Consider the following 239,458-nt stretch of genomic DNA (forward strand, 5'->3'; position numbering starts at 1 on the left):
GACTCCGACAGACGGGCGGACCCCCACATTAAGGGGACCCAGCCGCCTGGGTCGAAGGGACCCAAGGAAGGCACCCCCTCAGCAGACCCGACACAGCCCCCAGTGTGGAGGACCCCCCCGAGGAAACACTGGAGTTAAAGAGCATAAAATAGGACTAAAAGATAAAAACATAAGAAAAGTGTAAAAATATTAGTTAAAAGCCTGATTAAAAAGGTGTGTCTTCAATCTTTTTTTTTTAAATATCAACAGTCTCCGCTGTCCTGAGGCTCTCCGGCAGGCTGTTCCACAGGTGGGGGCCATAGTGGCAGTAATAAAATAATATTATGTAATGTAACATAAAGCAGAATAACTCAAAATAAACATAAGTCTAAATCTAACTAGTAATGAAAAATGCAAATCTAAAAGATAATATAATGATATAACATATTTTTACATATTGATATGATCATTATTTGAGATGTTCTCCTCTGTAGTGCAACATTATTTTTTTAATTGCACAAATTACATTCTTCACTTTCCCTAAACTTTTCATTTGCTTTCTTTCTTTTCTTGAAAGGGGAGGGTCAAATTGCACCAGAAGCCCTCCTCCTCTTCTCCTCCTCCTCCTCCTCCACATTATAGTACCAGCCCATATAAGCAATGCACTGCAGACTACTCATCCTGGCGCACAGGCTGCAAGGCGGCAAATACCCGCCTGGAAAAGCAGCAAACTATTTTTTTCACTTTTTAAAAGTAATCTGTTTACTTTATCTTGTACGTCTTTTGGGTGCAAAATGTGTGGTGGCGCACTAACAAGGTTGCTGGTGGCAGTGTGCGTGTGCAGCACAGTGCACAGCTTGCCCAAGAGTAAAAGGCAGAGTGGACAGTATCAGGTGTATCCTGAGCTTTACCAACAAGACCCTGTCTCTCCAGGTTTGTGCATGCATTTTCAGTTTTTTTTTTCACATCAGCGTGACTTTGTTCATAAAATGGGATAGATGACTGCTAATTGTTAGGCAATTACCAATGAACAGGTTTATCATATCATTATTTCACACATGGGCAGCCTAATGAAGTGTAACTGTAAGTTCTGCCTTTACAAACATCATTCTGTTACTATATGTTTATTAATGTTGTTATAGTTTGAAGTGTTATAAACCAGCATTGCAGCTTACTATAATGTGTTTGTAAGATTTCCATTGCCTTAGGCAGGGCCAAAACATTACAAACATTTAGTACATTAAGCAATGTGAATTCCACAGTGTGATGTTCTTTAAGTATTTTTATGATTTTTAGCTGGCTGTGAGGAAAACGGTCGCTCATTCAGAGTGAACGAACAGTGGGAGAAACCTTATCGTGGTAGTATACTGCTGTGCACCTGCAATGGAGCAGCAGGCATCAAATGTAAAACTAAGCCTGATGGTGAGTGAGAGCTGAGCGACCAATACCCAAATGAGAGAAAAATTTTCCCTGAATTTATTGTTGTGCCTCCTTTGTGTTTTTCTCAGTGGAGGAGTCTTGTTATGATAAGCACAATGACCGGACATACCGGGTTGGTGAAACGTACGAGAGACCAAAGGATGGAATGATGTGGGACTGTACATGCATCGGTTCTGGCCGGGGCAAGATCAGCTGTACCATAGCAAGTGAGTCTAAACGTGACCATTTGTGTGTCTCTATACTGAATGTATGGGTGTCCATTGATCTCAGAGTGCAATAACTTGAACTGGAATCCATCTTGAATGAGTATACATGTGGTCATTCCTAGATCGTTGCCATGAGGGTGGAAGGTCTTACAAAATCGGGGACACTTGGCAGAGGCCTCATGACACAGCAGACTACATGCTGGAGTGCGTATGCCTTGGAAATGGCAAAGGAGAGTGGACCTGCAAGCCTGTGGGTGGGTACCATGTTGGTTTGTCACCCGCATTGACAAACTGACAGACCTGCCTCAGTTTGATATCATTGTAAATATTTAACAAATGTGCTCATCTCACTATTATTGATCTTGGCAACCACAAACTGTACATGGAACATTAGGTGTAGTTTGAAATTAACTGTGCTTCTTCCTACTCCTTTTTCGACTTTGGAATTGTGCAAGTGCATGTAACATTGTTAAGCATAAATATCATTATCATTGATGTCCATTTTGTTTTCTGCCCAGCTGAGCGCTGCTATGACAACAATGCAGCATCATCATATGTGGTTGGCGAGACCTGGGAGAAACCCTACCAAGGCTGGATGATGCTAGACTGTACTTGTCTGGGGGAGGGAAACGGGCGTATCACATGCACCTCCAGGAGTAAGCCATGCATACAGAAACACATATCTGTAGACTGTGTCACCATGGTTTTCAATTGTGGATTCTGACTGCTTTTGTTCTTCAGACCGTTGCAATGACCAGGAAACCAGAAGGTCCTACCGCATCGGTGACACATGGTCCAAGACTGACACAAATGGCAACACCCTGCAGTGCTTATGTTTGGGAAACGGTCGTGGAGAATGGAAGTGTGACCGCCACAGCTCAGGCCAAGGTGAGGAAAATACCCCACTTCCGTCACAACGCCAATATTCCACATTTAAATATCATCTTACATTAAAATATCAGTTCTGACTATTGTACTATTTGGTAAATATTGTCTATTTGGACTAAAATAGGCACAGGTTCCGTCGTGGTGACCCACCTCCAGCCTCAACCGCAGCCCGAGCCTCCTATTGAAGGAACCTGCCGCACTGACTCTGGAGCGACCTACTATGATGGACAGCGTTGGATCAGAACCCAGGGCAGCAAGCAGATGCTCTGTACTTGTCTGGGCAATGGCGTCAGCTGCCAGGAGTGGGGTGAGACACTTTGGAGACATTTGTAAAAGTTTTGTGCAAGAGTAGAAGGGTCTGGATCCATCCTTTGTTGGTGATCTTTTTGTGTTCATGGTGTATGTTCGGTTCGATTTGCAGAGGCCAGGAACCAGGTGTACAGTGGCAACTCAAATGGGCAGCCATGTGTTTTTCCATTTGTCTTCATGGGGAAGACCTACTACTCCTGTACGTCAGACGGACGCACAGATGGGCAGTTATGGTGCTCGACCACCTCGGACTACGAACGAGACCAGCAGTACTCCTTCTGCACTGAGAGGAATGGTGAGACTTGGAAGAGTTTTGAGTTTTGGTCTTGTAGACCAAGTCAATATTAGTGCCTATGGATATAGAATGGAACATCTTAAAGGTCTTGTCGTGTTACGTTGTAACATAAGTGTTTTCTCCGCATTACCAGCAATTGTGGCCACACGAGGAGGCAACTCCTTTGGTGCCCTTTGCCACTTCCCCTACCTCTACAGTGGCCGTAATTACACTGACTGCACATCTGATGGGCGTCGTGACAGCATGAGGTGGTGTGGAACCACATACAACTATGATGCAGATCAGCGCTTTGGATTCTGCCCCATGGCTGGTGAGTGTTTGTCCGTTCCTCCATACATCCATTTTCTACCAGTTGTTAAATGTCAAACACTTATTAATGTCATGTATTTAAGTAGGCTGCACAGCGACCGAGTAGCTAGCGCGCAGTGACACAACTAGAAGAGCCGGGTTTGCGTGTTATCCCCGTGCGTGGATACCTATACTCCGGTTTCCTCCCACATTCCAAAAAACATTCATGTTAGGTTAATTGGCGACTCTAAATTGTCAATAGGTATAAATGAGAGTGTGGTGTGAATGATTGTTTGTCTATATGTGCCCTGTGCTAATGAGCTAATTAGCTAATGCTAATGAGTTCCGTGTGTGTGTGGCTGAAGAAATGTTGCACTTTTTACACTTTAACTCTATTTGTCCAACGTACTAGATGCAGTATTGCATACAACAACTACACATTAAGGAATGGGAGAGGACACAAAGACATTAGCATAACTGTGTGTGCTACCATGTTCACATAGTCACATTTTAACAGCAACATCATGCTAGGTTAGCTTATTAATTGAAGAAAAACAAAAAGTTCAGACTGACAGTGCTCATGCAGGACACTGGATGTTTAACTACTCGGCAATAACTGATGTGGAGTCAGTTTGAGGTCATGTGAGAGCACATGAGTTGGCCAAAGTTGTTTGCCGTCCGTGACACTGCAAGGGGATGAACCCAAACAGAGACAAATCAATATAGATAGGAGCATGTGACCAAGTTCTGTTTGTTCTCATTTGTGTGCTTTTCCTCAACTTTGCAGCTCACGAGGAGGTGTGCACCACCAACGATGGAGTCATGCATCGCGTCGGAGACAAATGGGACAAACGCCATGATGTCATGGGTCACATGATGGAGTGCACATGCCTCGGCAATGGCCGTGGGGAGTGGAGCTGTATCGCTCACTCACAGCTGCGAGGTCTGGGAGCAGATTGCCAAAAGATGTTACGTTATAGTAGAGGCCACAAAATGAATGTTAACGTGTGTTACCCTCTCGCCTTTGTGTGTCCAGATCAGTGTATTGTAGATGGCTTGACCTATGAGGTCAACCAGCAGTTCTCCAAGCGCCACGATGAAGGCTACATGATGAATTGTACCTGCTATGGGCAGGGACGCGGACGCTGGAAGTGTGATGCTATCGGTATGTTATTGGCTCATCACGCTAGAACAGGGGTCTCAAACTCAATTTACCTGGGGGCCACTGGAGCTAGGGTCTGGGCAAGGCTGGGCCGCATCAGGTTTTCAAAAAAAAAAAAAACGCATTTATTAAAAACTGAAAAATATACAAACTTTTTCAGTCCTTTGGTTCCGATTTTCTACAAGAAAAGCTCTGATAAAACATTCCACTGTTCTCAAATATCTTACTTTTTATTTTTCTGCACAAAATAAGATGAAAAATAAATAAACAAATCAAGAATAAAGAAAATCAATCAATCAGTAATAAATAAATATAATAATAATAATAAAACGGCAAATAATAAAAACTTAAGAAACCACATATAGTTGGTGGGTAGACAAATTATTTTTTTCAGATTAAAATGAACAAAGCATTATTAGAGCCCTGTAGACATGACAAAATACGACTATAGTCACATTTATACTTTTTTTATTTACAACATATTGCGCAACTGCAGGGTCTTGAGACACATGCTAACTCGCAAACTGGAGAGCTAGCGACCTAAATGGTAGCCTTCAAGTTATTTCCTTTGAACTTAAATAGCCAAAAACTTACCACTTCCACACGGATAGGGAGGATAACTATTAACAGTTATTTAACCTTTAACATGAACATTAATCAAACGTAATATTTTTTTCTGGGTACATGATACCATACAGCATCCATATCAAACTCGCGCGGGCCGCACTAACATTAAACTTTCATATCAAGGCGGGGGCCTCAAACTAGTGTCCTGCGGGCCACATTTGGCCCACGGGCCGCGTGTTTGAGACCCCTGCGCTAGACTGTGATGTACGACCAGACCCTCATTTGCTCCATCCTATTCTTGCTTCCTTCAACAGATCAGTGTCAGGAGCCACAGACAAGAGCCTTCTACCAGATTGGAGAGACATGGGACAAAATCATTCGTGGCATTCAATACCGCTGTTATTGCTACGGCAACGGGATTGGAGAAATGAGATGTGAACCCCAGCAGACCCACCAAGGTGAGTCTGCTTATGCATGAAGAACATTACTGTACTGCAACACATTATTCTATTTGCTTGTGTGTTTAGCCACCACCAATGAAAGGGTTGCATGGAAATAAAAGTGGGCAGCATGGTAGTTGGGTGTTATGTCACACTGTATGAAGTCAGAAATTGTTTGTGAGCTGGTGGTTTGGTTGCGTCAAAGTCAAAGAAGCCAGTTTCCACCCACACCGACCAGAGCTAACACAATCATGTTAATGTACCATACACCGCCTTCCAGTTTCTTCTTCTTTCCCCTCACTGAGTCTCGTTGCTACCCCTAAGGCGGCCACAGGCCAGTCCAAGTCATCATCACAGAGGCAGGCAAACAGCCAGACTCCCACCCCATCCAGTGGGACCCTCCATCTTCTGTTCACATCACACAGTATATCCTCAAATGGAAAATTGTAAGTTGCTAATATTATTAATTTCATTTGACCTTTATTTCATCAAATCTCATCATCTTGTCCCTACTATTATTGCTAGAAAAATTCCCGTGGCCCCTGGAGGGAGGTTGTCATTCCCGGACACGTTAATTCCTACACTATCAGTGGTCTGCGTCCAGGTGTCACCTATGAAGGTCAGCTGATCAGCATCTTACGCTACGGGCAACGTGAGGTTACGCTTTTCGATTTCACCACCACCCTTGGCTCATGTGAGTAATCTGTTGATGTCCATGTATCTTTAGAAAGCCTTAATATATTGCATTACAGTATATGATGTGTAAGATTACATAAAATGATATCCTTCAAGTGGAAACATCTGAGGGAGAGACAACACAGCCTCCTCCTCTGGTCGACACCTCAGAGTCTGTGACAGAAATCACATCAAACAGCTTCGTTGTGTCCTGGACGTCAGCCTCATCCACCATATCTGGCTTCAGGGTGGAGTATGAGCTCAGTGAGCAGGGTGCTCAACGGAAAGTATTGGGTAATTATCAAGATACACTCAGTGAGTCCCCGACAAATTTATACCCAAGTGTTTATTCTCCAACTCTGTGTTACAGATGTTCCTCGAACAGCCACTTCTGTTACCATCAGCGACCTTCTGCCCGGACGCAGATACAACATTAATGTCTACGAGCTTCCAGATGACGGAGATGCGACCCTCATCCTGTCGACATCCCAGACTACAGGTAGAATCAGTTCCTTCACTGATGTATTTGCTCAGGTTTGGAAACAATTGTTGCATTCATAATAGAAATGGAAATAGAAGTGATTTATTGCCCCTGTAAATAAACTAATTCTTATAATAAAATTGTAGTATTTCCACATTGCGTGTAAAAATATAGTGATGTTAATTTAATCCTTTCCACACCTCAAGGAGAGGGAAGAGCCACTTTCACTCCGTTACAAACTTAACGTGAAAGAGAACTTATACAGAATGTATGTTTTTTCCCTTCTTTTTCACAGCCCCTGATACTCCGGCTCAGCATGCCATTGATGATGTGGGAGAGACCTCAATCCGAATCAGATGGTCCAGACCTGAAGCTCCTATTACTGGTAATCACCTTCTGCTTTTACAGTACGTGTGTATTTAAAGTAGGCAGTCTGGTTGTTTATTCTCTCTGTTTTTGTGTTGTCAGGTTACCGTGTGGTCTACACACCATCATTGGAGGGCAGCAGCACTGAGCTGACCCTGCCAGATTCTGAGACCTCAGTGACCTTGGTTGACCTTCACCCCGGTGTTCTGTACAACATCAGCATTTTCGCTGTGGAGGAGAACCAGGAGAGCGAACCTGTTTTTGTCCAAGTCAACACAGCTGGAACTCCTCAACCAGGTAAAGAGAAGAATGAAGAAGTTCATCTCAGTCATCATTGCAGCCCCTGAATGACCTCCTTTTGATTCACGGTGGTCGTAGAAACAGACACACGAACACGGATTATAGGAGAAAGAATGTGCACACAACCTACGCCCATAAACTTCACTGACTACTTAGTCTGCTGGTCATGTTAAAAGATATTTATTATAAGTACTTTCAAAAGCAAAACCAGCTGTAGAAGGGAACAGTTCAGTATTACAATGTATCTTTTATCATTTGTTGAATCTGGAACACCAAACCTAACATTTAACATCATGTGTTTTTTCAAACTAAACTTTTCCCAATGATTTATTGCAGCAATTACCTCTAAAAAATAATGTGATAAAGATCCCCTGGGCGTTATTCACTTTTAGAATGACATTTAATACAACCAATAAATTTGCCTTGTTGTTACTCCAGACACTAAATTGACTAAATGTCACAAGCTCCTATCTAGTATCTAAACATTCATTATAGCCAATGTATGATTAATTTGTTATTTTGCATACAACTGCTGGGAGATGCTGTCACAAAGTAAATATGCAATGGAAATCAATTGAACCAAAGGCTATAAAGCAGGTTAATACATCACATCATAATCATATCATAACTACAGTGCAGTAAGTCCTCATTTATTGCAGTTAATTGGTTCCAGACCCGACCGTGATAAGTGAATTTCCACAAAGTAGGATCCCTAATTATACATCAAATATTTTTAGTTAGAGCATAGAAAACTAGTATATGACCTTTACAGTAACTTTTTTTAGTAATGTTAGAACACCCCCATAGTCACCTTTACACATACTACCCAATGTATGTATGCATGTATTTTTATTCATTTAATTTAGGCCAAGAATATGGAAAATTTGCAATAGGGTGAGGGCACAATGTTTGAACCACGATATAGCAAGGGATGACAACACTATACTATACTATGCACAGATACTAGTGGCAGTGAGCAGTATAGAAATAATAGTTTAGAAATACTATTATAGAAATAACATCAGAACTTCAAGGCTTAGTAAGTGCTATAACCTTCTGATAATCCTGTGATGTTATTGTTCAACTGTATTGTTTATTCAACTATATTTGCTTGAAGCATTGGTTGTGTTTCCCACTACAGAGGAGGTCCCATCGCCCACAGACCTGCAGTTCTATGAGGTGACAGATGTGAAGATCACCATCACCTGGAATGGCCCACCCAGCGAGGTGACAGGCTACCGGGTGACCTTCTCCCCCTTGGCTCCTGATGGCACAGAGATCAGACCCCTCCAGCTGCCAATCTCTTCCAACGCCTACGCAGACATCACCCACTTGCAGCCTGGCACTCTGTACCGCTTCTATGTTTACGCCATTAATGGCGGTGTGGAGAGCGAGCCGCTCATGGGACAGATGTCCACCAGTAAGTGTTGTCACGAGTAACATGACACAGTTGAGATCTTTAGCCTTAACGGGGTACTTCCTACTTTCCAACCTCTACAGAACCGGATGCTCCCACCAATGTGCATTTCACTGACATCGGCCCAGACAGCGCTCTGGTCATTTGGGAAGCTCCCCATGCTGTGGTGTCTGGATATCGTCTCTTCTTGAGCATTGAAGGCTCCAGCCCCATTGAGAAGAGAATCCCAGGCGGGGTTACCCAGTACCCTCTGAGGAATTTGCGTCCTGAAACTGATTATACTGCTACCCTGCACTCTGAGCTGGACAATGTGCTCAGTGAGGCCGTCACCACATATTTTACCACAGGTCAGCCCCCCCCCTCCAGTCCCAAGACAAAATATTACATCCATAGCTAGCAGATTAAACTCCTGTTTTATTATGCTTTAATTGGAATATTTCCATTCATTTTGTCTTCCAGCGCCCCACGTGGGTAATGCACCTGCTTTCAGCTCAGAGGTCACTGATACCGCAATCATCATTACCTGGATACCTGCCCGCAGGTTTAGCTACAAGGTAGAAGGAGCCCACTACATTTCTTGGGCTTCAAAAATCACAATTTACCCTTTTGTTTTGGATTTCTAGTAGTCCCTGTTCAACTAAACAAAAGGGGGCTTGAGTGGTTTTCCTGATGAAGGAACCAGAACTGTTCTAATGTAGTAAACTTACAATAGATGCCATATGTATGCAAGCATTATGACTTCATGTCTTACGTTTCTCTTATTTTCTGATCTTTTTTCCAGCTGTCTGTCCTCCCCAGCCAGCAAGGAGAGTCTCCCAAACACAAGACCTCAGACTCTGGACGCATTTATATAACAGGACTGATTCCTGGAACACAGTACACCTACAGTGTTCAGCCTATGTTCAATGGACGGCCTCGCGGAAACCCCATCACCCGCAATGCAGTCACTGGTGAGTATCTAAGAAAACCTCATGTGTACTAAGAAACAAACGTTCTGCATGGTCTCAGTGTCCCTATGCTTGTGTCATGGTCTCCTTTCCAGCTTTGTCCCCTCCAACTGACCTGAGAGTTCAGTCCAACTCTGACACAGGAGATCTCACTGTCCACTGGACAGCCTCCAAAACACCAGGTAAATATTGACTGGGCTGCCTGGAGCCCACCAAGTCTAGACTTTGACCTTCCAAAACATCTCTTCCTGGTACTTCCTCTTCACTTCTCACATTGACTCACAGATGACCAGAATCTGACATCTTTTTCCACCTCCTCCCTCTGCAGACATCACAGGCTACAGAGTTTCAAGCACGCCCACCAGCGGGCAGAAAGGAAACAGCTTTGAGGAGCTAGTGCAGCCCGGTCAAACCTCATGCATGCTGGAGAACCTGAATCTGGGGGTGGAGTACAACATCAGCGTATTCGTAGTCAAGGGGAATTTGGAAAGTGTCCCTGTGTCCACTATTATCACCCCAGGTAGGTGCTTCAGGAAAGGCCTTCACACACACACTGTGTGTAGAGGACACAATGGAACAACACAGCAGCAACACACAACAGAACCAATAGTGTTATTAGTTATTGCACTAAAGAGTAAACAGCTCAGTCAGCATTAATACTGTTGATAGGTTTATTGTTAAAAAAACAGTCGGGGAAGTGAACACACATTTCACAGCTTAACCAATATTTTGAAGCAAATTGCAGGGATAATAAAGCTACTTGATGCTGACCACTTGCAGCTACTGCCACCTTGTGGAGTGAATAAAAACCTACATTTGGAAGTTGCCTATAGCCGCAGCTGTGAATGACATCACTGCTGTTACTTGCTTTTGTAGACGGGTGAATTAAATTGAAGCAGTAATTGGATTGCATGAATTCCTTAGAAGTTTTTCTTTTTTAATTCAAGCTGCATTTAAGGTCACGTGGGAAAAATGGTGTGCTGCTAAGATTGCAAATCTGCGAATCAATAATAGATTATCTGCTGCTTCATATGACAATATAACAATGTTGATACAGTGTTTAACGCAGCTTATGTCTTGTTTAATTATAACATGCACCTACTACTGGGGTCTTTGGCTAACATTTGCATGAAGTCAATTAATCATATTAGTGGAGCATGCCCCCCAACTGTTGATTTGAATTTTCCTCTTGATTTTAAAGTCAAGTTTGAATGTTGAATGTATCTATCCTGGCACTAAATGTGTCATTCATTGAATTAATCAGTGTAATCATGTCTTTGTGTCTGTCTAATGTTGCCTGCGCTTTTGCACCTGGCCTAACCTTTCCAGACATACGCCCACCAAGACATATTCACTTTGTCGACATTACTGACACCACCATTGGCCTGCGCTGGATCCCTCTGAACTATTCCACCCTAACGGGTTACCGGGTAACGGTAGCCACGTCAGGCGAGAGCTTGCCAATTTTTCAAGACATGGTGGACACATCTGCTGGTTATTACACCATTCGTGGTTTGGAGCCCGGCGTGGACTATGACATCAGTATCGCCACAGTTACAGAGGAAGGGGAAAGCGAGCCATCCATACACACAAAGCAAACTCAAGCGGGTGATCCTTTCACTTTCACTTTCACTATATATTTGAAAAGGGCGGGAATTGTGATGACAAATTGATGCAAACATACATTTCAGAGTGATAGTTTCCTTATTTTTTTTTATTCTGTGGTCTCAAGTAGCTTTCTTCATGAGATAAACCTGCTATCCCCTCATTTCCTTAGTGATTCCAGCTCCCACCAACTTGCAGTTTGGAGGGGTGGGTCCTGACCATATCAGGGTCACATGGACAGTCCCTCATGTTGCTACCCCAAGTGACATATCTCGCTTTGTCATCCGGTACCACCCTACGGCCAGAGACCATGATGTGAAAGAGGTCAATGTGGGTGGAGCTTCTAACACCTTCTTGCTGGAGAGTAAGTAACTTATACGTATGCCAATAACTACTGAATAACTCATTTGCTTGGTACGCCGTTCTCACTCAACGTGTATCCTAAACCATGATACAGACCTGTATCCTGACACTGAATACCGCATCAGTGTGGTGTACATGTATGGGGAGCGAGAGAGCAACCCAGCCACAGGAACTCAAAGGACAAGTGAGTCCAGACTGATTTTTAATGAAGGGATAGCAAATTGTTCAAATTGTATCAATGTTTCCATATTTATGGGACCGCTAGGTTTACAGTGTTCCTCTCCTTCCAGCTATTGATTCCCCAACTGGTTTGGACTTCTCTGACATTCAGACCAACTCCTTCACTATTCACTGGCGGGCTCCTACCGCTTCTATCACGGGTTACCGTATCCGCCATCAGAGGACAAGCGGTGGACGAGCCAAGGATGAGAGACTTCCTCCCAGCAGGACTCATTACACTTTGACTGGACTGGCTCCAGAGACGGAGTACATTGTCGCTGTGTATGCCGTCAACAGCAACCAGGAGAGTCAACCTATAACTGGCACGCAGGCCACCAGTGAGTGTCTCAACCACAGTGAAGGTCCCTTTTCCTCATCTGCACGTTGATCATAATAGTTCTTCTACACATTATCAGTTTCAGATGCTCCCACTGACCTGGAGGTGGTGTCCTCCACACCCACGAGCATTACCATTCGCTGGGAGGCTCCTTCAGTTGCAGTCAAGCAATACAAGATCACTTATGGAGGGACAGGTCTTTACAACCTCTTGTCATTTCGCTTCCATTTACTGGAATCCAAAGCGGGCTCTTCTGTTGATTTTTCCAGGTGGTGAGGCTCCTCAAGAGTTCACCATACCAGGTACTCAGACCACTGCCACCATCACTGGTCTGAATCCGAGTACCGACTACACCATCACGGTTTATGCTGTTACCGGCCGAGGAGATAGCCCCTCCTCCAACACCCCTGTCTACATCACACACAAGACTGGTAATCAAAATAAATAACTTTAAACAACACTTTTGAAGAGTTCTAATTCAGTTATGTTGTTTTTTACTCTTCCTATAGACATCGAGGCCCCTGCTAACATGGACGTGACTGATGTGAGCGACAATGCCATCACAGTGCGCTGGTCGCCTGCTCGAGGACCCATCACAGGCTACAGGATAACCGGTGTCCCTAAAAATGGCCAAGGACCATCCTACTCCAAGGATGTGTCTCCTGGTAGGAGATGATAATGATCTTTATACTTAACATGAAGAAAAGTCTCAACACATCTCTCAATGAGGGGTTGGGTTGGACCCCTTTAGGTGCCCCCTGAATCTGAATTCGTCATCATATCATTTTTGGATGTTGTAGGAACAGTTTAGAACGGCTCTTTACTGATCCAGTGGTGTTTCTAAAAGCATACTTCAATGGGTTTGGCATTGAACTCAACCCAATAAAACACTTTTGGGATTAAGTAGAACAGAGATTGTGAGCCAGCAGGACCTCTTTCAGGTCCAAAATCAGTGATATTTTTCCCGATGAATTGACAAATGTCCCACAGAGACATTCCAGCATTTTGTAGAAAAACCTCCACAAAGAATGAAATCTGCCCTAGCGGCAAAACAAACACACATATTTTCTATCAAATGCACTTCCTGTCATGGTGTCCTTTACTTTTTATAGTGTATATACTTGGATTTGAAGTACACGTTGCTGCTTCTTTACAGCTCAAACAGAGATGACCCTCACAGGGCTGATGCCCACCGTTGAGTATGTTGTGAGTGTTGCAGCCCTGGGTACTGACGGCCAGCCTTCCACTCCAGTGGTGGAGAATGCTATCACAGGTATGTGTGATTCTACTCTATTATTACAAGTAAAAAGGTTTAAGGGGATAAGCAATAAAACAACTTATGTATATAAACATATGCAAATTACATTCAATATAAAAGGTTGTCTTTATATGCTGAATAAAATAACATTATGTTGTTTATTCTTCACGCACATCCCCCTTTTCATCCTTCCCCTGCAGCAATGGATCGTCCAAAAGACCTGACCTTCTCTGATATTGACTACAACTCCATGCGCATCACTTGGGACAGTCCAGAGGGTTCCGTGACTTCATACCGCGTTCTGTACTCCAGCCCTGAGGACGGCGAGAGAGAGCTGCGTCCGGCGCCCAGAGGTGACCAAGACAGTGTAGCGATAAAAGGACTTCGTCCAGGCACGGAGTACACTGTCAAAGTCATCGCCCTCCATGGTCGCACACCCAGCCCGCCACTGGTGGGAACACAGGCCACAGGTAGAAGCTAATATGATCTCCGAGTTAAACGTGAATAGCGCACAAATTAATCATAATTTTGGTGTCCACCTAGTCATCCCATCTCCGACCAACCTCGTCATCTCAGAAGTGGGGCCATCTACTTTCACCGTGTCATGGCAAGCCCCCAACGCACGACTGACAGGGTACCGTGTGGTTGTCAACCCCGAGAACATCAACGGCCCCACTAAGGAGATGAATGTTGCTCCTGACACCACACGTGTGGTTGTACCTGGGCTCATGGTAAACATTTGGTTGTTTCCTGTGCATAAAGTCTAGATTTTGTCTGTCGGTAACTATAAAGTGTCTGAACGTGTATCGCAGGTGGCAACCGCATACCAGATACGTGTCTTTGCGCTGAAGAACTCAGTCACCAGCAGACCACTGGAGGGTCGTGCAACCACACTAGAGGGTAAAAACTCTATACAAGTTTAGCCTCCTTACAATAAAAATATATTTAAGTTTCAAAATGTGAAGCTGTGCATTACCCTGCCATTGAAGGAGAAATTGTAGTAATTTTCCTTTTCTTAAACAGACATAAGCCCACCTCGTCGAGTGCGTATTGTTGAAGTGAAGGACGATTCCTTCACACTCACTTGGCGCTCCAAGGGAGAAACCATCACTGGTTTCCTCATTGAAGCCACACCAGCCGCCAGCTCACGTCCCACAATCACAAGGACCGTACCACCAGATGTTTACACTTACACAGTCACAGGTATAACTGAAAAAAAATCAATAATTTTATTAAATTATTTTCAGAGGAAAAACTTGTCTCATTGTGTTTTGCTTTGTTTTAAAGGACTACAGCCAGGAACCACATACTCTGTTAACCTGTACACTCTAAATGGCAACACAAGGAGTGCACCTATTCCTCTTACTGTTCAAACAGGTATTATGTGTGTGTGTGTGTCCTCTTTCTCTCTTCTGTGCGTTGTAAAGATATAAAAACAGCTAAAAAAAAGAGGCAGCTCAGACTGCACATAATGGGACGCACCTATTCCTCTTACTGTTCAAACAGGTATTGTTTGTGTGTGTGTGTCCTCTTTCTCTCTTCTGTGTGTTATAAAGATATAAAAACAGCTAAAAAGAAAACCTATTCCTCCTTTATAGCCTTCTGAAATAACCTCCAAAACGCACACAATGCTCCATTTACCTGCATGTTAAGTAAGCTATTGTACAGCGATATTGTTCTTATTATTGTTATGAGCATTTTTACTCCAAATAACTACTTTACTGGCATAGTGACATCTTGCCACGCCACACTGGCTAGCTACTAGCCAGCCATCTGCTAACTTCACCAGACACTCGCCCGCACCGTGTTAGCACAATGTTCCTTTAACCGTCTAACCGTTCAATGCTTACAAAAGGTCAGCTAGTGAATTTATGCTCTGCAGCTAAACCAGTGGTCCAAGCTCCCACCAACCTCCAGGTGACATCTTTGACCCCCAGCGACATCTCGTTCACCTGGCAACCTCCAGCCACGCCCATCACAGGCTACTACATCACCTACGCAGAGCCAAGAGTAGCCCCAAGGGAGCTGAAGCCACGGCCCCACGCCGGCCAGAACTACGCCACCATATCTGGTATGTCAGTATTATCCTCTATAGCTAATAACACACAATACAAAGTACCTGTATGTCTTATTTTACTCACCATAACGCTCTATCATCAGGCCTGAAACCAGCCACAGAATATATCATCAAGATCGTTGCCATCCAGAACACTCAGAGAAGCACTCCACTGGTGGGAAGAATCAGGACTCGTGAGTATTTACATTTTGATAGTATTTACATGTGATCAAAGTTCCATTCCTAACTTCCGAGATTTTCCTTATCCCTGTTGCTAAAGGGCTTGCTCATGGGGGGTTGAGATGTGTATGTAGTTCTAAAAATGTTTTTTGGGTAAAGTGCCTTGAGATACCTTCTGTTGGGAATTGACACTAATAATATTCATTCATTCATTCATTTTCTACCGCTTTTCCTCACGAGGGTTGCGGGGGGTGCTGGAGCCTATCCCAGCTGTCTTTGGGCGAGAGGCGGGGTACACCCTGGATTGGCGCCAGCCAATCACAGGGCACATATAGACAAACAACCATTCACACTCATATTCATACCTATGGATTTATTAATTAACCTAGCACGTTTTTGGAATGTGGGAGGAAACCGGAGTACCCGGAGAAAACCCACGCATGCACGGGGAGAACATGCAAACTCCACACAGAGATGGCTGAGGGTAGAATTGAACCCTGGTCTCCTAGCTATGAGGTCTGCGCGCTAACCACTCGACCACCGTGCCACCACTAATAATATTATTGACTTGAATTTTTTAATTTAGCAATTATTGAATACATGTTTTTAGCTAGGCTCTCATTTGGTTCAACATAATAAATATTGGACTATCATGGACTAATATTGACGATCACAACACCACTAAGAAGGTGTACTCAATATTCTTAAAGGGCTGAGATTGGTCATAGCTCATATGAACCCCTGTACCTCCCTACCCACAGATCCAGACTCTTTGCTCCCGGTACCACTTCCCCACCGCCCTGGAGATGTCACCGACAGGCTGGATGTGCCCGAAACTGACTTGGGCAACAGAGTTCAGCTAGTGGGCACCAATGGCCAGGACGGTCTTGGTGGTCAAAGCCAACATGTGGAATACACAGAGTACAACAACAATGGACCCAACAATGCCAACCCGCAGTCCCCGTACGGTCAGGTTCAAGGGCCCCTGGTCTTCTTGCCTCTGCCTGACGCCGAAGGCCGTCGCCAGCCATATGTGAAGTTCAATGTCCCCATGAGTACCACATTTCCCAACGAGACAGGTCTCCCGCTAGAAGCTCAAACTAGAACCCCCCTGTCCTGGAAGCCATACAGTCAGAGCAATGCCTACCTGGTCTCCTGTAATCCAGTCACGCAGTTAGACGAGAAGATGTTCCAGGTAAGAGCTGGTATGGTTCTGCCATTTTTACCTCTCAAGATAACATTTTAATGCAATCTTACCTTCTGCATGTCTGTCCAGGTGCGCTTACCAGGTACATCCACTACTGCTACGCTGATAGGACTGACGCCAGGGGCTGACTACAACGTCATTGTCGAGGCTTTGAAGGGAGCGCTTAAACACAAGGTCCTGGAGCAGCTCGTCACTGCGGGAAACACAAGTGAGCCACAATCCACATTAAACAGCCAATGAAATATTAGATGCCTTACTACCGTGTGCTTATATTCCAAGTCCCAGAAGGAGTTCCTTCAACAATCCCAGGTGGACTTCCTCCCACAGACGATGCCTGCTACGATACGTTTACTGCAACCTACCAAGATGTTGGTGCTGAGTGGGAGCGCATGTCTGAGACAGGCTTCAAGCTGTGGTGCAGATGTCTGGGTCTGGGCAGAGGCCACTTTAGATGCGACTCATCCAGTATGTAACCTTCATGTACCCGTAGTATATTGGAAATCTGGGGTGTAGGTCTGTGTGAGGCACTGGTTTACTCGTTTACTCGATCCACACAAAGTCCATATATAGTTGCAAAAAATGAAATGTTTTATTCCACCGAATGTTATGACATAAAGGTTAATTGTTCCAAAAATGATAACTCAAGAGATCAGAAACAGTAAAAGAAAACGGTGTGCTTCCACAGCAGTCCAAACAGCACCTCCCCCAACATGTGTGTGGCCGCACACCTGAATGTTTTTATAATCAGCAGTACCATTATTTGAAACACAAATAGCAACAACAATTGATTAAAATAAATATTACCATTTCAAATTTCAAACAATATTTAAGTTGTGTAACAAAAACTCCACTTTAAAATTGACTGGCTCATACGAGGGGTGTCCAAACCTTTAGCTGACTTTGGGCGAGAGGCGGGGTCCACCCTGGATGGGTCACCAGCCCATTGCAGTATTTTATATATTATATTTATATAGTTGCAGGGGTGCTGGAGCCTATCCCAGCTGTCTTTGGGCGAGAGGCGGGGTACACCCTGGACGGGTCACCAGCTGATTTCAGTATATTTATATAGTCGCGGGGGTGCTGGAGGCTATCCCAGCTGTCTTTAGGCGAGAGGCGGGGTACACCCTGGACGGGTCACCAGCCGATTGCAGTATTTTATATATTATATTTATATAGTCGCAGGGGTGCTGGAGACTATCCCAGCTGTCTTTAGGCGAGAGGTGGGGTACACCCTGGACGGGTCACCAGCTGATTGCAGTATTTTATAGTATATTTATATAGTCGCAGGGGTGCTGGAGCCTATCCCAGCTTTCTTCAGGCAAGAGGCGGGGTACACCCTGGATGGGTCACCAGCTGATTGCAGTATTTTATAGTATATTATATTTATATAGTCGCAGGGGTGCTGGAGCCTATCCTAGCTGTCTTCAGGCGAGAGGCGGGGTACACCCTGGACGGGTCACCAGCCGATTGCAGTATTTTATATATTATATTTATATAGTCGCAGGGGTGCTGGAGCCTAGCCCAGCTGTCTTAGGGCGAGAGGCAGGGTACACCCTGGATGGGTCACCAGCTGATTGCAGTATTTTATAGTATATTATATTTATATAGTGGCAGGGGTACTGGAGCCTATCCCAGCTGTCTTCGGGCGAGAGGCGGGGTACACCCTGGACGGGTCACCAGCCGATTGCAGTATTTTATATATTATATTTATATAGTCGCGGGGATGCTGGAGCCTATCCCAGCTGTCTTTGGGCGAGAGGCGGGGTACACCCTGGACGGGTCACCATCCGATTGCAGTATTTTATATATTATATTTATATAGTTTATTTTTAAAATGTAAAAAGGCAAAATAAACATTATATATAAGCCTATACATCTTTAAAGACAGCGCTATATGTTATTTTGAGTTATTAGCGTCAACATTTCCTGTAGAATGGTGCCACGACAATGGGCAGAACTATCGCATCGGCGAGAAGTGGGACCGCCAGGCGGAGAATGGTCACTTGATGAGCTGTACCTGCTTGGGCAACGGCAAAGGAGAGTTCAAGTGTGAACCACGTAAGTAAGGCTCCTACATGAACTTTGTCGCCCACTATTGGTAACCCCGTGAATACAACTTCTGAACGCAAATATTTCTCCACAGATGAATCTGTGTGCTACGATGAAGGGAAAACATTCCAGGTGGGAAACCAGTGGCAGAAAGAGTACCTGGGTGCTATCTGCACTTGTACATGCTACGGAGGACAGCAGGTAAGAAGTATAAGTATGTTTACCGGTAATACATATATACAGTACAATTGTACAATGGTGGTTATTTGGTTTTGTCAGGGCTGGCGATGTGAGAACTGCCGCAGACCTGCTGCTGCTGCTGATGCCAGTGTGCTGCAGCCTGTACGCTATGGAGACAATACACTACGCAAGGTAATCCTCATATATAGAAATAAATGTGTGAGTGTCATTTACAGCAGATACACTATGGAACTAATGGAGATTCACAATTCCTCCTCCAGAACATTCACTGCCCCATTGAGTGTCTCAGACCCGACCTGCTGGCTAACACACACGTGGTCCCAGATCCTCGAGAGTGAGGAAACAACAATCTGGCACTCGCTTTGCTTTCCTCACTGTCCAATTACTGCACTGCCTGACCCGAGAGACACTGTTTGTTTTTTTTTTGTCTGTGACGGCACACACCTAACTGCCTTATCATTTCCTGACACATCCAAAGATGTTAAACTGCACTTCATGCGTGAACAAAATGTCCTTTCCTTCATGACAGTCTCTGGTTTGGGGCTTTTAAAGAAGAAAGGAAGCCATTACAGTATTTTTTTGAAACTCTTGAGAAGAGTTCAAACCCTGTCCACACACATACACACACACAGTTGTGTTAAATTGTATGTTTTGTTTGTAGTCATTCTGTTACTGCTGGTGGAAGGGAAGAGGGTCACACTGTCTCTATACTAATTTATCCCTTAATTTCTGTGTGAATGCGAGTTGAATTGTATCTGTTCTATTTTTATACTTTGTCTGTGCCGACGTTGTTTCTACCTGACAAAAATCCATTATTGTAATAAAGTTGAAATGATCCAAATTCACAGCTGTAATCTTTTTTTTTTATTGTGTTTAAAGGTGGAGTGAATGCCATATTTCATACTTGAATGTTACTTTATTTCACACAGAATCATCACTACCAAAATGATAGTAACTTTGACCTGTTAGTTTCATAAGCCAGTTAAAGGTGGATGATAGACAAAAAGGCGTACAAGCGTGGCATTGTGAGTTATGAAGCATTAGCTGCCATTACATGTGCTCAGTGATGAAAGAGTCGCGTGTTGGTGTGCGCAAGAGTGATGCCGTGCTCGTTGCAAGCGTCGATGACAACCTGGTCTGCGGCTGAACCTGACGGAGCTGCAATGTACTCGACGCCACTCTGCAAAAACAAAGCAATGACGATGATGCAAACTAATGCAAAACATTGCTGTGCAACACTATGTTAGGCAGCACATTAATGCTCTGCTGCGTGGTATTTACCCGTTTGGCACGATCAATGTTATCTCTGAAGGGGAAAAAGGCATCAGAGCTGACCGCCACCGCCTGCAGGGAGCTGATCCAGTTCTTCTTTTCAGTCTCTGACAGCATCGCAGGAACCTCCTCGAACATGGATTTCCACACGGCAAAATCTGGGCCCTGAGCAAACAAAATGGGACCACATTTAGGGCTGCATCTGATGAAACCTGTTGGTTTGAATGTTGGCCACACAGTCCTGAGATCTGGTTTTAATCTCTTTTGGGCATCTGTGTGGATTTTGTCTGGGTAGTTCGGCTTCCTCCCACTGACTCATTCAACAGTTCAGGTTTACCTATTGGTGTTTCCAATGAGCAGAGTTGTTTAAATGGGGGCAGTACACATGTACAGCAATAGCAATGTATTTCTAGAGCAAAGGTCTCAAACTCAATTTACTTGGGGGCCACTGGAGCTCGGGTCTGGGTGAGAATGGGTCGCATCAGGTTTTCCAAAAAGAAAAGCTCTGATAAAACATTCCACTGTTCTCAAATATCTTACTTTTTATTTTTCTACACAAAATAAGATGAAAAATAAATAAACAAATCAAGAATAAAGAAAATCAATCAATCAGTAATAAATAAATAAATATAATAATTATAATAAAACGGCAAATAATAAAAACTTAAGAAACCACATATAGTTGGTGGGTAGACAAATTATTTTTTTCAGATTAAAATGAACAAAGCATTATTAGAGCCCTGTAGACATGACAAAACACGACTATAGTCACATTTATACTTTTTATTTACAACATATTGCGCAACTGCAGGGTCTTGAGACATGCTAACTCGCAAACTAGAGCGCTAGCGACCTAAACGGTAGCCTTCAAGTTATTTCCTTTAAACTTAAATAGCCAAAAACTTACCACTTCCACACGGATAGGGAGGATCACTATTAACAGTTATTTAACCTTTAACATGAACATTAATCAAACGTAATAATTTTTTTCTGGGTACATGATACCATACAGCATCCATATCAAACTTGCGCGGGCCGCACTAACATTAAACTTTCATATCAAGGCGGGGGCCTCAAACTAGTGTCCTGCGGGTCACGTGTTTGAGACCCCTGTTCTAGAGTGTTAAGTGTGTGGAAACCATACCTCTCCAATAGTATCACTGACATACTGATCGATGGCGTTTGCTATCTCGGCTCGCTTCACACCGCTACGGAACTTCATGCTCAGCACACGAGGATGGTGTCTGAGCCACCAGTTATCGGCTTTGTCGCCTGCCAGTCGGGTGCAGTGTATGCGAGACTGCTGGCCCGCACCGATCCCGATCACCTGATGGAATAAGAAACTCAGATTCTGCTGCATCGGGGTCTTTTCCCTCTATCGGCGTTACCTGTCCGTCTTTGGCGTAGCAGACCGAGTTGGACTGAGTGTATTTGACAGCAATGGTGGCCACAGTAAGGTCACGCACGGCTGCTTCAGCCAGCTGGTGAAGACGTTTGCATAGAATGACGTTAACTCGAAAGGATAAAAGGAGACGCACATTGAAACATTTGTACTCACCGAACCCTTGGAGACAACATTGCTGAAGAAGTCCTTGTTGATAAGCCCGCTGTTCCTCTTTTGTTTGAGATAGAGTCCAAACAACACTCGCACTTCAGTGTCGTCAGGCTCATAGTCGGGGTCCATCTTCAGAAAGCACACACAAGATCCAAATCGTAAATTTAACCACAATCTAATCCAGACACCCAAATTTGGATGTCAACAACATCATTATAGCTACATGCAAATATCATATTGTACCGACACGGACGTTGTGTAGTGTTAAGACTTTATGATTTGACACTAGGAATACATATTATGCACCATTTTTTCAGTGCATGGCAATGTGAATACCAATCTTTTTTTTTTTTTTTTTTTTAAAGAACCATCAGTCACCTGAAGCACGCAGTAGTTTCCATTTTTCTTTTTGGACAGGATTCTGAGGGCCTCCTCATCATAACCAGGTGCAATGATCCCATCAGAGACCTAAAATTGAAAAATACAACTTTAGAACACAAACTATTAATTCCATGCTGGGGTGTCCTGCGACGCTACACAGGATTAGTTCTAAAAAAATGAGACAAGACCAGGTTTTAACTTTACTATTAAGAAAGGTACAATAAAAAAAATCAATCAATTAATATGTACTAAGTTACAAATCGGGCGGCACGGCGATCGAGTGGTTAGCGCCCAGACCTCACAGCTAGGAGACCAGGGTTCGATTCCACCCTTGGCCATCTCTGTGTGGAGTTTGCATGTTCTCCCCCGTGCATGCGTGGGTTTTCTCCCATATTCCAAAAACATGCTAGGTTAATTGGCGACTCCAAATTGTCCATAGGTATGAATGTGAGTGTGAATGGTTGTTTGTCTATATGTGCCCTGTGATTGGCTGTACCCCGCTTCTTGCCCGAAGACAGCTGGGATAGGCTCCAGCACCCCCCTGTGACCCTCGTGAGGAAAAAGCGGTAGAAAATGAATGAATAAGTTACAATCTTCTGCACACTTAGTGTATGCTACCGGCCCCGCCTCCACCCACTCTGACAAAAAGGGCTCACTCTGTATAAACCAATGCAGAGAGTCAAAAACTGCTGATGCCTGTTTGAAAGCAGGAAACGAGGAAGACAGACTCGCATGCACAAGGAAATATATTGATGCCAGCAAAATTATCACATTAATTTTCATTTATTGTGATTAGTTAATGTATTTATTATTGTCTAAGGCTTAGTGTCCACAAGACATTTTTTCTGAGCTAAAAATCCTGTCAGTTTTACCTCTCTTGATATAATCTTGGCCGTGGGGACATCGCACACGTCTGATACAGCAATGAAGTCGCCAAAAGATGACATCCTGTCAGAACCTGTGAAAAACAAAAAAACAAAAAAAGGTGACATGTGACCAACAGGAAAGGTTATTTGAAGTAAATGACATATTCAGACCTCTCGCCCTGGCATAAGCGGTGGCCAACGGGGTGAGGTCTTTCAGCATGTCATGCACCATGCACACCCTGGCCTCCTCCTCAGTCAGGGGAACTCCTACAGCAGCTCCTTCGTAGGAAGAAAAAAAAATGACTCCATTTCCCACATGGATTTATCAAAGTCAATCTCTTACCAGCAGGGCTGACGTGCTTAAAGGACGTGGCGGCGGCCATGCCGAGAGCGCTCTTCAGCTCCCGGACCAACTGCCACGCATTCAGGGCGTCACATAAGTTGATGAAGCCAGGGGAACCGTTGACCACTGAGGGAACAAAAGGATGTCACCATCTTACTACCAAATAACATTATTCAGCTAAAACACACACAGTAAGCTAAATGTGAGCATATTGAGATTATTTATGCAAAGTGGGCACCTTTTAGAGGGAGGCTTGGGTGTAACGTGTAGAGCTGGGCGGGTGCTTGGTGGGGGTTCATGCCATAACGGAGGGGCAGCTGGGAAACGCCGCGGCTGTACTGTCCACGGAAGTAATCCGATATGGCTTCATCATACTGGGCTGTGTGTGTGAAAGCCTAAGGATTAAAAAAAAAAAGAGAAAATATATAGAAATTTGTATGCAGGCTGCTAATACAACATTAATGCTAATTTTGTGAAGGGTCACAGACAGAGTCCGAAATACTTGAAACAAGTGGACTTTGTCCGAGGCCAGTCATCACCACTATGCAAACAGCAAGAAGGAAGCAGTGTGTGGAGTTTGCATGTACTCCCTCTTGTTTGGGTTTCCTCCAACATCCCATAAACATACATGCTAGATTAAGTGGAGATTCAAAATTGCCCCTATGTGTGAATGTACTACAAAAGTGTAAATATTTGTTTGCCTATATTTGCTATGATTGACTGGTCCAGGGTTACAGCTCACCCACGACCCTAATGAGGACAAACTGTTGGGTAAATGGGTTCATTCATTCATTCATTTTCTACCGCTTTTTCCTCACGAGGGTCGCGGGGGTGCTGGAGCCTATCCCAGCTGTCTTTGGGCGAGAGACGGGGTACACCCTGGACTGGTCGCCAGCCAATCACAGGGCACATATAGACAAACAACCATTCACACTCACATTCATACCTATGGACAATTTGGAGTCCCCAATTAACCTAGCATGTTTTTGGAATGTGGGAGGAAACCGGAGTACCCGGAGAAAACCCACGCATGCACGGGGAGAACATGCAAACTCCACACAGAGATGGCCGAGGGTGGAATTGAACCCTGGTCTCCGAGCACTAACCACTAGACCGCCGTGCCGCCCTGGGTAAATGGGTTATAAAAATAAAAAAATCACACAATATTTTTACTTTGAGAGCTAGAGTCCTGCGTGTTTCCAGTGTTGTATCTTTGTCTCCTGAGTTCTCCATCTCCGTAGCAACCAGTGAATAATCAGCAGGGTCACATACAATTGTGACCCGTGCATGATTCTTAGCTGCGGCTCTCAGCAAAGTTACACCACCTTATGGAAAGGGGAAAAAAAACATGTTGGTATTTTAAGTGAAACTTAATGGGGTTGGTTTAACTTTACCGGAATGGACAACTCACCAATATCGATCTGCTCCACTGCGTCTTCCACTTTAACATCCGGGTTGGATACTGTCTTGACAAACGGGTAGAGGTTGCACACAACCACCCTAAGAAAAAGCAAGCAGAAGACACTCATGTTTTTAAAGGGAACTATTATGCTCATTTTTTCACCCTTTGTATTGAGTTGTGGACTTCTATAGAGCAGCTACACGCAATAACATGCACAGAAAACTTTTTCGATATTGCAGAATCTGCACATATTCCAGCTGTATTTCCTAGGATTTGTGCTTCCTACCAAAATGATCCGTTTTAATTTATTCCATGCCGATGGGCGGCATGGCGGTCGAGTGGTTAGCGCAGACCTCACAGCTAGGAGACCAGGGTTCAATTCCACCCTCGGCCATCTCTGTGTGGAGTTTGCATGTTCTCCTCCAGGTACTCCGGTTTCCTCCCACATTCCAAAAACATGCTAGGTTAATTGGTGACTCCAAATTGTCCATAGGTATGAATGTGAGTGTGAATGGTTGTTTGTCTATATGTGCCCTGTGATTGGCTGGCGACCAGTCCAGGGTGTTCAACATCGTCCAGCATCGTTTAACACGAGAATACAACATTCAAACTACATTTATAGGTCAGAAAAGCATAATAGGCTCTCTTTAACTCATAAACACATAACTATACTTCCTTAATCCAGGCCATGATTCCATCCTAGTTATCCTAGCATCCTGTTAAGAATGCATGTGCACATTGGTCAGTCAATAACCCTATCAATTATTTTAATGTTGTATAGATTTCTCCAACAGAGGGACCAAAGACAAGTCAGACATTATCACACTACTCTTGACCTAACACAAACCAGAGTCACAAGACCAGCTTGTGGAAGCAGCAGATTTTCCAATTAACATGAGCCGACTCGTGCTTCCTGGTCACACTTAAAAGGTTGTCTAATCTTGTCAAAAGTACACATTAGTGTGTTCAAAACTATGATAATGATGTTCAGTTCTTATAGCTACTTCAGTCCTCACCTGACCAGACTGTAGCCCAGCTTGTCCATGTCTGCAGTGTCACTGGAGGTCCTCCTGGCAAGGATGCCTCCATGGACTGCGGGATGGAGCGTCTTCACACGGCCTCCCAGCATTTCTGGATGTCCAGTCAGCTCAGACACGTCCCTGACACATTCACACATACGTGCGATAACTTGCATAACGTGCAAAAGAACACATATACACTTAAACACAACATTGTTGTGTTTTTTTTATCACAGCAAATACCTGACAGCCAGGCCAGCATCACGCAGAGCTTTGGCAGTCCCACCTGAGGCTACCAGACACAAGCCCACGTCCACCAGCCTTTTGGCAAACTCCAGGAGCCCACTTTTATCTGATACACTCAGGAGTGCTGCGTGGGATATAAAATAGTTCTTTTATTCGGCAAATAACGTGAACTTTGAGCGAGCCATGAACGCATCACGTCGGCTAATGTTAGCAATTAAGTTAGCACAGCAAATATAGCTGGCGAATAAATTTGCGGACAAACGAAGCCGAAATCAAACTTGAGGAACAGAACTCACCCATTTCGGAGGAGGATGACATGTTCACAGTAACAGTGTAAGGTTGTAGTAGGAACAGGTTGATTAACAGGGCTACCGCTGAAACAGCCGTACCATGGACAAACTCAAATCTTCAATATCCACGCTTTTCAATGCTTCTTCATCATGTGCTTCAAAAAGTGCTAAGTCCCGCCCTGCAACATCGGCCCGCCCCCGAACATCACACGAGCGTACCCAAGCGTCATTTTTACATCCCGGAAGTACGTGCGCCACTGCACAAAAACTATATTTAACGATGATAAAATATATGTATATATATATTCCCTACATATACTTGATAATATACATTTTCCATAGTCATTAATATGAAAGTTGGTTACCAATTTGGGGAAATTCCTCAACAATTCTCAACAAATGTCAACACTAGAGAGCAGCAGAGAGCTATCACGTTGAAATTAGTGGCGTTTTCATTCATTATATTAATACTACTAATTGCAACATAACTCTGCCAAAGCTCAGTACATTGTCATGAAGTAGCACTATGTAGATGTAAAAGTAATAGAAGTAGAAGTAGTAACAATGTTGTAGTTTAGTGTTTTTTTAAATGCACATGAGGAAAAAACAATAATATTATTGAAGTACATTCATGCATTTTAAAATGACTGTATTATATTATTGGAATTGATACGAATGAAAAACTGGAATCATACTTGGGTAAAATAACGTATTCAATACATTTTTCGTTTTGATTTATGAAAGGTATTGTGGGGACGAATTTGCTTCCCCCATTTCACCACTAGAGGGCAGCTAGTGGTGACGTTTGTCTTTGCTGACCTTTATATCACAAATTACTTTTAATAATAGGTTACTCGTTTAATTAAATATGTTTGTGTAATTTTCATAAGAACAAATAAGATACAATTAGTATAAATCAGTTTCCATTACCAAGCGTTGGATGTTATTGGAACTGTAGTCACTATTTACATGAAAGCTTTGACTGCGCCAATTAAAAGACCAGGGATGTGTTAATTTTGATGCTCAGTGGATTGACGTATACTTTTCCCATCAGCTTGTCTTGAAGGTTGACAATTAGTAAAACACCTGTGATGTACATTTCGTCCAACAATAAATGACGTGTTTGGATACATCCCTTTCACGGTCACGCCCTTTTCAATAAACTTTATTGGAAAAAACAGACATTTTTCATGCTTTAGAAGAGCGTTTTGAGTCGACCTGATGTGAATTTATTGGGCTGTCCATTAGTTAAGTGACAGGGGCCGTGCAAAAGCACAGCCATACGTGTGATTACCTTAAGAGATCACACAATCTGTTCATATTCACGCAATGAGACCCACATCTAGCTGATTAATTCAACTGCGGTGTGTAAATAGTTTAGAGGCTTTCTGATTTATTCATTTAAGAAATGAAAAGCAAAACAACAAAAGGTTTCCTCTATGCTGGGACCCGAGGTGAGTCAAAATAAATGTATTTATACAGAATTTCCTCAAAATAATGTCAGCATTTTCGTTAAGAATGGACCACAATTTATCCAAAGATTTGTTTTGTTTTTTTGTATCTGACCCGTAACCAATTAATAATCTCCATGCCTTACCAATTAGCTGTGAAGTTTAGTTATGTCATGAAACAGATGACAAGCCTCAGAAGTAAACGAGTTGCTATTGATTTCATCAGTCAAATGAAAAGCTGCAATGTGATGAACCAAGTCTAAAGCGTTTTCATGAAAAATGGCTTCTGATGATCGGTTAGAGTTCCTTCAATGATTGGCCATTGAATCTAAACACATCCTGATGTAATATCAATATATTATTATTATTTCCTTTCTCAAGAGGTCTTTCGTTTTCTTTCTTAAAAAAACCCAACTCAATTCGAAATATGCTTTTTATCATTAGGGATATATTTTTAATATAAAAATGGGAGCGAACATAAAAGCCATGAAAACTACTAAATATATCACCTGATTGCCCTGCAAATGTTTTTAAATATTGCATTAGAGTCTTTTTTACATGCTGCAATTTAATCAACGTCTGAGTTGCTTTACTTCCTTTTCATTAACTTAATAATATGGCTATTAGTAAACCCCATGTGATTAAGTGATATCCAAGAGCATTTAGAAAACAATTATTCGTGAATTATGTGCTATTTTTTTCTACTAGAGAAAATAAGGACAAGGACAACAAGACAAAAATCAGCCACGTTTTGTTAATTTTATATCATGCAATTTAATACATTAAATGAAAGCACTGTGTACACGTTCATGTAATTTCTTGTTTTGCAAAAAAAAAAAAAAAACGTGGCCGTGGAGGTGCTGCTGATACAGAATGAAACAACATTACAATTTAGCACAAAAGCAGTTGTTTTGGTTGAAAAATACATTTTCTGTGTCGGATTTCGTCAGCATCCGCTCCGTCTTCTATAGTTTATTTGTTGCATTTGGAATTTCTGCAGGTAACACACACAATTCATCAGAATATGCATGCTAAATACAAGATAAAGAATTAACCACATTACGCACAACAGGGATTTTCAACCACAGGTGTGCGGTGAGGAATTATCCGATATCACTTTTTAAAAATCAACATTTATTAATAATTTTCCGCAAATATGTTATTGTCGAGTGCCCGTGCTGGAAAGAGCAATGTAATATTCGTCCGTGTGGCAACACGTAGCTGATTCCCTCGTTCCTCCAATAGATTTAGTGATGCACGTGAGACATTTTGTAACATTTTTGATTAGTGGTTTGCAGCAAGATATTTCCAATGGAAAAAAAGTGCCGTGGTTCAAAAAAGGTTGAAAAACACTGCCGTAAAGCATCAAAATTCACTGTTCAATTGATCCTTATAATGTTCACTTATTTTCTTCAAAAAGTATACTTTATACTTTTCAAACAGCCAATTTCATGTTGTAATATTAGAGTAAATGACATTGTTTTTGTTTGTAAATGTATGAACTTTGCTAATAAATACAATTTACAAGGATGTCTACTTGCAGGTAAACTGTTGGGTCCTTCACGATCAACAAACTCCACTCATGAACATCCACAACCTTCTTTTATATATATGTATATATATAGTTGAACCACAAACAAGCTTCAGACAAACACATTATGATCAATCTTTGGAATACATCAAATAAATTAAATGCATTTACATACAAGGAGGAACAACAAGAACAAAAAGTGCAACATCACATTTGAAATTGATGCACAAAATAAAAAGGATGTTATGTGGTATAAGCCGCAGCACCATTGCTCATTTATGCCTTTTGTCCTTATGAGCAAGTACACACAGCAGTAATCTGGCATGGTCACATGACATGATGACAAGGTGGGTGGAGTAGACACAAGGTGACTTGAAGGTGAGGTAATCAGCACCTGTCTCTGCATGGCAAGCTGTTTGATGGCTTTATTCACAAAAAACATATTTGTGTCCTTTCTCATTCGAATATGAAGACAACAGCATTACGTCCTTTTGGGACACAATATTAGACATATTTTGGAGTCAGTGTCCTAACAGTCATATTGTCAAACCTGCAGTCCTTTCACAGTCCTGCCATCATCTTTCTGTCTCCTCCTCCCGCTTGCACTCCCTCCAGCTCTTCTTCAGAAAAAGGGCTATGCGAGTTGAAGCCAGCGTCGCTGCTACGCTGCAAGAAGTCCATGGATCTTGGCACCCCAACACGGTTCCTCATTGTGACCGCAAAGCCATGCTGGGTTTCCTCCTCTTCTTCCTCCTCCTCCACTTCGTCCTCCTCGTCTTCGCCATCCTCCAAATCCACATCCACACCTCCTCCATCTTCTGGATTCCCGTGAGGCCTTCTCTCGTCCGTTTTGCTGCTGGATGTTCTTCCTCCATTGTGGAGTCGCTCAGACTCAGACTGACTTGAAGCACTGGCTTGCTCTTTCGCTTTCCGACTCCGTTTCCACTTCATTCTCCGGTTTTGGAACCAGATCTTGACCTTAAATCAAGTAAATATACAAATTAGCAATTCACTGGAATGTATTCCTTAAATGTACTAATAAGGGTAAATAAATATTTTTAAATATGTAATTTCAGTAAGCTAAATGCAGAAATTTCCAAAACAATTTTATTACAAATCATTTCTTATATATAGAAAGGATGTTTTCAAATGTACCTCCAACAACACAAATCACAATTAAACATGTTAGTTAAATGATCAACAGTATGTTCAATGACTTGGAGAATTCTAAATGGAATGACATTTAAATAATACAATGCACATCACATATAAAAAACAAGCATTTTACACCAGTGGGAATCTTCAAATGACATGATGCAACAAAGTTACAATTTCACAGTCAAGTACCGGATGTAGATATTGAAAACGTCGCCAAAAAGCACTAAAGTAATATATATTTTAAAATATAAATCTGAAGAGTTATTCTGAAGAGTTGTTACTATACATTTGATGCAATGAGTGCTGTAAATAAACATGAATGATGTCTATGTGGTTATTTTAATGCAGGGCTTTAGGTCTACCATTGTTGAAATGGGCTGCAGACAGTTTGGAACCATATGCACGCAGCGTCTGTTGCAGAATATGTTTCGACGTCGCAGATAGAATAAATTGTGATGTGATGCAGTTATCGGTTGTTCACACATTGACTGCAAAAATGATTCTTGTGTCCGTGGAGAGCCCTTTGATTCGCTTACCTGCGTTTCCGTCAGCATGAGGGATGTGGCCACTTCGAAGCGTTTGGGTCTGGACAGGTACTTGTTGACTTTAAACTGGTTTTCCAGTTCCAACAGCTGCTGACTGGTGAAGGCGGTGCGGGGCCTCCGACACTTCCCCAACAAACCGGACTGTGGTCCTGCAGGAGATGACACAAAAGATGAAGCATAAATCGGAGCATTCATTACACTCATAATTTCCGGATTTTTTTTTTATGACATCACATATCATAGCTTTATAGGCCTGTATAAGACTCATGTGCTTTTTTGTCTTGTTTGTCTACAATGCAGGGGACCCAATAACTTGACGTTTAGAGATGACTTAAGTTTCCGAGAGTGTGCGAACTCTTTGGCCAGATGCTGACACCAAGGACACAGGAAGTTCAATATGATTTTGTAGGTGGGGGCAGACACATATGGCAACACTCTGCAGCCGTCATTAAGTATATAGCCTTACTCCAGTTTATTGTTGACGGCGAACACAGCAGAAGCGGGCACAGAGGCCATAAAAACACAGGCATGCCATTAACTTAATGAAAATTCAATGAAGGCTTTGGGGTTTTATTGATGAACTACAAAACGTTTTAGGCGTTTGTTGATAGTTTGTTTATCACACAAAGGCAGTTTGCATGGGTTTGTCGTTTATGGAGAAAGATGCGGGATGAAAATATGAGACAGATAACTTGTAAAGAGCAGAATGTATGGATATATGATGTCTTTGAAATGGACATTAGAAAAGTCAATTGAAACTTTGTCAGTGTTTGTTCAATAACATAATACAAAAGCAGTTCTTGCTGTTATATTTAATATTGTTTAATATTGTTATGGTTTGATAATTAAAGATACAACTGATATTTGATTCATGCCAGCATTATTGTCCACTAAATTAACATAATTTAAACACTCACCGCTGTAATCGGGCAGTCTCGGCATCATGATCCCGGCTCGGATCCAGTGCTCCAGGGGCACGGAGCCAGCCATGGCGGCCGCCTTCAGGTGTTCAGGGTAGGTCTGAGTTAGCTGCGTGAAGCCGGTGTAGGCAAAGGCTGGGTGCTGGCCACCCAGAGCCGACAGCGGGTACATGGGTGCAGGGTACATGCCTGGGATGGCGGCCTGGGGCAGCGAAGCGAATCCGTGGTGTGTGAGATTGAGGACACTTGCTTTGGGGATTATTCCAGCGTGGAGCTGCGCGGCCCGTGGAGACGGTGTGTCCCCGCGGCGGCAGGAAACGGGGCTCCCCGCCGGGCTGTCGCTGCTCAGTCCCGGGGAGACGGCTCGACCTGCCCGGTTGGTCTCGTCTGCGAGTAGAGCGTCGATTCTAAAATTTTTGGATTTTTCCATGGCGACTTGAGATACAAGGACGAGTTTTGTAACAAGTTTAGTGTACTAGGATGTAGCGAATTCAATGTCCATCTACCCATTTAACAACATAACACAAACATTTTCCACACTATTTTCCTTACTTTGTTACGTAAATGTGCCCACTAAGGACCGCGTCCGTCTTCATTCTAAACTTCACAGTCCACACACACACACCCTCTCCATCCACAAGTCCCGCCCCTCCCCAATGCAGGCTCCGGGTTGGCTGTGATTGGCTGAACCCCTCGATTGCTCTGACGGGCCTCTAATCAGCTAATTACTCGCTCGTTTCTCCCCTCGGAAAGCATTGTGAGTGAGGTAATGTCCAACCCTTGTCCCGCCTGCAAACACCCTCAAGTGCATCAAAGCTTGTGGAGGTACATTAGAAGATTAGTCAATTGTTTCAATTTATAACTTGGAACCAACTCCTTATAAGATTGCACACTAGCTGGACACATTATAAGGTACACCTGCAAATCCCATTCATGATTTATTTATTTACTTTTTCTGTCAATATGCCAGAAGGGAAAATACTATATTTCACCATATAGTCCCTCACCTCTAATAATGGGAACACAATGAGCCAACAATCAACATCACCATAACAAGACACAAATACACAACAGTACCAGTCAGTACTGTGCCAGTCTAAGCCATTTCTTGAATCTTTGATTTCTACCAACTACGGGTGTGAGGGTGTACTCAGTGGCAGCTTAGATGGAGAAAGCTGTTTGTCCAAATACACTTTTTCTAAACCAGTGGTCTCAAACACGCGCCCCGCGGGCCAAGTGTGACCCGCAGGACAGTAGTTTAAGGCCCCCGCCTTGATATGGAAGTTTAATGTTAGTGCGGCCCACGCAAGTTTGATATGGATGCTGTATGGTGTATGCTGTATTTCTGTACCCAGAAAATATTATTACGTTTGATTTATGTTCATGTTAAAGGTTAAATAACTGTTAATAGTTATCCTCCCTATCAGTGTGGAAGTGGTAAGTCTTTGGCTATTTAAGTTTAAAGGAAACTAAGTTTTTTAAATTTTTTTGTTTTTAATAAATGCGTTTTTTGTTTCTTTTTTGGAAAACCTGATGCGGCCCAGTCTCACCCAGACCCTAGCTCCAGTGGCCCCCAAGTAAATTGAGTTTGAGACCCCTGCTCTGCAGTATGCTGATGTATTCTTCATCAGCATACATTAGGACAGAGACACCAACGCAAATGGATGAGAGGTCATCCATGACAACAGCAACAGTCCTACATATGACCAGTGGACAGCCGGAGGGCTACTGATTAACGGACTGGACTCTTGACATATTGGGAGCGCTCAGTGAGGTAAGACTCAATCACTTAAGTGCATCTGGTGAAAAATTAAAAACTACACAATTTTGCTAGTAAGATTTTATGATTCACAGTGTCAATGCCTTGTTGAGATCCAGGAACACATTACCGAAAACCCCACCTCGGTCTAACATTGCTGTGATGTTTTCCCGTGAAACCCCAAGTAGTAGTCTGGGTGGAATAATTGGCTCTGAAGCCAAACTGCATGGGGTGTAGGGCAAAGTGTGTGGTGTTTCAATGATTGATTAGTTGTTTTGTTACCCGTTTCTCTGCAATCTTGGACACTGTGGGCAATATGCTGATGGGTCCACAGTTGGCCATAGAATGAGGAGCTCCACTTTTAAAAATTGGAGTGAGGCGAGCATCAAAAAGCAAATTAATAATGTACTGTACAATACCTCCGATGCTGTAATATTCAGTGATTTGGAAACTGGTTGATTTGCATTTATTGAAAAGGTGTGAGTTTCCACAGGTGTAAAACACCTCGCTATTTCAGCCATGGAATCAATAAAGTAGTGGTTGAATGCATTTGCAACAGCTAGAATATTATTTTGTTAGTTGATCATTTATTTTAATTTCTAGGGTTTTGTTCCTATATGGACGGTCACCTAACATTCATTTTCTACCGCTTATCCTCACGAAAGTTGCTGGAGCCTATCCCAGCTGTCTTTGGGTGAGAGGCAGGGTGTACACTCTGGACTGGTCGCCAGCCAATCACAGGGCACATATAGACAAACAACCATTCACACTCACATTCATACCTATGGACAATTGGGAGTCACCAATTAACCTAGCATGTTTTTGGAATGTGGGAGGAAACCAGAGTCCACGGAGAAAACCCACGCATGCACGGGGAGAACATGTAAACTCCACATAGAGATGTCTGAGGGGGGAATTGAATGCGGGTCTCCTAGCTGTGAGGCCTGCACGCTAACCACTTGACTGCCGTGCAGCCCGTGTTTTTCTGTCATTTGTCTTCTGCCACCCATCCATTTTCTATGCCGCTAATCCTTACTAGGGTCGCGTGGGTATGCTGGAGCCTATCCTAGCTGACTTCAAGCTTGTACTTGATTTTTTTATGTAAATTGTGTAATAGTTCTGTCAAGTCTGTTTTGAAATACTTGTCTCTCTTTTTCACAATTGACCAGAAGTAAATTGTTATTCTACTGGATTTGGTTAGCTGCAAGGGATAGTATTACATTTGTTGGCCCAGGAATAAAATATTTTTTGTAAGTTTCCTGGTGACCAAAATGAAAATGCAAATCTGCCTTTACACATACATAAATGTCCAGTTTGCAATAACATTGCCAGAGATATCAATATACAATATTCTTATTATTGTGATTGTCTGAAGTGCAAGATTTCATTCACTCACCCAACTTAACAAAATGTACATAAAAAGGTTTGCAAAATACTATTTTTGAATTGGACCCAGCGTTGATACACGATGGACAGTGAACAAAGACATCACATTCAGCCCATAGCCGTCTTTAATGGCGACTCAAAAATATTGCTGGTTGGAGGACGTTGCAGAGAAAGTACACCGTGCACAGTATTTAAATCATTTATATTAATGGCTCGCTTCATTCTCATGGCCATCCGAGATGCCATTAAAGTTTACGATCTAGAATTGCACACAAACCATATAAAAGCGTAATAACTCGGGCGCAAGAGGCTATAAGTTAATTGGCCCTCTGCTTAATGTGAACTAATGCTGTTTTAAGCAGAAAAAAGTAGCAGGGGCATCTGTTGAAAATGAGTTTTTGGAGCTAGCAAGAACCTGATTGCAAAAATGTTCTAATTAAATTGAAATGCATTGTTATTACATTTTCTGATATATACACTAAGGGGATTTTGACCACAATCCATAGAGGGCGCCACTAATGTCCTTTCCAGTCGTTCAGTGTTCTATCCCTCTATTTGTCTCCTCCATGCAAAACATGCAAGCTGTAAACTGAAGGGGATTGGTATACATTTTCCATGCATGAATAAAAAAAAAACATCACTTTTTTCAGTGAACCCGTAGGTCACAAGTGAAGTTGACCTCCAGAAAATTGAAGCAATGAGCAGGTTGACGCACTACTCCCCTTTTGTCTGTCCCTCTTCTGCCGCCCATCAGGCAGATTACCTCCTTGCTGCTCAAACACGGGTAATTTGGTACGGCTTTCTCCCCGACGCTTCATCGCCTTGCTTTTATGATTTGAAAGTCATTTGAATAGGCAGAGCAGGGGGGGGGGGCACATCCTTTACTGCAGGCCTGTTGAGGAGTCCCCAAATTGAATTGAATCAGAGGCCGTGAAGGCACCTCTGCTTCCAGTGTCAATTGAAGTCAAGGCGCCCCCCCGACAGTGATGAGGGTTGCAAATGTTATAAATTATGCGGCATAAAGGCCATTCATCTGTGGATTCTTTCTTCACATTGTGTTGCTTTACCTCAAACTTGCAAAGGAATGCAAATATTCATCATGACAGCGTTATCGGCTAACATTCCCCTCATTGATTGCCTATCAGCCTATCTACAATGATGTTGAACTTGACTCCAGATAGTGGCTGAGCAGGTCCAGTGGTTATATTGTACTGGTGTCTCCTAGCAGGAAGGTCTTGGGTTTAAACCTGGGCTCAGTCTGCAGTGCAGAATTAAGTGGTTGTTTTAGACTAGACTGTTTTTTTTAATGAAAAACACATTTTTTGCCATGGTCCCTGTTTAGGCGACAACAGCATTTTTATTGTAAATGCAAACACTACATTTTTAAAAACATGCCTCATATCACCTCGTACTTCGGTACGTGACAAAAATAAAATTCATTCATTCATTCGCGGGGGTGCTGGAGCATATCCCAGCTGTCTTTGGGCGAGAGGTGGGGTACACCCTGGACTGGTCGCCAGCCAATCACAGGGCACATATAGACAAACAACCATTCACACTCACATTCATACCTATGGACAATTTGGAGTGTTTTTGGAATGTGGGAGGAAACCGGAATACCCAGACAAAACCCACGCAAATTCCACACAGAGATGGCCGAGGGCGGAATCGAACCCTGGCCCTTTGAGGCGCGCTAACTACTCGACCGCCGTGCCGCCCTAAAAATAAAATAAAAAAATAAAAATTAAAAAAGCTTAAACTATATTAGGAAAGCTGTATGGTATCATGTACCCAGAAAAAATTATTACGTTTGGTTAATGTTCATGTTAAAGGTTAAATAACTGTTAATAGTTATCCTCCCTATCCGTGTGGAAGTGGTAAGTTTTTGGCTATTTAAGTTTAAAGGAAATAACTTGAAGGCTACCGTTTAGGTCGCTAGCTCTCTAGTTTGCGAGTTAGCATGTGTCTCAAGACCCTGCAGTTGCACAATAAGTTGTAAATAAAAAGTCTATAGTCTATAGTCGTGTTTTGTCATGTCTACAGGGCTCTAATAATGCTTTGTTAATTTTAATCTGAAAAAAATAATTTGTCTACCCACCAACTATATGTGGTTTCTTAAGTTTTTATTATTTGCAGTTTTATTATTATTATATTTATTCATTTATTTATTACTGATTGATTTTCTTTATTCTTAATTTGTTTATTTATTTTTCAGCTTATTTTGTGAAGAAAAATAAAAAGTAAGATATTTGAGAACAGTGGAATGTTTTATCAGAGCTTTTCTTGTAGAAAATTGGAACCAAAGCGAAGTTTTTTAAATGTTTTTGTTTTTAATAAATGCGTTTTTTTTTTTGGAAAACCTGGTGCGACCCAGTCTCACCCAAATCCGAGCTCCAGTGGCCCCCAAGTAAATTGAGTTTGAGACCCCTGCTCTACTGTATGACACTAACTCAGTTACTAAATAATGTTTGATTACATACATGCATATAACCAGAAACTTATTTTTCCCAGTAATTCCATGCATTTTTTTTGTTTTGTTTTTTTTTAAAACCTGATGCGGCCCAGTCTCACCCAGACCCCGAGCTCCAGTGGCCCCCAAGTAAATTGAGTTTGAGACCCCTGATTTACAGTGTTGTAATCTATATGTTATCAACTTAATTGTATGGTTGGTAAGGCCTATTATTGGTGATCTGTCTTGATCTTGAACCCAAATTCAGCTGAGAAACTCCAGTTTCTCGTATCAGACCGTAGCTGGACAGGAGGCCTCATGGGCAGTATGTTTGCTGACTGGTAAAATAGTTCTACCAATTGTAATCAAGAGTAAAGAAATTCAGTAGTAATCCCTATAAGAGATCAGCCAGCCACAGTTCAAAACTATTTGACCAACATTCATCACCATCATCATCAAATGTGGTTTTGTATTGTTACAACCTAAATCCCTCATTGCATCCTTTTATTCCACTTTCACACATGCCCTCTTGAACTCTGCGCCCGACTCTCAACTGTATGCGGAACACTCCCTTCACACCGTGAGAACACAATTGGTTCAAAGAGACATGCCGGTCTTACAAAGCCACAGTTTATCGAAGAGTTATGTGTCAGTAAACCTTGCCGCCAACAGAAGTTTACAGGAAGATTAAAGTGCCTATCAGCAATTACATGCATATTTTTCAATCATTACCACAGCTCAGAGATAGTGTGACCTGCCCTAGCGCTGATCCTGGTTTGCTCTCTGGATGTCTGCATTCACGCTGCAGGCCTCCTCGGCAGATTATTGATCTCTTGTACTTAGTTTACTTAACACAACGAGTCAAGCAAATTCTGACATGAAACTAACATTCAGCCCAGTCCTTCAGGCTGCAGTTTTTGCAAGCTTGAGGTGGTCAGTGAGGTGCCTGACAATTCCCACCAGGCCTGCAGCACATCATCCGACCATCGGGACCTTGAATGTGATGAATGATGCCAGAGCACAATGGGCTCCCTGTGCAGTGAGAATGTTCCGTGGTAATGAGTCTAATTCCAACAACGTTAAAGGCAGGCACTGAACCACCTTGCTTTCTCTAAGACCTTGACTGCAAAATTAATGTTGTCTCATTAAGGAGAAAAGGTAATCTAATTATTTTCTTACTCGTTGAACCCTCACATTACTTATTAACCAATATTGAGCTATGCCATATGATATTTGGCTCTCTCAATGTGAATCTGCTTCTGTCTTTGCCATACATGCTACAGTCCCGGCCTTTGAATCAGCTGGGATAAATCAATCAAGCAATGGTTATATACTATCTGAACTAAAGTATTAGGATAGCTGGCCATTATACCTACAGGGGTGGAACAACTTGACGGATTCCATTCAAATTGCATTGAAGTTCTTCAACGCCAAAGACCAACTACAACCATGCCTTTGTGGAGCTTGCCTTATATACGTAAATAGATTCCTTGTGTTGACACGTTAGATATTCACATATTCCCAAATGTTTCTCTACTTTGCATCTTTGGAAAACCTGTATTATGCTCACACCTTCCCAACATAAGTAATACCCCATTTTAAGATGAAGAAGGTGAATATAACCATAAAAACCACACCATGAAATATTATCTCAGCTGCAATGACGGTTGCACATTTGTTCAGTTATCTTACCTACTTACTTATTTCCTCGTATGATGGCCGGTGGCATTTATTAACTGAAATGCAGACAGATGCAAGGGAGGTCTTTACGGTTCATTAGTTCCTCAGTAACTACTCTACTCATTAGTTCCTCAGTAACTACTAATTAATTCCTGAATAACTACTCTACTCAGTTTCTCATTAGTTCCTCAGTAACCACACTATTCATTAGTACCTCAGTAATTACGTACTTAAAATGTATGTGCATACGTAGTTCCTCAGTAACTACTCTAAATTGATGTCCTCAGTAACTAATCTACGCATTAGTTTCTTATTAGTTCCTCATTAACCACACTATTCATTAGTTCCTCAGTAATTACGTACTTAAAATGTATGTGCATAATTCCTCAGTAACTACTCTAAATTTATGTCCTCAGTAACTACTCTACCCATTAGTTTCTTCTTAGTTCCTCATTAACCACACTATTCATTAGTTCCTCAGTAATTACGTACTTAAAATGTATGTGCATAGTTCCTCAGTAACTACTCTAAATTGATGTCTTCAGTAACTACTCTATGCATTAGTTTGTCATTAGTTCCTCAGTAACTACTCTACTCATTAGTTCCTCAGTAACTACTCAATTACTCAGTAACTACTCTACTCATTATTTCCTCAGTAACTACTCATTACTCATTAATTCCTCAGTAATTACTTTAAATGTATGGATAGTTCCTCAGTAACTACTCTACTGATTAGTTCCTACTCTAAATTGATGTCCTCAGTAACTACTCTACTCATTAGTTCCTCAGTAACTACTAATTAATTCCTCAGTAACACCTCTACTCATTAGTTCCTCAGTAACTACTCATGAATTCCTCAGTAACCACTCTACTCATTAATTCCTCAGTAACTACTCTACTCATTAGTTCCTCAGTAACACCCCTACTCAGTTCCTCAGTAACTACTCATTAATTCCTCAGTAACTACTTTACTCAGTTCCTCAGTCACTGCTGTACTGATTAGTTCCTAAATTGATGTCCTCAGTAACTACTCTACTCATTAGTTCCTCAGTAACCACTTTAAATTTATGTGCTTAGTTCCCCAGTAACTACTCTACTCATTAGATCCTCAGTAACTACTCAGTTTATCATTAGTTCCTCAGAGTGTATTTTTGTGTACCTTATTATAAATGTAAAGTGAGACCGGACAATGCAACTAATTGAGACACAATGTCTATTTGAGTAGGGGACACTGTTGAAGAAAATATGGTATGTTACATTGTGAAAATCATGATACATAAGAAAAATAAAGAAAAACACATGGTTCAAACCTGCTTGGCTACCTTAATTTATGCAAAATTGACTGGATTAGTTGTAGTTGGCCAAGACCAGAGGCTACGTTTAATAAACTACAAAAGAGGGAGAGCAAATAAATAAGCACAGGTTCTGTGTGTCCTTAAGATATCTAAATTGGGGAATTCCAACAATGTGGCTCTTTTTTTGCACCACAGCTCACCTGTTTGTCTTTTCCACAAGGGAAACAAAAGCTTCCTTTTAACATAATCCAGTACAGTGTGAGCTTTATGGCCATTTAATGGGTCCTTGCATCTAACTGCCCTGTTTTACAATCGGCTGTACAAGGGCCCCATTGTGCATAGTGTGGGAGATACCTTATCAGTCACAACAAGGCATCATTACTTTCACCCTGCTATCTTTCTGACAGAGCATTACTTGGCGCCATCAGAAACTTTGAAAATCTCAGCCAGTTGCACACTTGCACGTATATATATATATATATAAGTATAAGCTGAAAATGTCCAACTTTTCATCGTTTTTGCCCAGATGAGGACCAATCAGTGGGACGGATGGACTTTTCTTAGAGTTTATCAGACCTTGTTTTAAACATAGGTTTTGTGGCTCCAGGCTATTTGTCTTTAGTAGGCAATGGGGTAAAATGGCGTTTTTTTATAGTAAAGGTAGCTGACCCCTGCCCTAGACCATGATGTTGAACAATCTTTGCTTTCAGGTCATTTGACAGTTGTTTTGAAGATGCAACTTCCAATTGGCCACCTTAAATACCCTTTCTCATGATTGGCTTGGGTGTACAAACTAATTTTGTGTTCCAATAATTAGTGTAAAGGTATTAAAAAAAAATGGGTGCCCAAATTTAGGAACCTTCCTACTTTTGTTTAACTAATTATTGCACACTTTATGTAAATGCTATAAACATCATTTCCCTTCTCGTCTATTACTGTTTGCTTGCTATATGATATATTTAACTGAAATGGCTGACAACCAGGGATTTATAAAAGGAAAATCTTGAAAATGATCAGGGGTGCCCAAACTTTTACATACCACTGTATATACACACACAAGCACACATAGTACCTTTCTAACCACTGCTGTATGCCTATAATTAGAACTTTAGTTTTTATTTGTAGGACTAGTTGTACTAGGTCATGTCCTCTTAAGGAAAAATGAATTTATTTACCAAAACTCATTTGTACTAACTATGTGTTTTGATTACAAGATGGAGCAAAAAAAAGGGGGCAATAATGAAGTGTAAACTTTCAGAAGGTGTAACTTTCAATTGGAAAAAAAAAAAAAAAAGAGTATTGGATCTAATTGCACAAGTTATGCTTAGAATTGGTACTTTTACGCCATGTGCGTGAAGGCCCATGCAGATGAGGAAACAAATTCAATTACGTCAAAGGCAAATCTTTTAAGCAAATTAATCTGTTTTTATGTTCGCACAAGTGCCACCTGCCATCTCGTAATTTCTATTTGGAAGGAGTCAATATTCCAAAAATGTGTAGGAATGGATTTGTCACTTGACATTGTCAATAGATTGATGGAGCCCTGTTTAGATTTGTAAATTTAGGACATTGTGGCAGATGTAAATCACAACACTGTGGTGTATTTTAATGCCTCTCAATTGATCAAAACGTCGCCAGGGGTGTGACAAAGTGCGATCGGCCCGGCTTCCTCTGTGACACGGCTCAGATGTCCTTGAAGTCACACCAAGAATGAGTGAGGAAAGATGCATCGCTTTAGCTAATTTTACTGACAGGATAAACACAATAAACACAATATGAGCTGCACAAATTTGTAAAAAAAAAAACATTTTATGACTAGTAACTAGATACATACTTTAACATGAACTTTGAGGAGAAAAAAAGTTAGTTATGAGTTAACAGTGGTTTCACTTGCAATTGCATTACAGCCTTCCTGGCTTCATTCCTCCATCTTTTTTCCCCACTCTTTGTTCATTATATTTGCTCTATTTACGGCTACAAGGTCAGGGAAGCCATCCCTCTGTGTCAGCATGCTAATTGGTTTGAATACACTGCCCCTCCTCCTGATAAACATCTGACATTTTAAGGTCTTTAAGGCCCTCTTTTGTCTGCTGCCCACGTGTAATCAAAAATTATTTGTAATTATTTGTTATTCTTTAATAGTTTGGTGCAAAATATCTATAAAATTACTAATTATTATTTTCAACATTATAATACAGTACCATATACAATAATCCCTTGTTCATACAGATCTGACCATGAAGTACGATTCCTTTTTTTTTTTTTTTAATGGAATATTTTCATTGTTCGAGCAGAAAATCTGTTTAGCATTACTAGAGCCCTCTAGATATAACATAACACTCATATACAGTAATACCCCTTACATTCGTATTACCCAACAAAATAAATATTCATTCATTTTCTACCGCCCTGGACTGGTCGCCAGCCAATCACAGGGCACATATAGACAAACAACCATTCACACTCACATTCATACCTATGGACAATTTGGAGTCGCCAATTAATCTAGCATGTTTTTGGAATGTGGGAGGAAACCGGAGTACCCGGAGAAAACCCACGCATGCACAGGGGAGAACATGCAAACTCCACACAGAGATGGCCGAGGGTGGAATTGAACCCTGGTCTCCCAGCTGTGAGGTCTCAAAATAAATACTACCAAGACTTATGGGCCCAAGATCCCTGGTCTCTGCCGTGAACTACATATATAGTACATAGTCTTCTTAATTCCTTCTATTTGATTGTACTGTCAGAGTAAAGCCGTAACTGTGAGGTGGCGAGGGATGACTAGTCCAAAACGTGAAAATAAATATATAGAAAAATAACAATGATACAACAGTATATTATACAACAGTAAAATACAACTTAACTTTTGGGCATCCTTCAGAAACAAACTGGATTTAAAGCCAGACTGGCTTTGGCGACGTGAATACTCATGCTTTATACGGTAAGTGTATATATTATGATTGCTTCTACAATATCAATATCAAAATTAAATGAATGTTAATGCCAATATTCTAAAAAACCCATTCAATTTGCAGTTAATGTCCTTTGCTGTCCTCCCATTTTGTATACTAGCCGCCCCCCCCGCCTGTGCCTCAGCAGCCCTGATTGACAAAGCAGCATTATGGAAATAAATTGTTCCATTAGATGCAGTGTGTTCTGTCATCAAGCCAACTACACTGGGTTATTAATGGACGTGGCCTTCGCGTTGATTAAGCTCAGGATTTATGTTAAAATACGCAGCAACATTTTCTCCATTGAGATAAACTTGCATGGTGTGACCTTATAAATGCTACTAAACACCAACACATTTTCATCAAATTGGCTGCATAATGGATATTCTTCATGTGCATACATCCACGACAATTAACGTTCACAACATTCATGTTTCATACCACTTTGCCTGTAAAAATAATCACGGTAATAGGAATATGAAAATATCGGAACTTTTTTTTTTTTTAATCAGACTGTCATGATGTGCTATATATATCACTATACTGACAGTTACTATGGTACCCATTATGTCATTGGATGGTCATATCACCTCGTACTTCGGTACGTGACAAAAAAATAATAAATAAATAAATAATGAAGGGCTGCACGGCGGTCGAGTGGTTAGCGCTCAGACCTCACAGTTTGCATGTTCTCCCCGTGCATGTGTGGGTTTTCTCCGGGTACTCCGGTTTCCTCCCACATTCCAAAAACATGCTAGGTTAATTGGCGACTCCAAATTGTCCATAGGTATGAATGTGAGTGTGAATGGTTGTTTGTCTATATGTGCCCTGTGATTGGCTGGCGACCAGACCAGGGTGTACCCCGCCTCTCGCCCGATGCACCCCCGCGACCCTCGTGAGGATAAGCGGTAGAAAATGAATGAATGAATGAATAAATAATGAAACAAACTATATTAGGAAAGCAGGAAGTGAACAAATGTAACAGTTACTGATTGTAATAGTACCAGATGGAGGGGTAGGATTTAATAAGCTTTGCTTCTTCCTACTTCTTTTGGACATGTGGAACTGTGAACTGATTATGTGATGCATTCAATTGTAATCTGATGCATGTTCAAATGAAATAAAACCATTACCATTACTGTGCCTACGTATACAACAATTCAGAAAAAAAGTGTCAAATCAAATATTGTTGAAAGTCAATGACCATGAACCTGTTGTATAACTAATGCCTTCCTCCCACCAGTTATTTGTGGTAACATGCATGAAACATGACTAGAAATAGTCAGGAACGTTACAGCAGCATAGTTGCGTGATGGCACTCACAAACATGCTATAGCTTACAGCCAAAATAATGAACATACAATATGGTTCAACCAATACCGATACTAATGTCAGTCAAAACAGCTGAATCAAATTAGCATTAGCGTAATTGTACCTAAAATTCCCAGTGAGTGCAACATGCCTCGGTAAGTTTCCCTGTACAGTCGCTTTCAATGACATAGCTATCTCAACTATCCTCAGCTCTTTGCTACTACAATATAGACGTGTGTGTATGCAAAAGTGTCAGTGATCCCATTTATCAGGCCAGTTAACCCCTGGCAGCAAGTAGTAATCCTCTGCAGGTGACCAGAGGGGGATGTAGGCACTTGCTCTAATTAAATCCCCCCTACACCTACCCAGCCTTGCCTACACCCAGACAGAGGCCCGCTTCTCGGGTAAGAAAGACGCCAACCTTCCCTCCCTTGCATCTCTGCTCTCATAAGCATGTTTCTTTCTGTTATGTTTAACATCTGGATGGGTATTATATCTCAGGGGGGTCTCTGGGGTAGGAATGAGTTGATGGATTTGTAAACTTGGTCTGATTGTTCCGCCATCAGTGCTTTAGTGATGCTAAAACTGTAATAATAAATTCCTCTTGCCCCTTATTTAGATCCTTGCTTGTACAAAACTAAAGACACCTCTTTTGGACTTGGACTTAAACCTGGCACGAATAAAACAATCTAAACCAGGGATCTCAAAGTCAATTTACTTGGGGGGCCACTGGAGCTAGGGTCTGGGTGAGGCTGGGCCGCATCAGGTTTTCAACAAAAAAAAATACAATTTTTCAGTGTTTTGATCTCAGTCATGGATGATGAGAGAAAAAGCAAAACAGGCGGGCTCGTTCGCTTGCGTATGGGCAGGGCAAAATCGCGTCAATTGTGAGCGGTGTGCACACAGCTTTAAGCTGTCATTTCTGGGTTCATGAAACCATATGGCATCCATATCAAACTAGGCGGGGGCCTCAAACTAGCATCCTGCGGGCCGCATTTGGGAGTTTGAGACCCCTGATCTAAACATTCCTTAACAGGTAGATGGAAGTTCATTCCTTAATAGCCTACTTACATTGATTATTTGGAGTTCATAACGCTATAAAAGTATTTGCTTTCCCAGGACTGTTTAACTAATCATTATATGATTTTGAGGTGTTGAATTTCTGTAATCCAGCCTGGTTTCACTCATTCCGGACTTGATGCCGACTCAAATCAAAAGTGTCCTTCCTTTACATGAGAGGTAAGTAATGACTTCAAATGAATAAAGTGGCATTAATGTGGATATGTGTTTGCAGTTGTATGAAGGTGTGCAGTTTATTTTTGTGTGCCGCTCCGGGTTCAAAAGAGGGTTAGGAGTGGGGTAATCTATCTTGCTGACATCATCAAAGCAATTTGCGTCATTAATACAGCTTAGACGGAGGTCCACAGTCACAAGTTACATCCACTGAGGATTACACAGCACCTTGCAGGTGGACTTGTCAGAACAAGTAATGATAATAGTTTTTGTACAAAGATATGTCTACTGCAGGGGTCTCAAACACACGGCCTGCGGGCCAAATGTGGCCTGCAGGACACTAGTTTGAGGCCCCCGCCTTGATATGAAAGTTTAATGTTAGTGCGGCCCACGCAAGTTTGATATGGATGCTGCATGGTATCATGTACCCAGAAAAAATTATTATGTTTTGATTAATGTTCATGTTAAAGGTTAAATAACTGTTAATAGTTATCCTCCCTATCCGTGTGGAAGTGGTAAGTTTTTGGCTATTTAAGTTTAAAGGAAATAACTTGAAGGCTACCGTTTAGGTCGCTAGCTCTCTAGTTTGCGAGTTAGCATGTGTCTCAAGACCCTGCAGTTGCGCAATATGTTGTAAATAAAAAGAGTATAAATGTGACTATAGTCGTGTTTTGTCATGTCTACAGGGCTCTAATAATGCTTTGTTAATTTTAATCTGAAAAAAAAATTTGTCTACCCACCAACTATATGTGGTTTCTTAGGTTTTTATTATTTGCTGTTTTATTATTATTATTATATTTATTTATTACTGATTGATTTTCTTTATTCTTGATTTGTTTATTTATTTTGCATCTTATTTTGTGTAGACAAATAAAAAGTAAGATATTTGAGAACAGTGGAATGTTTTATCAGAGCTTTTCTTGTAGAAAATTGGAACCAAAGCGAAGTTTTTAAAAAAAAAAATGTTTTTAATGTGTTTTTTTAATTGTTTTTTTTGTTCATATGTTTTATCTGAGCTTTTCTTGTAGAAAATTGGAACCAAAGCAAAGCTTTTAATAAATGCTTTTTTTTTTTTTTTTTGGAAAACCTGATGCGGCCCAGTCTCACCCAGACCCGAGCTCCAGTGGCCCCAAAGTAAATTGAGTTTGAGATCCCTGGTCTACTGTACGACACTAACTCAGTTACTAAATAATGTTTGATTACCTACATGCATATAACCAGAAACTTATTTTTCCCAGTAATTCCACTCCATGTGGCTCCAACACATGCTTACGATTAAATCCATGCATTTATATTTTGTATTTTATTGGCCCCACAGCACCAGTGTCACCGTGGTATCCAATTGGCATAATTGAGCAGGGTCACATGATAAAGAGACCCATAATAATCAATGCAGATGAAATAAAAAACAGCTCCCAGTTATTACTTTTGTCCTTCTCCACAGTAAACACGTGGCCCTCCCCTTACAAAATACACATCATTTTTACAGACCGGGAGTGCTGTTTATTTGAAGAAAATGTCTGACACCTCAAGACGCAGGGAGGTGAAGACTGGGGAGGAGCTTTAGCTGAATCCGAGCTGAGATAAATGAGATGTGACAGGCCGCCACTCTTCTCATCAGCATGACACAGCTGTCACAGCCCTATTTCAGGAAAATTAAACAGCCTTACGGTAAACCAGCCTGCTGTTTAGAGTGGGGGCGGGGCAGCGAAGCTACAAATGTGTGTGTGAGAATGAAAACGCTTGTCATATGCAGATGGCCTTTTCTCCATTCTCCTCCCCCTTCGTGTTCCCCTCCCTCAAGCGCCATCCTCCCTTTTTGACATGGTAATGGTTCCAAATTGATGAAGACACTTCACTCATTCGGTGACAACTCCACTGGCGAGCACCATAAACACGCCTCCTCATCCATCACTCATGAAGCACCTCATTCCAATGCCTGCCTGGCACCGGCTGGGTGGGGACATGTTTAATCAGCTAATTTACTCTTCTTTGGACACCATTAATGACGGCTCCACCGCGGGATTAGCTTGTCATCTGATGCGCTTAATCAGTGCTGATGAACTGCTCATCAAACTATTAGCCTCCTTTTGCCTTTGCCTTTTCAGCAAAGGTTATAGGCCTGTAGTAAAATAACAATCTGCAACCACACTTCCCTTTTAATTGCTTTTGTTTTCAGAAGCACCTTCGCAAACAGGCAAGACTCACAACCTTGGCAGCTAAATTATAGCACTGTGCAAACTTGAACACCCAGGCAATAACATCTTCAATGCTGTGCAAAGGTCTTATGCTAACAATATATAATACAATGCACATTAGAGTTGGTCAGTTTGGTTGTTAGTCAGCAAATAAAGGATGCGGACACTTTACATTGGGGTGTCACGTGATCTCGCAAGATTAAAACAAAGATATTTCTTATTTAAGAGAAAAGCACAGGGCAGCCAGAAGCTTATCAGACTGTGAGCTATGGCATCGCTACTGTGAATGATAATACATGTAATATGGAAGTGGCAGCGCGGGTGAAGCAGGATTCGAACAGCACAACAAGGGCTTACACTATAAACCTTGCAATCCAACATGATCTCGTGTCCCCCCTCTCCCCAAAGTTAAGATTTGTCAACTCAGAACATTAGACTTCTTCAAAGTAACATCTATTTCCATACTTATCCATAAGGATCATGGGAATTGTAGTTATTTTCCCGCCAATATAAAACTAACCTACTGGAATGTGTCTTTATATAAATACATATCACCACAAGTGGTTAAACTGCCATCACTATTTTTAAACTTGATATTTTTTGGGTTTTTGTTTCAATTTGTGCAAAAGCCCACACACAGCTAGGAGACCCGGGTTCGATTCCCCCCTCGGGCATCTCTGTGGGGAGTTTGCATGTTCTCCCCGTGCATGCGTGGGTTTTCTCCAGGGACTTCGCCTTCCTCCCATATTTCAAAAACATGCTAGGTTAATTGGTGACTCCAAATTGTCCATAGGTATGAATGTGAGTGTGAATGGTTGTTTGTCTATATGTACTCTCAAGTGTATGGTGACAACCCTACTTAAGTCGCATGCACATGCTTTGTACATACAGGACAGGCCAAAAGTTTGGACACAGCTTCTCATTCTATGGGTTTTCTTTATTTTCAGGTCTATTTAAATTATAGATATTAACTATGAATGAACACATATTTTATGTCTTCTATTTTTTTTGATAGCCCTGGTGTTTTCTCATGACGTTCATGAGGTAGTCACCTGAAATGATTTTCACTTAGAGAGAGCTTGTGTCCAAACTTTTGACCTGCACTGCATGTGTTTTTCAATGTTTCAACACAATCTCGCTGTCTATCTAACCTCCACTCTTTCAAAAGGACTGTTTCTTATTTGTTGCTATTATGAAATGTGTCTGTGACCTGTGAGGTGTTTGCTCATTCATTCTGTACCACTTCTGTTCAGGGTTACAGGTAGCCTATCCCTGATGACTTCGGGAGAGGTGGGGTACACCCTGGACTGGTCGCCAGTTAATCACAGGGCACATATAGACAGACAACCAATCACACCTACTGAAAATTTACAGTCTAATTAACCTACATGTTTTTGGAGTATAGTATAGTAAACCCAGGTAAACTAAACTGATACTACAACTTCCAATTCGGTGGCCAAGTGGTTAGCGCGCAGACCTCACAGCTAGGAGACCAGGGTTCAATTCCACCCTCGGCCATCTCTGTGTGGAGTTTGCATGTTCTCCCCGTGCATGCGTGGGTTTTCTCCGGGTACTCCGGTTTCCTCCCACATTCCGAAAACATGCTAGGTTAATTGGTGACTCCAAATTGTCCATAGGTATGAATGTGAGTGTGAATGGTTGTTTGTCTATATGTGCCCTGTGATTGGCTGGCGACCGCCTCTCGCCCGAAGACAGCTGGGATAGGCTCCAGCACCCCCGCGACCCTCGTGAGGAAAAAGCAGTAGAAAATGAATGAATGAATTCAGTTTTCATGTTCAATAATGTCATAATAATGTCAATGTGACTGAAATTGTGAATTCAATTGCATAGATGACACAGAACATGACATTCGTGTTTGTTCTGCGCAACTTTAAAGTAACCCTTGAGAAAGACTCATGGTGCCAACATCAAACCTCTTCTGACCTTATCGGCAAATAAAATCTATTGATCCATCCACCCCAACTACTACTTTAAAAGACTTGCTGTTGAGGTCCATTCCATCTAATCACTAGGCAAGAGATTCCTGGGTCTAAATAAAGAAAGTATAAATAAATAAAAAGTATCTAAGCCAACATGTTGCTCTCACCTTTGCAGATGAAATTACCTGAAAAGCTGTTACAAATCAATATAATCAATGCAATCAGCTAACTGACATAGGCAATCTCCTGCCAGTAAGTAAAATACCCCCGGTGGAGATCTTTCAATCTCTACTGCGATAATTGCCCCCAAGGGTGACGTTAGGGTGCTGCATTTTGTACACTTAATTAAATTAGTGAGCTCAGTGTGGACAGGGTGGGCTGCAGATCTCATGGAAAATGTATCGGTCTGGCTGTGAGCCAGTAATTAAGGCAATACCTTTCCTGATTACGCCAATCCCCCTTAATGAACTCATTATGCATTTTAACCCAAACACACCCATGAATTAATGAGCAGAAAGAAAAGCGTCTGCATGGAAAAAAAAAAAAGAAACACTGTAAATCATCCACTCAGGTGGCGTTGACGTAATGGCTATATTTCTCCCTCTTTCAGCAGCAGCCAAGGGTAATTTGGACTTGAGTGACAGCACAAGTTCTGAGTCTTTGCAAATAAAACATTAAATAAATAGAGTGAAACTCTAAAGACGTCTCACAAAAAATTCTTTGTGGAGTTAAAGTACTTTGAAAACTTTCAGGGTATCAGTGTCATCATGTGATGATTTAAAGAGACTTACACACTGGCGGGCAGGAGCAGTTGGAAACTAACCCATAATGCTTTGCTAATTAAATATCTCACTAATTGATTCATAGCAAATCAATACAGCCTGAGGATAGTTTATGGTTTGAGAGCTGAAGTAAGTTTGAGGGGTTCAGTTACAACTTCACTGACTGAACCATGCAGTTATATTGTATTACATCACTTAAAAATGAGTATAAATGTGTGTGTGTGGTGGTGGTGTAGGGGGACGGGGGGGGGGGGGGGGGGGTGTTGAGAATGGATAAAGCAGGTTGCAGGAGAGTCTAGGGTTCATGGGAGCACTTGAGGAAGATAACCCCTGTGATATGATTATTTCTATTGTAATAAATTCCAGAAATTACAGTCCTGTTTGTAAATTAAAAATGTACACTGTAAATACAGTTTGCATTCTTTATGTCTAGTCATTTCTGTGTGTTTGTGTCTCCGGATGTAATTGGGGTTGGGGCAGCGGTTGAAGTGTGACATCTGACTGATCTGGGTGGATGTGGGAGGTGGGGGGGCCCATAAATCCAGCTGAGGGACCAGTTTCATATTTGTTGTCGGGGGAATGTGCACATGAAAACAAATGTAATAAGAGGAAAGTAAAAGGCAGAGGGCACTATTCATTCAAGGCTGACGCGATATGACACAACTGGATTTATCTTACACTGCCAATTATTCATTTGTAAAACACGTATTAATTTGCAGTGAATTCAATATACATGTTATGTATTTGTTACGCATCTTTCCAAGGATACAAGGGATAAGTTAGCTGTGATCGTTTTTGCTAAAGGCATTTTTTTTAAATCCAGTAGTCTGCTATTATAATGACCAGTGAAGTATAAGAACATGTATTTATGTACGTTGTGATTGAAAACATTTGACTGAACATTGTGAAGTTTATTTTCTGTGCAGTGAGTAAACAGTAAAACCTTTCCACAACTTTAAATTAAGTAACATGAGAAAAAAAAATGATAAAAAAAAACGTTTAGCATTAGTACTTGCCATAAATAACACCCAAACTTCATACAGTTACCAATATATAAAATATACAATATTAGCTTGAAAACATCTTGTGAAACAGAGTAAAATCACCACTAAAATAATTTACTGCAGAATAGGAACTGTTTTCATTCACCTATGGTCCAGTGTGCCATGATATTATGGTGAAAATAAGGCGTTCAAAGTATTAATGGATTTTTAAAAAAGTACCATACAAGTCTATCAAGAATAATTAAGTGATCCATTGAGGGTGAGCGATGAGATAACAGAAGTTTATGACTGCATACAAATACATGTTTTTATTATTTAACAAAATTAAAAGTAACACCTAAAACGTTTCTAATTTTTAATTTTGATCAAATTAAACCAAGTGGTAGGAACAAGTTATGCGGATATGCGGTCAAGAGATAAACAAAAAGATAAAAAATGTACTTACTTACTGCTTATATATTCAACAGTATTAGACAATGACAACAGACCCCCCCCCCTTCCATGCAAACAGTTCTTCCAACTATCAAGTCTACAGACAGGAATCTTGGTCTACTGTGATGATGCAGTGCCGCCGTTTGTTTACACGCGGTATTGCAGTATGAGGACTTGTGCGGGTGTGGACTTAACTGAATAGGATGGATTCCATTATTATTGAAGAACAAGTGTGCAAAAAATAAGTTATACACCAAAATAAAAACGTTCAGATATAATAACTACATAATTGAAAGGTAATAAAACGGCTTTCTTTTGGTGGGGAATGTCATCAACTCGTCACTGTACACTACTATCAGTATCTACTGGAGCATTAAACTATGATATCCATTTTGTAGTTAAACAAGCTAAATTGCTATCAATAATGTTTTCTTAAAATAATAACTGATCCAATTGGGAAATGCTCATTGGCTTTCTAGAGAATCAGGCTCCCAACCTCAGTGTGGCTTTAACAAGCAAATTAGAATGATATTAATATTGACTGGAAAACGTATCTCTACATCAAATTGACGGTGTATAATTACCTAATTTAACAAAAAGGCTCATAGGATATGTGATATGTGTAGGATATTTTCCAAAAAACAGAAATGTTATTTAATGCCTCTAAGCCTAATCTGGATCACGAGTTGAAGCAGCAAATTATTACAAATATAAATGTCATCAACATTCCCAGACTAAGTGTAATGTCTGTACCTTTTACACAAGTCTAGTAAATAAATTATTTGGATTCCTAAGCTTAAAACATGAGATAGTGTGTTCTTCCATGTGTGCAAAATGTCCTGCTTAGACCATGTTGGTTTGGGTGTTTGGGCTGCAACTCTGCAGGTCCTGTACCTGGTCAAGAACCCAGCTGATGTTCGGTCTTTCTTGAGGATTTGACGTCATTATGGAGCTCAGCAGCAACTGCAGTCCCTCTGAGTAACTGGGACACAAATGAAGGCTCGTCATGTTACACGTTACAATAAAATGAAATGGAAATCTATTTTTTTATACCAATAATCCACAGGTTTGCAGGGCCGTGAATGCTAAATTGTGAATGTGTAAACTAGCAACCAACAGCCTGTTGAAAGGTGCTACCAATGCCTGATTACCTCTGTGATGTCAAAGTTCAGACATCAAGGGCAACAGTGAAAGTTCAAAAATTATTATGTTTGATGATTACTCGTATGGAAAATTCACCTGCATGGCTGGGGGATGACTACAGGGTTCTGGACTGCCAAGGCAACACTGTCCCCTCTCTGAAACACGAGGTCATAGGGGCCCTCTAGCACCATCATGCAGTATAGCACACAGCCCAGTGACTGAAAGAAGCAGAAAGAAGAAAAACAAATAAATAACTTGAGAAATCTTTTTTCCCACAGTAGCAATGTTAATGTTACTTAAAAAAAAACAATCAGGGGTAGAAGTGAAATAAGCTTTACCCAGATGTCTGTGCGCTCATCAATAATACAGTAGCTCTCGACATTAAAGAGCTCGGGGGCACGGTAAGAAATGGTGCATCTCTGGGCAGCCCAGTCCTGTAAGGTCATTGCTTCTCTGGAGCCTCGAACCTACAATTCAGAAATGTATTCTATGTAATGTGAAAAGTAATCTACTGTGAACGTCTCTCACAAGTCACGTTTACCACTAAATATGAGCCACCAGTAACGGTTTTAAATTACTTTTAAAGCAAACACTTATTAAGCAAATAAGTAACCTCATCCAACTAGTCTGTCAAGATGGGTCATGCAGCTGTCTGCTGTATCATTGAGACTAAAAAGGACTATTATTTGGGGAAATTAAGGGCACTTTGGTGTCCCGATCGATTCCTACCTCAATCCGGGCTCTATTCATAGAGCCCAAGTCCATCAGGACGGGACTGTCCTCTTCATTCAGAAGCACATTTGTAGGTTTAAGATCTCTGATGAAACATAGCAAGATATTATCCTAATATTATAGTGTTGTATCATTTAATATTGTACAGTCATTCCTCACAACATCACGGTTAGAATGATTGCCATTTCGTGGTTGACTATTAGTCAACAAATATTGAAAGACAAGTCATATGTCGTCTGGCCACGATAATTTAGCTAATAATGACCTTTTTTTTTTAATCGTTCAATAAATGGATTTATCCATTATCGTGACAGGCCTGCTAGGCGCTATTAATGTCATGTTGATGAGACATAACATTAGATTACATTAGCTTAACATTGCATGGAGCCAGTCATGTCATGTCCATCATGATTGAGTGAAAAAAAGGTTATCCGCTCATTCTGTGTGGAAGTGGAAACTTTGTCCTTCCACACTCCCTTTTGAAACAATGGTTTAGAATAAGTACATTATTTAAGTACATTATTTGGGTGCTATTTCATGTCTATAGGGCTCCAATAATAGTAAAAACTGTAGTTAGAAAGTAATAAGCAGGTTTTGCAGAAATTCCATTAATCATGGTGGGGTCAATTAACTGCGATAAACGAGGGATGACTGTACAGTGTATTACAGTATAGTACAATATCGTATTATAATATTATACTATACCATTCACACTCATGAAGTGTTCTTGGGACTAAAGAACTGCAGATGTGAATGAATGTGAATGGAAAGTTCTTACCTGTGTGCATAACCTTGGTCATGAATGGCCTTGAGTCCTAAACAGATCCCACGGAATATTTTTAAAATCTGTTTTTCAGGCATTGAGCTCCCCTTTTCTCGAAGCTTCTCCAGTACTGACCACAGACTGCCCTTCTGTTTTTGCACACACAGACAATACGTTACTACAAATGTTTCAGTCATAGTCCTAAAACTCCAACTTACTGTTATGTAAGGCAGAAGTAACCAGGCTTCACTCTTTCCATTGTGTTCAACAAATGTATGCGCCACCAGGGTCAATATATTGGGGTGGTTAAACATCTGATGCATCTCCACTTCAGTCTGTGCCTCCTGGCGGCCTTCTCGGTCATGGCACAGAATCCTCTTCAGGGCATAGAAGCGTCCATCCTTTACCCCCTCAACTAGGTCCACATAGCTGAAACCACTAGAGAGAGAACATTTACGATTCAACATTCAGCAACCATAAACTGATATTAAAGTCTTTATGCATGAATGAGCCATTTCCCACAGCGGGTTTGAAAGTAGTAATTTCTCAGAATATACAATCTATACACAGACTTAATGTAAAGATTGCAAGTACATTTGCATACATACCCCTCATCGAGTTTCTGCAAGAAGTAGTATCTTTTGCCATCAATGGTGATGGAGCCACGGGAGCAAATACATATGTTCTGCCCCATTTTGACTGTAACATTGTTTCAAAACGAGCCTGTGAAATACATGGACACATAGCAAATTAGACAGACAGTAATTAACTAAATCATCTGCACAAACAAATTAAAACGTTTGAGTTTTTTTATGTTTTTTTTATTGACAATGCCAAAAATGTAGCCATGTTTACTTCTAGATCCAGAATTTCAGAAGTTACTTGAGTGTTGTTCTGTAGAACACTGTAAAGATAGTATTTTTTTACATTTTGACAGCTGTGTCCTGTGGGTTTAGGTTTTTGACTAAAAAATAATTACTAGAGACAGAACCGTCAGTCAGTGAAAGCGCACAAAAACTGAGCAATACTTTCAAAATACAATACAATGATCCAAAATGCTGACTCCACATGCTACCTTTACCTGATGTAAACATTGAAACCAGACCTTCAAAAACACCCGTTTAAAACGTAACTGTAACTTTTCCTTACAAATACAGAATAAATGCGACATTATTGTATCAAATAATACACACATATTTAACAATACAGCGTAGCCTTACCTGTTACCATCACCGGGGTTTCCATTTTCTTAAGTTAGCTTCCTGGTTCGCCTATGAGCGTGTGAGCTACTTCTTCTTTTGTAGTATAAATTAAAGGCTAGGACACGAGCGCCACTACAGACTGGATGGCCAAACTTTGAAATTGCATGTATGGCGGGTTGGCAGTCACTGGTCACAATAATAATTTTTTTATATTTACCTAAAAGTGTATATTTCTGTAATGTATCGAGTAAAGAGTGTATCGAGTGTGAAAGAAACGTTCTCTGCTTCATATACATATTTGACGAAAGGGTCGATAACAAGCAGAAGGTAGCGCGAACAGTGTTTGGCATTTCACAACAAAAATACGGCGAATAGAGTACTTAAATTGTCAGATGCTAAATTAATTAAAATCCCAGTTGGAAGAGGCGAACCAAATGCACGAATCTCAAAAGCAGTGGGTCAAGGGGTGTCCGGGCAGAAATGGTAAGATTCAGGAAGAACACGAAAAAAGAAAAAACACTCCGGTACTGAAGGTGGCGGTATGCGCTTAAACGTTGGTTGCACGGCGGCATGAAGAAGAAGATGAAGAAGAAGAAGTCGTAGTAGAAGAAGAAGAAAAAAGAGCCTCATTTACCGAACTAAAAATGGCGAATCCCCACCGTAAAAGGAGAGATTACACCGACGACGGAGGTGATATCTGTGCTATTTTAATGAAAAACATTTTTTCCATTTCAAATGTGTTTGCATTTTTTAACACATGTCGTTTAAGTTGAAAGACCTGTCAATAAAAACAGTCTTAAAATGTTATCAGGCTAGCATGTTACGTGATATTGTTGAACGAATGCTAATGCGAATATACACTATTGTTGTTTGGCATTGGATTTTTAAAACCAGCTAATTGTGACGGTACTGATACATTTGGCGGACGCTGTTTAAGATAATTCTTAGTTCAAATTATGAAGAATTAGTAGCTTCGCCGCGATTGTGCACCAATGTGGCTAGAAACATAGCCACGCAGGTAAAGGTGTCATTTAGCCACTTGTCTTTTGTAATAAAACAGTGGTTCACCTTGGTGAGTTGTCTTGCCTCAAGCAGGGCCGCAGGAGGAGGGAGGCAGAGTGAAAACTAAGCCTGTCTCTTGTAGCACGGTGGCTGGAGGAGCAACCTCTCTCAAACGCACGTCCCAGCACCTTGCATCCGATGACGAGGATGAAGCCCCAGGAGACCCACCAGCACCACGCAAAGCCACCAAAATAGACTTCGGCTTGAGCAGTCAGAGTGTAAAAAAGTCCAATCCCATATCAATCAAACTTGGAGCAAGTGTGAGTAAATCTTGTATTGAGTTTGGTGTTAGGCATGCATACTGTTGCCAAATGTATATTTTGATAGTATTTTAAAACAATGAGTGATTTCATTTTGTTCTGTTTCTAACTTACATTAGAAACCCAAAGAGCCTGTTCCAACACTTCCTGCTAAAAAGCCTGGGATGCCATCTGTTTTCAATGAGGATGATGATGTAAGTATATACACTAAAGTGCACACTTTTATTCCATTATAATGGTTGCAAAATTATATTAAAATATTTTTTAATTTGCTTCAATATGATTTTTGACAAGGAAAAGGTCATGTTCACCCATGAAATGGCCTGAATTATTATATTTAGGAAATAACATAAAGCTGTGTAATTCCAACTAATTCTAATTTGCTGTACCCTGCCTCATGAAAGATCACATATCTAAATGAGAAAACAAATGGGATGTTCTCGCCTTGCAGAGTGAACCCGAGGAGATGCCACCAGAGGCAAAGATGAGGATGAAGAACATTGGCAGGTATATTGACAAATACACAATTTCACTGCACAGTAAAAGTGTACTTGATCACAACGTTTCATTCAAAGTACTATTTTGGTGGACAGGTAGTGATGAAAATGAAAAAGTCAGACTCCACAGCAAAACGATTTAACATGCGTGTTTTGTCTGACATCTTTTCAGGGAGACGCCAACATCGGCAGGACCGAATTCCTTTAACAAGGGCAAGCAGGGCTTCTCTGATCACCAAAAACTTTGGGAAAAGAAGCTGAAGGCCCAAGCAGACAAACTGTGAAGACCATACCACAGTTAAAGTCAAACTAAGATAGCTATAATGGTTTGAAATGCAACGTGTAACATTTGCTGCACATCATATCCAATGGCCGATAAGAATGAATGACGGCTCCTTTTGGTCCTGCTTCTTCATACCTGAAGCTGGTTAGGTATACTTCCAAGCTAGCTTTTTTCATGTTTGTGTATAAATGTACATAGCAGTGTGATTGTTTTTTGTTTTTTTTTTAAATTCATTTGTTTGAGCATGAGTGCGGATTTTTAGCTTCTCATCACCTCTGTAGTTTTCACCAGCCTTGCCAGCCCGTGTTTCTCTGTTGTGCTTAGGTGTTTAGTCACAATTTCTCAAATTACACGTGCTTTCTCATCTGCTTTCTCCTTAAAAATGAAAGTGTGTTTAAAGAGCCAGATGATACACCTTACCTTGTCAAACCTTTGAAATATGAGTAGCAAAATGGAGGAATATTGTCGTATTAAGCCTATTGAAAAGTCATTACAACATATTTTGAGTAGTTTGGGTGATTTAAATAAAAATATTGCAGTCTTGATGTAGTCATATCACCCAAATTGGAAAGTTTACACTTGGAATGTATGTTAATGCTTGCTGTTTGTGTTGTGCTGGCTTGTGGTGACCTCAAAAATGTAACCAAGAAAACAAATGTTACATTTAATCTGTCACATGTCTCTTATGTCATTTATGTTCCTCCTAAATGAATAATGTCATAAGTTACGTACGTATATTAGTTATATGTTAATCTCAGTTAAAAAATGATGTGACTAAACACTATGGAGCACATGTTTTAACGTACAACCCAATAAACATTTTGGCAGATATTTATGTGTTATGGGTAACTCTGTGTTTGGGTAAGGCCTTCCTTAGTGACCTCCAAAAGTTGCTAGTAGCTCTTCCCGAAGTCCAGTTCAGGCTGGGTAGCACCTTCAAGGCCCTTTGGACCACAGGGGGCAAAGGTGAATATGGCTGAGTGAAGGATGTGGATGTTTTACTTGTCCATATTAGCAGAATTTTAAGGGAAGAGTTTTGCAACAAAACCTTGGAAGACAAAGGAGAAGGTAATTAGGGATTTTTGATCAATAGTACATTTATATTTGACAGTGTTGCCAATGCTTCAGTAAGAAAAGCAGCTATTGGCTCTGTCTAACCAGGGGTCTGCAGCCCATAGACATATAATCCATCAATTTTCTACAGCAATTAGCTTCACTAGGGTCATGCTGGAGCCTATCCCAGGTGGGTTTGGGCACTAGTTGCCAGCTAACCACAGTACATATTATATGTATATATAAATATTGAATGTTTCAGATCGGCTGCATGGTGGAAAGTAGTTCAATTCCACCCTTGGCCATCTCTGTGTGGAGTTTACATGTTCTCCCCGTGCATGCGTGGGTTTTCTCTGGGTACTCCGGTTTCCTCCCACATTCCAAAAACATGCTAGGTTAATTGGCGACTCCAAATTGTCCATAGGTATGAATGTGAGTGTGAATGGTTGTTTGACTATATGTGCCCTGTGATTGGCTGGCAACCAGGCCAGATTGTACCCCGCCTCTCGCCTGAAGACAGCTGGGATAGGCTCCAGCACCACCATGTACTATATTATGTGTACTTTGCTTTCTCTCTGATATAGATTTTGCCATACCTGAATTCCTGATTCCAGAACAAACACAGCATCACTGTCCGACAAATAGTCATTAGACACAACACAGATGAGGATCTGACTTCTTCGCAATGCATGAACCACATCATTCGTGAAGGCTGCAAGGCAAAAATAAACATGAATCAGAAATCTCATACACACACATACACAAAATTGAGAATCTGACCTCCTCCAGGGAGAATGTCCCTCTCCAGCAGACAGAGGCGATACCCCCACAGGTCCTCTAAGACTTTGTAAATCAGTACTTCAGGTGGCCTCTGGTCACCAGTTTTGCCCCCAGAACTGAACAGTTCCAGTGCTGATAGGTAATCTGCAAAATGGATATAAGGTTTCTATATGTTGTTTTTTCTTCTAAGCAGTCTTGTGAGAACATGTCCTCCTACCTTGTAAACGTGGTCCTGATAGAGAAGAAAGGGTCCCATCAGCCTCCACACATCGAGTTGTCCACACATAAGACAAAAACACATCAAAGTCTTTTTCCTCTGATTGGTCATGTTGGACAGAAAAGACAAAATGTCAACATTTTTCACAATTTTCAATTCTCATTCACATAATAATCCCTGATGCTTAGTTACATTTACAGTATCTGATCCCATAATTTGTATTAAAGTACATCTCGTTAAAGGCCAATACTAAGAAAGATGGCTTTCACACTCATTAGACATCTTCTAAATTATTTTTTTACACATTCAGAAACAATTGCAGATATACAGTAAATTGTACTGACTAAATATGCAGTTACCCAACAGCATGTTTTGTCAACGCTTCTTCCTGCTGCAAAGTTTTGACTGAATTGACTTGTGAGACCACACTCTCTGCTGGATTCATCGCTGCAGCAGGACTCTTTTGCCTTTGCGGATAGTGCCACCAAACCACTTTCCATTTATGATTCTATTTTTTTAAATGCAGAGAAAAAAAAATCCACGAATGCCGAACTGTCAATTGTTAGGGAGCTACTGTATTGTCAAAATAGTTGGCAACACAAGTCAAGTACAGGCTTGCCTACAGTCTTGCCGCCCTTAAAATACCCATTCAGTCCGTTCAGTTGCAAATACTTTTTTTTTGATTGACTGGAGAGTCATTCCACCGTTCCTTTTGTAGGGCGGGACTATCTGCGTGCTTGCCTGTCTTATCCTATCGCCGCGTCTCGCTCTGTGGGTGGGTGGGGTTAACTGACTGAAAGGCCGAGACCAAGAGATTGACCGACACTGTAGGTGACTCGTTCATTCCGTTCACAAAAAAGAACTAGTTCTTTTGACCCGTTCCTTCATGACTGACACACCACTAGTCATCATGTGTTGTTGATCTGTTGAGTCGAACGTGAACACGAGTGAACGGACTGATTCGACATGGCTGTCTATGCACAGGGGGAGATCACAGGCTAACGACCAATTGACTGAAATTAACGAGTCCAGGGTGTACCCCGCCTCTCGCCCAAGACAGCTGGGATAGGCTCCAGCACCCCCTGCGACCCTTGTGAGGATAAGCGGTAGAAAATGAATGAATGAATGAACGAACGAAATTAACGGATCTTTTTACTGAATGAACCGGAACGATCCGGTTCCCTGAAATTAACGGTTTTGCCCACCACTACAAGTGTGTCTCCGGAACTGAACTCAATTAAGCACTTCCAGGTGATCTATAAGCGGAAGTGGTCGAGGGACATAACAGACGGCTTCCACGAGCATAGCAAGCAAACTAGTTAGCTTGTGAACTCTGAACTTAAGAAAGTATTTCAAACAGATTTGGGAAGAAGGACAAAGTAAGAAGCCAAAACGCACCACTTCCGCATGGAATGAGAGGATAACTTTTTTTGGCACTCCATCGACAGCCAGGCTCCATGCAGTTTGAAAGCTAATGAATCTAATGTCATGCCTCATCAATGTAACATGAATAAAGCCTAATTGCCAGAACACTACATATAACTTGTCTTTCTATATGTTTGACTAGTCAGACAGTATTTCCACTCTATAAATCGCCTGTGTGCGGGCTGAGACGCTCGCCCCCCACACGCCGTGTCTCCACAGCCTGCACCCGATTCTCCAACGTGACAACGAACAGAGATCAACTTTCCTGTTGTGGTAGAACATTGTGCTACAAAAACCCACATCCTGTTCTGATCTGCATACACTGAAGGCAAACTGTTGGACATCTACTGAAACGTCCAGTATGTTGTGTTGTTGGTGTGTCTGTATGTTTTTGCATCCGCACCGTCATCATCTTTGCCATGTTTGAAGCGTGACATGTAGATTAGTCGCAGTTCCAACCATTTCACATGCAACACAATAACCAGCCCGGCTACCAACAGCAAGGCCGCAACAAGGTAGCCAACCAGTGATGGCCATTTCACTGCAAGTAAAACACACAGGTTGGATTACTGTACAATTTTGTGTTTTTAGCAATTCTAGGCAGTCACAGACTCAAGCTCAATGTGACTTAAAGGGGACCTATTCTACTCGTTTTCTGAGCAACTGACTCCACACACGGTACACCCACTCCCCTGTGATTGGTCACACTCCCAAGTGCTCCTGAGGACTTCCAGATTAAGTAGATCTGTGTTTACAGAGTGCGGGCAATCTGCAGCCCATATAAGGAAGTCCGGATCGCACTGACGTCAGTAGAACTTGGTGTTATAAAAAAACTCAGTACAACCGAGTGTGCAAAGCCATTCTTTCATTACACCAAATGTGTAAACCTCATTATCTGATACTTTGGCATCGTTTAACACAAGAATACAATATTTATAGGTCTGAAAAGTGGAAAAATTATAATAGGTCCCCTTTAATTACAAGTAATGCACACTGAAAATCCATGTATAATATCTCCATCTGACATAAAATACAGCAAATGACTCTATTAAACACTCGGGTACTTCTAAAACTGAGTTGATACCATTTTAGGGGGGAAAAAAATACAAGGTGTGAATGATAACTGTCACAAATGACAAAAAAATGGAAATCTCCGTTCATCTTGGTTAACTGGTTCTAGACCTGATAAGCAAATTTCCGTGAAATAGAATTCCTTAAATTAATTCCTTAATTAGGATTTAGTACAGTAAACCTCGGATATATCGGATTCAATTGTTCCCACTGGTTTTGTCCCATATAAGCAAAATCCGTTATATGCGTATACCGGAAAATGTCAGTTTTAAATCGGATTTTATCCGTTATAAAAAGGCACTTCCTTGACTATGTTTCCAATGTACCTGGACGCGCAGGCAACGCTGCAAATGACGTCGTATAGCGGCCTGTCACGATTCGGCGAATCGGAGCGCCACGATGCGGCCATCCGATATATGCAAGGGAAATTTAATGGAAATGCATTGGAATGGGACTGGAGATTTTGTCCGAAATAGGCGAAATCCGTTATAAAAAATCAGATATATGCAATTAATTTTTATTGGAAATGCATTACAGAAAAATCGGTTCTTTTTTATCTGTCCGTTGTGAGCGAATTTCCGATATATCCGAGTCCGATATATCCGAGGTTTACTGTATTTAATTCCTTAAATACCAAGAGAGTCAACTGTCAATTACAGTAACATTACTGACACCTAGTGAACATTGTAGAATATTACACAACATCCCACCTTTTGAATGTGTATTTTGAATGCCTTGTATTTGTATTTTAGGCTGTATTGAACAACATAATCCTTTTTTTAAGCGATAATGATGATATTATTGATAAGATATGATTTGCCAGACAAATGAAACGCCTGTCATTCCAACACATTTTATTTTAACTAGTGCTAGAAGTCAAGTGGAAATACCTTGAATTGTTCTCTTGAGCTTAACAGTAACACTGCAGTTTCCAACAGAGTTTGTGGCTATGCAGGTGTACATGTGGTCGAAATGTAGCGCAGTCACCTGCTGTATGGTAGCTGTCTCCGTCACCATAAACTCTTTAAATGTCACTTTCCGCTGTCTGTTTCAGAGGGAAAACATCAAAGCTTTTACATCCCGTCCATCATCAAGCATTATGATAAGAGACTACAAGAGTGTGACAGTGACTCACGGTTGGCGCTCACTGTGCAGCAACGTCTTATTGTCCATATTTCCTCTATAATTCATGTACCACTGTATCTGTGCTGAAAAGTTGACCTCAAAAGGAAAATGTACCTGACATGTCAGAGTGTGAGGCTCCCCTGGAACAAGCGACGACATAATCATTAGTATCGCTTTACACATCATGCAGTAGTGAAAACTTTTATTACTTTTGTAATGCTATCATTCATTCAGTACTACAATCTTAAAGGTCCCCTATTATGCATTATAATTGACATTTTGATGATGGGTGACTCCAAATTGTCCATAGGTATGAATGTGAGTGTGAATGGTTGTTTGTCTATATGTGCTCTGTGATTGGCTGGCGACCAGTTCAGAGTATACCCCACCTCCTGCCCGAAGACAGCTGGGATAGGCTCCAGCATGCCCGCAATAATGGGTAGAAAATGAATGTTATAATGTGGATTTGCTTACCCAGCTCCACCTCCTCTGTTGTGTTGCCATTCGGAAATGTAATCCTTGGAGAGTCATTTGTGCTCTCATATGCTTATAGGACAAAATCTATTATTTATTACAATAAAAAATTTGCTGATTTAAGCATAGAGGATGTTTAAGTACAAAGAGAGGGCACTTACGTATAGCTGTTACATGAATAGCCCTCCGGAATGTCCATTGCAGTCCTTGTTCTATGACGTGTTGATCACAGAAATATAGACCCGTGTCATAATGGCTAACGGTGCAGAGGTGCAACAAGCCGTTCTTTTCACAGGAGGTTCGATGCTGCTCCGACACTCTTTTGTCACGCTGAAAGAAACACAGATGTTAGTAAGATGTTACCCAGTGAAAACGGCCATGCCTGTTTATATCTGACCTTGTACCAAGTGAAATTGGTGCTATTTGTACAGGCGAGACCCGGACAGGGGATTTTTCCGCCTGCACCAACACGCAGCATGACACCGCCCTCCTCGGCCTTGTAACATGGCAGGTGTCTTTCTCGTAACACCTGAAGATGCAGGAACATTTGGCTGCCAGTAGACAGCGGAGACGTTACCTCAGAAACACTTTGAGAAAAGCTAATGTGGACGAAACCAGAGATGTACACTTTGATATTCTTGATCTTTTGTTAACAATTCAGTGTACAGTACCTTCTTCTACAAAGAAAAACATAAAAAAAACAAAATAATGAATCAGAAAAATAACAAAATACCTGTCTTTTCTTTAATTCGTTTAAGTACAGCAGTTAAGTGCTTTAAGATAACGTTTGTTGTTTATTGGTGCTACTAAATAAGTAATGCTGACTTGAATTCTGAGTAGGTCAAAGAGAAAAAACACAAGTGAGTGTGAGTGTATGGGGGGTGTGGGGGGGTGACAAATGGCCTCGATTTGGTTACACCGAAAGTAACAGGGATCTTTTGTCAAACATTGCATGTGTTGACGCACAAATAAAAATGAAAAAACAATTACACCATAGCACTCACAAGTACGAGTGTGCCTAAAAGCCTCACACAAAAGGAAACCGCAGCAGGAAGGAGGCAGAGAGAGCGCCACGTTGTTTGTTTGCATCATATTAGCAAATAAGTACATTTAAATGACTACTTTGTGCATTAAATGTTTCATCTTGAAGATATCAAGTGAAAATCTGTCACTGTGAGTGGAAGATTCACTCAAACATGAGGCTTGGTTGTATGTATTTTTGTATTTTGGACACTATTAACCCTTAGATGCACGAGTGACTGGACCCTACACTCTTCCATAAGTGGGTCAAAAATGACCCGTACTAGAATCAATGAGTTTTTATGTCAATTTTGCCATTTTGGTTAGGAATAATCACTTGTATGATATTTAGTATTATATTTAGGACCACATAAGAAATGATTTCATCCAGCATCTGTAGGACCATTTCAGCTGTGTATCTTGCAGCCAAGGCATGGATGAGGAAACAAAAGAGTAATACCGAACCATACATATAGTAATGTTAGCCAGCTAGTGTCAGCTAGTTATAAAGTAGGCTAATTTGTTGATAATACTAACAGTCATGAAAGACACATACACAATATTATATGAAGATAATAGTTGTATTATTGTATTACCACTTTGTGTAAAATAATCTTCCTGAGGGGTGACATAGTCTGGCATAGTCTGTGTGGTCTACAGTTAATTTTTTCCTGACAGACAAAGTTGATAAGAATCAAAGGTTCCGATTGGAATTCATAGAAAATACATGCGGGTCATTTTTGACCCACTTATGGAAGGTTGGGGTAGTAACACAAAAACTAACATTTCTTAAAATCTATAAAAGATAAGTTAAAAATGTGAATGGCATGATATCAAAAACATGTTTTTTGAGGAATACCTGGAATATGAAATGATAACAATTTTTCATTACGAAGATATTTCAAGAAAACAACCTGACCGGGTCATTTTTGACCCACTTATGGAAGTTTGGGGTATTAACACAAAAACTAAAATGTCTTAAAATGTATAAAAGGTAAGTTAAAAATGTGAATGGCATGATATTAAAAACATGTTTTTTTTTAGGAATACCTGGAATATGAAAATGATGAAAAATTTTAAAACAACCTGACCGGGTCATTTTTGACCCACTTATGCATCAAAAGGTTAAGAAGGGGGTAGCGGTTCACTATGAGATGATTCCAGTCAGATAATGGATACTTCATATACAACAAGTAGGGTCAAAACTAGCAAACTGCTATCAGTGCTGTGAGCTAGCTTTTGCTATCACACAAAATGTAATATAACAATCATCCCGCTCTAATCACAAAGACCTGGAAGCATTACCTGGTAAGCAAAGTGTAATTTCCAGAATGTTTGGTTTTAATGAAGAACTCCCTTCCACAATAAAAACCTTCATTTTGTTTTTCTTGGTCTTCTGTCATCTTGGACCATTTTACCGTTTTATTTGTGCACGGCATAATAAACCTTTCACCCTCCACAACTCTATAGTGTTGCTTTGCTGGATACACTCGAGGACCTGGAGATAGTCACAAAGAAAAGCCTTTTAAGCATCCATTCAAGCACTTTTGGCTTCAAAGCAAATACCTTTTTTTGTATGTTGGTAGTTTTTCACACAACATCCCTCCGAAAAAATAGGAATTATAAAAAAGAACAGAAAATATCCAGTTTGCATCCTGAAGATTTGAATGATAACACATGGATTGTTGCAGCTTCGATTCTGATTTAAATTTAAGTAAGTAAGTAGTAGGCAGGACCTCGTAGTTTCCTGTGTTGTTGCATCTGCAATGACTTCATGGAAATTCAGTGTTCTTGCACACAAGAAGAACATCTATCACCGCCCTACTCAAGGAAAATGCACATACATAACATTCAATAATAGCATTTACTTGTTCATATTTACAATGGTGCAATCTTTTTTTACACACTGAACTAACCTAATATAATATCATTCAATACAGACTTCCAATTCAATGCAGCCCAGATGGGCTTAAGATTAGAACATTTACTGTATGGGCTGCAAAGGAATAGCCTTCTATGACTTTCAATCACCCTAGTGAGGATAAGCGGTATAGAAAATGGATGGATGTATTTTACCCTTCTTTTCTGTAAAGCACTATGAACTACCAAGATGTATGAATGGTGCTCTATGAATAAACTTAAAAGAGTGTTGGAATGCTTGTGGTTTGCTATGGTTTATGCAGTTATTTAACAGTAAAAGTTCTACATCCACACAAACTCTACCAGTGTCGGTAAAAAGCTGAATTTTTGCACCAGATCTCATTATAGTGTGCCTAAAGTTTCCACAAGTTAAAATGGTAGAGCGTCTAATGGAAAAGTACGTCTGGTGTATGCTGCAGGCAGGTGATAGCGGAGGTTTTTCCAGAAGGAGGAAGAAGGTGACATGGAGCTGGAGCCCTCCCAGGTGACGCTGTGTCCAGTCTTATCAAGAAGCTGTAAGGCCTCTTCTACTGAACCCGATTGAGCCTCTTCTGTGGTCTCGGGTTTAATGAAAACCAAGCTTGTCTTCCGTTCCACGAGGGCCGCATAGACGACACTCAACAAGCCTGACTCCAAAAATGCATCCACAGGGGAAGGCATCAGAACCACAGACCGACTCTCTTCTATGCAATCTAACACAGCCTCGGCCACAGCTGCAACAACATGAAGGAAAATAATTCAATACCTTCTGTTGTGTGTTAATTTTGCTAAGTGTAAATAGCATTTACCTTGTCCTGGTAGCACATCACGATCATAGAGGCAGAGTTTATAATGAAACTTTTCTTCCAAAACATTCTCTAGCCATTTTCTATCACACATATTCAGTCCTGTCACTGTGTCGCTCTTGTAACACATCAAAAAGACATCATAGGTCTTTCCATCTGAAAAGATCAAGCATTATTGTTACATTATATCGTTACACTGTAGTTGGGATAGCAGTGACAATAGGGAAATAGTAAGACTCAAGTGTGATTAATTAATTTGAGGTATTTTAAAGAATATTTTTCTTTTTTCTCTCATTTATTTTTTAATCTCACTGAAACAATACCATAACATGTTAGCTTGTGATGACTGGTGTGGTGACTGTATAGTTGTAGTGGTTCCTTTCTTTCTTTCTTTTGTACTGGACTATGTACGATACGATGACTAGTAATGAACTGGTTGCTCTTGGCACGTAGTTGGGTGCCTCAAGCTGGGTGAGGGTGGTTGGATGTGGGGTTTTCATTCTGGTAGACCAGGAATAATATATGTTTTGCTGGGATGAGGTGGGAATCTGGGTGGTTGGGACTAGATAAGTCTTGACTTCTTCCCATTCCCTTTCGAACATGTATATGTTTATATGTACATGGGTATTTTCATTTGTGTTGATTTATGCTTGGTTTGTTGTGCTTTGGATGATGTTTGAAATAAAGAAGGAAAAAAAAATTATGTGAAGCCCAGTTGGCTTGAAAAAGTGCAGTTATGAGTTTTTAGTACAGTCTTCCTCCGCTACATTGCGGTTTGAACAACGCTCCCTCGCTCTATCAGGGTTTTAAAAAATGAATTAACTACTGAATGATCGCTGTTTCATGGTTGACTATTATAGAATTCACAATTTTTTTGTTGTAAACTGAAAAACTGTGTTTCAAATTGAGCGGTGAAGAAGGACAAATAAAAAAGGCAAAAACGTACCACTTCCACACACCTGGAGGGTACATGGGGAAACATTATTTTGATGAGTATCAAAAAAAAGAGAAATTATTGGGAGATCTCATAAAACCTTTGCAAGATAACACAATAACTTTTGAGATAATGAAAATTAATCTTTCTTTTACCCATCAAAATGATTACCCTTCGGGGCTCCATAGACCATAGCCTATTATTAGTCCCAAAATATTGAAAGAAAAGTCATATGAGGTCACTAAGTGTCAGGAACGCTACATTACCTGATGTTACATTACCTTAACACAACATGTCTGACCTGACAAAGTTACCCACCCTTTCCGTGTGGAAGTGGTACATTTTTGCCTTTTTAATTCGTCATTCTTCACCACTCTGAGTTCTAATAATGGTAAAAAAACATATTTAGAAAGTGATAAACTGGTTTTCTACGCTCTAACTATGAAAATATTCTGTTTATGAAATTGAATCCTGCTTCATGTTTCTAATAATGACTCTTACCTGAGATTCTCATATGGCAGCCGAGAGTGTCTCGCAGGAAAAGTGTGATATGGATTTTGAACTTGACGTAAACAATAAAAGTTATAGACATCACTGCCACGATGACCACAGGACAGAGGACCAGAGAAAAATGGGAAGGTCGATCTGAAAGGAAGGAATTAAAAAATATGAAGTGATTTTAAAGATCATGTATTATTAAAAGTATACAGTATACAATATCCCAGCTTTATGTAGAAAAATACAAACTATGAAATTATTTATTCATTTATTTGATTCACCCTATCACTGTATGAAAATATTGTTATCGTAAGTTGTGTATCACGTGTCGTATCATGACTTCTAGTGCACTGAAAGACACAAACGCTGAAAACATGGCTGATTGTGTGGCCTTTTGGCAAGAACTCGCAGACGATGCCCTTCATGTGGAAGAATATGATGGACATGAACAGACCTTTTCTGACACACCTTGTAGTATTCTACACTTGTGGCTAGGTGTCAATAATATTACTCTAATGTTTGGTGAGACACACAAGCATCGAATTTATCAGAAAAACAGCCTTTTATTGAACTATCTCACAACAGGCACAATAATAATGACATAATAATCATCATTATAATAGCACGGGCTACTGTTACATTGTAATCCACTCTGAGCTAAAACTCAACTCTAAACCAACAATGTCATTAAACGTAACATGAGTGTAAAGGGGTGTTATTTCATACAGTACCCAGAGAGCCCCGATAATGTCAAAAAACGGACTTAGAAGTATTTAGAACTCTGCTGGAGTTTTTTTTTTTTTTTTTACTTTATTTCAGTCAGATAGAATTGACAAAGCTCTGCAGGTGAAGTGAACGACTCCGCAATGTGGAGAGTGACGCATAAACCACACGACACAATGAATCGATAATGAGATTATTCTCTGCGAACGCTTTTAGTAATTATTGATTTTTATCGAGCCCCAACCCGAAATCACCAAAATCCAAGGGACAAAGTGGGTGTACGTCACCTTTGATGCACTACACATGTCAAAAACTATCCCTTTAACATCTTGGTGTGACCGAGAAATCAATAATAAAATGAATCCTCAAAAATACAACTTAGAAAATAATTGTACACACTGTGTGAAGGTATCCAACAATCCTTACCTTTTTGCGCCAAGGATATGGTGACGTAGCTTGAGTGCTGAGAGAGGGATTCCATTTTACAGGTGTAATGTTTTGATAGAGCATCCTCTGTCACCTTTTTGAACACAAGCAATACAATGTTTTTCTCTCCTTCTGTCGTAGTTTCCCTGGGAGGTTAGATAATAGCAATCTTAGAAGGCTGGCCTCATATATAAAAGACTATTTGTCAATCCTTTGTACTACCTTGTAGAATTGTAGAATACTGGGAAAGAGTCGTTCATTTCCACAAATGTATTACCGCTCAACCAAAACAATTCACTGGGGACTGAATTCATAAGGGCTTCACATTTGATCACCGCCGGTAATCCTAAAGATCCAGTCTGATGTTGTAAAAGCGCACAAATTGGAGTTGATGTAACTGGAGTGATGCTCACCTACATCCACGTAAATCGTTTCATTTGCCCGCGGGGATGTGATCACTGCATGTTTGTCCATATTTGCTGTGCAAAGAGAACACTTAGATTGGTTCAAGGCTGAAGGGTGCGTTCACACTTTGCCATGTATGGTACTCTGAATTGAACTATGTAAACCTTTGTTGATGCTAAACACAGCCTTTGGTTCACAGACATGATGATACCAGTGTGAATGCTAAGAGAACAAGTATCTTTTGAAAGTGTGAACGCAGCCTACATCATTTTGGTCTTACTTTCATGAGGTTGGACATCCAAGATCAACGTAAAGCTCATGTTGTAGATTTGGCCGTCATACAGGTAAGACCTGATGCAGGTATAGACACCATGGTCTTTGGTTTCCACATTTGAGAAGTAGCTGTTAACTTCATGCAATGACTCTCCAATCTATGGGATGTTATGAGGTTTCATCGTTAATGAGAGCAATGAGACAATGAGATTATGAAAAGGAAATATCTCATAAATCTGCCATGTTTACATACCTTGTGCCATGTAATGTCGTAGCTGGTAATGTTGGGAGTATTTGGGTCAGGGACATTGTCATCAGGGCAGGTCAATGAGCAGGACTCTTGGGTGTAACATATCATGAGGTACTGGGTTCTGTCCTCCATCTCGCTGCTCAGTGTGGTGTACACAGTCACTCTGAACCAGAACTGTCTGCTTGTATTCCTATCATGCATAAAGAAGGTGCTATTAAGAACTTAAACAGGCTCGAACAACTACAGTACTCTTACTGTCTGATGTACTTCTATTCCCTCTGATCTAAACAGCAAAAATGAATAATTTCTAATAATGTACTTACATATACATCAGTATACATCTTGATACTCAAGGTCCAAATTACCTTTGTAAGCATGAGTAGTTCCCTTGATGGCTTCCAGAAGCAGTGAGAATAAAAAGACTCCTGTCGTGATGCATGAGGCCAGCCTGTTTCTGCTGAGCAGTTGACATGTTGCTCAAATCCATCACCTGGCTGTTCTCGCTAATCCATATCACTTCAGCACCCGCATCACGATGTCCTGCAAGTTGAGGACACTGTAGCACCACCATGTCACCTGCCTTGACATAGATCTCCTGCAAGGACCTCGCCTCACACTCGCCTGTGGATTATAAATGAATTCAAGTGTATTAAGTTACTTAGTTAAGACAAAAACATTTTTTAAAAAGTGTGATGCAATTCCAATACTAAATATGTATCTCCAACTACAAACAAACATGGTTCTCGACTGGAACAGCACTTCCTCATTGTCATGGAGAGCACACAATGATGGCGATTGGCGTAACTCATCACCAACACCTAGCAAACCATGCACACGGGAGGCGACTGCGATTGTGACCAGCTACACCCGCGAGCTGAACACCCATAAGTTGAACATTTGTCAACTTTCTGGGATCGCATCGCAAGACGTGTCACATGACACCCACAAGTACAAACATGCGGTAATCACCCTATCGTGCAGGTTCCATTGAAAATGAATGGAGTACAGGCATGTCATCTCCCATGTGTGGCGCCCATCGCGTGATGCATTCATGGACACACTGAACATCATGACAATGGCTTTAGATGCATATATGTGTGTTCTAAATAAACTGAAAAACAATAAGTGGATATTCGTATCACTCACTTTACAGCTCTTAAAGCGGAAGTACAATTTGCTGCATTTAAGTATGCTTGGAAAACCCAGAAAATAAACTCAAAACATGTGAATTCAACTTGAGTTACGTGGGGTCTTTGAATGTAACCCCTCTTTGCTCATAATAACACGGTATAATTCAAATGCAAATGGTGATTAATCATGATTAATACATTAGAAAACCGATTAATCTAATTTGACATTTTATTAAAAAATAACAAAAAAAAAAACCTAAAAAAAACTGTATTATGGAAAGCAGGAAGTGAACTAATGTAACAGTTACTGATTGTAAAAGTACCAGGTGGAGGGGTAGGATTTAATAAGCTTTGCTTCTTCCTACTCCTTTTGGACATGTGGAACTGTGAACTGATTATGTGATGCACTCAATTGTAATCTGATGCATGTTCAAATGAAGTAAAACCATTACCATTTTAATTATTTGACAGTCAATCAAAGTGGCTTTTTTGGCATTTAGTGGCCTTGTAGTTGCATAACTATCAGCACAGACAAGGCATTATTTTTAACCACATCCTCATTTGTTGGTACCTATCTTGTGATTGAAGGGAAATAAACTTGGTAAAAGTCAGCACTTTAGCAATATGCATTAGAATGAATAAAAAAAAACATAATAATAATTCTCACCAACTAAAAGCGAGCTGCACTATTACATTATTAACAACACGGTAGACTTAACATCACTTCCAGCTCATAATGAATTATCCACTCCAGCATGTGGATACTGAGTGAAATTGTAATGTAGTTTTAAATCACATTATATACGTGTAGAAGTCTTTCTGTTTCATTCACCGACCTTTTAGAGATGAAAGTAGGAAAAGCAGGAGCAACAGAAGCACCTTCATGACGATAGCAGCAGCAGCACACTCGCTTTTCGGAACATTTGTTTCGATGTGGAACGGAAACTTAACACTGGGGTGTCAACAACAGACACCTTTGGGGTTTCTAATAAATGAAACCTAGTCAGGACACAAAACAAATCACTGATGATGACTATATGAATGCAAAACAATACAATTGCCCGTATGAGATGTGAGCAGTTATGAAAATAAAATAATACAATGAAGGACACATCATCTAGCATACATATTCACGTGGATTGGTCTGGTAACCATGACAACAGTCTACGTGCTTTTAGTGATAAGGTTGTCTTTTTTTATGTTACATTACAACAATTCAGTGTGGTCTGAAATACGAGGGAAGCCACGTTAAACTATTCGGACGCTAGAGGGCAACATAAACATTATAATCAAACAAACACATTGTTTTTACACAACCTGCTGAGTACTGTATGTATAAAAACACATGGTCGAAGAGGTATTCTTCAACAGTATGTTGATTATTGTAGTAGTAATTTGTAGTGGTACACTAGATCATACTGAGAAGCATTTTTTTTATTTAGATACATTCATTCATTCATTTTCTACCGCTTTTCCTCATGAGGGTCGCGGGGGTGCTGGAGCCTATCCCTATCTTGGGGCGAGAGGCGGGGTACACCTTGGACTGGTCACCAGCCAATCACAGGGCACATATAGACAAACAACCATTTACACTCACATTCATACACTTCTACTTCTACATTATTACCCCATAAACTATGGAACAATGCTCAATAGAGCCATTTTCGTGTAACTGTATGACTGGATTGTCAGTCATGCAGTCTGTTTGTCTCAGTATAGGTGGAGGCGGGGCCATGTAGTATACATACAGAGTGCAGAAGAGTGTCACATAGTAGAAATTATATTACTAGATTGCAATATACTATCACATATTTAGCATAATTTTTCATTGTACTTTTCTTAAAAGTAATGTCAAAATCTAATCTCGTTTTTGACGAATAAAGAGAACGTTCTAGAGAATTAGAGATCCATGCACCAACAGAAACTTCGGCCTGTCCAGTCTCTACTTCCCGATTGGATTCAAGATCCAAAACATATGGCTGTAGGTTAAAAGTGGACTTTTCCGGACAACTGGAAGTCTTTCTATGCACTCGGGAGTCAGCGGAATCGCTGTTTACTATCAACTCCGATAAAGTTAGAGGCACAAACTGGAACTCGGCAGTGTGACCAACCACAGCAGAGTGGGCGTGACTGGAGGCTGGCATCAAAACAGACCATTTTTGCAGGAATCACAAAATCCAAAGAAATTGATCTGAATAGGTGCAGATTCTGGAAGAACTAGAAAGCTTTCTGTGTTCGTTATTGTGTGTAGCTTTTTGTCCACAACTTAAAAACTTGATACTTACTTGAGACTTGCAAAACACTGAAATGCCCCCACCTCTGCTGAAGGCCATTATCAAGGGATCAAGACAGAACACAGCAATCTGTAATTTTCTGCTTTGGCAAACATTCTTTTGATATGATGTCACAGCTACTATTTAAACGAGACAGTTTTTTTATTATTATGCATGCTTGGGTTGTTTTACATCACTTTTAAACTTTACTGGTTTCTGTCATGTGCTTTCATTGTGTGCTCCATGGAAGTCATTGGATTGCCTCGATGTGATATACAGTACCGTATAATATGTTATACAAAGAGCATACATATAGACTGTGTTTACCTTCTGCTTTTCATTAATATACTATAGTACTGCATAGGGGACAAAACCGCAGTGTCTTTTATTTGGACTTTAAGGGGTCACTGTCCCATTGCTGACCCTAAAATACAGTAGTGGAATATGATAGTGCCCCCACAGTACATAGAGATGTACATTGGTTTGGGTCGGGTGTAAAACAAGAGGGCCTCAGTGGGGCCTCTCAGCAGCTGTGAGAGGATGGAGACAGGAAAACAGAAATCACTGGAAGACACAAATCACTGGAAGTTGAAACCATTAAAGTCAGTACATGTTAAACATTAAATGGAAGACAGACAATAAAAACAAGAGGAGATATGGTTTCATTTAGTGTGTGGTTTACATTAAATAAATTATTAATGCGGTGTTGTTGCAGCATCATGACAACATTCTCTTGGCTGTGGGCCTTGTGTTACTGTATGTGTGTGTGTGTGTGTGTGTCTGTCTTTGGCCCAACTTTGGTCATTTCCTAAACACACTGATGGCACAGAAACAAACAAATATTTTAGGAATGAGAAATATCCTCCAGTTGAGGATCCACCCAGATGCAAGCCTACTAAAACACACACACACTCAATGCTTCAGTTATTGCCGATGGAAATCTATTGTATAAAAATGATAAAGTCACTCTAAAATCTGCACTCTGGTCTAATGTCTGAATACAAATAAAAGAAAGAACAAGTTTAAACATTAGTAAATTTTTTTATTATTACAAAAAAAATAACAAAAATTACACCTTTGTCCATATATTTTTCACAGCACTCTAGTGCGCGAAAACAAGTTTATATGACCTAGCTAGCAACGGCCGTCATGGAAAATACCTATTTTGATGCAAAAAACCTCGCTGTGTACCATTTACATAACCGACTTGTATATTAACCAAGCTACAACAATATTATTATTGTAACAGCTAGTATGAAAAATTATATTTCTCTGGCAGAACAACATGACGCATCGCTAAGCGCTAGTTTTGGCGTCATTGACAGACGGAAGAGTGGATACCTAGTTCTCAAATTCCCTGCAAAGAATTAAGATGCTAATTTGCGATTTGCATTTTTTGACCTGAGGAGAAGACACAGCCATCCCAAGGAGAGCGGACATCGTAAGTGTTGTAGCCACTGTTGTTATTGAAGGAACTAGCATAAATATGTGTATGAATGTGCTTTGGAAAGAAGCTGCAAAACTGTTAGATTTTTTTAGAGGGCTTCATAGTTGAAATATGTGTATCCCAATGGCAGCATTGTAAGCTAGCTCCAATTAACTCTATTTCTCATGTTATAATGCACAGAATGGCAGCATTGTAAGCTAGCTCCAATTAACTCTATTTCTCATGTTATAATGCACAGAAAAGGGAAAGAAATATGTGTTATGTTTCACATAAAGATTGTTAATGATGGGCAAAATTCCAAAAAAGGGTTTGTAACATTTGTTCACATTTGGCACACAAAGCAAACCTGTAAGAGCTGTTGATAAATGAAGCCCTATGTCTTTTATCCGCTCAATCAAGACCAGTCATTTTCCGTGCATCTGAAGCAAAACTGCTGTTTTGCTGTGATGAAAACACTAAAAAGTGCAAGGCAAAAGTCCAGAAATCGCCACCACGCCTTCTCCCTTGGCCCAACATGTCTGAACGTTAGCGTGTGTGTGCGCAGACTCTTTCACCTCACACATACTTCCTGTGTTGGCCGCTTGCTAGCAAGCTAGTGTTACCTCCCTAAACTAGACTTAGGGAAATACACAGTTAGAAATTTTACTGCTCACTGACAAAATTTTCTTCTTCTATGCAACTACAACCATCGAGCCATTCAAGCATGGTCTGCTAATTGACAGGAAATAGCCATATTAAGATAATATAGTTTATGTAAGAAAAATATACATCCATTTCGTTCCTTCACTCATTCTTTTGTCTATCTACTTCACTTGCACCTAAAATGGGTGCTAAAGGCGGCCAGGCTTCGGTTCTCACTGCTAGGCCTGTTAGCATTAGCAAATATACACATGTATGTACACAGACTTTCTTTTCTCACATAAACAACTAACAAACAGTACAGAGGTTTCAAAAGTCACTCTACATGACTATACTACATATGGTGGTGTACTTAAAAACACTTCTTTTTCCACCAACCTGAAACACATGAAAGAGCGGGAACAATTGGTCGTCTCTCCAACACAGCAGTTTATTTATTTCTTCTTCACCGTTTTATGTGGCCTTCCCAACAACCAAGCCGCAACGCCCCCCTGTGGCGCCACTGTGCTACAGCACCGAGCAGCGAAAGTGCCCTACTTTCAACCACAAGTTATAGGAAGATTAATTGAAAACCTATTTTTTGTGTGTTTTTTTTTCTCACACCTTTACACTAGCCTTGTTGACTTAGACTTAGTGTTTTTCAGGAGCCCTTCTTGTTTCCTAAAAAACTTTGACTGACTAGACATGAGTATGGCTTTGTCCACCAATTGTACCCTTGCACCTGAGAGGCTTTCCCTGCTTGAGCGACATGTCCGCTAACTAGAGTAGGATAGTTTTGTAACTTTCAATGTGGTGGCCACCAGATAATGTAAGTTGTAGCCAACCTGCTAGTCCGATTAGCATTAGCCCTAAGCGGTTTGTTAACCACAGTGAGCCTGTTCAGACACATAACAGATTTATTCCTTTAGTTAGCTCAACTGCAACATGGTCTACTGGCTCAGACACGCTAGCCATAGGTGACTCAATGACATTGTAAAAGAAAGGAGACATGTACATATGGAGGTTAGCATACACACATTCTTCTGGCAAGGTTTGTTGCACCTATGCTAGATAACCTACTGAATGAGAGGTCAGCCATGTTTGAAGGGACTTCCTGGTGCCCCCTTGCCCTCTTTTATCAAAGAGTGACTTCCTTTGACACAGTTTGTAACCCTCAGATTACAGATAGCCTCCCCCTGGGGCCACTGTGCTTGACGGGGTAGCAGGATGGGCTCAGATACAAAAGTTGAAGCTCTACAAAAGGCTATAAATAATTCACATAATAAAATAATAGGCCTGCCTTGTGCCACGCCTACGCCGTGCCAATGTGGTGTGGCCAGCCCACTTTGCAAATTTCATGAGCAGCGCAGTCTGGCACAGCGCGGCGCACCCATGCCTCCATCCCTCCTACCGGCGCAAGTGGCAAAGATGGAGGAGAGAAGGTGTGAGAGGGTTCAACACAGCCGAGTGTAATCTTAACCAATCAAACGAACGACTCTCATTGCTTTTAAATGACATTATTCAGCGTTGTCCCCCCCCCCAATTTACCATTACGCAGGAATAGTGCTACTTTCTGTTTCTGGTCTTCCAAAGTCGAGTTTCAAAAGCCAGTCTTTTGACGGGACCGAAAAGTATTCGGGCACTCAAGCCTTTTCTATTCGGGCAATGCCCTACCAGCTAATATTAATGTTGAAGTCCCAACTTAAGACTTATTTTTACACTTTAGCATTTAGTTAATAGCATTCCTGGCCTGTTTGACTGCCGCTCCGCTCAGATTAAGGGATTGTTGCCAGTTTGTAAAGCCCTTTGAGACTCTTTTGTGATTAAGAGGCTGCAGTATATAAATAAACTTGACTTGACTTGACATACAAAAGTACACACACACACCCAAAAAGCACCTCATGTCACAAACATTTTCCTGGCAAAATGTATTTCTACTCAAGGCTCCACCTATCCTCTTCCTCTTCCTGATCATAAGCTACATCCTAATGTTTCCACATCTGTTATTTTAACACAACATATATAAACATGCAACAGTGGATTTTTTTTGGATGTATCATATAAGTAATTAATGACCTATAGAGCCAATCTGTAAAATCAAGAGGTGAGTCTCTTTGCATAAACATTCTTTTATTCTTTTGTAAGACTTTTTGTTACTGCTACTTGGCAATCATTTTTTGTTTTATGGTCATCATCACATACTCCTTGTCTTCACTCATAGCTGTCTGTGGTGAGATCACAAAACAAGCCAGAGAATAAGCTTAGAGTTAATCTTTTAGATGTTTACTGAGCTGATGTCTCACAAGATATGCTGGAGTCCTGCATCATGCTGTTTTTCAAGTTCTGTGTAACTTTGGATGCACTTTTTTCTGGAATATGTTGGTAGAATTGTATCACTTCAGGGACAACCTGTATATGGTTTCTGTTAAACTCTTGTATCTCTCATGCTGAAGTGATTATCACTATATTGTTCAAAAGTACTGTCGGAATTAGACGACTCGTACTACATTCCGAAAAGAAATTACTTTATAGTCGAAATAAATGTTCTTATACTCAACAAACACCTAAATGTTCTATCTATCTCAGATATTGTTCACAAATCTGTCTACATCTGTGTTAGACATTCATGAGTCATAATCTATCCACCTGACAGGTGTGGCATATCAACATGTTGATGAGACAGCAGGATTATTACACAGGTGTGCTATAGGTTGGCCACAATAAAAGGCCACTCTAAAATCAATTTCCATCCGTTTTCTGTACCGCTCCTCATGAGGGTCGAGGTCGTAATGGAGCCTATCCCAGCTGTCTTTGGGTGAGAGGCGGGGTACACCCTGGACTATTCGCCAGCCAATCACAGGACACATATAGACAAACAACCATTCACACCCACATTCATACTTATGGACAATTTGGAGTCGCCAATTAACCTAGCATGTTTTTGGAATGTGGGAGGAAACCGGAGTACCCGGAGAAAACCCACACATGCACGGGGAGAACATTCAAACTCCACACAGAGATGCCTGAGCGGGGAATCGAACCCGAGGGCCACTCCAAAATGTGCATTTTAACTGTATTTGGGGTGTGGAGGGATCCGAAACAAGTCAGTGTGTGACGGAATTTGCCTCAAATACCCTATACACCAATCAGATTCCAGGAATTCTTTCAAACTGTGGCCGTGCATTATCTTGCTGCAACACGAGGTGATGATTGTGGATGAATGCGTCTGGCTCTCGACCTGTTATCAATACTGCAAAATTCACCTGTATTGTGGATGGAGTATTGTATGGACAGGCATGTACAGCATATGTTATGGACAACAAACAGATTTGATAATATTTTATCATTATATGCCGTATATAAGTATATTTAAGTGTATTTATATCATTTTGAAGACCACCCCAATACATTTAAACTGTAGACTGTGGAGCCTTTTATTGTAGCCAACCTAAGGCATGCCTGTACAATAATCATGCTGTCTCATCAGTTCTTGTTATGCCACACCTGTCAGGTGGATAGATTATGATTCATGAACGTCTAACACAGATGTAGACAGATTTGTGAACAATATCTGTGAGAGATAGGCCGTTTGTTTACATAGAAAACCTTTTTAGATGATGAAAAAAGTGAGCAAAAGTGTTGTGTTTATACTTTTTAGAGTGTACGTGTGATTGTGTTTATGAGCACCTGTGATATTTGTATGGGTCTCAGACCAGAGGACCTGTTGTTACAAATATGTACACTTCCAAAAAGATGTCTTATCCTTTCACTCTCTCCCTCCAGAGAACACACACACACACACACACACACATACACACAAATTGAATGCAGACTTATCCTGTCATCAGTTCTCACTCTAATGCAGTTCATTATCTCCATTCCCTTTGCTCTTGCTTTACTGAGAGTAAAAAGAGTGTTTTCAAACTGCGGCTTCCAACAATATAAATATTTTTTAAATGCAGTATTTCAGAAATTTGATCACACTTTATTTGGGTGGGGGTTCAATGCAATCCAGCTGTAAGATCATGATAAAGGTCTGATGGTTGATGTCAATGTGTGTGTGTGCACGCGCCCTTAAATCTGGACATCATCACAAGTCCGCCTGGTAATAAGCTGAGTCTTGATGGATGGGAACAGCTGCAGAAGGACTATAATGTTGATAGCGTGCGTGTCAATGTGTGCTCGCCGGGATCATCACTTCACATGATGTAATTACTCGCTGACCTTAAGCTAAGAAAAACTGTCTGATGGCCGTTTCCTCCCATAGTGTGCATGTTTGTTCACGTGTGTGTACAGCTTGATGAATGACCTGAATGAAAAGGTTGCAATCAGATCCACTCCAAAAGGTTCCCCACTCCCTGATACATGCAGTCATCCAGTTCCAGTCTGATTTCAGGAAGACTCCATCCTCAACTTAGACAGTTGGCTCCCGATGGAGCCTTTACCAACAGAAAAACAGAGGAACAATAATCCCACTGTGGTAAAAACATGGAAAACCCCTATGTCAGCGTGACGCACAGGTTTGACTGCTACTCAGAGTACACCGCTTCCCACTCGGAAGATCTAATTAACCCAAAAAGCTCCACACTTCCTGTTTGTCAACGATTTAGCCGTGCACGATGCAGCATTACTACAGCAAATGTTATTTTGTGTGTGGGGGAGGGTTTCTTTGTGGAAGAGGTGGAATGATAGCAGACACAAACACAAGGCCTATTCCTGGTGACTTTAGGTGAACGTCACGGTAAACCTTTGTCTGGTCACCAGTCATTATCTTATTACACAACTATGGACAGGTTATACTCTACTGCAATTAAAAATACCATGCATGTTTTGGGGATGTGGGAAGAAGTCGGTGTACCTGGAGAAAACGTGAAAAATTCAAACCCAGAATGTGTTAACCACGCTCATAATGTCTGCTTTTGGATCATCACATTTAAAATGACACAGAATCCAAAGTATCTGAACAAATAGTTTCAGTATTAGTTTTCAGTATTGAACAAAGCAAAACTTGTTCTCAATCAGAAATCACTCCACACTCTTTATTGCTCTCTGGTTCTACCATATCTTATTTATTGTGTGGAAATATGGTGTAATAACTATAAAAGCAATCTTCACTCGCTAAATGTACTGCAAAAAAGGTCAGTAAGGATAATTCATAATGCCGCCTACAGAGAACATACTAACTCCTTATTTCTAAAATCACAAATACTTCAACTTGCTAATATAGTTAATTTTCAAACAGCTAAAATAATGCATAAGGCTAAAAACAACCAATTACCTAAAAATATCATCCAATACTTCTCTACAAGAGAGGAGAAATATGATCTCAGGGAAGAACTCAATTTGAAACACTTATATGCTAGGACTACGTTAAAAAGCCATAGCATTTCAGTATGTGGACTCAAACTATTGAATGGAGTAATGAGTAAGGACCTCAAACAATGCACAACGATGAGCCAATTCAAGAAACAATACAAGCAGTTGATGTTTGCTAAATACAAGGATGAAGAGTCTTGAACCAGTCATGATGTGCTATATATATCACTATATTGACACTTACTATGGTACCCATTATGTCATTGGATGGTCATATCACCTCGCACTTCGGTACAAGGTACATTATTTAAAAAAAAAAACGAAAACAAAAACCCTTAAACTATATTATGAAAGCAGGAAGTGAACAAATGAAAAAGTTATTGATTGTAAAAGTACCAGATGGAGGGGTAGGATTTAATAAGCTTTGCTTCTTCCTACTCCTTTCGGACATGTGGAACTGTGAACTGATTATGTGATGCATGTTCAAATGAAATAAAACCATTACCATTACCAATAAATATCTATATTTGTCCCAATTCATAGTCAACCTTTGACCCACACAAGAGGACAGTGTAGCTGTCACTCAACAGCATCAGTGGTGTGTACACATACACAACAGCAGTCTTGGAGAACATTCAATGATAGGGAATGGTAGCTAAACTTTGCCAAACCACCATTATGAGCTCAAATCAAACATAACTTATGACCGAGTAGGTCGTGGCCTGAAATGTCAGAACAGAATGCAGTCATCCCACGCTACTTTGCGGTTCGAACATCGCTACATCGCTCTATCGCGGTTGTATACGTACAATTCTGGTCACGAGGCGTCAATGTTAAATGAATCCTACTTACCGCGGTTGGGCCTGCAACCAGTTGATAGTGCTAAACTAAACACAGGACGACTGTATAATGTTTGTAAGCACATTTGAAATGTACTGCACCCTATGTAGTACCTAGTGTACTAACCAAGGAAAAAATTTCTTTAAATTCTCAGGCTGAAGAGGAGAGGGGAAGCAAAAGAGAGAAGGAGTCATTTTAAATTATGACCATTGCTACTTTCACCATATATTTTTATATTATTTTAAAATACCCAATGGGACCGCCCCAGCACACTACAACTCTGCACTGGTAAAATTCTGAGTCTATAAATTATTGAAGCTAGGAGGAATTTGACAGGACGTTTGGCAACACAATTCAGGTCATGGCTGATGAAATTGAGAGAAGAATGGAGCTGATTAGCTTGCAGCTCAGTGACCTAAAAATCCAAATTCCTGAGCACCGTCATTACATTTGCGACACTGCACGCTCTCAAACTCAAACACTGCTATGCTGATCACATCAAAAGTGAAAAGATGAATAATTGTTGTGAACGGTGTGTTCTGAGGTCTCCCTGGGCTGCTGACACTTCATGTATAAATGTGTGTCATCGTGCGACCGTTTCATCAAGGAAGGAAGAATTTGACCTTTGAGCACACGGAGGTTGATGAGCACATGGAAGAATAAGTTCCATAACAGGAAAGCTGCAGTCCAATAGCTAATAGCTGTCATTGTTTGAGGTCATGTGAGTGACAAAAAATAAATGCTCATCCTAACACAAAGTGAACTTTACTGTCATCCAAGGTCTTCACCCAGTTTGAGCTAAAGATGAGTAAAAAGTGAGTAAAAAGGGCTTCAAGATAATTACTGCTATTTAAATGTTCCCACTGCAACAAAGAGTACATTTGACTCACCGAGACATTTTTTCACAGAAGGTGTGTGGAAGCAACCACAGCCACTGAGTCACAGCTCCTTGCAGCAGACAAGGTTTTTGAAGCACAAAATTCTACAATATCTTACTTATTGTGGGGAAATTACTATAAAAGCAATCTTCACTCGCGAAATGTAGTACTGCAAAAAAGGTCAGTAAGGATAATTCATAATGCCGCCTACAGAGAACATACTAACTCCTTATTTCTAAAATCACAATTACTTCAACTTGCTGATATAGTTACAGCTAAAATAATGCATAAGGCTAAAAACAACCAATTACCTAAAAATGTCATCCAATACTTCTCTACAAGAGAGGAGAAATATGATCTCAGGGAAGAACTACATTTGAAACACTTATATGCTAGGACTACGTTAAAAAGCCATAGCATTTCAGTATGTGGAATCAAACTATGGAATGGATTGAATAAGGACCTCAAACAATGCACAACGATGAGCCAATTCAAGAAACAATACAAGCAGTTGATGTTTGCTAAATACAAGGATGAAGAGTCTTGAACCAGTCATGATGTGCTATATATATCACTATATTGACACTTACTATGGTACCCATTATGTCATTGGATGGTCATATCACCTTGTACTTCGGTACGAGGTACATTATTAAAAAAACAAAACAAAACCTTAAACTGTATTATGGAAAGCAGGAAGTGAACAAATGTAACAGTTACTGATTGTAAAAGTACCAGATGGAAGGGTAGGATTTAATAAGCTTTGCTTCTTCCTACTCCTTTTGGACATGTGGAACTGTGAACTGATTATGTGATGCATTCAATTGTAATCTGATGCATGTTCAAATGAAATAAAACCATTACCATTACCATGTTTGGAAGCAACCACAGCCACTGAGTCACAGCTCCTTGCAGCAGACAAGGTTTTTGATTACACAAAATTCTGATGATAAACGAGACATGCTTTTACTTGGTTTTACTGTGTGGGCAAAATCATCCATCTGCGGCGCAAGACTCAACAGGCAATAAATAATTATTTCCCATTCAGCCTTACTTTTCATGTAGTTAGACTAGAGTCAAATAAATAAATAATAATGTCAAATAAAACATAACTAACATGACGCAAACTTAATTTTTTATGATGTCTGTCAACGTAAACACAGCTTCAGTATTACACACACCGCCTTCAAAGACACAACATCAGTGCCTAATTACCAACCCAACATGTGAGGTATCCAAGCAGGTCCACCATTGTTATACTATATATATATATATATATATATATATATATATATATATATATATATATATATATATATATATATATATATATATATATATATATATATATATATATATATATATATATATATATATATATATATATATATATATATATATATAATAGCAACAACAGAAAGCGAAGTCACCCCAACAAGTATACTACTACATATTGTTCCATTAAATGTTGTTCTGCATCCTTCATCAGTTGTGACTCATTTTCCAAATAGCCAGGAAGTCACATGTTGAGTCATGCCAAATACTCATACACATGGTCCAAAGTCCAAGTTCCTGTAGGGGGGGAGGTGAAAGTCACTCACATTTCAGTAATCATTCCTTTAAATGGGAATTTGCCTTCTCCTTACGCATTAATATATGGAGCAAAAACATGTTTATAATGGATGGTTCCACATTGTCATGTCAAAGAAATATTTTTCTTCCCCCAAAAATGCTACAGTATGACATGTTTTGTATATGAAACAGACCCCCACTGACTCTGACATCCAATTCAAGATGGCCATCCTTCATTCACCCATTCATTCATTTTCTACCGCTTTTCCTCACGAGGGTCGCGGGGAGTGCTGGAGCCTACCAGCTGTCTTCGGGCGTGGGGCCGGGTACACCATGGACTGGTCGCCAGTCAATCACAGGGCACATATAGACAAACAACCATTCACACTCACATTCATACCTATGGACAATTTGGAGTCGCCAATTAACCTAGCATGTTTTTGGAATGTGGGAGGAAACCGGAGTACCTGGAGAAAACCCACGCACGCACGGGGAGAACATGCAAACTCCACACAGAGATGGCCGAGGGTGGAATTGAACCCTGGTCTCCTAGCTGTGAGGTCTGCGCGCTAACCACTAGCTCGCCGTGCCGCCCGCCATCCTTCATAATCTCAGTAAAAGTTCACATGTGGCCCACTTTACATCCCACTTTACAGTATATATACATATATACATACAGATGTAGCGGCCGCAGACATGGCCGCTGAAATGGAAAGGCTTACCGCAAAGTTGTTTTCTGTAGGTATGGATATCAAAAAGAGGGGTGTGAGCATGCAGCTTATTGATCAGCCACAGCAGGAGCCGCTGATTACCTACACCTGCTGGCCCTTTAGTGCTTCCTTGCAGCACAGACAGCGAATCAGGAGGGGACCTACCGTCAGCTGACCAAGTCATATGACTGCTCCTCTGGTGGTGGCAAGACATGGGTTATAGGAAGCTACAGGAAGAAGGATGTACTAAATATTGATGTCATTTTTTTGTTGGGTTGGCCCAAATGTATGCACCTGCCTACTTTTGTTTAATTAATTCAGGTACAAATCTTCACTAGTAAGCATCATTGGCTTCAGGTCAAATGTCTGAATGGTACGTAACTGTAAAATGTTTGGGAACCACTGTACTACAGCAGGCTGCACGGATACCCGAGTTCGATTCCACCCTGCAAAGAATAAAACATTTGTGATGATATGTGCTGTACGAATGATGTCATGGCATTTAAGGAGAACTAACTAAGAACGCGGGCTGCACGGAGGTCGAGTGGTTAGCGTGCAGACCTCACAGCTAGAAGACCAGTGTTCAATTCCACCCTCGGCTATCTCTTTGTGGAGTTTGCATGTTCTCCCTGTGCATGCATGGGTTTCCTCCCACATTCCAAAAACATGCTAGGTTAATTGCCGACTCCAAATTGTCCATAGGTATGAATGTGAGTGTGAATGGTTGTTTGTCTATATGTGCCCTGTGATTGGCTGGCGACCAGTCCAGGGTGTACCCCGCCTCTCGCCTGAAGACAGCTGGGATAGGCTCCATCACGCCCGCGAGCCTCATGAGAATGGATGGAAATAGATTTTAGAGTGGCCTTTTATTGTGGCCAGCTCCAGCACCCCCACGACCCATTTATTCTCCACATTATTATTATTATTATTATTTATTACACGGGAGCCAGGCAACGACATTTCGTTGACAGTTTCACTGCTGAATTATCTATCTATCTATCTATCTATCTATCTATCTATCTATCTATCTATCTATCTATCTATCTGTCTGTCTGTCTGTCTGTCTGTCTGTCTGTCTGTCTGTCTGTCTGTCTGTCTGTCTGTCTGTCTGTCTGTCTATCTATCTATCTATCTATCTATCTATCTATCTATCTATCTATCTATCTATCTATCTATCTATCTATCTATCTATCTATCTGTAGTGTTATTATCATTGTGATTTAAATAAAGTTGTAAATTTAAATCATAAGTGGTGTCTAACTGCAGCTGACAGTGTTTATATTTCTACATGAGGAATTGAAAGGGAATGATCTTGTAGTTTGTTCCTCTTGGAAATCTATTGAGCTTTAAACTTGGCCCAAGTTTGCAAACATTTCATAGCAAAGAACGTCTTAAGGGTCCTCTGCGGTAATCTGTTTTAGCCAAGCAGCTGTCCTGCGGCCTGGAGGGACGAGCCGGGGGAAAGAAATGAAAAGCTCATCGGCGCAAACGGGAAAACACAAAGAAAGAGCAGAGCGGACACAGCGACATGGGCGGTGGATGGAAATATATGAGGGCATCCACACACGTTTGATTGTGTCAGCGACCAGAAGCATGGGAATGGGTTGAATTTAACAATTAACATGGACAGTAGTCAGGGAATGTGGGTTTCCGTGACTACAGTAGGCACAGTCAAACACACCAGCTCTTTCATAGCCATTTCCAACAGAAACATCATTCTCATGAGCGCCCAGCTACATATGTGGGAAAGCATCTTCCCTTGCTTAACTCTTCAATGTAGCAACGTTTAGCCAGCTAATCAGAGGAGGACGATGAAGAGCTGGCAGAGCCTCCTGCCCCAAATTTACTTCCAGTGAGGTGTGTGTGTGTGTTTGTGTTCATTGTAACTTTGTGTTGTGGGACGGGAGGGGTTGGGGGTTATTGAGAGCACCATTTGAGCCAGCAGGTCCACCCAGTGCTCTAACAAAAGAGATATGATCTAATCACTTATGCACTACTTTGGAGTATCACAGCAGTGAAATTGATGTGTTTACTTTTTAAAATGTGGATGAAGACAAAGTGATGGGTGGGGGCTTCCTCAGTGTTCATCCATGCATGCAATGAGTCTCCTTTCATTACCACCACCGTCTATGATACATGTTCATGTTAAATCAGGGGTCACAAACATGCGGCCCACGGGCCAAATGTGGCCCGCAGGACACTAGTTTGAGGCCCCCGCCTTGATATGAAAGTTTAATGTTAGTTCGGCCCGCGCAAGTTTGATATGGATGCTGTATGGTATCATGTACCCAGAAAAAATTATTACGTTTGATTAATGTTCATGTTAAAGCAGGGGTCTCAAACATGTGGCCCGCGGGCCAAATGTGGCTCGCAGGACACGAGTTTGAGGCCCCCGCCTTGATATGAAAGTTTAATGTTAGTGCGGCCCGCGCAAGTTTGATATCGATGCTGTAATGTATCATGTACCCAGAATTTTTTTTTACGTTTGATTAATGTTCATGTTAAAGGTTAAATAAATGTTAATAGTTATCCTCCCTATCCGTGTGGAAGTGGTAAGTTTTTGGCTTTTTTAAGTTTAAAGGAAATAACTTGGAGGCTACCGTTTAGGTCGCTAGATGTCTAGTTTGCAAGTTAGCATGTGTCTCAAGACCCTGCAGTTGCGCAATATGTTGTAAATAAAAAGAGTATAAATGTAACTATAGTCGTGTTTTGTCATGTCTACAGGGCTCTAATAATGCTTTGTTCATTTTAATCTGATATGTATAGCACATCATGATTGGTGGATATAGACAAATACAGATGTGAATATATTATGGGGGGGTGCTGGAGCCTATCCCAGCTGTCTTCGGGCGAGAGGCGGGGTACACCCTGAACTGGTCACCAGCCAATCACAGGGCACATATAGACAAACAACCATTCACACTCACATTCATACCTATGGACAATTTGGAGTCAACCATTAACCTAACATGCATGTTTTTGGAATGTGGGAGGAAACAGGATTAACCGGAGAAAACCCACGCATGCACAGGGAGAACATGCAAACTCCACACAGAGATGGAATTGAACTCTAGTCTCCTGGCTGTGAAGCCTGCGCTCAGCCCATATAGATTAAGTTATATTGATAATTGTGAACAATAAAAAAAGTGTGAATACTGGCATGTAACCTGCCCACCATTTGTACTATTTTAGAATGACTATTAGATTTAGGTTATTAATTAACTGAATCTTTAGCCGAAACACACAACAAAGGTGTGTGTCACGTGACCGAGCCGCCTAACGTGCAGATGTGACATCTTTCATGCACGAGACCTCCTCCTCCGTCATCTTCCTCCTCCTTCGTGGTCCAGTCGCTCTGTTGTGACTCGGTGCTGCAGCCTGAGGACTGTCATGGATTTACTCAATGCATCAGCTCAGCATCATATCAAATAACACGCCGTCAAACAGTTGATCGACTTCCACGAGATCGCTTCCACACGCAAACTTCCGATTATCTTCTGCATGTTGAGATTTGAAGTGGAAACACAATGTGCTCCAGCAAAGAATCACCACGGTAAGTCACGTCGGACATTTACTGCTTAAAGTTAATGATTATATTCTGACGTCATCAAATACTGCTTAAGAAACTAAATATTACGTGTCAAGCACTACAATAGACTGACTTGTCTTTTTTCTTATATAAATATAGTATCTAAATAAGTTAATATTTGTACTTCAGGTAACTACAAATGTGCAAAGGAGAAAAGTAAGACATTTAGTTGGTATTTTATCACCTTTATCTTTAGTTGATATTTTACTTCGGTATGAGGTGCATTATTAAAAAAAAAAAAAAAAAAAAAAAAACCTTAAACTGTATTATGGAAAGCAGGAAGTGAACAAATGTAACAGTTAGTGATTGTAATTACAGCTCTAGTGATTGCTTTACAGCTCTTAAAGCGGAAGTACAATTTGCTGCATTTAAGTATGCTTGGAAATCCCAGAAAATAAACTAAAAAACTAATAAAGCTCGGTCTGGGTGAGACTGGGCCGCATCAGGTTTTCAAAAAAAAAAAAACGCATTTATTAAAAACCCAAAAATTTAAGAAAAACTTTGCTTTGGTTCCAATTTTCTACAATAAAAGCTCTGATAAAACATTTCACTGTTCTCAAATATCTTACTTTTTATTTTTCTTCACAAAATAAGATGAAAAATAAATAAATCAAGAATAAATAAATCAATCAGTAATACATAAATATAATAATAATAATAATAAAACGGCAAATAATAAAAACTTAAGAAACCACATATAGTTGGTGGGTAGACAAATTATTTTTTTCAGATTAAAATGAACAAAGCATTATTAGAGCCCTGTAGACATGACAAAACACGACTATAGTCACATTTATACTTTACAACATATTAGAGAGCTAGCGACCTAAACGGTAGCCTCCAAGTTATTTCCTTTAAACTTAAAAAGCCAAAAACTTACCACTTCCACACTGATAGGGAGGATAACTATTAACAGTTATTTAACCTTTAACATGAACATTAATCAAACGTAATAATTTTTTCTGGGTACATGATACCATACAGCATCCATTAGTGTCCTGCGGGCCACATTTGGCCCGCGGGCCGCGTGTTTGAGACCCCTGCTATAAACCATATATTGACAGTAAAATATCACCATGAGAATGTTAATTGTTGCCATCACCACTGTTGTGAATGTTATTCCCAAATACAACCACAGCAGGAGATCAAGTGTCTTATTTATAAAAAGCATCAAATTATATTCAGTGTATGAAAATATTATGGAGTGCCTCCCGCAGGCTTAAGGCCAATCTCTTATGGTACTTGGGGGATTTTCCATGAGAGTCTCTTAAGACTTGATCTTTGCCCCCCTCCTGTCTGCCATATTTGCTCATTTAGTACAGTGCATGTTTGCAGCTGCCAAATTCCAATGCAGATGAAGACTCTGAGAAGAAATGTTCTCTCAATTTTAAGACCATGATGCAGCTTTTGGGAATGCGGATGTTTTATTGAAAGGGCGTGAAGATTGTGATATTCATCTGATGAGTTTTTATCCGATCCATCCACAGGTTCCCTCCTTTCCTCCCCCTTCTATTCCTCTTCTTCCTTCCCCATGTTTTCTCCTTCTCACGACCCCAGTGGATCCTTCAGCGTGTCCCAGTAGTTCTCCCACAGCAAACTGAAGGTCGCCCAGCCCCACGCTTCCTGTCTCAAGCCCGTCTAGATGTCGCCTCTCCTTGTGACCCAGAATGCCACAAAAGGGCCCCTCGGCCGGGCTACTGGGACCTGCGGCAAATTCTGGCCTACGAGACTCTCCATTCCGACGGTCAGCTCACTGAGACTGCTGTCGGGCTATACGGTTACAACCTCGGGTCCAACACGAGTCCAGCTTACTCCTTTGGGTCGTCCGGGAAAGGCAAGACGTCACGTGTCAGACGGAAGCGTCAGATCTTTGGTCACGATGGTCGCTTCAGCATAGCTGGGCAGAAGTTTGTGCTAAAATATCCTTTTTCAGTGGCTGTCAAACTGTCCACTGGCTGTTCTGGTACTTTGGTGGGGGACCGTCACGTTCTAACGGCCGCCCATTGTGTCCATGATGGTAAAAACTATGTGAAGGGCGCCCAGAGGCTCAGAGTCGGCTTTCTGAAACCCAAACAAGGAGATATTCAAGCCTCAACCCTTCTCTCCAACTTGACCAATCATGTCGAGGGCGGTCCAAACTATGCCCCACGAGTCTCTGAGAAAATGAAGTTCCAGTGGATCCGAGCCAAGCGCACTCATGTGCCCAAGGGATGGATTAAAGGTAATGCCAACGACATTGGAATGGACTATGACTACGCTCTTCTAGAACTCAAGAAAGCTCACAAACGACGCCACATGAATTTAGGGGTCAGCCCCCCTGCTCAGAGGCTCCCGGGGCGACGGGTTCATTTCTCAGGATTTGACAACGACCGCCCAGGTCAGCTGGTGTACCGTTTCTGTCGTGCCAGCGAAGAGACAGCAGACCTTCTGTACCAGCACTGTGATGCCCAGCCAGGGGCCAGTGGGTCAGGGGTTTACGCCCGAATGTGGGATGCGGGGCGGCGACGCTGGGAGAGGAAAGTCATAGGTGTGTTTTCTGGACACCAGTGGGTGGAGCGTCAAGGGGCGTCTCAGGAATATAATGTAGCCGTGAGAATGACGCCGCTCAAATACGCTCAAATTTGTTATTGGATAAAAGGGAACTTTGTGGACTGTCGAGAAGGATGACAAAGTGACATGGACACACCAGGACCACTGAAGAGCACTGAAGAAAGGTTGCAGATGCATAATTGTTCCTACTGCTAGTATGTAATCAGCGCAAGCCTATTTACTTCCTTATGCGAGTGCATCTGCTTCCTGTGGTCATTATAAGCAATAATATGGAGCAATGAATACATTTAGGAAGGTGCCTGCAGACTGCCATAATTTACTACATCTTTGTGATTGCACTGTAAAACGTTTTCTACTGAGACTTATTTTCAGTGACGGTTCTGGCTTGATTGACACCCTGGGCGGATCAACTCTGTGACAGGGATGCCCAAGCAGAGATTCGAACCAAGGTCTACCCAATCTCCTGTGTGGCCAACATGCGGCACGGTGGTCTAGTGGTTAGCGCGCAGACCTCACAGCTAGGAGACCAGGGTTCAATTCCACCCTCGGCCATCTCTGTGTGGAGTTTGCATGTTCTCCCCGTGCATGCGTGGGTTTTCTCCGGGTACTCCGGTTTCCTCCCACATTCCAAAAACATGCTAGGTTAATTAATTGGTGACTCCAAATTGTCCATAGGTATGAATGTGAGTGTGAATGGTTGTTTGTCTATATGTGTACTGTGATTGGCTGGCGACCAGTCCAGGGTGTACCCCGCCTCTCACCCAAAGACAGCTGGAATAGGCTCTAGCAATGTTATATTAACAATAAAACGTGCTTTATTTTTGAGCAATTACTGTTTTAAGTTCCATTTTGAGCATTAGATTTTTCCTTTCCCCCTCCAAAAATGCCGCCCTGGGCAATTTGCCCATATGGCCCATAGCTTAGAACCGCCACTGCTTATTTTTGTCCAAGAATGTACAAGTGAGCTACCAACAGTGCCTATATTCATTCACAGTGGGGAAAGCATGTATTCTCTGCTAAATCAAATGTTTGGTACGTTCATGGGTCGTCATTCAACTGCAGATTGTCTGTCCAAAGCACATTAAGAGTACCGTTATATATCTTCAAAGTTGTGCGCCCTCTTGTGGTAATAAAACGCTTTCCGTTTAAGCTTATGATTCATCTGTCTGCTGCTGTTTTGTTGCACAAAACACATCATTTCAACGCCATGTTTTTATTTCAGATGCCAAAAAAACAAATCATTTTCATAAATGCGGTGAGAGAAACCAATACTGTAAAAAGCCGAAATATGAGGACCAGCTCTTTTTTTTTTTTTTTTTTAACTTCTGCAGCTCGGATGTGATCCACAACAGATTGAACGAATGCATGCTGCATTTTCTATGAACGCATAGAAAAAAATTAACTCAATGTGACTCTGAGACAGCTTTAGTTTGAGTTTCATTTCATGGATGCTACAAGACTCAAAAGGAATGGTGTCAAAAGGTTACTCAATGAACATCTTCCAAAATGTCAAAATAATACTCAACATTGGGGATTAATTAATTTTGGGGGGGTTACCAACACAACAAAAGCAGGGTTGATATCATATGAGCAAGCACATAACACCACACACGTTGTTTTGCTGCCATGGTCTCCAAGATAAGCGCATGTTTGGATGTGTGACTTAATTCCATTCGGGTCAACAGCGCCCCCAAGTGGGGCATTCTAGTCCATGCAGGCTAAGACTAACACCGCATTACTGTACACACAACGTTGCTGATTGAAAGCTTGTCCGCAAAAAGGCACAAATAGCCACCCACCAGCTCAACTTAGATTCCTCAGCTAAACCCAAGTGCTGTTCAAATAGTGGGGAGGGCATGTCTGGTGGGTGGGTGGCAGGAAGGACATTCAATGTTAGTGCACACCTGCCAACATGTACGAATTTGATGTTTGTATGCTCCACTGCACTCAATTTTGTTGCTTTTTGCTGGTTTCAGTTTTGAGTACAGTACAAATAAGTAGATATCACTTTCTTAAAAAAAAACAGAATAGAGAATCTTGTCCTCCAGTGGGGGCTTGACAGAAGATATTGGGATAACCAGTGGATTGATGTTTGTCTCCTTTTCAATGTATTTTTACGATGCAAAATAAATGCGACATATTCAGACTAGATTCAACAAGAGGCACAAGTCAGAGGGAACTACTTAAGGCAGGAGGGAGCATAAAGAGTCTGACTTAGTCAAAGGCAAGCATCCAAGGTGACCTGGAGACGCATTCTGCAGAGAATCCATTAATTACTAACAACAGGCACACAAGGCTCACCTCAGCCATGCATTTCACACCCATATAATAAAGCATCTTTTGAGAATGACATTCAAAATGTAAGCAATGGGTGGTTCGAACTGTTTATAGACTCTTGGCCACATTTTTAGGCACCACAGACAGATGGGCCGAAACTATACAGAGACCTTAAGCAGCATAAATAAGGAGAAACGCAGTGCGCCAGGGTGAAGACACCCACCCCATGATGACAAACAAGCACATGCTGTTTGCAAATGAAATAAGGAAGAACGTGCAGCATTTATTGTCGAGGCAGTGAAGAAGTACCATATCTAGCGACATTGCTCCTGTGGATGTTCGCTCAATAGCAACAGCTTAGCACCTTGACTGAAAAACACACCACTAATGCTAAGTTCATACAGTTGAATCTTTCTGGGGTTTAGGAGTCTCTGCTGGTACCGTTCTCATACTTCCTGGCCTCAGGTCTCAACTGAACATGTACTGTAAATCGACATGCGAGTGCGCTGTTGACTTGCTCATCTGTCACACCAACAACATCCCCAAATGTTGGGACTTTTCATTGTGAAAAGTTGCATCCTTCAATTGAGTTTAAAAATAAAGCCTCAGGGTTGTTGTAGATTTTTAGGTCAATGGTGGGCAAATTTAGACATTAACCAAAGGTTGTCAGGAGGTCCTGTTGGCTATGTGGTTGCTTGGCCACTTGCACCATTACATATTTGATGAAACATTCCTCCTCTTCTAGCAACAACATAACGCAACATGGTCATGTCATCAGTGTGGTAATAATGCCCGGCGTGACTTGAAATAGTATACAAAATAAAATATTTTTTTTTAAATAGGTTTATATAAACATTGCATTAAAAATAGAACCGTATCAAAACACGATTATGAGTTCAAAGTCCTGTCCCTTAACTTCCAATTGTGAGCGCTGAGCATCCCTCTGGTCTCCCAAACTGAATACATCTTTATTGTGACTTTAAGCCCAAACTACCAGACAGAGGGTAGGAGTAGGCTTTGCCCAGCACTATGCGGTCTCTGAGCAGCTTGAAAAGGACATAGTAATTGCAGAAGAGAATAAGGCCTAGAGAGAGAGTGTGGTTCCAGCGCTCGGACCGCAACAGAGAGTATAACTGGTACAGAACCACGCTGGACTCGATCCCAATCAGCATGTTCAGGATCCGCAACGGCTTGTGGAACAGAAACTGTAACCAAATGACAGGAAGAGAAGATCACCAAACCTAAAACTACATTGTTCAAAAGGGTAAAACATTATTTTACAATCATGAATTTACATTCAAGCAACTCCTGTCATCATAAATTAAACATGAAAATTCAGACAGAGCACATTTGGAGAGGTAGACAAATACAAATTGAGGCAATTATGCAAGACGCATACAATTTGATTACAAATTGATATTAAAAACAGTTAGTACAGTGGGTGTTCATATGATGTGTCTCTTGTTTTTAAGGGCAAATTCATTGCAAAAAGCAAGCTTGTGCTGAAAAAAAAGATCAAAACAATCCAACTTAGGTTCTTTGCATTGGTACCCTATCATCTTAAGACACTTGCTCGTAAGAATTGTAATTAATCCATAATCACGAAAAAGCCGAAAGAAACAAAGATTATCTTAAGGATGGGAATTAGAATGCAAAATTATGGCTTCAGTGTTCTGCCATTTGTTTTCGTTGATCCTACATGAGTATTTATTACGGGTGTCCCAATACACTTGCCATTCAATTCAGATGCAAATGATACATACTTTTTTTTACTTGTTATGTAGACTAGAATATTAGAAAAGGCTTGCTCAAGTAATATTACTCGGAAAACAATAGGCAGCTACCGTCAGTATGAGAAAAAACAACCCATTTAGTTCTTAATGAGTGTGATTTATACTTTTATTGGCAATAAGCGTAATGTAGTGAGGCTTGATGTGCTCAATAAAGTGTTTTAAAACTACCATTACTCGACAGGGTCTGGGTCTATTCTGTTACAGACCATGATTTTTTTTGCTGTCCCGTGGAAGCTTTGCAAATGTGTCAAACAGCAGTGGATGTTTCAGGAAGTCGTCGTGTTGCAAAATGCACAATGAGGTTGGTCGTATTAAACTTCAAACTTGTGCATGCAGGTTTTGCATTCAACTGTAAAGTGTTTTTGGGAGTTTAGTGAAAAACACAGCCACATGGGGCTAAGATCGCTACCTACTCCTTGCTAAACACGCCAGCACATGTGATTGTTGTGATCACGTGGGCGTTGCAAGCTGAACAGAAGGGCTGCTGCTGGACAGAATATTATGGTGCACAGTCTGGAATTGACAGCTTGTAGTGGAGGGCCAATATCTGATATTTTAGTTGCAGGCAAATATAATCCCATACAGTTTTTTGCTGATATTGGACCCATATCTAGTATTCATATTATGTGCAATCGAGCGGTGAAAGCAATGCAAAAAGTGATACAATGGCCAATGTAAAGTTTCACTGCACTGTAAGCTGTAATGAAACTCTTTTCTGTGAAGTGAATCATTTACAGGTTACCGTATTACTATTTATAATGATTTAAGAAGGCAGATACTCACATAAAACCTTGCATGTGAAACATCGGAGGGCATAGCAACATTATATGGTCCAACTGCTTTGTATAGAGAGCGACTATGTCGTACCAACACACCCTGAGGCCAAACTGCACTGTCTGACCACCTGTCAAAAAAAAACAAAACACATTTGCAATGAGAAAACCTGTTTGCCATGGAGACATTTTAGCTATTTGTGTGTAATTAAATGCTGTGGAGAAAGCTTACTCACACATGTTGAGGTGTATTACTGTATGAGCCATGCTCCAGCTTCTGCCATCGCCCCAGGTGAGCCGCCGAACGATGGAGCAGGTCGCAGTAGCTGGGGGGCAGCAGTTGACTCATCAGCATCACAAAGGCATTGATCCACACCATGATCAGATGCTCACATGACCAGCACATGTCATAGTATTGGGTGCTCTGCAGGAGTCAGGTATGAAAATACAATTTGTGAATAAATAGGTTCTTCCAGCACAAACATTGAGAGTGCAAAAAAAAAAAGTCAGCAGCTTTCTTTCCTACCTTTACAAAGCAGAGCGGCAAAAAGGCAACGTAATAAGCACTGAACAGCGAGTTGAACAGCACTTCTTTGATTCGACGATTGAAGTCGCTCTTTAGCTCCTCCACTTCCGACCGAATCCGCTCGGGTGTGTGACTGTGCGTGTGTGGTGGGCATGTGTGTGTGGGCATGTGCGGGGCTGTAGAAAACTGTTCTTTGAGGTTCTCCCGTAACAGGAAAAGGAAGTCCCGGGGCCGAAAAAATGCAGTTTCTGTTAAATCCGTCTGCTGGTGATCGGCTGAGTAATCACAGTCAGCCGGTGAAGTTTGGCTCTTTGGTCCCTCCTGGTGGAAACAGCAAAGTGGGACATATACGCCAAACCTAGGAGAAGAGAGATAAAGAGAATCTGAGTTGTATGTTTTGAACATTTCAACAACCGTGTGCAGTCCTCACATGTCTTGATTAACGTGGAGGAAAAACATTTTTAAAGTTATAAACGAACAACAAAAAAAGGGTGGACTTTTGTGTCAGGTAACAATTTATAAGACACAGAAAAAGGCGATTTGCACTGTAAAAAAAAACATGCTCATTTAAATACGACACTTGGCTACCTGGAGCATATTAACCAAATTCATGACAGTGAATTCACAAAAATACTTTTTTTGGTTTGTATGGAAAAAAAGTAAAAGAGGGCCCAGCTGTGGCAGTATAAACACCAATCACAGTACCAGTATACTTTTTACTACATTCTGCTACAAAAAAGCACTGAGCTTGCAAACCCTAAATTCAACAGCAGGGAACCTGTTAAAAGTGGTAAATAATTAACTATGATAATCAAGAGGGATGTCTTAACTTGACTACAGTGCAAAATGTACTAGTGTGCTGTGCAGGGCAACCACTTTAGACATCATTATCACAAATGTCTCGTTATGACACCATGCAAACAATCACGGCACTGAGTCCGTCGTGACATATGCTCACACCAGAAGTTGTACAAAGTAGTTTGATGTGAAAGACTCACGGGTATCCTAGAAAGAGGAGGTTGAGAACCGAGTGGTTCTTGCAGAGGTTGACCAGTGTCCAACAGAGAACCCAGCCACACATAGTGAGAAGACAGAGTCTCGCTGCAATCAGAACCACATAGCGGACGAGAGACCCGCCGCTGCTCTGAGACACCTGCACAAAGATGCATGATCAGCATATTTCAATGACACTTGATAATTGACAATTGATATCAATCAAGTCCAAGTGTGGAATTACTTCAAGTAGGCAACTATGTTCACCTCTGAAACTATAGTCCAAACAAGCCTCCTGGCCAACATGACTGTTATGAAGATAGCCAGGTGGTAGTCCATTAGATGGAAGTTCTGCAGGAAAACAAGCAGTGCACAGAAATAATTAAAAAAATTAAAGCAAAAACCACTATGCAAAATTATACATAAAAAAGTAATCTGTGCCAAGTAAATAAGTGTGTATGTTTGTGTGTATACTTACAAGTGAGGTAGAGGCAGGTGGGTGGTTGTATGGGTACCACCATACTGTCTTGTAGATGTTGATGTACTGGACAAACAAGGCCACCAGTAAATAAAGAAAGAGGAGAAACTCAAACAACAGGCTACTGTCCAACGGGAGCTCAGGAATTCTTGAGTGACGGACGGGCTCTGGCGTTATGAGTGACGAGATAGGTGGTGCAGACAGACCGGAGGAGTTACTGTTCCTGAAAGACACACACAAAATCTGCAATGAAGAGTGTACAAAATAAAAATGGCAACTGTGCCTTCCTTTTTGAGCTCAAAAGTGTACCGGTGTAACGCTATAGGAAATATCTGGTCGTTGATGCATTGTGTAGAACTGTTCACACCTGCATTTCTTATCTCAACTGTGCAACTTGTTCTTAATTAACTTAGGTAAATACCACACCAACCCCTGTAATTGAACCTGCAGGGCTGTGTGCACACATTGTAGGCTTCACAAACACACACGGAAAGTCTGGTGGCCATAGAAAAATGAGAAAAATACATTTTGTTTAGAGGACATCTTGTTGGAAACTAGAACTCTTCAAAACATGCCACCACACACATACAGTATGTGACAATCTATGCTACACTACAATATGCATTAAACAGCTACCCAAACCTGAATCACATGCATGGCAACGACCTGTTAGAGGAAAACCAATATCTCACTGAAATATAGTGGACTCTTGTGTTCTTAAGGTTGTGTCGAGTGGCAAGACTATTTCAATACGGGGTGGAGATCACACAGATTGAAAAAAAAAAATTAAAAAATGCTGAAACAATACTCGGGCATACCTGCTCCTGAAGCCTGTACCATTGCCCACATTGCCTCCAACCAGAGTCTGCAGGGAGGGCAGGGCAGAACGGCTTAACTGCTGTCTGCTGGGACCCCTGCGACCCCCTGGCATGGTCGCCTGTTACCGTGGCAACCCTGGACGCTGGGACTCCCCCTTGCTCCTTAATGAGTGACCATATACGCTGAAGCCACTGCAAAAAAAAAAAAAAGAGCAAACAGGTACCCTGTAGTCACATGCAGCGTTATCAGAGAACCCATCTACTAGAAGTTGTTTACATTTCACTTGTGAAAAAAGTAAACGGTCAAGTCTAGTGGTTTTGTTGTTTGTTGCTAAAATTAGGTCATATAATCTGTGCTATACCTTAATGTCTTACTCAAGAGTTTACAAAACAGGAATCAACTTTATTATAGTTCAGTATTACAAAAAAATGCTGACCAACCATCCTGCTTTCCCAGGACATATCCTGTTTTTACGTCCTGTCATGTTTTCTTTTTATGCACGGATATGAAAATGTCCTGGTTTTCATTGTTTTTCAAACCAAAGAGATTGTTGAAGTAATGTTCATGCTAACTACATTCATAGTCCAGAAAAATACCCTTTAACATTAATTAAACGTATTTTAAGATCAATAAACATGAGAAAAATCAATCGTCTCCCGCAAACATCTAGTTTTGCTTCTGGGATTTTGTGATGTGCTGAACGAAAACCTTCCTTCCCCATGGATATGCCTCCATCACATCCATCACTAGATGCCCTGCGGACTTGCCATACCACGGAGGACAGTGTTGTCTTAAAAGGTCTGGAGCTCTGCTAACTGTCAGTCAGCTACAGATGTGAGAGGTGGAAGTTTAATCATTTTGTTTTTCTTCAGCAAATGGTACAGCCTAGCATGACAGCCTGTGACTTATATTACTTATGTTAGCTAGAGCTGCAACAGTTCAATCCAACAAATTGCCAAATATTTTGGTATTCGGTTGCTTTTTTAAAAAAAGTAAATATCCTGATTTTAGTGTCTAAAATGTAAATATTTTCCTTAGTCATCTAAAGTAGGGGTGCCCGTTACATCAATCGCAAGCTACCAGTCGATCGCAAAGGTAGTTTGTGTCGTGCAAGTTCATAGTTCTCATGAACTAATTCAAAGTTCAGTTCACAACATTTAAATACAAATAGTTCATGTGCATAGCTCACCATTTCAATTTTGAACTCGTTCATGTAAATTTTTTAGGTGAGAATAAAAGACAGACTTTGTTTTTAAAAGAAAACTGACATCCATCTGCACCTAAAATTGTTCAGTGTTTACAATTAAGCATTTTCCTCGTGGAATTGTAGATCAACATTGAATATAAAGTTGTTTTCTTTATTTATGCTTTTTAGCCTATGCGTGTTTATTTCTTCACACTCTGCAAACAGAAGCCACACTAACTTAGTGTTGTTTCATGCAATGAAACCAATTAAACGCGTAGCTATGTATCTGATAGTCTAATGACTTTAAATTGTTATCCAGAACAAAGAATTTAATGACTTTACCAGAATGATGAAGTTTCTTAATTGTGCCAGTAGAGGTAAATCAAATTCAAAGTGAATGGGGTGTCCTGAAGAGAGCTGTGCACAGGATATGTCTTTACAAGTTCCCACATTTGGAGCATGTTTACAATGAGTGAGGAAATATTGTCAAGACGCGTCATGCTCATAGACTGCTGGTCAAAAGAATTGAATGTTCTAATTCAAATGGTACTTTAACACAGACAAGATACACAAATGCAATCACATTGTTATTTTTCACCAAATACATGTCACAACAGTAGCACAGATGACAATTTTTTTGGACATGGATTTGGATTTTTTTGACATGAAGTTGTATGAAATCCCCATCAGTAGTGTAGTGCATCAATGATGACTTACCACCTTAATTCATCCCATAAGCTGAGTTCTGGTCGGATTTTGGCGATGAGGAACTCAGTTCTGTTTAGTAAAGAGTTTGGCTTCTCAAAAGAAAACGAGCAATACATTTGCAACACAAAAATGCCTCCTTGAAAAGAATCAGACAGACCTCACAATCGCTCGACGTTACTTTCTCTCCCGTCGCCTCACTGCACGTTAAGTGTTCCACAGTGTTTACATGCACGGATTATGTTATTTCAAGGAGGCATTTTTGTGATGTAAATGTATTCCTCTTCTGAATGCATATTGATTTAAGTAGTCAAACTCTTTACTGAAGTGTTCCCACCAACTAACCGGAACTATGTTCCTCATCACAGAAATCTGAGCAGAACTGACCAGGACTAAGTGGGGGTAAGTCACCGTTGATGCACTACACATGCCATACATCTTCATATCATAAAATCAGAACCTTTAACTATTTCAATGACTTCACAAAGCAATGCACTCTTACCATTGGAGGGGAAAGGTAGTCCTATATATGATATTTACTTTTTAGACTTTCTATTGTGTATGCGGTTATTGGAATACTTCAAATGTGATCATTAGAAAAAAATCCACACAATAGTCAAGTGGCAGCAGTTCCGTAGAAAGTCACACAAAGAAATACAGGAACTAAGTGGTACATTGCAGGAAGCTATTTTGTAATTTGGTCAGACTTCAACCCTTTGCATATGTACCATTAACACTAAAGCGTGACGAACGTGTGTTGATTACATGTTGATGACACCGCTATGACGTGCAACCAAACCTGTCCGTCTGAACCATGGAACCAGGCAATGTGCTCTTTTTAGAAGACACAGAAACTTCAGCAAAGAGCGCAAAATGGAAGAAAATTAGTTGTGTGGAGGTATAGCATTCTATCGAATGCTACTTGGCCAAGTCAATGCGCCCTGGGAAATATTTTTTACTCACACAACATACGGGAGGGTGAAGTGAACGAGGATGCATCAGTCAGTTGTGTGGCTTCCAGCCGGACGAGTCCAGACGGAACCGATCATTCCTCCGCCTCCTAGCTACAATAAGACCGACTGCAGCGCCGTGGAGATGAGCTACGACGGTTCCGAAGACGCTGGTGACGTCGCTTCCAGTCCGTGTTCAAAGAAAAAGCGTCTTTAAAAGTTCACCCAAGGCTGCGAGGTGCTACTGTGTAAATGCATTTCAGAGAGACCGACGTGGCAAGCCCGCACCTCCGTGTTGTGACGTCATCGACGCGCGACGCGGAATTAAACGTAGCGTTTGAAGTCTGTTAGCACTGTTAGTCAATGTTGACATATTTTTTTTCTGTCTATGTAGCTTACCTACACTAGAAGTTCCAGGTGACATTATTTAATATAATTGTATTGGCTTTCTAACTTGGATTTTTAGACCGAGGCCTGTCCTGCCTGATAAAGAGTGTCTCTTTTCACAATGGGCAACATGCTGAAAAACTCAAGGATGCTCGGGGCCTCTTTCAGGCAAAAAAAAAAAAAACTAGTTTAGACAAATCTATTTTTCCACGAGAATGTCAGGGTCAAACATTTTTGTTATTTGCTGAACTTAAACATCTATAACTTTCTATGCACACAAAAGGCCTATATAAGTGAGCATTTGAGATCAGCTCATGACAAATGGAAGAAAAACACAAGTATTGCCTTGTGGAGTGGTGATCCCATATGTTGTATCATTTCACCAGATTTATTACACTTAGACAATAACCTACATACAAGTAACAAGGATGTCCCATTCTAAAGTTACTACTGTGAAGTACCACACCATAAAACATTAAGATTTGGTCACATCTGAGCTGAAGTTGGACAAATGCTAATTAACCATCTTTTCACATAGTAACACAAAGCTTACCGTATATTTTTTCATTTGTTTCACATGGCGATCCAGAAAAAGGTCAATACTATTTTGAGAGGCTTTTATTAGACAAACTCAAAAGAAGACATTACATTTACACAAACTTAACGTATTGTTATAAAATAAAGACTTCATAAACTAGCATTAGGCTAATTCTCCCGAGCAAATCCCCCAAAAAACAATGCTATCTACTTATTGTGGTCAATTACATATTTACACTGTAATGGGATCAAAAAGATCCACTGTGGTGACTCAAAAATCAGGAAAACAAAATGGCATTTACATGCAAGTGTACAAAAGCATCACTTCAATTCAGGGCACCAAGGAGACAAAAAAAAAACGTTACAATAAAATAGTGACGGCACAAAACTCACAAAAATACAGTATGTGTAATTTGCGTTAAGGGCACAGACACCACTGTCCCTTTAAGAGCCATTTGTATATACTGCAGCTATTTTGGTAAGCATTATAAAAAGAAAAAAACTGCATAAAAATAAACAGCCTCCCAGCAGACCTCACTCTAGGTCTTCCATCAACATTTTAACATCAATGAACCGCTAGAGGGTGCTCACACTCACATTTGATATTTCAATTTAAAAGCTTTTCCAAACGACAGTATATAGTACTTCAAGAAGTTGTATTTCATCAGTCCTTCATCATTACCTGTGAGTATAATGAATACAATTTTGTTTTCTTTGGGGCAAGACCGTCTTTAAACTCGTCTTATCAAAATTCCCAGGACTTTGACAACAAGGAAGCCATTAACTCCCAGTTCAAGTGAGGTTTGCGTGCTCTCAGAAACATGGAGTTTCACAGCTCCGTTCAGATGACGACACTGGTGCCACTGCGAGAGCTCTTAACCTGAGAGAAACACACACTTCCTTTAGATTCACTTTTCTTACAGCCAGCCAACTCAAACTGAATATTGATGATTGTGTGCAGGTCTGTTTTTGATAAGTGTGATACAGCATTGCAACTACAGCAGTGTTTTCCTTACAGAGTAGTGTTCGTTCCTCCGCGTTCCTGGTTTATGTCCAGGCTCGTACTCAGTGTAGCTTGGAGGTTTCTCGCCCCATCCTCCGCCCCCTCTTCTCGCCCCTCCTCTCCGACTACTGTCCTCATCATCAGAACTCCAGGACCCTCTCGGTCGGCGTGCTCCTGGTGGGGAGTATCTTCCTCTGGACCTGCTGTCAAAGAGATCATCTCTGGATCGGGATCGAGGGCGGTCCAGTCCCCCTCGTGGCCCACCACGCGGCCGTCCATCCAGTGATTCCTCACTGTAGCTCCTGGGAATGCCTCTCGACCGTGGAGGTGAGGGATAACGTCGACCAGCTTGCCCACGCTCTTCGCGAACTCCAAAGCCACCACGACTGCTATCGCTGGAGCTTGGGGGTCGTGTCTTAGGTGCAGGGGGTGGCACTCTGCCTGGCTGCGACTCTCGTAGCGGTGGAAGGGTGATGACACGGCGTTCCAATGGCTCATTAAGGCCGGATATCATGCTGGGAGGCCCGGGTGAAAATGGGACACTTATAGGCAACTGCTGGGGAGGAGGTGCAAGATGCTGCATGTGGGGGGGTGGCGGCGGCTGAGGCTGATGGGAAGAAAGAGAAGAAGTAATATGAATACAAAAAGCAAAATCTGTTGCATAAAAAAAGTAGTCAGAATTAGCATGTTCTCCCCGTGCATGGGTGGGTTTTCTCCGGGTACTCTGGTTTCCGCCCACATTCCAAAAACATGCATGAATGGATTTCACTTCACTTAAAATGTGCATCCACTTTTTGCAATCCAAAAAGTGCGTACTCTAACTATAAAGGGTGCATTCCGATGTGCACATTCTCGCGCTATGTTATGTTTTTATAGGTAACCTACCAGGCGTGGAAAAACCATACTTAGCTTTTCGGCCATATTTTTTGTAGAAACACACAAGAACTGGTTTTTATTTGTCTTAAATATCTTATTCACTCTTATTTTGTTTATATATTGGGTAATACGAATGTAAAGGTGATTGTAGGGGTGTTATTTAATGTCGAGAGGAGACCAATTATGTTAAACTTTATTTAGAAGGTTCTCTGCTATGAAAATATTCAATTTATAAACTCAGTCCTACTTCGTGGAAATTCACATATCAAGGTCAGGTCCGGAACCAATTAAACGTAATAAACAAGGCTTAATGTACAACCAATTGATGTGTACAGTGGAACCTTGGTTGGTGTCATTAATCTGTTCCAGAAGGTCCAACTCTAACTGAAATGAAATGTAATCTAACCGAATTGATTTTTCCCCTCAAGAATTAATGTAAATCCAGATGTAAAACATGCCAACAAAACCAAGTTTTCATCCATCCATCCATTTTCTATGCCACTTATTGTCATTAGGGTCACAGGGGTATGATGGAGCCTATCCCAGCTCTCTTCAGTCGCCAGCCAATCACAGAGCACATATAGACAAACAACCATTCACACTCACATTCATACCTATGGACAATTTGGAGTCACCGATTAACCTAACATGCATGTTTTCAGAATGTGGGAGGAAACCGGAGTACCTGGAGAAAACTGAAGTAATATCATATGTTAGAAATAAACACACAATGGAAGCCAATAAAGACCATTGCATGAAAACATTTGTGGAAAGTGTTATTTGATGTGACACTGATTGATATAATTTGTCATTTATCATTTCCAGTACTACACAATGTAGCACTGGAATACAGCATTTTATTTTATTATAATGATAATATTATGCGTTCTAACTAACTAACTGTTTAAGTTGAAAAGATAGAGCTATTGTGTCCTTGGAAATGTATGCCTTAATATTGGACCACTTTTTTTTTTTTTGCCTCGGTTGGCTCTGCTTCATTCACACAGAGGGCAGCGGACGTGCTGTCAATCAATCATTGTTTTACAATGGTATGAAAATGTTTGGGCATCCCTGGTAATTTTCAATATTTGCCTTTAAAAAAAATCACCGGTTGCTTGTATCAGCAATTTTGGTTAAATATATATGTTATTTGGATATAACATGGGGCAAGTATGCATTGCGGATGAAGACCACAGCATTCCAAGACAAACACTTACCACTTACTACCCACAGTAACATTTGTGGCCAGTGCAGGTAGTGGAAATCTTGTTAAAGTTGAAGGTCACATGAATTCCATGTCAGTATCAGCAGATTGTTGCCAACAATGCTCAAGAATCAGTGACAAAGTTGAAGTTGTGCCGGGGCTGGAGACTTCCAACAAGACAATGACCCTAAACACGGCTCTAAATCTACTGAGGCATTCATGCAGATGAACGAGTACAACGTTCTGGAATTGCCATCTCAGTACCCAGACCGAAATATTATTGAAAATCTGTGGTGTGATTTAAAGCGGGCTGTTCATGCTTGGAAACTGGAGATGTTTTGGAAATAAGAATGCTCAGAAATACCTTCAACCAGAATCCAGAAGAATTCCAGAAACCAGAATAGGAAGCATTTATTTGATCTACTAAATATCGATGTCTTTTTTTGTTGGGGTGCCCAAATTTAGGTACCTGCCTACCTTTGTTTAAATAATTATTGCACACTTTGTACTTCAAAGGATTCAAAGTGGTAATTATCTAGCTAATACTGGGGGTGAGAAAGTCTAGGGGACACCCTGGATTAGATGACAATAAAAGCAAGTCACATACCTGGAGCAGAGGACTGGTCACGTCCATCCCCCTCACCTGACTCTCCATGTAGTCAAGCATCTGATTGGTGGTGGCAGGGGTGTGGCTTCCGTGGATACTTGGCGTCGGCATACTGTAAGCAGAGGACTGAGGCGGTGGGAGAGGCATAGCTTTCAAAGGAATGCTTTTGCCTGACGCAGATCCTATTGAAACAAATCAGAGGTGTAAATTAGTAGATTATAGGATGTGTAAACCAATAGTTTGAGCCACGGGGTGGTATTTTTTTGCAGTGTATTTACCTGCATATAGGACTGGGTTCATTTGAGTGGAGGGAACATGGCTCATTGGTGCATAGACAGGCTGTCCTCCCATCCAGGGAGCCATTGCCCTCTGAGCCTCCTTCATCATACGATGCTGCATTACGGCTGGAAGACATTTATTTTAAACTCTATAAACACGGGAAATACGTACTTCATACATTTGCTGATCATTATGACTAGTATGAAAACATCGTCATCACTAAACATCAAAGTCCACGTTTCCATGAACGTTCTTCTCTGATATGTACCTTTTTCGGGGCAGCAGCACTGCTGTGGGCAGCAGGGGCAGCGCACATAGCAGCAGCATCTCTGAGGACAACACTGGCAGCAGCAGATGCCAAACAGAATGATGAGTAGCAGAGCGCCGATGACGATGAACAGCACAGTTAACCAATCTGAGCGAGAAAAAGAAAGAAGGAGCTGATCACTAAGTCACAGGACATGAACATGTGGTTATTATATACACTTAAAATAGAGTTTTCTTACGATATACAATGAGTTTGACTTCTCTGTCCGAGTCCCCAGTGGTGTCTCCAGCTGCGTCAACTGCACAGAAGTACACACCGTTGTCCCACCACATGACCTCGTTGATGACCAGATCAGCCTCTGCACAAACACACAAACATAATTTAGTTTTACATTGGCTTTGCAACATGCAGAAACCTCCAGAATTAATAACAAGAATTAAAGAATTCTGGCATAATTACAGTATATTTTATATTGGTACAGTATTTCTCCACAGGAACAGAAGGTTACAAAAAGCAGGACTATCACTAATGATTATCATTACCCTCAAATGTACTATATTTGTTGTAAACACCTTTCGCCAATCAAACTGAGTGCAAATTCCTGCATATTAATAATAACATAGTGGCAAAAACTCACTATTCTGGATGGAGATCTTGCGTTCACGATATTCTGCACCAAGAATCGGCTCATTAGTTCCTCTCTTCTGAATCACAGTGCGCACTGTGCGCTGGCGATCGGGACAGTCGTTTGAGGGGTCTTGCCCCAACTGGAGTGCAGCCTGGTATGCTACAAAAAAAAGGTACATAGGTAATCATGTTATGTGCATCCATTATGACTACAGTCAAAGTCAGGCTGCACGGTGGACGTGTGCAGTTCGCATGTTCTCCCTGTGCGTGGGTTTTCTCCGGGTACTCTGGTTTCCTCCCACATTCCAAAAAATGCTAGGTTAATTGGTGACTCCGAATTGTCCATAGGTATGAATGTGAGTGTGAATGGTTGTTTGTCTATATGTGCCCTGTGATTGGCTGGTCTCTCGCCTGAAGACAGCTGGGATAGGCTCCAGTATACCCATGACCCTCGTGAGGATAAGCGGTCTAGAAAATGGATTGATGGTGAAGCTGGAACTTGGTAGAGTTTGCAGCATATGGTGAAATTTGACAATTGGTGATATGATGGTGGTAATATATGACAGACTTACTGCCCAATGTAACCAGAAGTACAGTGCTGCAATTTTACACACAAAAAAAATATACCAAGTATTCAGGAAAACAGGGCATAATAAAAACAGAAAGTAACAAAAATAATAGCGACACTAATAAATACGAGAATGAAAATGTCTAATCAAGTGAAATAAGTGAAGAGCAATGCAAATGTTTCACAGTGAAAAATGTATGTCAAAGTAGTTAGCATTCATCATCCGACATGGACACGATGAGGATATATTACATGTTTGGAGTGACATCTACATGTCTCTTACATGTGGAGTAGTACTCCAGCACAGGGTCCTTGCAGAAAGACTTGAACCTCCAGGTGAGCAGGACATCTTGGGGGTTTGCAGATGTGGTGAAGTCACAGCGTAGGATGACTGAGGCAAACAGAGCAGTGCTGCGCTCTTGCTGGGAGACTATCACCTGAATACACGTTGACACTGGAGGGAGGGCAAACACACAATTTCACATACAGTAGTCCATTATGTATTTGTGCCTAACATGTTTGACAAGTGGGGGTTGTCCATGTAAAAGATACCAGTGCTTCCAATGTAAAGATCAAAATAAAGACTAAGGTCAGAATGCATCAGTGTTGTTGCTCAAACAGGGAGCTCATCTCAAAGTGACCCAACCAGAAAAACTGGTGATTCAGACAAAGTAACAGGAAGTGAAACTAGCCAACAAACATGAAGATGGGTGGGATGAAACCAAGTCATCTTCAGCCCCTAAATGAGCTATTACGTTTCGTCTGGAACACTTTGAAAACACTGAGAGATGCTATGACAACACCACTGGCCCACCATTATTTTTTACACTAGAGCCAGCACTTCTAGTTAAAATAATAACCAAGTTAAAAAAAAGCTAATTAGTTTCAACAAAGGGATGCCTCAAAAAACATTCATCACGTGACCTAATTAACACTTAAAATGGGCCCGACGTACGAAATAAATCCATAACAAAACGACCCAATTAACCAACAATCCAACCAACCAGAAAAAGAAAGTACCTTTTAGCAGAGACAAGATGACGGCAGCAAAAAATCGCCGCATCATGTAGGAAGTCCGCACCTGGACTAAAACATAAAAAGACACGAAAAAATAATATAAACTCAAATGTTAAAAAATCGAAATAGTAATAAAAAAGCCACCGTTTTGAAGATGTGTCTAAGAGCTGGTGTTCATGGCAGCCTCTTTATGCTTGAGTATCTGCCCGACTAAAGTCACATTATCAGGCCACACCCCGAAACAGGTGAAAGCGTCCTGTGTAGTGACGTCACTTTGGGGTAACAGGAAACCCCGAGCTGAAATCCACGACAATTTGTCATTCGACTAATTTACAGTGTGTGTGTTCTTTGTTTGGAATATATTTTTAAACGTTTGACATTGTCTTTATATATGTTGTCATTTGTTATGTTTTATTATCCGTCCATAGAATGAGCATCATAAACACAAGGCTTGTTTCAATAAAGTAATTTGTCACTTAGATGTATGTATGGGAACTAGTAACTTTTGACCAGCGTTTATTATATTATATATTATGTATATATTGGGCTCCACAGTGGACGAGTGGTTAGCACACAGGCCACACAGCTAAGTGTGACCTAGATTTGCCTCAAATACCTTATGCGCCCATCCAGAGCATCCCAAATATGTTTGCTATCTTCAAAGTGGCATCAATAAGATGCACCTGTTTGTTGTCCGCAACATACATGCCTGCAGATACCATAAACCCACTGCCACCATGGGCCCCTCCGTCCACAACACAGGTGCATTTTACTGTATTAATAGTATTTTCTATGCAGATATACTATGAGAGCCCATTGTTACATAATTTATCCACAAGCACCATCTTATGTTGCAGCATGGTACACAATTTCTGGAAGCTGAAACCATCCCAGTACTTACTTGGCCAGCATACTCACCCGACATGTCACCCATTGAGCATTCTTTGGGAAGGTCTGGATCAAAGTAGAGTATACAGTGTTTGAGGTAAATGGTGGTCATAGCAGATACTGATTGATGGGCCACCTCCAACACAGTTTAAGTGCACATTTTGAGTGGCCTTTTATTGTGGCCAACCAATAATCATGCTGTCTATGCTCACTAACACAGATTTAGACAGCGACCTTTTGTGTGCATAGAAAAAGTTTTAGATCTTTTTGACTCCAGCTCATGAAAATTGGGAGCAAAACCATCCATCCATCCATTTTCTACCGCTTATCCTCACAAGGGTCACGGGTATGCTGGAGCCTATCCCAGCTGTCTTTGGCTGAGTGGCGGGGTACACACTGGACTGGTCGCAAACCGATCACAGGGCACATAAACAAATATTCACTCACACCAATGGGCAATTTGGAGTTGCTAGCATGATTCAAACTCAAACAGATTGCTGTAATACAACAATTTTTGATGGTATCAATTGTTTCATCATATTTCCACAGCACATTATAATGAGGATAAAGTGTATATTTGAAGATTTAGACCAAAGATCAAATAGATTGTATAACAAATAAATTTACAATTTACTGACATATGGGAAAAGATGACTGCGTTCCAGTTAAAGCCTAAGTGAAAGAAAAGGAGTCGCTCAACTGCATTCCTAACAAAATCTGTAAGCATGAGTGGCCACTGTCTTTACCTCCCATCAAATATGCACACTCAAGGTGAAGATATTCAAGGAATTACAACCTATAAGGGATATTTTCACATTCAATTCTTTGTCATATCAACAACATATCTAATAATCTTTCTATATTTATAGTAATAGGTAGATGTTTGTGACTCGGGTCATTAAAAATGTATGAAACTTAGACTCTCCAATTAACATAACATTCCAAAAACATGTTTGGTTAATTGGTGACTCCAAATTGTCCATAGGTATGAATGTGTGAATGGTTGCTTGTCGATATGTGCCCTGTGATTGGCTGGGATAGGCTCCAGCACTCCCATGACCCTTGTGAGGATAAGCGGTAGAAAATGAATGAATGAAAAAAAAGCATTGTAAGAATTACATTGAGACATAATTTCTACATAGTTTATTTGCTGATAATCTGGTGGATGATCCTGTTCATATTGTTTCACAGCACACCGCATCTGGGTAGATTAAAATGGTCATAGGAAACAACTGTAAACGTCAGATTATATATGGGAGTCAAAACATGGCAATGTGAGTTTTACACCAGTTGTGTATTGAATAAAGGCAGCCTGTCACGGCAACAATGAACAAAAGACATGACTCATACTTGACATTGTCTCCTTTGGCAAAAAGTAAAGTCATCCCGCTCTGATACACACACGAAGAAATAATCCAACATTGTACAATGTTTCGTGTAAATGCTACAGTCTTAAAAAATACAAAGCTAAAGCTGATAACACTGTAGTGAGTCAAAACAATGAATATTTCCATCTCAAGTCAACCATATGTTAAATTTGCACTACTAGCTCTTACAAGCAGTCAATTTACAGTAGTCATTTTTTGCTCTTATAAAAAAAACACATATAAAAAACCTCACATCATCACATAAAAAGGCTGCCATCCGTTTAGTTTGTACTGCTAGAGTAAAAAGCCAAGTTAAACTTTTGTAACACAAAACAAACACTCCCTTGGAAGAGAGTAGCTGCTGCAATTTGTGTAAACTCACACATATTAAATGATTAATACGGACTGAAAAGCAAATAAATTACCACGCTAGATGTTGAATTAAGCATCAACAGCATTAGCCCGAGCCTTTATGAGACTGGCACTTTTATATAGAACTGAAAATCCATGACATAACAGGACAATGCAGAAATTCCATATGTTGCCATGGCGACAATAACTGAGGCATTTGCATACCTTGGATGCAGAATACTGTATACAATGACTGTGGCATCTTGGGATTAAGGTCATACATACTTTAGCACTGCTACTCACATCCACATATGTTACATTAGGTGATTGAAAGGACAAGTTGTAAGTTAAACTTAACACATATAAGTGATGCTTAATTATGATTATTGCTTTCTGTTCTACTATTGTTTATTACCTAAAAGACAGTGTTTCACACCTACTAGGTCCTTTATCATCCATGATGGTGACATTATATATGCTCAACTCCTCAACCAAAATGAATGCACTCACTGTGCTGGGGTCATAAAGCTACTTTCATTGGCTTCCATCCCCCCTCTCAAGGCAGATGGGCGGGTCCTGCAGGAGCGACATTCCAGGTCATCCACTAAACCCACATTAGTTCAGCTCTGTATTCTGGGTAAGCAGTGACACAAACCAAGCAGTGATGACATCAGCGGTAAAGATGGCATACTGTATATACGTGTGCCATCCATGTCTTTCGTCCAACAGTACCAGCTGCAGTACTGTAGCTCCCATTGAATCACATGGTCGCACATTCCGACCCCCCTCCAACCTCTGAGCCTTTTAGCCAATCAAACGATGAGGGAATCCCGGCTGAGAAGAGTGCCCTGCTGAGAAAAAAAAACAATAGGTTTACATGAACACATCGTTATAAATAGATTAAGAGGTTAGGCCACACAGGTTATATTGGATACAGAACCTGGGACAAACGGGACTTCACATTTTAACTCCGGTAAACATGCTCATTTTGAGCAGAACTTTTTATGTTGAAGAATGTTTTTCCCAAGGTTTGTTAGGAAGGAAATAACCAGTAATGAATGTAAGTAAAGTAAGTAAAGGGTTGGATGGAGAGCAGAAAATTCTACCTAGTCTTCATTCTGGTAGCATGAGAACCTGACCTGTCAAAGGTACAGCAGGTTCATTAGAATGACAACTTTTTCAACAATAATACACGCTTGCTGGGTCCCTTTGAGTTACAACATCAGATACGCCTACATGATCCAATTGAAAAAGATGGATCAAAAATGTGTTCATACGGAGATTTGAGTGATTCTGACAGAGATGCATGAGTATTAGTATGTGTGTCTGTGTGTGTATTAGGTTGGGCAATACGGACCTCAGCATGAATGACAATGTTTTTGGGATGCATCAAGATATAAAACGATATAAAATTTTAATTAAGCTGAATCTTGTATAAAAAGCTACAAACTTTAAGCCATACCATGGAATACACTTGTATCTGAACACATTGCTACTAAATCTTCAACAAACTGTAATGAAGATATTTTTATGACACTCTTGTTTTGTTTACGTAGACATGGGGCAGACGGTGCTCTTAATTTGAAGGACGGTCACACAAGTGTGTTCCGTATGTGGAGAATGTCTATTTGACGAGTTGCGTTCAAAATAAACCTGATTTATTTTCCCATTTTGTTTCACTCAGTAACAAAATACCGCTCTCTCTAACCCAGGGGTCTCAAACACGCGGCCCACGGGCCAAATGTGGCCCGCAGGACACTAGTTTGAGGCCCCCGCCTTGATATGAAAGTTTAATGTTAGTGCGGCCTGCGCAAGTTTGATATGGATGCTGTATGGTATCATGTACCCAGAAAAAATTTTTACGTTTGATTAATATTCATGTTAAAGGTTAAATAACTGTTAATAGTTATCCTCCCTTTCCGTGTGGAAGTGGTAAGTTTTTGGCTATTTAAGTTTAAAGGAAATAATTTGAAGGCTACCGTTTAGGTCACTAGCTCTCTAGTTTGCGAGTTAGCATGTGTCTCAAGACCCTGCAGTTGCGCAATATGTTGTAAATAAAAAGAGTATAAATGTGACTATAGTCGTGTTTTGTCATGTCTACAGGGCTCTAATAATGCTTTGTTAATTTTAATCTGAAAAAAATAATTAGTCTACCCACCAACTATATGTGTTTTTTTAAGTTTTTATTATTTACCGTATTGTTGTTATCATTATATTTATTTATTTATTACTGATTGATTGATTTTCTTTATTCTTGATTTGTTTATTTATTTTTCATCTTATTTTGTGTAGAAAAATAAAAAGATATTTGAGAACAGTGGAATGTTTTATCAGAGCTTTTCTTGTAGAAAATCGAAACCAAAGCAAAGTTTATTCATTTTTTTTTCATTTTCAGTTTTTAATAATTTTTATTTTATTTTTTTGAAAACCTGATGCGTTCCAGTCTCGCTCTAGCTCCAGTGGCCCCCAAGTAAATTGAGTGGTACACCCTGGACTGGTTGCCAGCCAATCACAGGGCACATACAGTATAGACAAACAACCATTCATACTCACATTCATACCTATGGATATAACATGCATGTTTTTGGAATGTAGGAGAAAAACAGAGTCCCCGGAGAGAGAGCAAATACTTGGAAGTTATTTAAAATCCCTTGTAAAGTCAATAGTTAAAATTTAGGGGGAACCTATGTCAATACTTCTATCCACATCTGCAGCTGAGCATTACCAGAGGGAACTCACCACTTTCCGAGACTTGTCTCTGGCCTCTTCTCTGCGATGAAGTGGGGAAGGGGTGTGAGGTTGTGGAGAGCGGATGCATGCTGGGAGCGGCCGTGGAGCAGGCCTGTCAGTTCTGCTTCGCTCTGTATCCGAGTAAAAGGCCAGGGAATCAGCTTCTGGCCTGTTGCTAGGTGACCTGCTACAGTTTCGGCTTGACTCTCCGTTACTCTTTTTCAAGCTGCTCTTTGAGGGTGTGTCTGAGTCCTCCTCTGCCCGGGGGCCACTTTTCCCGTGGTTGACTCCTCGTAACTTAGCCTTACGATCCAACAGGCTATTCAGGAATGTGCCGTCATAGTCTTTTTCTTGAGAAGAAGTTGATGGCGGATTCAAACTGGGAGGGACTGGGACGGAACGCTCATTGCCGCAGTTGCCCCGACTCTTTGTGGGGGAGGGCAGTGGACTTATGTTATGTCCATTTTTCCTGTGCCTCCTGGGTCGGTCGTCGTGGTCACTGCTGTCTCCAAGCTCATTGTGATTGTCGTAATAGTGCTGTGGTGGACCGTGACGGTACAAAGGATATCGGCTGAACTCACGAAGCTCTGTCTCGTCGTCTTCGTCTTCCCTTTTATCCGCTCGTCTGCCTCCTCGTTGCTTGTAGGTGGTAGCAAACTCTTCCAACTCATCCAACGAGCCAGTGCGTCCCACGGTGCTATAGGTCTTTCTTTGCAGATGTTCTGATCGAGGGTTCCACCTGTAAATTACAACAGGATGCTGAGACAAGGAAGTACAGTGTAGGTGTGTGTGTGTGTCTATAAGAGATGTATGTGCCTAACCATACCTGTTGTGAGAGTTCTCTTCAGTGTGGTTTTGCTGCCGATGATTACGGACATGCTTGCGAGACTGAAACGAGGGAGGGGGGTCATCACTGTAGCGGCGTGGTGGGACGGGATCCTCTCCATAGTGACAGCGCTCTAACTCGGGGTCCTCGCGGTAATGCTGAGGTGAAGAAGCGGGGTTGTCATGGTACCGCTGTGGCTCGGGGCTGCGGTTTTCCCTATATCGTCTCGGTTCAGGTTGAGGGTCGTGATCTGAGATAGGTGGAAGCGCTTTCTTCTGGACATTCCGGAATGTTTGGCGGAAACCGTTTTCACCTTCATGGAGGGAACTCAGCTCGGAGAGACCACAGGCTGGATTGATTACAAATGAATGGATGGGTGAATCCTCAACCAAGGATTGGAATCAGGATTGAATAAGGATGCAAAAAGAGAAACTGCAAGATCTTGAAAAGGATTTGACTTCAGGTAAGAAAAGCACACAAGTTTGGAGATCAAAAGTAAAGAAAATTCAAAAGGCAGAGTGCATAAATACAGACAAACATGCAAATGCGATAACAAGATATATATATTCCAGCATGCAGTGCCCAAGGATTATATCAGCATGCTATATAAAAGAAGCTCATGCACAGTAAAAGCCACAGGACAGTTTTGTGAAGCTTACACTGGTGGCTGGTGGACCTGGTAGGGTTGAAGTGAGCCAGTTGGTTCTCTACATACTGTAGAACCCTGAGAGAGTCTTGGTCTTGTGGTGAAGGCAAGCGGTAGGGAGCTCCTACACCATGTATTGGAACTGGACATAAACACTTGATCCATCAGCACTGAGGAGCTGTGTATGTTTAACACTATGTATGTGCTTTTCTTACTGTGTCCCTCACTACTACGCTTTTCAAATTAGAATCAAGTTAATTATGATTACAGTTTGGTTGAATAATTCATTCATTTACCTGCTGTGAGTAGACTACCATCTGAAGGCGGGGCAGATGACATCTTTTCCACCAGGGAAGGGGGAGCGATGGGTACCATGGCGGGCACCCCAGAAACAAAGTATGGCATGTAGGCAGGTGTCTGTGGGGTGGAGGTACCCGTCTTTATACCCTTTCCTGCCTCGTACACTAGAATAAAAAGCGAGAATGAGAACATCTGGCGATGTTAGAGCTCTATTTGTGTGTATGTGTGTTTCTACTCACAATGTCTCGGGCAGCAGCACGTATCAGGGCAGCAGCAGCAGCTCACATAGCAGCAGCATGAGTGAGGGCAACACTGGCACCAACACACCCCAACCAGCAGAAGGAATAACACAATGCCCAGTGCCACGGCAGCTACAAACACCCATTCTGAAAGAGCACAGAATACGCAGGGAAATGAGCACAGACACACATTCAAGAACCCATTTTTACATGCTTGCTTTTCCCTTAATTGTTCCTTGCAGCCTCGGTGACAAAATAAAACCTTTGGCTGGACTATTAAAGGCCTATAATACAGACCCGTAATACATAGCCGCAGCACTGACAAAGACCATTAACTCTTTATCCAACAATTATGAGCACCATTGCTAAATACTAATCTCACCCAGTTGTATACTTGAAAAAAGTCAACAATCCCCCACAGCATTACCATAAGCTCATATACAGCAAGTGTAATGTGATTGTAATGTGCTCAGCTGTTTGACCTGCTGCCCTCTGGTAGACGTTACAGGTGCATCAAGGCAAAAACAAGTAGACTGAGAAACAGCTTCTTCACCACCCTGAACTATATATTACTATATAACTATAACAATATTTCCATCACTGCCTCTGTTACTACCTCAATCATATTTATTTATTTAACAACCCAATACAATACACTCATATGTGACTTTACTCACCTGTATACACCAGTCATTATTTGCACTATGACCAATTTATCTTTGCACTAAAATTAATATATCTGCAATATGTCTGCTCCTGCATATGCTCCTGTGCAATACTATGTGTATATTTGGATATCTTGTATATATATTGTATATATCTTGCTAAATTGTCTTTTTTACTCTACTTTTATATACTTTTTTTTTAAACTTGACTACTGCACTGAAAGGAGAAGCTCTCCAAACTCGTTGTACATCATAATGACAATAAAGGCCATTCCATTCCATTGATAAGATTATAGTCAAACTGAACAATCATTTACAAAAAGTTGACAACACATCAATCTCATCATCCTCATCAATTACATCAATTCTGCTTTCCTTAACCAGATTTATGAACAATTCTGAACCATGAAACAAAGCACACAAAAAAAATGACAGCCCTGTAAGTCAGACTCATCTCCATCATCATCAAAACAGTTGACAATCCAAATGAGAATAACTCTTGATAGAACAGTACTAGTCAGGAGGACTGGGCATAGATAATTATACCTCTGGCACAGCAGATAAACTATATGTTGTCACAGTGTCTCTGGAGACAGAAAGGAAAGTAGGCATTCTCTGCAAAAGCAAAGTCTACCGTGTTTACACACAAACACACACAAACACACACAAAGGAAATCAGAGTTTGCAACAGGACAAAAAGAACAGTTAATGCTGCTGCTATCACCTAAGATACTGCAGCTTTGGCTGTTCCATTTCAGCATATGACGACATCTCATTTACATCATTTACACAGACACACAAACACAGAAGACAAGCTTTCAGTATTAATTTCCAGTGACTGAATAGTTCCATTCCATGTTGTGCTTCTTCCTTAAAGTTATTCCACAAACAACAAGGCATGATGTGATGATTACATGTGTTTTGGGAACTTAATGTCCCATAAAAAAAAGTTCCTCACAGTAGATTACCATGTTTGTACTGTCAAGCAATGGGATAGCATGCTAACCACAACTACCTTAAATTACCATAATGGCTGTTTTCCAGCACCGTGTCTGGCTCTGAAAATGTTCTCTTATATGGTTAAATTCCAAACACCTTGCTAAAGGAGGTAGAACAGCATTACTTTTACCAGGTTTACATTTGGAATTCCTCACTATTTCTCTATGACGTTATCAGTCATACAGCACTGATATGGCTGGACTGGATTTACACTGCACGAGTCGAATAAGCAAGTTTGTTTTTCTCCAAGTGGCAAAATTTGTATATGCAGCAATGTATAAAAGCAGAAACAAATGCAAATAAACTACAAAAGGCCATTAAGTTTACACATGCCTTATTAACCTATGGGGGTAGAGTCATGCATTGTGATGTGTGCACTTGTTGATGCTGTCCCTTATGTTTATTAATTTGTGTTCATCTCTTTACCTGTCTTCTGAGCATGTGCTGTTGGGCTGTTGTTTAAGGTGTTCAATAAATGTAAACAATGTGATAGAGAATATGTATCACGTTAAATTCATAAAACATAAAATAAAACACTAAGCTACTGTAGTAATCGAACCAGAATATTTGTAGTTAATACACTTCACACATGAGTTACTACTTCAGTTAGAGCGGTCAGTAGTGTTAGAAATGAATGAAAGAAGTAAATGAAATATTAGAATGAAAGAAAGCAGGTGAGGGGGTCAGGTACATTATGCCCATACCTGGCATAATCTTCAAATCAAAGTCTGGTAGAAGATCTTCAGAGACACCTGAGAATCCTGGAGAGAGCACAGGCGAAAAGGAGAGGAAAAAGCACTGAGGTTGACGTAAACAAAGAAAGTTATTGGTGTAGCAGCAAGCATGGAGACGAGAAATAAGCAATAATTAAACACAATCACCAGACACATTAATAGGTACACTTGCACAAGCTCTTGAAATCCAACTGAAACACTTCCCCATGCAATTGTTTGAATCTTTTAAGACCCTGTCTGGTAATGGTGGCCGAAGGAAAAGGATGTTGTCAGGAAGATAAAGTGCATGCTGCAGTGGGACATGCAGGGCAGTGAGGAAACATTCCGAAACTTGCCAGACTTCACAATTTTATCCTATTCGTCAGACCTAGATGAGTCTCTAAAGAGAAGACCATGGGGGCATGTGTGTCTTAACCTGTGAAACAATTTAGGATTCAATGATTGTTGTGGGCAATTCCATTACTATGCAGTAGTAAAGGGTATGGGTGAAGTCTGAAAAAGATTGGTTGTCTTAATATTCGTGGTTTAAGTGATTTCTACATGCAAACCAACATATGGCATGATACAACACAAATATCTCCCCAAGCAAATCACTCACACACACACACACCAATGAAAGTGAAGCCATGGCATGAGACCCACTCCAAAAAAAGTGTCTTGCAGCTTGGGCAGGTAAGCTGGCAGCAAAGGCAGCATTATGATGCTAATTTTAAGATAATGATAGTCTTTAAACAATGAATACATGAGAACAAAAAATATATTATTCATTCATTCATTTTCTACTGCTTATCCTCAAGAGGGTTGCAGAGGTGCTAGAGCCTATCCCAGCTGTCTTCAGGCGAGAGGCAGGGTACACCCTGTACTGGTCGCCAGCCAATCACAGGGCACATATACAACCATATAACAACCATTCACACTCACATTCATACCTATGGACAATTTGGAGTCGCCAGTTAACTTAGCATGCAGTACCCGAAGAAAACCCACACATGCACAAGGAGAAAATGAAAACTACACACAGAGATGGCCTAGGGTGGAATCAAACTCGGGTCTCCTAGCTCTGTGGCCTGCGCACTAACCACTATCCCGCCGTGCAGCCCATATTTTGCCATCATACATACATATCAATATCCTCAGTTTGGTGTACCCTGGTCTCTGCAATAAATCAACTACACAAAACCCATGCTAGAGTATGCTGTCTCTGTTCATAAAAATGCAAGGACCATGCCTTCACCTCTCAGCAGCAAAGGGTAACACATTTCTCCCATTCTCCCTCCAGCATCCTTGTGATGGTGTGGAGCTGGTGTTCTGCGGCTGGGACGAAAACCACATTAAACATCTTGTAGCCGAGGTTTGACCATCAGTCGTACCATTCTCTCTAGTACCCTGGGATAGAATTTCCCAGGGAGGCTGAGGAGTGCAATCCCTCTATTGTTGGAACACACCCTCCGGTTACCATTCTTGAAAAAAAAAGGGGGAGCGACAACATGTTCTGCCAATCCAAAGGTACTGTTCCAGACTTCCACCTAATGTTGAAGAGATATGTCAGCCAAGACAGTCCTTGAGGAAGCCAAGGACTATCCAGAGCCTTGAGGAATTTAGTCTTAACACACTATACACTAAAGTAAACTATGTGTAGCTTTATTTTGTTTCTGTTCTGTTGCTTGAAGGCCAATAACAGGTAGTACTTTTACACTAGTACATGACAGCTCGTGCCCCTTTAGGTACAGGAACACTGATGGATTTCCTGTTTTGAACAGAACAGAAATTCTTAGCCTCTAAATGATTCACAGTAGTTATTCGAATACATTTTATACACATTACATTATTTTTTACAGTCTTCAACATTAGCTGGGTGTTGAACATGGTGTCACCTCCATCTATTGTATTGTATATACTGTCCCCTTGCCCCTGAGTGCCATTAAATAATGTCTATTTTCTTGCGAGTGAAGCCATTTGCTCATAAAACAAAGGAACCCCCCCAAACCATTCTCATTGAGGCCCTACAGTTGTTATGGAAACACAAGTGCCTCACATGCTGTATCGAATACATTGCGAGAGGGAGAAAACGTAAAACCTGTATTAACCTGTGGTGTAATTCTGCCATGTTACAATCAGACATTGCAGGCTCAAGTCAACTCACAATGTGATATTATTTAAATAAAGATTTGCAGAGGGCATGTGTGCTTTTAAAAATACACATAGAGCGTAGTCCAAGACCAGGTCTCTCAACGGTTGCTACGGTAACAGTTGGATCTGCACATAAATAGAGCAGTCACTGTGACACACAATGGCCCACCAACACAAACTGCAGATAGAAACTACATGTATGTATTTAAGTCAAATAATGTACCTGCTAAATACAGCTCATCTGCAGGAACTGTTTCAAAAACTAGGACTATACAGCAATATAACAGACTGAGCAGGAACAGTTGCTATGACAACAGATCAAGCAACATTTACCAAGAAATGCCACTGCTTGTTATAAATCAGCTTAATAATGAGGTTCTGTTGTTCTCTTGGTGGTGAAAGGGTCGACATATGAATGGCATATTATGCAACTGCAGCAATTTAGAGTCTGCAAATATTTTGCTACAAAGGCTTGAGCACCAGGCCTGCTTAAACAAGAGGAGAAACACTTGTATGGTCAAATTTCCACTCAAGTGGAGCAGTGCGGCAGTAGCACTCTCGGGTGAGCTACCTATTCTGAATTTTCAAAAATATTCCCACATTTAGTGTATTCCACCCACAGGCTGCCTCATATTAAAATGCATTTCTTTTGCTGGTGGGGAATCAGGAACTCAAACCACTTGTGCCTGATGGCACCCCCGCTTATCCTCACAAGGGTCGCGGGGTTGCAGGGGCCTGATAGGGCAAACAACCATTCACACTCACATGCATACCTATGGACAATTTCGAGTCACCAATTAACCCAGCATGCATGTTTTTGTGGGAGAAAACCAACGCATGCACAGGGGGAACATGCAAACTCCACACAAAGATGGCTGTGTGTGGAATTTAACTCGGGTCTCCTAGCTGTGAGGCCTCCGCGCTAACCACTCCCCCGCCGTGCAAATGGTCTTCAGGAATTAAAGCAAATAAACAGAGGAACAGGGCTTGGGGGAGGGCAGAGATCTTATCTGCTTACAGATACACCCATATAAGGAAATCCGCCCCTCTATGACATCACAAAGGCGCATTTTTACGACGCCTTTTGAAACCAAGCATTTTGAGCCATCCCAAACTTTTTTCAGGGGTCACTTCCAAATGTCCAAACCACATTATCTGAAACTTTGGCCTTGTTTAACATGAGAATACAACATTCTAACTACATTTATAGGTCAGAAAAGTGGAAAAAGGATGAGGTCCCATTTTTTTGACAACACTACAAAGTCTCATTATTGCCCCTATCAACTAATTAGAGATGATGGTTGAACTGGGTATACAATAGTCAGATTTTTGTCATAACATTTCAGATTGTAATTCTAACTTAATGTATTATATTAGTCTGTACTTCATAGCTTTAATGTAATTTTAACTTCTTTTACAATGACAAAATGACACAAAAAGCACACACTCTATGACGTTAAATAAGTGCAAAAAGGTAACAAAACTGAATTTCAAAAAACAATTAAATGTAAAAACAATAGAAAAACAGGGGAAAACTAAATTTGGGTAAAAAAATTAAAACATAGGGCCCTAGGACTCAGTATAACATGGTATTTCCATGTCCATATGGTCAGGGGAGGTATTATGACCTTACCAAGAACCAATAGCTCCACAGACGCTTCATTCTGTCCTTCCAGGTCATCAGATATAACCACTTTGCATGTGTACACTCCGCTGTCCCCCCACTGGACCTCTGCAATGCGAAGGTCAGCCTCTGAATGTGACAGACAAATAAAGAATAGATTAAAAAAAATAACAGTTTGTGCTTCTTGAAGTTGTACATTGTCCAAAAGAATAGAGGTCAGAAGAATGTGATATGAAAATACAAATTGTCCGTATTCAGCCATGTGACTGACAATCTTATATATATTATATAATATTAGATACACTTGCAAAGACTAATCCCCTTTTCAATTACTTGGACGTGTTGAAACTAGATCAGAATGGCACACACTTCTCTTTTGTGTTCATCCATACACTCACCAGCCACTATATGAGGCCCACAATGCATTGCTCAATCATGTGCCCTTTTGTTTGCATGTTCCCCAAATGCATGCGTGGGTTTTCTCCGGGTACTGCGGTTTCCTCCCACATTCCAAAACCATGTTTGGTTAATTGGCGACTCCAAATTGTCCATTGGTATGAATGTGAGTGCGAATGATTTTTGTCTATATGTGCCCTGTGATTGGCTGGCCACCAGTCCAGGGTGTAGCCTGCCTCTCACCCGAAATCAGTTGGGATAGGCTCCAGCATAACCCCATCTCTTTACACAGCCCTACTATTGCTTTGATGCAACAGGAGGTTCAGCTAAGGGAGTGTATGTGTATTATACATGCACTGCGTGTGTGCGCGTGTGTGTGTGTGAAGACAGAGAGGTATTCTTGTTTTCAGCTCTCAGATTTATGGAGTACTAACTCTGGGTGAAGAATCAAGCCTCTCTTCAGCATCCAGGAGCACACACAAAAGAAATAGTTTCATGCTGTCCTCTAATTCATCCTGACCTCTTGCTCCTTCACTCTTTCATGCCTCAGTGTCCCTCTTTTAGTTTTTCACCCACCACACACTGTAAAAAATGTCCTCTATGTTCAGTGTATCTTTTACCGTTGGTTGCTCCCAGTCATCAGTACTCAAGTAATCCTTAAGTGGGATGGAAGGCGGGGGGCACGCTGGTTGTGTGGGGGATGGCGGCACAGGTACTACACTGTATGAGGAATTACTAATTAGATGAAATACATTAGATAAAGTGCAGGAGTTAAAGGAGAGACTGGCCGCAGTCGAGTGGTGCATGCCTGGGCAGCTTGTCACTCCCCCTTCTTCCTTGGCAAACAGGAAAAGGAAATGAATTATACAGCCTATTTCCTGGCTGTTGTTTTGATATGTCTGATCCCCCACAATAACCAGCAGCATTGTATTGTCTTGTGTGGATGGTTCTCCAGCCAAACTACAGTACACATTGAGTTTAGTGGACAATTCAATGATATCCAAAACACTGTCCGTAATTGTTTTATACTGTACATTTTGAGCTAAATGAAGAGGAGTGTGTGATGAAATGCATTCTATTCTACTAGACTACTAAATTATAACCTATTGGAAATTATCCATCAGAATAATGCATTATATGTAGATGTACAGTATATAATGTAAATTTCCAGTATGGCTCTTGGTTGTCATTAGTTTTGTCTTTTTCTTATGCTGCAGGTGTACCTAATGTAGGGCTGTAACAATATGAACATTTCATATCACAAATAAAATGAACTAAAATTGTCACTATTATCATTCATTCATTCATTTTCTACCGCTTTTTCCTCACAAGGGTCGCGGGGGTGCTGGAGCCTATCCCAGCTGTCTTCCGGCGAGAGGCGGGGTACACCCTGGACTGGTTGCCAGCCAATCACAGGGCACATATAGACAAACAACCATTCACACTCACATTCATACCTATGGACAATTTGGAGTCGCCAATTAACCTAGCATGTTTTTGGAATGTGGGAGGAAACCGGAGTACCCGGAGAAAACCCACGCATGCACGGGGAGAACATGCAAACTCCACACAGAGATGGCCGAGGGTCGAATTGAACCCTGGTCTCCTAGCTGTGAGGTCTGCGTGCTAACCACTCGACTGCCGTGCCGCCCTCTTTATTATTATGATTATCATTATCATTATTATGCATTATTGTTGAATGTCTTCAAATGTTTCTTTAAATTACTGACAGCCAAACATTAATCCATTTTCTATGCCACTTATTCTCACTAAGTTGGCGTGCATGCTGGAGCCTATCCCAGCTGTCTTCAGGTGAGAGGCGGGGTACACCCTGGACTGGTTACCAGCCAATCACAGGGCACATATAGACAAACAACCATTCACACTCACATTCATGAGTTCATGGACATTTCATGTCACATTCATGGACAATTTGTAGTTGCCAATTAACTAATTAATTAATCATGATGATCATTATCATTATGATTGTTGAATGTCTTCAAATGTTTCTTTAAATTACTGACACAAACACTAAAGCCTAACAATAATCCATTTTCTTATTCTCACTAGTTTGGCGTGCATGCTGGAGAGGCGGGTTACACCCTGGACTGGTCCTGAATCACTATGTTTGCAATAGAAATGTCAGCTAGCTACATTTATGTTTACACATGATACGTTTAGTTCAGATAAAAAAAAGTATGCTGCATCGGTGTATTTCAGCCATGTATGTTGTGTGTTGCAGGAAAACTCAGGCATGGAGCTTTAAATGGTGACAGTCACGTTCATTTTGCTGTGTGCTACATAGAATATAGTGCTACTCCTGTATTATAATTTCTAAATAAATAAAACAAAATAAAATAAAGTTCTTCAAATTTGGAGAAAGCAGTGGTAGACTGCATGGGTGTGATGAGGGGAAGAAAAACATTGGCGTGGTCCTTACTGTTGATGATGGAAATGTCTCTGTTCTTGTAGTACTCTGACAGTGTGAACGAAGATCCAGAAATGGACGCCACAGTTCGCACCGTGCGGCTGCTGTCAGAGCAGTCAAGGTAGTTTGTTGTCATGGCGGTCTCGTAGCCTCCTCCACCTCCCCCGCCTCCACCATTTCCTCCAATCAGGCCTCCTCCTCCGAACCCTCCGCTTAGGCTGTCTGGGAAGCTAAAAGAATCCCGTGTGCGGTCGCGGCAGTACGACTTGTAAACCCACTGCACTACAGGTGTATGGGTGGACACGCTGGTGTACTGACATGGCAACACCACTGACTGGAACAGGACAGCATATTTCTTCTCATCTCTTACAAAAACATGAACTCCACTGCAATGCCGAGGGAGGAGACCTTGGAGAGGATAGAGAGAAAATGAGACAAGTTCAGTAAAGCAACAGCTCAACATAGAAAAAAACTAAGTGGATATTATAAACACAGTGGGCTCTAATTTCGTAGACCAGGCGCCTGCCTAGAGCCACGCCTACGCCGCGCCAACGGGGTGTGGCCAGTGCACTTTGCAAATTTTGTGAGCAGCGCGGTCTGTAACAATAAGTTACTGTAATGTAATTCAGTTAATTTAATTTGAATACTCCATACTCAATCAAACAAGTTCATTCATTCATTCATTTTCTATCGCTTATCCTCACAAGGGTTGTGGGGGGTGCTGGAGCCTATCCCAACTACGGCCGAGAGGCAGGGTACACCCTGGACTGGTCGTCAGCCAATCACAGGGCACATATAGACAAACAACCATTCACACTCACATTCATACCTATGGACAATTTGGACATGGACTGCGTGCTAACCACTCGACTGCCGTGCAACCCAACAAACAAGTTACTCTAATCAAAATATTTAAGAACATTTTAGTACTGCAAACTCAAAATAAGCAAGTTACAATAATCCAATTATTTAGTCTAATTTCAGTACTGCACACTCACAATGATTAAGTATATCCTATGTAATTCATCTAAGTTAACAAATTACTTTTGTGGGACAAGTTGCATATATATATATATATATATATGCAAGTTTGCATATATTTTATATATTTTATTGTGTGAGCTAAATGATTAAGCTGCTCCATCAGACATTGTTTGGAAGCTTGTGAAGCTGCAGGACTCTCGAGTCACATGATGACCAGGAGATTGAACTCAGCAGTTTTAGAGCAACATTCACCAAAGGGTCTTAAGAAACATGCCACCCCCACACATCCACACCCACTACCATCTGTGTAAACACAAGGTGCATAGATAAAGTAATCACTACCACAATTTAATACAGTACGGTCCATTTGTGTTCCCAATGTACATCAAACATACATAATTACAGTGCAATCTCTCTCCCTACGGTTGTGCAATTTGACTAAAACATGTTCCTAAAGTCGTTCAGAAGTTGAGATCGGTTCGCCATCTTGCATGATGTCACGCAAAATGTCAGTACAATTCACAAGACCTGAGATTAGAGCAGGGGTCTCAAACATGCGGCCCGCCTTGATATGAAAGTTTAATGTTAGTGCGGCCCGCGCAAGTTTGATATGGATGCTGTATGGTATCATGTACCCAGAAAAAATTATTACGTTTGATTAATGTTCATGTTAAAGGTTAAATAACTGTTAATAGTTATCCTCCCTATCCGTGTGGAAGTGGTAAGTTTTTGGCTATTTAAGTTTAAAGGAAATAACTTGAAGGATACCGTTTAGGTCGCTAGCTCTCTAGTTTGCGAGTTAGCATGTGTCTCAAGACCCTGCAGTTGCGCAATATGCTGAAAATAAAAAAAGTATAAATGTGACTATAGTTGTGTTTTGTCATGTCTACAGGGCTCTAATAATGCTTTGTTCATTTTAATCTGAAAAAAATAATTTGTCTACCCACCAACTATATGTGGTTTCTTAAGTTTTTATTATTTGCTGTTTTATTATTATATTTATTTATTACTGATTGATTGATTTTCTTTATTCTTGATTTGTTTATTTATTTTGTGCAGAAAAATTAAGATATTTGAGAACAGTGGAATGTTTTATCAGAGCTTTTATTGTAGAAAATTGGAACCAAAGCACTGAAAAAGTTTGTATATTTTTCTGTTTTTAATAAATGCGTTTTTTGTTTTTTTTTTTGAAAACCTGATGCGGCCCAGCCTTGCCCAGACCCTAGCTCCAGTGGTCCCCAGGAAAATTGAGTTTGAGACCCCTGGATTAGAGCATCAAATGATACCAAACAGAATATTCAAAATAAAACAATAAACGTTGAGTATGCAATCAACCATTCATTCATTCATTCATTCATTCATTTTCTACCGCTTGTTCTCACGAGGCTTGCGGGGGTGCTAGAGTCTATCCCAGCTGTCTTTGGGCGAGAGGCGGGGTACACCCTGGACTGGTCGCCGGCCAATCACAGGGCACACATAGACAAACAACCATTCACACTCACATTTATATGTTCAAAACTGCACATTTGGTACTTGCATGAAAGCACCAAACATAGGACATTGAAAGGTGGAAGGAAATATTCTCTAATGTAACCTTGACGGTCCTGGTGGCTTCCAATATTATGGAATTACAAGGAGATATCACAGGTGGCTGTGATGTTTTCCACACAGTACAGTGCGCCATCATCATTCCTTGGCGATGAACCTTGGCGGTGAATAGTTGTTAAGATCTGGCTTTCATTTTTTCTCAAAGAGGATGAGGAGGAGATACCGTGAATATACCATCAAAGGTTCTCCTTTTTGGTGATGTAGAGCAGGAATGCAAATCTATAACTGAATTAACTGCTGTGATATGGATACGGTGTAGGATTTAATAGGTGGAACTTACCATTCTCTAACAAGGACCTGAACAGCAGTGTACGATCCACAAATCAACTAATATATTTCCTGGTTCAATTAGAATTGGTATTTACACAGACCGCTTCATCATGCCGTTCACATTTTGAGACAAAAATGACACCCAACAACTGATTAACAGTATGCGTGGCTTCTAACGGGACGTTCTCAGGGAGAAGTAGCCACAGAGTTTACAACAGGGGTCTCAAACTCAATTTACTTGGGGGCCACTGGAGCTAGGGTCTGGGTGAGACTGGGCCGCATCAGGTTTTCCAAAAAAACCCAACAAAAAACGCACTTATTAAAAACAGAAAAATTAAAAAACTTTGCTTTGGTTCCAATTTTCTACAAGAAAAGCTCTGATAAAACATTCCACTGTTCTCAAATATAAATTTTTATTTTTGTACACAAAATAAGATGAAAAATAAATAAATCAAGAATAAAGAAAATCAATCAATCAGTAATAAATAAATATAATAATAATAAAACGGCAAATAATAAAAACTTAAGAAACCACATATAGTTGGTGGGTAGACAAATTATTTTTTCAGATTAAAATGAACAAAGCATTATTAGAGCCCTGTAGACATGACAAAACACGACTATAGTCACATTTATACTTTTTTTTATTTACAATATATTGCGCAACTCCAGGGTCTTGAGACACATGCTAACTCGCAAACTAGAGAGCTAGCGACCTAAACGGTAGCCTTCAAGTTATTTCCTTTAAACTTAAATAGCCAAAAACTTACCACTTCCACACGGATCGGGAGGATAACTTAACAGTTTTTTAACCTTTAACATGAACATTAATCAAACGTAATAATTTGTTCTGGGTACATGATACCATACAGCATCCAAATCAAACTTGCGCGGGCCGCACTAACATTAAACTTTCATATCAAGGCGGGGGCCTCAAACTAGTGTCCTGCGGGCCGCGTGTTTGAGACCCCTGGTTTAGAAGGTCACAGAATGTCATTAGCAGGTTGCAACAGAGATACAGAGCGTTGCGCCTTTCTGCAAGATGTATTCTATGTAGTTGACTATCTACATTGGAGCATTCCACACAGTACATAGTGATGTACTGTACTTTTGGTGAAAATGGGAGTATAAACATTCCTGATTACTTACTTCCGTGATAAACTGCTTACTGGCATTTTGGAATACAAAATTGCATCATACTGATAAGAAAGAAATCCCCTGGAATAGTTTTCTCTTGACTTAAAGGAATTGCAGCTTCAAGGAATTGCAGCAACAAAGGCAAGGGGAATGACTGGTTATCCTGGGATCACAGACAGGCTCTGAAGCAATCCATGCTTTATTACTTTTCAGAACAAAATACCTCCATAGCAGAACGTACAAGCGCGGGAAGGGGGTGAAGGGTTATTTTGTAGATGTAGCAAGAATCTTAAACAATACTTGAATACAGTTGAGCTTGTTTACAAATTCTCTCTCAAAAACAATTATGGTTATCCGCAAAGCAAACCCAATTTCACCGAGGGGAACATACAAACTAAACCATGAAACTCTTAATCCTCAATCCTCTAGTAGGATTGTTCACTCATGATTTACTTTTAACAGAGAGCACTGGCTGACCAGAAGGGAAACTTCCATATTACTTTTCCCCTTGCCTGGCGAAATCACGGCATTCTGGTAAAAAAATAAAAATGAAAAAAAACCTCCAAGTTGCAGGGCAGAATCTTTTAAGATTATTGTTTACTGGCATCTTTCCTTTGAAATAGTTAGTCCACGCATCAGACGCTAAACGCTACAATGAAAACTTAACGGGACTTGTGAACCTGTTCCTTCCACCTACCTGCCAAACAAACGACAGAGATCCACCACTTTAGTATTAAAAACACGTTCCAGACACTGCAGTTGACTTCCATTTGATTCAAACGGACGTTGAGCTCTTCACTCTTTCGTTTCATCCCTTCATGTCACTTGTGTTTAATTCCAGTGTACTGGTACGTAACGGAACGTTGCGTAAATGGCGTCAGGCTAACACTTCTACACGCTTCCTGTACAGGATTTTCACAATAAGAATTAAGTGCACATAAATGATCGATCAAAATATGCTGTTCCCATTTTTAAATTTGAATAAACCGTATAATCGCTATTTTGCTGTTGTATTTGGTGTGTGGGTTTAAATAATTTGATTTTAACTGACGCGAAATTTAATTTAGCTATTTTAGAGGCGAGGCACTGCCCTCTAGTGTTCACGATTCAGACAACCTGTATTTTCTATCAGCCTTACTTTATTTCATCATAGTATCTAAGGTGGAATACACTGTACATTGTTCAATGAGAGCATATACAACTATCAGCAAGTAACTCAGTAAATCACCGAGACTGGCATTGTTTCCAAACATCAGAAATATACCCGTTTTAATCCCACCGTCACTGTACAACTATATTGTTTGGAATGTGTACCATTCTGCAGTAGTACATATATACGCACACATTTCAAAGTCAACGCCACATAGTAGAATTCTGCATATAGCTAAAAAGATAATATACACAACACAGATATACAAACATAACTAGAATTCATTCACAACATATGAACGCACGGGAAATAACTAGTGTACAGCTAATTCCATTGTTTTGCTGATATATCTAAAAAATGAAGGTAAAGTACTTAAAATAGATCAGCAACAGTGGTGTAAAATAAAATAAAATTCATCTCAAGCACAAAAACTGTTAAACCTAAGTGTCTGTATTGCATCAGACATAGAGCTGCCCAGAACTGTTATATGCGCAACATCTATGCCCGAAGAGTGTAACCATTGCCAGAATATGTACAGCAAAAACTACAAGAGAGAAGTGATAGAGGAGCTATGGACTGTATAAAGCAAGTGGAGGTTTGACAATATGGAAGCTACGTTCACTTATACCATGCTGTCTGCAGAAACAGCTGATGTCCATATCAACCATGGATGGAATGAGGTTTATATAACAATGAACATTAGATGTTGGTTAACAATCCCGGGGGTTGTTTACAGTTGTGAATTACATTTTTCAACCATTACACAGCTCGCCTCCTGAGGTGGAAATGAGCGCCCGCTTGTGGGCACCATTGTGTAAAAACAAGCTGGAGGATGCCGGCTTAGTCATCATAGTCTCTTCTACGTGGCTTATCGGATGGGACAGGGGGCCTTTCACGGTCATCATAGGGCTCATCGTAGCGGTCATCATCCCGGTAGCGGTCATCATCACGGTAGCGGTCATCATCACGGTAGTGGACTTCTCTGTCTCTCTCAACGTCACGGCGACGGTTGTCAGCATAACGCTCATGGCGGTCATTATACCGTTCACGGGAATTGGAGTAGTCACTGCGATGGTCGTCATCGTAGCGGTCTCCATATTTGGCACTTACATCATGGTCACTGCGGCGATCAATGTAATCACTGCCACCATCATCGTAGTCGCTACGACGACCGTCGTAATCCCGCCGACGATCGTTGCTATGACCGTCATAATCCCTGCGGGGGTCGGGGTCACGTTCCCTTCGTTCCCCACGTTCTTCAGACTCGTCACGAAGCGGGGCCCTCACGTCGGAGTGATCATCATCGTCAGCGGGTCTATCATCTGACGTCTCAGCATGGCGCCTCTCACCATTCCTGTCTTGCTCTTTGCCAGGGTATCCTTCCTCATGAACTCTGGAAAATAAGCGTAGCATTGTTGTGTGATTGCAAGTGGGGACATTTCATTTCATAAGAGATATTTCAAGTCTTTGCACTACACTTACTGTAATTAGTACTACTCGGTAGCAGATACAGTAACTCAGTGACAGATGACAGCTTTAAAAACTTTAAACTTACAAAGCTACATGCTCTTAGTATCAAGTTAACCTCTGCTGAAGTCCGTGTTTATTAGTTTTTTTACCCCATAGCATATTCCTCATCTTCTTTCTTCTTGCGGCAACAGCAGCAATAGATGACTATGCCAAGTATGAGCAAAGCTGCAACAACTCCTACAATTATTCCTGCAGTGGAGCCAATATTCATGGTTCCTAGACAGAGTGGATGGAAGACCAAGTTGTTGAGTGAAGCATGTGTTAGTGCACAGTTGCAAAAAGACGACTAGACTAAAGTAGCCCGTTTTTGTAAAAGATGCTAAAAAGGATGGGGTTTCTCACGTGGTATGACCGAGAGGGTGATGTTGCAGCTGGCAGAGCCAACGTTGTTGCTGGATGTGCAGGTGTAGTATCCCGATGTTTCTTTGGAGATGTTGAATAGAGACAGAATGCCTCCTTCTGACAGACAAGAGGAAAGATTTCATAATTGGATTTCATCATGAAAATCGAGACCAATCTAAAAGGCAGCATGTTAAAGAACAGTCCAACGTATTCTACGTTAGCAAAATACATAAAGATATTCAGTTTTGATTAATATTGTCAGTACTATTGTTAGTTCATTGGTGTAGAAATGTACAGATGTATAGTATGTTCATTGGCTAAGACTGCACCATTACAAATGAGAGTAAGCAGTGTGTTATCCTTTGCGTTACCAGGTTGATGTTCCTGTGAGAAACGGTCTCTCGGGTACTTACTGCTGGTCGTTCTTGGGTCTTTAATATGGGGAATTTTCCTGGCATTAAGACTGGTCCATTCGTACTGAGGTGATGGTGAGCCCTCCTTTGAGACACAGGTCAGGTTGATGTTGTGCCCATATTCTGATTTCCCTTGGATGGCACAGATGGGCACAGATGGTGGCACTAAAATCATAAATAAAATAATAAAAAAAGTAACCATTATTACCTTTGTAAGAGTTTCTGATAGACCTTTTGTTTTGTATTGGATTGCACATGTACTTAATGAAGGGTCAGGTGAGTGTTCAAGGTTCCTACATAGCTGACATTTCAAAGTTCCATAATTTTTCCAGACTTTATAAATGATGGAATTGTTTGTTTTTAATATTCTGAATATGTATGCATTCATGTCACCATAGAATTTTCCAGAAGATTATAACTATGTAATATACTATACGTAGCTCATACAAAGTGTTGGCCATTCAACTTGTCAATCTTCCCAAATACGTTGCCCACTGTGTGCTCTCACACAAACATCTTAGCTGCCCTAGCAAGTGCCTAAAAAAAAATTATAATTTTTTTTGGTAACGCATTTATAATTGTATCTTTTAGACAACAGAACTATCTTGAGGAGCATTTTAAACATCACCCAGAATGCACATGAATAAAAGATGTGTGATATAAAAAAAAGAAAACAAAACAATAGTAACAGAATTATTTTCTCACACTCAGGTTTCTATTTTCTATATACCGGTACTTTTCCATATCTGGAAATGTATACAATCAAATTCCAGACTTTTCCATACTTTTGTAGGAACCCTGAACAACAATGACAGTATGTGATTTTTCCACCCAACAAAACTTTACCTACAACCACCAAATTGGTAGTAGAAGCTGGCTGGCCCTCGTCATCGCCTGGGATGTTGACGCGACACTCAAATTGTTTCTCGTCTTCTGATCTTATTGAAGCCAATCTCAGGTTGGCCTTTCCAGAGGCCACGTTTATATCCAGGGACACCCGCTTTTCATATTCTGCTTTGATGTCAGTCACTGAGCCAGCAGAATAATAGGTGACGATTGTTTTCTGTTGAAACAAATGTTAGAATGATTAAAATGAGAACAAAAAAATGTTGTATTCTCTAGTTAGATAGATAAGAACACACCCTTTCGCCATTGACTTCCAATTCGGTCACAGACCACTGAACAATCACTTGTCCCGGGTTGGTAAGCCTGCTTTTAAACGTGCAGGGCAATGTGATGTTTGCACCTCTGGAAAACTCATACTTGTCCTCTGGAATGGTCACTTCCAAGGCACCGACTCCTGACATCACTGAAATAATTTCATAAAAACAGTCAAATTTATATTATCATTATTCTTACAAACTCAACAGACACATTACAAGTGGATAGAGCGCAGGCCACACAGCTAGGAGACCCGGGTTCGATTTCTCTCCTTGGGCATCTCTGTGTGGAGTTTGCATATTTTTTGTGGGTTTTTTCATCGTACTCCCGTTCCAAAACATTTTAGGTAAATTGGCGACCCCAAATTGTCCATAGGTATGAATGTGAGTGTGAATGGTTGGTTGTCTATATGTGCCCTGTGATTGGCTGGCGACCAGGCCAGGGTGTACCCCGCCTCTCGGCCAAAGACAGCTGGAATATGCTCCAGCATGCCCGCGACCCCCGTGAGGATAAGCGGTAGAAAATGGATTAATTGATTTTTTAGGTATATTTTATACTGATGACCTATGAATGTTAATCGACATTGAGTAACACCACCTGGCTCAGATTAACTGTAGAGTTAAAGCACTTTTGGCATTTTGTTGGACAAAAGACTAATGCATGAGTACAGTCTTGCAAAATCTTTGAACAGGGGTGTTCAAAGTGCGGCCCGGGTCTTATTTTAGCCAGTGGAACACAGTATACTAAAAGTACAATGAATCAAGACAATTACAAAAAAATTTAAAAATTAGATTTAAAATATGACCTCGTGTCCATCTCTAGGAAAAGTTTGGACACCCCTGGTAGAGGGCGTTTCCCCCTTTATTTCACTCAATGCTATATTTTCATGTACCAGGAGATGCCATCAAATTATTAGAAACATCTTGTTTTGGCAAATAATTGTCAATGATATCCTTCCTGCTAACAGGCACATTAGGTGCAATTCACAGTGCTAATAGTTATCACCCATAGGCCTGAACTGAACTACATACAGGCCAAATATCCTTAGAAAAACCTAAAACAATGGCTCTATCATGCAACAGTTTGCTTAATAATGTATTAGTTGTAAATACATACGTAATAATCACAATGAAAGTGATAAATCATTTTAGAAATGACACATGGGCTAACAATCAGACGCAAACAGGTGTGGCTAAATTAAAAAAAATGTGCCTTATTACTTACTTAGACACAGAAGAGTGAAGGTAAAAATGTTTGTCTCCATGGTCACGCCGCTGAATAAACTCCGTCCTTCTGTTTGTCGTTGGAGTGAAAAGAGGACAAAGTTACAAATTTACATCGAAACCTGTCGACGTTACTTGGGGAGTGACAGGCTCCTCTGGGTGCGCCCTCAAATCGGCGATTGACTGACAGTGCTGTGAGCCAATCACAAAAGCCCCTGCTTTGCCTGTTACATTCTTTTCCCGCCCCCCTTGGCATGTTTTGGCCTGTCCTCTCTTCCATAGACATAAAATGCAGGTACACACCTTTGCAGAATGAGACAAGAATTGTACAGTAATGTGTATGTACTCTTATTCCATCCAAACATGTCAATCATGGGTGCATGGACAAAGGATGGGATTAAAATAGATTTTCAATTTGAGCATAGAATGAAAAAAGAAACAAAACAGACCAACGGGTGGTGGAAATAAACAAAATGGAGACTACTGTGAGAAGCAGAAGCGTTTAAACCCGTCGGACTGGTTAAGCAAGAATGTGACCTATGTGTTTAAAGTGAATCTGGAGAGGGCAAGGATATGTTTGTGATCTTTGTAAGAACTCCAATCTTTCTTGACCCACTGAATCAAAAGTCACAAGACTTAAAATATTATTTGCACTCTCGCTTTACAATAAGGTAGAACAATTGACAAACAGGTTAGTTACTGAGGAACTATATGAAGAACTATGGAACTGATGACGAAAGCACAAAAAGTAGTTACTTAGGGAACACAATGAAGAACTAATGAGTAGTGGTTTGGGTCAGGTGGGTTCAATCCTCATTAATTACTGTAATTTTGTGTACCTTTTTGTAAAGTGTACCAAATTTCTGTCGGGTTGCGAGGAGACATTTCCAGTATATTCTATCAAATGCTTTTTCAGTCTCTAACGCAGGGGTCTCAAACACGCGGCCCGTGGGCCAAATGTGGCCCACAGGACACTCGTTTGAGGCCCCCGCCTTGATATGAAAGTTTAATGTTAGTGCGGCCCGCGCAAGTTTGATATGGATGCTGTATGGTATCATGTACCCAGAAAAAATTATTACGTTTGATTAATGTTCATGTTAAAGGTTAAATAACTGTTAATAGTTATCCTCCCTATCCGTGTGGAAGTGGTAAGTTTTTGGCTATTTAAGTTTAAAGGAAATAACTTGAAGGCTACCGTTTAGGTCGCTAGCTCTCTAGTTTGCGAGTTAGCATGTGTCTCAAGACCCTGCAGTTGCGCAATATGTTGTAAATAAAAAGAGTATAAATGTGACTATAGTCGTGTTTTGTCATGTCTACAGGGCTCTAATAATGCTTTGTTCATTTTAATCTGAAAAAAAATAATTTGTCTACCCACCAACTATATGTGGTTTCTTAAGTTTTTATTATTTGCCGTTTTATTATTATTATTATTATTATTATTATATTTATTTATTACTCATTGATTTTCTTTATTCTTGATTTGTTTATTTATTTTTCATCTTATTTTGTGCAGAAAAATAAAAATTAAGATATTTGAGAACAGTGGAATGTTTTATCAGAGCTTTTATTGTAGAAAATCGGAACCAAAGCACTGAAAAAGTTTGTATATTTTTCTGTTTTTAATAAATGCGTTTGTTTTTTTTTGAAAACCTGATGCGGCCCAGCCTTGCCCAGACCCTAGCTCCAGTGGCCCCCAGGTAAATTGAGTTTGAGACCCCTGCTCTAACGAGATGATTGTGGTTTCTAAATTATGGATGATTGTCAGGCATCAGATTGATTAGCCGGCATACGTTGTTATAGTTGAGTGTCTCCAATATCACTTTGCCCTTATCAATTTGACTGTAGACTATAGTAAAAGATCACCTGGACAAAAAACTGCAATTTTATGTATATGTTGCAGAGCAGCCAACAATCCAATTATATTTTGAAACCTATTTGATGGCATCTATTTACCCATTTACCCCACCAAAAAACACCAGATCCTTTGTGATACTGGTGCAGCAAAACAGTCATGTCCGATACACAACAGCATAAATACTCAATTGATTACACAAGTAATTACTGTGTGAGGCATTTATCATCTATAATCAGTCTCACTAAATTGTTGGTTTGATATTTACATGACATTTTACCCTGCAAGTCACCTTCCTCTTGTATCCTTTAATAATGACTTTTATTGTATTTTGGCTAAGTACATATAAAGGATCAATAGGTGACAATGCACCCTCTGATGTCTGTGTGTTCCTTTTTTGCAGCATGATCTCTCCTCCCTGCTGTTGCTTGATGGAACCAATTTCAATTCAACAAAAGCCAACCCAACATTGCCAGAGATTATAAGGGATTTCATGTGTTTTTTTCTCCATAATACTACACACTACTGGTCAGTGTGTTCAATTCTCAACTTGCTTGAATGAAATGTTTTAGTTTATCAGTGGATAAGTCATTGACAATTTTGAGTGTCTGCTGACTATCTCCTTTTTATTCCGAGCACCTGTGACGTTTCATTATGTTCAAGCAGGCAGACTACTTTGGATTTCAACAGGTAACCCTGACTTAGGCACTAGGAGGGTGGGCAATTTAGAGCAAGTCCATCCATGCATCCATTTTCTATACCGCTTATCCTCACGAAACTATCCCAGCTGTCTTTGGGCGAGAGGCGGGGTACACAATGGACTGGTCACCAGTTAATCACAGGGCACATATAGACAAACAACCATTCACACCACACTTACAAGTTATTGAATATAATGACAGTACCTCAGTGAAGTCTGCATTGACCAAGGACGTAAATCAAATCAAATCAACTTTATTTGTATAGCACATTTCCTGCAAAGACATGCAACACAAAGTGCTTTACAGAATTAAAAACAATTACCACAATTAAAAGGAAAAACAAATACTAAGAAAGCAGATTCGAGCTACTTGCAGGGCATTTTTTTCCTATGCGATGCAAACAGCAACAATATTAATATGGAATTTTCAAAAAAGGAGATGGCTTTATTTAGTTCATGAATTTGGTGACATATTACCTCCGCACAAGAATAACTGCCATAATGACATAGGTTGAATAAATTCTAAAGGTCACGACCTGCAGGGCATTTTGTTCCTATGCAATGCAAACAGCAAAAATATTCATTTGGAATTTTCAAAAAAAGGAGATGGCTTTATTTAGTTCATGAATTTGGTGACATATTACCTCCGCACATGAATCACTGCCATAATGACATAGGTTGAATAAATTCTAAAGGTCAGTTGTAAATAATATGCATGTTGAGGACCTAATAATATAAAGTTCACAGTGATTGCAGCTTGTGTGCTATTGGCTATCATGCTGAGGACCAGCCCCCACATACCACTAATGCTCATTCAAACTCTCAGGCACTGGACACATCATTTTCACCACACTATTTGTAAAGATAGTAGGTCTCATCTGAGTTGGCAGAGATGGTGCACCTGTATTCATATTGATCATACAACATGTCTTCATTCCAAAGCCGAGCAGAGATGAGTTTGTCCGGCGCGGCCATTGCCTCATTGTATGGAGTCATCGGTCTGCTGGGAATCGTCGGCAACATCACCCTCATCAGGACGCTCTGCTCTACCAATTCTGTCTGTAATGTCCCCAGTGTGTTTATGGCGAGTCTCGCGCTCGGTGATGTTTTGCTGCTGGTGACCTGTGCCCCGGTGGATGCCAGCCGTTATCTGACAGAGGAATGGATGTTTGGGAGAATCGGCTGCAAAGCCATCGCCTTCATTCAACTCACCTCAGTTGGAGTGTCCGTGTTCACTCTCACAGCGCTCTCTGCTGACAGGTAACCATTGCACCAACTCTTTTAAAGTCACTGTTTACATGGATTTTTTTTTTTACAGCTTTGCACATTTCATGTTTATCATAATGATAATTTTGTAAGAGAATATGCACTACATTGTATTGTGTGAATGCTGAAATGACAGCAAATGCCGATTTATTGATAACATTTATCTGTATTATCACTGCCGCCAATTCACTATTTAGGTTCAAAGGTTGAATGGCGAAGACTATTTTTTAACAATAACTTTGATTTAGGATTGCAAAGGCAAACCACTACATTCTTAACAATGGGAGAATGTTGTCCACAGTTTATGCTAACATTTGCTCAAAGCCTACTTGAGTAGGCTACTTCATACCTGGCACTAACAGACAGTACACAAAGTAGGCCGTGTACTTAAGTGTATGCAAATCACAAGTCAAAGCAGTACGGGGAGAAGGAGGGACAACTGCAAAGAACTCAAACTATAGTCATGGTGTCAGATAAATAGAAGAGAACAAATAAATGAATACACGCTTTGTATTTAAATACACACTGGGTATTTACTTATATACATTAAAAATAAATGACGGAAGGACAAAAAACCTAATACACAACATTTAACACTAACTAAGCAAGCATGATGGGAAATTGCGCTAGACTGGCATACCAGACTGCTACCCCAATTGTGCCAAAAGTTGCATAGAGTGCTTGGAATCAGACCCAGAGATGGATCGTTCAGTTCCCGATTTGGGCTCAAGCTACTCTTACTTTCATTCTACGTTTTAGCGTATTTCCACAGCATTTCAGTCCAGCTTCAGCTTCCTATCGGCTCTCGTGTTCATTCTAAATTACAACTTACAGTTTTATTTCAGTGTTTCAGCATTCACGTGTCATTGTCTAGTTTAATTTATTTCTATTCTTTTCATGAAAGCGGAGAGCATAATTTGTACATAACTGCAGAACAGGTTTCAGATCAACACCTTCATCACAAATAAAAAAACAACTCTTTGCCTGCCCCCTAATTGAACAAACAAACATCACATACAATGGTTTAATCACAAATGGGTGTGGCTTAAATCTGTGATTCATGAATCATGAATCTGAAATTCTGAAATTCTGAAAAGTCTGAAATTGACATGGATTGATCAGAAGTCTCAATATTATTTCAGATATATGTGTACTGTGTATGTGTGTAAGTGATCTGTAAGACAGGTTTACCATGCAATTGGCTGGCAACCAGTCCAGGGTGTATTCTGCCTCTTGCCCAAAGTCAGCTGGGATAGGTTCCAGCATATCCCTGCAACCCTAATGAGGATAAGCGGCATAGAAAATGGATGGATGGAAAACAAGTTGACATTACAGCATATAATCACAATGCAAATATTGAGCAGCGGTTAAGGATGTCAATACAACAATCAGACTAACCTTCTTGCTTATTCATTGCTTCACATATTCAAATCAGGTACAGGGCTATTGTGAGGCCATTGGACATCCAAACGAGAAACACTACAACCAGCATTGTCCTGAAGGCGGCGCTCATCTGGCTCTTGTCTCTGGTTCTGGCTATTCCCGAGGCTATATTCTCTGACCTTCACATATTCAACATCCCCTCCAAGAATGAGAGCTTCGTCACCTGCGCTCCATATCCCCATGTTGGGGAGCTCCATCCAAAAATCCACTCTACCGCCTCCTTCCTCATTTACTACATCATCCCCCTGTTGGTCATATCTGTGTACTACACGTCCATAGCTGGCAGCCTGATGAGGAGCACAATCAACCTGCCTGTGGAGGGGAACATGCACGCCACGCAGCAGGTTTTAGATTCATTGCTACATATTTGAATTTATACGTTTAATTTTATAGGTCATTTGACCATTTCTTTTTAAACACCAACAGATTGAATCAAGAAAGCGCTTGGCCAAGACCGTGTTCGTATTTGTTGGCCTCTTTGCAGTGTGCTGGCTGCCCAGTCATGTCATCTTCTTATACCGCTCTTATCACTACTCAGAGGTAGGCATAGGCAAGATATACACCCACTTGCCACAACAGTACGTGTTATAATGGTGTAGAACCGCACATCACACTCAGACATTTCTTACAACAATAAATAATAGTAAAATCTAAGGTTGACCTTAGCTTGGAATTACTTGTTTTGTCATTTTGACAAATTTAAATAGGAACCATTGTAGCTGTAACTCAGCCCAGCTTGGGTAAGTTGAGGTCAGTTGTACATTACATTTCCAGTTACTGTATGACCACTCTATACACCGCGTATTGCTCTTTACATATAACATGCAAAAGTGCTAATTTAGTGTTCATTACTTCTGACATGTCAATGATACCGACAAAGTGAATGAGTTAGAACTCATCACTTGTCCCTTGTGTTGTTGTATTCAGGATGTCATTGTTTGTGGAGGTATGTCACTGATAATAGTGCTGTGTTAATCCAGGCTAAATAGGAATTCGAACAAGTGTACAGAGTTTGTCTTACCTGGGGATACTTGTGTTGTGTGAACAATAGGGGAGGAGCCGCCATGATTCTCTGGATTTTATAGGTTTGGTGATGTCATTAGACCATACCATGTACTGGAGATGGTGGGAGGGGATTGTAAGTTTGGATGGGTATTTAATCCTGGGTTCGGGTAGGGAAATATGTGTATGGGTTAATGTTTTATGGAGATTAGTAGTAGCAGTGGGGTCGCATCAGATGATGGTGTTGAAATCCAGTTTTAAGAGTTTCATGATTAGATTTGTTTTGTAGACTCACCCAAGGACGAAAGTGGGACATTCTGGGCAGATTGGGAGCCCTGTAAGAGGAGGGTGGCAGCAGTATTGTATTTCAGTGATGTGAGCGAATACCTTTTTTCCTTGTTGTTGTTTTCGGAAGTCAAGTCATTCCTTTTTTCCCCGATTTATTTTTTTTATTTTTAGTGTTTTCCGTAAGTTTCTCTGCCTTCTGAATTGTTTTGGCCTTCGGACACCGCATTACGACACCTCACCTGGTGTGCCAGCTTGTGTGCTCCTCCCTCCAGACACACCTGTTTATCGAAGAAAGGTTCCTAGTACAGTAGCTATAAATACACGCATATGAATACACCTTCACTGAAAGGACAATCCTGACATCTAGAGGACAGGCTTATGTACTGCATTAAGATACACCTCCATGATGTAATATACTGTACACCCATTAATGCATTATTTCTATGTATTATCTTTATTATCCCTGAGGCGGACACGTCCCTGGTTCACCTTGTGTGCAGCGTTGTCGCTCGTATCCTGGCCTTCACCAACTCCTGCCTCAATCCTTTTGCCCTGTACCTGTTAAGCAAGACCTTCCAGAGGCAGTTCAACGAGCACCTGTGTTGTTGCTGCTGCATGATCACCAAATCCTCCTCCCAGAATTCCAGCCTGCATTACAACATGCGTATGACCTCTGTCCACAGCACACGTCACTCCATGGCTAGTGAGAGCGTGATGGACGCGACTAAGCCATGCTGTCAGGAAGATTTTGTGTAAATAGTAGGAAGACGAGAAGAAGTTGTGCACAGTGTGTCTACATGTCTGCTTTCTTACATAACATTAGATTTCATTCATCAATGTTGAGCCTTGTACAAAGTGTAGTCTTATCTACACTACGTACTTCTGTATGTTTTAGGTGTCTAAATGTCAGTTATTGCACTTGTATGTATTATGTGTGAGCTGCATGGTGGAAAGTGGTTAGCCCAGAGGCCTCACAGCTAGGAGACCATAGTTCGATTCCACCCTCGGGCATCTCTGTGTGGAGTTTGCATGAGTTGTTTTTCTCCAGGGACTCCAGAAACATGCTAAGTTAAGTGGCGACTCCAAATTGTCCATAGGTATGAATGTGAGTGTGAATGGTTGTTTGTCTTTATGTGCCCTGTGATTGGCTGGCGACCAGTCCAGGGTGTACTGGTAGCTGGGATAGGATATTTCTACCGCTTATCCTCACGAGGGTCGCGGGTGTGCTGGAGCCTATCCCAGCTGTCTTCAGGTGGACTGGTGGCCAGCCAATCACAGGGCACATATAGACAAACAACCATTCACACTCACATTCATACCTATGGACAATTTGGAGTCACCAATTAACCTAGCATGTTTTTGGAATGTGGGAGGAAACCGGAGTCCCCGTAGAAAACCAGCGGATGCACAGGGACAACATGCCAACTCCACACAGAGATTACTGAGGCATCGAACTCCGGTCTCCTAGCTATGAGGCCTGTACACTTACCCACTGTATACTGTAATCAAATATAACAAATAACGTTCGTTGTAACTGTTATGCACCTTTGCAAAATGTTCAGCTTGTTGTGAATTACAAGAGGTTTACAATATTTTATGTTGTTATTTTTTGATATGCCAAGTGAAAATTGAGCGAAAGCCACGATACCAACTTAAATTACAAAAATAATCTTTTAATAATCTAAATATTCAGTGCACAAAGAACAACTGTACATTGATTGGAATATAAAATCAACATGTTAAAAAAATCAATTAACATGGTCCTCTGAGTTAATATAATCTTAATTAATTGTTGTGATTAACATAAATAGTACTGTAAATAAATTATGAGCCTCTATTCTCTGCTTCCAAAAATATTGGCGTGCAGGTTGTCCTAATTCATTCTGCCAGTGGGCTGCTACTTGGGCCACTTGCATCTGTCAATAAAAGATACATTAAACATACATGAATGAGGTGACGGAAACCCACTGCTAAACTCTGCAGTTTTTTTGGTGTCTCCTACCTGCAGGATGCAGAGTCAAAATGTTGACGTCGATGTGCACAGATAGAACTGTTAAGATGACAGAGCTGGATGGGTCTTTGCTGGGGAGTTGGCTCAGGTATTGCAATACAGTCACAGTGATCCACATCAATCTCACAGTCGGGCATCCATGAAGTCATTGGAAGCTCTAAGCAGGAGGGAATATTATTCATAGTCAGCAGTCGAATTTCCATACTATAGAACTGCATTTGGTAGAATGGATTCCAATACTAGAGCTGTATCAATAAATTATGACTTTGATTGACACTGCAGTGTCAATTTCTACCTCGTATGGGTTTAGGATAACCATTTACATCACATTCACACCTATGGACAGTTCAAGAGTCACCATGAACCAAAAATATGCATTTTTGTTATTTGGGATGGGTCCAATATGACCACAAAAAGTGAGCACACAATCCTTCACCTGGTCTACTGGAGGGGTAAGGTATACATCTGTCACTTGCACAATCCCAAATCCACCCACTGACACAAAGTCTCCTGGAATCCTCTGCCTCTGACAGCTGTCCAATCAGGGAACAGCTGCAAAACAAACCAGATGGATACAACAATCATATCATATACTGTACATTAATCTCAGAGCGCGAACTGACAAGAATTGGGACTCACCCACTGCTACTTTGAGGCTGAGCGTTACGCCGTATAATGGCCGGCTCCATGCATCTGCATTCTGTATGATTAGCGACCTTTATCAGCACTGGCTCTGGTACAAACTTGAATGGAATTATACTAAGGACCTGTAATGAACCCATGGTGATTTATTCTGCTAAAGCCAGTACAGAAATGTGGAGTGACCAACTTACAGTTTTATTGACCAGTACTGTACTTGTATTTCTGCACGTGACACCTTCTTGATTGCAACAGCCACTGCATCTGCCAGTTGGGAGACACATCACTGAAATAATATCTGTCCAAAATGAAGATGTCAAGTCAAATAGAGACGTACATCACAGAGAAATTCTGGAGAGCATACACAACAAATGTGTCAGCTTTTTTTTCGTGAAAGAATCTCGAACCTATGATGACTAAAATGAGGAAAAGTTTTGTTGAAATACAAATTTTTATCCGGAACCAACACCATGAAATGGTATATACTAATCATGTCCTGTCATTTATCTTTCTGTTAAAATGGGCACATTTCAAACATTGTTGCAAATGGTGATTAATCATGAATAATTAACCTGATTAATCTGATTTAACAATGTACTACATTGACAGCCCTATTAAAATATATTTTATATGTGTCTATAATAGGGCTGTCAATTGATTTAAATATTTGATCATGATTAATTGCATTTTTTTGCCCATAGTTAACTCAAAATTAATCACATTTAATCACAGATGGAAATACATTAATTCATTCATTCATTCATTTTCTACCGCTTTTCCTCACGAGGGTCGCGGGGGTGCTGGAGCCTATCCCAGCTGTCTTTGGGTTCACCCTGGACTGGTCACCAGCCAATCACAGGGTCGCCAATTAACCTAGCAGCGGTCGGTTAGCGCACAGACCTTACAGCTAGGAGACCAGGGTTCAATTCCACCCTCGGCCATCTCTGTGTGGAGTTTGCATGTTCTCCCCGTGCATGCGTGGGTTTTCTCCGGGTACTCCGGTTTCCTCCCACATTCCAAAAACATGCTAGGTTAATTGGCGACTCCAAATTGTCCATAGGTATGAATGTGAGTGTGAATGGTTGTTTGTCTATATGTGCCCTGTGATTGGCTGGCAATCAGTCCAGTGTGTACCCCGCCTCTCGCCCGAAGACAGCTGGGATAGGCTCCAGCAGCCCCCGCGACCCTCGTGAGGAAAAGCGGTAGAAAATGAATGAATGAATGAATGAAAGTTAGTAAAAAGAAACATAAAACATCTCATCCATATTGCAAACCTAATGTCATTTAATTTAATTTAATTAAACATTGAAATACATTGTGCCAGGGCTTTGAAGCTAACTTTACCAATCTAAACACTCTTTTCTTTCTCCATTTCCCATCAATATTTGTTCCAGCTTGTGGCTACTGAGTTACTGTGCTTCGATCAAATTATAGTACGGGCCGAGGGTCAAACAGGAGGAGTGCATGTTAATCGCGCATTTAAAAAATTGCCGCCATTAAAGGGAACTTACTTACGAAAAGACTGTCCCTGAAGGACCCTGAATGTCGAGGGCAAACGGTACCAAAAAAGAATCAGTACCATGTTCGGAGGTGGTAAATTGAGTTTGTGTGTTGACATGTTTGACCGCAACCTTCAACTTTCTTGACCTGAGTATTTTCACATTAAAGGCGAATATCCAGTTTATGTTGTGAATGTGACCTTTTTGTTAAACCAACCTGTGAACAGATACACAAGGTGGCTTGAAGAACATAGATGGGTCCGTTCCCAGCTCTTTGGCCACATCCACACAAGTCTCTCTGGGCATGCACTGTGTCCTCTGCCACTCCTCATCTATGGCTGCATGAATAAAAGACAAACCATTGAATGAAAAACAAACCCTGCACAGTCAAACAGGACATGAGCTGTTGTGCCCAACCTTTCAGTATCTCCAGGCTGTAAGACTCTGCAGCGTAACGGGTGGAGCGGTGGGAGCCCGCCGAAGGTGGTGAGAATAGAGTCTCAGACTGCTGCAGTCTCATGCGACACTTCCACAACTTCCAGTCGGGGAAGTCTGCGAGTCTGAGTAACTCATCAAGGCTGGAGGCTGAGCGAACCTTCCTTTCCCATTGCTTCATTACCTGCACACACCACTTTTTGTCATCTTTTTATTAACTCAAAAATAGTGCTGACAGTATAACGCCAAGGTGAAGGTACAATAACATAAATAAAAAAACATTGTTTGTGCTGGTGGATTTAGCCACTTACAGGAGAAACAATTAGGGGGTTACACTTTGCCGCTTCCACCAGCTAATGAGAAACAGCTCCAGAGATTGTGATGACGATATTTGAAGGGGAGCTATGAAAGGGGGAAGTAAAACAGCATGTGCCTGGGAGACTCAAATAATGAGATCAAGGAAAACAACATGGATGGAATCCCTAGTTCCTACAGCCTATTTAAGACCTGTAAGCGTGAGCTCTTGTCTATTATCATGACCTATTATTTACTCCACTCTTTACCAAAGAGGTTTAAATGGTCATTTTTGAAGTTTCAGATTTTTATTTCTCACCAGGGATGATAAGTAAATTAATGAATAAATAAATGTATTTGACAATTTTGCATGCATGTATGTTTTTCTCATCTTTCTCCTCCAGACAAGCAGGAAAAGGATTCACTCTGTGAATTGGTTGCAGTACCTAGCTCTGTTTGTTCCATAGAACAACGGCATGATCGGAGTGAGACCTTGCCATGCCCTTAAACAGTCACATTTGCAGTTTTGGGGTTTTTATTTATTTAAGGACAAACTTCCTTCCTCATGAATATGATACTATCTGACCCGAACAATAACCCGTGTACACACTCACCGTTCACAGAGGACATTTTTGAGGAAAAAAAATTAAGCTTTGCAACTCATTGTAAAATAAAGCCTGGAGTTCTGCTAACTTTCAATCCACTCCAGACAGGAGCTGTAAAGTTTGATCATTTTGTTTTTTTTCAGCAAATAGACAAGTATAATAACCGGCTAAAATGACGGTAAGGGCTTGCATAGCTAAGCTAGTATCGCTAACACTTTGTATCCTCCCGCACTCCTTAATGTTATGCTGTTGTGTGTATATATATATATATATGTGTGTCCTATATTACATTGGACAAGTGCAGATCTATGAAAAAAGTGGATGAGGCTTGTACAAAATTTGGAATTTCAATTGAATTGCCTCAATCCCACGGAATGTTGAATTGGAATTACTGGAAGTGCAACTGAATTCATTGCAATTCCTTAAATTAAATGAACCAAGTAACCAAGTAAGAAGTTACAGGGAGTATTTGTCACATTCAACAAAGGTTTTAGCTTAAATATTACATATTTCTTACAAACACTAAAATGAAACACAAAATTCTCCCCAGTTTTAATATTTGGATAAACATTCTGGGAAATAAAGTATTTTTCCATTATTTTCCCTAATTTCAAAGTTATATTGAAAATGTAGCGTGTACATGAGGTTCACACTAATATCTTTCAATGAAATATGTATAGTAAAACAGTCACGTATGGATTTTTACTGTAAAACTTGATTAAACCAAAATTTAATTCCTTCAAATCAAATCTGAATTTCAATGCTAATGTCTGTTCACAACAATTCAATTTCATTTCAGATTCATGGGAGTTGAATTTGGACAACATTCTCAATTCAATTCAGAATTGTTCACAAGCTTGCTAAAACCACAGACGTACGTCACTTACTCTACTTCCTCCCTCTCTGTGCAGGCCGAGGCTCCCATTGATCCAGCTGAGCTCCACCAGCAGAGTCACCAAGCAGGAGGTTCTACAAAGAGTCTGTTTGATCTTCATCAGCATCCCTCAGCTCTGCTCTTGACTCTGAGAAGTACAGTATGAACTTGTCCTCTTTTCACAGATGTCTTGCCTGTCTGACTGCCAGACCAGCTGACCTCCTCGGGGTAAGTGCTACATAAACCCTCAACCCTTAACAGCTGTACAGGACGCTGCGTGCATGCGTGCGTGCGTGTGTGTGTGCGCGCCAGACGTAACCTGTCGCAGCAGCCCCAGACACCCGCCAGCCAAATGTAGGGGCTTTAAAACTTGGAACCTCGAACTTGTGAAGCTTTGATGCAGAACCTCAAGTGTCCGCTTGAATAACGAGGCAACAAGGTAGTAGCTGAAAATGGCCTCATAAAAATCAAAGACTCCCTTGAAGGCTTCTTACCAACACTCTCTCTTTTGTCCAAATGGAGTAAGCAAAAGTCTGTTCCCTCTCATCTATCTGTGAATAGAAAGTGACATCGAAATCTTGTCCACTGCTGCGGATCCTCACACCTTCTTATCTCATTTCACTTGCTAGTTAAAATCCAGTCGCCATGTATTTTCCTCTGGAGTTGTGAAAGCACACGTGCGTAGATCACTGACATGTGTTTTAAATGTGATCCAGACCTTGGTTACATGTGAGGGGAAACAAGCAAGCAGCACCGCCCATGTCCCACAGATGGGACACCCCTCCCCGCTTGAAATAAATAAACATGCTGGAGGAAATACACTCACTGGACAATTCATTAGGAATCCCGAAGGAAGATGATCTTTAGCAGTATGTGGTGATCCCTGATAAGACAGAAAGTGAAAAGTACAGTACAATTAACAGTATTATTAATTTAAAAAAAAAAACGCTACACTGACTGATGAAACTTGGTAGAAAAATGGTGCATGTGCCAAAGAATCCATTACAAACTTGACAAATGTATAAACACAACATTTTTGGTTTTGCTCTCAAACTCAAACATCTAAAACTTTTTCTATGTACACAAAACGCCTACCTCTCTAAAAATTGTTCACAAATCTGTGTTATTGAGTACTTCTACTTTACAGAGATAATCCGGCCACCTCACAGGGTCGGCATGTTGATTACACAGGTGTGCCTTAGGCTGGCCACATTAAAAGGCCACTCCACATTTGTGTTTATGGTAATGGTTTTATTTCATTTGAACATGCATCAGAGTAGGAAGAAGCATTCATTCATTCATTTTCTACCGCTTTTTCCTCACGAGGGTCGCGGGGGAGTGTTGGAGCCTATCCCAGCTGTCTTTGGGCAAGAGGCAGGGTACACCCTGGACTGGTCGCCAGCCAATCACAGGGCACATATAGACAAACAACCATTCACACTCACATTCATACCTATAGACAATTTAGAGTTGCCAATTAACCTAGCATGTTTTTTGGAAACGCAGGAGGAAACCGGAGTACCCAGAGAAAATCGGAGAGAACATACAAACTCCACACAGAGGGTGCCGAGGGTGGAATTGAACCCTGGGTTCCTAGCTGTGAGGTCTGCGCGCTAACCACTAGACCGCTGTGCCGCCTAGGAAGCTTATTAAATCCTACCCCTCCATCTGGTACTTTTACAATCACTAACTGTTACATTTGTTCACTTCCTGCTTTCCTAATATAGTTTTTAAAATGTATTATTTAATTATTTTTTTGTCACATACATGTTTGAAATCGCTTTTGGACTGGTGTGTGTTACAAACACATTTTAATGCACAGAAATGATACTTCATGCCTGTATTATAGTTTGTTTTTCTTTGTCATGGCATCAACCATGTGTGTGCAGCAAAATACAAATTATTTTTCACTACAAAAGCACATACATCTGTAGACATTGCAAGGATTTATTTCAACATATTTATTTTTTTAAAAGGCCTAAACAAGAATATCTAGAAATGTGACAATGAAGAGGCATAATGAGCTTTTAAGGACAGGGGAGGCGTAGCCCCTAAGAGATGCATAGGATGTGAGAGAAAACATTAACATATATTGTTTATAACACAATTATTTAGAATAAATAGAATATTTTAGGAGGGCTTCAGTCCCCTTAAAATATGTATAAATGATGCCACTGCTACAATGTTTGCGTTCTACAAACAGAAGCCAAATGTTGGAATCATCACATTGTGTGCTGCTGTCGAACAGGCGACAAAACGCATTCTATATTATATATGTTTGAAATAAAAAATAAGTTATATAAATATGTCAAGCAGCTATCAAGTAAGAAAGGGTTTAGTGTAAAAATAACATAATGGTGGTCAGCGACAGTCTCTGATCTTTGATCTCCAGTTTAAGGCTTGTTCAAAGCCGTTAATAGCATTTCTGTAATCGTTGATAGCCTCATTGATTTCTTCGTGTGTGGTCATTACAAACGGACCTGAAGTGTAAACACAAAGCTTTAAATATTGTTTTTTTTTTTACCCGCATGAGAATAATGTTGACAAACTTACCATGTTTAACCACAGGCTCTTTGATGGGTTCTCCAGCTATCAGCACAAAACTGCAAACTTCAGGTCCCTGAATGAAAAATGAAGTGAATTGAGTAGGACACATAATGTTTAGATTTACATATGCAAACCAACACATAGCACCAAATAGCAGTGACCCTCAGATATGCAGCCGAGGCAGAGACCCAAAGTGGTTCATAAGTTGGGTAGGCTAGCCAACAAAAGAGGAGGACTTATTTTATGATGCCAATTTAACATAATGGAGGCCAGGGAGGTAGTCGTAGTGAGCTTAGAGACAAATCTATAGAGTGACACAACATTCAAATATTTATGTTACTGTTCATTGTCACTGGACAAGTCCATTAACTAATAAAAATGCAATAATGTGATATCACCTTGTTTTCAAATCTGACACAATCTCCATCTCCAAACACCACGGTGTGATGAGGCTCAAACTTCTGCTGCTCCTCAACAGAGCCTGAAAAGAGTCCACTAATTAAATTGCTACCTAACATACACATATGTACAACTAAGTCAGGGGGTGTACAAAGTCTGAATTGGGGGCCATTTACAGCAATTTGTTTTATTGACCCTTGGTACATTTTAAAAACATAATTAAACAAGAAAATGAAAATACAGCTAAAGAGAAAAAAGGCGTAGAGTAGATATTAAGAAAGTCGTGTCATGACATGGAATTAAGAGAAAAAAAATTTATGAATCTGAAAAAAATTAAGTAGATTTTTGGAAAATTATGATAATAAAAATTATGATAATAAAGACAAAATAGGCTGCATGGTGCGTAACTAAGTTCGATTCCACCGTCCGCCATCTCTGTGTGGAGTTTGCATGTTCTCCCCGTGCATGCGTGGGTTTTCTCCGGGTACTCCGGTTTCCTCCCACATTCCAAAAACATGCTAGGTTAATTGGCGACTCCAAATTGTTCATAGGTATGAATGTGAGTGTGAATGGTTGTTTGTCTATATGTGCCCTGTGATTGGCTGCCGGCCAGTCCACAGTGTACCCCACCTCCCTGGGATAGGCTCCAGCGTGCATTGTATAGAAAATGGATGGAAGTCAAAATAATGAGAATAAAGTCAGAATATTGCAAGAAAAAAATGAATGAATATGAAAAAAAACAGCAAAAAGTGAAATGTGAGTAGAAAAAGTTCATACTAATAATTTGCTTAGTCACTGATAAAACAAATCTGAAATTCAGGCTGTTTTTCCTTTAAATATAAAAAAAACATCTGCATATCCACTTGGGGTTGGCATCATTTGATTATTCAGTTTGCAGCCTTGTGTGTTTGGACACCCCCGGAACTAAGTCAACTCACTAAATTCAAATGTTCATTGTTGTGGTGTAAGTAAAGCATCTGACTGTAATTTTCTATTTTTTTTTCTAGTCACTAGTAAAACCTTTATGACATTTTGTGAGAAGATTAATTAGCCTGTCTGTGTAAAAATAAACAGATTTTGTGTATAAGCTTCCTGTCTAAAAGGGTTTCCTCTCACACAAAACTCAATGAGGTGGAAGCTTTTTTCTTGAAGTCCAACGGTAAGACTATTACAGCATTGTTTTGTTAAAATTATCAGGCGGTATGTTTGATATGAAGCCATAATATATATACATAATGTATTTGCCGCCATAACTATAGAACTCTACAAGTTTGGAGCACATGTCATTGTTTAATGGCAAAATCAATGTGAATGAGGATGACTGAAAAGTTGATGATGCTGGGTAAAATGTCACGTTGAAAATCTAAACACAAGGTGGGGGTGGGCAGAGGATCAGCACCATTTCTGAAGTTTCAAAGTAGGACATGTGGGAGTTTGGACTGACATCACACAAATATTTGTATCAAGTATTTACCATCGGGAAGCGAATGGAGGGAGACAGAGCGTGATTGCGATGGCACGTATCCAAGCAAAGAATGTTAACATTGGCCATTTGTGTCTGTTCTTAATGTAGGTTTTCATGTTTTATTTTCAGCTTGACGGTATTATTTTTCCTTCATTGTTTTTTTTTAACTATCCTAAGCTTTGTCATGCACCATAAGTGATCTGTATGCCACAAATCCCATTTGTTGATCAAATTTGACCATGAAACTCCCCTGTCCATCACTTACAAGTGATCACATGAAAAGAAAACATTTTCTTCATAACATCGTGCTAGAAATCCTAGTTACTGTAAAACTGCAACTATAAAACTAGGCTTATTCTGAATGTAAACTTACAACTCACCAACATGAATGGATCCTGATAGAGTGTAAATGAAAGCAGTCCATCCTGTGAAACATACGTATATTTATTGATGTGGTACACCTTTGATATCTAACAATGGAATGATCATTCTCTTAAAATCATCAAAGTCAAAGACTATTTTGATAGTCAAAGAATTGATAAATCATGCAACATGTGCTGCCTTTAAACCTATGATGCTTTTCGACTTTTATGACCTATAAATGTTGTTCGAATGTTGTATTCTCGTGTTAAACGATGCCAAAGTTTCAGATAATGAGGTTTGCACATTTGGAAGTGAGACCTGAAAGAAGTTTGGGTTGTCTCTGAGCGCTCGGTTTCAGAGAGCTTTTTCTAACACTCCCTGTGTTAGAAAAAGCTCCCTGTGACATCACAGTGAACTGGACTTCCTTATATGGGCATTCCGGATACAAGCTGCATGGTTGTCTTCCTCCCGCTCTGCTATATTGTTTCACTGGTTTGATTTCACTGTGTTAGCATGGCGCTAGCGCTAATGGCTTTCGGTAAATATTTGTTCAGGTTTGAAGAACCGCTAACATACCTAAAGAGGCGACTAGAAGTGGTTGTTTTGGCGCAGCTGGACTATCTGCAAAATTGTTGCTGAAGTCCGATGCCTTTCCAACATTACTTGCAGTCAAAAGCGCAAGCTGTACACAACAATTTATCAGTGTCCTAACTGTTTATTTTGTGTAAGTAAGTGGTTGTCTGTGTAGCATTATAGAGTGTGCATACAGTTAGCATCTTGCCTGCATTCAAATTACAAGCTGACCAATGTCTGGAGTTGCTAATAGCCTTTTTGACCACAATCAATGTGTCTACCCAAGTTGTTTTTAAAGGGGACCTATTATGCTCATTTTTCGGGCCTTTGTATTGAGTTGTGGACTCCTATAGAACAGCCACACAGGATGACCAGCACAGAAACCTTTCTAGATCTTCCAGAATCTGTACCTATTCCAACTGTATTTCTTTGGGTTTCATGCTTCTGCAATTTATTTTTTATTTTATTTATTATTATTTTTTTTAATAAAAAAAAAAAACCAAAATATTCCACCCGTAGTCTGCCTCCAAAAACGCCCACTCCACTGTGATTGGTCGCACTCCCAAGTGCTCACGAGGACTTCTGGATAGCTGGTAAAGTCCTATAAACGGCAATTTAATTTCTTTTTAAATGTCCACTTAACATACAGCCATATGTGTTGGATCCCAAATCCAATCCAGAAGTAGAGACTGGACAATCTGAAGTTTCTCAAGAAAAGAGGTTACTTGAAGACATCTCTGAATGGTAAGTAGCTTTAGCATTTTAGGGTTTTTTGAAAGACTACCAGTGTTTCAAAAAACTCAGGTAGACCCACTGATTGTGGTGGGAAATGTCTATTCGCATTCCAGACACGGTGAGTGAAAATAGGTAGAGCCCAATGACGTGCATTGTTAGCTAGCTCATGCTTACTTGTTTTCTCTCGTAATAATGCATATAAAAGGGAAAGAAATACAGTATGTGTTCATGTTTCACATAAGGATTGTGCAGTTGTTCTTCAAGTTTGTTTAAGTGGGGTGTTGGTTACTTTTTTGTCGACATGCAGAGGCCGCAATAATTCATTGTGTCAAGCTTGCCACGCAATTCGAATAATGCAGAAGATACCAGATGCTTTTTGTTACAGAATCCTTTGTAATACACTTTTTCTGCATTTGGACTAAATGTCTGTAAGTAATGTGCAACTCCGATGATATGATACCTGTGTGGATTGACAAATGTAATTTAGACAACAGTATTGCTTAATTACGACACAAATTATGTCCAAGTTGGAGTCCAGCTGTGTCTAATAATTGAAACCTATCCTTACTTACCTAAAGGGACTGGCTGCACATGCTGAGCTCCTGTCTGCAGCACAAAGTGCAGGTACATCGTTGGTGTTCTTGTGAAGATCTTAGACTGTAAAACAACATATATTAACAAATAAGTCAGAATGTTAGCAACACGCATACAAACATACATTTGCTCCTAGGGCTTCTCCAGATATCACTGCCACAGTGACGCCTCCCAGGGATGGTTTGGGGATTTCAGAGCTCCGAAGCTCTTGGTAGGCTGGTTCTACCATCTTGTCCCGCCTGGATAGGTTCACCCATAGCTGCAAACCCACCAAGGGACCCTCAGACATGGGCATCTCTGCATGAACCACACCCCGTCCTGCAGTCATCCACTGGACAAGCACACACAAAAGGATAGTTTCCAAATCTAAGGCACTGTCCAAACTGCAATGCTCCTGTGGTTGTTTTTTTGGGGGGGCGGGTTGAAAAAAAATTATGTTATGTTATACAGTATGTCCCTAACTAACATGTGGCACTGTTAACAGATAATAAAACATAAATAAAAAGTTTTGAAGTACTTGCAGATCCCCGGGTTGGAGTCTCCCTGAATTTCCACAGAAGTCTTCATGACCTATGACGCCTTCCAACACGTATGTTACCTGCTTGTGGAACAACATAGTAAAGTAGAAGACAATATGGAAAATGTTGAAGCAAACACGCTTAATTTCCTCATATATAATATAGTTGCTAACACTGTGATGCATCACTAGCGAAAACCCAATAACAAATAGTAGCTACTGTGGGTAATACTGTGGGTTTAGTATCACAATATAGTGTGGTGGTTAACCACAATGAATGAAATATTGTGTTCCAGGTATTATTCATGCATAAACTGTACACATTTATTTTGTCCACCCCAGTGGTCAAGCTGGCCGGGAAGAGAAGTTCTGAGTTCAGGGTCAGGAAATAAATAAGGAACATCTTTGTATGAGGGAGGAAAGCTCAGCTTCCTGCCGTGAGCTGCCTGTGATCTTTCACCACAGCTGTATCATTGCAGAAGTCATCTGAGTGTGAGCAAACACACCTGCAGAGCTGCATGCTGGGAGGGCAGAATAGTTCCGCACACCCACATGAGGAGATTAGATCTGCCAAATAAAATACTTCCAAAATGTATTTCTGGTAGATTGATATACTAGATGTCTTTACAGAGCACAAAACTGTTGTCACTTTTTTCTTTTCAGCATTTGAAAGTAAATACCAGCTCCGATAGTTTGGCCACCGATTAGTATGATGGAGCCTATCCCAGCTGTCTTCGGGAGAGAGGCGGTGTACACCCCGGACTGATCGCCAGCCAATCACAGGGCACATTTTGACAAACAACCATTCACACTCACATTCATACCTATGGACAATTTGGAGTCGCCAATTAACCTAACATGTTTTTGGAATGGGCTGCACGGTGGACAAGTGGTTAGAGCGCAGACCTCACAGCTAGGAGACCAGGGTTCAATTCCACCCTCGGCCATCTCTGTGTGGAGTTTGCATGTTCTCCCCGTGCATGCGTGGGTTTTCTCCGGGTACTCCGGTTTCCTTCCACATTCCAAAAACATCTATGTGTTTTATGGTACCTGCCTTAGGACAAGAGATTAAATGTAACTATTGCAGCTAATTCCGGCATATATACTGTTGTGCTTTTGCTCATACGTTCATTACTATGAACGTGATCTGGAAGATCTGGGTTTGAATCTCCATTGGACACCTCTGTGTGGAGTTTGCATGTTCTCCCTGTATGTAGGTTTTCTCCAGGTACTCCCACATGTCATTAAAACATGCATGTTCGGTTAATTGGCAACTCTAAATTGTTCATAGGTATGAACGTTGTTTGTCTTCAGTATATGTGCCCTGCGATTGACTGGCGACCCTGCCTGTCGCCTAAAGTCAGATAACATGTAGGCATATCACTGTGAGCCTAATGAGGATTGAGCAGCATACAAAATGAAGACATGAATGTTTAAATGAAATCTTTTTCCTTCCATTTTCTTTTCTCTGTCTAGAGTACCACAGAGAGTCAACACCGGACAGCCTTGCTGACGCAACACTGGCTGTGAATCAAACCGATGTCCTTTAACCATGAAATGTAGAAGTATGCCGCATTACAGCACCAGATATCAAATTAAATCAAGTTATTTTAAATGAGTTTAGAGACTTGATAAGATACATTTAAACCATTTGAAATATATGAAGTTAAATATTCCCACCGTTTCAAATCCTCTGTGAGGGTGGTCTGGAAACCCTGCTGGCTTGCTCACTCGAAACTCATCCAACATCAGAAATGGATCCAGGGTCTGCAGCTGAAAGAAACATTTTTCAAAGAAAAAAAACTTCGTCTGTGGGGTGTAATTTACAAACAATTAAAATTAAAATATACATTGGAGTGGAAATATTTGTTAAAGGGGACCTATTATGCTCATTTTTCGACCATTTGTATTGAGTTGTGGACTCTAATAGAGCAGCTACACACAATAACCAGCACACAAAGCTATATAGATCTTCCAGAAACTGCACCTATTCCAGCTGCATTTCCTTGGATTTGTGCTTACCGCCAAAATGGTCTGTTTTAATTTATTCCACCCACAGCCCGCTTCCGTGCACGCCCACTCTGGTCACACGCCCAAAGTGCTTCTTAACTACAAACAAACCCTAATATAGTGGGTATAGGAGTTGATAATAAATGAATTAAGTCTTTGGAGAGCTAATTGAAGTGTTTAGGAGCTACTGGCAGCTCATGATCTACTGGCTGCAGACCCCTGACTTGCAGTTTATGACCTCATTGTGGTAACGTAGCACCGCTGGTGCTGTGGAACTCAGGAGAAGCCAGACGTGTGGCAACCTCGCCTGCCCGAGGAAGAGCACTCATTGTGGGACACATTTTGTCAGAGGCACCATTGGTATGGTGGAGCTCAGGAGCCGGACGTGAGGGCACCTTTCCCGGTGAGAGCACGCTGCCTCAAAAATAGTCCAGTGTGAAATGCTGTTGACAGATGAAAATATTTTTCTCTTGCTGGGAATGACCAAATACAATAACTTCTGCCTGGGCTTGTTTCGTAAACAGAGTAGCAGAGCTTGGGGGAGGGCGGAGGAAGCAGAGCTTGGAGGAGGTCAGAGAGTTTGTATATGAGGAAGTCCGACCCTCTGTGATGTCACAAAGGGTCAGTTTTACCACGCTTTGTGAAACTGAGCATTTTGAGCCATCCCAAACTTCTTTCAGGGCTCACTTCCAAATGCGTAAACCTCATTATCTGAAACATTGATATTGTTTAACATGAGAATACAACATTCTAACTACATTTATATGTCATATAATTAGAAAAAGCACAATAGGTCACTTTAAAAAAAAATGAAATAGGTAGCCATACTAGCCACATGCCATACCTCCTTTCTACCAATGCTTCTGCGGACGCGAGCACCAACACCCTCAGACTGCTCCACACTCAGAACAGCTTTTTCCACCTTTCTCACATTCATTGTGCTGAAAATATCTGTGTAGTTACAAAATATTATTTGTAAGTAACCTTTATGTATGGAAAAAAAATCCAAATACACTGAAACAAAAGAAGAAAACTGTCATTTTTGACAGAATGTGTCAACCTTAGAGGAAAAATACATTCCCCAGGATGCACTGGGGAAGGCAGAGAACCGACTTCCTATTCAATTGAAGCTTTTTGCGCATTATAACTGAGCTTAATTTGTAATACACAGTAAGATACAGTAGTACACATTTATTTATAAATGATACGCTACATAAATCATTAAATCTGGTGGCTCGTCGTTGCTCGAAAGAGCCGAGGCGTCAGCTGATACGTACGTCATCACCGTGCTGCAAGCAAATATTGCTTTTTGTTAAAATACGGTTGTTAATCGACCGTCAGTCAATTTGGAAGCCATAAAACGTTAAACGTGTTTATCTTTCAACATTGCCTTGTCCTTATTGCTATACAGTACTATTACTTATTATCCCAAGCGAAGTCATTTCCAGTATATAACTAGCGTCCACATTTCTAGTCAATGTAAAAATAATGTCTGTTTTTGTATACACTTTACATACCTTTACAGTTGTGAGACAAGGGGTGCTGATGATTGTTTGTGTTGTTTTCAACGTGTGGTTGTAGTAGTTTGTCCAGTCGCTGAGGACGACAATGCGGAAGCTCCTCATGGGGGCGTGGCTAAATGTCTCATCTGAATTAATGCCTTAGCCTCCACTTAGAAGGGACTGTGGATATAAAAAGAAAGCATCTGCATATAAAGCAGGTTTAATGGAATTTCAAATAACTGTACAGAATCTGTTCAGCGATTCTCTATACCACGCAGACACACGTTAGTCACTCCTGTACAATGTAATGAGATTCAATATCAGAGTATCAACGAATTTACCTTTACAAACATATACATTGGCAGTATATTGTTGTGGTGGGAGTTAGCAGTGGTGGAAAATTCAATCCATTCATTCATTCATTTTCTACTGCTTTTCCTCACGAGGGTGGCGGGGGTGCTGGAGCCTATCCCAGCTGTCTTTGGGCGAGAGGCGGGGTACACCCTGGACTGGGCACATATAGACAAACAACCATTCACACTCACATTCATACCGATGGACAATTTGGAGTCGCCAATCAACCTAGCATGTTTTTGGAATGCGGGAGGAAACCGGAGTACCCGGAGAAAACCCACGCATGCACGGGGAGACCATGTAAACTCCACACAGTGATGGCCGAGGGTGGAATTGAACCCTGGTCTTCTAGCTGTGAGGTCAGCGCGCTAACCACTCGACTGCCGTGCCACCCGCTATCCATTCATGGAAAGAAAATACATCACACATCAATGTGTTTTGCTACATTATATACTGTAGCTTGGTTTTGTTTTATTAAATGTGGACAACTTAGTTAGTGTGCCACCATATTTCACATGTTCAACCCCCATAAAACATTGCTAATTGCTTGAGACAAATCCGACTGAGACAGCAGGATGAAGAAGGATTTCGCTTCTTGACGATACACCATTAGTGTCCTTGCATAACCAGCAATATTTAGGATTTTATTAACATTCAGTCATCCATCTTCTATACCACTTATGCAGTTCAATGTCACTTCTCCCACCTAATGCTCAACATGCTCGTATATATATTTGTTGCAGTTAGAGCCATAAAAGACCTTGCATTTGTTGAATATATTCTTCAGTTGTGCATCTCCCTGCACTCGGTTCAGTTGCGTCTATGGTGTTTTTGTTGTGATGACGCTGGATGTCCTTGGCTATTCTCATACTAGCTGCCTGTCCACCTGCCAGGTTTACTGCATGAGGTCCGATCTGTGGAGACGTGCAAGAGGAAGACAGCAAATGAATGATCTGTCATGTAAAGTAATTGTAATTAGTCTTCTACACACAAAAACCTTACTTGAAGAGCAGTGTACTGCCCCATCAGGTAGAGTGGGCACCCGTCTGCCCACTGTAAACTCTCGGAAATACAAGGCCAGCCATCCAGCACCTTTATGGGAACACATTTTCAATGTTGTCATTTTTAGTATCACTTCAAGCAGTTCCTTCACTTTTACCCCAGCCTCACCTGGATAGGGAATTTTTTCATCACTTCAGAAAGCAAAGGGTCTTGTTGCACATCAAGTTTACATCCAGTGGCCAACCAAATCATATCTCCTGTCCAGTGTTCTCCATTGCTGAGGGACAAGCTCCAGGCCTGCTTCTTATAGCACCAGCTGGCTTCATTCACCTGGTCACACATGATTTCTGAACATTCATAAGTAATATCCTTCTCTCTTCACTTAAATAATCTTAATGCAAACATGTTTCTTATACTTGTCGAAGATCCTTTATATGACAGGAATGCTTATTGTTTCTAAGGACCTACTACTAGTCAAAGATTCTCTATATCAGTGACTGTCAACTGGTGGGTCGTGACCAGCCATTTTCAAAGAAAAAGAAAATAAAATGACTCAATGTCGCTAAATACACCTCGTACCAGTGCTATTCGCGTGCTACCCCATGGAGACTTGGTCAAACCTATGGGGTAGGGTGGGATAAGTCACCATTGATGGATTACACTGCTGATGGGAATGTCATGCTAATTCTTTAACATCAAAAAATACAAACAAACCCTTTAACCTTTAACCAACATCTCACCAATACATTTTGGATAAGTTAATGTTCTAATCCAACCAATAATCCGCCATCTTGTTCATGCGCTTTTACCTGACTGTATGACTTCACAACCACCTGCCCTTTCAAAATAAAAGGCTTTAGGTGGATGTAGGCTTCTGGGGTGACGGCCCCTCCTTTCCTTGCCTGTCGAATCATAGCCAGCCGTTTGTGAACGCTCCTTTCATTGTAGAACTGTCTCAGGTGGGCCTGGCCATCCATTTTGATGCCGTGCTCCACGTGGGAATACCGACCCACCAGGCCCTCCACATCACCCACATCAAACTGCTTTAACTGTAAAGATAATAGAAATGTCATAAAAGAGTTTAAAATATACAGTATTGATTTATCTCAGTGGACCTGGAGGTGTTTCCTCATGACCCATGTCACATGACTGGCGCCCTGCTGTAGTGCAATTGAGACCACATGAGCACTGGTTAGACCTCCACCGACTACCATTACTCTCTGGCCTGCCTCACACACGATACACGAGCCTTGACACAAATTAGCATGCAATATTTTTAGGGTGTAGCCACTAAAACACAAGAAAAAGTAAATTACTGCATATGTGACTTAACAAAATGTTGCATCATTGTAAATCAATATTTTTACCTTGTTTGAGGAGACCTTCTCCCTCATAATCCGTGTCTTGCTGAGTTGACAAATAGTGCATCAGGTGCACAGTGTGTTGCAGTCGCCCCTCTGGATAATTCTCCTCCATATTTGTAACCCACAATGGAATGTTTGCCATCTGGGCCCGAGTAGGGCCTGTTGCCATGACAACCCGTTGAGCTTTTAGCATGACGCCATCTTGAATTTGGACTTCGAAATGCTTCACCCTTCTCGTTCCGCTTCCTTTTTTGGCAAAAACTCTGAAACCGTCACTGTCGTCTGTCCTATGTTCTGCAGTCGTTTCCATGTCTTCAGTCACAGGAGTGATGTGTGTAACATTTCCCTTTACAAGCACCTTGTCCAAGTTGTATCTCGCCACCTGTTTGTACATAAGTATCAGGTAAAAAAAAAAAGTGCTTAATCTTAATTAGTTGGCCTAGTAGTATTTGGATAGTAAGAGGGTTTTTAGGATTTTGACTTTACTCACCACATTTAATTGGTAGTTAAAGTGTAGAGTTTCATACAGTTTTAGACCGTTGGGATTTACTTGATATAATTGTAATAGTTTATTCATTCATTATTTCATTCATTCATTTTCTACCGCTTATCCTCAAGAGGGTCGCGGGGGTGCTGGAGCCTATCCCAGCTGTCTTCGGGCGGGAGGCGGGGTACACCCTGGACTGGTCGCCAGCCAATCACAGGGCACATACTATAGACAAACAACCATTCACACTCACATTCATACCTATGGACAATTTGGAGTCACCAATTAACCTAGCATGTTTTTGGAATGTGGGAAGAAACCGGAGTACCTGGAGAAAACCCACGCATGCACGGGGAGAACATGCAAACTCCACACAGAGATGGCTGAGGGTGGAATCGAATGCGGGTCTCCAAGCTGTGTGGCCTACGCGCTAATCACTCGGCCTAATTGTAGTTGTAACTGTCCAAATACTTATGACCCACAGTGAAAATTACATAGTACTTTTGCATGATGGCCAACACTATGATCACAGCAGTGAACACAACAAGCTGTAAGCACACACACACACACACAATTAGTGACTTATTGCATGTCCCACATGCTTTATGACCTTTCCATTCAGTATTGTGACAGGGGAATCTTTAAGTTCAGAGACTGTTCAATTCCAACACCTTCCATTTGTTCACATTTGAAAATAACAAGTAATACAAATGAATCTAGGATCAAATGGTCATCACATTCCACAATGAAGCAGAAAGAAGTTCAAACTGTTGCATGCTTACATCTTTGTTTATTAACCTGATTCTCATATCAACATGTCATGCTGAAGACACACACACACACACACATTGTATATTACAGTCCAACCTGATCTTTAAAGAAATCCGCACTTAGTTTTGCTCCTGGCAGACTAAAGCACACACTCTTCTTGAGTGTTGATTTGATGTTCAGTCGTTTTCTATCCTTCTTGCCAAGTCGCATGTCATTGAAAAAAGCGTTCTCATCCAGAATGAACATCTGGTCTGGAAGACGATGAAGTTCGGCTGAACGATTGTGCTTCAAAACAAACTCCTGCAATGCTTTCTGAATAAAAACACACACACAATTAATTGTTAGATATTATACCTTGCTTGTGTTAATACCAGGGTTTGTGTCATTCTACCTTGTTGACGGGGTCTGTGTGCACCAGTGTGTGTGAGCGCAGGTGAGGGATGTTGAGTGCTATGAACTGACTTCTCCACAATGATGTCCACTCTCCATAGGTGTCAACTACCTGGAAACTGATTGGCGACTTGATGGCACCGTCTGTTAGCGTGGACTTTGCTATATGCCCCTCCGGTGTTGGGCCTCCTAAAAAATAAAAAGGTGGTTCGAGTTCAGAAACTCTTAGCTGTAGGACTTCCTAACCACTTCCAATTTAGGAAAACTACTTGTAGCATACTGTACCATGTGTTACTTTTCTCTTTGTTTTGTGTTGTCTGTGATGGGTTTCCATGTTTAGTTCCAATTTTGGAGGTTCCTTGCAAGATGTGGTAGGATTTATTTCTTGCCCAAGATCTGAGTCTGAGCTGGATAGGAGGCTTGCCAGGGTCAAGGCGTGAGGCCCACTCCCGATTATCAACACATCGAGCATCTCCATCTGGTAATACAGAAAAGTATTGTATGTAATAAACTAGTCTGTTTCACCTGCCCTGTATACATACTTCATAAAAATAGTAGTAAAAGTAACCTGCCATGGGGACAAAGAACATTTTGACTGCTAGCATGCTGATAAATAAGATGAGAACTACTGTTGAATTTGATATTGTCAGAATATACAGCAACAACAAGCAACAAGTTCCATCCATTCGTAATTTAGAAGAAGTGAAGTAACTCACTCATTTGTTCATTAATTTCTATACTTTTCTTGTGGGTATGTGACCCTATCCCAGCTGATTTTGGGTGCAGGGAGAACATGCAAACTCCACACAGAGAAGCCCAAATTGAGATCTTCCTTCTTCCAGAAGGGTTTCATTATATTTTATATTCATATGAGTTATGTCTGTTTGATGCAATTTAATGCGAATGAGCTTTGACCCTTCACTGTGAAAAAAATTGCATAAACAGGCCTTACTTAATTTTAATACCAGCGCTACCCTGTAGTTTATTTGTCAGAAAAAACTTAACAATGACCACATAAGATGTTTGCACACTACTGAATATCACCAAATCTGATCTAAAACCTGAACGCGTTCTTGAAATCAAAGAGACCCTTGCGGGCACTATATTATGACATTATCATGCAGAATTGATCACATGACTATACCTTATGTTGTTTCGATTGCAAGAGTATGTCCTCTTCTGAAAAGTTTTTGTGTCTGAGTGCCACTCGTGGCAGAAGTGTGAGGACCTGAAACATGGCAACAGTGCTATGTGCTTCTCATGTAACTCAATCCACCTCGACATCTACACATTTAGCTGGCTCGTCCAGGAAAGGCTAGAAATAGCTTCACTTGATGTCTATGTGTGTATTTTTAGGACAGTTTATGCCCATGTGGCACAGTGCACAAGTGGGCAGCCTGTCATGATGGAGCTGCTCAGTGCTAAGCTGTAGGAACTACCGTAATTTCTGGTGTGTAATTTTTTTGACCCTTTGTATTGAGTTGTGGACTCCTATAGAGTAGCTACACACAATAACCCACACAGAAAATGTTCTGAACTCACAACAAGCTCAGGGATGGAGTGGGCAAGGCCCCACCACTCCATGGAAGCCCAGGCAGCAGAGATGGAACACCCAGCGCCCGCCCCCAGAGAGCCAACCCCAATTTACCCCGATTTTTTTAAAAAAGGGGGTGGGGAAAGGAATAGATAAAATAAATAAATAATTAAGACAATATACACATAGGGCTGCACGGCGGCCGAGTGGTTAGCACGCAGGTCTCACAGCTAGGAGACTCAAGTTCAATTCCACCCTCGGCCATCTCTGTGTGGAGTTGCATGTTCTCCCTGTGCATGCGTGGGTTTTCTCCGGGTACTCCGGTTTCCTCCCACATTCCAAAAACATGCTAGGTTAATTGGCGACTCCAAATTGTCCATAGGTATGAATGTGAGTGTGAATGGTTGTTTGTCTACATGTGCCCTGTGATTGGCTGGCGACCAGTCCAGGGTGTACACCGTGTCTCGCCTAAAGACAGCCGGGATAGGCTCCAGCACCCCCCGCGACCCTCGTGAGGATAAGCAGTAGAAAATTAAATGAATTATATACATAAAAACAACTCAGACACGCACACACACATTTTGGGGTGCAATGGGACGGGCGAACCAGGGGTCCCAGAGCCAAAGAGAGTAAGGATATAAGGATCCTACTTTGAGGAAAGTCACACAACTCAATTAACCATGATAAAGAAGGGATTACTGTTTTCCATTTCCTTACTATTATTACTGTAAATATGTTGACACTGCATTTTGTGTGTACATCCTGTATACTCCTACACAATCCCATACAGCTAAGGTAAGATAACTAAAATATTAATAACTGCTCTCGTGTAGTGTAGTTCTCATCAATACACAAAATACATAATAAACATACAGTATTACTAAATAAAATTCCTCTCTGACTTTTATATCATGTTACATTGATATTTGTAATACAACACATTGACATCGTAGTCATAAGTGGTTCTGTTTCTGGTGCAACAGTCAATATCAACCCTCACAATATTGCATTATTTTCAGTGTTTGGGCATAGAGAAGTCACATCCATTAAGTTCCCATATCAGTGACATGCTGTTATAACCAAACACTTCCATTTCCTCTTCTCGTAGTCTCTGCTCCTACTGTACATTGTAGACACAGGGCTGCTGAACAATTAGGGAAGAATGTACTTCCATAATAGTATTAGGTGTTCATCGTGTTTAAATAAAAGTACTTCCATGACATATTATTAATCACATTTCTACATTTTTACATAGTAAATGTTAATATTGGACACATAAAAACAGGAAGAGCTGTAATATGTAAAAATGCAGTGATGACCACTGATCGCAGGTGCTTATGAAGTTAAATAAAAAGGCCAAGCATGGCTCTTTATGAAGAACTGCATTATGGGAAATTGAGTGTCTATCTGCACCTCTAATTGTCTTCTATATCCTGATTCGCTGTCGGTCATTGTCAATCAGTCTCCTTCATGCCTCCCTGCCGTGTCTCCTGTGTCATCACTACCTTGCTTGCATTAGGTTGCAAGGTTCTCCCCGACATAACCCACAATGTTGCTGTTGGAAGAATTGTACATAAAGTTATTCTATTTTTACTATATTCTTATGACCTATTTTTACTATATTCTTATGACCTATTTTCTTATGACCTACAAGCATTTCATATCACTCACGTGGCAAAAGTAAGATTAATGCTGTGACGCTTGCACATTTGGTGTATATCATGATTAGAGAAAACAGAACGTGACAGAACATTCTCTCAACAGATAGTTTTATCATACCCTCGTGGACAGGAAATAGCTACATGTGACCCAGAATGTATATGTGTGTGTGAGTGTCTCCGGAAGATCACATGCCAAAGAGGAGATACCCACACACTATGGATAACATGTTGTACGAAAGAACCAGTTTCAACTTGTTTAGTTAAACCCCCCTCCCCTTAGAAAACTTGTGTAACTAGGGCATCCCTGACTAAATAAAAGCATGGAGAAAGGAGACTGTTTCAGAGTTGGTTGGGAGGATTGCAACTGTGCAGTCTCCATCACTCTCCTTGCAAGTAAAAAGAAACTCATCTCTCTGTGTCTTCCTTTGTACAGGCAGTGTTTTTTACAAGTGTTGGGGTTTAAACCTGACAGTTGCCAAAACGTTCTGTATGTTTTGCATGTAGAACGGAGAATGCTAACCATCGCACAAAATGTTCGATTTCTGTACATGCTGAAGGAATGTAGAAGTTATGTGGCTGTAGGGTGCCAGTACAGAGTAAATGAGTCTTCGCTTTGAGGAGAACTGCGACAGGAGGAATATGTTTTAATAAGGATACAAAAACGCTACAGTACAGCAGAATGTAGACAAGACAAAAAGGCATGGTCAGAGGAGTGAAATATGTGTGAGTCACTTCATTATTTTATGTGTCCAAACCTGGAGGTTGATCATGACAATTCAAATGAAGGTTTGCACTTTTTTCGAGTGTTGAAACAACTTTTTCATTTTTGTCATTTCAGAAGTAAATATTGATTGTGACAGCATTTCCTATATTTTTGTAGTATTATATTAGAGTTCTCTTTTCTATCACAATCAGAGGCTGGCTGCACTTTCCCATTCAAAAAAAAAAAATCCCATTTCTGTGTTAGTGGTCCATTGGTTGCAACTTCCGCTTTTTGTCCAGAGCAGAAGTATAAAACCCACAGAAGGTTTCAGACACACATTTGTCATTCGTGGTGCCTCCATTATCATCTGTGGACAGTGTCAGCAACATGGATGTAATGGTGAGTGAGTGACCAATGTTTTCTTTCATTTTCAAAACATGCGGATAAATGAATGCACTGTGATCATTAATGAAAAGGACGTTTGTCTTATTTTCACATGGTAGGAGTCTCTGATTAATGGAAGTGTGCTGATAGTTCACCAGCTCCATCAGGGGAAGCACCAGTATGAAGTGGAAAATGTTGTTCAGTACCAAAAATCAAGTGGACCCAAACAAATGATGAGGTATTTGCACACTTATTTCTGAAGGCTTTTGGTACCAATTGAAAAAAAAACAAACAAAAAAAAAAGTTGTGTCCCAGTTTCAGCCATCCAGCTGTTGGTCAGGATAGATTTGAGGTAAAGTTGAAGAATTCGGATAGAAAACCATTTTGGTGCTTAAAGTTTTTGGAGCAGGGTCGTGTTTCTTGGCCACAGTCCTCTCAGTTCATGTTTGTGGATAACTAGCTTCCGTGGAGCTGCCCAAGACAATCTACCAGCTACAGCCAATCATGATAACTGAATAAGCCCTGGCATTGTCAAGTTGCATTCTGGAACTGTTCATGTCTATTTTTTGGTCAGGCGAGGAGACAAGCTAGTGCAAATAAACGGAACTGACCTGCAGGATTACACCCCCAAGGAGTTGGCTCAGGCCATAGCAGAAGGTTGTCCAAAGTTGGTGAGTTCACATCATGCAGATTCTCGAGTCAGGTCATCATCCATTGACAAGGATTAAAACATATTATTTGGTTATTATGTTGTAAGAGCATGTTGAAGGCCTTGATGTTCATCCACAACATGAAATATAGGCCAAATTCTGACGTTAACAGCGGTAACTAATTGGTTTAATTGATTATGTTAAATTTTTTAATTAACTCAAGCCCCACCTCTCTGTTACGACAGCAGACTGAGGCATAGTGTAGCGCCCCCACAGAGTCTGATGCTCTTTTATAACTTTATTTGGCCTGAACACATCAACAACAGTGCAATTCCAACAATATATCTGTATCTCCAACTCGTCTCTAGTATGTTCAGCATTGGACCAACACTTCCTCATTGTCACTAAATGATCGAGAGATGCATTCCTGTACATTCCGAACATCAAAGCAACGTCCATTATATGTGTATATGTGTTTGTGTGTAGTCTAAATAAAAAGTAAAACAATGAGTTGATATTCTCAACACTCACTTTGCTCGGCAATCTTAGAAAACACACTCAAAATGTGACTTCAATGTAAATGACATGGTATCTTTGAATGCAACCCCTCACTATTAGACAAACTAGTAAATAGATTTTCAGACGTGTGATATCTTTTGGATTGATTTAAGTTTTGCGTTCATTTGGTACTATCAATACATACAAATATATATAATCCTGTCCTGTCATTTATATTTCTTTCAATAAAATAAAGAAAAAATTGACATATTTCAGACATAGCTGCACATGGTGATTAATCATGATTAATTAATTAGAAAAGTGTGATTAATCTGATTTAAAACATTCATTATTTTGACGTTTTTTTGCATTTTTCCCAGTTGGGATTTATTTCTTTTTGATAAAGGAGTACTTGAGTATTTGGTGGCAGAGTTTCAGATAACAACCCATGTTCGATTCCACCCTCGCCCATCTCTGTATGGAGTTTGCATGTTTCCCCGTGCATGTGTGGGTTTTCGCCGTGTACTCCGGTTTCCTCCCACATTCCAAAAACATGTTAGGTTAATTGGGGACTCCAAATTGTCCATAGGTTGTGATTGGCTGTCCACCAGTCCAGTTTGTACCCCGCCTCTCGCCCGAAGACAGCTGGGATAGGCTCCAGCACCCCCGCGACCCTCGTGAGGATAAGCGGTAGAAAATGAATGAATGAGTTCCAGATAACGAGGTTTGCACATTTGGAAGTGAGCCCTGAAAGACATTTTTAGGATGGCTCTTTTTTGTAACACCGGGTCACTGTGACATCACAGACTTCCTTTTGTGGGCGTGCTGGGGTACAAGCTGTACAAGCTGAGTGGGACCAAACACAGTGGAGTGCCCGAAGGTGGACCCTGGGTGGAATAAATTAAAACACACCATTTTGTAAATCCAGCTGTCATAGGTTGAAGGGTCAAAGGGTCGAAAAAGACCATAATAGGTCTCCTTTAAAGAGAAAACCTAAACAGTAAAGTCATGGCTTACTTCTTGTTTCTGTCATCAGACGGTGCACAAGCAAGGCAGTCAAAGTAAAAAACAGCACAAAGATCAGCTGTGTTCAGTGGAGGATGCCCTCCACCCTGTCTCCAAGGAACGTGCTCTGCTACAATTCAGCATGGAGATGCTGAGAGAGGAAGACCTGCAGGAGAGTGAGAGCGGGTCAAGGAATGATGCAGAAGATAATGACATATGCCCGGTTGAAGATGAGGAGAAAAAGCAAGACAACGATCTTCTTGTTGTTACCATGAACAAAACTAGCATCTCTGTGATAAGAGGGAGGGGCTGTGATGCTGGGAGCGCCTGCCGTGGATGTCCTGGGACGGGATGTAGCTTCAGTGACATTGTCATGGTGTCAGAGTCCAGCACTGTGACTCTTGGTGAGTAAATAAAACAGTGTTTATGTGACACGGGCCAGCATTACTGATTCTGAAGGCCCTGGTGGTCCAACAACACTGCATCAGGTTTTCAAAAAACAAAACAAAACGCATTTATTAAAAACAAAAATTAAAAAAAAACTTTGCTTTGGTTCCAATTTTCTACAAGAAAAGCTCTGATAAAACATTCCACTGTTCTCGAATATCTTACTTTTTATTTTTCTACACAAAATAAGATGAAAAATAAATAAACAAATCAAGAACAAAGAAACTCAATCAATCAGTAATAAATAAATAAATATAATAATAATAATAAAACGGCAAATAATAAAAACTTAAGAAACCACATATAGTTGGTGGGTAGACAAATTATTTTTTTTCAGATTAAAATGAACAAAGCATTATTAGAGCCCTGTAGACATGACAAAACACGACTATAGTCACATTTATACTCTTTTTATTTACAACATATTGCGCAACTGCAGGGTCTTGAGACACACGCTAACTCGCAAACTAGAGAGCTAGCGACCTAAACGGTAGCCTTCAAGTTATTTCCCTTAAACTTAAATAGCCAAAAACTTACCACTTCCACACGGATAGGGAGGATAACTATTAACAGTTACTATATAACCTTTAACATGAACATTAATCAAACGTAATAATTTTTTCTGGACACATGATACCATACAGCATCCATATCAAACTTGCGCGGGCCGCACTAACATTAAACTTTCAAATCAAGGCGGGGGCCTCAAACTAGTGTCCTGCAGGCCACATTTGGCCTGCACATTATAGACCCTTGGTGTACTGTAAGTTATGCTTCTTTGCTGTATGTTATGTTCCAGTTTCAAGAGGAGGGGGATCTTTCAAACACCTAAAGTCACTGGACACTCCAATTGAACATGTGGCCTCCAACAAATATCTTCGAGGAATTTGTTCACAGAAGACTCTTTATGCGTCACCTCATCCAGGTATGTCATACTGTTCAACAAACACCACACTGCTTAGGCCTTTATCAGCCTTTGGAGGTAATTTTAAAAACTAAACATTTTGTCCTCAGAGAAAATGACTATCTACTACTACAAGTCCACTTGTTTGACGCCGTATTTCCCAGTGGTGTTGAACTTCACTGGCTCTGACTGCTTCCTTAGGTGCTCCAAGAGAGGAGAGCAGGTGCTCCTTCAAGTGGAGGTATTTACTTTAGAAATACATAGATCCTAAAACGCTGTTTTGTGATGCTGATTGACTTCCAAGTTGTTTAGAAAACTTATTTTGAAATAAAAATGCCATCGAGAGTGGTTAAACCGATGAATCCCCACGTTTGCTTTTGTAGACATGTGACAAGCAGAGACTGAGGAGCATTTCCATGAACGACGAAACCACCCTTTCATACGTCTTCTACATGAAAACTGACCCCACAAGCCAGCGGAGGTTTGAATCAGCCCTCTACCGTGGCTGGTATATCCAAATAGTCACATCAGACGCCACAGATTCTGTGAAAATGGCCGAGCTGCAAGAGCCGCGAGAATGCCAGCCATTCCTCTTCATCATTCAAACATAGAATTAATGCACTGTATTTCAATTCCTTGTGTAGGAAAAACGAATAATTCCAGGAATAAACTGACAACACAAGACTCTTATTCACTCGAAGTAAAATGTTAAATGTGCAAATACAAATTTAGGAGTGAAGTAACGTCTGTGCTGACATTACTATTAGAGTCAGCTTACTTCATGTCATTTAAAAAAAAAATTCATATTATCATTCATCACAATAATGATATTATTATTAATGATACTATAACTTGGGAAAAATCTTATTTGGGCAGAATAAGTTAAATATGTAAGTGAGTACATTGCTTAATTCTTTGTGTTTCAAGACTGGCAAAGGTATGAAGGTTTACAATTGACTCAGATATGAGGTATGGTTTATTGTGATTGAACTAAACTAAACTGACTGTTGTATAATAAATGCTCTTGCACATGATTGTCCTTGTAAATAACTAAAAATATATATATATATTAATATATAATTAATATAATATAATTAATAAATTTATATATATTAATATAATAATCATTATTATTATTATATTATTAATAATTATTATTATTTTGCACAATTATTATTATTATATAATATTATATAATAATAATCGTTATTATTATATGGACATAATAATAATAATAATAATTATAATAATAATAATTATTATTATTATTATATTAATATTATATCTAATAATAATAATACTTATTGTTAGTAGTAGTATTAGTATTATTATTAATATTATTATTTGTTGTTTTTTTTTTTTTTACAAAAATTGCATATTTAATGAAAATGCATTTCATAACACTGGAAAATATACTTTAACAATGTCATTAAGCAAGAATTAAAGGAACCTTGGAATGTATCCAAGTAAAAAGTACTACTATGTAAGTATATTACAAATTCCAAACAGCCCACTTAAAGATACCTTATATTGTATAAAGTCCAAGTCTTTCCACAATCCCAAAATGAGGAATTCCTTGATTAAATGGGGGAATTTGTAATTGTTGGTTCTTTTCCAACAAAAAAAGAACGTTAACATCTTCTAACATGAATTAGATCAGGGATTTTCAAAGTGTAGCTCAGTGAGCCTCCCAAGGAGAACGTAAGAACCTCCTTTACTCTTCAAAAACTTTAAAAAACTAAGTCTGTGGATATACTTTTGTTTATAAAAAATTATGAATCATTTTTGACATTAACATTTTCAAAAAAAATGTAAATAGATTTTTTATGAAGATCTTGGCTCATGGCTGGTTAGTCACTGACGTGTTTGGAAGGGGTTTTATGTTAAAACAGGTTGCTCATTAAGAGAAAAACAAGACAAAGACGTGAATTATTATCAAATTGTTTGCACATACTTCTTAGTCCCATTTATTATTTTTTTAATAAATGGGACTAAAAACATTTGCATTCAGACCGCAAAAAGTCTTATCACCTCCTGGTGAGCTGCTATAGAGGGCCTTTCCCTTATGGAAGAACAGCAGTGACAAGCACCTTCCAGCTCACGCACGCCTGACCCCTTCAGGACGCTGTGGTACTACAAGGGCCTCCCGTATGACATTCCTATGTATTTCATTGTCTGATGAGCATGAATAATGACATTACACTTACATTAAAGACATTACACAGGCCGTAGAAGGTCTGGGTGAAAAATTTTTCTGCAACGTATTATTGGAGACAAACAGAAGTAGAAGGTGCCACGATCCCACTTGGTGTGTAGTATGACCACAGGCAGGCACGCTCAGCCTCACTGAAATGTGCAAATTCAGTTATTTTTACTTAAGAAAATGTTAAAAACAATTGGACTCATACAGAAAATACACTTACAGAATACATACATTACAGAATACAGGACAATGGACAAATATTAATATTTGCTTCATATTATGCATTATTTATTTTATTTTTTTTTTCATCATAACTGGTGAGGCCTGCCTCCCCTGACTGCACGTCACTGGTTATGTCCATCTAAAAAGTAAGTAAGCCACACTTAAGGTGGGCGAACGCCATTTTATTTACAGATACCAAGTCATGTGATTGCCTTCCCTCTCGTAGGTGAAAATGACCTCACTCCTCATAATCCAGTTTGTTCATCAGCACTGTCCTCGTAGGCCCTGTTAGTCTGTCCATCAGACTCATAAGGATTTTCGACTCCCACATTTGTAGACTTCCTGCAAAGGGACAGGAAGCACAGATGTACAGTGAGTGCACAATGTCCCATCTTAGGAATTCTGCACTTCCAGGTTTTAAACTGGACTTACTTTCTGCGATCCCTGATGCCAGAGACGATAAGGAAGAGTCCCATGAGCACCACCACTCCCATGACCACGCCAAACACAACCAGCCACACTTCCACAGGCTGCTCCACAGGGGGGGAAAGGGTTGCTGGGATACCCTCAAACTCTAGTGTGGTGTCGTCCAGTTGGAATGCGTCGTTAATTCGGCCTCGGGATAATCTGTGTAGGTACACTATGGATTGGTCGCCAGCCAATCACAGGGCACATATAGACAAACAACCATTGACACTCACATTCATACCTATGGACAATTTGGAGTCGCTAATTCTTCTGATTTCCTGACCAATACAAACTATATAATGCTAAATCAATTCCTCACAAATCAAATCAAAGCGAGTAAAAATAAAATGTAAAGGCAGAATTTGTGATACAACCTCTAGCACAGGGGTCTCAAACACACGGCCCACGGGCCAAATGTGGCCCACAGGACACTAGTTTGAGGCCCCCGCCTTGATATGAAAGTTTAATGTTAGTTTGATATGGATGCTGTATGGTATCATGTACCCAGAAAAAATTATTACGTTTGATTAATGTTCATGTTAAAGGTTAAATAACTGTTAATAGTTATCCTCCCTATCCGTGTGGAAGTGGTATGTTTTTGGCTATTTAAGTTTAAAGGAAATAACTTGAAGGCTACCGTTTAGGTCGCTAGCTCTCTAGTTTGCGAGTTAGCATGTGTCTCAAGACCCTGCAGTTGCGCAATATGTTGTAAATAAAAAGAGTATAAATGTGACTATAGTCGTGTTTTGTCATGTCTACAGGGCGCTAATAATGCTTTGTTCATTTTAATCTGAAAAAAATAATTTGTCTACCCACCAACTATATGTGGTTTCTTAAGTTTTTATTATTTGCCATTTTATTATTATTATTATTATATTTATTTATTACTGATTGATTGATTTTCTTCATTCTTGATTTGTTTATTTATTTTTCATCTTATTTTGTGCAGAAAAATAAAAAGTAAGTTATTTGAGAACAGTGGAATGTTTTATCAGAGCTTTTCTTGTAGAAAATCGAAACCAAAGCATTTTTCTGTTTTTAATAAATGCGTTTTTTTTGGAAAACCTGATGCGGCCCAGTCTCGCCCAGACCTTAGCTCCAGTGGCCCCCAGGTAAATTGAGTTTGAGACCCCTGCTATAGCAGGTTATAGCAGGTGTGTTAATAAAGTGCAGCCTCACCGTATGGCCGCTTTCACATCTTCTCTTGGGATGTAAACAGAGGGTGTCTTAGGATTGTTAACCACCATGTAGAAGGAGATCCTGGGTGTTTCTTTATAAGTTAGGATGTTCTCTGATCTGCAGATGCAATAAAGAGAGAGATGTTCTCACACCAGAGCTGTAACATATCCAAACAAAGGAGGCCAATACTGACGTGAAGAGAAGCGTCTCGTTATTTTGACTATAGTACTGCCTCAGAGCGTAAGCCATGCTGGCCTTGAACAGGTAGAGCTCGTTGGCGTTCCAGGAATACTACAATAGAATTTTTCACTTGATTAATATTTCTCATGTTATTATAATTTCATGTAATCATAGTGATACTCACAGCTTCAGCACCCATGGCCATCTTCAAACTGAGCCTCACTTTGATGGCATAATCAGAATCTGCAAGCAGGTTGAATAAATCCAATATGTTTTGTGTTTTTATGACATCTTTCAAATATTATCTTGGTGAACACAAGAAAGATGTCCGACTTTCAGGGAAAAATTTCAGGTTTTTCAACTCACACGGATCTATGGCTTTATCCCAGCCAACAGCATGGTTGTGTTTCATGTTTTCTGTCTTCAGCCATTCGTAAAGTTTTTGGAAATAGTCCAGAAGAGGCTTTGCATCCATCCTGGTATCTCCAGATATTGTATGCAATGCTTTGGTCCATGACTGGGCACGACCCAACTCCAACATGTTCCTGAGAGTAAACAATGAGAGAAGATGATGGTTCATAGGAAAGGACAATAATGAATTCATGTCATCCATTTTGTACTCTAATGTGTTCCGCTAATCGCTAGAACCTATCTGAGCTGACTTGGCCCACCAGACAATCACACATATACACAAAGAGCGCACTCACATTATCACCTTATGGACAGTCTAGTATTTAGTACCCACTGTACCATGCATCCTTTTGTACAGTAAACCCACACAAGTACATGCACTCCACAGGGGGTCCAACCAGGATTCAAACAAAAAGTAAACAAAATATTGCAAGGAAGTCTTGAAATTGTTGAAAGGAGAAACTGAAGAAATACCTGAGCTTGGAGCCGGCTACTGTAGAACCCGTAATGTCACAAGAAGACAAGACCTCTGATTGACCGGCAGCGTGGCAAAGAGCTTTTTGGAACTGAAACTGGTAGATGGTTCTTGTAAAGTACCTGTCAGTAAACACAAACAAAGATCACAGTAATTGTTTTGCACAGTCAATAGTATACTTTCCCTGTGTGTATATCTATCTGGGCAACACCAGACATAAATTAAACACTATGCACTTACTGTTCTGTAACTAGATGTTTACATCAGAAATTAGTAACCGTCGTCATCGGCTTCACAGCCTATCATTAGTCAAAACATTTCAATCCCTTTACAGCAACAAACACAAGCATTATTCATGTCTTTTCCGTTATTATTATTATTATTATTACAGTACATTGGATATTACGAGTGGAACGATGTCTACAGGGCTTTAAAAATGTTAAAAATATACTTAGAACGTAGCAACCAATTTTTAAATACTCATTCATTCATTTTCTATCGTTTATCCTCACGAGGGTCGCAGGGGTGCTGGAGCCTATCCCAGCTGTCTTCGGGCGAGAGGCGGGGTACACCCTGGACTGGTCGCCAGCCAATCACAGGGCACATATAGACAAACAACCATTCATTCATTCATTCATTCATTTTCTACCGCTTTTTCTTCACGAGGGTCGCGGGGGTGCTGGAGCCTATCCCAGCTGTCTTCGGGCGAGAGGCGGGGTACATCCTGGACTGGTCGCCAGCCAATCACAGGGCACATATAGACAAACAACCATTCACACTCACATTCATACTTATGGACAATTTGGCCAATTAACCTAGCATGTTTTTGGAATGTGGGAGGAAACCGGAGTACCCGGAGAAAACCCACGCATGCACGGGGATAACATGCAAACTCCACACAGAGAGGGTGGAATTGAACCCTGGTCTCCTAGCTATGAGGTCTGCGCGCTAACCACTCGACCGCCGTGCCGCCCCTGTACCGATTTATCAATGCTCAATGCTTATTGTGTCCTATAAAGTCCCTCTGCTGTGGGTTTGTGAAATGTTTACCTGATGAAGGAATAGTCTCCAGATACATGGAACAGAGCAGGGGGGTCACAGTATGTCTCATCTCTTGGCACCGGCTCCACTACCCCAACCAGATCTCTCCTGTTATGTTAGACAACAATAATTCAGGCATGTTTTTTTTATGAAATGATGCTCTATAAGTATGCCAATTGTCCGTGAGTGTGCCTACTTCATCTCCCACCAGCGCTCCATCCATTTATCCTCTGGGATGTTTCCTGCAAAGACCTGCCACCTCCATTCCTCCAGCATGTAGGTGAAAGGCAGAGTGGCCACAATGGTGAGCGCCTGCTTCAGCAGAAAGTTAATCTCCGTCTCTATAGAAAGGGAAAAAAATAACTTTGTTAGAATAATATCACTGCAGCTTTGTCAAAATGATTTGTAGTTCCCATGTTTGCCTCTTGATGGCAGTAGAAACAAGCTGACGTGACAAAGTAACGATCATAATGTTGAGGAAGATCGGCTTCCGGTTCCGTATTGTGCCCTGGGCGGGTTTGTCCGCCATGATAGAGAGCAGAATCCAGAAAGTTATGAGAGTTATGTGTGATAATAATGTTGTGGATTTATAACATTGGTTGTTGTAAATACACAAAATATTAGACTCCCACACAAGCTAAAATACAGTGAATTACAGTAATGGCAAGATTTACATTGTTACCTTTTAACTTTTCACTCCATTATGTTTACTGGATTGGGAAGTTTTTTCAGCAGCCCTGGTGTGAAAGCATCGACTGTAGCAGGATTGCAAGGTGAGTAAAATAAGCTTTATACTATTAAATAAAAGAAAAATAATTATTTATAAAAAAATACAATAAAGGTGTGTGTATGTTAACTTTTCTATTGCGGCTGACCCCTGATCTACTCAGGTGTGATCACTACAGCCCCAATTTCTATGATGAATTAAGGACAGTTTGTCATAATTTTCTCTTTTTTAAAATTTCGAGATATGCAAAGGGTATGGAGGTCAACAGTACCGTTATCATAAGTGAAGTTAGAAGACAGGAGGCCTAGGCTCTTGAGATGTTTGGGTGTCGCAGCAGATAGGGACATGATTTCCCCAACGGCCTCGTGGAAACCTTCGTTGGCACCGTCCCTCAAGAGGTAGGGCAGATTTCGATAAGCCATCTGGTACTGGTTATGGCCCATCTCGTGATGTACTGTAAGGAAGTCGTCCATGTTCACTTTGGTGCACATTTTGATCCTGATGATGATAAGATAGATGAGGTGTTGATAGCCATTTTACAATGGAATACAAATCTGTTATCATAACCAATAAAACTCATACGATAATATGTTTCTGGTGAATCATAGTCAGAGGCAAAACACAATAAAATCCATGCTAAAAAAAATGAAGCCACAAAAACAACATCAAGCGCCTGGGGACACAGCATTATTCCAAGCATGCATGTGAATGAGTATGGTTTTCCTTATGTAGCTTTTTTTTAAATAAAGAAAACCTCCATGACATTATCTTATATTTATAATGTTCATCGGTTATAGGGCGATAACTGTGCAGTATATTGATTAATGTTTGACTAAATAGTTTTTGTTACCTTTATCAGCAGCAAAGAATGACTCAGAGTCATGGCTGATAGTAAGTAGTAAGAAACCGCAGTAAGATTACTGCAGTTACAACATTACAGAAAAATATAAATTATATAGTAAATACACATTTAATTTGTATTTAGTTTGTTGCTGGTTTGTTCATGTTTATTCATGAATGTGCATTTAAGATACCTAAAATCCATTCTGTTCCCCATGTCCCAGGCCGTAGGGTGACAGACCACCTTGCGTCCATCATTCGGCTTCACCAGCATGGAGTTGGTCCAGAAGTTGTCAAACATTTTATACAGTCCCACCGACATAAAAAACTTCTCTGCTTCGTCAAAAAGTCGGCGCTCATTCCAGCCCTGAAATTGAAATTGGCATGCATTTATTAAATATCAAAGAAAACATGTTTTGTGCTGTGCGATGCAACGTTGTGAACATATAGTGCGTCAGTGCTTCTTTGCATTGACACGCTCTACAGTCACATTATCTATCAAATGTCTTTGGCTTCCTACTGGTTCATGGAAAATGACAGAGACGCAATATCGTAATGTTTTTTTGATGGAGTTGACAGTTCCATGATGGCATAGTGATTCCAATAAGACTTATTGAAAATACGCTCCCCTTCATCTAGATTCTCACCGAAATGTAATGTGTTCTTGCTTGACTCATGCACGACACCTTTACAAATTTTCATGGAAATCAGATTTGTATTCTTTTGGTTTTCATGTTTGACTAAGGTCATTAAAACAACAAAGCTATAATTGGCCTGTCTCCATATTGTCTGCAAATGACTGCATATTACTGTAAACAAAATGGATTCAGTTGCACTGCACCTTTTCCACCATTGTTTTGCTGACGTCAATATCAGGCTTCTCCGGATAAGGGATTGACAGAGGATACAAGTTGGTCCAGAATCTTCCCCACATGTCTCCTAAACAAATCAGATCATAACAACAGACCATAAATATATCACACAAGTTGCCAATGGAAAAAAATATTGAAAAAAAATACAATCATAAACTATTTCAGGGCTCCAACACTGTAATGCTCTACCTCCTGATGTTAGAGTTGCTACCTCAGTAGAAATCCTGACTCAATACTTATTTTTACACTATAGCATTAAGTTAATAGTATTCCTGGCCTGTTTGACGCTCCTTCTCTTTCCCAAATGGGGTTTTATGTTTTTCCTTGCCCGGATGGGAGTTCAGATCAGTGAATGTTGTGGATTGTTGCCAGCTTGTAAAGCCCTTTGAGGCTCTTTTGTGATTAAGGGCTATATAAATAAAGCTGACTTGACTTTATTGTCTACATAGCTGGCAACACAAGTGAGTAGCAAAATAAGCATGGCTTGCGTACAGTCAAAAAATGGTGGAGGTAGTGTCATGATCCGGGGCTGTATGAATGCTAATGCCTCTTGGAAACTTAGTACAGTAAACCTCGGATATATCGGATTCAATTGTTCCCACCGGTTTTGTCCGATATAAGCGAAATCCGTTATATGCGTATACCAGAAAATGTCCGTTTTACGCATATATCGGATTTATATCCGGTATATGCGTAAATCGGATTTTATCCGTTATAAAAAGGCACTTCCTTGACTATGTTTCCAATGTACCTGGACGCGCAGGCAACGCTGCAAATGACGTCGTATAGCGGCCTGTCACGATTCGGCGAATCGGAGCGCCACGATGCGACCATCCGATATATGCGAGGGAAATTTCATGGAAATGCATTGGAACGGGACTGGAGATTTTGTCCGAAATAGGTGAAATCCGTTATAAAAAATCCGATATATGCAATGAATTTTTATTGGAAATGCATTACAGAAAAATCGGTTCTTTTTTATCTGTCCGTTGTGAGCGAATTTCGACAGTATCCGACATATCCGAGGTTTACTGTATTATGTCCTCTTTTTGGAAAATGCAATGCAGTTTTCCAGTATAAGAATGTGTCTGACTAACATCAACCAGCGGCACCAGTAATGTCACCATGGAGGAGTGAAATAGGATTCCAGTAACAACCTGTGGGGTACTTTATACTGACTTGAGTAGGCCAGCTAATGGTTGATTTTCAAAGGACAGTCAACCTCTGCTGATATAGAAGCTGTACAATGACTATTGAAAGTTTTCTTTCTATAGTATTTCCCCTTGAGAATATATAAAAAAAAAGCTTGAATGTGATGTATGTACTCACTTTGTGACATATTGTATATGAGATGGCGTGTCAGTGTGATTTCTGCTTATTTGGACTGAACAAATCTTGGATGTTACCCAGGAGATGTGCTGGCAGCGGTCCTTGAGCCTCGATGTGGCCTGTGTAGACATCCATCAGTTTTCCTCTCACATAGGCATGCAGCTCCTTGTATAAGGGCAGGATCTGTGTGGATACAATTTGAGACACCTTGCTGATTACCTACTGCCAGAAACACTTTTGGATTCCACAAAGCACCCATAAAGACACAACAGACGTACCTGTTTGTAGATGGAGCGTACATCCTCCATGAGCTGATCCCTTGTGTAATTGTATGGACTTTCCTCTTCAACGGTCTCATAGTTATATCTCCAATAAGCTCCATAGTCCTCAAACCCTTGAAATACATCAAGGGAGACAGCAATTATAGCTTCTATTGATATATTTTATTGTATATCTGGTATTCAAATGTAACCTCCTTAAAAATGGTATCTTATTAACTGTAACTTGGATCACCATTCAGTTTGGCAGCTTCATTCTTCAGATGCACATAGTCCTCGTACAGTGGCCTCATTCTCTTGCCCACTTGTCTCCTCCATCCTTCCCACACGTGCAGACGCTCCGAGTAGTTGCGGCTGTTTGCCATCACATGTTCCAGGCCTGCAAAAAGCAGCTTATGAATGACATTTAGAATACCATTTGGCTGGGTGGGGGGGGGCAGTGGAACGACTGGATGATAGTCGCTGAATACCGGGATTCCCTTAGACAAGGCAGTTGGGAATGAATGGGTAAAAATGTTTCCACTGCCTAGTTTTGGGATATATGTAGGTGGGTTTGTATTGCTTCATTCATTCATTCATTTTTTACCGCTTCTACCTTTTCTACTGCTTCGGGCAAGAGGTGGGCAAGAGGATGTATTAGCAAGCTGCTAACAAGGACGTTTGTGATGAAAATACATTAAGAACACAGTTGGACTCGCACAGTGTATTAATAACATGACAAGACATGCGGCATATTGTACACCAGAAAATATACTCAAACTTTTGCCGTGAATTTTTTTCTAAAAAACAGGGTAACTCTTGCGTAATCAAACTGAAATTTGAATTGTTTTTCATGAGCTGCTTTTTTGACCGTATCTTTCAGGATTTTGGTTGAGTAGTGTCACTTTTGGGCTTGTGTGTGGTGCTATAAATGTGTTCTGGTGTGAGGAGCAGATTTGCTGGCAGACAGGAAGTGACATCGGGGGTTCGGAGTTGAGTTTAAGCTTTGCATAGGTTACGGCTGCAACAGTAGTGCATGTTTTTTATTTGGCGTTATTGTGCCTGCAATAAAAGCTGTTTTTTCCGGTGTGAGAAGAGTAGATTTGCTGGCCGACAGGAAGTGACATCGGGGGTTCGGAGTTGAGTTTAAGCTTTGCATGGGTTACGGCGGCAACAGTAGTCCATGTTTTATATTTGGCGTTATTGTGCCTGCAATAAAAGCTGTTTTTTCCGGTGTGAGAAGAGTAGATTTGCTGGCAGACAGGAAGTGACATCGGGGGTTCGGAGTTGAGTTTAAGCTTTGCATGGGTTACGGCTCCAACAGTAGACCATGTTTTTTATTTGGCGTTATTGTGCCTGCAATAAAAGCTGTTTTTTTCCCGGTGATCAAGTCTGGTGCTTTGCGTCTCGCCGAACATTACAATAATATTACTAACATGTAGTGACCAGTTTAGAAAACTACACAGCGTCTTTGAATCAGTCTTCTGAATAGCTCATTTAGGCAAAAAATATGTATCATTTGTTTCAATATAATAATAACAATAATGGACTGTATTCAACCACAAAACACCACAAGTTATTATTTAATATACGTATGTGTTAACACAGCATACCTGGCTCCAACGTCTGACAGTTTAGCGGGTCATCCATCAGACACACTGTTGCTGTGCTGTAGATTGTACTCATCTCACTCATGATCTTGTTCAGCTACAGGCATATTTGAAACACACACACAAACGGAAACATGATGTGATACTGGAAAACGCTAGAAGAATTATGCAGCTTCGGAAGAAAGACAAACGTCTCTTACGTGTTCAGCTTTAGCTTGTGACAGAGCACCAGAACCTTTGTCTTGCAGTGTGATGAGTTGTAATTTGATTTGAGGATCCTTGATTTGGTGAATGGGGAATTTCTGAGCCTCTTCTGACTTTTGGGTGTAGAACTTGCCCCAAATCTGTCCCTGTTCTGACTGGATAAATGAAAACATGATGATTTAAAAAATCTGTCAGCGGTATGATGAAGATGGTGATTTAAAGAAATAAAAATCTTACCAATTTGTCTGAGTTTTCCTTTGTAATGTTGGTGTTGTAGGCCCATGATGCAAGTGAGTACTCGTACATGCGAGTACTGGCCTCCTCATCAAACTGCCGAAGGAAATCCTTGGCTTGGTTCTCTACAGACTGAGCAGAGACAGAGCAGCACAGAGCCAGCAATGTAACAAAAAACTTTCCGGACATTGCTGCTTTTACTTCAGATCCATGCACACCTACACACACACACTCTCTCTGAGAAGAAAGGACACTGTCCGCTCTTATACAATTTCCATAATCTTCCGAAACTGCCTTGGCCTTTGGACAGTCATAACTGAGGGTGTATCTGAGTTTTCATTTACAGATAGCATAGTTCAAGTCAACAGCCACTGAACAGGCCTCACATTAGAAGTCACTGAAAACTAAATACTGGAATAGAAACTTCAAATAATGACATGAGATATATTTATATGAATATTTACAAAACATACAGTTCAGGACCCTTATTGCAGGTGACCTTTATGCATGACCCTTCAGTTAACCAATTGATCTTACTGAATGAAACATTCCAAAGTTTTATGTTGTAATTAAGAAACCTGTATGATGTTCGTTGAGCATGTGTAATTTAAATCAATAATAAATCAACAATAAACAAAAATCAATCACCATGACCCTGTGATTTAAAGACGTAGGAAGCAATAGAACAGAGCAAGTCTACCTTATCGGCTAACAGTGGATTTCTCAGTATCATAAACAGTAAAAAGTGCCCTGTTAGGCCCTGAAAGCTGATAACACACCAGGCAAGGGTGAGGTGTATTATTGTAAGGCATTACATTTTTAATTTTACAACATTAATTTTTAGCCACAACATACATTTAAAAATTAAGACTGTCAAGTTATTAAAAATGTAATCAAATTAATCAGTTTTCCACTTAATTAATCATCATATGCAACTATGTCTGAAATATGCCCGTTTTTACTTTATAATTTTTATTTTTTCTTATGAAAACGATAAATGATCAAAAAGATAAAAGACAGGACACAATTACATATATAGATATATGTGTATGCATTAACAGCTGGAAATATATTTGCCTAAAACTAGTCTTTTTAATAGTAGCACAACATTAGAATCACACTTCAATCATGTTACTAAGGCCCATGAAGAGTTGCGTTCAATGACACCAAGTAATTTCAACTGATTTCACATTTTGAGTGTAGATATATTTTCTGGGGTTTCCGAGCATACTTAAATACATCAAATTGTACATCCGCAGTAAAAGAGACGTTAATGAGTGATAACAATAACCACTTGTGACACTTCGTCATCGTGTCGTTCCAAGGAGGAATAGAGACATGTTTTTATGAGTTGGAGATATGTGTATGGTGTTAGAATTTCATGTGTTCAGGAAAAAATGATAAAAGAGTGTCAGACTGTGTGTGATTGTGTGAGGATACTAGTGGTGGGCGGATCGATCCAAATATTGATAATGTCCATACCACATTTGTATCAGTATTGATCGATATCAATGTGAACTGAGTAATACTCTAAAAGGCAAATCACAAAAAAAAGAAAAAAAATAATTTTGATATTTTTTTCTGATTTTTATATCATTATCTGCGATACAGGCCCTGTATTTACTTGGTATCGGATCGATACCAAATCTACTACACTCTTTTTCTGTCTGCAGTCATAACAGAGGTATTTCTTGACATGATGCACATGCGTAAATTATGTTAACCATTTAACGTAATTAATAAAATTAATTACTTACCACCATGCTGTTTTTGACAGACCTAATAAAAATACACCAATGTAAAAGTTACCGTTCAGACGTTGTATTCATGCATCAATTAATGATGTGGACACTCATGTGACTATCCCTGATGGAAGAAGGCCAAAGAGAACAGCAATACGGTAATGAGTGTAGGAGCTTTTGTCACATTATTTCCTCCCTAGTACTGGAACGCTGTCATGAGGAAACAGCGCCCTCTTTTGGATATAGTTGGTGCTGTCATGGTTATTTGAAGACAGCATGACTTGTTTTTATCTATTGAGAGGATGTAACTGCTCCCAGTGAGGTTAGCCAACCATAAAAGAAGACTATATTCACATCTGGTAAATTCTGTAAAAGACAAAGATGTCAATGTAATCGTGTTTCTTCACACGGATCTGACCTCACATGACCTGCAGCTAAGTGGGTGTGCAAAATTGAAGTTATTAAGTAAAACATTTACTACACCGGGCTGTGTTGGATTCCCGTCAATCGACCGTGTCTCAATTTTTCAAATTTGCCACAACAGCAGATAGAGTGCAGACATGTCTATACACTGACTGAGCCTGTTGGCTATAGGCTAATCATGGTGAATGAAAGGAACAACAGGCAGGCTTAGGGTTGGACAGGGTCAACCCACATTCAGCAAAATGTGGTCACAGCATATTGTTCAATGCGGTGTATGGGCCCTAATGTTGTGTGTGAGGACATACACTAAATTGTACATTATTGATTGTACATGATTGTACAACTATAGTGGTTGGGCTGTCCTGTATATACATCATGTAATCATTCTCATAAAAGTAGATCATAGTTACGACTTTATTTGGAGACAAATTAATTCGAATTTGTGATGCCCATAGGTGAGTGCTGGGATAGGCTCCAGCTTATCTGTGGGTGTAAGGAGGACTAGGGGTGTAGAAAATGGATCGATGGAATTATCTGCAGGGTGCTTATTATTGCGAAGAGCTTTCTATCTTAGCTAATACTACCACGTCAACGAAAAAATGTTTTTTATGTTATTTAAAATGTTATTAAGAGCAGAAATAATAATGTAAGGTGGTCTAGTCGCTCCCTGACAACACATCCACATGTCCATGTGTTCGCCCAGTCTTCATCCTCTCAGGCCACAGCACCAGGCAGCGTCAATCGCCCGAAATAACCGGACGTTCAAGCTTGTTACAAGAATTAAATCATAAAGTACTGATACTTAAAGTAACATTGCGTTTTATAAATAACATTTCATGCTACAGTTCAGGCATTCACTAGTTGCATTTTTGTCTATTATGGTCTATTTGAGCAACTTCAGCGATTGAATGTGGTTTCTTATTTTGAAAATCACTCCCTCTGCTTCCTGTTGCGTACGTCTGCCTTGAACGTGCGCGGAGGCGAGCCCATGACCGCACAGGCGACAAGCATCCTCATACCACTGACCTGAGCTTAGCGGTGTCCTGCATGTGTGCGTGCATGTATGTGTGTGCGTGTGTGTGAGCGGGAGTGTGAGTGATGCCTACAGGCCAGCAGCACCATGAAGATCTCAAGGAGAACTTTGGATTGACGCTCGGGGGATAAAGCGCGGTCGACCTGAACCTCGTCAGGCTGTTGGTTTTGGATTTATTTGTTTGGATGTTGTCCGTCTCGCTCCTTTCACCTTTTGTGGACACTGGGAATTTACGTTTGCTGTACAACTATCATTCCGGGCGTGCAAAATGCCATTCGCCAAAAGGATCGTGGAGCCGCAGCTTCTGTGCAGGCACCAGATCCCAAACGATGAAGGTCTGCTGTTCGAGGACCTGTGCGCCATCAGTAACGTGGTTCTGTCCCGTACCTTGCGACAGCTCTCCGACCTGGCCCGGCACGCCTGCTCCTTATTCCAAGAGCTGGAGAACGACATTGTTAGCACCAACCAACGGGTCTGGGTGCTCCAGAACAAAATAGGCCAGATCCAGCAGACTGCCAGTGCCCTGGACCCTAAAAAAGAAGCAGTGCGTAAGTAGACCACCAAGAGGATGATGATGATGGCTCCCCTTTCCTTTGCCCCTAAAATGCATCCCATAATAGCGTACACCTGAGCCGTGTGTTTTATGCTCTCATGTGCCACATGTGTGCCTTCATGCTCCGAAAGGTGCCCACCCATTTACATTATTTCAGCCACGCACGCGCCCCCCCTCCCTATACAAATGTGTCACACGCGTGCTTTTCCCACAATTTTTTGCATTCACATCGGTCACATCATTATCATGCGGAATGTGTGTTGGCTTCTTCCACGCGTGTGTCGACGAGGGTGGAAATCAGTGTGTATGTGCGTGTGTGTGTGAGGGGCGTGTGTTGCCGCTGCATTGGCCCCGCATCGCTTTACCGTTACTGCGGGTTGCGCACACCCACCCACCTACACACACACACACACACACGCATGTTGACTCAGACGGTTCCATGCATTAAGAATGCCATGCCTCTTTTTTTTTTGAATTGTCTATTTTCAAATAGGTGCGTGGACATATACGTGAGCGTGCGTGCGCAGTCGAAACCCCTCGTGCAACATTTCCACCCTTTTTCCACATTGCAGCGACACCATCCGAGCATCAGTAATGAGTCCAGTTGACCATGTTGCAGTAGTGTCAATGTAAATAGGAGCCGATCGTGACTAGGGTGTGCATGATGTGGCCGTGCACACATCACATGCACGCGCAGGCTAAGCCTTGACTGGCATCAACAAACAAATCTATTCATGTAACAGCTACATATTATTTATGTCCTCTGCAGCATCTACGGCATGGCCTTGCATTTTCACTATTTGCTCAAATTAAAAGCATTTTTTTAAACCAAATTTCCCATCATCACACTTAACCTAAAACTAATGATGTGCATCATTATCTTCATCAATTGGTAAGGTACATTATGATTTATTTGATTCAGACATGTTTAACAAGTTGCATTATGAAACATCACATGGTTACATGTGCACAATTCAACATGTCTGAAAAGGAGTAGGAATAAGCAGATATTATTATTATGCATATTATTATATATCTATAATATATACATATATTATATTATTATATCATTATTTAATCCTGTACCCATTCACTATCTATATTATCGGAACTTTACAAGTTGACACTAATAATTTGATTTAATTGATTCAGCTGGTGGACGAGTGGTTAGCACGCGCAGGCTTCACAGCTAGGAGTTCAATTCCATCTCTGTGTGGAGTTTGCATGTTCTCCCCGTGCACGCGTGGGTTTTCTCCGGGTACTCCGGTTTCCTCCCACATTCCAAAAACATGCTAGGTTAATTGGCGACTCCAAATTGTCCATAGGTATGAATGTGAGTGTGAATGGTTGTTTGTCTATACGTATGTGCCCTCTGGCTGGCGACCAGTCCAGGGTGTACCCCGCCTCTCGCTCGAACACAGCTGGGATAGGCTCCAGCACCCCTGTGACCCTCGTGAGGATAAGCGATAGAAAATGAATGAATTAATGAATGAATTAGTATATAAAAATTGGTTGCTACCTTCCAAGTATGTTTTTAACATTCTGAAAGCCCTGTAGACATGAAATAACACCCCTATAGGCACCGTTCTGCTCAAAATAATAAACTCATTAATAAAAAAATATCACAAAGTAGAAATTAAAGGTATCCTATGATGTTTTTTCCACTTTTCTGACCTATAAATGTAGTTACAATGTAGTACTCTCGTGTTAAACAATGTCAAAATGTCATACAATGAGGTTTGTGCATTAGGAAGTGAACCCTAAAAGAAGTTTAAGATGGCTCAAAACTCTCCCTTACCAAAATCTTAGTTCGACTATTCTTGCATCTTTCTTTTCACGCATTCTTAGCTGTCACTGGCTGTACTATACATTGGCAGCAGCTAGCTAGCTAGCCTCCAGTCTTCAGACTCCAAATGTGATATTTTGTTTTTCGGATTTGTTTCGGATTTGGGAGCATGCAAACACTATGTAGCACTTTTAGTGCAGTTGGAACTTTCGTTGTGTGCGGGGCTGCGTTAGGCTACGGATGATGTGTGACGCTCTGTACGTCAGTCTCAGCTGCTGTCCAATGAGATTGGGCCGCGCTTGAAAGGCTGATTTCAGATGTGACCAACTGATGGCAGTGGTGCTAAGCTGATGGACAAGTGTCAACATTTTGTCTTCTCTCCGGGATGCCAAGGGCACAGCAAAGGGAGTCGGCAGCATCTGCCATTCAGAAAGCAGCGGATGCAGCTGGAGGGGCCCAGCAGAGGCGGGCAAATCTGCTTTTCATTCAGGTTTTCAGTTTATATTGTGAGAAGACATGAAATGCATTGCGAGACATGATTAATTCTGTGTTAAGTATACAACCAAATGTGATTAATCACAATGAAAAAATAATAATGTGGGGAGAACATGCAAACTCCACACAGAGATGCCCGAACGGAGAATCGAACCCAGGTCTTCCCAATCTCCTGACTATGTGGCCAACATGCTAACCACATTGTGCGGCCTGCAATAATATATAATATTAAATAATAATACATAATAAGGTCCAGTTCAGTGCCGTTTTTTTCTGTTTTGTTAATCTGATGAGTTAACTAATCACAAAAATAATCAGTGATTAGTTGACTGTCAAAGTAATTGTTTCACCACATGAATGCCACATGAATAAGTTAACTTAGCAGGGATGATACTGGTTACTACATCACCACATGTCATATACAGTATTTACAAGACTTGACAAGCTTGAAGTAAACATAATTTAGTTTTCATAATCATCAGATTGACAAAATATTCAGCCACTGTTGGCCCGGGATTTTAACTTGGCTGCATGAATAGTTTCTGTCCTCTCTGCCAATGTTCATACTCTCATACTTGGAAGCTTACCAAACTTGTCTATTTTTAGTCAGTTTTTTTTTTATATTTAAAAAGGACCATTATATCTGCCGTCATGCTATAAAAACAGAAATCACCCTGAGGATGGGAATCTTTTTGTGCACACAAACACATTCAGTTTCAGCTACCACTGAGGCTCCTCACTTCAACTCAACAACAGCAGACAGTCAATATGGTGCAAACTGGGATTGATCCTGGACGTGATGGTAGGCAGATGGCTGACATTGCATGAAAAACGATGTGTTGTGTTCACAGGTCATCTGTTTTAGTGTGCATCAGTGATCCATTAGACTTGACGAGAATGACAGAATGAAATGAGCAATCGGGTGAAGTCCAAATGTAGACAACATTAGTGTTGCATGTGCAGACTAAAGCAACAATGTATAGTAACATTACCCTGAACGTAAATAGTGTTTCTTATCGTAAGACTAGTATCCATTGAATTGCCATTATTGCAGGACACTCATGTACTGTTCAGAGTTGTGCCGTTGTGTTTTGCCATTTCATGGTTGGTTATTAGTTAGTTAGCTAGCGAGCATGGTCATGATGTATGACCAATGGAGGACCAATTTTTACACAACTTAGGAGAAAAGGAAGAACACAGTAATTGTTGGTGCAGCTTGAGGAATTTATTTTTACTTTTTGCTAATATGGTCTACAGTCGCACGGTCTAGTGGTTAGCATGTTTGCCAGGAAATCGGCAAGATCTTGGTAGAGGAGTTTGCATGTCAAGGAGGTGACTCCAAATTGTCCATAGGTATGAATGTGAGTGTGAATGGTTGTTTGTCTATATGTGCACTGTGATTGGCTGGTGACCAGTCCAGGGTGTACCTCGCCTCTTGCCGGAATTCAGCTGGGATAGGCTCCAGCATACCCCTGTGACTCTAATAAGGATAAGCGGTATAGAAAGTGGTTGGATGAATGGATGGATGGGTCCACTTGCATTAGGGCCAAGTAGCTTAGAGACCCACCAGATAGAACAGATTGAGCTGTAGTAGCAGGAGACCGTTAACCCTCTACCGTCCCCTACAGGACGGGCAGCATCACCCGGTATGCCATGATTTATCCAAAAACAGATGGTCTGATGTACATTTCTCCTATGCATACCCCCCCCCCCCCAAGCTTGAATCTGCAATGTTATACCGGAAAGTTTGAGAAGAGATTTTTTTTTTTTAAACCTGACACATGAAAATGACTTCAAAGAAGTTCCAGCATCCACTAATAATCATCACGTGCTTTATCAAATAAGTCTAAGCCCTCAGGAGCTGAAGATGTGGTTTGCTCGTGGTTATGCTGCATTTTTCAGAAGCCTGAGGGAACTGAATTGTTGTGAAAATGTCACATCAAACAGGCATGTTTTAGATTAATGATGAATCACAGGACTGCGTAATGTCCCAAGAGCTTATGGGAACCCTGGGAGAATTTGTCAGACAGCTCTGCATCTTTTGGTGTTTTTTTCAATTCCTCTGTTAGCTTTTTACTGTCCACGGTCAATTTCAACAGTAACATCGTCACATCATGTTTTTTTTTTCTAATAATATCATCAATTCAAGAAAAAAAAAATCTGTCTTTGGGATGCTATTACAGAAGAAACGCATTTTATATGAATACAGTATTTATCTTAGATTAGAACAACGGTTCCCAACTGGTTTGGCTGTGGGACCTACCATCGCCCTTCAATGGCAAGTGAACACACACAGTCTTGAGCGAATACTCATTTGCATGTTCCTGTGCTATAAATTAATGTGCTATGACTCTTAGATTTTTCATACTGGGCTGTACAGCTTCAGATCTTACGAGACACAACGGTTTGACAATGGATTCTGGAAGAATAAACATACATTGGTCCATTTTTGACTTTTGCAGGGCTCGACAATAACGATGTACCGATGGCCCGGGGCAAGTTAAAACAAAATTCGGGCAAGTAAATCCAATCAGTGATATTCCCGTCGGGAAAGTACACTTTGGCATGCAATACTGCGAAGAGTTTTTTTAAAAGTGGTTCTTGTTGGGTGTTGGTAATTCCGGTGGTAATTTGCAAACCAATCCTTGCAAATCTTGAAATGATCGTTTATTTAGACCGCGGTCCGCAGTCCACATTTTACCCACACCCGTTCTTGTTCGTGATCAACCAATCAGCGATCGTTTGACTACGAAAACATCTATCATGGCGTCCCTGCCAACATCGTCTAATTCTTCAACAACTTCTGAAGAAAAACACCAAAAAGTGATGAACCAGTGCCTCCTAAACAAGTATTTTATTAGCGGCAGCTAATCAAATGACGGCACAGGTGAGTGAATCACATTGCTGTGACAATTTGAAGTGGTCACAATGAAACACCACCGATTAGATCCAATACCAAGTGCTGATTTTGCACAAGCTACAAAATCTAGCGCTTCCATTTCTCTGTGTATTTTTTCTCACCTTTGCTTCACAAATTATTGTTTGAACATTTTTTTTCCTGCATATATTGATATGTGATATCATTATGGCAGTCTTTTCATTTTACATGGGGGAAGTTCGGGCAAGTAGTTCTCACCTTAAGGATGGGCAAGTCATTTTTGTTTTTAATGTAGAACCCTGCTTTGGTTTTTGCGATCAATTGTTCTTACCTTTGAGCAAGCAGTTCTCAGTCAAGCATTAAGCGACATAGGAAATGAATGGATGGATGGTCTTCATTCGCTGGGCAAGTAAACAAACAATTTCACAGGCTCATTTTGAGTGGCGTCCGGCGCCTGCGCTCACGTAATTATAATAATTTAAGTAAATGCACCCACAAATCGGTCCGCAAGCATGATTTTATATTATCGTATTTCCCATTCACTTTAATTGGTCACGGGTCCTTAAAGGGCCATCTCTGGGTCCGGATCCAGACCGAGGTCCACCATATTGATTCGAGAGGCAACTAGATGGTACTCGTTTTTATGCGGGTAGGCCCTCAAAGCAAACTTGATTTTCAATTTGCGAGAGTGGCCGACAGAGGACTGCTCCATCTCTCTAGTCTACATAGTAACAGAAGAGAGACAGAGATGTATGCTTTAACCTTTCCGCTGAGTCAATCACTCTTTGGCTCTCTCCCTGGCCGTGCATTTTAACTTGTTGTTGTTGTTGTGCAGCTAGACAGCGCTGAGTAGCCAAGATCATGCAGCGGCTGTTACTCCTCGACAAAAATACAGAACAGAAACTATGCGACAACGGGATCGTTTAAAGTGGATTGAGTCCTAGCAAACCAGACCACCTCTCATCAAATGAGAATTGTAATTTGACCATAAGCACACTTGGAACAGGCTATTTAAATTGTATCTTGGCCTCAATGGTTACATTACATGTGTCCATTCTCCTATACTTCATCTATACCTCGTATTCCTCACTGCCCTACTTTCACCATCATCAGCAGCATGGAAAGACTTCTGCCTCTTGACAGCATATTTAATGTTTAATGCACTTTGATTTCCACGCAGACACAAGCAGGAGAAGAGAGAAGAAAGTTTGATAACAGTGAGAGAGAGAGAGAGAGAAAAATGTGGCAGTATGTAGTGCTGGGCTTCTGATGTGAACAGGAAGAATAATACAAGCCAGCAGTTAACAAAAAGCTTATGAATAAAAGGTTGCTGGGGAAAATATTCCTCATAGTTTTAAAAGTCAACATACACTTATCCTTGTCCAGTTGAACTGGAGTCTATCCTAGCTGTCTTCGGGCGAGAGGCGGGGTACATCGTGGACTGAAAAAAAAGTATATTCGTTGTTATTAACTGAAAAAAAATTGTGTTCATACTTTTTTAATTTGTTTATATTTGATCTATTTATCTGTATATGAAATACATTCACTCTATTCTTCATTCATTTTCTACCGCTTGTCGCGGGCATGCTGGAGCCTATCCCAGCTGTCTTCGGGCGAAAGGCGGGGTACACCCTGGACTGGTCGCCAGCCAATCACAGGGCACATATAGACAAACAACCATTCACACTCACATTCATACCTATGGACAATTTGGAGTCGCCAATTAACCTAGCATGTTTTTGGAATGTGGGAGGAAACCGGAGTACCCGGAGAAAACCCACACACGGGGAGAACATGCAAACTCCACATAGAGATGCCCAAGCGGAGAATCGAACCCAGGTCTTCCCAATCTCCTGACTGTGTGGCCTACTTGCTGGTTTAAAATTTAATGTTCATTCATTCATTTTCTACCGCTTTTTCCTCACGAGGGTCGCGGGGGTGCTGGAGCCTATCCCAGCTGTCTTTTTGGCGGGGTACACCCTGGACTCGTCGCCAGCCAATCACAAGGCACATGTAGACAAACAACCATTCACACTCACATTCATACCTATGGACAATTTGGAGTCGCCAATTAACCTAGCATGTTTTTGAATGTGGGAGGAAACCGGAGTACCCGGATAAAAGAACATGCAAACTCCACACAGAGATAGCCGAGGGTGGAATCAAACTCGGGTCTCCTAGCTGTGAGGTCTGTGCGCTCAACACTTGTCCACTGTGCAGCCTATTCTGTTGTTAAAGTGTAAAAAAAAAACATCTAAAGTGCATCATATTTCAATGGCAAACAATGTTGTATTCCACAATAGTGGTGAAATGTAATAACAAGGGATAATAATGATTCATTTTTGGTTTAAAACACTTGCATCAAAGATAAACGTCCTGAGCATCACACAGATTTAAGAGTTTCACTTTCTGTCCTCACAGTGAGAGCCATCAAGCCACACTAGTAAAAGAGACCATTGACTCATGTCGGCAGTCAGCCAATCAGACGCACAATGTTACGCTAATATGTGTGTGCGTGGAGTGAGCAGTTATAATTGAAATGCATAGGCTGTTAGCAGATAGATCAGGATGCACACATTTTTATTGTGTCATTACATTAACACAGCACATAGACAGTTTTATGTACAAGGGCAAATTTTAAGACCAAACTCTCAGAATGACATTTCCTTCATCAGTCTGAAGCCTGGAGGTCAAAGTAAGAAGAGGGAGAGGGAAGTAGTGGAAGAGTTTGGGATTGGGAATTGGAGTCTCTTTCATATTTTTATTAGAACTTCATACCATTTAATTAAATTGGAAATGGTTTGGCTCTGTGATTGGCTGGGGTGAATCCCACCTCTCACCTGAAGACAGCTGGGATAGGCTCCAGCATACCTGTGACCCTCATGAGGATAAGCGGTACAGAAAACCGATGGATGGATGGATGGTAAATGGTCTCTTTCCTTCAATCAGTAAAAAAATAATAGTGTATCTGAAATATTTAAACAATATTTTTCTGTTTTGTATAATTTTATTGTGAAATTATACCCCTCTAACCACGTATCATGGCCATTGTGATTAAAATAGCTTTAAAGTATGCATGAGTATTACTCATGCAGGTGTACCTAATGAAGTGTACAACGAATTACATCACATCAAATGTAGTTCTGCTCGACTTAATCGCAGAATTTTATTCCGCTTCCCAGACTCTTATGTCACGTAGAGTAAAAATGATCACCTGACATTTTCCATCCTTGTGGCCCAATTACCTCTTTCCTAATGTTGCCTGAAGAAATTCCACATCCCCACAATTCAACAACACACTTGAACACACCGAGCTGACATTTCACATAGCTCACAAAATTTCACATTGCTCACAAAAACGTCCTCATGCACGCACGCACATGCACGCACACACACAACCCGCTGAACTCTGTAACCCTCTTCTTGACTTTCGTGTTATGATTGGAAATGCTACTTTAAGTGCTCCTGTATGCGTCCCTGTGGCAATTTGTAATAAAACATGCATGCAGGACTTCTTGGTCTGCACATTGCCGCACTTGGTGAGATGGACGGCTGGGATGTCAGAACCTAAGCAGTGATTCCTTGCCTGTGAGAAGTGCATTCAAGGGTTTTTCCATGTAGTTGCATATTCAAAACATATCTTTTGGCAAAGATAACTTGATGTGTGGTGTTTATTGACCATGTCTGTGTGAAATCCACAGTCTTGTTCATTTACTTGTTAAATGTGACGGTTCCTCCTGTGTTTTTTGCATGTCCGTGACTATATCCAATGTGTCTGTGTATATCCAAGTCTTTCGCAGGCCCTCACCACATTGCGGGTTTTCAAAAATTAATTAATTAATTAATGAGCGCTGTTTTGTTGTTGCGTACGGCCTATTATTAGTCCCAAAAAATGCATATTAAAGCAAATGTTACGTAACATATGTGACCTAAAATAAGCGTTTTCAAGCATAAAAATGTTCTAAATTATACAGTTTACAAAACAGTTTAAGGCTATGAACTGTCGCTACTAACATGCACCAGATTTGATCGCTAACAACAGGCTTTAATCCATCCATCCATCCGTTTTCTATGCCGCTTATCCTCACTAGGGTTGTGTGTATGCTGGAGCCTATCCCAGCTGTCAGGGTACACCCTGGACTGGTCGCCAGCCAATGACAGGGCACATAGAGACAAACAACCATTCACACTCACATTCATACCTATGGACAATTTGGAGTCGCCAATTAACCTAGCATGTTTTTGGAGGAAATGTGGGAGGAAACCGGAGTACCCGGAGAAAACCCACGCATGCACAGGGAGAACATGCAAACTCCACACAGAGATGCTAAGCAGAGAATCGAACCGAGCTCTTCCCAATCTCCTGACTGTGTGGCCAACTATAATAACATAAAAATAATAATAATAATAGTCATCATCATTATAATCAAAGGCTACTGTTGGGCTCACACTCCAGCTAAATCTCAACTATGAATCCTGACTTCACTTCCTGTCTACACTTCTGTAAGAAATATGAGTCTTATTTATGTCTTAAATGACCTATTTTTACTGATTATATCTATTGGGTAATATTAGTGCAAAGAAAAATTGTATTTCATGTTTTCCACTCTGTAATCTCCGTAATCTAGTGGCATGGTGTGTAAGCATACTGTAATTCTGGGAGGAGTCAATTTTCCTCCAGCGTTGTATTATATAACAAAAGACTTCTTATTGACAAGTCAGAGTGCTCAGCTCTGAGTAAGAAGCAGTGGGGCTTATTAACTGTGTAAAGAACGTAAATAGGGCATTTACTGGCGGCAAACATTGTTCCTCTGCAAATTAGTTCAGACAGGTTAAAAAATTTGGGGAACATGAATTTAAATTATTCAACCTCCTGAGAGTACGTCAACTTCGTAGATGGTTCTCCTCCACTAATTAACACAAACCTACATCTAGTACATTTACATTTAAAGGAATTGGCCGAAATAGGTCACTCCCAGTAAAGCATCACATAGACACCCACTCATGAAGCATAATACTGATGTGTGTTTTCCTATAAAACTTTTTATTCAATAATTGAACTAGGACAGTCCACAAAAACTAACTCGGGGGGGCTAGTTTTCACGTAATATCTCAGAGAGGAAGAACTTTGAAAGGGGACCTGTTATGCTCTTTTGTGGACATTTTTATTGAGTTGTGGACTCCTATAGAGCAGCTATACAATAACCCGCACAGAAAGCTTTCTAGATTTTCCAGAATTTGCACCTACTCTAGCTGTATTTCTTTGGATTTCCAAAATGGGCTGTTTTAATTTATTTCATCCACGGCCCGCCTCCAGGCCCACTCTACTGTGATTGGTCACACGCCCAAATGTTCCCAAAGACTTCCGGACTACTGCCGAAACGTCTATTTTTTGTCGGTATAGGATTTGATAATAATTGAATATAAACCGAAACCCCTGTCTTACCGTGTATGAATTCAGATTGGTAACATACGTCCACGTTTACTAAGTGTATACAATCTTGGCATAACATCGGTAGTGGAAATGTGTTCATTACACGTTTTTTCGGGACTACCCGTGTTTAAAAAAACTTGGTGAGACTTTTAGCAACTCCAGATATCGATGAGCTTGTAATTTGCATGCATGCAGGTAAGACGCTCCTTGTATGTACACTGTATAATGCGACACAGACAACCACTTACTTCCAAAAAAAAAAAAAAAATACACAGTAAGGACAGTTATTATAATGCTGGACAGACAACCGCTTACTTACACAAAATAAACATACAGGAAGAACATGCAAACTCCACACTGATCTACCACGGCGGAGAATTTAACCCAGGTCTTCGCCAATAGCACTCAATAAATTGAAAATTATATAATTAATCCATGTGATTGGTATCGGTATCGGACAATTTTCGTCAGCGCCCTAACGTGCTGAGCCTTCTATGCTGAGCTTAGAAAGTGGTAGATTCCACCATTATGCTTTAGAAAGTAGATGTAAATGGCATATAATTGAACAGTACAAAACAAGGATTAGGGTTAAATTTCAAATTCTTCCCGTGGACTTCTTCAGTTGCTTTTCAGGGATGATGTTAATTAACCCAATTTCACAGTAGATAGCTGAGAGGTGAGGACAGACGAGGCTTTACTAATAAACCATATTAGTATTAGTCACTATTATTTACTTATTATTATATTACTTTCCTCGGCATAAGACAAGCACTAATACAGACTAAAAAGTAACAAGGTACTCTGTTTTAAAGAAGATTTGAAAAGCCTGTGTGCAGAGGAAGAAAACACAATAGGCATGTGTAAGTCCGCTACATTCGCGATGAGTGAGTTAATGTACCTCAGGATGACAGGCCAGAGATGTGTTAGCCAAATGCTCCAGGCAACCACAGCTGTTCCAGTGAGGAGAGCAGAGCATCAGGAAGAAACCAGTGTGCAGCCATCTCTGATCTGTCCTGCACTTTTGTTCTATGAACAGCTGTAATTTTAACCCCACACTTACATCAGTGTGCAAACACGTTAACTAGGGATGAGCACGATAAATCACTTGGAATTGGATCAATTTAGCGTTCATAATAACAAGGTTACATGTAGCTAGTTGGTGCAATGGAGGGTTGACGCATTTTACCACGTATCATCGAGTAGTCAAAGTCGGGAATGCCTTGACTGCTAGCTGAAAAAAAAAACTTGACCAGCATAATTTGCATGCTGGTCTATCTACAGTAAATTTTAAACAGAAGAGGACCAAGCACTGACCCTTGTAGAACTCTGTAAGTGGCACCACCACAGAAATCACATTATCATAAACGACACAATGTGTCCAATTCCCGAGATAAGCTCTAAACCAAGAAAGTACCGGACCAGTAGCACCAATATGTGTTTTAAGGCGTTCCAGTAGGATAGAGTGATCAACGGTATCAAATAATAAGTAATCGTTTGTCACTTTTGCAAGTGCCGATTGTGAGGGAGCTGCCAATTCTCCCTCACTGATCAGGTGTATGCCCCACCTACACAGTCATGTTTCTCTTTGTGTATATAGTTGGGTTTTGTTATTTACATATATTCTGGTTAGTACTTTAATTCTATTTGTTTGCTATTTAAGTTGTTTAATTGCCACTTTAGTTAGTTAGTTTTTCATTTAGAAGTCATTGGTTTTGTTCCTAATTTCTCCTAATTTCTCATCAGTTTTTTTCCTTTTTTTTGAGGTGATTGGTCGGGAAACCGGCGGTCGAGTGGTTAGCGCGCAGACCTCACAGCTAGGAGACCAGGGTTCAATTCCAACCTCGGCCATCTCTGTGTGGAGTTTGCAAAAACATGCTAGGTTAATTGGACACTCCAAATTGTCCATAGGTATGAATGTGAGTGTGAATGGTTGTTTGTCTATATGTGCCCTGTGATTGGCTGGCGACCAGTCCGGGGTGTACCCCGCCTCTCGCCCGAAGACAGCTGGGATAGGCTCCAGCACCCCCGCGACCCTCGTGAGGAAAAGCGGTAGAAAATGAATGAATGATTGGTCGGGGCACAAACATGGAGGCGCGCCCATGTGAGTGCAGGCCAGAGGCTGATCACCTTAATTGGACTCTCCCAAGTGTCACCTGGAGGAGGGGGGGGATTAACTGGGTGGTAGTTCGGTAATCTCAGTTGTTATGTTTAATAGAGTGTTTAAATGTATACAGGAAGCGAAACTTCAGTGTGGGACTCTTGAAAGACTTTTGTAATATAAAAGAAGGGTGTTATAAATGTAAATAGGGTACCTTTTAGACCCTCTAATTGGGAACTATGGTTGGCCCTTCACAGGTAAAAGGGGGCTGGGTGAATTGTTTGTGAGAGGCCTGTTGTGTGTGCTGGGGGGGGAAATGCTGTCGCACTGTCTGGCGAAATACACTTGAAGCGCTCTCAAGCCCATTTCTGGTGTGCATTTCAGCTGCTATGGCTATCCCGGGCTAGTAAGAGGCCATTGTTTCCAACTGAAAATCTTACACCGATTCAGTAGAGTGGTTCACCCTAAAAGCAGACTGAAGAGGTTCAAATAAATTACTTGAAGCCATGTGATCATTAAGGCGTTGCGCTACAATTTTTTGAAGGATTTTCCAAATGAATCGGAGGTTAGACACAGGCCAGGAATTGGAAATAGTCTCAGGGTCGAGGTTGGTTTTAGTGAATAAAAGTCGGATCACCGCAGTCTTGAAAGCTGCAGGCACAGTAATAATATTTAAGATTGAAATAACTAAAATTGGGGCGGCACGGCGGTGGACAGGGAGTGGTTCTCCCCGTGCATGCGTGGGTTTTCTCCGGGTACTCCGGTTTCCTCCCACAATCCAAAAAACATGCTAGGTTAATTAGCGACTCCAAATTGTCCATAGGTATGAATGTGAGTGTGAATGGTTGTTTGTCTATATGTGCCCTGTGATTGGCTGGCGACCAGTCCAGGGTGTACCCCGCCTCTCGCCTGAAGACAGCTGGGATTGGCTCCAGCACCCCCGCGACCCTTGTGAGGGAAAAGCAGTAGAAAATGAATGAATGAATGAATGAATAACTAAAATTGGGAACTCTACCAAATTTCCCAGGAAGCGGATCAAGCATACCCTACATACGTAATTAGTGCGCCCAACGCACATTCAGATATTTAATCTTCTTACTCCTTCATAGTCACTACGACTACGTTCTACACAACCAACAAAAAAAACACAGCAATTTGAGGAATGCTAAAATAATAAAAAAAAATGAACATTATGAACTAGGCTTAATGCTAATGCATTGTCATATTACAATGGAAGCCAGAGGAAAACACATCCAAGCATCATCAGCAATCTGTGCTACAATCTTCAAATGAAGATGTTTGCACACAAAAACCTGAATGTCAACTGAATGTCAGTTAGACCATCTAATCTGTCAGCATACTGTACTCCATCTGGGCGCCATGAATGCCTGTTTAACATTTTGCAACAATCCATTGAAAAATGCTTTTTACTGCGGATGAAATCAATGGAGAAAGAAAGCGACGAATTCCCTGATATTGCACTGCACCACGTTTCTCCACATAGAACCCGGTAAAATAATTACAGTATCCTCACAGATACTGCTCCCGTTCTTTGATGTAGCAATTATCATCACAGAGTTGAATAATTACAGTGGCAAGAAATTACAATTAACTGATTGTGTGACTTATGGGGGACTCCCTTGCTTAAGAGTTGCGTGTGTGCATGTGTGTGGAGACTATTCCACTGAGGCCAAATCCCCACAGATGATACATGGTAGCAGATTAATAGGCTAACATATTAAAGTCACAATCCCTTTTATTTCCCTTTGTACCGGTGCCTAATCAGTTAATATCAAACAGCTGAAGTCTCCTTCTTCGTCACTTGGTGTTCGTCAGTGTCACCTTCACTATAATCCAAAATTAATCGCTGTAAACAGATGGCACACTTGTTTTCCACTTTAAGGTTATGCAACACACCGCAATGTAACTTAACTGTGCCAGTTAACAGTGTCACATTGTTTAGCACACATCTGTTTTATAATCTATATTTTGTTTGAGAACATTTTACTGTAAAGTCTTTATCCATTTACTGTATTCCTATTCATTCAGCAAGAAGGTGTTGTTTTGAGATATTAACAAAGATTTTAGACTTACATTCAGGGCCTATGGATGGGCAGACAAGAGCTCTAATCCATGTGAGTTCAAACAAAGCAGAGCCATATGGTTTGGAGTGGATCAGGAGCAGTGATCCTGAGGATGATATGACCCGATCTGAACCTGCGTGCTCCATATTTACACCATCTGATGTTTATCATTGCACCGTCGTTACTTCACTTAAAAGGGCTGATCTCTATGAGATTGCACATTATGACATACTACAGTATTAATTGGCCCTGTACCCTAGAAACCGCCCATGAATGATACGGGAAAAGGCCGAAATGATACTGTGTCAAAGCCCAGGGCAGTGATACTGATAAAATATAGAGTTTAACCATGTCCAGTATCAGCCCCCCCGTAGCTGTCCACTCAGAGTGCGCTGCTCTGGTATCGTGCCCGTGAAACAACCAATCAGAGAACAGCGCACGAGCGTGAACACACAGCGTTTGTTTTGCTGCCGTCTGTGCTCTGTCAACATGTCAGCGGTTAACACTCCCGGCGAAAGACAAATAGGGAAAATAGCAAACATTCATTCATTAATTTTCTACCGCTTATCCTCACAAGGGTCGCGAGGGTGCTGGAGCCTATCCCAGCTGTCTTTGGGCGAGAGGTGGGGTACACCCTGGACTGGTCGCCAGCCAATCACAGGGCACATATAGACAAACAACCATTCACACTCACATTCATGCCTATGGACAATTTGGAGTCGCCAATTAACCTAGCATGTTTTTGGAATGTAGGAGGAAATCTTACAAACATGTATACAACAATTGCGTCTGAGCAACGCATTCATTTGAGTGCTGCAATGACGTCAGCCTCCCTCTGTCATATTGGCGTATTGCCATTTTGCGTACCAATTGGAGTCGCTAATTAACCTAGCATGTTTTTGGAATGTGGGAGGAAACCGGAGTACCCGGAGAAAACCCACACATGCACGGGGAGAACATGCAAACTCCACACAGAGATGGCCAAGGGTGGAATTGAACCCTGGTCTCCTAGCTGTGAGATCTGCGCGCTAACCACTAGGCCACCGTGCCGCCCAAAATAGCAAACAGAATATTAGAAATGGAACGTTTTATCACCATTCATGAGGAGGACACTCTTGAAATGATCGAAAAAAACTAAAAATGCAAATACAAGTCGGAAAACCAAGGGCGACCTCAAGCTTTTTTCTGAATGGCTCATCAACTGCAAGAACGAACGAAGACTGGTAGAAAGTATTCCCCCGCCTGAGTTAGACAAGTACGTGTCTATGTTTATTTTATCAATCAGAAAAGAAAATGGGGATGAATACGAGCCTGATTCTCTCAAATCAAAATTCCTTCGGTCTCGGGCTGATACTGACACTTGGGGGCATGATACCTGGCCTGATACCAGACAAACCATGTGATAACCTATAATTATGACACATGGTAAAGTATTTTTCCCCTTTCTGGTGGGTACAAGGCCTGGGAGGATAATTAATTCACTCATTAATTAAACAATTATTAATTATATGAATTACACAATAATTGAAAAGTCATATCTGGCTAAATTATTCAAACCATCAAAATGAGAGAGAGATATCTAAAATGAGATGTGAACCTGAAAGTTCTGATATATGCTGCAGTTGTTGTGAGAAAATATTGCAGCAGTGATGAGAATTGTCGAGACGCGCAAGGCTTTTTGTTATTTTGTCTTTCGGCTGTTCTTTCTTTGAAGGTAAGCAATGTTATAGGAAGAAGCGGAGCATTACTCTCAGCATACAGATGCAGAAAGGCACATACACACAAACGCTGGTGCGGCACAGTCAGACAAACACACTGTTGCACAAATCCATGACCAACACTTGGAAGTCCCTGAGAAACTGGCCCCTCTCTCATCCTTGGGATGAAAGTGGGGTGGGGATAATGCATTATACATTCACTCTTCTCTTCAACTGCTCATTATGTTACAGCCACAGCCTGGGCTTCAAAACAGGTAATTTCTAATGAGACTGAAGCTTGACGCATAACCACCATGTTTTCATACAGAATCGTCCCTTGCTAGATCGCGGTTTGAACATTGCAACCTCTAACACGGCTTTTTAAAAATGAATGAATTAATTAACTGTTTCATGGTTGAATATGGTCTGTGATTAGTATTCAAAAATGTGCAATTTGTACATTTAAGCAAACTGGATATTCATGGCTTAAATTAAGCATTAAGCATAAAATGGCTGTAAATGAACAAAAAATAACAAATATAAGCCATTCAAATTATGTGATATGAAGTCTAAAGTAGACTTGTTGTGTGGTGCGCCTTTAAGAGGCGGGGTCTGGAAAAGCTAACAGTGTAGAACAGGGGTCTCAAACTCGCGGCCCACGAGACGCTAGTTTGAGACCCCCACCTTGGTACCAAAGTTTAATGTTGAAATAATAATAATTTCTCTACCAACTGTATGTTGTTTCTTACGTTTTTCTTATTTTGTGTTAACATTTTGGGCATTTTGGAATTGATTAATTTGTTGTCATTGTATGGTCATCACCTTGTACTTCGGTACGAGGTGCATTATTAAAAAAAAAAACAAAAAAAAACCTTAAACTATATTATGGAAAGCAGAAAGTGAACAAATGTAACAGTTAGTGATTGTAAAAGTACCAGATGGAGGGGTAGGATTTAATAAGCTTTGCTTCTTCCTACTCCTTTTGGACATGTGGAACTGTGAACTGATTATGAGATGCACTCAATTGTAATCTGATGCATGTTCAAATGAAATAAAACCATTACCATTACCAACCATTAATTAATTTACATTATTTCTTATGGGAAAAATCTAACACCTTTTTTGGTTAGAGTCAGACCTTTTCCAATGAATAAATTATACTAACCAAGTTCCCACTTTACTATATTTTGGTCAGGTCTGATGCAATAAAACCGGCGAGTAGTTTTTTCCTTTGTGCTCAATTTCTGAGTTTGCCCAAAAACCTAGAGCATTAGGTCCAAGTTATAATGTCAGGAGTCCATATGGTAAATCCATGGTGAAATGCAAGCACACTGCAGTTTCAAAGCCTTTGAACAGATTTAGAGAATAAATGCCTTACTTAACTCTGGAGTAAACAGATAGATTGGATAGGATGAACACTGATCTTGTTATGTTGGGTCTAGAAGAAGTAGGAGTGACAGCAGGTCTTGAGCTTTAGAGCTTGTTGATGCAGTCACATGAGAGACTTTGCTTCCACTTGGATGTCACTACGTTAGTTTTTTTTTTAGAATTACAGAGAGGGGGAAATAATTATTTGACCCACTTCTGATTTGGTAAAATGTAAATATACACAAAGTCAACGACAATATTGTGTGGGGCCTATTTTAGCTTTTTTAGCTTTATTTTATCACTATTTTTAAATTGCTCACGATAGAACACATTAGTCTTGTTATTTCCACCATGAAAAATAACTTTGAAAGGCATGTTACCTGAGTTAGATGCTTGTTGTGTTGGAGGCTTTTGCTGTGTGAGTAAACTTGTTCACATTTCTAAAAGACACCATTCACCTCGTGGCTAATTTCATTTGCCGAAAGATGGACATTAAAAGTAAAAAACTCACAGGACGTTCAGTTTGACGTTGGAAAAAGCGTGCCAAGGTGACTTAAAATCAATGTACATTTTGACTGCTAATACCAACCAAGTGCTCATAGTGGCTAATGCAGTGCTAATTCCTATCTAGCTTGTTCTGACACACTAGCTAGCCGGCTAATGTGTAGCTTGCAACAATGAATACTCTTTTATTACAGCGTCACTACAAACCTTGGAATAATAATCTGGGTTTTCATGCCAAATTTCTTGCTAAACAACATTGTTTCTTCGTGTGTGTTCATGGTAGTGCTTGTTTTCACCTCTTTGTTAGCATAACAACATGCTGGCACTTGACTTTCTCGGCTATATTGTCAGTTTCAGTAAGTAAATCCATATTGTTTGACTAAATCTATTTTATGAATCTTAGAATAATAGTATGGGGGGTCATTCCAGGGCAAAATAAGCAGCAATTGCGGCTCAGTGTGTCACACCATGTGTGACTTGTTGGGCCTGTGTTTTCCTTTTATTTTGTGTTCTAGGCTCTTATTTTGTACCTTTTGTTTCCTGTTTTGCACCATGGGCAGCAGCTTTACCATTATTTTTTTTAACTTTCTAAGCGCATCTGTTGCTGATTAGTTTGTTCAGTTGGCAGCTTTGCCATTTGTTTGGAGCATTGTATGTTGGAGTCACTTCTGTGTATGTTTTGCCATGTGCTTGGCATAGATTCCTTTTGTCTGCACTGCAAACCTTCTTTGTTAAATATATTTGCCTCAGCATCTTGTGGTCATGCAATAAACCAGTTTTTTTTTTGTTTTTTTTTGCAGTGTCAGTGCCACTTACTGACAGTCACAAAACCATACTTGTGGCCACACAGGAGACCCGAGTTCGATTCCACCCTCACCATCTCTGTGTGGGTTTGCATGTTCTCCCGTGCATTTGTGGGTTTCAGTTTCCTCCCACATTCCAAAACATGCTAGGTTAATTGGCGACTCCAAATTGTCCATAGGTATGAATGTGAGTGTGAATGGTTGTTTGTCTATATGTGCCCTGTGATTGGCTGGCGACCAGTCCAGGGTGTACCCCGCCTTTCACCCGAAGACAGCTGCAATAGGTTCCAGCACGCTCACGACCCTTGTGAGGTTAAGCAGTAGAAAATGAATACGTAACTGAATGAATAATTATCACATAATTATTACAAAACAATATCAGTGAATGTTATTATTGTGTTGTGTTGTGATCAGGAGACTTTCGTAGCCTTGCCGTGAGTTTGAATCTGGTTCCTGGAACGTGATCTGGCCGTGACATCACAACCAAGATGGCGTTGGTTCATAAAACTTGCTGGGTGGTTGTGTTGTTTAGTTGTTTATTTAGTGTTTATTTATTTATGACGGCCGTATGACAAAAATGTTTTAGTGAGGACTTTCATTTTGTTATTGTTAGTTTCAAAATTATTTGTTGTCGTTTTAAAATGTTTTGTTTTGGCTGTTTGTTTCACCGTAGCTTTTGGTGACTTTCAACAAACACAAGTAGGGATGCTTGGTTACTTTTTTTTACGAATGTAGATACTGCAGATTATCTGCTCTTTATGTGTATTATTTTTTTACATTTAGGTTTAACTGCAGTTTGTGCACATCCTGAGGTAAAAACAACTCAAACCAAACTGTTCCTGTAGATTTGTCCTTACCAAGTATCGTGACATAACAAAAGATAAAAATACAAGAATAGCGGCTGCTCAGAAGTACAAACCGTGGCTTCAAGGGGTTTATTCGCCGGCAAAAGCTAGGTTCTTTGAAGGGAACTTATTATGCTTTTTCCACTTTTCTGACCTATAAATGTAGTTAGAATGTTGTATTCTTGTGTTAAAAGACGCCAAAGTTTCAGATAATGAGGTTTGCACATTTGGAAGTGAGCCCTGAAAGAGGTTTGGGATGGCTCAAAACGCTTGGTTTGAAAATGTGTGTTAAAGCTATGTAGACTATATAGACGTTCTCAGAATAGCAGCTTCTATAAAATCCAGAAAGCTTTCTGTGTGGGTTATTGTGTGGAGCTGCTCTATAGGAGTCCACAGCTCAATACAAAGCAGCATAAGAGGTCCCCTTTAACATTGTAAAGGGCTAGTCATCTAGTGCCATTATTTCCATGTCGCAATCACAGCTCGCTTTAGCCCTCGAGTCGTCTCTGGCAAGTCCTATACGATCATTGCAGCGTTTGTTTACGAGTGAGCTCAGGGGAAGTTACGACAGGCCGTTGGTAGCACATCACAAAAAAAAGAGCTTCATTTGCTTACGCAAACCCATCTACTGTACAGTAATCTCGCCTCACATGAGCTATTTTTCAATGTTATCGGGTTTATCAGTATAACGTCATAATAATAAGAACATTTCTAATTGATTTTATTTCTAAAATCACAAATACTTAAACTTGCTGATATAGTTAATCTTCAGACAGCTAAAATAATGCATAAGGCTAAAAATTACCTAAAAATGTCATCCAATACTTCTCTACAAGAGAGGAGAAATATGATCTCAGGGAAGAACTACATTTGAAACACTTATATGCTAGGACTACGTTAAAAAGCCATAGCATTTCAGTATGTGGAATCAAACTATGGAATGGATTGAGTAAGGACCTCAAACAATGCACAACGATGAGCCAATTCAAGAAACAATACAAGCAGTTGATGTTTGCTAAATACAAGGATGAAGAGTCTTGAACCAGTCATGATGTGCTATATATATCACTATATTTGTCACGGTTCGGCTTGAGAGCTTTATGGTTCGACCCCAGGATGCAGAGAGCAGGATCAATAACAGGTAAATAATGTTTATTGTGTAGAATAAAGCAACTCAGGGAACAGACGGACAAATGATAATGATCCCACACAGGGAGATGCAGGGAGAACTAAATACCAACACAAATTAGGGACAGGTGTGGATGATTGGGGCAACGAAGGAAGACAGGGCAAAGTAGGAAGTTCCATACAAAATAAGGGTGTCAAAAACGGAAACTAAAGCCCAAGAAGATAACTCAAACTCAACCTGTCATGTGTGAACCCACACAGGGCGTGACAATATTGACACTTACTATGGCAGTGTTTTTCAACCTTTTTTGAGCCACGGCACGTTTTTTACGTTGGAAAAATTTTGCGGCACACCAATAACCAACATTATTTGCTTCTTTCAGCTTTTTCCTGATTACGGACTCGCCACAGCAGATCCTTTTGATCTGCATACTAAATTAACCAACAATGTTACAAAATGTCACCACTACCTCTCACGTGCATCACTAAGTCTATTAGAAGAACGAGGCAATCAGCTACGTGTTGCCACACGGACGAATATTACATTGCTCTGCCAGTCTTTACACCAATGACACGCGACAATGACATAATATTTGCAGAAAATTATTAATACATGTTAATTAAAAAAGTGATATTGAATAATTCCTCACGGCACAGTTGTTGAAAATCACTGTACTATGGTACCCATTATGTCATTGGATGGTCATATCACCTTGTACTTTGGTATGTGGTGCATTATTAAAAAATAAATAAATAAAATAAAATTTAAAAAAAAACTAAACTGTATTATGGAAAGCAGGAAGTGAACAAATGTAACAGTTACTGATTGTAAAAGTACCAGATGGAGGGGTAGGATTTAATAAGCTTTGCTTCTTCCTACTCCTTTTGGGCATGTGGAACTGGGAACTGATTATGTGATGCATTCAATTGTAATCTGATGCTTGTTCAAATGAAATAAAACCATTACCATTACCATTATCACATGTAGAAATAATGCATTTAATAATCCATTTCATTCATAGTGCACAAACTGCTACAGCATTAAGATGTTACTAATAGATAAGCACCTAGCGAAGATAAAAACATGTTCAAATGAAAATAAAATTAAATAAAACCATAACCATAATTCTTCCCATCAGCCAAATAATTATCGTGCACCCATAAATACAAATAATGTAGTCTTTCATAACATTTGATCTTTTGTACACACTATAGCTGTAAGGTTTTTTTTTTAATAATTGGCCACAAATCTTGACAAACGTAATCTATCCTATTCTCTCACCTGCAGAACACAACAAATAAACCAAAAAAAGAATGGAACTAGAAATAAGGGATGCAACAAAGAAGTGAGCAGGAGATGAAACGGAGATGGGGCCAAAGATGATGACAGAAGCAGAAAGGAAAGAAAACTGTGTCCATTTTACACTGAGGTGTGTGTGTGTGTATGTGCGGGCATGTGTGTTTAACTCTGAGAGACAGAGTATGTTGTATGTGTGATGGGTCAGTGTGTATGAGAAGAGCAATAAGGCCAGGATACTTGGAGGAGACTCACTCTCACTGTCACATCGATCAGACGAAAACATCTCACACTCACGCACTCAACACTGCCTCCTTCCTTTGCCCTTTCTTTAATGGAGAATATACCATGGAAGTCAAGCTAGGACGCCATTTTTTTCATTGAAAACATTATTATGGACGTGTATTAAAGGAAGAGTTTGGCAGATTTTGAAATACTGTGTGTTGTGGGGTCTCTCTCACATGTCTCGACTGTGACAAAAAAGGAGAAGAGCCTAGAAATCTCTGTTGAAATGTCTTTCCAAGGTGTGTAAAATACATCCATTATCACAAATTTATGATACATCTTAATTTCATATGCACTGATGCACACACACACACACACAGAGCTCCAGGGTGTGCCCAGCATCAGCATGAGTACTCTCAGTGCTTGCTCTCTTGCTCCTAGTGTCCTTATTGGTTGCTGCCAAATCTGGCCATCCAATCACATTAGGTAGAGTGAGTGTGTGTGCGTAGACTTACAAATAATCTGTGCTTTTACAATAACAGCACACAACCTGTATGGTCATGTCATTGTTTTTTTTTTTTTTTTTTTTTTTTGGTATTTTTTGTATTCTTCTTAAAGCCATTCATGTCAGCTGGTGAATGGGATTTAAAATCTAAAAGCTGTGTTAATTTTATGACAAGTTAAACTTATTGAAGCCTGAATTTATTGAGTCGTCTCTTTTTGTATCCTCCGGTCTACCGTCTATTATGATAATACGCCCTGTTTTCAACATTGTGTACTGGGTTTTATTTGTGTCTATTTGTTGTTTTCCAGAGCCAGTGGTTTAGCTGAGTGGGGGCTTCTAAAGCTGTTGTGAATTATTAAGCAGAGGTGAATTATGGGGCTGCAGTGAGCGAGAGAGGGCGACAGAAAGAGAGTGAGCGAGAAAGCGAGGTCTGGACAAAAATAGGTCAACCTAGTTGTGGCAACCCAGGCAAGTAGAAATTATTCTCTCTCTGAGGAGGAGCTCTGTGTGTGTGTGTGTGTGTGTGTCAGGGAAGGTTGCATATTTGTCAGCAGCGCATGTGCATTTATTCATACCCAACAACAAAGCTCCCCCTGTAAGCCCGTAGTGTTATGTATGTCAAAACACAAGAAGTACATCTTGTCCACAAAAGGGAGCTATTGTGGAAACACAAACAATCATTATAAGTGTGACATAACACAATAGTTGCATTAGCATAGGAACGTAACAATGACATGACAACCCAAGGTTCTTTTTGTACTTGGAGAGTAATATTATTCATAATATTATTATGAAATAGATAATGTACAGTCTGTAATGTAGGGCATAGTGTGCTTTGTACTGCTCTATACTGGACAGATACAAACAAACACCAATACAACAAATGCGATTCATTATGGTAGGTCCTAATAATGGCAAATATAAGCAATATTCAGGGCATAGTTTAGCTATTGTCCACAACATTTCCATCAAAGGTATATTTTCCTGCTTTTAATTGACTTGATATTAGGGATGTCCCAATCAGGTTTTGTTGCCCATGAGTTTGAGTGGAACGCACTCCAGGATCTTGAAGGGGCGGGGGTGTTATTTTTGCAGCCTAAAATGAAAAAAAGAAACTCTTCTTTGTTAACTTAACTTGAAAAAGCACAGGATTGCAACAAGTTTAACAAAATATCCTTTTCTGAAATGACAAATTATGCTCATTTCTCAACCCACAATAACCCCCACAGAGAAATGTTTGGCTTTTGTATAGCACATCATGACTGGTTCAAGACTCTTCATCCTTGTATTTAGCAAACATCAACTGCTTGTATTGTTTCTTGAATTGGCTCATCGTTGTGCATTGTTTGAGGTCCTTACTCAATCCATTCCATAGTTTGATTCCACATACTGAAATGCTATGGCTTTTTAACGTAGTCCTAGCATATAAGTGTTTATTTAGTTCTTCCCTGAGATCATATTTCTCCTCTCTTGTAGAGAAGTATTGGATGACATTTTTAGGTAAGAAATGGTCCTCCTATTCCTGTGATTCAACTCCCCGGATATAACATGCACTACACACCTTTACACACACTTTTTTATTATTGAAATCATGTTTGACTTTGTGGATAAAAACATATTGTTCCTGAAATGATCATGAAAGTGGCTCAAAATTACACCGCCAGCACTTAGCAAAGGCTCCAGCATGTGTGTGTTACCTGAGGCGTAGCTTACATTCTCAGAGCAGGAAGCGAGAGGGATATCATGCCGCTTGCAACACATTCAAAAGCGAGCACCCTCGAGGGAGCCACGTAACCGGTGCAAACAGTCCCTTTAAATCTAGAATGTGACTAAATGTCTGAAGAGCGCACATTTCATTTATTGAATGATTATTTATTGAAGAGTTTGCATTCATTCAACGGTGATGGTGGGTCCTACAGCCAAAACTGGTTCAAAGCCGCTGAACTAAACAATGCAAATCATCTCAAGGGACAATGGACATATGATACTTTCAATAGCAGCTGTACACTGACTGCTCTAAAGTATATCCAAACTTCATTTCAAGTATTATCCCTTTAAAATATGTACTGTAAATATGTTTGAGGTGTTTACTCACTTTTGTGAAATACTGTATGCACATACCACCCTCGGCCATCTCTGTGTAGAGTTTTCATGTTCTCCCCGTGCATGCGTGGGTTTTCTCCGGGTACTCCGGTTTCCTCCCACATTCCAAAAACATGCTAGGTTAATTGGTGACTCCAAATTGTCCATAGGTATGAATGTGAGTGTGAATGGTTGTTTGTCTATATGTGCCTTGTGATTGGCTGGCGACCAGTCCAAAGCGGTAGAAAATGAATGAATGAAATAAATGTTTTGTAGTGTAGTACAGTAGTACAGTGTATTGTCACATATTTAAAAATGACTGACTTAGGATGAACAAGATGTTTCTACTGAAAAACACAGCTGAATTTCAAATTAAAAAAATATTTAGAAAACTATATTTTTTTAATCAAAAATACACAAATTTGCGGGGCCGTAAATGCTCATTTTCTTTGTCTATATGTGCCCTGTGATTGGCTGGCGACCAGTCCAGGGTGTACCCCGCCTCTCGCCCGAAGGAGGAAAAAGCGGTAGAAAATGAATGTATGCACATATGCCTATTAATGCCTGTTAATTTCATATATTATTTATTCATTAAGTATATCATTAGGCTTTGTGTGTTTTCCTACATATTTTAAAAGGCATTTAGTTACAGTGTGTTGTGTCTGCTGCAATTTATACACAGTTCACACAAATTAATACAACACAAGTTGTTTTGAAAAGGTTGCATTGTGAATTCTGTTGTTCACAAGTTGAAGACACTCTATGTGAAAAGTGCTTGTAGATCATAAACTTGCATTTACATTCCAACACATTGCATGCGGTTTAGCCTAACTTTCACCGAGAACATTGGGGAACTGCTGAGCACAACATATAGTGTTGATTTTTGTTCATCACATGTCAGCATCTTTGTCATTGTGAACAAGGACTTTGGGGAGTGCGATGCAGGCACCCATTTGATTAGACGCAGTTGACATGTGCATTTGAGCTCTTTAAGGAACAAATTTGATTTAGACAGTGATTATGATTTGCCAAAATGTCAGAGGATTCAGACATAATTTTTGGGGAATAGTTGAATTTGTAAGAGCTGGCGAAATCCCGCACATATTAATTAATTAATTAATTAATTTTCTACCGCTTTTCCTCAGGAAAAGGATCGTGGGGGGTGCTGGAGCCTATCCTGTCTTGGGGCGAGAGGCGGGGTACACCCTGGACTGGTCGCCAGCCAATCACAGAGCACATATAGACAAACAACCATTCACACTCACATTCATACCTATGGACAATTTGGAGTCACCAATTAACCTAGCATGTTTTTGGAATGTGGGAGGAAACCGGAGTACCCGGAGAAAACCCACGCAGGCACGGGGAGAACAATTAGGCATCATGATTGAGTGCAAAAAGGTTCCTCACTAATTCAGTGTGGAAGTGGTAAATTTTGGCTCCTTAATTTGTACTTCTCCACTTCGTTTGAAGCACTTTCGTAAGCTTATATTAAGCAAACTGGAGACGCTAATTAGTTTGATAGAAATTTCAAGTCCGTCATTTAGATACTGTAGCTATACTTAAATAAAATTAACTTTTCACCTGAATTTTGTCATAAATACATCAAGCTCTGCTTTGATTATTTCCAGATGAAGACAGACTGCTAAATGCATTTTTATATAATCTGCTTGGTCCTGTGGCAGCTATTTACATCTTAATCCTGCTTGTGCTATACTGCAGCACACAGACAGAAACGGTTCAACAAGAGTTCAGAAGAAGCTGGAACACTTCCTGGTTGTTGTTCCAATTGTACTGTAATCATGAATAAAAATCTTCAGCAAGTACATTAGTTGATGAGACAGAATCCCGTGGCTGTAAGCAAACAGCGGAGCGATGTCACCGCACCCCATGAGTATATATATAGCATGATGAAATGGCTTAGTGTGTCTGTTGCACACTCTTTTGTGAATGCAAGAAAATGTTCTTGTACATTATCTGTGTATATGCACATGTATGAGGGGTGATGAGGTTTATGTGTGTGTGTAGGAAAACGCAAGCGAGCGGGAGAAGGCGGGGTGAGCGAGGAGAAGCATGACCTACATTTGGCAAAGCTCATCGTATGAGCATGAAACTGCCTAACATCACCCCAGAGCTCCTCAGCCCGGCGCCACGCGATTGGCTGCTCTCAGCTCTAGCCTGACAACAGCACTGGCATCACCCAGGGGGAGTGTGTTGGTGGTGGGGGGGGGGGGGGGGTGTTGAGAAAGACGAGAATATGGGCACATACATTATATTTTAAAAAGGGGAAAATAAAATTGGATGGACACAAAAGACGATTTTGGGGTGCATTGTTTACATTCATCTCTAAACTGGGGGTGAAAATGCTCAGATGGGATTATGGTCAAGGTTATGTTATGTTTTCGGGGAAAAAATGACACATCTCCGTAATTTGTGTTGTTGTTAGGTGGTGCTTTAAGTAACTTTACTGTTATTTGATTTTTATGCAGCTTTTTTTATAGCATTTATTCTGTTGGAGGGCGTGTCTTAGAACATAATGTAGATGCTGACTTTGGTGTCATCAATTGTCACGAAAATAGTGCCAATTTGTAGCACAACACCTCTGCATCTGGCAACCACAGGTGAGCACATGCGCAAATTCACACAAATTCCCCGCTTTGACAATGTGCCTCCGTCTTTCTCTTTCCCAGAGATCCCCAGGCACAAGGCATTGTGGGATTCTCTCTGGCACGGCTCTGGCTCTTCACAGCTTTAATCTTTAAGTTGTTTCCATAGAAACGATATGTTCACTCACTTCTTAACTGTCAGATGGCTTCTAAAGCAAGATAGAAGAATGTCCTCAGTGAACACCACCACTCCACCCATACGGTAATAAAGAGAACATTTTCGTCACTGCAGATGCATTGATCCATTGATTATAAATAATGACGGGTCTTGAGGATGCGGCACACACTGCTTAAATTATTAATGTCCTTATTGCTGGAGTCTGAATTATTTTACAGTCATGATCACAGCCATAGATTCGTATTACCGAGGTTGCCGAGTGCACTTGGAGCCCAGTTAGGGTTATTTAAGGTAGCCACAAAGAGAGGTATAAAGTACTGGTGTTTCCTCAGTCACCTTAGAAGATCCCACCCCTCCCTCTGCACTGGATCCTCTCATGTACGGAGATCACTGACATCAAAAGTGTCATCTTTTAATTAGAAAGTCTGTATAACCCATTGAAAAACAACTAGTAGGACTTTGAAATAGTGTATAGACACACAATGACCAACAGTAGAAGTCTTCCCCCAAACACACACACACACATACACACACACAGCAGGATATCACCAGTTTGCTGCATATGTTCTGGTTTCCATGGAGACACAGTTAAAAATAACATGGGCGATGGCTTGTCTTGTTCCATTCAAACAACATGGCTGATGCATTCTCAAACACACACACAATAATAACTGTTATACAGCAATTTAACCCCCATTGTCGTATTATTGGCTTATCTTAAAGGGATAGTTCGGATTTTTTACATGAAGTTGTGTGACGCCCCCATAAGCAGTGGAGTCCGTCAACAGTGACGTGTCTGGTCGGATTTCAGTGCTGAATATGTGTTTACATTACATGCATTCTTCTACTCTTTTTAGCAGTTTTTATATGGTAATGGTTTTATTTCATTTCAACATGCATCAGATTACAATTGAATGCATCCCGTAATCAGTTCACAGTTCCACATGTCCAAAAGGAGTAGGAAGAAGCAAAGCTTATTAAATCCTACCCCTCCATCTGGTACTTTTACAATCAGTAACTGTTACATTTGTTCACTTCCTGCTTTCCATAATACAGTTTAAGGTTTTTTTTTGCTTTTTTTTTTAGTAATGCACCTCGTACCGAAGTAAAATATCAACTGAATATAAAGGTAATAAAATATCAACTAAATGTCTTACTTTTCTACTCTGCACATTGGAAATTGTAGTTACCTGAAGTATAAATATTAACTTATTGAGAAACTATATTTATATAAGAAAAAAAGAAAAATGCATGCGAACAAGTCAGTCTATTGTAGTGCTTGACACGTAATATTTAGTTTCTTATGCAGTATTTGATGACGTTTTTTTTGTTTGTTTTTTTTAATAATGCACCACGTACCGAAGTACAAGGTGATATGACCATCCAATGACATAATGGGTACCATAGTAAGTGTCAATATAGTGATATATATAGCACATCATGACTGGTTCAAGACTCTTCATCCTTGTATTTAGCAAACATCAACTGCTTGTATTGTTTCTTGAATTGGCTCATCGTTGTGCATTGTTTGAGGTCCTTACTCAATCCATTCCATAGTTTGATTCCACACACTGAAATGCTATGGCTTTTTAACGTAGTCCTAGCATATAAGTGTTTCAAATTGAGTTCTTCCCTGAGATCATATTTCTCCTCTCTTGTAGAGAAGTATTGGATGACATTTTTAGGTAATTGGTTGTTTTTAACCTTATATATCTTTAGAACACACAGAAAAGAGAAAGACATATGTATTCATCTCTCACATAAAGATCTTAGATTCCAAAAAAAGTGCAGCTTTTTTTTCAAACGTTGTGCATGTGTGAGAGATAAGCAGAGGCACAGAACAAATTAGAGTGTGCAGCAAAACCAGGCTGATGAGGAAGCCTGCATCCAAACTGTTCATCCAACAGAAGTAGCCTTGGTCAAGTAGAATGGAACTGAATAGATTAGAATAATTTTCCCTCTCTAGTTTACATAGAGCTAATATGCTCAGCCTCTTTAGGAACAATGTTGTAATATTGATGAGGGCTGGGGAAACACAGAAGCCTCAAAAAGGTTGAAAATGGAGGAGATGTCACACAACAACATGAGATGTTGAAACATTTATTCCCATTTATTATGCTGCACCTCTCAGAAACTCTAGAGGGACATTTGCCATTTTTTTTGGTGTAGTGTTAAGTAAATATTTTTCTTGCTAGATCATTTGTTTTGCTGTGTTTTTATTTTATTTCTATAATGTACAGTCAAAAAATGATCCATTGGGCACCTGTGCTTTTTGCATATTTTATATAGCTTTTTGGTCTGTGTCATAAAAATTGTCTCAGGAACATCAAGTTCTTGATCCATTCATGTGTTCGCATTATAATACATACATATAATGGCCGATTAAATAAAACATTCGACCAATCCAGTCGACTGAAGGCTTCGTTATGTTGGTAAGCGATGTAGACTGTCTGACATGCACCATATTTCATATTTCATATTTCTGAGAAATACACCAAATGGTGATTTTGACAAAAATTATAACCAAACCCAATCATACGTAAAGTGGGGATTTTGGAAAATGCATTTTGTTGATATTTACCCTGGTTGGGCGTGCGTGCGTGCGTGCTGTGACGCAACAGTGCTAAAAATAAAGCCTTTGCTGGACGCTGTGACTCACCCCTGCTAACCACTACAGACAAGCCATAAACATGAATATAAATGAGCGTTTCAATCACACACACACTTGTTACGACATAAATGACTTGCAGGTCAGCGGGTGAGCATCAGGGATGTGGAAGAAGGGCGAGGGCAAGAGGTGTGCAGCACAAAGACAGAATGGGAAGAGAGGATTACAAACACAGGGGCATTATGAATATGGATGCAGAGATGCGAATGGCTTGATGAATTTGAAATTAATTAGCTATCAAACAGAAGAAAAGGGGTAACTAGTATTCCTTAAGAGTTATTAATTGTATTGAAAACTTAACTTGTTGGTCTTCAGAGTGCCCTTCTAGTGATATATACCTATATATATTTATATATATCTTTTGGATTTGACAATTCTGATGATATGGATGATGCTTAACTTGTTGGTCTTCAGAGTGCCCTTCTTGTGATATATATATATACTATATATATCTTTTGGATTTGACAATTCTGATGATGTTGATGATGCATGTGGTCAATTAGTATGTGTGATTTTGTGCGTCTCTTTCCTAGCAATGGCGTAGAACTCAAATCTCCTCAAGACTGCCAGAACCACAAAGTATACTTAAAATCACTGACTGCCAGAGTTCCAGATTACAGCAGATTACAGAGCAGTGTTCCTCATACACGCTTTCTTTGTGCTTCTAAGAGATGTTGCCTACTTTTTTTTTTTTTTTTTTTACCGCTTGCAGATGTTGACTTCATGTACTTAATTTCTTAGATCACTGAGATCAAAATACGAAAATGTGAATACGATTCATACAAAGTCTTGCATAGACTTCGGTCAGCACTTTGGTGGTAGCAATAGAAACATGTGATACACTTTCGCAGCATGTGGTGGATTAATGCATTAATACTTTGGAGCTGACTGCCCCCCCCCCCTCCTCTCTACCACATATTACTGCATCATGAGGAGATTACGGTCAGGGACAGGCCATGCCCAAGCAGGACCCTACCATGTCACTGTTAGAATGGGGGCGTGATTCACAGAATGATCAAATCGAGAAGCATTTGTGATTAAACATTTATTTTGAGTTCTGAGTATTTTCCAGCAAAATCCAATCGACAATTGTAGTTAAACACGAGACAAAGCAGGGATATTTTCATATATGTTTGGGCCAGTTGAGTGGAGAGTAGGGAGACCAAATGGGAGGGAGAGGAGGCGGAGGGAGGAGGTTCTATGCCTGCAAATGTTGCTCGTCTAAATGTTGGCTTTGCATAAGAATATTTTAGCTGCATTAGTGAGCGTGACTTCAGGGCTTGGACAAGATGAAAAGATGAGAGGCAATGAAAGACAGAAAAGGAGGGAAAAAGAGGGACGTGTGAACAGCTGCTAGTCATGGCTTTGGCTTGTCTAGGATTTGCCTGCGTCCCGGTCCAATCCAAAGGTACTTTCTATAACATTAATACTGCGTTATACAATAACCTGTTTAGTTATGTCATTTAAAGTACTGACTAGAATGCGTTTGTCATTACAGTAGAGTTACATTCCAAAACTGTGAATCAGTCAATCAGTGAATGGCGAAAATATGTGAGCACAGCTAGGAGACCAGGGTTCAATTCCACCCTCGGTCATCTCTGTGTGGAGTTTGCATGTTCTCCCGGTGGGTTTTCTCCGGGTACTCCGGTTTCCTCCCACATTCCAAAAAACATGCTAGGTTAATTAGCAACTCCAAATTCTCCATAGGTATGAATGTGAGTGTGAATGGTTGTTTGTCTATATGTGCCCTGTGATTGGCTGGCGACCAGTCCAAAGCGGTAGAAAATGAATGAAATCAATGTTTTGTATTGTAGTACAGTTGTACACAGTAGTACAGTGTATTGTCACATATTTAAAAATGACTGACTTAGGATGAACAAGATGTTTCTACTGAAAAACACTCCTGAATTTCAAATAAAAAAATAATTTAGAAAACTATATTTTTTTATATCAAAAATCCGCAAATTTGCGGGGCCATAAATGCTCATTTTCTAATATGCAGGGATCCACTGTACACAATATCTCACTGGTATTGGGTATCAACACTACTAAACCTTAAGCCATATCATGAAATACAGTTGTACACAGTAGTACAGTGTATTGTCACATATTTAAAAACGACTGACTTAGGATGAACAAGATTTTTCTACTGAAAAACACTCCTGAATTTCTAATAAAAAATAATTTAGAAAACTATATTTTTTATCAAAATTCCGCAAATATGCGGGGCCGTAAATGCTCATTTTCTAATATGCAGGGATCCACTGTACACAATATCTCACTGGTATTGGGTATCAACACTACTAAACCTTAAGCCATATCATGAAATACACTTTTACAAATTGTATAGCACATTTATTTACTGGTAAGAAACTAGCTAACTTATCTAATGTGATGCCAGCATCTTCAACAAACTGTAATGCCTGTGCTTGTCATTAAAGAAGATGTAGTCACCCATGCAATTCCAACTGCATATGTATATATTTTTTTATGATACTCTTGTTTTGTATTCTTTGTATTCATGGCTAAGACGAGTCAGGTTAAAAAAAATAACCGTGCTTCTCGTATTTTTTCACTTAGAAACTGCACGTCGTCATCGGGCACTGTAAAACGCTCCTTACATTGAAGTTGTAAAACACAACATGGTGCCCACACAACCACACGAGCTAACTCTGCTAGCCTCCATTCACGCTCTTTAAAAGGAGATTCAGCCAACTTTTGCCGATGTTTATCGGCAATTAAACCTGTTTACGCCGGGAGGTTATCAGTTTTTATAATGATTTTGTGCCATGATTGAGCAGTCTGCCGAGTAAATATTTCCACACGATGACAGCATTTCATTCATCTTATATATCAACCCCGGCACGTAGTGATCAACTTGGCTTGTTTATGTTATCATTATACCGGTATAAGTCTTTTTTTTTATCATGGAAAGAATCTATTCCGGTGTATAAGCCACTCCTTTTTTTCTAAAACTTTGAAGCCTGCAGCTTATACAGCGTGCGATTTATGGCTAAACTTCTAATCTTACAAACATTCATTCATTCATTCATTTTCTACCGCTTTTTCCTCATGAGGGTCGCGGGGGTGCTGGAGCCTATCTTTGGGTGAGAGGCGGGGTACACCCCGGACTGGTGGCCAGTCAAACACAGGGCACATATAGACAAACAACCATTCACACTCACATTCATACCTATGGACAATTTGGAGTGGCCAATTAACCTAGCATGTTTTTGGAATGTGGGAGGAAATCTTACAAACATGTATACAACAATTGCGTCTGAGCAACGCATTCATTTGAGTGCTGCAATGACGTCAGCCTCCCTCCGTCATATTGCCGTATTGCCATTTTGTGTACCAAGTGTTTTTTAATGCAAAGAAAAACGTTCCTGCAACAGGCGCTACAGTTTGAAAACAGGCAACAATCACAACAAAAACTCCAGTGCTGAGTTAAGCTGTGATTAGTCCACAGTGACCAGTGTGTTTTTCCTCTGCACAACTGACCTATTCATTTCTTTTATAACAACAGTCTATGGCAAGATTCTGCATTTAATTCTATAGAGTGTGCTGTGCCTGACCCAGATACACGCTAATACGTTCTCGCTCGCTGGCTACTACTCACTCAGTTGTTTGTCTCAGTGCTTGGATGGACTTTTGATTTTGTGTTTCCATATTATTTGATTGATTTGATTGTCATGTCAACATCTTGTCTTTTGACCATGTTACTGGCCCGTGTTCCAACATAAGCACACAGACAGACTCTACAATGCAGTAATAATGTCTGTCTCTTATTCCAGCCGTGTCAAACTTGGATACAGAGAGCAAGCTGTCAGTTCATTATCAGGCCCCATGGCACCAACAACACAACGTGTTCCATCCGTGTACCCGACCACCATGTCTGGAGGAGCTGCACAAAAACGCTCAGCTCAGTCTCAGAGCCCTGCACAGAGGTGATAACACCTGATGCTGTCCGACTACACCTCACGTTGTGTACATTTGGTAGCATATGTATTCATGTGTTTGGGTTTGCTATTTTCAGACGAAAAACTGAGCCAGCGGTCCACAAGTCAGGAGAGGAACAAGGTGACCATTGCTATCTCAGCCGTACCCCCACTTCCCACCTTCCCCTCACCACACACCATCCGCCGGCAGCAGAGAAGTTGGCTGGCGCGAGCGGTAAGCACAACACGCTTTTATTACACTACTTTCTCTAATACAACGTAATCAGTCATGCAACAAACTGACAGAATAACTTTTTTTTGGGTGTTGTCATGCAGCAAGAGAGAGAAGAAAGAGAGCGAGAGTTGGACTATCAACCCAGGAAGGTAAAACAAAGTTAATTCTATTTTCCATTACAAAATGTACAAATGTCATTTGACTTTAAAAGCTATTGTAACTGTTTAGTTTATTGTGAACATGCTTAACAGTTACAGTTACTCCTGAATATGAGTAATTGAGATTCCCACAAAAATGCATGTTTTGGACACACGGCACATTATCAGTGAAGAATAAAAACAAAAAACAAATAAATGTTTTGTAGTGTAGTACAGTTGTACACAGTAGTACAGTGTATTGTCACATATTTAAAAAGGACTGACTTAGGATTAACAAGATGTTTCTACTGAAAAACACTCTTGAATTTAAAATTAAAAAATAAGTTAGAAAACTATATTTTTTAAATCAAAAATCCGCAAATTTGCAGGGCCATAAATGCTCATTTTCTAATATGCAGGGATCCACTGTACACAATATCTCACTGGTATTGGGTATCAACACTACTACACATTAAGCCATATCATGAAATACACTTGTCACAAATTGTAAAGCACATTTATTTACTGGTAAGAAACTAGCTAACTTATCTAATGGGATGCCAGCATCTTCAACAAACTGTAATGCCTGTGCTTGTCATTAAAGAAGATGTAGTCACCCATGCAATTCCAACTGCATATGTAGATATTTTTTTATGATACTCTTGTTTTGTTTAGGCAGACATGGGCAAACAGTGCTCTTAGTTTGATCGGATGTATGTTCAATGTGTGTGGAGATGTGCGTGTATTCATGGCGAAGACGAACCAGGTTAAAAACAGTTACAGTTACTCCTGAATATGAGTAGGAAAAAGCTCATCTCATTTAAATCCAACTTATTCCCAAAGGACCATTTTCTAATAAGGAAAGACAATAATAAGATTTTGTATTTGAGGAATGGTTGTAACCTTTATTATTTCTGTCCCCATCTTAAGGAGAAGACAGTGAGAGAAACGGAAATCCAGACGGTTCAGAAAAAAGTAAGGACACTCGCTCACAAGCTTGGATATGGACTGGTCGCCAGCCAATCACAGGGCACATATAGACAAACAACCATTCACACTCACATTCATACCTATGGACAATTTGGAGTGGCCAATTAACCTAGCATGTTTTTGGAATGTGGGAGGAAAACGGAGTACCCGGAGAGAACATGCAAACTCCACAAAGAGATGCCCGAGGTTGGAATCGAACTCCGAAAATGTATTCATTCATTAATGATCGCTGTTCCGTGTTTGACTATGACCCATTATTAGTCAGTAATGTTACATTGAAGAGACATTACCTTAGATTACATTACCTTAACACTGCAGGAAGTCAGCCATGGCATGTCTGGCATGACAGTGAAAAATTCTCATAAGTGTTTTTTGGCTTCTTACTTTATCTTTCTTCCATACTTGAATTGAAATCCTTTCTTAAGTTTAGAATGAAAGCTTGTCATGATAATCAGTGTTGTATGTAGAATGTAGGAATCTAAATAAAAACAAGCCCAGGAGAATTTGAATGTTAGTCTCAGTTCTAATCGATGAGTCCCAGACACGATGCCCAGCTCTATTTAACATCTTCAAAATTCATTTTTAACACCATTAGAGCCCTCTAGACATTTTTCAACACATTGTAGTCTATCATAATATCCAATAGATTAGAGATAATAAATTAATTAGGCAAAAATATACATAAAATGTGCTTAAATATACATAATTTTGACTTTGGCCGTATTGAGCCATGAAACAGCAGGATGTATATCATTTGTGTAGTATATATATTTTTTAAACCGTGGTTGTGAAGCTCCAAAATGCGGCGAGGGACGACTGTATAATATTGATGAAGTTGTACTAATGAGTCTGATTGTTGTAAATGTTGTCTGCACTTGTAGGAGAGACCAGGGAGAGAAGCGGATGTTCAGATGATTCAGAAAAAGGTAAGGAAGATGCTTAAAAGATGCACTGAACGTTAGGCATGGTTATTTTTTTGAAGGATAAAGAAACTAAATAAGGATTTCAGCAAAAAAAATGAAGACTATATACTAGGGCTGCAATATTATACAATATAATAAACAGCCAATAAAAAACAACAACAACATTACAGTGAGGTTTTTTTTTTGTAATTGAGGAACTGGAATTATTTCAATAATCGTTTAGCCCTAATATATATCTAAAATAAAGTGGGACAAATTTTAATTGTATAATTTTATTCAAGAAAATATTTTGTTGAGCTGTTACTAGAGAAAAAAAACACTTTTTAATGAATCATTGTATATGTATCATCATTCATGTCATATGTTGTCTTTTCTTTTGCTTCACCATATATTTATAGTTTGAGTGCTTTTACTCGCTCCATCCTATTGAGGGATGCATCTTCATTCCATGGATTAGAAAGGTATTGATATCTGTGGTGTGTTTAGTTTATCTCATCTTTACTTTCTTTCTGTCTGTTACTGTTTCTGTTGGCTTCCCTTATTCGTAGCAGCACAAGCTGGTTTCATTTTTGTTCCTCATTAGATACAAAAATATGACCCCAAGTGATGCTCCTGTGGATAGATTATATGTAATTACACTTTGACTTGTTGGAACAATTACTGTCTATTTTAATACTGCATGTTGTGGTTATCTTTTTCTTCGAGGCTACCTCAACGGGTGAAGGTGATGATGATGATGAGGTCACAGCAGGTCATAGAGTAAAGGCCTTAGCACCCGAGGCCCCCTCCACCCAGGACAAAGAGACAAACTGGTCCAAGGAAAATGTGCCACCCTCGGATCAGAAGACAACTTCGGATGATTCTAATGCCGTGTCCTCCTGTATCATCCCCATTAATGTCACAGGTCAGGCTTTGTGAAGACTGCTGATTGGACAGAAAATTGCAATTGGTGCATTATTGTGTTTATTTCAGGAGTTGGATTTGACAGGGAGGCAAGTGCACGCTGCTCTCTTGTCCATTCCCAGTCAGTACTTCAGAGAAGACGGAAGCTGCGGAGGAGGAAGACCATCACTGGAATACCCAAACGAGTACAACAGGACATGGGTACACTGGCTCATGTTGTTCTGTTATGTGTCTTTATTTTGTAAACACTTAAATAATCATACTAATAACTAATAACTCCAGTAACCACCTTTGATTGTGACATTTTGGATGCAGTTCATTATATTGTGGAATATACATACAGACAAGTATATGAATTGTCTGTTATATCCACAAAAAATCCCAATCCCATCTATGGAAAAAAGGGAGTAAAACACCATTGGAGTTTTGCTAAAGCTCCATCATTCCCAAATAACAGCAAAAATACCCGTTCTCCATCTTTGATTTCTTTTTACATGTGCATATGGTGTTACAGGGCTGCACGGCGGTCGAGTGGTTAGCGCACAGACCTCACAGCTAGGAGACCAGGGTTCACTTCCACCCTCGGTCATCTCTGTGTGGAGTTTGCATGTTCTCCCCGTGCATGCGTGGGTTTTCTCCGGGTACTCCGGTTTCCTTCCACATTCCAAAAACATGCTAGGTTAATTAGCCACTCCAAATTGTGATTAGCCTGATCCTGTGATTAGCTAGCGACCAGTCCAGGGTGTACCCCGCCTCTTGCCCGAAAACAGCTGGGATAGGCTCCAGCAACCCCCGCGACCCTTGTGAGGAAAAGCGGTAGAATATGAATGAATTAATTAATATAGTGTTACAATATAACGTATAATTCTAGTGTACATTGTACTATATTTTAGAGTTCAATAAAAAAGACAAAGTAAACATTACCAAATCGGCACACAGAGCGTCTCCGATAAAGTAGAAAATGTCCAAGCAGAGTATTTTAATTGATTTTAACATGACATTACTGAGACTCAGCATGCTTTGTCATTTTACATACAGACTCAGATGAATCACCAGTAGCAAGAGAGCGGACAGTAATTGTCCATGCCAATCAGCACCAACTCTCGCTGTGTCAGGAAGACTTCTCAATTAGTGGTCGCCTTCACCACACTCGAGACTCTGGCTGCCAAACAGATGATTTCCTCATAGCATGTAAGTTCCTTTGAATGTTTCTTCATGCTCATAACTTCTCATTTGTTCATCAGGTGCAAAAATGACTTACCTACGAAAAGCAATTAGCTATAATTTATGTTAAACATCAGCTGGATGTAGTTTGCCTTATAGGTTATCACATGGTTTGTCTGGTATCAGGCCCAGCATTATAGGTTCATGCCCCCGCGTGCCAGTATGAGCCCTCGACCTTCGGCCGAGATAATGATACGGGAAATGGCTGAAATGATATATGAATTTTGATTAAATAGTACGTGATAATAAGCTCATGATTAAATAGTATGTGATAATAAGATCATCACATGGTTTGTCTGGTATCAGGCCCAGTATCATGCCCCCTGATACTGACACTTGGGGGCATGATACCTGGCCTGATACCAGACAAACCATGTGATAACCTATAAATATCATACAAACACACTCATTTTCAACTACATCCATCGCATGCAATGAAAATGTCATGGTCAGCAATTAAGTGAGGTAATGAATCTCTCTCTCTCCTCTCTCTCTCTCTCGCTCTCTGCTTCCTACTTCCTTCACTGCAGGTACTGCTGCTCCTTCCCGGAGACGCATCAGAGCTCAAAGAGGCCATCAGGGAATCCCGGCATCTCTGTCCCACTCAACAGGCAACATTTTCTCCCTCGGTGACCAGTCAGACTCCACATACCCAAGTGCTGCTTCCCACACGGTACGATTGCGATCTCGCAGCCTCCCACGAGAAGGTGGACGCTTAATGGATAGTGATGAAGACGATGACGACGACAATTACGACGATGATGATGAGGATGAGGAATTGTCACCATATGAAGCGGAGGATTTTATTCCACCTGGACCAAGTCCAAGGATGAAGATGATGATGATGAAGGATGAAGAAGAGAGCACCGATGACCAGGCAGCTCCTGAGCCACTGCAATTAGGAAGCCTAAAAAGGTTGCAACGATCAGGGGAACGAGATCGAGGAGGAGGGAGCCCAGAGCATAGCTGGATGGAGAGAGGTCGTTCTCGTCTTCCCCGCAAAGCTGACATGGGCAGCTGCGAGATCTCATCAAGTTCAGATACTTTCAGTAGTCCTATTCATTCTGTTTCTACCACAGGAGTTCTGAGTAGCCATGTAGACCACAAAGAGGACCACCAGTCTTCCAGTGGTAATTGGAGCGGTTCCAGCTCTACCTGCCCATCTCAAACCTCTGAAACTATCCCACCACCTTCTTCTCCGCCACTTACAGGCTCGTCCCACTGTGACTCTGAACTATCGCTCAACACTGTGCCCAATGCCATTGATGAGGGATTTTCCCTTGACCCCGCGTACCATTCTGAGCTGAGACCACAGGGACCAGGCCATAGGTCAAGCTCCTTCACATCTTCAGCTACAGACCAGCTGGACGATGCAGGAGTTAGTACAGCCAGCGAGGGGGAATGGGCATATCCTCCAGAAAATGACCAGACGGACCCAGACCAGTACCATGAACAGACGCAAGATTTATGTCAAAGCCAGGACTACCGATCTAAACGAGCTATGGAAGACCAAACGTGTTTCAGTGAAAAGTCCAACAACACGGAAAAAGACATTGGTTCTCGTTACTCATCTGATACCGGGAGTTCGTACTCAAACCCATCTGAACAATTTGAGAAGAGCAATCAGAGTTACGGACATTACATATATAACTATGCAGAGCAAGGCACTGATTGTGGTCAATCCAACATCATGGCAGCACATGTACCCCATGGACTTTATCCTTCAGTCTCATCCGACTACAGAAGAAGCACCATGACACTGGGTAGGCCCTGCCGTCCACTGAGGAAACCCAAACTTAAACCTCCTCCACCGAAGCGAACGTCCTCCTTAAGAGAGGCCAGTAGTAACGTTGATGTCGGAACAGACACACAAGCTGATCAAGACCAACCAAAAATGGTTACTGAACAAGACCTTACGTTGTCTTCCACAGATATAAAGTTGGAACTGGAACTTGGAGGCATTCCAGAACCGTTACAGACATCTTGTCTTGTGGCCGAGCCAATGGGAACGTGGGTCATGGGGCTGGGAGATACTGTGGATATAGTAGAACCCATGTCATTTAGCTCTGCAGACACACACTCGTTTAAGGATGAAGGAGCCGTGCAATCGGACTATGCAGACCTGTGGCTTCATAATTCTGAAATGAAGTCCAGTAGTTGTGAGTACAAGTCCCTGTCTAATTCAAGCACAGCGACAGGCACAACCGTTATGGATTGTATCAAGTCACCAGACAGCTCTTCCTCCTCAACTGAAACCCAATCGCAGACTCTTTCCCAGTCTTCTGAAACGAGGACCTCTAGTCCACCTCGTCCACCGGGCGACTTCAAACTCGGGTCACCTGAGAAATTGGCCGGTCTGGCTTCACCGTCCAGCGGTTATTCAAGTCAATCAGAAACACCGACATCCACTTTGCCCTCAACTTCAGCAGCATTCTTCCCAGGACCACTGTCCCCGTCCACCGGGAAAAGAAAGCCCAAAGTGCCAGAAAGAAAGTCTTCTCTCTCGTCCCTGCAACAGTTTCCCAGAGATGGCACTTCTATTCCCTCTGGCTACAAGAGAGACCCAGACTTCCCACCTCCACCTTCTCAGCTTGACCTTAACATTCTTCATGGTGGCTACGTCAGACATACGCTATCACACAGAACACAACACCTGCACACGCTTCACCACAACAAACACAGAGTAGCAAATGTTATTCCCACCGGAACAAAGATGTTGCCCCCTGAGACATCAAATAGTAACCACCCCCCATGCCCAAATCCTACTGCTTTGATTCCAAGCTCTAATCTGTTGGCAATAACTCCATCAGCTCTACGTTCGGTGCAGCTCCATTCCGTGAGCAGATCTAGCGATATTGCAACCAGCACCGACCAGGAATTAGCAAGTGGAGCAGCGACTGTTACTAAACCCAAATGTCCTCATAGTGGTTCGACTCTGGCCCCGCCCCCAATCAACACAAGACCTCTCCCTCCTCGTAGACCTCCACCGAGACCTCCGGCTCAGGATCACACCTTCTCTGATCTCGCTCAACCCACTCCTCCTGGACGACACCCTGATGGGCCTCCGTCTTATGAAAGTCTACTACTCAGACAAGACCGATATGGGCCTGGGACCTTCTGGTCAATGACAGCATTCAGGACCCGTATAGACCCGTTTTCAGAGCCGTCCGATGACAGTTCACCTTTGCATCGGCCTGTGCCGCGTGCTCCCCATCCTTCACCTGTGGATCTACACACACATATCCGCTCACACACAGAGTTCAGAGGTCTCACGCATTCAAATCGGGCACACACAGAGTTTCGGATTTTGGGAGAGCGCTCGTTTTCCCAAGATGACGATGATGATGATGAGGAAGACGAGGAAGAAGAAGATCAAGTGAAAGAATCACAGAGGGCCACATGTCAAAGGGGGGGCATGCGATCAGATCACCCCCCACCTCCGGCATATGAATTTGCTGGAGGATCCCACCTGGACTCAGGGCCCTGGACTAGTCCAGTCAAAGTGCCTGGTACCACAGTGGAGACATCGCATCCTTACTTAATCAGCGATGCAAGGAAGGTAAGACAAGACATGCAGGAAGAAGACGAAGAGACATCAGGTGCTACCAGAAGTGCCCATCACCTGCTGCCACATGAGAACAAAGACGATTCCACCACTCCCGACACAGAAGACTACTTCAGTAAAGGTATGCTATGCTAGGTATTGAACAAGGCTTGACGGGTAGCACAACTCATTTGCAGTTGCATATATACATGGTCAGGCAAAATGATCTGACACATTTGTAGGTTAAATAAAAGTAAAATAAAGTAAAAAGTATTTTCGAAAAGTACATACAGTAAACCTCGGATATATCGGATTCAATTGTTCCCACTGGTTTTGTCCGATGTAAGCGAAATCCGTTATATGCGTATACCGGAAAATGTCCGCTTTACGCATATATCGGATTTATATCTGGTATATGCGTAAATCGGATTTTATCCGTTATAAAAAGGCACTTCCTTGACTATGTTTCCAATGTACCTGGACTGGGCAATGAAAAGAGACGTAAGGTAATGAGAATTTAATTTATTGGACTCTGAGCATAACAAATTGTTAATTAAGCTAGGCCCTGTTACGCCCGTCAGGCCTACGTTATTTCCAATAGTGAGGTTAAGATCTCATTCACTGCTGTGCTAGTATTATTGACGTCACTCACTTTTGTCCTAAATCTGGAGCCAGGAGAAAGACAATAGCCAGTGACATCAACAAGATTAGCATAACGATGCGGCCATCCGATATATGCGAGGGAAATTTAATGGAAATGCATTGGAACGGGACTGGAGATTTTGTCCGAAATAGGCGAAATCCGTAATAAAAAATCCGATATATGCAATGAATTTTTATTGGAAATGTATTACAGAAAAATCGGTTCTTTTTTATCTGTCCGTTGTGAGCGAATTTCCGATATATCCAAGGTTTACTGTGTAATGTTTTAAATATTAAATCAGTTCTGGTGATGCAAGGTCGCCCGGTTGATTTTCGTTTCAGTGCAGATCCAGTAGCTCTGAAGTTGGTAACCCATAACAAGATGGTGTTTCGAGCTGGTACTGGATAATGTCTACCAAGATTGAAGTGCAAACGGAACGCTCGTTGTTTTGCAGTTACAGATTCGTTTGTTTTGATAAACGTTTTCACAATGAAAGCGCGATGCTCACCAGTCCAATTCATGGCAGCAACTGAAAAAGAAACAAAAAGCATTATAAAGAATACAAAATACTTTTCGAAAATAAAAACACTTTTTTGTTTTTTTACTTTATTTGCCTTTTATTTAACCTAATCAAATCAAATCAACTTTATTTTTAGAGCACTTTTCCTGCAAGGACATGCAACACAAAGTGCTTTACAGAATTAAAAACAATACCACAATTAAAAAGAAAAACAATTACAAAGAAAGCCCCAACTAGACACACACACACAATCACACACAGCAGGGAGACATGGCATGGCACTGAGGATCAAAGAAATGCCACCTTTGGGGGCATCCACACTGGGAGGAGCCGCAGGGGGACCAGCACCCGGGCCCCCTGATTCCAACAGACGGGCGGACCCCCACATTAAAGGGGGGAACCCCCAGCCGGCCGGGTCGAAGGGACCCAAGGACAGCACCCCCTCAGCAGACCCGACACAGACCCCAGTGTGGATGACCCCCCTCTGAGGAAACACTGGAGTTAAAAGCTGAAGACTAGCATAAAATAGGACTAAAAATATTTTCATTCATTCATTCATTTTCTACCACTTTTCCTCACGAGGGTCGCGGGGGTTGCTGGAGCCTATCCCAGCTGGGCGAGAGGCGGGGTACACCCTGGACTGGTCGCCAGCCAATCACAGGGCACATATAGACAAACAACCATTCACACTCACATTCATACCTATGGACAATTTGGAGTCGCCAATTAACCTAGCATGTTTTTGGAAAGTGGGAGGAAACCGGAGTACCCGGAGAAAACCCACGCATGCACGGGGAGAACATGCAAACTCCACACAGAGATGGCCGAGGGTGGACTTAAACCCTGGTCTCCTAGCTGTGAGGTCTGCGCGCTAACCACTCGACCGCCGTGCCGCCAAGATTTTTTTTATAAAGTTAAAAATATCCTGTGATTGGCTGGTCACCAGTCCAGGGTGTACCCCGCCTCTCGCCCGAAGACAGCTGGGATAGGCTCCAGCAGCACCCTCGCGACCCTCGTGAGGATAAGCAGTAGAAAATGAATGAATGAGTTAAAAATATTAGTTAAAAGCCTGATAAAAAAGCTGTGTCTTTAATCTTCTTTTAAACCCTACAAATGTGTCATATCACCCTTTATATATAAATATATATAAATGTAAATGATCAAACAATAATGCTTGAGATGATTGTTGTCTATTGCAGATTCCACACCCACTGACAATTCACTTTCCCCTTTGACGGATGACGCCAAAGTTGACGACGATATTATCATAACATCCCCCAACAAGAGTCGAACAACTGAGGATCTGTTTGCCATGATACACAGGTTCTGTAAATTCACCACTTTAATATTTACATTTCAAAATGATTTATTTAATGTAAATCGCATTAAAGGACTGTTGCTTTAACATTTCTTGACATTTGTCCAATGGTCTAAATGTAGACTTTTTCCATTCAGGTCCAAGAGAAAGGTCCTCGGTCGTAAAGATTCAGGAGACTTAAATGTTAAGTCCCGCCTCTGCCCCGCAGCACCAGCCAATCCTTGCAGTGTCTCCAGTGCCAATATGCCACCACCCCCTCCTCTCAACACCCCAGCTGCTATTGCAACTGCTTCCGGGTCACAACGTGCCCCCGTTCCGATCTACCGCAGCGCCAAGAAATCCAGTACATCCAACGAAGAGTTCAAACTCCTGTTGCTTAAGAAAGGCAGCAGATCCGATACAAGTTATCGCATGTCGGCAACAGAAATTCTAAAGAGCCCTATCACTCCAAAGATCCATGGGGAATCAGTTCAGGAAGGTCCCGTTGGTCAAACCGATGAGACAACCTCAATGCACCAGGAGCCACCGCTTTCAAACTTTGACCCTATACAGATACCGGGCCTGTTTCCCAGGGCCAACTCCGAGAGCTTCACATCCAAAATACTGCCTATGTCAGCTGCATCTCGACAGGGACGTTCTCGAGTCCCACCTGTAGCCAACAGTAGTCGCTATAGTACTCGTAGCCGCCTCTACACCGCTCCCATGCAAGCCATTTCGGAAGGGGAGACAGAGAACTCAGATGGAAGTCCCCATGATGACAGATCTTCATAAAAATTTGTCGATATTCCGTTTTTTGAAATAGCCCGTTCTACTTTTATAATCTTCATTAGGCGTCTCATAGATGCCTTTAGATGAATGCACCCCCACAAAATCTGACTAAATCTACCCCGCATTTGAAATGGTGGTAGAAACTTGGGTTTCAGATGTTTGATACTCAATGACAAAGGGTCATTATAATGTAATTAGTAAATAATAGCTCCAAGATATAGTCACATATTTTGAATAAACTGTCTTTTAGGACAAAAAAAAATACAAAAAAACAGGTCTAAAGTTGGAAAATAAAGACTAGAAATTTTGTATTTGAGTATGGACAATACAAGTCTGCATGTACAAGCACATGCAACAGTCCGTTTTTTTGTACTTCCTGTCTTGTGCGGTGTGGGAGTGTGCTGCTGAGGAACTGTTTTTTTTTTAAAGAAATAAAATAATATTCTTTCAACATTTGGAAGCATTAACCAGACTTTGCATAGCACGTTATATATAAATAATCCTGCCAACGATCTGGGTTTGTCGTTTTATGGAAGTTCGAACATTTTTCCAACACAGTTCCAAAGTTATTTAACAGTTTTTCCATCCGCAGACCTGAGATCAGGAGTACATCATAAAGAAAAGCTGATACACAAATTTCTTTACATAGATTATATCCAAAAGTGAATATGATGCATGTATTTTTGTAAAATGTCTCAGAACATGATGATAACGTTTCACCATGTCGCATGAGTCGAATGGAAACATCCCCTAGATTCTCAACTGTATTTCGTTTTTGTAGTTTCTTCATAAAACATGAATAATTGATCCTGTGAAAGCTTTTTAGTGACCTTTGTAACACATTGCCATTGATTCTAATTGTTTTTTTTTTCTTGATTTTAAAGAGCAAGGGCCCGTTTCTAGATGAGGCCCATTTGTCGAAGACTTTGGGACAATCGCACAGTGGCCTTTCTCTGCTAGATAGATTTACTCGTATTGTAGGGCGATTTGATATCCCTACACACATACAGTACACGGACCCTGGCCGGAATCGCATTTTTAAATTGTTCTGATGTAACTTGAAGCATTTCAAGGCACTTTTAATGACCATTGCAAATGGTGAAAACGCTTTAGAGAGTCCTCAATTGGGTTTAACCAGGGGTTCATTTGCAAAGCTTTCCAATAACCGACCTCTCTTTTGCACTTCATGATTCTTCAAGAATATTGAAAAGAAAGATATATCTTATAATGAAATTGAAAATGTATATTTGTATTGAATATAAAGTAATATCTATATAGGAGGAAAAAAAAATATCAGACATTTTATAGGGATTCAACAAGAGTGTAGCAAAGAAGAACATGTCTCATTGACAACATTACATCCAAATCTTAACAATGAACACTGTTCTCCTCTCCTAGTTGCCTACCCTTCATTTGCACTGACCCAGTAGCACAAGGCAGGTGAGAGCTCAACCCAGTGACTGACTGGTGCATGCCCTTTTTTTTTTTTGTCCGAGCGCCACAACCGTTCATTAATTGCTATAGTCCATTTCTCAGCAAGGTCGGGGGTTGAAGTCCGATTCCGTTCATTTCCAGTATCAAGTGTGTTACTAGAGGAAAAGGGTAAAAAGTTTGAACTCTCACCTGCCTATCACAGCAAACATTTTACTCACATTCAGAGACCGCACTTCAATAGGAACCATTCACTGTATTCTGTGAATACCTCAACAAACATTTTACTGTTTTACTGTAAATGCAAGCTAGATAGACAGATAGCTGGATAAATATAGATAGCAAACACAACTGTTTGATACTCAGCGATCCTGAACTGCAGAACTGTCACTGTGTACGTCGGAGGGAGTAAAAAAAAAAAAAAGCTGTGAATTGCTCATTCCAATTTTACAGTCATGATGCCCGTAATCGCTTGATCGTTCCTGATCATTGTTTTCCTTTGTTGTGTTTTCTATCGCATGCAATAAGAAAACAGAAAAGAAAAAGGGCACCACCATATCATTATTTTTTATCTGAGGGATGTCTCCAGATGAGAAAAGAATTTGTATTTTCTGTTCTGTTGTCAAGTTCAATAGTGTGTTCAATAGATGTACAAACTGTCTGGCTGATTCTGTTCTGTATAGTCGTGATCACAACAGGGGTTTATCTTGTACTGTATATCTTATTCACTGGACAATCATATGTTTAAGAGACTGTAAAAAAAAAAAAAAAAGATTATATGGAAAAAAATCTGAACACTTCTGGTGCTGGGTCCTAAGTCCTGTTGGAGCCGTGAAAGTTGGTGTGAAAGATATTTTGATTGTTAAATAGTACTTGTAATTAATATTTTTTAACATTTTTAATTCCCAAAAAGCTCAGAGGCTTGAAGGTGTTATCTCTCTGCCAACTTGAAAAATGCAATGTGAAAAGACTATTAAAACTTGAAAAGTAAGAAAAGAATAACACTGAAAAGCATTGAAGATTTGTTTGATGCGTTTGTTTTTCATTTATAACGATGGCGCAGTGACACAATTTCTATTATTTCGGAAATCAGGAGATAAATTATACAAAACAGAGAAACTGTGGAAACCTTGAAACCTCCTTGGGAGTACAACAAAAACAAGATTATTAAATTGAAGAATTATTTGTTCAGGTGTTTCAATGTTTTGGTCTAAAGACATGTGACAGCCTCTGGACATTTTTTTCAAAGGTGTACAGTATGGAACAGTATTAAGCAGAGTTTAAAAATTCGATTATATGAGATTTAAAAAAAAAAAACACACACACACACACACACACACATAAGCATAACTGTCTATTTAAAAGACGCTCCAAGCTTTAAAGTAGCTGGGACAAAAACAGATTTGAATCATTTTTGTATTTTTGTATAAACTTGTATATACATTTTTAAAGCAGACACTGTTGCAAATTCTTTCTTTTGTAAAATAAACAAAATAAAAGAATGAAAGCAAATGAGTTTTTCTGTGCCGTTGCTTATTTTGGAGCTGAAAATGCTGAAGAACCGATGGAGCACATGGAAATTAAGGTTAGAAAAAATCTCCATTGGAACATCTCTATGGGGAGTTTGCATGTTTTCCTAATATGTGCTTCTCTGGACATTTTGGCTTTGTTTATTTTTTGAATTGTTCACTTTTTGAAAAGAAGTCAGGGTAATTTGGTATTAGAAATACATTGATACTTTTACTGTGATTTATTAGTGTTACAGCTGTGTACTTAACTACACTGTAAAAAAATCCAAGTTGACTCAACTTAAAAAAAATGTGTAACCTCGCTGCCTCAAAATTTGGATTAAATCTAGCACATTATTTCAGGTAATTTCAACTCACAACTAAGTTTCTCCAACTTAAAAGATCAAGTTCACGTGACTTATTGCTTTTTTTTTGGGAACTTTATTAGATCAAATAAACAAATATTTTTGTTGTATCAACAATAGAACTCAAGTAATCTCAACTCACTTTTGATTTAGTCAAAATTAATCAAAATTTGGCTGCACGGCGGTCGAGTGGTTAGCGTGCAGACCTCACAGCTAGGAGACCAGGGTTCAATTCCACCCTCGGCCATCTCTGTGTGGAGTTTGTAATTTTAAAATTTTAATTTGTCCATAGGTATGAATGTGAGTGTGAATGGTTGTTTGTCTATATGTGCCCTGTGATTGGATGGCAACGAGTCCAGGGTGTACCCCGCCTCTCGCCCCAAGACAGCTAGGATAGGCTCCAGCACCAACCCGCGACCCTCGTGAAGAAAAGAAAATGAATGAATGAATTATCAAAATTTTAAGGCAGCGATGTTATAATTTTTTTTAAGTTGAGTCGACTTGGAATTTTTTACAGAATGTAAATCAGCTTCTTAAATGCAGTAGTCGGCGTTGAAGTCATAACAACAACAAATGCCGTGTTAAATCAACTATTTTGTTACAAAACAATAAGCTACCAAACAGAAATTTGGATTAAAGTAAAAATGTCTGAACCAATTAAAACTTTAATGTTTTTGTCACGATGTGGGCGTCACCCTCTCGTGACAGCTCCTTTGGTTTCCTTCCTTGCCTCTGTTCCGGTTTTCATGCCCTTATTTTGGTAACTACTTCCTTTCTTGTTCCCTTCCGTTTTCTCTCTGACTCATTTCACACACCTGTCTCTAATTTCCACACTCCCTATTTAGTTCAGGTGTGTGCTCTTTCGTTCGTGGCTTCATTGTCTTTGTGTTTGCCTGTAGTTGTTGTCTACATAGCTTAAGCGCCATTAAATTCCTTTTAGCTACATTTTTGGTCCTGCTCTCTGCATCCTGGGGTCGCATCGCTAAGCTCGCAAGCCCGCTCGTGACAGTTTTGCATAAGAACAATATGTTTTGGAAATATATTTATGACACAGTAGTACATTCCTATTGTGTTTAAACATAGCTAGCAAAACTGTGGCAACTTCCGATCAATTGATTTTGTTTTTGTGTCTATGAAAAGTAATCAATAACTTGCATCACGGTATTGACACTAATAAGCTACGTATATGCACCATTCATGACATTAACACTCCATCCATAGCTAGCGAATACCTTAGCTAATATTCAAATGCTAACAGCTCGATAAAAATTGACAGGTGACGTCAAAGGAAATATATTGAGGTATTTCCCAAAGCTAGTTTAAGATTCACGACATGAAGTCGCTTTACGCTTCTACTCCCTTTCTCTGTCACCCGCTGCAGCAGGACTGGTACGTAATGTTATGGTAATGTTACCTCAAGGAGCGTCTGTCATCACCATGGTTACTCCGACCGTAGCAGAAACTCCGCTTTCATTTCCAAATGTACTGTAGCTTCTGTCTCGACCTCCCTATATCCTCTGTGGACATTACGCGGCTGACTGTCGGTATGAATGGTTACTTGCTATTTGTGCCCTGTGATTGGCTAGTGACAAGTCCAGGGTGTACCCCACATATTGAAAATGGATGGATAAAATCCTCTTTTATTCTCCTAATTTATTGCAA

At 40.6% G+C, this 239,458-nt stretch overlaps 19 protein-coding genes across 30 annotated transcripts; 6 read left to right on the plus strand and 13 right to left on the minus strand.

Moving 5' to 3' along the window:
• The first annotated feature begins 655 nt into the window (after positions 1-655).
• fn1b (fibronectin 1b) lies at positions 656-20,076 on the plus strand. 2 transcript variants are annotated; one of them, XM_058089026.1, is made up of 46 exons: positions 656-912; positions 1,276-1,401; positions 1,488-1,625; positions 1,748-1,879; positions 2,144-2,281; positions 2,367-2,513; positions 2,638-2,820; positions 2,935-3,117; positions 3,251-3,427; positions 4,193-4,348; positions 4,442-4,570; positions 5,449-5,592; positions 5,899-6,020; positions 6,100-6,268; positions 6,367-6,543; positions 6,620-6,748; positions 7,026-7,115; positions 7,199-7,393; positions 8,538-8,816; positions 8,897-9,160; positions 9,273-9,367; positions 9,595-9,763; positions 9,856-9,942; positions 10,089-10,280; positions 11,090-11,368; positions 11,538-11,729; positions 11,823-11,912; positions 12,019-12,285; positions 12,364-12,480; positions 12,554-12,715; positions 12,794-12,949; positions 13,441-13,557; positions 13,743-14,012; positions 14,086-14,273; positions 14,355-14,442; positions 14,566-14,745; positions 14,830-14,919; positions 15,425-15,613; positions 15,703-15,792; positions 16,540-16,973; positions 17,055-17,193; positions 17,265-17,450; positions 18,918-19,043; positions 19,129-19,235; positions 19,314-19,406; positions 19,496-20,076. In XM_058089026.1, the coding sequence occupies exons 1-46, from the start codon at positions 774-776 to the stop codon at positions 19,571-19,573; spliced, it is 7,398 nt and encodes a 2,465-aa protein (XP_057945009.1). In that variant the 5' UTR covers positions 656-773; the 3' UTR covers positions 19,574-20,076. The 2 variants fall into 2 exon arrangements, with proteins under 2 accessions (XP_057945009.1, XP_057945010.1); XM_058089027.1 differs by lacking the exon at positions 11,090-11,368.
• On the minus strand, positions 20,052-26,787 carry atic (5-aminoimidazole-4-carboxamide ribonucleotide formyltransferase/IMP cyclohydrolase). Its single transcript, XM_058089028.1, has 15 exons — positions 26,616-26,787; positions 26,317-26,443; positions 26,071-26,214; positions 25,064-25,152; positions 24,826-24,977; positions 23,891-24,047; positions 23,653-23,778; positions 23,481-23,588; positions 23,316-23,401; positions 22,441-22,530; positions 22,066-22,191; positions 21,896-21,988; positions 21,652-21,834; positions 20,517-20,672; positions 20,052-20,415 (listed from the first exon to the last, which is right to left on the minus strand). Exons 1-15 carry the CDS (start codon positions 26,635-26,637, stop codon positions 20,296-20,298), a joined length of 1,779 nt encoding a protein of 592 aa, XP_057945011.1. The 5' UTR covers positions 26,638-26,787; the 3' UTR covers positions 20,052-20,295.
• A 2,111-nt stretch (positions 26,788-28,898) lies between these two features.
• On the minus strand, positions 28,899-32,820 carry mnx2b (motor neuron and pancreas homeobox 2b). Its single transcript, XM_058089088.1, has 3 exons — positions 32,212-32,820; positions 31,286-31,443; positions 28,899-30,569 (listed from the first exon to the last, which is right to left on the minus strand). Exons 1-3 carry the CDS (start codon positions 32,642-32,644, stop codon positions 30,153-30,155), a joined length of 1,008 nt encoding a protein of 335 aa, XP_057945071.1. The 5' UTR covers positions 32,645-32,820; the 3' UTR covers positions 28,899-30,152.
• Positions 32,821-51,503: 18,683 nt separating this feature from the next.
• Positions 51,504-56,907, minus strand: stk16 (serine/threonine kinase 16). The gene is made up of 8 exons (XM_058089379.1): positions 56,496-56,907; positions 55,884-55,998; positions 55,494-55,713; positions 55,291-55,424; positions 54,510-54,597; positions 54,119-54,247; positions 53,877-53,998; positions 51,504-53,619 (listed from the first exon to the last, which is right to left on the minus strand). The coding sequence occupies exons 2-8, from the start codon at positions 55,967-55,969 to the stop codon at positions 53,481-53,483; spliced, it is 918 nt and encodes a 305-aa protein (XP_057945362.1). The 5' UTR covers positions 55,970-55,998; positions 56,496-56,907; the 3' UTR covers positions 51,504-53,480.
• A 104-nt stretch (positions 56,908-57,011) lies between these two features.
• Positions 57,012-59,404, plus strand: LOC131139620 (PEST proteolytic signal-containing nuclear protein-like). Its single transcript, XM_058089380.1, has 5 exons — positions 57,012-57,167; positions 57,573-57,799; positions 57,919-57,993; positions 58,251-58,306; positions 58,469-59,404. Exons 1-5 carry the CDS (start codon positions 57,122-57,124, stop codon positions 58,578-58,580), a joined length of 516 nt encoding a protein of 171 aa, XP_057945363.1. The 5' UTR covers positions 57,012-57,121; the 3' UTR covers positions 58,581-59,404.
• LOC131139617 (interleukin-18 receptor accessory protein-like) lies at positions 58,285-67,554 on the minus strand. The gene is made up of 12 exons (XM_058089377.1): positions 67,311-67,554; positions 67,050-67,242; positions 65,122-65,275; positions 64,886-65,054; positions 64,725-64,796; positions 64,261-64,390; positions 64,016-64,170; positions 62,458-62,595; positions 60,630-60,728; positions 60,413-60,556; positions 60,229-60,344; positions 58,285-59,627 (listed from the first exon to the last, which is right to left on the minus strand). Exons 1-12 carry the CDS (start codon positions 67,552-67,554, stop codon positions 59,412-59,414), a joined length of 1,830 nt encoding a protein of 609 aa, XP_057945360.1. The 3' UTR covers positions 58,285-59,411.
• Positions 67,390-74,457, minus strand: LOC131139618 (interleukin-18 receptor 1-like). Its single transcript, XM_058089378.1, has 10 exons — positions 73,925-74,457; positions 72,324-72,579; positions 71,962-72,148; positions 71,716-71,866; positions 71,444-71,509; positions 71,253-71,376; positions 71,031-71,176; positions 69,885-70,028; positions 68,453-68,605; positions 67,390-68,377 (listed from the first exon to the last, which is right to left on the minus strand). Exons 1-10 carry the CDS (start codon positions 73,971-73,973, stop codon positions 68,034-68,036), a joined length of 1,620 nt encoding a protein of 539 aa, XP_057945361.1. The 5' UTR covers positions 73,974-74,457; the 3' UTR covers positions 67,390-68,033.
• Positions 74,458-90,100: 15,643 nt separating this feature from the next.
• LOC131139603 (serine protease 23-like) lies at positions 90,101-94,026 on the plus strand. Its single transcript, XM_058089349.1, has 2 exons — positions 90,101-90,295; positions 91,819-94,026. Exons 1-2 carry the CDS (start codon positions 90,270-90,272, stop codon positions 92,996-92,998), a joined length of 1,206 nt encoding a protein of 401 aa, XP_057945332.1. The 5' UTR covers positions 90,101-90,269; the 3' UTR covers positions 92,999-94,026.
• Positions 94,027-94,090: 64 nt separating this feature from the next.
• tmem39a (transmembrane protein 39A) lies at positions 94,091-103,695 on the minus strand. Of its 2 annotated transcripts, none has more exons than XM_058089348.1 (9): positions 103,404-103,695; positions 100,540-100,731; positions 99,722-99,944; positions 99,511-99,594; positions 99,249-99,403; positions 98,251-98,608; positions 97,961-98,148; positions 97,735-97,855; positions 94,091-96,363 (listed from the first exon to the last, which is right to left on the minus strand). In XM_058089348.1, exons 2-9 carry the CDS (start codon positions 100,650-100,652, stop codon positions 96,127-96,129), a joined length of 1,479 nt encoding a protein of 492 aa, XP_057945331.1. In that variant the 5' UTR covers positions 100,653-100,731; positions 103,404-103,695; the 3' UTR covers positions 94,091-96,126. The 2 variants fall into 2 exon arrangements, with proteins under 2 accessions (XP_057945331.1, XP_057945330.1); XM_058089347.1 differs by having other exon boundaries at positions 103,395-103,695.
• A 676-nt stretch (positions 103,696-104,371) lies between these two features.
• On the minus strand, positions 104,372-111,000 carry LOC131139601 (immunoglobulin-like domain-containing receptor 1). 2 transcript variants are annotated; one of them, XM_058089345.1, is made up of 10 exons: positions 110,899-111,000; positions 110,758-110,823; positions 110,021-110,191; positions 109,180-109,329; positions 108,781-108,900; positions 108,543-108,689; positions 108,274-108,399; positions 107,996-108,177; positions 105,322-105,915; positions 104,372-105,185 (listed from the first exon to the last, which is right to left on the minus strand). In XM_058089345.1, the coding sequence occupies exons 2-10, from the start codon at positions 110,801-110,803 to the stop codon at positions 105,147-105,149; spliced, it is 1,575 nt and encodes a 524-aa protein (XP_057945328.1). In that variant the 5' UTR covers positions 110,804-110,823; positions 110,899-111,000; the 3' UTR covers positions 104,372-105,146. The 2 variants fall into 2 exon arrangements, with proteins under 2 accessions (XP_057945328.1, XP_057945327.1); XM_058089344.1 differs by having other exon boundaries at positions 110,758-110,984.
• A 1,770-nt stretch (positions 111,001-112,770) lies between these two features.
• LOC131139570 (immunoglobulin-like domain-containing receptor 2) lies at positions 112,771-131,956 on the minus strand. 4 transcript variants are annotated; one of them, XM_058089297.1, is made up of 10 exons: positions 131,774-131,956; positions 127,090-127,485; positions 124,263-124,382; positions 120,470-120,526; positions 118,102-118,248; positions 117,859-118,026; positions 117,576-117,704; positions 116,917-117,265; positions 116,100-116,829; positions 112,771-114,208 (listed from the first exon to the last, which is right to left on the minus strand). In XM_058089297.1, the coding sequence occupies exons 1-10, from the start codon at positions 131,886-131,888 to the stop codon at positions 114,173-114,175; spliced, it is 2,247 nt and encodes a 748-aa protein (XP_057945280.1). In that variant the 5' UTR covers positions 131,889-131,956; the 3' UTR covers positions 112,771-114,172. The 4 variants fall into 4 exon arrangements, with proteins under 4 accessions (XP_057945280.1, XP_057945279.1, XP_057945282.1 ...); XM_058089296.1 differs by having other exon boundaries at positions 112,771-114,211; positions 131,774-131,954; XM_058089299.1 differs by lacking the exon at positions 117,576-117,704 and having other exon boundaries at positions 112,771-114,211.
• Positions 131,957-132,189: 233 nt separating this feature from the next.
• On the minus strand, positions 132,190-137,072 carry LOC131139571 (cell surface A33 antigen-like). Its single transcript, XM_058089301.1, has 7 exons — positions 136,897-137,072; positions 135,654-135,820; positions 135,358-135,574; positions 134,512-134,676; positions 134,099-134,215; positions 133,846-133,972; positions 132,190-133,619 (listed from the first exon to the last, which is right to left on the minus strand). The coding sequence occupies exons 1-7, from the start codon at positions 136,934-136,936 to the stop codon at positions 133,067-133,069; spliced, it is 1,386 nt and encodes a 461-aa protein (XP_057945284.1). The 5' UTR covers positions 136,937-137,072; the 3' UTR covers positions 132,190-133,066.
• Positions 137,073-140,399: 3,327 nt separating this feature from the next.
• Positions 140,400-144,473, plus strand: grpr (gastrin-releasing peptide receptor). The gene is made up of 4 exons (XM_058089777.1): positions 140,400-140,707; positions 142,149-142,500; positions 142,583-142,696; positions 143,915-144,473. The coding sequence occupies exons 1-4, from the start codon at positions 140,400-140,402 to the stop codon at positions 144,200-144,202; spliced, it is 1,062 nt and encodes a 353-aa protein (XP_057945760.1). The 3' UTR covers positions 144,203-144,473.
• Positions 144,474-144,993: 520 nt separating this feature from the next.
• Positions 144,994-149,951, minus strand: vegfd (vascular endothelial growth factor D). The gene is made up of 8 exons (XM_058089659.1): positions 149,817-149,951; positions 148,013-148,214; positions 147,813-147,933; positions 146,291-146,360; positions 146,097-146,224; positions 145,894-146,009; positions 145,449-145,614; positions 144,994-145,362 (listed from the first exon to the last, which is right to left on the minus strand). Exons 1-8 carry the CDS (start codon positions 149,928-149,930, stop codon positions 145,344-145,346), a joined length of 936 nt encoding a protein of 311 aa, XP_057945642.1. The 5' UTR covers positions 149,931-149,951; the 3' UTR covers positions 144,994-145,343.
• On the minus strand, positions 148,245-160,657 carry pir (pirin). Of its 3 annotated transcripts, XM_058089662.1 has the most exons (11): positions 160,524-160,657; positions 159,851-159,957; positions 158,677-158,769; positions 156,997-157,077; positions 156,604-156,810; positions 156,458-156,542; positions 154,595-154,639; positions 152,749-152,831; positions 152,357-152,423; positions 150,630-150,686; positions 148,245-149,951 (listed from the first exon to the last, which is right to left on the minus strand). In XM_058089662.1, the coding sequence occupies exons 2-10, from the start codon at positions 159,941-159,943 to the stop codon at positions 150,667-150,669; spliced, it is 774 nt and encodes a 257-aa protein (XP_057945645.1). In that variant the 5' UTR covers positions 159,944-159,957; positions 160,524-160,657; the 3' UTR covers positions 148,245-149,951; positions 150,630-150,666. The 3 variants fall into 3 exon arrangements, with proteins under 3 accessions (XP_057945645.1, XP_057945644.1, XP_057945643.1); XM_058089661.1 differs by lacking the exon at positions 148,245-149,951 and having other exon boundaries at positions 150,551-150,686; XM_058089660.1 differs by lacking the exons at positions 148,245-149,951; positions 150,630-150,686 and adding an exon at positions 151,549-152,283.
• Positions 160,658-161,605: 948 nt separating this feature from the next.
• zgc:113276 (uncharacterized protein LOC553748 homolog) lies at positions 161,606-165,348 on the minus strand. The gene is made up of 9 exons (XM_058089778.1): positions 165,162-165,348; positions 164,878-165,065; positions 164,583-164,798; positions 163,247-163,610; positions 162,980-163,113; positions 162,674-162,913; positions 162,033-162,194; positions 161,865-161,954; positions 161,606-161,776 (listed from the first exon to the last, which is right to left on the minus strand). The coding sequence occupies exons 1-9, from the start codon at positions 165,346-165,348 to the stop codon at positions 161,606-161,608; spliced, it is 1,752 nt and encodes a 583-aa protein (XP_057945761.1).
• A 3,792-nt stretch (positions 165,349-169,140) lies between these two features.
• Positions 169,141-173,273, plus strand: il1fma (interleukin-1 family member A). Its single transcript, XM_058089779.1, has 7 exons — positions 169,141-169,173; positions 169,278-169,396; positions 169,733-169,829; positions 171,343-171,715; positions 172,558-172,683; positions 172,773-172,903; positions 173,046-173,273. The coding sequence occupies exons 1-7, from the start codon at positions 169,162-169,164 to the stop codon at positions 173,271-173,273; spliced, it is 1,086 nt and encodes a 361-aa protein (XP_057945762.1). The 5' UTR covers positions 169,141-169,161.
• Positions 173,274-175,069: 1,796 nt separating this feature from the next.
• Positions 175,070-185,361, minus strand: ace2 (angiotensin I converting enzyme 2). The gene is made up of 18 exons (XM_058088754.1): positions 184,918-185,361; positions 184,677-184,835; positions 184,480-184,573; positions 183,123-183,266; positions 182,888-183,003; positions 182,687-182,792; positions 181,250-181,347; positions 180,603-180,775; positions 179,840-180,066; positions 179,038-179,182; positions 178,851-178,949; positions 177,800-177,922; positions 177,281-177,459; positions 177,099-177,157; positions 176,928-177,025; positions 176,735-176,851; positions 175,520-175,714; positions 175,070-175,429 (listed from the first exon to the last, which is right to left on the minus strand). The coding sequence occupies exons 1-18, from the start codon at positions 185,101-185,103 to the stop codon at positions 175,333-175,335; spliced, it is 2,415 nt and encodes an 804-aa protein (XP_057944737.1). The 5' UTR covers positions 185,104-185,361; the 3' UTR covers positions 175,070-175,332.
• On the plus strand, positions 179,418-237,615 carry nhsb (Nance-Horan syndrome b (congenital cataracts and dental anomalies)). Of its 4 annotated transcripts, none has more exons than XM_058088752.1 (13): positions 179,418-179,614; positions 223,144-223,296; positions 223,386-223,522; positions 223,624-223,671; positions 224,590-224,634; positions 225,531-225,575; positions 225,971-226,033; positions 226,278-226,476; positions 226,545-226,676; positions 227,514-227,666; positions 228,230-231,385; positions 233,606-233,729; positions 233,862-237,615. In XM_058088752.1, exons 1-13 carry the CDS (start codon positions 179,545-179,547, stop codon positions 234,493-234,495), a joined length of 4,959 nt encoding a protein of 1,652 aa, XP_057944735.1. In that variant the 5' UTR covers positions 179,418-179,544; the 3' UTR covers positions 234,496-237,615. The 4 variants fall into 4 exon arrangements, with proteins under 4 accessions (XP_057944735.1, XP_057944733.1, XP_057944734.1 ...); XM_058088750.1 differs by lacking the exon at positions 179,418-179,614 and adding an exon at positions 188,068-188,660; XM_058088753.1 differs by lacking the exon at positions 179,418-179,614 and adding an exon at positions 220,524-220,754 and having other exon boundaries at positions 233,862-237,614.
• Positions 237,616-239,458: the final 1,843 nt, after the last annotated feature.

The sequence above is a fragment of the Doryrhamphus excisus genome, chromosome 12 (genome assembly GCF_030265055.1).
Source record: "Doryrhamphus excisus isolate RoL2022-K1 chromosome 12, RoL_Dexc_1.0, whole genome shotgun sequence".
In the NCBI taxonomy this organism is placed as follows: Eukaryota; Metazoa; Chordata; class Actinopteri; order Syngnathiformes; family Syngnathidae; genus Doryrhamphus; species Doryrhamphus excisus.

Coding starts and splice junctions, on each gene's coding strand:
- fn1b (XM_058089026.1), top strand. CDS start 774: ATGTGTGGTGGCGCACTAACAAGGTTGCTGGTGGCAGTGTGCGTGTGC. Junction 15,614..15,702: donor GAACTACGCCACCATATCTG/GTATGTCAGTAT, acceptor CTCTATCATCAG/GCCTGAAACCAGCCACAGAA. Junction 16,974..17,054: donor TAGACGAGAAGATGTTCCAG/GTAAGAGCTGGT, acceptor ATGTCTGTCCAG/GTGCGCTTACCAGGTACATC.
- atic (XM_058089028.1), bottom strand. CDS start 26,637: ATGTCATCCTCCTCCGAAATGG. Junction 21,835..21,895: donor GCTACGCCAAAGACGGACAG/GTAACGCCGATA, acceptor TTATTCCATCAG/GTGATCGGGATCGGTGCGGG. Junction 20,416..20,516: donor ACATTGATCGTGCCAAACGG/GTAAATACCACG, acceptor TTGTTTTTGCAG/AGTGGCGTCGAGTACATTGC.
- mnx2b (XM_058089088.1), bottom strand. CDS start 32,644: ATGGAAAAATCCAAAAATTTTAGAATCGACGCTCTACTCGCAGACGAG. Junction 31,444..32,211: donor GAGACTGCCCGATTACAGCG/GTGAGTGTTTAA, acceptor CATCTCCTGCAG/GACCACAGTCCGGTTTGTTG. Junction 30,570..31,285: donor TCATGCTGACGGAAACGCAG/GTAAGCGAATCA, acceptor ACTTGATTTAAG/GTCAAGATCTGGTTCCAAAA.
- stk16 (XM_058089379.1), bottom strand. CDS start 55,969: ATGGGGCAGAACATATGTATTTGCTCCCGTGGCTCCATCACCATTGAT. Junction 54,598..55,290: donor GACCAAGGTTATGCACACAG/GTAAGAACTTTC, acceptor ATGTTTCATCAG/AGATCTTAAACCTACAAATG. Junction 53,620..53,876: donor GTCATCCCCCAGCCATGCAG/GTGAATTTTCCA, acceptor TTTGTGTCCCAG/TTACTCAGAGGGACTGCAGT.
- LOC131139620 (XM_058089380.1), top strand. CDS start 57,122: ATGGCGAATCCCCACCGTAAAAGGAGAGATTACACCGACGACGGAG. Junction 57,168..57,572: donor AGATTACACCGACGACGGAG/GTGATATCTGTG, acceptor TGCCTCAAGCAG/GGCCGCAGGAGGAGGGAGGC. Junction 58,307..58,468: donor AGGATGAAGAACATTGGCAG/GTATATTGACAA, acceptor ACATCTTTTCAG/GGAGACGCCAACATCGGCAG.
- LOC131139617 (XM_058089377.1), bottom strand. CDS start 67,554: ATGTTCTTCTTGTGTGCAAGAACACTGAATTTCCATGAAGTCATTGCA. Junction 60,557..60,629: donor ATCAGGACCACGTTTACAAG/GTAGGAGGACAT, acceptor TCCATTTTGCAG/ATTACCTATCAGCACTGGAA. Junction 59,628..60,228: donor TTCTGGAATCAGGAATTCAG/GTATGGCAAAAT, acceptor TTGTCTTCCAAG/GTTTTGTTGCAAAACTCTTC.
- LOC131139618 (XM_058089378.1), bottom strand. CDS start 73,973: ATGAAGGTGCTTCTGTTGCTCCTGCTTTTCCTACTTTCATCTCTAAAA. Junction 71,867..71,961: donor ACGACATTACATGGCACAAG/GTATGTAAACAT, acceptor AACATCCCATAG/ATTGGAGAGTCATTGCATGA. Junction 70,029..71,030: donor CATATCCTTGGCGCAAAAAG/GTAAGGATTGTT, acceptor CCTTCCTTTCAG/ATCGACCTTCCCATTTTTCT.
- LOC131139603 (XM_058089349.1), top strand. CDS start 90,270: ATGTGCTCCAGCAAAGAATCACCACG. Junction 90,296..91,818: donor TCCAGCAAAGAATCACCACG/GTAAGTCACGTC, acceptor ATCCATCCACAG/GTTCCCTCCTTTCCTCCCCC.
- tmem39a (XM_058089348.1), bottom strand. CDS start 100,652: ATGCCAGGGGGTCGCAGGGGTCCCAGCAGACAGCAGTTAAGCCGTTCT. Junction 99,945..100,539: donor GGTACAGGCTTCAGGAGCAG/GTATGCCCGAGT, acceptor TGTGTCTTTCAG/GAACAGTAACTCCTCCGGTC. Junction 97,856..97,960: donor AGTAATACACCTCAACATGT/GTGAGTAAGCTT, acceptor TTTTTTTGACAG/GTGGTCAGACAGTGCAGTTT.
- LOC131139601 (XM_058089345.1), bottom strand. CDS start 110,803: ATGATGCGGCGATTTTTTGCTGCCGTCATCTTGTCTCTGCTAAAAG. Junction 108,400..108,542: donor GTGCTGCTGCCCCGAAAAAG/GTACATATCAGA, acceptor AATGTCTTCCAG/CCGTAATGCAGCATCGTATG. Junction 105,916..107,995: donor TGACCAGTCCTCTGCTCCAG/GTATGTGACTTG, acceptor TCTTCCCATCAG/CCTCAGCCGCCGCCACCCCC.
- LOC131139570 (XM_058089296.1), bottom strand. CDS start 131,888: ATGAAACGAAAGAGTGAAGAGCTCAACGTCCGTTTGAATCAAATGGAA. Junction 118,249..120,469: donor TGATTTGAAGATTATGCCAG/GTATGGGCATAA, acceptor GTGCTCTTTCAG/AATGGGTGTTTGTAGCTGCC. Junction 116,830..116,916: donor GAAGAGAACTCTCACAACAG/GTATGGTTAGGC, acceptor TGTAATTTACAG/GTGGAACCCTCGATCAGAAC.
- LOC131139571 (XM_058089301.1), bottom strand. CDS start 136,936: ATGGAGACAAACATTTTTACCTTCACTCTTCTGTGTCTAA. Junction 135,821..136,896: donor CTTCACTCTTCTGTGTCTAA/GTAAGTAATAAG, acceptor AAATTATTTCAG/TGATGTCAGGAGTCGGTGCC. Junction 135,575..135,653: donor TGGAAGTCAATGGCGAAAGG/GTGTGTTCTTAT, acceptor TTGTTTCAACAG/AAAACAATCGTCACCTATTA.
- grpr (XM_058089777.1), top strand. CDS start 140,400: ATGAGTTTGTCCGGCGCGGCCATTGCCTCATTGTATGGAGTCATCGGT. Junction 140,708..142,148: donor ACAGCGCTCTCTGCTGACAG/GTAACCATTGCA, acceptor TATTCAAATCAG/GTACAGGGCTATTGTGAGGC. Junction 142,501..142,582: donor ACATGCACGCCACGCAGCAG/GTTTTAGATTCA, acceptor AAACACCAACAG/ATTGAATCAAGAAAGCGCTT.
- vegfd (XM_058089659.1), bottom strand. CDS start 149,930: ATGCTGATGAAGATCAAACAGACTCTTTGTAGAACCTCCTGCTTGGTG. Junction 147,934..148,012: donor CAGCCTGGAGATACTGAAAG/GTTGGGCACAAC, acceptor TTATTCATGCAG/CCATAGATGAGGAGTGGCAG. Junction 146,225..146,290: donor CAGTACTGGTCAATAAAACT/GTAAGTTGGTCA, acceptor GGTTCATTACAG/GTCCTTAGTATAATTCCATT.
- pir (XM_058089660.1), bottom strand. CDS start 159,943: ATGAATGTGAGAAAGGTGGAAAAAGCTGTTCTGAGTGTGGAGCAGTCT. Junction 152,424..152,748: donor GTGTCAGATTTGAAAACAAG/GTGATATCACAT, acceptor TTTTTCATTCAG/GGACCTGAAGTTTGCAGTTT. Junction 152,284..152,356: donor AGAGCCTGTGGTTAAACATG/GTAAGTTTGTCA, acceptor TTTACACTTCAG/GTCCGTTTGTAATGACCACA.
- zgc:113276 (XM_058089778.1), bottom strand. CDS start 165,348: ATGCTCGATGTGTTGATAATCGGGAGTGGGCCTCACGCCTTGACCCTG. Junction 162,914..162,979: donor TCATGAGGAAACACCTCCAG/GTCCACTGAGAT, acceptor TTATCTTTACAG/TTAAAGCAGTTTGATGTGGG. Junction 162,195..162,673: donor TTGTGAAGTCATACAGTCAG/GTAAAAGCGCAT, acceptor ATGTGTGACCAG/GTGAATGAAGCCAGCTGGTG.
- il1fma (XM_058089779.1), top strand. Junction 169,830..171,342: donor CAGAAGGTTGTCCAAAGTTG/GTGAGTTCACAT, acceptor TTCTGTCATCAG/ACGGTGCACAAGCAAGGCAG. Junction 171,716..172,557: donor GTCCAGCACTGTGACTCTTG/GTGAGTAAATAA, acceptor GTTATGTTCCAG/TTTCAAGAGGAGGGGGATCT.
- ace2 (XM_058088754.1), bottom strand. CDS start 185,103: ATGTCCGGAAAGTTTTTTGTTACATTGCTGGCTCTGTGCTGCTCTGTC. Junction 180,776..181,249: donor GCAAAACAATGGTGGAAAAG/GTGCAGTGCAAC, acceptor TTTCAATTTCAG/GGCTGGAATGAGCGCCGACT. Junction 175,430..175,519: donor GGCATCAGGGATCGCAGAAA/GTAAGTCCAGTT, acceptor GTCCCTTTGCAG/GAAGTCTACAAATGTGGGAG.
- nhsb (XM_058088750.1), top strand. CDS start 188,381: ATGCCATTCGCCAAAAGGATCGTGGAGCCGCAGCTTCTGTGCAGGCAC. Junction 225,576..225,970: donor TTCAGATGATTCAGAAAAAG/GTAAGGAAGATG, acceptor ATATATTTATAG/TTTGAGTGCTTTTACTCGCT. Junction 231,386..233,605: donor AGAAGACTACTTCAGTAAAG/GTATGCTATGCT, acceptor TGTCTATTGCAG/ATTCCACACCCACTGACAAT.